This window comes from Perna viridis, chromosome 1 (assembly GCF_037379345.1).
Source record: "Perna viridis isolate PV_CMFRI_1.1 ecotype Kerala chromosome 1, ASM3737934v1, whole genome shotgun sequence".
Taxonomy (NCBI): Eukaryota; Metazoa; Mollusca; class Bivalvia; order Mytilida; family Mytilidae; genus Perna; species Perna viridis.
The window spans coordinates 4,763,750-5,052,107 of record NC_142445.1 but is presented as its reverse complement, the minus strand read 5'-3'; the positions used below and the strand labels follow the sequence as shown (position 1 = coordinate 5,052,107).

General features: G+C 33.4%; 18 protein-coding genes, 1 long non-coding RNA gene and 1 pseudogene across 33 annotated transcripts; 8 read left to right on the top strand and 12 right to left on the bottom strand.

The window, feature by feature from the left end:
* The first annotated feature begins 18,449 nt into the window (after positions 1-18,449).
* LOC148626962 (nicotinamide phosphoribosyltransferase-like) lies at positions 18,450-44,426 on the top strand. The gene is made up of 9 exons (XM_088564748.1): positions 18,450-18,583; positions 29,734-29,964; positions 30,955-31,083; positions 31,467-31,625; positions 33,956-34,086; positions 35,072-35,297; positions 36,426-36,686; positions 41,190-41,312; positions 41,647-44,426. The coding sequence occupies exons 1-9, from the start codon at positions 18,527-18,529 to the stop codon at positions 41,758-41,760; spliced, it is 1,431 nt and encodes a 476-aa protein (XP_088420874.1). The 5' UTR covers positions 18,450-18,526; the 3' UTR covers positions 41,761-44,426.
* A 280-nt stretch (positions 44,427-44,706) lies between these two features.
* LOC148626961 (uncharacterized) lies at positions 44,707-47,895 on the bottom strand. Of its 2 annotated transcripts, none has more exons than XM_088564770.1 (3): positions 47,331-47,895; positions 45,478-45,730; positions 44,707-45,323 (listed from the first exon to the last, which is right to left on the bottom strand). In XM_088564770.1, exons 2-3 carry the CDS (start codon positions 45,725-45,727, stop codon positions 45,139-45,141), a joined length of 435 nt encoding a protein of 144 aa, XP_088420896.1. In that variant the 5' UTR covers positions 45,728-45,730; positions 47,331-47,895; the 3' UTR covers positions 44,707-45,138. The 2 variants fall into 2 exon arrangements, with proteins under 2 accessions (XP_088420896.1, XP_088420892.1); XM_088564766.1 differs by having other exon boundaries at positions 47,210-47,367.
* A 4,540-nt stretch (positions 47,896-52,435) lies between these two features.
* On the top strand, positions 52,436-53,804 carry LOC148626960 (protein BTG1-like). Its single transcript, XM_088564755.1, has one exon. It carries the CDS (start codon positions 52,726-52,728, stop codon positions 53,212-53,214), a length of 489 nt encoding a protein of 162 aa, XP_088420881.1. The 5' UTR covers positions 52,436-52,725; the 3' UTR covers positions 53,215-53,804.
* A 7,163-nt stretch (positions 53,805-60,967) lies between these two features.
* On the top strand, positions 60,968-109,951 carry LOC148626959 (inositol-pentakisphosphate 2-kinase-like). The gene is made up of 14 exons (XM_088564619.1): positions 60,968-61,060; positions 65,639-65,713; positions 69,009-69,107; positions 69,673-69,739; positions 70,010-70,182; positions 70,922-71,017; positions 80,479-80,537; positions 93,113-93,185; positions 93,683-93,783; positions 94,651-95,051; positions 96,644-96,776; positions 100,450-100,555; positions 101,891-101,961; positions 104,537-109,951. Exons 1-14 carry the CDS (start codon positions 60,989-60,991, stop codon positions 104,721-104,723), a joined length of 1,713 nt encoding a protein of 570 aa, XP_088420745.1. The 5' UTR covers positions 60,968-60,988; the 3' UTR covers positions 104,724-109,951.
* Positions 108,713-138,736, top strand: LOC148626958 (splicing factor 45-like). Of its 7 annotated transcripts, none has more exons than XM_088564627.1 (15): positions 108,713-108,803; positions 117,046-117,134; positions 118,267-118,340; positions 118,601-118,696; positions 118,867-119,150; positions 119,363-119,500; positions 121,224-121,367; positions 122,867-123,024; positions 123,323-123,382; positions 124,056-124,104; positions 133,495-133,646; positions 133,877-133,944; positions 134,884-134,982; positions 135,224-135,296; positions 138,348-138,736. In XM_088564627.1, the coding sequence occupies exons 2-15, from the start codon at positions 117,077-117,079 to the stop codon at positions 138,452-138,454; spliced, it is 1,560 nt and encodes a 519-aa protein (XP_088420753.1). In that variant the 5' UTR covers positions 108,713-108,803; positions 117,046-117,076; the 3' UTR covers positions 138,455-138,736. The 7 variants fall into 7 exon arrangements, with proteins under 7 accessions (XP_088420753.1, XP_088420758.1, XP_088420747.1 ...); XM_088564632.1 differs by lacking the exon at positions 108,713-108,803 and adding an exon at positions 112,530-112,603 and having other exon boundaries at positions 122,870-123,024; XM_088564621.1 differs by lacking the exon at positions 108,713-108,803 and adding an exon at positions 112,530-112,603.
* Positions 138,737-141,310: 2,574 nt separating this feature from the next.
* LOC148626957 (selenoprotein K-like) lies at positions 141,311-147,128 on the bottom strand. Of its 2 annotated transcripts, none has more exons than XM_088564723.1 (6): positions 146,984-147,128; positions 145,122-145,209; positions 144,673-144,691; positions 144,250-144,308; positions 143,898-143,950; positions 141,311-142,670 (listed from the first exon to the last, which is right to left on the bottom strand). In XM_088564723.1, the coding sequence occupies exons 1-6, from the start codon at positions 147,000-147,002 to the stop codon at positions 142,636-142,638; spliced, it is 273 nt and encodes a 90-aa protein (XP_088420849.1). In that variant the 5' UTR covers positions 147,003-147,128; the 3' UTR covers positions 141,311-142,635. The 2 variants fall into 2 exon arrangements, with proteins under 2 accessions (XP_088420849.1, XP_088420856.1); XM_088564730.1 differs by having other exon boundaries at positions 146,895-146,991.
* Positions 147,129-147,151: 23 nt separating this feature from the next.
* On the top strand, positions 147,152-154,603 carry LOC148626956 (uncharacterized). Its single transcript, XM_088564671.1, has 2 exons — positions 147,152-147,357; positions 147,500-154,603. The coding sequence occupies exon 2, from the start codon at positions 149,503-149,505 to the stop codon at positions 150,715-150,717; it is 1,215 nt and encodes a 404-aa protein (XP_088420797.1). The 5' UTR covers positions 147,152-147,357; positions 147,500-149,502; the 3' UTR covers positions 150,718-154,603.
* A 126-nt stretch (positions 154,604-154,729) lies between these two features.
* Positions 154,730-169,152, bottom strand: LOC148626955 (uncharacterized). 3 transcript variants are annotated; one of them, XM_088564663.1, is made up of 10 exons: positions 169,134-169,152; positions 162,430-162,500; positions 161,261-161,671; positions 159,462-159,644; positions 158,837-159,041; positions 158,463-158,646; positions 157,351-157,535; positions 156,885-156,996; positions 155,286-155,352; positions 154,730-155,022 (listed from the first exon to the last, which is right to left on the bottom strand). In XM_088564663.1, the coding sequence occupies exons 2-10, from the start codon at positions 162,488-162,490 to the stop codon at positions 154,931-154,933; spliced, it is 1,500 nt and encodes a 499-aa protein (XP_088420789.1). In that variant the 5' UTR covers positions 162,491-162,500; positions 169,134-169,152; the 3' UTR covers positions 154,730-154,930. The 3 variants fall into 3 exon arrangements, with proteins under 3 accessions (XP_088420789.1, XP_088420782.1, XP_088420786.1); XM_088564656.1 differs by lacking the exon at positions 169,134-169,152 and adding an exon at positions 168,977-169,123; XM_088564660.1 differs by lacking the exon at positions 169,134-169,152 and adding an exon at positions 164,228-164,321.
* Position 169,153: 1 nt separating this feature from the next.
* Positions 169,154-174,887, top strand: LOC148626954 (small ribosomal subunit protein bS21m-like). The gene is made up of 2 exons (XM_088564732.1): positions 169,154-169,295; positions 174,537-174,887. The coding sequence occupies exons 1-2, from the start codon at positions 169,207-169,209 to the stop codon at positions 174,712-174,714; spliced, it is 267 nt and encodes an 88-aa protein (XP_088420858.1). The 5' UTR covers positions 169,154-169,206; the 3' UTR covers positions 174,715-174,887.
* A 1,491-nt stretch (positions 174,888-176,378) lies between these two features.
* Positions 176,379-194,738, bottom strand: LOC148626953 (ras-related protein Rap-1b-like). Of its 5 annotated transcripts, XM_088564695.1 has the most exons (10): positions 186,990-187,077; positions 184,682-184,760; positions 183,557-183,671; positions 181,565-181,634; positions 180,879-180,947; positions 180,432-180,488; positions 180,059-180,199; positions 179,354-179,497; positions 178,954-179,051; positions 176,379-178,002 (listed from the first exon to the last, which is right to left on the bottom strand). In XM_088564695.1, the coding sequence occupies exons 4-9, from the start codon at positions 181,619-181,621 to the stop codon at positions 178,956-178,958; spliced, it is 564 nt and encodes a 187-aa protein (XP_088420821.1). In that variant the 5' UTR covers positions 181,622-181,634; positions 183,557-183,671; positions 184,682-184,760; positions 186,990-187,077; the 3' UTR covers positions 176,379-178,002; positions 178,954-178,955. The 5 variants fall into 5 exon arrangements, with proteins under 5 accessions (XP_088420821.1, XP_088420816.1, XP_088420827.1 ...); XM_088564690.1 differs by lacking the exon at positions 183,557-183,671 and having other exon boundaries at positions 184,653-184,760; XM_088564701.1 differs by lacking the exon at positions 183,557-183,671.
* Positions 193,675-203,127, top strand: LOC148626952 (uncharacterized). The gene is made up of 3 exons (XR_015919348.1): positions 193,675-193,789; positions 194,729-194,902; positions 202,972-203,127. It is a non-coding gene; the product is annotated as an uncharacterized LOC148626952 (long non-coding RNA).
* A 306-nt stretch (positions 203,128-203,433) lies between these two features.
* Positions 203,434-208,734, bottom strand: LOC148626951 (uncharacterized). Its single transcript, XM_088564710.1, has 4 exons — positions 207,362-208,734; positions 205,569-205,687; positions 205,045-205,186; positions 203,434-203,650 (listed from the first exon to the last, which is right to left on the bottom strand). The coding sequence occupies exons 1-4, from the start codon at positions 207,495-207,497 to the stop codon at positions 203,547-203,549; spliced, it is 501 nt and encodes a 166-aa protein (XP_088420836.1). The 5' UTR covers positions 207,498-208,734; the 3' UTR covers positions 203,434-203,546.
* Positions 208,735-208,874: 140 nt separating this feature from the next.
* On the bottom strand, positions 208,875-212,564 carry LOC148626950 (uncharacterized). Its single transcript, XM_088564715.1, has 4 exons — positions 212,321-212,564; positions 211,423-211,515; positions 210,124-210,230; positions 208,875-209,193 (listed from the first exon to the last, which is right to left on the bottom strand). The coding sequence occupies exons 1-4, from the start codon at positions 212,394-212,396 to the stop codon at positions 208,999-209,001; spliced, it is 471 nt and encodes a 156-aa protein (XP_088420841.1). The 5' UTR covers positions 212,397-212,564; the 3' UTR covers positions 208,875-208,998.
* A 1,172-nt stretch (positions 212,565-213,736) lies between these two features.
* LOC148626949 (uncharacterized) lies at positions 213,737-216,975 on the bottom strand. Its single transcript, XM_088564640.1, has 4 exons — positions 216,673-216,975; positions 215,933-216,013; positions 215,496-215,602; positions 213,737-214,116 (listed from the first exon to the last, which is right to left on the bottom strand). The coding sequence occupies exons 1-4, from the start codon at positions 216,749-216,751 to the stop codon at positions 213,889-213,891; spliced, it is 495 nt and encodes a 164-aa protein (XP_088420766.1). The 5' UTR covers positions 216,752-216,975; the 3' UTR covers positions 213,737-213,888.
* A 597-nt stretch (positions 216,976-217,572) lies between these two features.
* On the top strand, positions 217,573-221,520 carry LOC148626948 (uncharacterized). Its single transcript, XM_088564639.1, has 2 exons — positions 217,573-218,453; positions 221,386-221,520. Exon 1 carries the CDS (start codon positions 217,599-217,601, stop codon positions 218,451-218,453), a length of 855 nt encoding a protein of 284 aa, XP_088420765.1. The 5' UTR covers positions 217,573-217,598; the 3' UTR covers positions 221,386-221,520.
* Positions 221,521-221,791: 271 nt separating this feature from the next.
* LOC148626947 (uncharacterized) lies at positions 221,792-230,969 on the bottom strand. The gene is made up of 6 exons (XM_088564786.1): positions 230,891-230,969; positions 229,778-229,895; positions 223,889-224,028; positions 223,336-223,525; positions 222,748-222,835; positions 221,792-222,151 (listed from the first exon to the last, which is right to left on the bottom strand). Exons 1-6 carry the CDS (start codon positions 230,967-230,969, stop codon positions 221,792-221,794), a joined length of 975 nt encoding a protein of 324 aa, XP_088420912.1.
* A 586-nt stretch (positions 230,970-231,555) lies between these two features.
* LOC148626946 (uncharacterized) lies at positions 231,556-236,034 on the bottom strand. The gene is made up of 6 exons (XM_088564331.1): positions 234,802-236,034; positions 234,501-234,642; positions 233,934-234,073; positions 233,422-233,608; positions 232,842-232,959; positions 231,556-231,988 (listed from the first exon to the last, which is right to left on the bottom strand). Exons 1-6 carry the CDS (start codon positions 235,772-235,774, stop codon positions 231,626-231,628), a joined length of 1,923 nt encoding a protein of 640 aa, XP_088420457.1. The 5' UTR covers positions 235,775-236,034; the 3' UTR covers positions 231,556-231,625.
* A 2,092-nt stretch (positions 236,035-238,126) lies between these two features.
* LOC148626945 (uncharacterized) lies at positions 238,127-246,378 on the bottom strand. The gene is made up of 7 exons (XM_088564784.1): positions 244,988-246,378; positions 243,408-244,172; positions 241,756-241,897; positions 240,284-240,423; positions 239,843-240,044; positions 239,206-239,326; positions 238,127-238,767 (listed from the first exon to the last, which is right to left on the bottom strand). Exons 1-7 carry the CDS (start codon positions 246,138-246,140, stop codon positions 238,369-238,371), a joined length of 2,922 nt encoding a protein of 973 aa, XP_088420910.1. The 5' UTR covers positions 246,141-246,378; the 3' UTR covers positions 238,127-238,368.
* A 149-nt stretch (positions 246,379-246,527) lies between these two features.
* LOC148626944 (uncharacterized) lies at positions 246,528-270,952 on the bottom strand. The gene is made up of 5 exons (XM_088564253.1): positions 270,808-270,952; positions 269,144-269,254; positions 260,033-260,183; positions 248,606-248,696; positions 246,528-248,165 (listed from the first exon to the last, which is right to left on the bottom strand). Exons 1-5 carry the CDS (start codon positions 270,809-270,811, stop codon positions 247,332-247,334), a joined length of 1,191 nt encoding a protein of 396 aa, XP_088420379.1. The 5' UTR covers positions 270,812-270,952; the 3' UTR covers positions 246,528-247,331.
* A 2,969-nt stretch (positions 270,953-273,921) lies between these two features.
* LOC148626943 (uncharacterized) lies at positions 273,922-275,085 on the bottom strand (annotated as a pseudogene).
* Between the last annotated feature and the right edge of the window lie 13,273 nt (positions 275,086-288,358).

Sequence of the window (288,358 nt, the reverse complement as noted above, 5' to 3'; positions counted from 1 at the left end):
TAGTTGACCAATCATCTGTGAGATGAAGTCATTAATTGCTAACACACAATTTCTCGATGAATTAAGTATCAGTCTTTATAAAAATCAGACAGGAGGTGATTCGTGCATGTCAAAACCCACCACATTTACTTTTATTTCCTATTTAGAATCAGATACAGACCATATAACCAATCTTAGCTTTTCATTTAAATGTTGTGCTTTTGAGATAAAATATATGTAGATTATACATGAAATTAGCACTTTGTTAAATTTATCGTTCTTGATTATGTTGGATTTGGTTGATTTTAGTGGGAGATAAAAGTACACGATTTTCTCAAAAGTACAGATTTGAATATGAAAAGTACAACTGTTAAATAAAAAAATGCATATGCAGATTGAAAAAGCATTGTTTGTTCTGTGGGGTTTTTTTTCACCATGAATCACTTTATTATGGACAGTGTCTGAATTTTATATGGACTTGTACTTAAACATAAACAAAAGTGAATCATTCAATTTTCCTCGTAGTTGTTCAGACCCCACGTACAATAGCGAGTATAATGCATTCCGATATGACATATGGTACCTGAAGTGTGTTGACACTCTAACCATGATACCTTTCTAAAAATGATGCGGGTTTAAAGTACTTTGGCTTGATTACAACCCTTCCCCCGCCAAAAAAAACCGCCACCGTGGAATAAAACACAACACAATTAAGCATACTTAAAAATTAGTTCAAAAAGGTCTGAGTCCCTTGTCACAACAGAAATAAAGAAACTGAATATAAAATGCACTAAATGTATAAACTATGGACTACTACTAGCAGTTAACTGACATGCCAGCTTAAGACCAGTTTAACCCTACAAAAAGTTATGTTCCTATCGTAGGTTGAGAACCACAGTACATCATAAGTCATACATTAAGGACACAATTATTTCTGTAATACGATCCCGAAGGAAGCGTTTTTGGTTGCATAATCAACTTGGTTCTGTATACTTACGGCAAGAAAAAGCATCAATATCCGGTTTGTACCTGCATTCTCAGGAGCTGAAAAACAGCATAATGGCAGCTTCAGATAAAAGAAAGAGTAATCAAGGGAACAAGGTTATAGCCGTAATCAAAAGAATGTAATCCAGGGACAAAAACCAGACATGGAAAACAGACATACACAACAAAGAAAATCGTACATACACAGTAACAAAGGCAAATGAGCGACTCGGACTCCACTAAAAACTGGGAGCATGGACCAGGTGTACCGGTAGGGTAAGCGTCCTCTGCCCCTCTAGAAACACAACTCATACGTTATGCCAGAGCTTGCCGAAACTACGCAGACTTTTTGTATCGCGCTAGAACTCTAACAAATAGGCTTCTGGAACAGGCTTATGTCGCTACAAGATTGAAGTCATCACTACAGAAGTTTTATGGTCATCATCATGAACTCGTGGATCGTTATGGTGTATCCATCAGCACCATGAAAACTGATTTATTCAACCGGTCATAGTTTTCCTTTCCTCGTTTGTCTACCCCGGACTTGACTTTTTATGAGCAACTCGGCTGGTGTTTCTAGAAAAGCAGAGGACGCTTACCCTACCGGTGCACCTGGTCCATGCTCCCAGTTTTTAGTGGAGTCCCAGCTGCTCATTTACTTTTGTTATTTTGTATGTATGATTTTAGTTACTTTATGTTCTTTGATGTGTATGTCTGTTTTCCATATCTGGTCTACCGTCGATTTTGACTGCAGTCAGTGACAACTGTACTCAGCTAAGAGAGACAACATAGAAACTTGTTTGTATCCCGGAATCGAAAAAAGCTTGTCCACTACATTGAGTGTATAAGATTGCACAATACAGATGAGATTCAGGTGCACTGTTTCGTACACAAAACTGACCCGGTCTAATTTTGTTAAATTTGAAAATAAAAGGTGAAACTTGGTGGAAATATTAATTGTTGGTAGTAACGGATTCGTACATGAATAGATGCAATACTTGTGAATGTTAACAGGTGTAAAATGCATGCTTTAAGCTATCCGGAAAGATTCAGGTACTCACCGGATTGGGTTCTCTTTCCTGCAAAATTGGCTGTTTCTCAAAAATTTTGCACAAACTTTATGAATTAAAATCATGAACAAATGAGCTGAAAAGGGTACACTTTTTATTTGTGTTTTTTTTTTTTTTGTTGTTTTTTTTTTAAATAATACCATACTAATATATTTTTATGGGAGTTTTTAAGTGCCTGATATTTTAGAAAACCTGTTTTTTTGACAAATAATTTTGGGAAGGCACCAAAATTTGTAATGAAAACTGGTGTGTATTTTTATTATGTTTCCACGGCTACAGATTTTCATAACAAAATACAAAATAATATCTATCTTTTTTTTCATGGATCCCCATATTGGAAGGTTTAAAAAAAACATGTAATTTATACATGAAAAAAAATGTTGGATTTGCTCGTTTAAGTGTCTCAATACAGCTTTATTTCAACAAAATGTCATAAAGTTATTTGCAGTAACATATCTTTATAGTGGAACCTTATGCGTATGAGTCAAGAAACGGCTTGCAAATTCTTTTCATGAACAACGATGATGTAGTTTTAATCATATATGGATTTAAAAAAAAACGCTAAAATGAAAATCTCATAGATAATCCTACATCTCGCTCCTATTATTTCTTTTATCGTTCTACATTATATACTACCTTACCCAATGATAATCGGAAACCCTGTATAAAAGAAATCATCAACAAAGCACTGAACTGAAAGAATGGTTATTCTTACAAATTCATTTTTAGGCTTCGATTCTACATATTTTACAACAACCGAACAAAAAGACAAATATTGCTACATCGAGCAACAGGTGATCAGTATACTAGAGTTTCTTCTTGATAACACAATCGTCATTTTTGGAGGAACATTTTTTTTCAACAAATTATCTGCATTTCAATGAGTGCTAACTGTGCGCCCTCCTTGCCGATTTGTTTCTTTCTTGATATGAATCAGATCTTCGAAATCTTGCTGAAGAAGCTAGATCCTTAAATACAAAATATACCAGTTTTATATATTGTAAATTTCGATATGCTGAACACGTGTTTCAATGAGTAACCTCACATCAGCAGCATTAAGAAACTAGATCCTTAAAATTATCGATATATTGACGATGATCTCTCCATTAATAATCCCAAGAGGAGCTTCCGTTCATTTATTTACCCGAACTATAAATTAAAGAGATGTTCAGATCTAACTGAGAAATATTCTATTTCTGACAGAGTTTATTGTTGATAGATTTTCAAAATGTCACCATGCTAATTTTAAGTAGTTTTTACTTGTAAATTTATTATTTCCATCTTTGACTTGACGCGTCTTGCCCACAAAGTTCAAGACTTATTTTCAAGCCATTTTTATCAGTTCGATAATTCCTTTAATTTCGCTTATTCACTGTTCATATTTTCTTATGTTTTGACTACTGGTTTTATCGATTTTGACCGATGGCAATTTTATTCTGCCTGTTTGTCTGTGTTGAAATAAACCAGAGGGGAGGTTTACCACGATATAAAACCTGGTTAAAACCCCCTTTCATTTTGAAATGTTTATTTCCAAGTCAGAACCATTGCGGTGATTACAATCTTTCCGATTTTTACCCTGGTATTACCATTTGTTATACGGACTTTTCTTTTTGCTATTCCTTTTGACTGTTTCCTTCATTTTTAGTTCGGTAACTTTATTATTACTCTTTATTAAAGAAAACCCAACAGCAGGATATTAGAGAAGAATCTCAGATGTCTTACTGCCTCATATTACATACATGAAAATTATTTATCATAACTTAGAAACGAGTCGTAATGTATATATTGCAATTTAAGATTGTAAGAAAGCGCTTAGTACAGTGTGGCGAACCGATTTGGTGAATGAATTGTTTAAATTTATACATGAAAGGTAAAATTTGGTAATTTATTACTGTGAACCGTGAAATTTTCGCAGCAGTTTTATTTTCGCTATTTTCGCGCCAAGATTCATAACGCGAGAACTAAACTGTCGGGAATATTTTCTTCGAAGAGCAAGCTTGATGAACGATCGCAAATTAAAAACTGCACGAAAGCAGATTTATAGCAGAAACCAAAAAAAGGACGGTGCAAAAATGTCCCGGCTTACAGTATTGATTTATATGTTGACACTGCCATAATTGTTAATCAGAGTGAATCTTCGTTTTTCAAAATAAGTGGTGTCCGACAGCACAGAGATATGTCTGGTCTGTCATAATAAGTGTTCATTTTAAAAATATAGAAACATGTAATAAAAATTCTGGTATATATTTTAATATAAACAGCTACCCCCAGCACTTGCTGACGACGTTTTGTGCATCAGTAACTCTCCCTGTGGACTTCAACGTATGTTAAATTTATTTTTCGATTATTCCAACAAATGGCGTTTCATTTTTAACCCACACAAACCTAGAGGTGATGTAATTTCCATATAAACCTCGCTTTGTTAGATAAGAATATAAATTAATCCTTTATGATATTGTCATTCCTGTAATGAGATTTACTTCATAGTGTCTTTTGTGTATTTATCTCAAGTTCTTTGGGGTAGATGAGATGTGTAAAACTCCCTAAGGTAAGACTACACTCGTACAAAAGGCGCAAACTGAGATCAAAGAACTGGTTAAACAATGTTCCTCCTTTTTGGATAAAATCAGCTATAACGTTAGCTTCATAAGAATTATGGCAGGGAGTAGCGGAACACAATTAGTTCCAATTCGCATATCGACCGTCTACTGAAAATAAGTCCACCAAACTGGACAAATATGTTGTCGATAACAAATTCTGGCATTTTGAAAAACCATATTGGTCTTAATGCTATTATATTCCGATAATAATCAAGCATAAATGGTTTCCAAAAGATCTTTTAATTTTTTTTTCAGGATCGACATTGAATTGATACCACAACGAGAATTACAATGCCGTGGCAAATTTGAAGATTTTCTTTGACAGCTGTAAACTTGTAAGGAAGATAATAATTTCGATAGAAGCTTGGTAGTACATTTTGAAGACCCAGCTATTTAGCACTGTTTGATTATTTCTTGTGGAGTTTTGGAATGCAGTGAATCGACAGAAGATCGAAAGCACCCACCCACAGAGGAATGGAAAGGTATGTGACAGTGAACAAATCAGTTCTAAAGGTGCACCATAACGACCCACGAGTTCATGATGAACATAAAACTTTTGTACTGATGAGTATAATCTTATAGCAAAATAACTCTGTTCCAAAAGCCTTAGAAGTCTAGACAGTACAAAAAGTCTGCGTAGTTCCGGTAAGCTATGACATAACGTATGATTTGTGGTATGAAAACTTCATACGCAGGTACTGAAGAAATGTTGCCACAGACGGAAGAAAGTTTAACGGTACGGGAATGTTAAGTCATCGCGTCTGTCGAATAATTTCGTCATGAATTTTCTATCGATCTCTTAGAGTATGGTCAAGATATGAATATACTTTTGACCTGGAAAGTTCATTTCGATGACGCATCAAATCCACGCCATTATCCAGGTTCGTTATGAAAAGTTTTTAACTTTACATAGTTATTTCAGTAATAGTTGCTTATAAAATTAGTTATTATTTATTGAATCAGTCCTGTAAGACTTGTCGGCCATTGTCATCAATAAAATATATACCACAGTCCATCCTTATCTTGAGTCAGTAATACGAGCTTTCTAAAAAAAAAGCTGGCTCACTGTTTAGTACGTATTTTGGTGTTTATTAAGTAGCTTTTATTAAAGAGTCTTGAAACATTTAATGTATGATTTATTGATATCAATGATTATCTACTTATATGATCCTTGTCGTTAATAATTCATGAAAAGATCAACTCGGAAATTATTTGATAGATTTCTTGAAAGGTTACATAACTACATAATGAGGAAATACATATTGGCCAATAACTCTCAAACACTTGGTCAATAATTCCAAACTTTGCAGAAATGATAAAAAGGAGAATTTCTACTCATTATCAATGATTGATGATAAGTAAGCTTCTGATTGGTCCATGTTGAAAGATCACCTCCTCTGAACCTACACGGATTGTATTTTGAAACATTTTGAAAAGTTTGTTTATCTGAAGACCTTCTACAAACGATCCACTTTGTGTTGCTCAGATGGCTACGCAATTTGCTAAATTTGGTCAAACACAATTTTCATGGCAAATGTATTAAGAAACATCTGTATTCAAATGTAAGTCAATAGTAACCAGTTCTAGCAAAAGGAAACAGATTGAACAAGATCGCTGCAACGTGCTGTGTACCGATTTACTACTTACACATCGACTGCATTTTAAATTCAGGTCCATATCTTTAGATTTATTATATAGTTGTTCGTCTGAATATCCTCTACCAACTATCTACTTTTTGTGTCGCTCATCTGGTTCAGCAAGGGGCTGTGGTCACTCAAAGATTCCATGGCAGCACAATGGGAAAACACCGTGTCCGGTGTCTTTGTTAATAGCATACCATTGGTAACTAAACTTGGCAGAATGATAAAAGGAACGGATTCTACAAATAATGAATGTAAGGTTCCGCTTGATTGAACAAGATGATATGGCTACAAAAGGCTGTGCAAGATTCTGGTTTGCCAATTTTCAACTTGAAGAAAGACTTGTTGACACTGAAGTGCTTCAATTTAGAATATCTTCTATAAACAATTTAGAATATCTTCTATAAACAATTTAGAATATCTTCTATAAACAATTTAGAATATCTTCTATAAACAATTTAGAATATCTTCTATAAACAATTTAGAATATCTTCTATAAACAATTTAGAATATCTTCTATAAACAATTTAGAATATCTTCTATAAACAATTTAGAATATCTTCTATAAACAATTTAGAATATCTTCTATAAACAATTTAGAATATCCTCTATAAACAATTTAGAATATCTTCTATAAACAATTTAGAATATCTTCTATAAACAATGTGTCGCTCATCGAACAGCTGTAGCAACTAAAAGATTCCATAGCAACACAATAGGGAAACATGTAAAGTAAAGTCAAGTAAATTTTATTTAAAGTCGGCATATATGTACAAATAATAAAATAACACGAGCACTGAAGTGCTTTTTAACCGACTACAAATAAATAAAAAATATGCATGCACCAACTAAAGGAGTGCAAACAAAAGTTTTCTAATCTTACAATGCCAGTGAGCAGGTGGCTATGCCTCGCTGATCAGTGATCACTGTAACACCAGAAAATAAAGCATAATATATAAGAAACAAAACATAATAAAACAAAGAGGACAACTAAAATATAAAATAAGCATGGGCAACTAAAACTGTGGAGTTTAAAATAAAGGGACAGACAGCAGAGCACAATGAAACAGGTTTAAGTTTCTCAGGCAGGAGGCAGATCACCATGAAACTTGCATCAACTACAAAAACATTTTTGACCACCGCACCAGCTATTAATATAGTTTTGGTCAAAAGATGTGGTCTCTCTGGCCGAATTTGGTAGTTCGTTCCATAATTTGGCTGCCTCGTACCTAAAGACTTTTTACCGTATGCTGTAGTTCTGGGCTGGGGTACCACTGCTTTTTTACATACCTGAAATTATAAGAATTATTTCTTATTTCGACTAAATCTTGTATAAAACAAGGGCTCATTTTATTAATTATTTTGAAGGTCTCCAAGGCAATTGTGCGCATCGTTTTTGTTTTCAGAGATGGTAATTTTGATTTGTCCAAAAGCGAATCATATGTACTGTCAAAGTCGTCATAAATAAAACGGAGAGCACGTTCTTGAATTTTCTCAATTTTTGCTGAATTTGTTTCGCTACAGAAGTGCCTGGTCGAATGGCAGTAGCTAAAATTTGACATAATGAAAGAATAATAAATGGTTAGTTTCCCAAGCCTAGTTTAATTTTTACCAATACGCTTGAGAACATTTAATTGCCTTGCAGCCTTCTTACATATACTTGAAATATGAGTATTAAAATTTAATTTAAAATCCGGAGTAACTCCCAGTAATTTAACTTCTTCTTCACATGAAATGGAAATACCGTTTACATTAAAAATAACTTTTTATCATGAGTTTTCTTCCCAAGAGATATGGCCTGAAATTTCTCTGGATTTGCCTGCATCTTGTTATAGGAAATCCAGTCAATTAACTGTTTGCTATCATCTTGTAGACATTTAATTACAACATCAATAGATTTATCCGATTTTGACAAAGTGTTCATCTGCATAGTTGTACAGAGAACAATGTTTAACAAAATAAAATATATCGTTGAAGAAAATATTGAACAAAATAGGTCCTAAAATAGAGCCTTGTGGTACCCCTTTGTAAATATTTTTCATTGAGCTGAGAGTTTGGTTAATTTTTACACATTGTGTTCTTTCAGATAAATAGCTGTTAAGTAAATTTAAAGCTTGTGTAGACAGGCCGTAAGTCTTTAACTTGAAAATTAGTAGATCATGAGGAAGGCAATCAAAAGCCTTAGACAGGTCCATCAGAATAGCAGCAAGATACTCATTTTTATCTAAAGCTTTTTTCCAGTCTTCAATCACACGTAATAAAGTTGACTGACATCCAAAACCTGACCAAATAAGGATTGAAGTTAGTGTCAAAATACTTGACAAGTAAGAAAATGGATGAAACGTGAAGACCTTGATTCGCTGAGAGGGCGAAACCTGTGAATCTTAAAACGCATGAGAGTTATAAGAAGGCCAATGAGTGTCAATCCTGAAGAAGCTTTCGAAGATTCCGATATAGACAAAATAAATGTCTTATATTCATGACTAGGATGTTGTACCAGCAGACAATTTCCATAACAACATTGGTTTGTCTGCAAGACGCATTAATCCAATGTTATTATTTGATGGTAGCTGCAGAAAAAAATAGCAATAATAAGACCTATCCTGCTACCACACTCTCCTAAGAACAGTTGAAAACCATCATATATATTATTATATCATATACATTATTAATTTGATCCTCTATCCCACATAATTACACCAAGATGAACTGTCCCGTACTACCATCAATCGTGTACTAAGTAGGAGCCTTAGATTAATTCTACGAGGAGGAATGACCCGGCCAGCGAAAGCTATATTTTTATATAGTCTCCTGGCTGAGTGATCTGGGGCGCTGGACTTTGTGTAGGCGGTGTTGCCATAGATATCACAGCGGTACGAGTTCGAGTCCCGCGGAGGGAACGACCAAACATTTGCATCGTAAATTCGACAGTTCTAACATCGTTGGGAATTTTTCAGACCCTTCTATAAGTTTACGTTATCTTCCCTGTATCAATTTACAGTGTAGCAAATAGTGTCGTCACATTCTGAGACGTATATATACATATATATATTTTCTACCCATTTTTGTCTTCCTACAAAAGATGATGATTCCGTTCTTCTGTCGATTCATTGAAAAACTGTCACGGGCGTCGCCCAGTCTAAAAAGGTCCGAACCTGACAACAGACCGGTCTTGTAAGACTATGATGTCCCCAAGTGAGAATCCTAGCACACTCACATTTGGAGTCCCGTGGAGGGAACGACCAAAAATTTGCATCGTAAATTCGACAGTTCTAACATCGTTGGGAATTTTTCAGACCCTTCTATAAGCTTACGTTATCTTCCCTGTATCAATTTGATCCGATGGAGCAGTGTAGCGAATAGTGTCGTCACATTCTGAGGCGTATATATACATATATATATTTTCTACCCATTTTTGTCTTCCTACAAAAGATGATGATTCCGTTCTTCTGTCGATTCATTGATTCAAAACTCCACAAGAGACCACGCAAACAGCGCTAAACTGCTGGATCTTCACTCCACTGGGTCGATACCTTTGCTGGGGGATTTTGCCCACGAGGGTATCATCAGCCCAGTAACATAATTTATTGTTTTAACAAGAGGAATGAATGAAAAACTGTCACGGGCGTCGCCCAGTCTAAAAAGGTTCGAACCTGACAACAGACCGGTCGGTGTAAGACTATGATGCCCCCAAGTTAGAATTCTAGCACACTCACATTTGGTATGCCCCACAATTCCAACAAAGTTTACTCAATCGCACTTTCAGTCTGTTGACCATCTGTTCTGGTACAAAAGTTCTGATTATTTCAAAATAATCAAACCATTTTCTATCACTCTAAATGACATATTTGACTGCAACGATGCCGAACCACATTGTTCTATATCAAAATATGGAATTAAAAATTGCAAAACATGCAACATTCTAATATCCGACTCTTTTTTCACTAGTACCCTTACGAACAAAACATTTCCCACAAGAACTCATGATGACTTAATCTACAAATAAACGAACTTAATCTACGGATTAGAATGCAAGAATAATCAAGGGAACCAAGGTTATAGCGGTAATCAAAAGAATGTAATCCAGGGACAAAGACCAGACAAGGAAAACAGACATACACAACAAAGAAAACATACAAAGTAACAAAAGCAAATGAGCAACTCGGACACCACTAAAAACTTGGAGCATGGACCAGGTGTTCCGGCAGGTTAAGCGTCCTCTGCTTTTCTAGAAATACCCGCATGTGGTCTAGTATATATGTTGGTGAAACACCAGAACGATTAAACAAACGAATGTGCGGTCATCATTCGAGAATTAAGTAGGGTTCTGCCTAAAAACCAGGCGGGGAATGATTTATCATATCTTAAAATAATCACTGAAACTGCATAAATACATTTGCTAGGTCTTAAAAACAACTCTCCATATGTTCGTGTCTCGGATCTTCTGCTTATCGTGATTTTTATACGCGGCGGGAAATTTTCCGTACTTTTTTTGTAGTAGAACATGACCAAATTTTAAGTGTGAATACCTCCAGTGGATTTCTTTTGTTCGAACTTACAGTTCTAAATATGGTTTCTCTGGGACCTACGGAAGGATTTGCAATAAAAATTAATTGGGATTAAAAATGCATGAATCATCCTTTATAAGCCTCTGTCTGTTTGTCTGTTTGTTTAGGCAGAGCAGTACTTAATAGCACCGAATTCCCAACATTTTATCAACATTTTAATCAAAATGATTATTCAATCCTCTCTATGAAAGTTCGTATTCTTGAAAAAAAATATACCCGTCAACAAACAGTCCTGTTCTAAGTAAAAGCTACTGTTGAGAAATAGAAGAATATTGGATACGCAGACTATGTACTGCAATACCTTACGGGTGCAATGACAGCATCAAAAGTATAGGAAACCTTTCAAGCCAATATAACAATAACATAAATATGATTATTTTATTTAACCAAATTCCACGACGGATTAGGAGTCATGGTCATCGCCACTATACATCATCTAAGATGCATGATGTCTCCATAGATGGTCTTTCATACAAAAACATCTTTTTTTTACTTCATCACATTCGTATTAAATTTATTCTATACCTCTCACTCTACTATACTCCCTTTACAACGCAAGTCTTGACACTCCTTTATCTGAACTTACTTCATCATTATACAGACGTGTAGCCATCGTTTTAAATATTGGTTTCCACATACTCTTTAAACCAGTTTGTGTTCAAGGTCAAGATAAAGAAAAACGATCATTTTTTCCACTACTGTCAACAAAGGTATAGATGTGATTAATTTGGCTAACATCCTCCTTCACAAAAACGTAACGAACAAAATTTCCCGGTATTTCAAAGACAATTCTTATATTTCACCTATTACATCCAAATTATAAAAGGCTATTGCAGGACCTCAAGATTGAGGACTTCAAGGGTGATTTTCATAATTTCTACAAAACTTATTACATGCAATGTTTAGTATCAGAGGTAGATGTAGAAAATAATACCAAAAACAAGACCTATACTGGTACCAAACACTCCAAATAAAAGATAATGGCAAACCATAAATCTGTGCTATCCTCTTTTGGTCTCTCCACCAAGGAAGATGAGGGTTATCTACCGTCTATGTAATGGACTCATAAACTTTACAAGGATCCATACAAACAACGCTACATAGCTGGGTCTGCAAAATGTATCACCAAACCTCTTTCAAAACTTTTAACATCTATACTCAGAGCTGTCAAAGAGAGTCTGCAGTCCTACCACGACACTTGTTACTCCCGTGGTGGTATTAATTCAATGTGGATCCTGAAAAAAATCGAAAAATCTTCTGGAAACCCTCAATTCAAGATTATTATCAAAATACAATAGCATTGAAACCTATGACTTTTTTCAACTCTTTCTACTGCTATTCCCCATACTCAGTTATATTCCCGACTCAAAAACATTATTCATCGTTATTACTCCAAAAAAAGACGGTACACCTAGATACAAATATGTGGTTCTTGGTAGAGATTACTCATACATTGTAAAAACACAATTCTAATTCATCTTTTCAACAAACGGTCGGCATTCCTATGGGAATGTGCTCCTCTGCTTACTGACTTATTCCTTCAGTCTCATGAAGCTGACTTCATAGCTGATCTCATCCAAAAGACAGAACATCGTTTATCTAGATCCTTTAATCTTAGTTTCCACTATATAGATGACGTATTATCTTTAAAACAACTCAAGTTTCAGGGATTGGATACATCGCATCTACCCAAAGAACTTGAGATAAAGGATACTACAGGTATTGTGAAGTTGACCAACATTTAGGGATCGATGGTAAAGGAAAACTATTGACCAAACTGTACAACAAAATTGACTTTTCATTCCGTATTGTCAACTTTCCCTTCATCTGTGGCAACATCCCTTCAGCACCTGCTTATGGAGTTTTCATATCACAACTCACACATTATGCCAGAGTTTGCCGTAACTATGCAGACTTTTTGTATCGCGCTAAACTTACAATTAGGATTCTGGAACAAGGTAATGTTGCTACCAGACTGAAGTCATCACTACAGTAACTTTATGGTCGTCATCATGAACTCGTGGATCGTTACGGTGTATCCGTCTGCACCATGAAAACTGATATGTATCATAGTTTTCCCTTCCACTTTCGTCTACCCTGGACTTGACTTTTTATGAGCTAGACGCCAACCCTACCGATTCACCTGGTCCATGCTCCCGTTTTCTTGTGGAGTCCGAATTTACTTTTGTTGCTGTGTATGTATTATTTTGGTTATTTAATGTTCTTTGTTATGTGCGTCTGTTTTCCATGTCTGGTCCTTGTCCCTGGATTACATCCTTTTGATTTTCGCTAGAATTCCCTTGATTTCTCCTTCAAAATGTACTACCAAGCCTCTTTCGTAATTATTATCTTCCATACAAGTTTACAACTGCCAAAGAGAATCTGCAGATTTGGCAGGGCACTGGTTACTATCTTAGTGGTATCAATTAGATGTAGATCATGAGAAAAATTCGAAAGATCATCTGGAAACCATTTATGCTTGATTATTATCGGAATATGATGGCATAAAGACAAATATGGTTTTTCAACTATTTCACACACTCATTTGCAAACCCGACTCAAAAACATTATACATCGTTGTTCTCTAAAAATATGAAACACCCGGATTCAAACATATAATACTTGGTAGAGATTATCCATGCTTTGTAAAAACAGATGTTGTCAAAATGCTGGAATTTTTTATCGACAACATATGTGTCCAGTGTGGTGGACGTGTTTTCAATAGACGGTCGACATCATGCGAATTGGAACAAATTGTGTTCCGCTACTCGCTGACCTATTACTACAGAAAAAGCTTGTTCTGCGTCTTTTTGGACTTACATCTCGAATTTGACAACAGTAGTCATCTCAGCACTAAGATATATGAGAAAAGAGATGACTTTCATTTTAGTATAATAAATTTAAATGCTATTTAATCACCAAAGGTATCTTCAAGCCGCAATGGAAGAGGGGATTTAGCGGGCGGTAAAACCTAGATTTAACCCACCATTTCCGTTTGAAATGCCTGTAGCAAGTCAGAACCATTGTGGTACCAGCTACTCCGGTGGTGTAATATCTATGTTGCCATATTTATTTTGGGCTTGACTTGATTATACCGGACTAGTGTTTTGTAATTTTGTTGTTACCTTTACTTATGGGCGGACTTTATATCTGATTTTTATCCAAAAGAAAGAATATTGTTAAAACAATTCCTTTGATCTCAGTTTGCGCTATGTATACGGCGTATTGTCTTTGAACAATATTAGTTTCGGGAGTTTAATACATCGCATCTACCCCAAAGAAATTGAGATTAATGACACAACAGACACTATAAAGTAAATCTTATATCTTGACCCATACTCTAAGAGATCGATTGGAAAAGAAAATTCAAACTTTCTTCCATCTGTGGAAACATTCCTTCAGTACCAGCGTATGGAGTTTTCATACCACAAATCACACATGTATATTATGCCATGGCTTATCGGAACTACGCAAACTTTTTGTACTGTCTAAACTTCTTAGGTTTTTGCTAGAAGGTTATAATCATCACTACAAAAGTTTTATGGTCGTCATCATGAACTCGCGGATCGTTATGGTGTACCCATCTCCACCTTAAGACCGATTTGTTCACCGTATCATACCTTTCCTTTCCTCTGTCGTCAACCCCGGACGTAACATTCTATGAACTACTCGGTGGGTGTTTCTAGAAAAAAAATGGGTGATTTTGTGTCATTCTTCACTTTAAGATCTGCCCTGACGCAGTTGTAAGGCCGAAAACTTAGACATAAATTTCTGTTTTAATGCATTTTATTTGTATTTTATTTGTATTTAGTTCCATTATACCTTTAATGAGGTTATTGGTCACTTATTTATTATCCCTGTTCCTAGGAACAGAGGACGTTTATCCTGCCAGTGCACCTGGTCCATGTTCCCAGTTTTTACTGGAATCCGGGTTGGTAATTTAGTATTAATTTCGCATACAAAAATAAAATAATTCATGTACAATGCAGTACCCAAATGAATGATTAACGGTTCTTGAAGCATTTTGTTGAAAGAAGAAGTAGCAAGGCCAAAGATGCAAACGAGGGGAAATCCTTGGAAAGACAACATCAATATCACACGAAGGACAAACCGTACAACACAAAAGAACTTTAAAAAGTACAATTAGGAAACGAACAGCACGATGGAAGTGAAACAAGGTGTTCTTGTAAGGGTTAGCAGTTCATGCGGTTCTAAATGTCGTTAAAGGTCATGTCCAGTGAAAGCGGGAACTGGGAAAAAATGAAGAGATTAATGATCCTACGTACAAACACACTATATTCAACAAAGATGGAATCCTAGCAAACCAGTTTTTCATATGTTGTCAGGCTCGAGTTAAAACAAAAGAGGGAAACAGGCATTGCGATCAAGTATGTTGTCATTGTTGATATGGCCACACAATGACGATCAGTGAGTTGTCTAGCATTATATCTGACGTGCCTCAGTTCCGTTTTTTAAACCTGTTAAATCTGGGCCTCTTCACGGTGAGAATCGGAAGTTTATCCATTTACCTTTTTCCAACAAAGGAATAGATACTGTAGCAGGACGGCCTACCTGCTTTGTAGTAGGTTGTGAGATTTAAATGGCCAGTTAATTGATTTGGCTAAAATATTAATTTTTTAGCCAAATCGGTTTGTCGGTGGGTTGTCACCGAGCGGTCTAGGGTTCAATCATCGGTGGTGGAGTATAATTTTGTGAGTCAAATCATGCTCTCCCGTTACAATACTATTAACATCAGCAATTTTCTTCATCATAAAGAGGCAGTTTAAAAAATTCAAAAATCAATATGTACCTATTGTCGGAACAGAATCTAATCATCGAGGAATACTTGAAGTCCCCTCTGACTTCTGTCTGTGCTTCTTCTCTTCTCTTTATATACAGTCCTTCTGGTCATGTCATCACTTGTGATTTGAATATCATTGAGAATGAACTCCTACGTAAGGAAGTTTATCATGGTCCAACATTCAGAGAACCACGGTGCCTCAATTGAAAACATGATCTCAAAACCATAATGGATGCTGTTGAACGTTAATTTATGCTAGATCATAGATAGAAAAAAGGGCCAAGAACAAGAAGTCGAATCCTTGTCAGAGTGGATACGTGCCATCCGATCGTTGGTACGGAATCGTATTCAACGACCGTGAGACAATTGAATACCTTTCCTCACTGAATGACAAATGTGTTATCGTCTATGCGGACAAATCTTCAAACAACACTGTATATGTTTGTAAAGCCCATTACCTCAATTGACTTATTAAGGAATTGGCCATTGATACTAACACCCCTGTAATGCAATCTAATTTAAATTTGACCTATCAATTGTTCAATTCAGTCACTGCATATGTACTACTTTTGACAAAGATGAAAATTTCTAAATAACCATAAGTTCTTCAAGTCTTCTCTCAACATCGAAACAAAATGCGAGGACTTGTCTTACTTGTAATGGGTTCTCAAACTTCATAAGAATCCATACAATGAAAGGTATATAGCAGGACCTTCATCTTGCTCCACGAAAGAGATGTCAATTCGCCTTACACAGATATTGTCCGCGGTGAAAGATAAACAGCAATCTAGTTGCAATATCACCTATTCTCGTGGTGGCATTAATCATATGTAGTATATACTTAAAAAGATAAACTCGGAAACCTTAAATCCCACAGTTTTTCGGAAATTAGTTCTCTTCAAACTTTTTACTTCTCAACTCTTTACACTAAGAACTGAAATCTCGTTTAAAAGGACTCATTCGTAAATATTTTGCTGATTCTAGAAATTACGTTGTTCTAAGTTACAAATCCACATATATTTCTAAAATATCTCAGACGGGTTAAGTGTGCATGCTACACATAAATATAAGGCGAATAGGTATGGTGCATGCTTGATTTCCTAATTGATAACATATTTGTAACATTTGGATGAGCTATATATTTTTCAGTATTAAGTTTGCCTTCCAATGGGCACTAATTGTGCTCCTCTCCTAGTCGACATGTATTTTTATTCATACATGACTGAATTTCTTCAGAATATCGTAAAGAATAAAAATATGTATATGCTAAATCCTTTAATCATTGATGAAAAATTGTCAATTTTAAAAAAGAAGTCATCGCTTTTTTTAATTATTATTTTTTTCAAATATTCACTATTAGTTGATTATAAGTCTTCTTTCTTAGTCGGTCCCAAAATAGAAAGTCAAGATACGAGGTAGACCACTCAGTTTCTATAGCGCTCTTTATTTCAAGTTACTTGTGATAGATGCGATATTCACCGAATCTAGGATTATATTCACTGATAGAACGTCGTCTATGCATGGTTACCTGAAATTAAAGGAACCGGTCATGTGTTCTTCTTTCTGTTTAACTAGGTCTGCATTCAAGTCTGTCTAATATAAAAGTGAGGGAATAAATAGGCGAGTAGAGGGGTACAATCGGTTCCCTTTGGTATACCAACTGCAAGTCTGTTGAAAAAATGTCCCCGCTGCACAAATATCATATGGTGAAATGACGTCGTCAATAGCACGTCTCATTTAAATTTACCTTAGTTTTTTTTATTTAGGGGAAGAATATTTTTAAAGTAAATACTGATAAATGTAAAAAAAAAAAAAAAAAGGATATGTTATTGGTACCATATTTATGTTAAAATTTTCTCCAAAATGGACCTTTTTGATGCTAAATATCTACTTTGGGTGGTCCATAAGCCTTATTGAAAAGTTGAGGATGGGCTAGTGATTTCCCTACCGGTGCACCTAATCCATGCTTCCTGTTTTACTTTAGTCCTGGTTGTTTATTTACTTCTGTTTCTTTGTACATGTTATTTTTGGTTATTACATGTTATTTCCGTGTGTGTCTGTCGATAGATATATATTTTTATTACATTTCGAATCTGGTTCCCTTATTTCCCTTGATAATACAATTTATGCAGTTGAGAAAAATGCACATGAATAACCTTATTTAAAAAGTAAGGCTAATAATTTACTAACGTCTCTCCTTAAGTATATGATCAAATTTCTTTTATTTGTTTGTATATCATTCCACACAGCAATGCAGGGACTTTATACATAATTTACATCTACTGTCATAGGTAGCATAAAGTCTCTGTACACAGTTAGATCTACACAGAAAAAATGCAATGTACGTTTACGTTCGGACGTTACATGTTTCTGATATGTTTTCCATATGTTTAGGACCACCATGCAAAACATCTGAAAAACATATGTTTAGGACTAACAAATTATTCATGAAAAAGGTATATAAAATCAAATGGTAATTATATGTCTTCAATAAGACTTCATGTGTGAAAAGGGTATGGTTTTCATATAATTCAGGAAACAATTTGTGTCCATGTGATTTCATAAGCACAAAAACATAAATTTCCATATTGGTCCTTTACAAATGATTCCATGTGTTTTAAAACTTATGAAAACATATGGTCGATTATTTTTTCCTTAGTATGATATTTATCATTGAAATTTTATTGTTTAGACTCATTTGAATATTTCGATTACTGGATACAAGTTCGATACTGCAATCTAGGTCTTAGCTATACCCTATTAGGAGTTTTCCGAATGAGAACATCTCGGAGGTTTAGTTTAAAAAGAAAGATAACTCTAGATAATGTAAGATTTATTTATAGGTTGCTAATGACGTCAGGAGAAATGCCAAAAAGCGTACAAAATGGCGTATCCAGCAGCAGGCACAGACAACATTTGCTTAATTACAGACTCTTATAAGGTAGTATAAAGCATAAAATGGTTTAGGTATGGTAACGCGATTGACTTTTGATATTTTTGTTTTAACCTCAAGTTTTGTCATAGTTAAAAAGACACAGTTCATAAGTATTTCCTTTCTAAAGCTAAACCGAAAATGAAAGTTGTACGGTCAGCAAATATTTCAATTTCTTTATTAGATATTAATAAAATTTCACCAGATGTACATGTTAGGAGTCAACAAATGTGCAGGGCCTAATTTATATATCTATGACAAAGAGAAGTTTTAGTAAATTATATAGGTTGTACTTGTACTTCTCCCTGTCAAAGTAAAAGACAAATGGGATCGAGTAGTGAGCACAAACAGTTTTGCTAATTTCTCCCTCTAGATTGGGCCCTGTAATGTGATTGAAAAACTTTAAAAGTTGTTCCCTATTTCTTTGAGAGTTTGTCTTCCTTCTCTTGTTCATAGTCAGACTGTGAGTGATCAAATTTAATGGGAAATACTTGCTATTAGAAATTACTTCCACTTGCTAAAATTTGCTAGTATAATTCAATAGTATATGTCATATAGGTAAAGAACCCCCCAAAAAAAACTTAATTAAGCGAGTGTAAATTTTCAGTACCTGATATATTTAGCTAGTGGAAAAAATTCTGAAAATTGATCCCAGAGTGTAGAGCTTTTTACCTTAATTTTAAACAAGATTTATCACCGATATTGTCATACAATGTATGAGTGTTTCATGGTTGCCAGGCATAATTGTGTCTTGATAGAGGGAAGGGCTCAATATTCCAGGCTGGAAAATCTGTGAACACATGAGCTTCAGTCAGTGACTGAAAATCTGGTTAATATATGAGATTATTCTCAAATTATTCAGGATTTTTTGTATATTAGCTACAAACATTTTGACCAATTAGCCAATTAGTCTCCACCTGCATTATTTAAGTCACTAAGTTTATCTCTTTTATAGTATATTAATTTCATTTCAATAGTTTTAATAAACATTCTACAAAAAAATTTTTTGTCTATTGTCTTTAAAATCTAACTATGAACATTAAAATACATGATGTTGAATTAACAATCCACATATTTTCAATGATTAAAAGTATATGACATGCCATTTCCCTTTAAACTTTAATTTGGTGCATCATTCTTCAAAATCTACCTTTTGTTTTCTCAAGGACAGAAATTAAAGTACCAGTAGTAGCCCCCTGGGCCCAACGTTTAAAAAATAGTAGCCTAGATCGAAAGTTTGGGGCTCAGGTCTCTTGTGTGAGGCCCACAATGCGGGCCAAGCCTCCTAGGGGTGTGTTGGGCGTTGCCTCTACCGTCAAGAAAATTTATAATTTTTGAAAGCTAATCCTGCATTCTGAGAGTACCCGGAGACCAATTCAGAAGCTAAAAATGCACTTTTTTTCACACTAACAGTAGTCCGGTAGTCCTGTGCCACCCTAATTTTGGAGAGGACTACCTGAAAAATTTTCTTGGTAGTCCTATTGGTAATCTAAATTTTTCCATCTGTGGTCTGCCTGTTTTACCTCTGAAGTAGTCCTGTTGACCACCAAACAAATGAAGTTAATGTCAAACCCTGACTCTTTGTCTTCAGTTGTTTTTTCTTTTTTTTCAGGGAGTTTCACCTCTTTCGTAAAATTTCACATTTCGTGGAAATTCAAATCGTTGAAAACTCAGATCAGATAACAGAAAAGATGCGATGAGTATCTGCATATGACATACATATATTTAAGTCTAAATAATTAGTCACGCCTTTAACATTTAATAGAAATGATTGAAAAACATTTTCAGACAAATTTTATTTGGCTTAAAAACTTTTACAACTTAGAAAGCTGTTTCTTAAATGAAATTATATGCACATAATTGAACACTTTACTGTTGCTCTTACTGGATACCAGACATTATAAAAGAAATTAAGGACCAATTTTAATATTATTTACATTTCAATTTTAAACTATTTCATGAAAGCTTGGGCTCCTTTACCAAACAAATGTAATCATTAGTTGATGTTTTAAGATTTTACATTAGCTGGGCTCCTATACAACTGCTTTTTAATCTTCCAGCTGGTGTATTAGTCGCTGTGGGCAAGTGGGGGACCGTTAATTTCCGTCCCTGGTTTTTACAAACACTCTTAGTAAAATTACATTACCATTTCCAATAGAAATTTGAGATAAAAAGCTAATAATTGGCACAGTTCTATGAACTGTATTTCAAGTGGCTTTTCTATCTAATGTAAACTCTCTGATTCAATAAAGCATGTACATAGTTGACTTATTCTGGGTACCTCAATATTCCTACAAATGTTTCTCTTACTTTCAAACCGGATATTCTGTCATACTGAATATTGGAAGAAATAAACTCAGCATTTTCTCTTAATTTTTTTACAGACTTTCATGTTGTGTGTGATAGAAAAAAAATAAACATAATTTGTTGAAATAGATACCTACTAACTACTACACAGTTTCTTCATCTTCATCTGTGAAATGGTGATTAAATGGAAAAAACTGTTTGATGATGTATATACATTTTGATAACTGCTCTGTCTGTTTAAAGGATACATAGTTTGGTCTCAGACATGTTATGTATTATCACCAAACATTTCATTTCTTGGTGTAGGGTTATGACCCCACCACACATTTAAGGTTGCCAAAATATTAAATTTGAGAAATTCCAGTGGTCCTGAAAATACTTTGCAAGGGCCAGAGGAATGAACTTGTTTCTTAGTTTTTAACATTTTGAATTTTCACTTCCTGGAATTTTATAACTCCTTTCAAGGTTTGACACAAACTTCATTTGTTTGGTGGTCAACAGAACTACCAAGTACTTCAGAGGTGAAACAGTTAGTCAGCTGACAGCAATGATGCTTCTTTTCTTAGATCTTATGAAAAATCAGGCAAAATTTGGATAGCCCATAGGTCTACCATGAACATTTTTCAAGTTGTCCTCTGCATAAGTAGGGTGGCACAGGACTACGAGACTACTGTTAGTGTCAATCCCTGCTTTTATTAAGTAGTTTCACCAAAGAATCATAGTTATCAAATTCAACTTTTTAACTGGCCGAAGGCAATATGAGCTATTACCATAACTTGGCATTTGTCGTCACTAACAATTTTTCAAAACACTTCTCCTCAGACTGTACTTGACCAATTAGACCCAAACTTGGTATGAATGTTCCTTAGGGTATTTTTGATTCGTCTGTAAACATGGCCACCATTACTTAAAATAGAGCATAGGGGTCAGACAGAAGTTTTTTGCATATATCTCAAAAATCGTTAGGATTGGCTAAATTGTGGGAGGGTAAAAGTGTTAAGTACGATCAGATCTATCTGTGGTCAAATTTTTGTGGTAATCTGTTAAGCCATGTTGGAGCTATTGCCATCACTTGGCATCCGTCATTGTCGTCAATAACTTTTTCAAAACTCTTCTTCTCTGACACCACTGGACCAATTGGAACCAAACTTGGTATGAATGTTCCTTGGGATATCATGCATAGAACTGTTGTGGGGATTTTTGATTCGTCGAAAAACATAGCAGCCCTTACTTAAAATGAGCATAAGGGTCAGACAGTAGATTTTTGCATATATATCCAAAACTGTTAGATTTAGCTAAATTCTTTTTATTGCTGAAATGATTATTTTTATAAGGCCTACAAAAGTCTCCAGGGATTAAAATTGTTCGATGACTCCTTGTAAGAGTTATTGCTCTTGAAAGGTGAAAAATGATGTTGTTTTTTTTTTTTACAGTTTTCAGCCAATATCTTGAAAACTATGATAGATAGAGTGAAATTTTCAGTTGCTGAAATGATCCTTATGATATGGGTCACTCTGAGCTATTAGTGAAATAAGATGAGACACCATCAAAATACTTAAAACTCAATATACAGCTTTGTTATATGGATAATACCAAAGATAAACATTTCTACTTTGCTCTGATTTATATGAAAAGATAGTTTGATGTGATTTTTGAGAGAAAAAAAACTGGAGGTACTGCAATGGTTGCGGACATCACCATGTCAAATTTGAAATGGATTGCATTCCTTGGATATTACTTTTCATTAACCTTTTACCTGTGTGTAGATTAAAGACAAGCAATCTGCTGTTTTCTTGTGAGGAACTGTAAATTCTTTTTCTGCAGTGACTTCAATCTCTTGATAACACACTGGTGACGGACGTGACCAAAAAAAAATGTTTTCTTTTTCTTTCTTCATTTTTTTATGATAATAAACAACCAGTTGTGAGGTAATAATTGGTGTTTTATTATGTCATTACCCCAAAAAGGATACTGAATTTAAAAAAAAGAAAAATATTGTTACTTTTTTCAGAATGTTTTGGTTTTGGATGTTAATTTGACATGTTGACATTTAGGAATTTAATAACGTCCAAAACTTGACCAAATTGAAAAAGCTGTGTGTTATATTTCAAAAATGAAGACATGAACAATATTTGTAACACACCATTCATTTTTTTCTCCTTTTTTTTGGCAGTTTAGCTTGTTTCAGTTCCAGCTTTACAATTGTTGTGTTCACAACCTTAGTGTTTGTGGCGTGATGATCAAAATCCAGTTACCTTTGGTTATTTTTTGTCTTTAAACATGTTAAATCATATTACAATGCACATAAAAATGAAATCAAAATGGTAAATACTTCTTTATTGATTCTATTAAGACAACAAATAGTATGAGTGCAACATTTATTAACTAGAGGCTCAAAGGAACCAATGTATCGATCAACTTGCTGGTACTGAAATTTGCCCTACAAATGCAATTATTTTGAACAAAAGTTATTTGTTTAAAAATGTTAATAAAATCTGCAATCAAGGAAAATATAGACATGTAATTAGAGCATTAAAATTATGATCTGACTGTAATATTTGTCAATAACCTTTTGCTTTTTTTATGCAATTTCATTTAAAATGATGTATTTGATACCAATAGTTAATTATGATTTCTATTACAATGATCGTAACCAAAGTTATAATTAACTTATATTTCATTTTGCAGTTTCTGAAATATTGTGGAAATTTAATTATAGATTTATTACCCTCTTAAAAAATGGTTAAGTTAGGTTACTTCAAAAGATTTGCGATGAATTCAAAGTTACGGCAATACCTCAGGTAAAAAAAACAGTTAGTATTTGTTGGAAAAGTAAAAGAAACAGTTCCCACAAGAGAGAACCATGTCTGGTGCTTGTAAATAGTCTTAAATGTCACATTTGGCAAAAGACTTTGATTATGATGTAATAAAAATTTAAATCTATTTCATTTTGCAGTAAGATTGATAGATTTATTTTTGTCGAACATATTTGTTTCATAGAAAAAAATTCAACAAATAATGTCTGCTACTTTTTTTTTCATCATTTGTAATGTCCGAACAACAAATGTATATCCCCCCTGGCTGAACATGCTGAAGTCTTCTTACAGTTGAATCTGTTTACTACAACAAGGATGATATTACAATGGCTAAGATGGGACACATTTTTCCTTGTAATTCTATCTTCTCATCAAACAATTAAGTTACAGACATTATTTTTTGCTTATTGACCGCAATGATATTCTTATACTGTTAAGAAATAATAGTTCTCATGTCCGTTATCAAAAATATTGGTTATCGGCTACAGTTTACCGTTAAGTATTTAGTATATGGGGACAAATGTATTGATAAACTATCTTGAAAATTATGTTTAACTAGCTCCGTCATATGTTCATGTTAATTAACTGCGTTCTAAAAAAGTATCAACCGTTATTTTCCATTTTGCTTGACCGACACACTCACCATTGACTTCTCTGCCATGTTTGTGTATGTACACAGTTACTAATGACGTTAACAACAAAAGGCGACATAAGGTGGTACAATACAGTTAGGTCATTTCTGAAAATTTGGTCTCATTTTGTTGAAATAAAGCTATTTTGAGGCAGTCAACACAAAAATTTCTAGTATTTTGTCATAAAAAAGTGCATTTTTTTTAAATCCTTGGTGTGTGGAGGTTCAAGTCATTTATAAGTAATGTAGTGATTATTCTTATAAAATCCAGTATCCATGGTAACATACTGAAAAAAAAAGTTTTAGTACAAATCAGGGGTGCCTTTCCAAAAGTAACAGCCAAATACTATGTTTTATAAAATATCAGGCACTTAGACACCACAGGATGAAAGCATGCATGGAGTAGGTGGAAAAATGGTAAAAGTAATAAGACCCTTTTCGATTCATTCTCTCACAATTTTAGTCCCAAAAGTTCGTGCAAAATAAGGTATTTTGAAAATCAGCCATCTGATGCTGAGGAGAGAACCTAATACGGCAGGGGACTGAAACATTCCGGATACCATTTTTCATTTAAATTACACCTGTTTACCATAACATATATTACATCTGTCTATGTATAAATGCTTATCTACATTTAAACAATCTATCCACCAAATTTCAACTTTTTATTTTAAGTTTTACAAAATTTGACCGGGGTAACTTGGTGTGCGAAACAGTGCGCCTTAATATAACTGTATAGTGCACCCTAATAACGCGAAAATGGAACGAAAGGTCAGTGTAGGAGAAAATCATTTCTGGGTTTTTCTAACAAGTTTCAGACATTATTAATTGACCAACAGAGATAGAAATGTTAACATCAGAGTGAAAAAAATGATTTGGTTGGGAATAAGTTAATAAAAAAGTCTGTAACTAATCATCAATAATAGTTCTATGATGAAACAGTTTGGATGCTTTCTTAATAGGGAATTTATGACAGCAATATGAAGGTTAAAGTAACAGATGTTTTGACAGACACAGTGATGTCCGTAACTGTCTTTTAAACCTGAAAATAAACTATGTTAGGAACAAAAAGTAGATTAGTTTTACCTTTCTGTTTATTATTTCACCCTTTTTGTGTGAAAATCTGCTTTCTATGTACTTTTTACTTACCATTTGGTAATACTCTAACTCCAAGTCTCAACATGGGGTTGATTTGTTCCAGATATGGCTACCATTATCAGTTGACAATCAACATTTAGTAAGAGATATTCTTGAAATTAGGAGCTTAACTCATATATATTTTTAGAGTCTATGTACATCGATCATAATCACTAGTCCAAGGGTATTTTGAAGGCACATCCTGATTTTACTGAGATGTTCCATAGCCTTGAAGTGACAGACATTATTATTTCCTAATAGCTCAGAATGACCCATATGACCTACGAAAGTTTGTTAGAATTATTGTCCTTGAAAGGCAAAAAATGTTTTTAGCAGTTTTTAACCAATATCTTGAAAACTAACAGATAGAATGATCTTTCAATTCATGAAATAATCCTTGTGATAAGTCCAACCTGAGTGTTCCACGAGTCAAAACTGTTGCACAGATCCTTGTTAGAGTTATTGCCTTTGAAAGACGAAAAAACCAGGTGAACGAATTCAGGCTCTTGGAAGGCTCTTGTTTGTCCACTTTGTAACTAGTGGTAATACATTTTAACAAAATTTTTGTATGTTCCCAACTAATTTGAGTTGAGGATCAATAAAAATAAATAAAGAAGATTGTGGAAGTGAAGAAATAATGATAAGTTGTATTGTGATATAAAGAAATCAAGATTCAAGCAGAAATCAGAAGAATATATTCCAAGGATAAAGACCAGACAGGGAAAACCAACACACAAAGACACATACATGTACAAAGAAACAAAAGTAAATGAGCAATCTAGACTCCAGTGAAATTTGGGAGCATGAAGCAGTTGCACTTTAGTATATAATTGAAAAAAAAATGAGAAGAAACATTCTTATATAGAACTCCCCATCATGATTAATTGGATTACTTTCCTATCCATAGCTACAACTCATAATGGTATTTTTATTTCAAATTTGACTGCTGAGAGAATTAAGTTGTTAAGGAAGTTAACAATAATTTTCAACTTTTTCTTAATTTGCATGATTCTTTAGTGAACAAGTACTTATTGATTTAAGCAGTGGTGGACACAAATTATAAAAAAATAGTGAAATATTCACTTCAACCCATTGTTCATTTACCTATCAACAATAGAGTTGTCAATTCACTTCCATTCTAGAAAGGTTATTATAAAGAGGTCAACTGGTGTAGAAAGGAAAAATTGAAATGGGAGCAAAGAGAACAAAACCTTGAATTGATTGTTTATTATAAAAAGTTATTGAGTGAGACTTCTTCCATGTTTGGATACTTATTTCAAATCTACATTGACTGGTAGCATAGTCCTGGTTTCCAAAATCCTTTATTATCTCACCTGGCCATAGGCCATGCGAGCTATTGCCATCACTTGGCGTCCGTCGTCATCTGTCATCGTTGTTAAAATTTTTCAAACATCTTCTCCTCTGAAACTATTGGATAGATTTGCATGAAACTTATGATGATTGTTTCTTAGAGTATCCTGCACAAAATGACCATTTGGATTTTTGATAGGTTAAAAAAACATGGCAGCCATTACCAAAAATAGAACATAGGGGTCAGACAGCAGATTTTTGCATATATCTCCAAAACAGTTAGGTTTAGCCAAATTCTGACGAAGGTAAAAGTATTCAGCATGGTGAGATCTCTCTGTGGTCAAATTTGGTGAAAATCTGTTGACCCATGTTGGAGTTATTGTCCTTTTTGGACATTTTTTGCTGTTTTTGATGTTATTACTTTCAAAAATCTTCTCCTCAGAAACTACTAATATACAGAATTCAATGAAAGTTGGTATTGTTGTTTTTTAGGGTATCCTTAAAAATGACTGATTAGATTTTTGATTGGTTAAAAAACATTGCCACCGTTACTAAAAATAGAACGTAGGAGTCGTACAGTAGTTTTTTGCATATATCTCCAAAACCGTTAGGATTGGCCAATATCTTTCAATTGCTGAAATATCCTTATTATAAGGCTTACAAAAGTCTCTAGGGATCAAAGTTGTCAGACAACTCCATATAAGTTATTGCCCTTGAAAGGCAAAGAAAAAACGTTTTTTGCCGTTTTCAGTCAATATCTTGAAAACTATAATAGATTGAATTAAATGCTGTCAACTGATTAAATGTATTCTCACTCTCAATGCTACCTCATTTTGTAAATACGTTTCTTTGATTGCAAAACACCAGTTACACCACATACAAAGTATCTTGGATCAAAAACCATTCCAGCTTCAAAAAATACTATGTTAAAATGTTAGGGCTGATTCAGGTAGTGTTGTCTTTAGTACCTAATATACAGTATATATACAATACCTTTAACATGTTGATGTAATGTTACTTGTCATCTAGAGATCTTCGCTGTAGAAAGTATGTACATGTGTTATGTCATCTAGTAATTTTAAACTTTCTGTACCAGAAAAATGCACCTGTGTATGGTCTAAATTTAATATTCAATATATTTCAGACCAATTATATTATGACTGGTTAACGGAAAGGGCTTTTACTAATTACAACTTACCAGAATATACAAGATATTGGTTTAGTGAATGGCTTTGCAGAAACTAAATAATGTAAAGTGCACTACATTAAAACTTTGAAAAATGTACAAATTTGTCAAAAAATATTTTAAAGAATGTAAACTGCTTATATTTGAAGATCTTGTGGTTCTTACCTATTGTTATTAATTTCTTTCTATATGATTACTTCAGTTGTAGTGAACTAATTGTCATGAATTTATAATATACTGTTACTTGCTGATAGAGGAAGCTTGCTATTTTAAATGGAATCACAGCCCTTACCATTCTTCAAAAAATAATGTACCATACCATTTTTTTTTAAGGACTGTTGATATACCCTCTGTTTGTAAAATTGCCGTGTGCTGCATCTTTTTGTCAACTGTACAAAGTTCTTCTTTGAAGCAAAACGGAAGTGCAGCAGTAGTCTAAAGGAATTTTTGACAAAGTAGATATTGCTATGTCTGATGATTTCACTACGGTGGCATTTAAAGCATTATTGGATTTCTGCAATTAATATTCTTGATGCTGTGATTTTCAGATTGGATAGTTTAATATCTTGCATGGATGCCTCAAGTCATTTCTCTTTCAGAAAGTGGTTCATAAAATCAATTCTCTCACTATGGGTTTTTCATGTGTACTAAATTTCCAAAAAATATTTAAAAAATATTTGTTACAGTAAAATACTGGGAAGAAAAGCTTGATTGGAATAATTGCACGGATGACCTTTAGATTTACTCCTTTAACTTTACATTTAGTGTAGTTTTTACTGGCATACACTGTAAAATGTCATTTATTTGATAGATCTATAATCAACTTCTATTAAGTCAGTGGGTTAAATGCATACTTCAACTGTTTGTGTTGATTAGGGCTTTTATCATGTTAATTGTTGACATGTTATAGTTTAAATTTTATTGTGAAGGTTCTAGTTGACATGAGACAATTTTCAAGTTAAATGGCAGAGCTGTAAACTTTCAAGATTTGTCATGCTATCATTTGCATAACAATTATATTGTACCTAGGTAGAAAGGGCAGGCTTCTTTGAAGAGTTCTTCCTGTGCAATTGGTTTAAATATTATGCATATTTATATTAATTTTCTAGAAAGGTTAGGCCTACATGTGTACATGTAAAAAATATTTTTGTTTGCAACTTTGCAGTTACACTACTTACTGGTAAAAAAAGGCCTATAATTTAAAAAAAATTGCTTTTCACAAGTAATTTTTCCTCTTGATTTAAATTTCTTGACATTTACTTAATTTCTTGAGTATAAATGTATAGATCTCTTTAAAATTGTTCCACAAGGTGCTATACCACAAAAGGAAGGCTGGGATTGATATTTGGGGGTTGTGACTTGTACCACAAAGGAATTAGGGGCAAAATATGATGATCAAGAAATTCCACTGTTGTCTTCCTTCAGCATAAGAAGCAATGGTCAGTATTGAATTATAAAACAGATAAGTGGCATTTCTTGACCTGGTCATTTTCCCACTAGGTTAGATTTGGTATAATTGACTAATAGGTTCCATTCAGATTACGTTTCAGATCATTTTTAAAGCTAACCACAAATAACACAGAAAAAGAAATCACATAACTGTCATGTCTGTATGTAAACCATAACAACTAACATACTATTATTAGGCTTATACCAGTAAGGTGAAATAAATACAAAAATTGCATACTCCTTAGATGTGGTATTATTTTTCTAGACTAATTGCTTCACATGTATATGACTCCATAAAGAACAATTTTAAATCTATGTATAGGTGACACACCATTACCAGTATCCACCCAACACAAGTACAGTATGTTCATACTTCGAAAGTCGTGGAGGCAAGTTCCCGACAACAGTATTTTTTGGACTTCAGTATATCCTTAAAAGGTTTTTATCTGGTCCTGTTGTGACTAAAGAAAAAATACAGGAAGCAAAGGAACTGTATAAAGTTCATTTTAATGCTGACTATTTTAATGAAGAAGGATGGACATACATTTTAGAGGTATTACTTTTATTGCAGTTCAATATGCATGTATGAAATTGATTATGATAGTTTCATTGTTGACAATGATTGAAATGTATATGACCTAGATCAATCTTTATCATATGTATACACTATATGTTTTGTGGCTAAGGTTCATGTAGATGCATTAGCTCAATATACAAGCTGCTACTGAGGGCAAAATTCGTTTAAATCAATCAATCAAATTCTACAAACAAAATTTACTCCATTTGCTTTGGAAAACTTCAAAAGCCTTATTTTATCCTCAATATATAAGATAATCCATCATGTCAGTGCTTCAAAATTTCAGAAATTTTCTGCTTTCCACAGAAAAGGTAATTTGGAAATTTTACTTTTCCACTATAAAATATTTACTTAATAAACTGACAAAACTTACAAACATATCTTTCTGTGCCTTAACTTTACTTGTCATGTTATAGTACAGAGAGAGAATGACTGAACGCCAAGATAGTTGTGTAACACTCTTATAGTGGTACCAAAAAACCATTTTTCAGTAGGAAATTTTTTGTTACTTTCTATTGTATTAAAGATTAGTGAGCCCTACCCCTAACTGAAAAGTTATGAAAATATCTTAAAAGACAAAAGATATTCACTGCCACTCTAAGAGTGGTACACCACTATGTTGGTGATCAGTCATGGTATTCTCTTTCTGTACTGTACTAAGGTATTGGGTACCATGATATGAACATATGATAACACAATCACTAACATTTTAGTTGTATAAAAGCTTGTATAGTCTTGGAAATGAAAGAAATGAGAACTCTAAGAACAAAAAAAAAACCCAAAATTTGAAGGTCCAGTTGTTTTACATGTTTTTTGGCAGAAGAAACTCATGAGGCTTGATAATAATGTGTAATACATAGTTTTCATAAGTAATGTTTTTTGTTCTTTACAGCTTCCTTGTTATATTGATTAAGTTGTACACAACAATAAATGAATTTAAGTATTGGTATATATATTCTTTTTTAGAAACATAATGGTCACATTCCACTAAGAATTAAAGCTGTGCCAGAAGGGACTGTTGTGCCATACAAAAATGTTCTGTTTACTGTTGAAAATACAGATCCTAAATGTTACTGGCTAACAAATTACTTTGAGGTTGGTAAAATTGGTGCTATTCTACAGTAAAGGAATTTAGATTGTTTTTTTCTTTTTTGCTGGGCAGATAAAAAAAGGATGCAAGTATTTTCCTCAGACCTTCCTGGCTTATTATTCCAGTAAGTCTTCATACATTTCTCCAAATTATAATATACATTTATATTTGAATTTCAACAAGATGTTACTGATTTTTAAAGGCATGTAGTGAATCTCTTTTGAAATATTTCAAGCCTTGTTCAGCTATAGACCCTTGACTTGTTGATATTTTACTTTAATTCTCTAAAGCTTTCTAAACCTAAACATTTGTTGTTCTACTTTCCCAGTCTGTGATACTGGGAAAAAATCCAGTGATGCATTTACTATGTTGTTTGCTTTTTTTTTAGACACTTCTAGTCCAAGTGTGGTATCCTATGACTGTAGCAACTAATTCCCGTTACCAGAAAGAAATTATTGCAGAATATTTAGATATGACTGCAGATAATCTTAATGGACTTCCTTTTAAACTACATGACTTTGGCTTCCGAGGTTCCACCTCAGTAGAGGTAATGAGACTTACAAAATGAATTTTTTTTTAATTTTCAAATATCTATAGTTGTAGTAAAACCTAACATGAGAATATTAGGCCACAGTTTTTTTAATTTGTTGGTTTACGGATTGGCCAACCCAATTTTTCCAGCCAGGAGAAAAAAAATAAAATTGGGATTTCAGTTTTCCAATTATTATTTTACTGCCACTAACTACAACAAGCATTCTGACAGTATTGCTAATGCAATACAGTGTCCCCTTTCGGCCTTTGAACTCATTGGCTTTATGAGATTTTTTTTATACATGTGAACTAATAGTAGATGGTGTTATTTTTTAACAATCAAGAGAAAATAACTCTTGAACAGCAAAAGCAAATTTCATCAAAATCAAACCTGAGCTTCATTTTACAGTAGATAATAACATTTTTGCATTACAGAAAGCTGCATAAAAACATTCTCTTTCAATCACCTGGAAAATTGAAAAAAAACTTCGTTATTATGAATTAAAGGGCAAATAACTCTAGAATGACAGCAGCAATTTGCATCAAAATGATGAAACATAAAATGTTATGTAATTTTCTATGTCAAAGGGCCATAAGTTCCATATAAACTATTTTGCCACAATAATATTTAAATTTAATTTGTAACTTGTCATGATAAGACTAGCTAACAAATATGAAATCAATTGGATGAGGCATTACAAAGAAAAGTCTGGAAAACATGAAATTTTATGAAATTTTCTATGTCCAAGAAATCATTCAACCGTAACATCATTCGAACTTAACTTGTATCTTGTCATGATAAGACTATATACCAAATATGAAATCAGTTAAATGAGGCATTACAAAGAAAAGTCCAAAAAACATAAAATTTCATGAAATTTTTTATGTCCAAGGGCCATAACTTCCATAAAAATCATTCAACCGTAAGGTCATTCAAATTTAACTTGAAACTTGTCATGATAAGACTATATCCCAAATATGAAATCAATTGGATGAAGCATTACAAAAAAAAGTCCGAAAAACATAGAATTTCATTAAATTTTCTATGTCCAAGGGCAATAAGTTCTGAAAAAATTGTTCAACCATAATGTCATTCAAACTTAACTTGTTACTTGTCATGATAAGACTATATACAAAATATGAAATAAATTGGATGAGGCATTACAAAAAAAAGTCTGGAAAACATAAAATTTCATAAAATTTTCTATGTCCAAGGGCCATGACTTCTGTAAAAATCGTTCAACAGTAACGTCATTGGAACTTAACTTGTAACTTGTCATGATAAGACTATATACCAAATATTAAATCAATTGGATGAGGCATTACAAAAAGTCCGGAAAACCAATGTGATTGACGGACAGACGGACGGAGTGCAAACCTAAGTCCCCTTAGGCATTTGCCGAAAGGGGACAAAAAAATTGGCAAGTGCAAAATTGTAGTATCATGTACTTTTTCAAGTAAGGATTTGGAAAATGCCTGCTTCTGGTTTTGTTCATTCAACAACTTGACAAAGCAAAGTCATTGAGAAGATCGAACGAAAATGGCTGCATAAATTTCACCACTTCAATAAAATCATTTTTGTGAGTTTTGGTAGTTTGGCAAACAAGTTAACACTGGCAAGAGATGATAAAATTGAAACACCTTTAATTGAAAAGAATGTAAACAGTTGCTATAAATGATTTAAGGGTTTAGAAACTTTGTTGATTTATTTCTAATCATTTTCCGACTGACTGACCTGATATCATCTAGTCAAAAATCTGTAAACCAACAAATTAAAAATATTGGCCTTAGCGTTTGAAACCTGAAATACCTACTATTGTTTGAAGTAAATCTGCAGGCTATAGTTGTTATTGAGGGATAATAGATTTACTGTTACCCAAATAAACTAGTGTTTTATTATACTGTATACTATAATGTATAATTTATAATCTTGTCTTTGAGAAAAGCCAATAGCACAGTCATGATTGTTGACTGTTCCCTGATTTTTAACTTACTCCAATAATTTATCCAGTCATTTGATTAGCCAGTGAGAACCAAAGAAGATAAAAAAACATGAATTTCATTTTGATGTTTCAAACATAATTACTGATGACCAATGGTGTATTCAACAGAATGTCTTATGAAAGTGAAATTGATATTTTAGTAGTAACATCACAATGCTATTTTTTTGTATGACGTCATAACTTATATCTGAGTTTACACTCATAACTATTCGTGAAATTGACCATGATTAAACAGAAATAATATGGCCTTGTGGAATAATTCATTAAAATGATAATCTTATATTTACTACAGAAAATAAATACTTAAGTTTAATAAACTATTCACATCCTGTTATGTTAACAGTCAGCAGGTATAGGAGGTTGTGCCCATCTTGTCAACTTCATGGGAACAGATACTATAGCAGCAATCACTACGGCCAGGAAGTTTTATGGATGTGATGTAGCAGGATTTTCTATTCCAGCTGCTGAACACAGGTTTGATTTTTGACATTTTCATGTTTTAAAACTTTCTCAAAGAGGTTGGATAGAGGAATATATTTATTTTAAACCTTATAGCTGTAATCTTAATTAAAATTTTGTGGATAGACTAGTGGATGTACTCATATTTGTGAATTTAAACCATTTTAGAAACTAGTAAGTTGAAATGAAGTCCTCACAAAAAGTGCTCACAAACACATATTAATAACATGTATATATAATAATGTTGAAAATGGAGATATTCATGAAGTAGGAAAATTATCGCTGAAAGGTTTCAAAGGGAGATGACCTGACTAATGAATTAAACAAATTTATTTCAAATTGGGTATCACTAAACAAGATCATTACCAGTTCAATTTCAGTTTGTAAATGTTATTGTGATTTTGAAAGATAGATAATAGTTTATGGGAAATGAAAAAGAGAAAATTCCTGATATGATACAAAAACAGTATAAAATCAGTATAGAAGGATAAAAAAAATAAGTAACTTCAAGCTTCCATTTCATTTAAGAAGTAAGCCTTGCAAAGTTCCATTAATATTCACTATGTAATTTTGAATACTGGTTAAACTTTAAACTGTTCTTTCATGACACTGAAGTAATTCAATGAGAAATATATTTTTGGAAGAAAGGTAAAAGGACTGGCTATTTGTGGGCATCATAATGTCCAGTGGTATGGATCATTTGTCAATATTCTAAAATAATGATTTATGTGTAAAATATTATCAACAGAAGTATAGCCTGGCTGGTAATTTTATGATTACTTGTACTTACCACAAGTACATACATAAAGTGAACCTACTGTTCAATTAATAGATTAAAAATGTTATGTATCTCTTGAAAAATGCTGTTCTTCAATGCATTTGTTGAGTAACTGTTCACTTGTACATGTACCAGTATTATCATACCATTTTAATTGCAAACATTTTTAAGTGATAAGTGTAATTGAAGAAATTTGGTACAAATTTTTGTGGTAAATTGCAGTACAATAACAACATGGGGAAGAGATGGTGAATATGAAGCATTTAAGAACATGCTGACCCAGTTCCCAACAGGGCTTGTTGCTTGTGTTAGTGATAGTTATGATATTTGGAAGGCATGTGAAAATGTTTGGGGAGAGCAACTCAAAGATTTGATTGTCAGTCGAGAGGGTAAAGGAGGATTAGTAGTCCGCCCTGACAGTGGTGATCCTCCAGAAATTGTTGTCAAGGTAACTTAAAGGGAAAGACCACCTTTACATTAAGTTGGGCTCTTATGATAATTCATACCCACATAAACAAAAATAAATGATCTTTAATGCGCTTTTATAAAATAGTCAAGGCTATGCAAAGTTCGAAATTCTTGAAATGGAAGGGGATAGCCATCTTGCAGAACTCTCCAATCTGAAGGAAGATCATAGCCAGATTTTATTGATTTTTACTGATAGCTTCCGATTGGCTCGTGACGTCACTAAGTCGGTTTGGTACTGATACAAGTACTGCAAATAATATGTAAACAAAGAATATTCCGTAAATATTTCTACGATCATGTTTATCTAATCACCAAAAACACGATGACTTGTCACGCTTACGATTGCACGAATGATAAAAGAGAGATGTTCTAAAAGTTTTTTTTACCAGCAACACGAACATTCTTCGGAAGTAGCCATATGAATTTCCTTACAAATACTACTCATCTGGCTGCAAATCATGTTGTTCATCGATGATGTCTGACGTTTGCTTATACATGTTGTGCTTTAATCTCTTCTTCTATTTATGTTGGGTTGAAATTATAGGGGAAAAGTCCCAAATTTGCGATTTCTTCGGACATTGTAATCAAGTACCTATTTACTTTCATTTTACAAACCGACTTCGTGACGTCACAGTTCAACCAGTCATGGTGACGCACATAGGCGCTGGAAATTCAAATTTCCTAATTATTAATCTTGATTTATTAATTAAGAAAAGGAAATGAATTTGTTTCAATTTAATTTTTATGAATTTTAAACAGATTACTTTTTATATTTGTGATGTTCACAACAACATGGTCTTCCCCTTTAAAATGAACTCATTTGATAAATAACCAAGAGTTCAGTTTTTAACAAAGATAAAACCATCTTTCAGGAAGAATATTTGAAGATATAATCTTTAGTGAATATGGCCTCACACATTAAGAAATGTAATGCAATAAGAAGTTTCTCTGGTAATTTCAGGTATATAACCAGCTGCCAGATTTTTACGTTGATAGGTCAAATTAGATGATCAGCATATTTTTTCCAAGTGAACTCATAGTTTTGTGTTGAAACAATTTTATTTTTCTCACATAATTTGATAATTTAAAAAAGTTGTTGTTGTTATAGGTTTTGAATATATTAGGTGAAAAATTTGGCACAACAATAAATACTAAAGGATTTAAAATGTTACCGTCCTACCTGAGAGTGATACAGGGTGATGGTATAAGCTACGAAACATTACGACAAATCTTAGAAAATATGAAAAAGCATAACTGGAGTGCTGAGAACCTTGCATTTGGTAGTGGTGGAGCCTTACTACAGAGGATGGATAGAGATACACAGAAATGTGCATTTAAGTGTAGTTATGCTGTCATTAATGGAAAGGAGGTAACTAAAATTTATTTGGTTGAATTTATTTTAATTTAAAATAATTTCAATTCATGTTATACATGTATAATTTGTTAAATATTTGTTTCCCCATCGTAAAGAGTTACTCTTCACTTTTATGTCTGTAATGGTATTATTATGACCCTCAGCAATCAAAGTTTGAGGGGTATATAAGGATCACCCTGTCTGTCTGTCAACATTTCTTGTTAGTGAAACTCTTCCTAAACTTCCAGGATTTTGATGTATTTATATGGGAAGGTTGGTAGGGGTGAATCGATACTCAGAGGTACATATATTTTTCCATTTTTGGTACTCAATGCAACTTGCTGCATTTCCAATTCGATACATGCTTGGGACCACAAGTCATTATTTTAGGTAGTTCCCCATGAGAAATCTTCCAGCACAGAGGTTAGAATTAAGTTCATTAACAAAATGCTGACCTCGTTTGGAAGGTCTTTATTTGAAATAAATAAATTTTCAAGTTTCTATATGTAGGTAGTCTTCTCCATAAAATCACAAAAAAAAACATGAAATAATGCAATGAAAATCAGTAAGTATAGTTTAAATCACAAAATGTAAAAAATTATTATATTGAAAGTACATGTAATAGTATTGTTTGGAAGTAAACAATATGTATCTTATCATGAGGTAACTGTATTGTTTCAGCCCTAAAGGTTAGATATAATATGTAGATGTGCATGAAGGAATATAATTACTATTGGACGGTTCCAAAGGGAGATAATGAAAGGTTTTACATTTTAAAACCTCGAAAGTACAACCCCTTCTATACCGTTCAAAGGATTTTGATGAAATTTTATTGGAAGGTTGGGCGTCATATGTTAAGGTGTATAAAGAAATATAATAACTCTTGCATGACTTCATAGGGAAAAAATCCAACAAGTGTTTTACAATTTAGTCCTTTTGAAGCAGGATGTATTATTTTATTTGTGCACTGGCTCGAAGTTTTCCTTCTTATGTGTAAATCACATAAAATACCTTCCATTTCAGTATGTTTGGCTACATCAAGTTAATATATTGATGCTCATCCACCAGCTTCTTGGGGTGTTTGTTAGAAATTTATTTTTTTTATTTTTCAGAAACTTTAAAATTGAATAAATTCATTGTTGAGTAAGGTAAAATATTCTGTAATACTGTAAAACATGCAAACTACAGTAAAACCTGTCTAAACAGAACCCTGAAAAATCCAAAAATCTTTCTAAACCAGACATTTTCAGGTCCTTTAATATCAGTTTAAACGTATTTTAAACTTAGGTAAACTGAACACCTGTCTGAAGTGAACAAATTCTTAAGTCCAAAATGGATTTGGTTTAGAATTTAAATTTCATATCAAATACACTATGCTTTGTCACCAATTTAAACATTTGTTATGACAGGCTATTGTCATTACATATAAGAAGTGACATGAAGGATACTGACATGAAACAAGAGGCTCCCGTGAGCCTGAATCGCTCACCTAGTTCAATTTTTGCCTTTCAAAGGCAATAATACTAACAAGAAGTTGTCCAACAATTTTGACTCCATGAAGACTTTGGTAGGACTTATCATGAAGATCATTTCATCAATCTGAAGTTTCATTCTATCTATTATAGTTTTCAAGATATTGACTGAAAACTGCAAAATGTATTTTTTGCCTTTCAAGGGCAATAACTTTTATACGGAGTCGTCTGCCAACTTTGATCTCTCAAGACTTTTGTAGGCCTAATAATAAGAATCATTTCAGCAATTGAAAGTTTCATTCTATCTATCATAGTTTTCAAGGTATAGGCTGAAAACTGTAAAAAAAAAAATGTCATTTTTCACCTCTCAAGGGCACTAACCCTTACATGGAGTCATCTGACAAATTTGATCCCTGAAGACTTTTGTAGGCCTTATAATAAGAATATTTCAGCAATTGAAAGATATTGGCCGAACCAAATGGTTTTGGAGATATATGCAAAAATCTGCTGTCTGACCCCTATGTTCTATTTATAGTAAAAGTGGCCATGTTTTTTAACCGATCAAAAATCCAATCAGTCATTTTTAAGGATACACTAAAAAAACAAAAATACCAACATTCATGTATTCTGTATAGTAGTTTTTGAGAAGATTTTGGAAAGTAATAACATCAAAAACAACAAAAAAAACGTCCAAAAAGGGCAATAACTCCAACATGGATCAACAGATTTCTACCAAAATTTGACCACAGATAGATCTCATCATGCTAAATACTTTTATCCCAAGTCAGAATTTGGCTAAACCTAACGGTTTTTGGAGATATTTGCTAAAATCTGCTGTCAGACCCCTATGTTTTATTTTTAGTTACGGCGGCCATGTTTTTTAATTGATCAAAAATCAAAACGGTCATTTTTTGCAGGATACTCAAGGAACAATCAGTGTAAGTTTCATGCAAATCTATTCAGTAGTTTCAGAGAAGAAGATGTTTGAAAAATTGATAACAACGACGACAAAGGACGCTAAGTGATGGCAATAACTCATTTGGCCTATGGCCAGGTGAGCTAAAAAATTCAGGATAAATGTTTGAAAAATTTAAATGAGGCAGGCATGGTGAGAATCTACAGATTAAATTGAAGTGGCCATATTTATTTCTTAATTTCATTATACCAGTATGAACATTTTATTTTAAGAATAAATACATTTCCATGGTTGATGGCCAATTTTATAATGTTAACAAATGATTAAATTCATTTAACAGTTTGCGAGATGAAAAAAAGTTTTGGTTAGTGTAGTATCTGTTTTAAGGCGAAGCAGCAGAATTTTAGCAGAAAATTTAGGTGAATCCAGTAAGAATATTCACTGATATCCTATTTACAGTTCATAAACTGATCTGTGTAAATATAATTGGAATCCATCATCAATCAGTTTCATCATACTGAAAATCAGTGATCACCTTCGTTTTAGTCCATGTTATACCAGATCTGTTCATATATTTTATGGAATGGTTTGTTTTGTTGTTTTTTTTTTATTTCACAACAATTTATTAAATTCTATAGATTTAGACTAATTTAATTACTTTTCTTACATATTTGTTAATTTAAAATGAAATAAATTATCAGACTTTTCAAAACTTGTTGACACATTATCAGACATTCAGACCAGCAGCTTGGAAGTTTATGTCAGACTGAAAACAAATCTGCCAATCAGATATGTTTGTATTTTCAACTTGGATTGCCCGCCATAACTTATTCACTAGTCTTAAGAAGGTCACACCTGTTTAAACTATTGAAGTTGATGATTGGTTAAAGAAAATATCTATGGCCAATCACAACTCTTGTTACATATAGTTATTGGGAAGAAGCAGAAGTTCCCTGAGCAGAGTTTCTTGTCACATCTGTTGTACTGAATACATAACTTTTTACTCAAATAAAATTTTTAAAAAACCTATAAAACCACAAAACTAAACTTATTGTTAAACATTTCATTAAAGCGGAATTAAACAGTATATTGTTGGACCTTACTGATAGATAATTAACTAAACATTTGATCCGACACAATCATGGAATTTTATCGGACCTTCCCGAATAGTGCAAGTCAGGACCGATAAACAAGCAGTTTTGCAAGATGTCTGAAATAATGTGAATTTGATATTTTGAATACAAAGTAAAAGTGCAATACTGTGAAAGTACTATTTTTCATGAGTAGACCAAACCACGAAATTCGGTTCCCAATGAAGAGGAAAATCCCATTGATGTGTATACTAAAAACCTCAAAACCACAAATGCAAGAATCCACAAACTTTTGTTTCTTCCCAAATCCACAAAAATGGGTACTGACGAATTAAAGTACTTTTACAGTAGTCCTTTTTCATATTTACGGAATGCAAGCCATTTTAGCAAGTTTTTCATAGGGATGTAACCCACCAACATAGGACAACCTGGTTGGTGGTCTCTTTGGGAAAGGAAGAATAGGAAACATTTTTCTTTGAAATTTAAACTAATTTATCATGGGTAAGTACCTAAATGGTATAAAATAAATTATTTTAAAGTATCCAAGTACTTACTACAGCACTAATAAATCAAATGTTTAAACTTGAATTCTACTGCTGTCCATTGCTCCAATTGGTCAGTAAACCAGTCTGTCGGATTGGAGAATTACCTCCCTATGCTTAAAGTTTTAAATAATGAAGTCAAAGTCGGCAATATGAAATTAGTCTATTGTATTTCTTATCAAAATTCTGAAGTTTAAATGAATTGATCATCCATTATTTTACATAACAATCAGTCATTAATTACCAATCAATCAGCAATCAATCAGCAATCAGTCATTAATTACCAATCAATCAGCAATCAGTCATTAATTACCAATCCTTCTGCAATCAATCAGCAATCAGTCATTAGTTACCAATCCTTCTGCAATCAATCAGCAATCAGTCATCCATCTGTTGATTAGTTGTGCTGATCAGTTCAGGGACTGTTTTCCTTTTCCAAAACATTAAGATGACGACAATTCTGAGCTTAGTTGTATAACAAATTATTTTCCTTACAGGTAAATGTTTTCAAACAACCTATCACTGATCTAGGTAAAAAAAGTAAAAAGGGACGTTTATCATTAGAGTGTGATAATGGAAAATACAGAACTATGGAAGAAGGCAAAGGAGACCCAAAAAAGGTAAAGTATATATACTTATGAATAAGGAGTACCCGTATCTGACAGTTTAAACTGGTTTTGGCTTAAAACCAGTTGTATTAATTCATGATCTTATCCATATCTATCAGCAGTTAATATTCATGAGTTTATTGCTGTGTCCTGCTTTTCTGTTCCTTTATAGGTCTACATCATACAATAACATGAAAATGCTTTGCAAATATTTGTTTAATTTTATGTATTTCCATTATCACTGTAACATTTTCTTTTCATGGAAGTGTTTTTGTCTTCAACTACATATTTCCAGTTGAACTTTAATATGACGAAGTCAGAATAAATTCCTTTTTTTTCTTTGTAGGATTTGTTAATCACAGTGTTTGAAAATGGTAAATTGTTGAAAGACTATACATTTGATGAAATAAGAGACAATGCTGAATTGCAGTTAGTCAAGGACAGAAAGAACTCCTCCTAGTTTATATTGGTTCCTAGTTGTATCAGAGACTGGTTCCTTTTAGTGTATGCAATCCCTCCATAGGACCACAGAGATTTCCATACTGCCTGATTATACATGTCATTTACATCATGGATTTTAATTTTTTTTTAATTTTTTGTTTTTTTTTTATTGTTATTTCAGTAGAAGTCCCTTTTATTACTTACCTCAATTCATTGAAACTATGTTATTTAGAGTGAATGATAAATCTGATTTTTTTTATTTCATAAAGTGCCAAAAAGTAATGATATTGGGCAAATAGCAAAATAAGAATAAAATCATTAGGGTCATTAAAACACTCTATTATAATACCCCGAGAACCAAGGTCAAGGATAAAGATAACTGTAATTTACAATGTAGACATGAAGTTGTAAGGAAAAGAATTTAAAGTTTGAATTTGTCAAAAGTTTTATTATATACTGTATTCATATTTTTTAAGGCCACAAAAATAATTTGTGTGCTCATATTATGGTATGCTGCTGACGATGTGGTCCATGTCGCTATCAGTAGACACTTAGTTATCCTTGGAAAACTTAAGTATTGGTTGATCTTTATGAAATTTTATAACAAGGTTCCTAACCACAAAAAGGTTTGTATTGATTTAGGGAGTTATGGCCCCAATCGTTTTAGATTTATGGGCCAAAAAAGGGGCGAAAACAAGCATTTCTATGAATTTAACTATATAACTTCAGTAAAAGAATGGGAGCATCTATAATATTGTTCACAATAATCTACATCACAATAGTTAGACTGGGATTGATTTTGGGAGTTAAGATTTGAACATTTCAGAAATTAGGGGTCAGAAACATGCATTTTTCTGATGTCCAGACAATAACTTAAGTTAAAGTGAATGGATCTAATATAAATTTTACTGCAAGGTGCCGTACCACAAAAGGAAGACTGGGGTAAGTATTTGGGGTTGTGATATGACCCAAGTTAGAATAAGTGACCAGAAACTCAAGGTGCAAAGGGTTTGACCGCTGTGGTGGTATCAAGCTGCCTAGGAAGTATTTTATTATATTTTTGTGAAATGAATGAATTAGCACTTTGAACCCCAACAATATTATAGTGAAATAAGTAGACATGATAATTTATACTCTATGCCTATCAATTCCAATACAAAACTTAAAGGCTTATTGGGCAGTGAGGATCCATGTAATGGGATGTGTCAAAACAATTCCATTAGAGTATGTTTAACAGTTCAGATATATATGTCAAGTTTTCAATTGTACTTTAAAAGTACTGATGTTTTACAGAAAGAAAGTTGTTATTCTCATTGCACAGTTTTTGTTTTTGTCACATATTTATTTTTATGCATATTTTGTGTATAGATTTTTTTCTATGAATTTATATTTATATATAAAGTTATTATAATATTTAAATTGCACAGTTTTGTACTACAGTACCACAGGCCTGTTAGTAAGGGGGACATTCCCTTATTGTAAAGGCTTTGTTTTGATGCTTTATACATCCCTTGTCATTGTAGTTTCTTTATTCCATTTTTTATTTAACCTGAATGTTATCATTCAAATTCAAATTGTCCCATTGTTGGTAGTAAAGTAAAATTAGCATGCTTTTTATATTGTTTAGTGCTAGAACTTATTTTATGAGGCAGCTGAATCCAAATTAATCTTTGTTAAGGGAATGTAGTTGATGAGTGGTTCAAGTCCAGCAAGTGACAAGGTTTCCTGAGACCAGCATTTTATCCATTATTTAATTGGAATTTCAAAATTTCACATAACTTGCCAGTGATGCGAGGTCTGAATTAGTACACCAAGTTTTAGATACATACCTTTACCATTACATATTTTTTTGTTGAATAAAGTGGTCTTGAGTTATGAGGAATTTTATTTTACATATTAAACAATACTTCATTTTTTTTTCAAGAGGTTATCAATATATTTTTTTTTTTTTATTTTCTCTTTTTTTTTTCTTTTCTTTTCTTTTTTTTGCTATTAGTAACTAGGATTAATTTCATATTTAAGTATTTTACCTCTCCCATTTTGATGACTTACTTGTCATAGCTTACCCAATACAAAGTGGTGTACTTTTAAAAATAATGAAACTCCTTGGATCTATTTAAAATTATAGAACTTAACAAAATTTCCATTTTCTATATAAATGGAATGCAATTAAATTGAGCATATATTTTGGTTGGAAGGATCAACATACTGATTTCCCATATGTCAAACCACATGGTTCTTGCCAAATTCACAAAGTCTCCCACATTTCATGTCATACTGGAACAAGAACTCACTCTCTTTGTGTCTTTTACAACCTAACAATACACGAAGATCTTACTTCTATTAATGATGATTTATCTATTTCATGACATTAGCTTTTATTATGGTTTTTTTCTTTATCAGTGTCCACACAAGTGCTAGTAACTAGAATTTAATAAATAACTTTTTTTGTTTCACTTCTAGTATAAAATACAGCTAGGTACTTAATTTTCATGGGTGAATTACTCTTAGGTAGAAAAACTACATTCTGAACGAGTTTAATGTTTAGAAGTACAGGTAATAGCAATAGTTAGCAATAATATCAAATGTTGTCAGGTAAAAAGTTTTTTTTATAAAGTGAAAACAATAGAAGCTCTAGGATACATTGTAGTGTCATTGAATTAGATTAAACATACATTAGCCTGTTGTAGACTATTTTCTCAGTTGCCCTCTGAATTGCCTCTCTTATTTCTGTTATGCTAGTCAAAGGTATGCAATTCAAATTTGGCTGATAAATACATGTATTTCTGTAGGAGTGGTTTGATTTGTAACTAAAGATATGCAATTCAGATTGAATTTTTAGGATGTGGTTGATTAATACATGTGTTCCCATAGAAGTGGTTAATCTTTTGGATTGTGACCAAAGTTTCTTTAAATATCACTCATTGTGACATGATAGGTATAGTTCAATTTCCAAATCAGAAAAAAGTATTAAAATATATTTATTTATAAAATACATGTATCAACAAAATTGGCATCCATCAACAAAAAATTGATTATGACCTATTAACAAGAAAGACTTCAAAATATAACAATATCACCTGAAAACATACCTTTGTTCTTCCATAACATGATAACAATACCTTTAAAAATCCTTCAATTTATAATATATACTTCAATAACCATTTAAATGTCACACCGATCCTCTGTGTTCCTTCATTAAAGAAAAATACTTGGGAATGAAAGGAGACACACCCCATCTTTATCAGCATTATCATTCTCTCAGTAATGACATTAGTAACTACTGTTTAAAGGAACAGCTTAGATCAAGATAACTCATGCATGTCCATACTAACACTGTATATGAGGTTCACACAAGGCAGTTATGTAGTGTTTCATGACATAAAATGTACGAGTGTCATCCTGTAAAACCTGAATTGTGCACTTTATGTGTTTCTGTTCCTATAGTGAAATATAAACTGAATGCTAAAGCATAAGTTGCAAGTCCTACTAGAATTCCTAAAATAACGAATATTTTGGCTTTTTTAGCATGATGTTTAGATGCTACTTCATCTCCTAGTTGCCATGCATCATTTGCTTTCACTGAAAAAGAAACAAGAACATTAGGTCAATTAGATTGCACCTATATACTTATGTACATTAAATATTTGTGTTGTCACTTTGTTGGTAATTCTTATTGTTAACCAAAACCACACTTTAAACAGAAAATTGAATTCCTATTGACTAATAAAATTACCTCCGAAATAATAGCCCAGTAATCCAAATATGCAATTACATAGTAGTGTTACAAAACAGGAAGTCACAACGAAATTTTTAGGCTTCTTCCTATCATCTGGCTGTGTGACTACAGGAGCTCCAGGTTGAGTAACAATGACATCAAATGATGATGCATTATATTGAGCAATTCCATTTGAGGATTTGTCAATGTTAACATGAACTTCTTCATGTGCTATTGTAGCAGGCGGTGGGTCTCCGGCTTTTGACATTATCTAGAAAGTAAAATACAGTTTTTACGTATTAAATGTAATTAGTGTTTTAGTAAGAATCAGGCAAAATTGGACTAATCAGAAACATGCATCTCAAAACCCTACCAATCTGACAATGACGTATCACCCAAGGATACTTTCTCTATTTGAAAATACCATTATTCAATCACTGCATCACTGGCTTTGCTCAGAATTTTTTTTCAATGGAATGTTAGAAAAATGAGGTTTTTGATAAAGTTATCTGCCTTTGAAATGTTCATTTTCAGTGCATTTCAATGAAATTGTAACTCAATTTGCCAAAACAATACGGAAAATATTGTCTTTTCCTTAATTCTGATGGTGCAAATTACACTATCAAAATAATCAGTTTTTTGTTTGTTTTTTTTTCATACCATGCTTCACCCACTACCTGATTCTTACAGGGATTGGCACTTAATCGTCACATCCCCTTCTGCAGTCAATTTTTTTGTTTTAATCAGTTAAGCCATGTAAGAGATATTGCCCTTTTTCGACATTTTTTTACTCCTTAATGTCTTCTGCCAACAGTCTTCTCCACTGACATTATTTGACTAATTGGAACCAAATTTGTATGAATATTCATTAGTGTATTGTGAATAGAACTGTTGTGGGTATATTTGATCCGTCGAGAAACATTGCAACAGTTACTAAAAATAGAACATAGAGGTCAGACATGGTTTTTTCGTATATATCTAAAACTGTTAGGTTTAGCCAAATTCCGACATAAGGTGGAACTGTCCCGCATAATGAGATTTATCTCTAACCAAATTTTACTTTTAATCTGTTAACCCATGTCGGGAGTTTTTGTCCAGTTTCTACGTTTCATCCCCATTTTATTGTTATTTATTTCAAAAATCTTCTCCTCTGAAACTACCAGACCAATTAGAACCAAACTGCATAGATCTGATGTGGGGATTTTTGATCCATCGAAAAACATGGCCACTGTTACTTAAAAAAGAACAAAGGAGTCAGAATTTTTTCTTACAAATGTCTACAAAGGTCTACAAAAGTCTACAAGGGATCAAAGTTGTCGAATGACTCATTATTAGAGTTATTGCCCTTGAAGAACAAAATGTTTTAACAGTTTTCAGCCAAACTCTTGAAAACTATAGTAGATAGAAAGAAACATTCAATAGATGAAATGATCTCTATAAATCATAACAAAGTCTTATTTGATTCAAAATTGCCAGACAACTCCTTGTTCGCGTTATTGCCCTTGAAAGGGGAAAAAATGTACAGGTGAGCAATGCAGGTTCCTGGAAGCCTCTTGTTTGAATTCCCGAACCGCGATGCCTGTTGTCGAAAGAAGATGAACATACATGATACAACGATAAATAAATTTACTGGAGACAAGGGGTAAGAATAGTGTCTACTTTCAATATATTACAAATGTACGATGCTCTATTCAGTAATTAGTATTTCGGTTTCTAGCTATATCATTTATCCTAATATATTTTTACTTACCAAATCAGTGATTGATTGCTATAATCAAAATACGTAGGTATATAACTGCGTATAAGAATATGACACATACAGATATACAATATTGTTATTTTCTTTCTTAAAACCTATTTTGAATCTTTACCTGTCATTTCACCTGTTGACGTCATGAAGGTGAATCAGCTACATAAAGGGGTATAATCAATGCACGGTCCATTTAAACTTCAATCTGTAAACAAGATTGGCTCATTACCTAATACCATAAAAATAAACCAAAATATGCATTAAAACAAATATGAGCTTAGCTGTGTGTACAGAACAGAAATCGTACATAATTTTTGAAATAGTAAATAAAAATAGTAATAACCAGACTGAATAAATTGGGCAAAGGAAACCCTGCTCCACTCTGAATTTCAGTTATGTTTCTTACCGGCTCCATGCACATTGACATATGATATCCAATCTTCCCTAAATGCATAATGAATATATCTACTGATTAGTCCGGACGAGATGTTATGACAAACGAACGACTGCAAAGACTGGGTGAAATTAGCAGATGGTCTGTTGTGCATACCACACACTAACACTTGGAGTTTCCTAGTGCTGTTCTGTAAGCAAAATGTTTTTATTCTGATCACCTCTTGATGTTCACGTAGCAACCATATATAACATTTGAAACAGTGAAATACAGAATTTCTGAAAAAAAATTCTCTATTGCGTTCCCTTATTTTTTTCCTTTTTCGAAACTCATAACCAACTTAAAGTTTTTGGATATGAAATTTATGAATACAAAATAAGGCATGATACTTGAGTAAACAATTATATAACTATTGGAGGGAAAAACACCTAGAGTAAAAACTAAACAAAAATAAGTGAATCTCTAAAACTAATAATTATTCCACCAGATCGTCTGTTATTGATTTCTTTTTTCAGTTTTTCATTTTAAACCTATATCATGGAAGTTCTATTGTATCTAAATTATCAGTTTTTATCTCAACAAAACGGAAAATATCATATTTAAATTAATGTGAAATTGGAAATATGTTTTATTTTACCAATCTTGATTTCAAATTTTACTCTAGAGGTAAATCTCCAGAAAGTAAACTTTGACTTGATTCAAAGGATTGTTTGACTGTGTAATTTTCAATAGTCTTTTTTTTTTTTTTTTTTTTTTTTTTTTTTTCAAGTGAATTTTGAATAGTTTCTAGTTTTTCAAGTGAATTTTCAAAAAGCTTTGAATTAAGATAAAATTTGTTGTAACGATCATTTTTTTCCCTTTTCGATCTGTCAGTGCGCCCTCCCGCTCTTCAATCCCTGTATCCGCCCATGATTCCATATAATACAGATCGTTATTGAACAATAAATCTCGTATTTCAGTGTTGATTTTGGTGAAAAACAAGAGCTGTATATGCATGTCTTGTCCATATATTTGTCAGCACACAAGTTATTTAAATATAAACATAGTCTGTTTTTAGTATGGGTTTCAAATCTTTACCAAAAGATAGCATATTCCGCTGGAAAACGTTTAAGTAGAATGTATAAAAAAAATACAATTACGGTACTTAGAAGAGGTACTATCGTTGAAAGCGAGGCATGAACTGCGTTTGTAACGAAGATGATTTAGAGTTATTCCCCGTTTAACACTGCGTAGATATTGGAGACAATATTTTAGATACATTTATTTTTCATCATATTGATTTGCAAGGAAGAAGATTAAGAGTTATCCCCCGTTTAATACTTAACACATTAGGGGACGATCATTTTATATGTATTTATTTTTTTTTTTGTCTTTGTGTAAATCTGACTTATAATCATACGCATATTCAAAGATATTTGAGGGTGATCATTTTTTGTACATACTTACAAATTATTGAATATATGTCGAATATGCTCTTATCAGTTGCTTTTCATTCACATTAATTTAAAGTATGCTTTTGTTAAATGAAAGCTTGTTTTTTTTTACGAGATGTTGGTGAAAAGTTCAATAATTTCCAATATGTATGGCTACGAAGATTGCTAACGATTGTTCATACTCTGGTGGGCAAGGAATAGCAGTTTCCAATTCGTTTCCCTTTCACTTCAACTTCCCACCCTACATCGGTAAAAACCTATTTTTCCAATTCCTGCACTTTTTCTCCCGATTCCCATACTCAATATCCCCGCTTCGCACCCTTACCACCGTTTTTTTTTCTTCACAAAATCAAAGAGTAATCAAGGGAACCAATGTTATAGCGGTAATCAAAAAAATGTAATTCAGGGACAAAGACCAGACATGGAAAACAGACATACACAACAAAGAAAATAAAGTAACAAAAGTCATGCAAACAAAGTAACAAAAGCAAATGAGCAACTCGGACTCCACTAAAAACTGGGAGCATGGACCAGGTGCACCGGTAGGGTAAGCGTCCTCTGCTTTTCTAGAAACACCAGCCGAGTTGCTCATAAAAAGTAAAGTCCGGGGTAGACGAAAGAGAAAAGGAAAACTATGACACGTTGAACAAATCAGTTTTCTTGGCGCAGTTGGATACACCGTAGCGATCCATTAGTTCATAGTGGCGACCATAAAACTTCTGTAGTGACGACTTCAATCTTGTAGCAACATAACCCTGTTCCAAAAGTCTGTTTGTTAGAATTCTAGCGCGATACAAGAAGTCTGCGTATAGTTTCGGCAAGCTCTGACATAACATTTGAGCTGTAATATGAACACTCCATACGCAGGTGCTGAGGAGATGTTGCCACAGATGGAAGAAAGTTGACAATTCTGAATGAAAAGTAATCACGTTTGTCGTAAAGTTTGGTGAATCGTTTTCCTTTACCATCGATTTCTAAGTGTAGGTCAAGATATGAGGCTGACCTCACAGTGTCTGTAGTATCCTTTATCTCAAGTTCTTTGTGGTAGATGCGATGTATTAAATCCCCGAAATTAGGATTGTTTAAAGATAATACGTCATCTTTATAGCAGAAACTGATATTAAAGGATCTAGCTAAATGATAGTCTTTCTTTCGGGTTAGATCAGCTATAAAGTCAGCCTCATAAGAGTGAAGGAATAGGTCAGCAAGTAGAGGAGCACAATTTGTTCCTATTGGAATTTCGACCGTTTGTTGAAAAATGCCTCCACCACACTGGACAAATACGTTGTCCAGTATTCTGTTAACATCTTCTGTATATTTGGAAGGTGATTTAGAATTTTTTTTTTTACAAAGTATGAGGAATCTCTACCAAGAACTATATATTTGTACCATCTTTTTAGGAAAAACAACGATGTATAATGTTTTTAAGTCGGGATTTTAACTGAGTATGGGAAATAGAAGTATACAGTGTTGAAAAATCATAGGTTTTAATGCTATTATATTCTGATAATATTCTGACTGTCTCCGAAAGATCTTTCGAATTTTTCAGGATCCACATTGAATTAATACCACTACGGGAGTAACAAGTGTTGTGATAGGATTGCAGACCCTCTTTGACAGTTGTGAGTATAGAAGTTAAAAGTTTAGAAAAAGGTTTGGTGGTACATTTTGCAGATCCAGCTATGTAACGTTGTTTGTATGGATTCTTGTGGAATCCAGTACATAGATGGTAAATCACAATCATCGTCCTTGGTAGAGAGACCAAAAGAGGATAGCACAGATTTATGGTTTTCCACAATCTCTTCTTTGGATAGTATTGTAGCCTTCTAGGTCTTATCACTGCTATTATTTTCTTCGTCTACCTCTGGTAATAAACATTGGATGTACAACCTTTTGCAGAAAAAAACAATGTTGTTTTGGGCTTTGTCTGCTGATACGACAACATATTTGTCATGTTTAGTAGACAATGTTTTTGCTACATCGGGGTCTTAGAAAACTGATGCAGCATTGGCACTTATTGATCAAAATGACATGTAGCACCAAATTTGTCTGTGTTTAATCACTTTTTCCATACCATTCTTCTCTTCGTGGAAAAATATATTTATTAATTTGTAAAGAAATAAAAAAATGAAAAAAAAAAAACACTTTTAAAATAAAATCGCATAATAGGATTATTGGCAACACATGAGCACATAATGAATTTCTACTGAAAATGATCATCATGGCAAGTAGGAAATACATTTTATTTTCAAGTCAAATTCTGACCTGGAAACATATTTAACTTTATTCATAATCCGGTCATAAGTTTTAATACCGTACTTTCAATATGGTTGATGACGGAACTCGTCTTAGTAATTATACGTCCAAATTGAAAGGGAAAAAAAATAACTAGATGGCATTCATTTCCCATCTTGAAAGAATTGAATTATTATCTACTATAAGTTTTATGATATAAATATGGTCTTGAAGGTTCCTCCATTGAATTCAGTGTGATTTTGTGACACAATTCAGTAAAATGCTGTATGAAATCCATATTTTATCAGTTATATCATTGACTCTCCTTCCCCAGTCAATGTATTCCTTTTTTGTTCTATTTGTTTGCGTACCCTCGCTTAAAGTGAGCTTCTTAAGAAGTAACATCAACGAGTTTAAATATACTTTTATTCTAAAATAGGTATAATCAAGGGAACCAAGATTCTAGCGGAAATAAAAAAAAAATGTTAGCTAGGGACAAAGACCAGACATGGAAAACCGAAACAAATAACAAAGAACATAGAATAACCAAAATAATACATACGAAATTACAAAAGAAAACGAGTAACTCGTGACTCCACTAAACATATGTAATGTATCATGCCCTCACGGACCCGTCATCATATGGACAATGGACAATTAAAGTTCTTCTCTCCCTCTTCTTCTTCTTTGATCTCAAAAACTAATTAACTATTAAAATCTATTCTTTAAACGGTTTTTGACATGTCAAATCATATACGTTACTGAATATAAAGCACAGAATCCAATTCACTTACACTAGGAATAGTGGAATGAGCAACGAAGGATTTATATATTTAACTCCTTGGAACAAGTCGTCAAGGCTTTTTTTACTATAATTACTATTATTAAAAACCATGTCCAATACCGTTTTTGGGCAGTTCATTTATATTGCATTATTGCATAATTGAACTATTAGTTAGCTGAACATGATAATTTCAACCCCTATTTCGCCCCAAAGTATAAAACCTGTTTATTTTTGTTTTGATACGGAAAATAGGTTACAAGAAGTTATGACGCATGTCACTTATTTTTAGATACACCGTATTAGGATTGTGATTATGACGTTCTGAGATTCTATTGGCTGTACGCCTGAATTAATTATCGACCGATTGTGACGTAAGAGGTTTTTAGTAAGAGTTCAGACAACAAGCGTAGCCATTACAGCTGACAACAAGCAGAAGGAAAGGTGGATAAAGTAAGAACGTAGTTCCTGAAAGTGGCTAAATCTCGAGAAGAAAAGTGGGGAACTTACCGTTAAATAGTACATACATTTCTCAAGAAGTTGTTGGGAAAGAAGTTTCGATTATTGGAAATATAAACCAGTCATTTTCGACAGCTGTTACGTGAAATCAAGTGACAAAGGAAAGTGGTAGGATATAACATTTTAATTTTGTTTGTGACTTTAAAATTTGAGAATGAAAATTGAACTTAGAAGTGCAGTTGATTTTCTGGCAAATTTTATCAGGGCTTCGAAGTATGTAACGGATGAACAACTTAACAACTTTAGAGCAACACTACTTAATTTGTTACAACAGAAATATGAGAACCACTGGTTTCCAGAAAAGCCCTGCAAAGGGAGTGGGTATAGGTGCCTTAGGTTGAACCATAATATGGACCCAACAATCAGGGATGCAGGTTTATCATGTGGACTTAATCAGAAAGCTCTAGAACAATTACTACCAAAGGAATTGACAATGTGGGTAGATCCTAAAGAAGTCTCGTATAGGTTGGGTGAAAATGGTAGCATAGGAGTAATTTTTGATGGAACCGTCCGAATCCAGTCTTTTTTCTCAGATTTTGCCAGTCCTGCCTCTAACAACAGATCAATGCAGCAATCTTGTAAAGGAAAAGTGTTCATCTCAAGAGACAATTTCCAGCAAATAGCAACATTGGTTCAGGGTTGATGGAATTTAATGACTTAAATTTCAAAGTGTTCAAATTTCAGTATTTCCGATCACGACCTCATTTATCTCTATGGACTGCGAAAATGGGAACAAAAACTAATGATTTGTGATGTTATTATGAATGGGACTAATTATTGTGAATGTGTACTTTCTGAATATTTTGAGAAAATGGTTGTTGAAATGGTAGTGCTAGGGAGTGTGATGTTTTTTTTTAGATCAAAATGTTTACCTCAAAACACAATTTTTATGATATGTCATTTAATGATATTGATATTTTGATCAATTGAAATGCCACAACCATTTAATGGGACTGAATGTGTACATTTTTCACAGTTACCATTTTAATTGTGCAAAGAAATGTCTTTCATTGAGTTGCATACATGTAATTTCATGTCCCTTTGATCTCGAAATCATTTTTCTTTGTTATTAATGTGTTATGTGTACAATGCGATGTTATGAAATGGCAAAGCATTTTGATACCTTGATTTAAGGTATTTATTTGTTTAAAAAATATTGTAAAAAAAACTTGAAAAAAAAATGAAAAAGAAGTGAATATTATATTAATTCAATATAAAATTTAGCAAATTTAACATGATTTCTTTTCTCTTAAGTAATTGAAAGCCTTGGTTCTCAAGCAAGAAAGGTTACTCATATAAGAGGGCTTGCTTTCACAAGTTAAATACATCAAATAACAAAGTTGATTTTCATAATATAAAGCAACAGATAGTTACATGTAAAAATAAAACAATTTTGATGATTTTATGTGTGTAACTTGTGAACTCCAGCCCCCTTCCTTGTATACATGTAGGAGAGTTTGTTTATCTAGTGTCATATTCACTGATTTGCACCTCATGAAGTGTCAAATTGCTTGGCAAATAAACAAAAAGTAAAACATTTAATAATTTTAGGACAACAATCCCAATTTTCAAAGCCATACAACTTAATAATTTCACATCCAGTTTTTGATTCTATAAAATGTTGGAGTTATTCAGATGAAAGAATATATATTTTGTCTGAAGCACTGTGAATTTATAATTAAGGAACATGAAAAACTCACCTAATTTTTTTGTCATTTAACGATTGATTCCTGATCAGCAAATGTTCTGGTACTAGGTTCAAAAGACTTGAAAAAATGATCAAATTTTAAAGGTTGGACAATCTTGTTTGCTTTTTACTTGGATCTCTGCTTGAGGAAGGTAAATACACAAATCACAATACATAGTCTTTCTCCATTATATAGGCTGCACTGTGTCTAAAGTATGTACAGTATGAAGTCTTTCTCTGAGAACAAGGATAACATTAGTTGATTGAAAAATGAATTGTGTAGGTTCATCCACAATGCAAAATGTATTTCTTTCTACATTTAGAAGATAAAAAAACTTAAATAATGAAAATTTTATTAAACTACAGGGAAATTTTAGCACACTTTAGGGCCCTCAAGGACTTCATATTCAAAATATAGGTGTATTTTAAAATACACACCTGAATTTTCATACATCAAATTTATAGTAAATGACAGCTCATACTTGCTGTTAATTAGTGTCATGCTAGAAACAGTAAATGAGAAATGAAACCATTACAGCTTAACATAGGTCAACCAGAAGTAAAAATAGCTGTAGTACCTGGGTATATGAATAAATGGGAACAAAGAAGTGAAATTTTGCAATGAAATAGTACATGTATCATACTATGTCAATGCAATCATTGATATAAAACAGTTGGGTTTAGTCACTTTAGTCCATGCTATTAAGTGGAGAAAAGATGACACCTTATATATTCTAGCCTTCAACAAAGATTGTTAACCCCAGCCCTCCTGAATGTCAACAGATTTGTAAATGAAAAAAAAAATCCAAAGATAATACATGAACTGAAATTCTTTGAGCAAATTTACAAGAACGTCCATTATGAGCAGTTACATGACATCGAAAAGGCATCATGCAATTCTTACCAGAAAAAGTTGCATCATGAAGAGCATCTTCCAAAATACTAGTACATTTTTTTCATTTTCCTCCTCCCTTAAATTAGGAATACCATTTCTTTTAAGTGTACTCAGTCAATTAAATTCGCTGTCCGTTGCTTAAGGGTATGTGTATCGTTAAATAGAACAGAAAATGATAAGCTCATTGTATATAGAATCGAAATGTGAAAATCCTTAATATGTCACCCGTGTGGCGAGGTCAGGTGGGTAGCACCGGTGATAGACCACTTTTATTTGCAAACGGTACAAAATATGGGGAAATGGGAGCGAATAATAGCATAGAACTCCTTAAATATATTTCTTATTGGAACCTCCTTTTAAAAACTAACGGATCCGCCCTTCCTAGAACCAATTGCCGTCTTGTTAAAGAAACGCCGTACCCGTTACAAGTCAAATTAGACTTGCTGTAGGCTTACTAAGATATTTTTATTGTATAAATCTCCAGTTCGCTACATATCCGTGTTAAGAAAATATGTTGTAGCAAGCCTTGGTAAACGTCATAAAAATTTAGTAACCTAGACCTAATTCAAGATTATTATCGGAATACAATGGCATTAAGACCTATGATTTTACCACTCTTTATACTTCTATTCCCCATATTCCGTAAAAACATGATCCCGACTCAAAAACAGACATCGTTATTATTCCAAAAAAGACGGTACACCTCGATACACATGTTGTTCTTGGTAGTGGTTCCTCATACTTTGTAAAAAAAAAAAAACAATTCCAAATTATCTTCCAAATATACCGAAAATGTTTTCCAAAAGACAACAAATTTGTCCATTGTGCTGGACGCGTTTTTCAACAAATGGTCGACATTCCAATGAGATGTCCAATTTTCCTCATGAACTCGTGGATCGCTACGGAGTATCCATCTGCACCATAAGAACTGATTTGTTCCACGTGTCATAGTTTTCCTTTCATTTTCGTCTACTCTGCAGTGAATTGATAGGGATTATAAGATTTGATAATGGGCAATTTTTAATTATCTTCAGAATTTCAATTGGCCATTCTTTAACATTCTTGGTAAAAGATTCTGATTTTAATAGGACAGTTTTAATAGGTGTACCTGGTCCATGCTCCCAGTTTTCAGTGGAGTCCGAGTTGCTTATTTACTTTTGTTGCTTTGTATGTATTATTTTGGTTATTTCATGTTCTTTGTTGTGTGTGTCTGTTTTCCATGTCTGGTCTTTGTCCCAGAATTAAATTATTTTGATTTCCGCAAGAATTTTGGTTCCCTTGATTATTCTTTCTATAGCATATGCCATGTAAACCAGACTTCTGACACACTGTTACAATATATATACTATATTAAGTTGATCTAATGTCAACAATTACATGAAATCTTCGAGGCGTGCTGATCCAGTAATTTTGAAACGGGCATGCATTTCATTCAGAAAAAGATGGAGATTTAAGAAATAAATCACGGAAACGCCATTTTATCATTGTTTTACCACGGACTGGCCATTTATGTCGCATTATTTTACTCCGAGCGTTAGCTAATGGCCAGCCCGTGGTTAGACAATGATAAAATGGAGTTCCGTGATTTATTTCGATTCTAATAGGACTAGTTCCTTCATACAGCCTATGTGTTGCACGAAATGTTGGTAATTTTTCACCATGGCTGTGGTCTAAATGTTAGAATATAGTGTTATTGGTTAAAAATGCACGAGATTAAAGTTTCTTTAATGGGAAGGGACTACCGACGGAACACCCCGGTTCCGCCAATGCATTGTACTGATGTACGAGGAAATCTTGCATGGGATTTACTTATTTTACACAATTTTGTGCACTGGCGGATCCAGGCCGGGCCCCCTAAGAAAATTGCAATTTTTAAAAATTGTTCAAGATATTCTCAGAATGCAGGATTTGAGGTTTAATATTTCAAAATTTCCTTGGGGGTTGAATTCGGAGCAAATTCAGATTACTTCGTGATCCTGGCCCCCCTCCCTCACCTAAAACTGGATCCGCCACTGACTTCTATTGGGACGATGGGGTGGCACCTGGATTTGCTACAAGTATATGTACAGGACACAGAAAATCTATGTAATTAACCTCTCTGATGACACCACTACTAGAACCACTCTCCTGTAATAATTAGTAGATTTGTTATCAGAGGGATACATGCAATCAATGAACTTTTTCATGTATTCTTTAATACAAAGAGAGGGACTTTAGCAAGTCTAGGTGCCACTGGTCTTTTCATATTTGCATATTCTGATATAGATCCGCTTATATACTTGGTCCCTAAAAAAATGGTATGGCGCTGTCGTCGTCTGTTTTGTCCGTGTCTATTATTTTCGTTTCGATACTTGATTAATAGTTGGTGAGTCTTGGTAAAGTTTTCATAAAAGTGTTATATAAAAATTTGTATTTAAAATTCAAGTGTTATTAACTATCATTTTTTATTTAACAAGTGGAAGGCATTGACTTTTATAGTTGTGGGCCAATAACCATGGAATAACGGTCCAAAAAGCATTTCTTTACTTTAACAACCCATACAAACTCAAGTGTTATACGTAGAATAGGTTAGTCTGGGATTATTATTTGTGTGTTTGTTATAAAGGGACCAATGCAAGGTATTCTTAGAACTGAACTATATATAAAATTATTTTGTATATCTTTACAATTGTACCACGTTGTTGATTTTGAAGGGAATAATTATAGGGGTCAAAAGGGAAATATTTAGGTTCCTTATACAAGTATACCATAGTGATAGGGGTGACTTCTGCTACAGAAAGGGGGGATCCATCTTTTATCGGTTACTCCTCCCACACCACGGAATGGATTTGAATGAAACTTCTACAGACTATAATCTTTATTACATGTTCCCATTGTGACCTCTATTTTAGATTTTTTGTGTATCACATAGCGAAACATGGTCTTTGTTATTTGAATATTTTGCAAAATTTGTGTGAATCATGGAAGCTAGAGGTCAACCAACAAAAATCTAAAATTATGATATTCAATTCAAATGGACAGACTCATCTTAATAGTTTTAAACTTAATGATAACGCTTTAGAAACTGTAATAACAAATTGCTATCTCGGTTTAACAATGAAATATACAGGCAATTTAACATCTCTTCTCAGATATTAATGGAGAAAGGTCGCAAGGCATGGTTAAAGATTAAAAACTATATAGGGTTGAACAATCCATGCTCTATGCCAGAAAAAAAAAACTATTGGATATGCGTATAAGCCCGATTATTCTACATGGCTGTGAAATTTGGGGAAACAATTGTAATTTCAAAAATAGTGAACCATTTGAATATCTCCACTTAAAATTTATAAAAGAAATCCTTGGTTTTCAGAGCAAGGCATCAAATTCTGCATGCTTAGCAGAACTAAAAAGACAACCTCTCAAAGTCAAAATTATGGTTCAAGTTATTAAATTCTGGGAACACATTATTAACTCCAATAACACCCTTGTAAATGAAATATATAAAAATATTCCACAAAATAATAAATGGTTAACAACAGCTCACAATTGGATAAAAGAACTTGGTTTTAATTACATTTAAACTGATACACATCTACTTGAACATAACATAAAACATATAAAGCAAAGAATCATTGATCTAAGTATTCAAAATCAACAAAATCTATAAGCCAGCACTCCACAGTTTAGTTTAGTTTCCCACTTTTGGCTAGGGATGAAAAATGACATAAATGGAAACCGGTGGTTGCTATAGTGATTAAAAATGAAGAATCTATTGTTGATCAAACATTTTCTGAAAAAAGGGGACTTTTGGAAGTATTTTGCAATGTTTTATATATTTTCAATGTTGAAGGGGCTTTTTTTCAATGACAATTTGACTTCATTGTGAAAGTGAAAGTAAGTCAATTTTTCACCATGCTAAATTTAATAAGTGGATTACAAGGTGAAATAGCTCAAAATCTAACCGGCGATGCCCATATGAGGAAGGGGTTTTCGAAGGAAAAAGTTTGAACAGTTTCAGGGGATGAAATAAAAATTGCAGATATTTTGCGGGAAATTTGATATTTTTAAACCTGATTTTATGAACTTTTTTGCAAATTTTCGCATATTTTTGCATGGTTTCTATGGTAACCCTATATGCTGTGGGTAATTTTTTTCCAGAACATTTTTACTGCATCCTGAAGGCCTTGGCTAGAGCTATTTCTAGATATATAGATTTACAGATGCTTGACATTTTTTTAAAGTGATAAATGTTACAAAGCATCAGATTACAAGACCAAAATTAGGCAGTTCTACAATACTGTGGAGTGCTGGCTAAGGTTAACAAAAACCATCTTATGTTGGTACATGTAAATACAAAATCAGACAGATATATAATTTGCAAATACCGAATTAGTACCCACTCTCTTTCAATAGAGAGAGGACGATACAATTAACATTCCAGCTAATGAACGCATTTGCAAATCATGTTAATTAAATCAAATTGAAGACGAAACCCATTTCTTCATACACTGTCCCGCCTACATTAACTATAGAAGTGATTTAATAACTAAAATTATATAAACCACTTCAACTCACTAACAGAAAACAATATAAGTTTGATTTTTAACTCTAACTCACTCCCAATACTCAAGGCAACAATTGATTATATCAACAACTGCCAAGCTTTCATTCAAAGTATAACGTTATAATTTTCTGGTTGGTCACCGTCGTCCACAACATTTTACATGTAAATAATAGCAATGTTTTGTTTATACAAATGTATGTGCATTATGTTATTATTGTGTCATGACTATTTAACGAAAATGTGTTTGAACAATGAATAATTTGAATTTGGGGATATGGGGGGATCTCTTATCCGTTACTCCGCCTATACCGCTGAATAGAATATTAATTGAATGAAACTTTCACAGAATCTTTATTACATGTTCCCATTGTGCACCTCCAATTTTAGATTTTTATCCAAATCAAAATGGAGGTTAAACGATGCATTCATGTTAGCAAATGCTTAATTGGGGGATCAAGTTAGTGAGCATTGCTCTCAGCCGTTTTTACAAGTTTATTTTGCGACTAGTGATGAAAACAGATAGTGATTAAAAAAACTAGTATTTCAAACTGTGGTTGCATATATACTTTGTTGAGGGTTGGGGATTCAAGTGGGCGTTAGTATAGACACTCTGATAATATTTTAGTTCACTTAGCATAGGACAATTTAAATTAGGGAGTACCCGGTCGGTCATTTGTGTAATTGACACAAGTGAATGATGCATATTTGTTTTTTTTACATTTTTTAAAGGAAACACTTACGGCGCCAGGTTATTACCCCCTTTTCTAAGCATTTGTTCCGAACGGGTACCCGGGCTTTTGAAAAAGAAGACTGTCATATGACACATATACATCCAACTGAAACTGGAGACCCCTTTTTTACTTCGTAACCATAATAAAGTGTCATTCTGTCTCACCTTTAGAAGGAGATGTGCAATTTTAAAGATTTGACTGATTTTTTTCAAAAGGCATCACATGTAAAAATGAACAACTGCCGACAGCCTGGATTGTTCATCTACTTTTGCTTCTGTGTGTGTGTGTGTGTGTGTGTGCACGCGTGCGTGTGTTATTTTGTTATTTCATGTGTCTGTTTTCCCTGTTTGGTCTTTAAGAAAAAAGGGGGTCCGCGGGTTATAAATGAGAATTTTAAAAGTACGCTTAAAATTAAACTTTTTACCAGCATGAAGCAAGTTTGTTAACGTATGCAAATAATATAAAGTAATTTTGAGGGCGTTAAAATATTCTTTTGTCGGATTCTAAGAGAAAGTTAAATTTGTCATTCCTAGAGCTCTTTTCTATGAAGGAAAGAAAATGGCGGTTAATGGTGGACATGTGCGACTTAGAGGTGAAGGGCTAAATAACCTTGTGTTGACTTGTTCAGAGGTATGTTTCGTTGTTTACTTGGAAGGAAACTTCTTTATAATACAATAAGACATTGATTGTAACATTTTTCTTTCATCTTTCGCCATTATGAAATATCTTGCACAACGATCAAATCATGGATGCCCCCCCCCCCCCCATACTGACCCTGATTTTGTGCCTACGCTAGGCACTTTGGCCATTTTTTGACAAGCACAATTAAAGGATGAATGTGTTTCCAAAACAAACCAATCAAAAAACTTAAAAATTTTAAAAGTTTGCCTACCTACATGTTCAAGGACATGACGTTAAAAGTTGCCCTAGTATTGTCCAGGACAAGTGAAAGTTCAATTATATTTGACCCGAGAAAAACCCATTTTACCTTTTTTTTTCAATGTTCATTTATTAAAGAACAACCTAGATTTCAATGGGGCAAGTAGAAGTTTCATCAATTTGTCTGACAAGGCTCATGAAATGTTAATGCCATACCCTACCCCCAAACCCTGATTTTAGAGCATGTAAGCTGAACCCACAGGTTTTTTTCTTTACATAATCATTGATTTTAGTATTTCAGACAGAAATATGTACATCAGTAGTCAAAATTGTAGTGCTGCAAAATTTAATACTACATTTATATGTACATGTATGTCACTATTAATAGACTCTCCTGGTTAGCGCTTGATAACAGTGGTCAAGAATAACTTTTTGAGGCTGGTAGCCTAGACTTTTTCAGATAAAATTTTGGTATGTAAAAATACTTGTTTGAGGGTATGAGCTATTTGTTCATTGTTGAAGACTCTCATCAAGATGCAGAACAGGAATACGAAATAGCGGATGTGGAAATTAACAAGCAATTCTAAATACATGTCAGGAACAGACATCTGTTACTGTGAAGGTACTTTAATTCGTGGGTACCAATTTTCGTGGATCATTGAAGAAACACAAGTTCGTGGATTTTTGAATTCATGGTTTTGAAGTTTTCAGTATACACAGTGATGGGAATCTACTATTCGTTGGGAATTAAATTTCGTGGTTTGACCTACCCATGAAAACCACAAAAATTGGTACCCCAGAAACAATAGTACTTTCACAATATGAATGATTTCCATACTATTAGAACTGGTTGCCAAAAAAATTTAACTTAGGACGCCACATTTTTGTCAAATGGTAACCAGTTAAAACTTGACCGCAACTTTTGTTTACAATGATTTTTTCTTTGCATTTCGACAGCTGGGCTACTAAAATAGAAAAAAAAGGTTTCCCAGGCACATTTCTGGTCGCCATTGACGAGTGGGCGACTTTAAATCTTTTCCCGTGGATAATACATTTATTTTTTTTTGTTTTGTTTAAATGACAACTTTATAGATCTTTTTGTCTTTCAAATGTAACTATGGGGTAGTCCTTGTGCTTGCCCAATATGCATTGTGTCTAGAACGAAAATTATTTTGTTCTTCCATTTGCCCTCCTTGCATTTGTACAGTCTTTGCAATTTATCACCAATCTGACAGCCATGCAGTCTTTGAAATTGGGACAAGCCAACCAACCAGTGCTTGTAAAAATATCAACATGCTTGCAGAAATTTTGCATTCAAGCCAATGTACATGTATGCTATATAAAATTCTTTTCAGATGAAGGGTAGGGCTTGTAATCTGAAAAGACGGCAAAGACTGGCCATGGCTGGTAAAAATGCTGGTGGGCTTGCAGAATTTGGCTTAAATGCCAATAATTACTTATATAAGTTCATTAAAATATTTGAGGTCGGACTGGTTTTCAGAAATTTATAAGGCAAGGAATGTTCGTATGTGGCACACAGTCATTGATAAACCTGCAGTAACAACAAAAGGGTGCATAGACTAATGATATTCAGTGGAGTCAGTTATTCAGAACCAATTCAATTGCAAATATCTTATATGTTTACACTTTTCAGCAAAAAAATCCCATTTGACAAAAACTTGTGCATTGAACAAAAAACCATGTTTAAGGTACAATATATGCAGGAAATATTTTAATTACCATTTATTTTCGTACTGTTCATTTTAGGTTTTATGAGTAGGGAATAGAAATGCCCATTTGTAGCTCTGACAGATGTTTTTCAGAACTTCTTCGATATTATTCATAATCTTTTGTCCATGAGTGGCAGAGTTAGAAATAGTAGCCTGCCCACCAGCCCTAGACTGGCTTTTTTTTGGCAGGGCTGGCTAATTTTAGCAAAAATCTATATAGCCATATAGTAAATGTATTGAAAAATTGTATTCAGGACTGGCTAGAATTTGAGTGAGTTACCTACCCTGTGAATGGGTGATCGTTTAGCATAGTTGCTTGTAAGCAGTCTAATAGAAAATACTAGATGATTTAAACTAAAAATACAAACCTATGATGGAATGGAATGCTTCTTTTTTGAAACTATGATGCAGTTGAAATTGATGAGTCTCCAAATAAATTGTAACTGACTCTTAGTTTTGTGACTGGTCAGTTGAGAGTGTGATGGTGGTACTAAACCCCTTTATCATTAGAGGATGCAGATACATGTATAGTTGATCCTATTGTTATTGTTAGTTTGTATTTTCAAACCAAAATATGTAGATCACTACAGGTATAATGTGTGTATAAAATTTACAAAGGCAAAATGATAAAAGCTAAACTGATGAAAATTTCACAAAGATATAACAGGAATGACAAGATACAAATGTAAATCCAGAGGATGTTTGGGAGTAAGTTAATCTTGGTTAATTGTTTCTTTCTATTGCTGGAGCAGTTAAGAATGAAATAAGTTTCACTACTCAAAAACATAAAATCAGAAGTTCATAAAACCTGTGTGAAGCTGTCACCGGCATATTTCTCAGATTGAGTGGCTAAATTGTATATTGATAGGCAAGAAATATACACATAAAATAGTATGAGACAGATGCAACTTGAAATGCTCTGGAATCCCTAATCTCAGGTTAGAATTTAGATAAAGGAACAACTTTTGACCCAACAGTTGCATGCTTGATTTGAGAGGTCCTTGGTCTGGTTTGTTAAGGATTCTATTATGCAATCATTTGAGAGCAGTGTCTTTATCTATACCCTGCCCCAAGAAGTGGCAAGGTATTACATGATGCCCTCCAAAAAAATGCATGTCTGTCTGTTTCAAATGTTTTCCATATGATAACCTGGGAACAGATTAGTTAATTTTATTGCAATTTTGCACAACTGTTAAGTACATGTACCATAGAAATCACCTGTTCAGTTCAGTTTTCAGCGAAATACCAAATGATGTTTTCGACTAAGGCCATTTTGAACATTTTTCCATCCCTCTTGTTATCATGGTGGGGTGTCACTAAAGTGTCAGTCCTTGTAAGAATGAGGCATTAGGTGAAACATTGTATAAAAAAAAATAACCATCATTTAGGTAGTGTAATTTGACTATTTGTGCCATCAGAATAAAGGAAAACAGAGATGATTTTCAATATCATGCTGGACCATTGAGTTACAATATCATTCAAATGCACTGAAAATGAACATTTCAAGGATAGATAACTCTTGTCAAAAATCTCATTTTTCTACGATTCTATTGAAAAAATTCTGAGCAAATCCAGTGATGCAGAGATCAAATAATGGTCTTTTCAAATTGAGAAAGTATCCTTGAGTGATATTAAATTGTCAAATTGGTGGATTTTTGACAGGCATGTTTCTGATTTTTCCCATTTTGCCTGATTCTCACAAATACTTGCACTTAATGTTCAATTAAGATGTGTTAAGCATTTTAGCTTGACCATTGAATTAAACTGAATAGTTACCATCACAATAACTGTTCCTGGTCTCATAGTTATGTTTCCCCAGAAGCATCTTAATTTTGGCAAAGAGAATGATCCCAGTGGGTATCCTAACACAACAAACTGGACAGACACAATGAATGCGGTGCTACAAGTATAGAGGTAATGTTTATCTGGACACAACGAACATGCTGCTGTCCATTGTGTCTAACATTTCCTCTATAGCCCAGCATTTATTGTGTCTTCCTAAACAGCTCAGCATTGTTTGTGTCTGTCTGCTTCATTGTATTGGGATTCCCAGCGAGAAAATAGGATAGAGTAATCTGGATAAGGATGAGTGATATTTGGGTCAGTTTGTAATATTTGTACAAAATATTTTCCATTTTCACTCCTTGTCTAATTGGTCCATGATCCCTCTTGTCACACATTCCTATATCAATTGTGCCAGGATTGTGAAGTCTTTTAACAAAAAAATGTTTTTCCAATGACATATTTCCAAATCATCTATATATCCTCATTTCTTTTATTTATTCAAAGTTTTCAAATGATCACATAAATTTTGTCATTAGGTATCCACTTTGTCATGGTCCATGTCCGTAGTCCCTTGGTTTCCATGGGATAATTCAATAAAAGTTGATAAATCAAAGTATATAAATAAAGCTTTATTACAAGATTCCATTCTTTTAGAATAAATCTTTTGCAAGCAAATACAGGTTTGATTATTGCAAATATGATTGCATTCACCATGTAATTAGGAGTAATAGCCCTTTTCTATTTGAAAATTTTGATTGTTAGGTATCTGTATTTGCCAATTTAACTTTTGAATTCTTCTATTTTTTATTTTTAGGCTAAGAAGGTCTACCGCTTAATGAAATATAACACTCTGGTAACACACCAACATGTGAACAGTGAAGCAGAGAAGGTGAGTTAGTACTTAGTGAAACTGTAAACCTTGTGAGATAGATGACAAAAGTTTAATTATACCCCATGCATCAAGTTTGCAAAGGGTATAATGTTTCTGACCCATCAGTCCGTCCGTCCATCAGTCCATTTTCAGTTTTCCTGACTCTTTTTTTCAAATGCTTGCAGATATTGACATGATTTTTGATATACAAGTTCACCATGATAAGTAACAGGTCAAGTTTAACTTTCATACCACTCCAATGATTTTTACTGAAATTACGGTTATATAACAAAGCAAAATTCACTGAAATAACAGTTTTCCTGACTTTTTTTCTGAACGCTTGCAGATGTTGACTTGTTTTTTTTTTTTGGTATATAAGTTCACCATGATAAGTTACAGGTCAAGTTTAGGCCACTATTTAAAGAATCTTTGTTTCCCTTTTGTCCGGGTCAAGATTTTGAGACAGACAAGGCAGGCAGGCATTTTTTTTTTAAATTTTTTTTTAAATTTTTTTTTTTTTGTGGTTTTGAGAATATATGTTCTGACAGTACAAATAGAGACATATCATAACTGGACACTGAAAGACATAACATTCTCAGAAATATCAATGCAGCTTTCTTTCTATTACTCCTATTTAGAAACTTTTAAATTTTTTTATAATAGAGTAAATAAATAAAAAACAGATACTTTTGAATTTGACTTTGTCTGAAGCGTTTTTCTGGATTGACCTTCTTCGGGTTCACCCGTGGCCGAAAATGTGGAAAGCCAAGATAAGGCAGTATTCTAGGATTTTTCAGAAATTGAGGTTTCCTTGGGAAAAATTCATATAAAATCAACTTTCCCACAGTCAATGACTGCTTTCCTAGCAAAACAAATCCTTACAGCATATGAAGTTTTCTAAGTAACTAAGTACCTAACTTTCCCTGACCCAAATTTCACTTGCCCTGGATAACAGGAAACAGGAATCCTAGAACACTATTAAGGTAAAAAAAAAAAAGAGACAAGTTCAAATCCACTGAAAAGTCTAGTCTATCAGAGTGACCTGACTTGGTATGTCTCTATCTACAAAATGGTAAAATTAAATGTAGAATGATCATCCTTGAAATTGTTTTGTTTGGGTGCTGTATAAATATAAGAAATATATCTGCCAGAGAAATATTTGAAGAAGTCTTAATATATGAAAATATTATCAACCTGATTACATTGAAGTCCACCATAAGTAACTAATCAATATATAATTTAAGGAAAAATAACTTTTAATAACAAACCACAAAACGCTGTGGAATATGACTAGAACTAAACAACAAACCACAAAACCCTGTGGTATATGACTAGCACTAAACAACAAACCACAATATCATGTGGATTATGGCAAGAACAATCAAAAGCTCCAGTTGCCATGCTTTGGCATTTAATCAACCTCCATATTTATCACTGGAACACAAGGAAAAAAATCACCTGAGATGAAGCGTTTTAGTGACTGCCGGAAGTGACTTCCAATTAATTCCTGTATCTGAACCGATGACGGACACATTTTCCGGAATTTACTAAAGCCAAAAAAAAGACGGATTTTCCTGAAAATAATATTTTGACCCTGCAGCTTTTTTCAGATCGGCAAATGAGAAACAAACTTAATTTTAATTTTGGCTTTATGTTTAGTTCTGCTGCGATGATTTTTATCGAAATTATAGGCCTTGATCTTAGCAAAATAAACAGAAATAACAGTTTTTCGGATTTTTTTCTAGACGCTTGCAGATTATGACATGATTTTTGGTATATAAGTTCACCATGATAAGTTACAGGTCAAGTGTACAGTTTGTTCGGCTATGATGATATTTGCTCTGGATTAACTAAACCTCAAAGAAATCATAGTCTGGAGTTTGAAACTACCATTCATATCAACTCAAGATTTGAGGGACTCCTTTTTGGCCTTGAAAGATATTTAGTAATAAATTTTCATTTAGGGAATTTATTTCTTGCAGTAATGTGTCTAGAAGCATAGAATGTGTTGAGCATGTTCATTTTAACACACTTATCAGTCGATTTCTCCATCCTATCATTAATATTTACCATTTATAAACAGGAAGTAAAGAGCAGCGATTTTAACCAAGTAAAATTGGTGGGAAAATTCAAATTGATAGAAGTGTCTTGTTTTTGAAAATTTTGTTTTAAGGAAATAGTTTTCTTAAGCTGAAATTATTTAAGTATTATTATAATGTAGGATGAATACTCTGTTAATGTAGTTTTTGAATGTAAATGCACATAAACTTTTGGATATGTTTACAATTGGGGAAAAATGTGAAATGGAACAAAAATTTGTAAATATGTATGAAGTTAGATCAGTAGTATGGATTGACTTTCAGTTAATACATATTAGAAAAAAGACAGTTCTTCTTAATATTATAATGCAAAATGTATTATCACAATTTTATATAACATCATGTAATCTTTGAAATTTCATTCATGCTACAATTTTCACAAGAAATCAAAACCTCCAGTGCTTCCAACACTTTGATTTCCTGATATCAGGACTAATAGTAAAATAGTTCTCTTGTACAAAAATTTCAAAACTCTTCTCCTCTAACACTACTTGACCAATTTGGAACCAAACTTGGTATGAATGTTCCTTGGAGTATCAACATAGGACTGATGAGGGGAAATTGATTTGTCAAGGAACATGGCAGCTGTTACTGAAAATTGAACATAGGGGTCAGACAGTAGTTGTTCGCATATATCTCCAAAACCATTAGGTTTAGCCGAATTCTTTCAATTGCTAAAATGATCCTTATTATAAGGCCTTCAAAAGTATTCAGGGATCAAATTTGTCAGGCAATTCCTGGTAAAAGTTATTGCCCTTGAAAGATAAAAAATGATTGCTGAAATGATCCTTATGATAAGTCCTACGGAAGTCTTCTTGAGTCAAAATTGTTGGACACCTGCTTGTTAAATTTATTGCCCTTGAATGACAAAGTTTAACCAGGTGAACAATTCAGGTTCCTGTGAGCCTCTTGTTTGTTTTAGATAATGTACAGGTTTGCTAGAAATCCTGTGGTATCATTCAGGGTAGAGTCTCCACTGTTCATTAATAGATATAAACAAAAACTTACATCTTGCAACAATTACTTTTATAATCTGAGTTACAAGTAGTCCAAAATTCACTTAGTTCTGACCTACAATTTTACATAAATTTGCCGCATAAGTTGTGAATAAAATCAGAAAAGTAAGCCAGACCTGCTGTAAATCAGCTAGTCTGGGTTAAGTCATCTGCCATTCTGGCTAGGATTAAAAGTTATAATTTTGCATATATTTTTAGGAAAGAACAGAAAAGATAAACCAGATTTTAGAAAACCAAGTGGCCTATGTGGAGAATGTCATAAGACCACAAATTCTTCCTCAGTTTATAGCATTACATGTAAGTACCAACTTCATTAAAGAGTATTGGTTTGCTCTCATTTAAAAACCTAAAAAGAAATGTTTTGAGCAGTAGATAGATCAAAGAAACAAAAGTTTGGAAAAGCTTGTTTCTATTAAACATACATATTTATTTAAAAGATGAAATATTTTAGTGCCAAGTAAGTTTTACTAGTAGTGAAAATATTCAAAAACATATTTGAATCTAGTTAAAGACAGTGTTCAAGCTAGCCTTGTTGACAAGTTCTATCTTCACTGAAATAATCAAGAAATACAATAAAATTATTACACCATAGATAGTGTGTCTCTTCCCTCTCAACTGGAACAAGGGTTTATACTGTAAACATATTAATTTTCACAGTTGCTAGTTTTTGCGGATTCTGTCAAGTGAACATATTTGCAGTTTCAAAAAATATTATTAGCATTGTATAATATAAAAAAATTAATTTCACAGGTATTAATTTTCATGGTTTTCTGGCCACTGTGAAAATTAATATGTTAACAGTAATTTATTCAATGTTGAAGAGTCCCTAATTCTCTATGTTTGTTTAACTGATTTGTTGTAGAAAATAGTGCCATTACCAGACAGATTTGCCGAGACTGTAGAATCTGACATAGCTGAGGGCAGACTTGGTACGTTTATCCCTTTATACAGTTGTAAAACATATGTTAACTATGATTTTAAGTGACAGTTAGCAAAAATTAATGTTAGTAACCGTGCTATATCACTGTCTTATGTCTAATTTATACCTTTGTAAAGATCTTATAAATATTAGGCCATTCATCTTGTAATTTAGGAAAAAAACTGAGAAAAGCTCATATTTCAAAGTTTCAATCAGATGCTGTTGAAAAAAAACTAAGGACACTTGCCTCATTAAAGAAAAAGTTCTCTTGATATTGTAGAAGTTAGGACAAAGAAAGGTGACTTCCTGAGTCCTGATTGTCGTACTACCATTGATCCTGCCACAAAGTCTGCCGTGATGCTGCCAGACCTTTGTTTTGTCACTGATGCTGACAGCAATGGGTGTTTGTCTGAAGATGCTCCAGACAGACCAACAATCAGCGTTGAAATTAAGGTAAAGTTGTGTTATCGTTGTAATAATTAGCAGTGAGGTGCTTATTTGAACAACATGACTTATTGGTCTATGATATATCATTTTATTCAGAAAATGTAATGATTAAATAAATTGCTTTCTGTTATTAACATTTGTCCTTTTGTTCATAAAGTTCTTATAAGATTTTTACTCAAGTCCCTATTGAGATTCTGGAATTTCTTCCTAGAGTTTGAGATATTTTGTCTCTTTCACAAAGGGATGGTAGCAGAGTGAAGGAAAAACCATTATCTCTTTCAAGTAGACGAGGTCCATGAGAGTTTATACTATAGGTACCTATTTCTTCTGAAAAAGTTTGCATCTGACAGACAATCTACCTAAAGACAATATTGCCATCTGTTGACAAAGCACAAGTCACCGGACATCATCAGTGATTTTGTTAATATCGTATATATGATTTTCCTTTTTGAGGATGATACAGACTTGTATCTGGTTGAAGTCACGTGTACATTGTAAGATCTGCCATTGGTATCTTCTACTAAAATTTGGCAATTCTAGAAGAAAACCCATGTACATCTATCTACCTTAATTTTATTAATGAAAAGGTAATAAAGAAATATTTTAAAGTTCAGTTTTGATGCGCTTAAGTTCTTGTGACCTCAATTAATGGCACAAGCATTATCACACACATGTGGTTTATACATGTACATGTGTAAACATTGAAAACTGAAAATATTTAAAGCATATCTTTCATTTATTTCAGCCCAAGAAAGGATTTATGCCAGAAGAAGGCACACTTCCAATGGAGAGTGCTATTAAATATAGTGTCTGTAAATTCTGTATTCACCAAAGACTCAAGGTAACCAATTTAAAACAAAAATGACTTTTAAAATTTTTTAGAAAGTTCCTGATAAACACTTAGGCAATTCAGAATTAGCCTTCAATTTCGAAAAGTTACAAAGAGATGACCTAATATATGAAACTCTACATTGAAAAAGAAGATATTGAGTTAAGGGTTAATGTAATATCATCACAATCTGAAAGTGAAGTAATTGAATATTTCTCATGGTTCATGTTGATGACCTAAGTAAGGTTAGCCTTCAACAGTGTTACAACTACTCTTTCCTGTAGTTTACTTGTATATCATGTCACTAACCCATGAAAGACATATTAAACCATTTATTTACAAGATACTAACCACAGAGATGGTAATTCTGTCCTATATCTGACTGTATTATAATGTCAATTAAACTTCTTTGCAATTGAACAATCATATAGAGTTTATCATATGATGAATGAGTTTTACAACTCAGTCACCAAAGAGGATTTTACCATTTCCTTTAAGGGATAGAGATGTCATTTGTAATGAATGAGTTATGGCAAATGTAAATAAATAGAAACCACACTAGACTTGGGAAGGATAAAAATAATTCTTGATTTTAGCTTTTGTTTGTAACTGATTATGTTTCTATGCCGTTTTAAAACTTTCTGAACAATTATTTCCAATTTTGTAATACAAGTTTGATTGCTAACTGGCAACTTTTTTTCATTTCACAAATATATACTCAATTGTCAATAAAACTACATTTTTGGTTGTATTCATTAGAACACATTTAGGGGATTCACATCAAAGTATAAAATTTAAAAAACATTATTTTTTTTACATCAAAGGTAACTTCAATGCAATTGAAGCAATTACTATAAACTTGTAATAAGGCATAATTTGTGGTGGATTTGAAATTCTGTTTATCTAGGACAATCAGCTAATTTCAATACATCAATCTGTCATTGATCACTCAAGCATGGTACCCTGGGGGTACTGTCAAATTAAATATAACAGTGACCCTAGGTTAGCTGAGGTCATCTTTGACCTGTCAGATATAATGACTTAACATTTGGTCAGTGTGGAAGATAATTAGGGCAGGTCAGCAATCTTTGATTACGTAATCAGATTAATCAGATGAATAAGATCAAAGAGAACCCCAATCATAGAAATCATGTTTTATCTGTATTGTTGACACCTTAGGATTTGTGTTTGATCTTCCACTTAGTTTACAATGAGGAAGTGTAACATACTCAGTAATTCTTTCTTTTTAAGGAATAGAATAAACACATTCCATATCTGAAATCATGATTATTATACTTAGTAATCAGACCAGTGAAGATAGTGAAACCAAGGCAGTTGTAAAGTTAAAACTAATTTTCATAATAAGTATACTCCCTGTGTTTTTGTGCTCATCAGAGAAAATTTCCCTGAATTTGCCTTTTAGTGTGTACTGTTGTAGTGGATTTTTGGCTTGAAAAATACCCCCTTAGTTACATTTAAGTCCATATTATGAAATACCTTTTTTCTCCCCCAAACTCTGCTGTGCAGATCCTCCATACAGAAGTGATAAATTATCATTTTAACCATCTTTAAACATTATTTCTTGTTTGCTTTTATACCATGATTCTGAGGCTACTTTTTCTTGGAATTTCTGTGAGGCTCAAGGACTTTCCATTGCACAGCAATCCAATAATTTACAGAAACTTGTCAACCAAGTGATTAGATAAAACAAGGATGGATGCATGGAATTTTCAAGTAAATCAATATCTGATGTAAAGTTATAACTCAATGTTACAATTCTAATCAAAACTTAGATTGATATTTTCAAAGAGGAATTATGTTATTTTGTACAAATTTTGTACAGATTATAGGATATATTAGATTGTGTATCTGACAAGTCATTTCTGTTGATTGGATGGTAATTGTCAGAATAGTTGACAGTTCACAACTGTATATTACAACATTTATGAGTTTACTGGAATAATTTTGACATTATAGTTGTAATTAACACATGTTGATGATTATGCCATGAATCTTAAATATTGTGTAACATTACATAGGCATCTAAAATCTCATGGGTTTTCTTTATTAGCATGGTGGAGAGTCGGTGCTCTAATATCCATCAGTCATATAGTGTTTAATCATCTGTCTCAAACATTTAAGGCTTATATTTTATCTGTTTCAAGCTTTGTGGTTGGTTGGTCCTCTTAGAGCAAACCAGGTTATTTTGTATATTTTTATACTGTTGGTATGAATGAACTGTTTTTTTTATATATATCATAGTGACTCGTAAGTCCATATAGGCTGGGTGTTGGTCTTTTATTTTATGTGATTATACATGACTGACTGTTCTGTAAGGTCAATGCATGACACTTTAATAAAATAATTTATTATTATTATTATAACCTTGTTTGGAACAGTGAGGTCATTAACATCCATTGGTCCCCACTTGGAATCAAATAATCCTATATTAAACAATGTTTTGAATAAGAATCCATCTTAAAATAATTTTTTACCAGTTTATACTCAATAACCAAGTATGGGCCAGTTTACAATCTTTCTAAACCACAAATGGTAGGTTGGTATTCATATTTATACCCCCACTTGAAAAGCAAGAGGTATATTAGTGAGCTTTGTGTAGGTACACACCCAATTCTAATCCACAACTCTTTGAAATCACCAAATTGATTTTAATGAAACTTTCACAGAATCTTTATTACATGATGCTATTGTGCACCACCTATTTTGTTTTTCCATTGGAATGACTTTTGGTGTTTCCTGATGCAAAAACATGGACTTCGTCATTTGTGGACCGTGAGGGAGGAAGCATCATCTAATCCACAACTCCTTTGTTCAGTATTGAGGGGTCAAAAAGTGGCCAGAAAGAAGCATATTCTGGTCTTCATGATGATTTGAGTAAAATGGAATGGATCTTTTTGAAATCGTACCACAAAATGCCATAGATTGTGAATGAAACTATCTAGGAGTTTGGCAGTCTTGGAAACTTACCACCAGCCCAACTGCCTTGGCTGGTGAAAATGCTTGTGGGCTTGCAGAATTTGACTTACATGCCAATGATTACTATATAAGTGCATTAAACAATTTTTGAACATGGGCTTGTAGTCAGAAATGTATATGGTTTGGGGCTGAATAGCAGCCACTTTGATTCAGTAAAATTCTTATCCTGTTTCAAATGTCTAATCAGAACCGAAATTCAAGGCTATCAACTTTTAGCTGTGTGTTCATACTTGCCCGAACAGGGGTTGACTTCTGTGGTCATATCAAGCAGCATCCTGTAAAGCATTGTATTTGATGAAGGATAAAGTAGTACAACATTTACCTTAAACTGTTTTTTATCATTTTTATGAAATATGTGTGTGACTTGCATGTCACATTTGAGTAGATTACTGGATGATTCTGACAGAAACTTTTAATTCCTATACCTTATCTGTCTTTTAAGACTCATATTACATGTATGTTGACATGTACAATGACTTTGCCCTTTAGATGAGACATACCAACACTTAGTAAAAGATAGAGGTTACTGTCCTAGTATGATTTTACAATTATCAATCTCCTTTATTCATAATTATCTTTATAGTGTTAATGCATTTTGACTCCCACAAATGAATTACATTTCGTACCTGATAATTCATGTTTGGTTAATTTACAGCAAACTAGACTAGGATAAAGCCCCACCTAGTAATTGATGATCATAAGATTCATTCAGGAATGAAATTCTCACATGTACCACGACGTGACAATGATCTTTTCCAAAGACTTGCTATACTCATTTTATACACTTATCACTGCTACATGTAGTTGACAAGGTATTTCCCAATTAACTATACTAACATAAATTCCATGTTAGTGCTGCCATTACCAGCTACATCTGATAATACATCTTTAACAAATTTTTTGTCTTATTTACACAATGTCTCAAATGAAGGTTAAAATAAACTACCGGGTGCATTACCGTACACCAGTGATTGACTCAACCCTTACTCTGTTGTGGAATGATGGTTAATTCATTAACTTAATGGTCTAGAATTACAAGTATTTTTTTTTTTTGTTTTGATTTTTGTTTATGTTTGTTAGTGTGTTTGTTTGTTTGTCTTTTAAAAAAAGGGGGGTGTCTTCACTTAAAAAAAGGGGGTGGGGTTCTTCACCACTATCATTATACATGTGACTTTATGCAGTTTGATTGGTCTGTGTTAAGATGATTTGAATTAGGTATGATTTGTAAATTGATTGCTTTGTTTCTGATCTACAGCATGGTATAAGTCTAAGTGTCCATTGTGATTACAGATAAGATTTTTAAAAAGGATGTGCTGGTAATATGTATAAGCCCAGAATATGATCAGGATTTAAAATGTTGTCAATGACATTACTTGGTTTTTCTTATCTTGATTATGTCAAAATGAAATTTGAATGACCAAATATTAATTAAAAAACATTAAAATAATTTTTTCTTGATGACTCCAGTAATATTTTAAGCTTTCAACACATGGTGAAATACCATCTAGAAACTACTAATCTCTTTATACTCTCTTTTTCTGATGACACTGCTGTAATATACATTGATTGAATTTGTATCAGAAGTTTCTATCGCTTCTATTTCAGCATTATGATATTGATTGTGAAATACAAGGGGAAGGTCTCAAGGTACATACATTCAATCACGTAGGTGTTGTGACAACATATAACATCTAATAGTTAACAACATACAAAGATCTTTTAATTTATCATAAAGCCTGTTTCGAATAAGACCATTTCAATAAATATGAATTATGACAAGAATGATATAATTAGTTATTTTGAGAAGGACCAGATTTAATATAAGACCTAGTTATGGAATGTGGATCAGTATTGCACAATGCCAAGATATGATATCTTGTTATTGCCAACATATTGGAAACCTATTTTAAATACGAGGTAGCTTAATCAATTTAACTTACTTAAAAGGTAATAGGTCTAAAATGTTAAACTATAGTCAGATCCAAAAGGATGGGGACCCCCTCCCCTTATGCTGGAAAAGTTTCGGTGATTTTATAGATTTTTTTGTGTTGAATTTCTAGGTCTCCCACTATAAACCAATATTTCAAACAGGGTCAAGTGCAATTTAAAAAAGAAAAAAATATGATATGATTTGTTTAAGTAGTCAATATAAGAATAAACAAATAATCTATAGAAACATTCCATGACATGTAATGTAGATTATGGTTTCATTAAAAACTAAAATGAACTCATTATATTTATTTACCATCTAAGTTTAGTATGGTATTATGCAAAACTAAAATTTCGTATTTAAGAACATTTCCTTATCGATATTGGCTGTTACAAAAAATTGTATGATATCTGTCAGTAAAATGCTTAAGTCAATTTGCACTTGAAGATATGTATTTCATTTCTAAGAAAAAAATGTCTTTGGGGTTAATATTTTGTTTTCAATTGTTTCAATGGTAAACAGGGGACGATTTATGCATATTTGTCTTCCTGAAATAACTTGTATTTTCATCAATTAGTTCACTTTTGAACAGACATTTAATATCAACACAGATAATATCAAAAACATTACATTTCAAGACCCAAGGTGCTAGGTGACAAATGTACACATTATTCAATGTACAGTGTGTGCCTTGTGGCATGGAAAATAAAGTATATTTATGTGAACTTCAGGTACACATTGGTAGAAATAGTACGAGTTAGTCACTGCTGTTAGCTTAAAGTGAAATTCATGAGCAAAATAAAAAAACTTCTTGATTAGAACTAGACTTTAAAGAATATTATGACCAACCTATTACTTATGATTATGTGTTGTATATCATCACAAGCAGGGTAAATAATGTTAGAGTTGTGAGTCATTATAACTCCTTAGATTTTAATAATCACAGTTTCAGTTCTGTAAATATGTGGCAAACATTGATATTTTTTCCCCAGTTTTTTGACACCAATGAAATATACTCAAGGATATACAAATACTGATGTGATATGCTACAAAACTGATTTGTCATGTAGATAGTAGAGGATTACAGATCAACCTAGAGATAAAACCATTGGAAACAAATTTTCTGTATACATATTAGGTACAAAATAGATGTCTATATTCATATTGGTTTAACAATAGTTATTGTATAGAATAATGTAGGTCTGTCTTGTCTACATTGCTTGAAGGTAAACACTCTATCTCTTATCTGCTTTTGTGTTTACATAATTTTTCACAACATTTGGTCCCATGAAAAGAAATCTAAATTACTCTATTGTGGTTCTCTCAAAGTGGTAATGGCTTTGTCCACAAAGCAATTTCATTTTAATGTAAACATAAGTGGACTTGTTTGGGCAGCAGAGTCTTTGTCAGGGTAGATAACCATCTGGTTGATTTATCATGAACTCTGGGCGGTCTTTTGTCCTCAGGTTTACAGTTATCCAAGATCACTCAGGTAGAAATTTAATAACAACCCCCTAGGTATGATTTACATGTCAGAGATCACATGACCATTGTCCTGTCACCTGCCGATCATATGTTAAATCTTGACAGGACCAAAACAGTTATTTTAATGTACCTTAATCTCTTTGTGTTTTAATTTGATTTCTGAAGATTACTCACAAAACATCAAAAGAATTGAATTTAGCATGTATATTATTGTGTCAGCTATGCTCCACCAAATCTGTTGTACTTTTATTTAGAGTGCCAGCACAAAATAGGATCTGTCCTGCAAATTTTAAGAGTAGATCTTGTAAACCATACTTCAGGTTGATCTTGTAAGCCATACATAAGGTTGATTTTGTAAACCATACTTCAGGTTGATCTTGTAAACCATACTTCAGGTTGATCTTGTAAACCATACTTCAGGTTGATTTTGTAAACCATACTTCAGGTTGATCTTGTAAACCATACATAAGGTTGATTTTGTAAACCATACTTCAGGTTGATCTTGTAAATCATACTTCAGGTTGATTATGTAAACCATACTTCAGGTTGATCTTGTAAACCATACTTCAGGTTGATCTTGATTTAAGAATTTTATGTGTATTTCTACAAAGAATTCTGTGTAATGTTCTTACTATATTGATTGTCTAATACATGTAAGTCCTGTTGTCAGTGCAAAATTAGTTGAAAGTAGTTGTCCATTTAAACTTTTCTTTGTTTAACCACAAAATTATATTGTGAGTTGAATAGTAGCTTTTATGATAAGGCAGTTGTTATATGGCTGGATTTATTATGTGAATGACTTCACAGCACATGTGTGGCTGGCTTAGTAATTTTTTTCTACAGCAAAATAATTGCAGTCCTATATTGGTATGGCATTGTTGTTGTCATTATCTGTAGACACTTGGTTTTCCTGCTTAACTTGAGTAATTGTTCATTGATCTTTATGAAATTTAATAATAAGGTTACAAACCACAAAAGGAAGGTGGGTATTGTTTTTGGGAGTGAAAGCCCTATCGATTTTAGAATTAGGGGCCAAAAAGGGACCAAAGCAAGCATTTCATAGAATTCAACTGTATGACTCCAGTAAAAGCTTAGGAATGTCTATGTTATTGTTCCACAACATTCTATACCACAATGATCAGATTACAAATGTTTTGGGTGGGTAATGACTTTAATTTCTGATTAGGGACTGAATGGGGGGGGCTTTTTTCGGATGTCCTGACGATAACTTGACTATTATTTATTTTTGGTGCGATTTCAAAAGCAAAAAAAAGTTATTGGATATCTTATGAAAATCCCTGTCTGTGTTGTTCAATCAGATTTCAGATATTTTTTCTTACTGTTTTCAAGTTATATAGTGTCAAATTGGGCCACACCCAAAAAAATTGGCTTGGCTTTTCAATTTTTGGTCTGATTTTGAAAATTTTTAATTGAATTTCAAGTTTTGTACTACATTGTGTTCAAACCTGTTGTCGTGTCAATAATGAATTGTAAGTCCCCATACATTAGTGTGTCAGAAAGTAATATTGTGTCCACACTTGCCCTAGATGTTCAGGGTTAAACTTCTATGGTTGTATCATGCTACACTCCATGAAGTTTTTAGTTCCTAAAAGAATACGTATCGTGAAGGCCTGCCCACTTGAATCTAATCTTTCTTTCTGCTTTGTCATCATAGTATTACATGCTGTTTTGTGGCAGACTCCCTGAAAAAAAAAAGAAAATTAGATGACTGCTTACCACAATATCTTTTGATATCAAAGAATGTGTTGTCATAGGATTTATGTGGTTTTGTCATGCAGCCATCAGGATAGATTTAAGTCTGATGGTTTTGCACTTTTTAACTTTTGGTTTTATTAACAATATGAAATATGTCAGTTATAGGTATTGGAAGCCAAATTATTTTAAGTTATTGTGGCCAATTGTTATGAATTAAGTCTATTGTTCTGTTGTTGCCATTATCATTGTTTTTGATATTTAAGCCTCACTTTGGTATTCTTTTTTCCTCATTTTTTGATGATCAATCTCTATTGTAACAATGTTTGTCAATATCCATCTCAAATATCCTGATTCAGGTCACTAATATGGAAATTTGAGATAGAATTGGTACTTGAGAAAATAGCTTGCCTTCATTTGGTGAAATAATTACTTTGAATTCTTTGTAGCATTAAATGTTTTGTCATTATAACGGAGAACTCTTGATATTGACACACGGTGTGGCAGATGTTTAAACCCAATCCCGCCAATAGTCATCTTAGTTATTAATTTTCCCACAATGGGCCATTGATCACATTAGCACAGGGCATCCATAGAACGACACACTTCTACATGAATTAGAAATTCTGTAAAGCTTTTGTTCATTCTTGTTCAAAGTCAGTCAAGCATTGTCGGAAAGAAAAATAAAAATAGATCAGGTGACAGGGGTGCCACATGTTGCCATCTTAACTGATGTGTTCCATGAAATATGAAAGATTCCTGTCAGATAAAAGTTCATCATGAAACATGAAGTTGACATTTAATATGCAAATATAGAAATCTCTGTTCATTAATTATGCTTTGTTATGGTAAAATTTTAATGGTCTTGGTGGTATTTTTTGCTCTTTTAAATATGTTATGTTATTGTGAAAATTGGTCATGCATAATAACATAGGTGTTTCAAAAATTCTTAAGCAGGATATCTCTCAAAATTTTCTCAAAGGGTGGGATTTGCTGAGTTTTTGTTTTCGTGACATGTTTTGAGAAGAATTTGATTAATTCATTGATTGTTTTAAGCTGAAAATATAATTAAGAAAGGAGAAATTTCTGTGAATGCTGCTAAATATCCTGTTTTGACACAAGCACATAAGTGGGAGATTGTTGATTTTTTTTTTTTATAAAATATCATCTTAATTATGTAAACTTCATCAAAATCAACCAACTGTGGTCTAGTTGACTTGGTTTCTCAAATCTTCACCTTTAAAACCACTAAGAACATTTATTTCAATTTTGACCAACATCACCTTTTACATGTGACTGCATAGACTTAACACCTGCCCTTATTCTCATCATAATTTTCTATTTACAGACCAAAGAAGGACGGTGGTCAAGAATGAGCCATTACTGTCCTATCGATCTGTTTTCTGGGTGAGTAGTTAACACATTTTGGATGGACAGCAGACTTAAGAGAGAGACACTATCATAATGTTCATAATCAATATTGACCTCAGGGTAACCATGGTAATCATGTCAAAATTCATTGTTATAAGGTGCCCTGTAGACCAGCCTGATTAGTATTATTTTTGGTGTCATCCTGGTTTGCATACATTTAATTACCATACTAATTAAATAGTTAAATAATCAAAAAAGACAATGGGATCATTCACCTTGAAGACCTATAGTTTGTTTAAAATATGTACAATGAATGCATAATATTTTTTTTTACCTGCAGAAAATATATGTTGGCATTCTGTTGAGTTTTGTTTTAGTATTGATTGCATGTTTTATTTAATGTGTACATTTGTCTTTCATTTCTAATAATCCTATAAAAAATAAGTAAAACATTATTTTTTAATAAATATTTTAATAACAAAATCAACAACACAAGATAAGGGACGAGACAATTCATTTTCAGATAGCTTGAATCACAACAAATAAAATAAATAATTTGCATATACTAAGAATACATATACAACATTTAAGACCCATTGTATCAGTTTCAGCATTAAAATAAATATAAAATCAGCTTAAATTATCAGAAATGACAAAGCATGAAATATATTACAATGTTTGTATCGTATAAAAGTTCACTAATTAAGATGCAGTAAGTGAGAAGCGGCATCTGCGTAGTCTGTCACAGTCATAATCCGCTGCTGATATCTGTCTTTGAGTTGCTGTAGTTGTGTGTTGATGCGTCGGTAAACTTGTCTTTTGGGTGGACGAGCTCCTCCTGCTGAGTACTGGATCACTGTAATTTCTGTCATGGCCTGGGTAGTCTGTAGATTGTTGGTAGTGGTGTGACCTTGGATTTAGATCGGTCTTTCATTGTCTGTATTACTCTCTTGACATCAGTTTTGGATTGGTTGCTTGGGTGGTTGTGTTGGTATCCACGTTTGACCAGATGCCCATCATGCATGTTGACTGTAGCAGGACATGTGTTTATGACACATCACCAATATATGCGTGTGTTGCGTTGACTTTTGATGCTGTAGCGATACCCATTTAAGACTAAGCTGTCTTTGGCAAACTTGTTTTTAACAAATTCAAGTGCTCGTAGTTGTGCAAATGCCATTTTTACTTTTGAATGATTGAAATTAAAACAACTTCAATATTTATAATGCTTGAAGCTTGTGAGTACATCTCATGGCTTAATGACAATCTAGCTTTTAATTGTTTAAAGGTTGTAATTAATTATAATTATGATTATAATTAGCTATGATGCTGAATTCTTGTTCAGCATGTTTAGTTTGCATATGGGAATACAGTTGGCTTGGAAGCTTAACATTAAGGAATGTAATAAATTTCAACAGACATTAATTAAGGATAAACTATAAAACTAACTTTACAGTTTTAATTTTTTTTTATTTCATTAAGTTCATAATTTATTATGTAAATAATTGTATTTTTGTACTTTAATCCCAATATTGACAACATGTACTAAAATAAAATATTAAATAATGAAATATTTCATTTAAAACATCATCAAGTTTATTTTGATATTCTCATAACAATATCTTAAGATTTTAAGTACAATTCTTCAGGTAAAATACAGGTGCAATTAAGGTGACCAATAAAGAACAGACTATAATGATTAAAACAACAATTTCATCTTTGTTTATTTAAACCTGTAATTAAATGTATGCAAACCAGGATTAAACCTTATTTTTGTCTTTGTCTAGGTGTAAATTTCATTTGAGAAGTACTTTCAAAGAGTACCAAATTGATCACCTACTCCATTGAAATGCAGTATTATTTTCTGGTTTCAGAGAAGATACCAAAATGTCTGTTCATTTTGTTTAGATTATTACTTTCTGTAGGTTTCTAGTAAACTGTTGTGAAAGCATGTTGATAACAATTAAGGATTCTCATTCTTTGCTTTACTATTGCTTATAGTAACTTCATCAAAAACTTGTTTTAATTCAATGAAGTGTTTTATAATAATGTACCAAGTTTTACTTGATAAGTTTAAATTTGTTTCCAAGGTACCATAAGATATGAAGTGACATGAAAGAGAATTAGAGATAATTGCAGAAACAGAAGGGGGTCCTGTTTCAAGTTATATTGCTTGTATTTTATCTGGTTAATTTAAACTTCATGCTCTTCTTTGTATACTTCATGTAAATCTGTTATCAAGATGTAGCAGTATTGAGCATTTAATTTGTTAAGGGTCAGAACATTTTATAAAAATAACAAGTATTTTTTTAGTTTTGGGTTTTGCATTGCAGGTGTTACAGAGCAAAATTTCATAACATTGAACTCTGATGAATCATTAAGTATGAAACAGATAGCTGTTTAATTTTTATAGGGCTGGTAGTCAGGTTGATAGATAAGCCACTTGCAATTATTTGGGATAATTTTCAGATGTTCAAGTAATGTTGAAATCAAATAGTTTTTAAAAGTGCCATTAGCAAGGGCAGACAGAATCAAGACTTTCCCCCACAAAAAGAAGAATGTACACATGGAATTTTTTAGATACTCCCAAGAATGCCCCAAGCCAAATGAAACTCTTGCTTACAGTGAGAAAATGTCGTCAATTGGGAGGGCACACATACAAATGCTTACTTTTATACAAAAGGTTTAAGTAAGGCAGAGTTTATGTATTATGAAAAGGTGACCATTTGGCATTTTGTTCTTTATGATAAACATATTTAAATCACCTGAAACTGGTCTAACTTGAACTTAGTTTAGATTTATTTCAATGACAGGCAAGTTCAAACTGTTTTAGATGCCAAGATTAAAACATTCACCAAATAAAAATTTCTCAGGCTTTTAGCCTCAGTTGGACTTGTGGTTTTGTTTTTGTGTCCCAATTTATTGTTGACATGTCAGTGATCAGGAATCCTGTTAGACCACTATAGACACTGTTATTATTACTGAACTACTGAGGCACAGGGAAGGATATATAAATATAGGTTGCTTGTAAAAACACATCATAACAATGCTGCTAAGCCTCAAATTTTCTGACAATCTCATAGCCAGAATAAAACTGCTTGAAAAACCTGTTTTTTTATAAACTTTGTACATTGTACAAACTTCTATATAGTTGTGCAATTATAATCTGTAAAGTCAGTGAAAACAACCTTTATTATGGGTAAAGTCCAGTGTAAACTATGATACACATTGAGATTTGAGTACAATATCCCCCATTTTATCATTTTACTGTTCTTGCATTTTATATTGATATAATAGATTAGTCCATCTACTTTCACTCAAACCATAGTTCATATAGAGATCACTGATAACAAAAGAAACAACTTTTTTGTAATTATACTCTTCCATATCTCAATGGAGTCATTACTTCATATGAGAGCTTGCTTAACAAAAATTGTGCATTTATATTGACTGTAATTTGTCTTATGTTATATTTAAAGTAAGCCTGAATTTGTTTTCTATTTATTAAAAAAAAGGGGTACTTTATATTGAATTTCCCTCATTGGTGCCTCTCTTTGTTCAATGTTGATATGAAATGACCTTGAACTTAAGTCAGCTGTTTGCAAAATCTTGGGAATATGAGTATCTATAAAAAGTAACACAACTAGGGAGTTGTTAGGGATTTCTTTGTTGCAATCAGACATCAAAATATCTATGCTTAAGTGCAAAATTTGTATGTGTTTTTAAGTGTCAAGAACACTACATTGTATTTAAAGATGAACAACTACAAATCTGGCCTTTTGAAGTTTCTACCATATTTAGTGATAGTAAAAAAAACAGACAGTAGTGAAAACTTGTTAGTTTTTTTTTGTGTGGATAAAATGATCCAAGATACACTGTAATATTTGTTAAGTCTTTTTTGTTTTTCATTTAAGTTACTACAGGTAATTAGTATATGTATTATTGCATTAAATCCATTGATTAAATCTAACACCTTTAAAGTCAGGATTATTTTCTGATGAATGTTGATATGTTAGGCAACTTATTTTCACCTATCAAATGTGTGAATAAACATGTTGATTTAGCTACTATTTGATGTCATTAGTTTAACAGCTAGTAATGTGTTAAACCTTATTTCAATACAGACTAAATTACCTGTATATGTACATGTTTAATTAATTAATGCTATTGAATGATAAGCATTTGTTTTATCAACCCTTTTGTGATACTTAAATTGTCAAGAAATGCTTCTGTAATTTTGTGCAGTTTGTATTAGTGCCCATTTTCACTTCTTTTTTTTTTTTTGGGGGGGGGGGGAGGGCATAATTAAATTAATGAAATATATGTTGTTTTTATCAGGTAAAAATTTTATGACTAATTATAATTTTATATAAGTATTTGCCTGTTGTCACTCAGATTTATACTTGTACATTGTACAACAGAGTCATTAGATTTCTGAAAGTTTTAGTTGAGCTTCAGAAACAAGATTTAAATTTCGATCTTCAGTTATAGACTGAAAAACTAATTAATCAGATTGGTGGTAAAAATTAATAGATCAGGATTTACATGGAAAATTTATCAACCCCAGTGGGCACGTTAAGGCAATGGGCTGAAACTTCTTAAGTCTCTCTTCTAACATTCAATAGGAATTTGACACTCTATACATCTGCTAACTTTGATTATTGACCATACAGTATGTTTGTACAATAATGAAACTGTCAGTATACATAAGTAATACATGTGTTACAGAACCGTAAAAACACTTTGTTTGGAATCATTAGACTGCTACAATCAACATGTATTGCACACACTTATAATTATGTCAAGAGTCTTTTGTTACAATACATGTCAATCTTTAACTAAGAGATCAAGTGTTTTGATTATTTGCCAAGTGTGTGGGCTAACTTCTAGTACATTTTTTTTTGTCATACATATGAACATTACACAATACTGATATAAAATCAAAAAACGGAAATAATCTGCTGTGGACTTATTTAGTGTCTCTTTCATAGCAACACTAGATGAAGAAACTTTAAGTGTTTACCATCTACATGTGTACAATGTAACCCAGAGATGGTTCAGTGTATTGTCCAGCAGTTCTACAAATTACACAGATTAATGATAAATAGAATAACAAAAATTGTTCCTTTTGTTCTGTTTTAATTATTTTTGCATTACTGCAACATTACAGTTTTACTGTTTATTGCTGATAAAAACTTAAAAGAGTCAATTAAAGTTCTAGCCGAACAGAGCATTGGCAGAGAAGTTTGAAGTACTCACCAAGTTGACCAATATTTTTCATCAGTATTATTCATAGAATAGCTTTTTAGCCTTGACTGACAAAAGTATGCTATTTTAGAATTACAGAATTTCCCTCAATTAAATCAGCCTGTTACATCAATGACCAATTTAAAAGTGTAATAAATTAGTTTGGTTTTATATTCTTCCTGACTATCTAAGTTGGTCATGGTCTTTGAATGTTTAAAAAATGGTATTTTATATTCAAGTATTTCATCATAGTTATTCATAGAAAAAGTTTTTTTACCTGCACTTAGATGATTGACTATTCTTTTGATACCTGCCACAAATAGTTGTTTGGTATATGTGATACCCTCCATTTTACTTGGACAGGTGTTGGCTGTCTGTCCATCTGTCCCATGGTGGTTTCCAGATAAGTCAAGTGACTAACCAAAGTTGATTTTTAGCTGATCTGATCCAAAAGAAGGAACATCTTTTAGCTAGATCCTTTAATCTTAGTTTTCACTATATAGATGACATATTATCATTAAACAGTCCTAGTTTCAGAAATATGTACATCGCATCTACCCCAAAGAATTTGAGATAAAGAATACTGCATTCACTGTAAAGTCAGCCTCATATCTTGACCTACACTTGGAGATCGATGGTAAAGGAAAACTATTGACCAAACTATACGACAAATGCAGTGACTTTTCGTTCCGTATGGTTAACTTCCCTTTCATCTATGGCAACATCCCTTTAGCACCTGCATATGGATTTTTCATATCATATCGTGCTAGACTTCTGCTGGAATAGGGTTGTGTTGATACAAGATTGAAGTTAACATTACAGAAGTTTTATGGTCGTCATGAACTCGTGGATTGTAACCGTGTATCCACCTGCATCATGAAAACTGATTAGTTCAAAGTGTCAAAGTTTTCCTTTCCTCTTTCGTCTACCCTGCACTTGACTTTTTATTAGCAGCTCGGCAGGTGTTTCTAGAAAAGCAGAGGACACTTACCCTACTGGTGTATCTGGTCCAGGCTCCCAGTTTCAGTGGAACATGAGTTGCTCATTTACTTTTGTCACTTTGTATGTATTATTTTGGTTATTATATGTTCTTTGTTGTGCGTGTCTGTTTTTTCCATGTCTGGTCTTTGAACCTGGATTACATTATTTTGATTTCTGCTAGAATCTTGGTTTCCTTGATTACTCTTTGCAGAACCAGATTTTGAAATGGTTACTTAATGATTTTCAAACTCCTACAAGAACATGAAAATGTAGTTCAATTTGGAACACAATGCTGTTCTGTTTTTAAGTGTTGCCCCTCCCCACAGTCTCTCAATACTTTTCCCTTGTGTGTAGTTAATTGCAACACAACATTGTGGGATATGGTTCCACAATACTTTGGTTCATGTCCTAGAGTTTTTTGTTACAGAGGTGCTTATACAAAATGTCTAGATTTTTCCTGGTAGGAAAACTGATCCAAAATGTACTATCAAAGTATGTCTGCATGAAGTATTAACTGGTAAAATGTGTCACTCGTGACTATCATGTACCTTTATCTGGTCCACTAACTCATGATTTATGTGTCAGAAATCTTCAAGTTCAAGTTTAGATGTTAAATGTGTATAAGACATTCCTTTATCTACAAAATGTGACTGAATAAGAACATGAAACAGAAAGGATGACATAATGCTTGTATAACGAAACATTGTGGTTTGTACTTGGTTTCACCTTTCTATTCAAGATGTTATTTGCATTTTATCCTGTTGACATTATTTTTAAGTACATGTATTGTAAACAATGTGGGATTATTGAGCTACTAGATTAATTGGTACTAAATATGTAATGTAATTTCATCTGGCATACTATTATGTTAAGTATTTTAAACTTCCATTACAGGAAAAGTTTGAATTCTTCAAGTGGATTTTGGAGACATAAGGCTTCTTTGTGATGATTAAAATAATAATTTGTTACAAATACAGTTTATCTCCATATTATCTTGTACCAGAAATATCTACTGTTTGTTAGTTAGATACAAGTCAACTATATGCAATGTTGAATGTCAGATATAAGAAAATCTTACAAATTTTAGTTGTAGTTTTTATGTTTTAGATGTTGACAAGATTTGCTATTGTGATTGATACAAAGTAACCACACTGTAATAGGACAAAGTTGTTATAGAATCTTCATCAGGACCTTAACATTTTGCTTTTGTTTTTATGTGACCTATTATCATGTACCAATACCAGTAATCTTGTCAATTTGTAGACTTAGAAATATTTTGTAGTATACAAGTAGGATGATTTTTTTTAGAAGTGGCCTTAATGATACCAGCCAAGAGGGAGGGGGACAGTTAAGTTTCACTTGCATTATAACTATGGTATTAGTAAGATCTTATATTGATATGCTGACATATATCCCGTCTCGTTGATACTGTTGGGAAAAGCAAGTGGAGACTAGCCCTTGTCATATTTCTACTTGATGATAGAGAATTCCCCTTCAGAGTAGTTTAATGTCTATAACTGCTGTCTAAGCTGCTTTAGTTGGCATACCATTTGAGATTTAATGACTGAAAAGTCTTCTTTCTACGAGGTACTGGTCCTTTGACAGTTAGGTTTTAGGATTATTATTGTTCATGACAACTTTGTCTGTGCTTTTGGATTGTTGGGGATGACGTGACAGTCATCTCAGAGCATTATATAACTAGATATGTTGAAAAGTGTGATGTATATTTGTAATACTCTTAACACCTCTTTGTTTACGAGTCAATAGTTTGACCTGCATGTTTGTAGGTTTATATTAAAAACATCCTGGAGATTATTGACAATCTCTTTATGTACACTTAACCTCCACTGAGAACGAAAAATTCATCTAATCAATCAAACTTTGGTCCATTATTGATAACATTAATGTTGGCTATTATTTATATTTCTACTAAGAATATTTGTTGACTTTGTAAAAGTGAACAACAGGTCAGCAAAATTATAATTGAGGGGTACAAGCCGTTGCCAGATTGCTGATGTATGTTTTCGTATGATATGAATAAGTGAATGACCATATTTTTCAGTACAATAACTTTGTTTGTGAGAGGTGAATATGGGTGTTTTTTCTCCATACTTGGGTTACCTGAGCAAGATATAGATGTAATATATATCAACTTGTAATAGATTCACGTTTTTCCATGAGGAAATTACCATCGTAGGTTTGATGTGGGTGATTTAAATAAAGTTTAATGTCTTCCTTTACAATGGATTGATGACTGAACCATACATAGAAGTGTTTATCTTGTGTTCGACAATGGTCTTTTCTGACACAAACACTTATAACTATTTACGTTAAAGCTGTTTTTTTTATATATATATACATTAGTATCATAAACAAAGTTGTAGTGTTAAATTCTCCCCCCCCCCACTTTTGCCCTTGGTGTCAAATTAGTAGTGGTCCCAGTTCTCCATGCCATTGATGTCAAATTATTTGTGGTCCCAGTTTCAGGACCATTTCACTGTCCTAGGATCTTTTCATTGACCTAGGTCCAGAACTTTCAACCATTTATTGGTATTTTATTGAGGAATTGGGTTTCCTTTGCCAGATTTTTCCTTTTAATCTTTGAAAAGTCTTGGACCTTCTACTCTTGAAAGTTAACTACACCATTACACACACACATGCACACTCAGAAGCTAAAATTAAAAGATTTTGAAGCACTGCTATTTACCTGCATAAAAAAAATTGAGTTACCAAGTACAAGAAAGAAGTGGTAGGTGTTTATGGAAAGAGAGTGTAAAAGTCATCTCCCTGATGGTCTATCTTAAAGGTGTGGAATCAATCCATTGGTACTTACCATTATATAGGTGAAAATATTTATTACTTGATACACAGGAGATGTATGTAACCTGAAAACAAAATTATAAGAATAAAGTCAATCCTCAATCCCCCCTAGTTTTATTGAACACTTTAATCAGTTCCTCAAATATGTCACATAACTTGCCATTAGTGTTTGTTTCAAAACCATGTGCCACACAATGGAATAGACAATTATCTCATCTGGTCAGATGAGTTACCCCTGTATATAGAACTATAATTATACTGCTTGAGGTTTTCTCCACTTGTCTAGACCATAAACCATAATTTACTGGTCAGGTTTTGTGAAATAGCCAGCTGATTGAGATAAGATTGTCAATATAAGTATTTCTCCAGTAGATGAATGACCCAATATTCCACCTACATAATTCAATAGTGATAGGCACAGAGTTCAAGGACTAATTGCACTATCATTGATGTTTGTTGTTTATGTGTTGATTTTATTGCTTACTGATGTCATTGATGTTACTGAGATCTAGGATTCTAATCCTAATGACCTATTGTGATGTCACAGATGTTACCACAATCCAGGTTTTCTAATCCTATTGGAATTGTTAGTCCTCTGAAACAAATCTCAACCATGAACTAAGAAGAACAAATTGATAGGAGGAATGTTAGTTGTTAACGAGCACCATGAAGCGGTGTGAGCTCTACGGTTAGTACGTGTACTTTCAAAAATTCCCCTAAAGTTCCCCAGTATATTAACGAAAAAGAAGTCATGTCCCAGAAGTAACAAAAAGTGACTGTCCTTACAGAGAAAATTCATCATTTCCTTCAATCAAACAGTTAAGATTACGTTTCAGTAAAAATAAAGTAATCTTTTCTGATAGTTTTCAAGTCTTTTTCTAGTTTGTTTTACTTATTTAAAGAAGTGAATACATGTACAATGTTTATAAAAACTTTGGCAAACGTGGATGTACATACGTGTATCTCCGCTGTTGCTGTTGTCAAGAAGCTAACTCGCCTCAGAAAAAAAATAGAACTCTGATTATATTATCAAAATCGCAGCATAGCTTTTCTAAGATAGGAAAGGCAATCATTTTCTTGTTTGGAATTGGCAGCTGTCGTCTGAATTTTGTCTATGTCACATGTAAAATATTCCCACCATCCGTGCAGAACTGTAATAGTTTCTGTATCTGCGCAGATTGAAACTGAAATGGATGTTGCTAGAGATGCCCTTAAGGGATAAAAAATGTGAAGTATTGGGAAGTACTGTAAAGTTATTGACCATTTTGAGAGCAAGTGGAAAGTGGGTATGGGGTTGAATGTTTTTTTTTGGAGGGGGGAGGAGGGAATGTTCAAGTTATCCATTTATTGAAAAAAAAAATTCCCCCATTAGTTAACAAGACGGATTTTCAAATAGAAATATTGATTTTGCTTGCTACTTAAATGTAAATAAAAATATAGCACTTGCAGAGCCAAAATTTTTATCTGGGTCAACCCCTCTCTTTGTAATGTCCTTTATTATTTGACGAGTCTCGCACAGATGGTACATGTATGGTAAAGCTCACGGTGCTCGCTGATTTAGGCAATGCCTACCCCATATTAGCTTTATAGGTATAACGAGTGGTCAGTGGTCCAACAAAACATTAGATTAGTAAAATAACAGTCTTTTCTCTAGATTAGAATTATATGGCTACTGTATCAACATAATTGTTATAACCAATATAATATCTTTTTTGCTGTAACACTATAGGTTAACTGTCAATCTTAAATCCTTTCCTTTTTTAAGAATTGGCAATAATAAAAAATTTGTATATTGAAAAAAACCCATAAATTTTCCATGTGCATATTGTTTATTGCGCGAAGTGCAATTAACAAAATATGCACATGGAAAATTTATGCTAATTTTCAATAGATAAAATTTTTATCATAGCCAATTCTTATAAATTAATTTTAAAACATATTTTTATCTTTAAACATGAGAAAAGTAGCTCTTAATTTAACTGAATAGGGGTGTGTCAATATTTTTTTTATCCATTGAGATATAACAAAATTATTTTAACCAATCAGAATACAGTATTTATCTCAAATTAATTTATAGAGATGTAGACCTATAACCAATAAAATATTCCCATAGTCTTTCTTGCTGTGACACTATAGGTTCACTATCAATCCTATCCTATAGAGATGTAGACCTATGTATAATGTACTAGATAAACCCTGTTATATTGCAGTTAGAGGTAATACTATCCGATCAATTATATGTAGTTCCCTATTTGTTGTACACTAGATGTCATAAGCCCTGAGTTACATTACATGTACATGTAGTTGTTTGCCTTATGTTATGATGACTGTCAAGTTTTATGTAGTATTTCTATTCATCAAATGTCCAGGGCATATACAGTCTACTAGTTCAGTGTAATGCTATCATTCATCAAAAGTACAGGACATGTATATCTAAATAGGTCATTGTCCCTAACAGTATATTTATCATTTACCCTCAGTGTACATATTTTGGTATCATTGACCTTCAGAGTAAATTTTATTGGTATCAGTGACCTTCAGAGTAAATGTTACTGGTATCAGTGATCTTCAGAGTAAATGTAATTGGTATCAGTTATCTTCAGAATACATTTGAAAAGATTTGTGTTCTGTTGGTTATACAGTATTTTGGTGTCTGTTGTTTAAATTTTTAAAATGTGCATAGACATTACTGGGTAATGTAAGGATCTTTGGCATATAAGTGTACAATCCTTCAGTGGTTTAAACATATGAAGGCATGGAGTATTATTAGAATCATAGACATTTGTAATCTAGTATTCCTTACCATACGTCAGTAAACTTATTGTTTATTAATTACAGTTTGACGACTTGAAGTGAAGTGTTGTATCCTACTATGATTGATAACAATCTGTATGGTAGTTTTAAATTATAAATGAGAAACCAACCAACAACAAGTGTTGCACGTTTCATGTTCTACATAGTAATAAGTTCCTTCTATGGTTACAGGTCTAACAATAGAACCTTTTATTATAAGAGACCCTGGGAATATATTTGGTATATTTGAGGACATAACAAAGGAAACTTTAGTGTTCATGCTATTACCTACATAAGAAACATAGAACTGTCCTATAGAATTTTTCTATGTTTAGTTTAGTTAAAAATAAATAAAAAGGATATTTGTAATTTATTTTCAAATAAACTGAACATTGGGCCTTGGGGTGATATAGGTCAAGGGTCGATACATCATGTAATACAGATTTTGACAGGTCATGTTCATTTTATCATATATTTCAACCATACCTCAAGTATGGTCTGTAAAGTGGTGTGATATAGGGTATGCGATATATGATACCATAGGTCTTGAGGTGTGATATAGGGTTTAAACAAACACTTATAATGCATATGAGTTTCTGAAGTGATCTTGTGGTTGTTTGATGTCTGATTTGTAATCTGTTAATTTTATTATCAGTGACTTGCTTTAAGTTCTGTTAATCAATTACAATTAAAGAAGAAATATTTTTAAACCATACATTTAAACCATTATTTTGAATATTATCAATTGTGTTCTTTTTTTTTTTTTTCAGGAATAGAGCTAGAATGAAACATGCCCTGTATGGTTTATGTGAAACACCACAACACAACTTGAAAATTTGCATGGTAAGGGGAGTAACTCTATTTGAAAATTTGTAACGCACACATAATTAACAGTACAAAAAATATATTCATATGTGACGTACTTATTTGTTTGTTTCATAGCCTTCAATTATTACTAATTTGTTCATTTCAAAGCATCCATGAAAATCTAGTCCCAGATATGTTCCCAAAAAACATCCTAGATTCTCATTCCCTCATGACCACCCCCCCCCCCCCAAAAAAAAAAAAAAAAAAGAAGAAGAAAAAATAAATCCATATTGAGGTCAATATCTTTCAAATTGACAGAATTTTTCAATTAAATTGATAAAAAATGAAATTTGCCCACCTGCCCCTAGTTAAGAAAGATGTTGGATGAGAATCTAGGAATTATTTTATGATGGCCTTAACAACTTTTTATGGCTTTAACAGAGATTTTACATTTCACATATTCTAAAAACACCAGTGTTTACTGAGATTATATGTTTAAGCTACATTTAATTTTTGACATCATATAATTGCAGAATGGTGATGAGATTTATGGTAAACATGTACAGGATGATCTGAGTGTCAAACTCAAACAATTTTTTGGTGACAATAGTGCTAATGGAATCAAAAGGCATTTGTAAGTCTGATATCATGTAACTAATCAGCATGGTCAATGATTGTATTCTCGGTCCCTCTGATATTTTGACAAATGTATGGATATTGGACTCGGAATATGACAAAGAATAACTCTTGTACTTTTCACAAATTGTTAATTCTATTAAAAAAAAATATTCATCATACTGTAAATTCTTTAAATATTGCAGTGATTTTATTGTTGCAAAAAAATATGACTGAATGAATTCACACAAATTTAATCATTTGTTATAGAATTTTGAACATGATTGCTGGGGATATATTGCAAAACCACCCAAAGAAATTTCACTTTTTATATAAAAATATATAATCTCAATAATGATTTTACTGTTTTTTTTGTTTTTTTTTTTAAAGCTAAGTGTGCATGTTTAAGGGAATATATGGAGAAAAAGTGATAACATGAGTTACTACTCTCCATCTTGAAATACAAAACATGTAATGACCACATATTTGATCTCATTGGAAACATTTGGTTCATGTATGGTCTAAGTCATTTTGATAAAGAATAAGGAAATAGCAACTTCCATTAGTTGCCCAGAACCACTGAATTGACAAATTATTGATTGTTCAGGTGACGATTATTTGAGTAACATTACTAGATGTTAATGGCCCTTATTTTTACTATATACAAACTGAAATGTGAATGCCACAGTTAAAACACTCCTTTAGTGAACTTGGCTGACACAGGTTTTAATATTTTTTTTTAACCTAAAGCTCATCTGATTTAACTTTAGTTGTGGAAGCTAGGAGTTACATATCAATGAAGGCTCTGAGTCATATAACTTGTGAATACTGGAATTTCTTCATTGATCACGGAGAACTTTTATTTTTTTTTTTTTATCTTTTTCAGAGTATTATCAGAATTCTTGGACCTGATAGTAGATGCCTTGCTCTATATACCTTCAGTATTAAATGGACATGATGCTTCTGAACCAGATACAGAGCATTTGTCTACATGTTGTTCAAACAGAACTAAACAAAGTTTGTCTAATACTCAATGTTGCTCTTCATCTATAAAGGAATCTGCAAGTTGTGCTCTACATGTCAACAACAATGATTCAAAGGGGGATAAATCATTACCTGAACAAAGTTCACAACTTTCTGCCCCCAAAGTATTCAAAACTAAGTACAATTCTAGTCATGAAACCTGTGATACAGAGAAACCTTATGCCAAGTTAGTGAATGGATGTAACTGCTATAAACCTTCCCAACATTGTCAGAAAAGTTCTTATCAAGAGAACAATTTACAAGGTAGGGTGATTGTGTACTAGATAAAGTTTATGAAGGTATTGTCATTTTGAGATTAGGTTCACTATGAAAATTAGATGGTGTATAATGACTGGATATAATTTTTAAAGTTTTTCATCTTTAATTGAAAACAGTAGCTTTTGGCAGTAAGTCGATGGAAAGGTCATGATCTTATATTGTTAAGTCTTCTGGAAATGGAAATGGCTTGAACCCTATTTCAATACATTGTGCAGGAACGTTTGAATAATGTATGGATTAAAATAACTCCTAAAATAAATCAATCTAATTAGGATTAGCTCTAGTAAATTGTCCACTACATTGAATGCAGGAACGTAGTGAACAAATTGCAAGAGATATTTTAATAAGATTGAGAATAAGTGTTCTCTATGATTTTTCATAAAAGAAAATTTTATATGTTTTTTGTACTGAAGCATCTAGGTCTCTTAAATAAAGTAATATTTTGTAAGAGGTGTTTCTTTGACTCAACATATTATACAGGGTTATAGAATGGGATTACCATATTGTCCTCAGAAAAAGTCCAGAGGTAGTCAAGGTCAAGGATAAATGTATAAAGGCAACTTGTGGACCAGTACAAAAAAAATAATTACATTTTATGATTTCTTTATGAACCTATTGTTTAAAAAAGTAAATGTAATCATTGTATATCACATATTAACTTTGATGTATGTCAAACTGTCAAAACATTTGACTTAGTTGAGGCTGGCTGAATAGGCCCTGTTTGTCCATATTTGTTTTGTTATTGATTTTTTAAAATGAATATTGAATACGCAATGGTGTAACTTGTTAATAATACAATTTTCATATGATCCATGCACTATGAGTATTATTATGGCAATGACCTAAGATCTTCATCATTATTTGTAGAAATTTTGTTTCCAAACAATATCAGTAGTGTCAACAAATGGATTCCTATGAAATTGTTAAACAGGGTTCAATGCCACAAAAGCAAGCTTAGGATGAATTAAAGATTGTGGCCCCAATAATTAAAAAAATTAATATTACAAAAGGCACAAAGAAAAAAACCCATATTTTTTGGTATCAAAACAATAATTTAAATAAGAGAGTATAAATCTCTGTCACGCATGAGCTTTTAAAATTGTGAGGGGTTGCTTCTCTGCCAGGCATGCAGTATTGAAGGGGAAAGATTGAAGACTGCTTGGCTTGGAGTCACAATAATGTGTCTGGATTGGGTGGCATACCATATTTCTGGTGTCCGCCTCTGTGAGCTAGCACAGTAAGGATCCAACTCAGAGTATCAGACTAGTACAAAGCAAGGTCTGCTCAATTCATGAATTCACACTTGTTATTTTGCTTCAAATGACCCTAGATTTGTCTCTGAATAACCATTTGATATCAATGAAACAATGTTATTTTAAGTTTTGATGTCATTGATCTTTCTGTTGAAGGAGAATTCAGTAAGAAAACAACAGGAAAGTAAATTATTTTTGTCAATGGCGTTCACAAGTGGAAATACATCTAATGGTCATTCTTTCTCATTCTGAAATGCATGGAATATGTGCCATAGGATATTAAACCTTATCAATCAATCTTAATCTCCACCTTTTTTTTTACAGAAGTCCATTTGCCCCATTATAGTGTATTAGGACAAGTTCTTGCTATACAGGCTTTAGACACAGTAGATATAGAAAATCTGTACCCATTATTTCTGAGAGTTAAAGAACATCTGAAGCAACAACCAAGTGATGAGTAAGAACTTAAATTATTGTACACTCTCTCAGAGGGACCCTATACAAATATATTGCTGTTACCTTGGCAGACATTCATTTGAATGAAAAACAATTTAATGTCATCTGCTCAGCTTCAGCTAGGTATAATGGTTTCTAGTACAAAGCTTTGACATGTTGAGATGTAAGTTTAACATCAACATAACAGTGTTCTAGGATTCCACTTTCCCATCACCTATGGCAACATAACAGTGTTCTAGGATTCCACTTTCCCATCACCCATGGCAACATAACAGTGTTCTAGGATTCCACTTTCCCATCACCTATGGCAACATAACAGTGTTCTAACTTCTAGGATTCCACTTCCCCATCACCTATGGCAACATAACAGCGTTCTAGCTTCTAGGATTCCACTTTACCATCACCTATGGCAACATAACAGTGTTATAGGATTCCACTTTCCCATCACCTATGGCAACATAACAGTGTTCTAGGATTCCACTTTCCCATCACCCATGGCAACATAACAGTGTTCTAGGATTCCACTTTCCCATCACCCATGGCAACATAACAGTGTTCTAGGATTCCACTTTCCCATCACCTATGGTAACATAACAGTGTTCTAACTTCTAGGATTCCACTTTCCCATCACCCATGGCAACATAACAGTGTTCTAACTTCTAGGATTCCACTTTCCCATCACCCATGGCAACATAACAGTGTTTTAACTTCTATGATTCCACTTTCCCATCACCCATGGCAACATAGCAGTGTTCTAAGTTATAGGATTCCACTTTCCCATCACCCATGGCAACATAACAGTGTTCTAAGTTATAGGATTCCACTTTCCCATCACCCATGGCAACATAGCAGTGTTCTAAGTTATAGGATTCGACTTTCCCATCACCCATGGCAACATAACAGTGTTCTAAGTTCTAGGATTCCACTTTCTCATCACCCATGGCAACATAGCAGTGTTCTAACTTATAGGATTCGACTTTCCCGTCACCCATGGCAACAAAACAGCGTTCTAGCTTCTAGGATTCCACTTTACCATCACCTATGGCAACATAACAGTGTTCTAGGATTCCACTTTCCCATCACCTATGGCAACATAACAGTGTTCTAGGATTCCACTTTCCCATCACCCATGGCAACATAACAGTGTTCTAGGATTCCACTTTCCCATCACCTATGGCAACATAACAGTGTTCTAACTTCTAGGATTCCACTTCCCCATCACCTATGGCAACATAACAGCGTTCTAGCTTCTAGGATTCCACTTTACCATCACCTATGGCAACATAACAGTGTTCTAGGATTCCACTTTCCCATCACCTATGACAACATAACAGTGTTCTAGGATTCCACTTTCCCATCACCCATGGCAACATAACAGTGTTCTAGGATTCCACTTTCCCATCACCCATGGCAACATAACAGTGTTCTAGGATTCCACTTTCCCATCACCTATGGTAACATAACAGTGTTCTAACTTCTAGGATTCCACTTTCCCATCACCCATGGCAACATAACAGTGTTCTAACTTCTATGATTCCACTTTCCCATCACCCATGGCAACATAGCAGTGTTCTAAGTTATAGGATTCCACTTTCCCATCACCCATGGCAACATAGCAGTGTTCTAAATTATAGGATTCGACTTTCCCATCACCCATGGCAACATAACAGTGTTCTAACTTCTAGGATTCCACTTTCTCATCACCCATGGCAACATAGTAGTGTTCTAACTTATAGGATTCCACTGTCCCGTCACCCATGGCAACAAAACAGCGTTCTAGCTTCTAGGATTCCACTTTACCATCACCTATGGCAACATAACAGTGTTCTAGGATTCCACTTTCCCATCACCTATGGCAACATAACAGTGTTCTAGGATTCCACTTTCCCATCACCCATGGCAACATAACAGTGTTCTAGGATTCCACTTTCCCATCACCTATGGTAACATAACAGTGTTCTAACTTCTAGGATTCCACTTTCCCATCACCCATGGCAACATAACAGTGTTCTAACTTCTATGATTCCACTTTCCCATCACCCATGGCAACATAGCAGTGTTCTAAGTTATAGGATTCCACTTTCCCATCACCCATGGCAACATAGCAGTGTTCTAAATTATAGGATTCGACTTTCCCATCACCCATGGCAACATAACAGTGTTCTAACTTCTAGGATTCCACTTTCTCATCACCCATGGCAACATAGCAGTGTTCTAACTTATAGGATTCCACTGTCCCGTCACCCATGGCAACAAAACAGCGTTCTAGCTTCTAGGATTCCACTTTACCATCACCTATGGCAACATAACAGTGTTCTAGGATTCCACTTTCCCATCACCTATGGCAACATAACAGTGTTCTAGGATTCCACTTTCCCATCACCCATGGCAACATAACAGTGTTCTAGGATTCCACTTTCCCATCACCTATGGTAACATAGCAGTGTACTAACTTATAGGATTCCACTGTCCCGTCACCCATGGCAACATAACAGTGTTCTAACTTCTATGATTCCACTTTCCCATCACCCATGGCAACATAGCAGTGTTCTAAGTTAAAGGATTCCACTTTCCCATCACCCATGGCAACATAGCAGTGTTCTAAGTTATAGGATTCCACTTTCCCATCACCCATGGCAACATAGCAGTGTTCTAAGTTCTAGGATTCCTATTTCCCGTCACCCGAGTCAAGTACAATGTTAGTGTGGTAAAGTTGTTTATTATGTTCCACTTTCCCTTTGCTGCTAGTAAAAAAACTTATATTACTGAAAGGATTTGATAAGTTTAGAAAGCATACTTTAAATGTGGGAAAATTTTAATTTTCATTTGGAGTTAACCTGTGGTAACCTAAATTTTCAAAAAATTCTATAACACTGTTTAGCATGCTGAACATACAAACATTTATCACATTTTAACAACAACTTCTACTGGGCAGAATAATTAGAGAATTGTAACAGACCTGTAAGTTTTATTAAAATGCTATTGACCTTTTTTTTTTTTTTTTTTATTAAGTAGCAGTCTTTATAAAAATCAGACATGATGTGATTCAAGCATGTCAAAACCCCACTGAATTCAGTTTTATTTCTTGTTTAGAAACATTCTCTGGTCACATGTCCAGGCTTAGTTTTTCCTTTGGTTGTTTTGCTTTTGACTTAAAAATTATATTGATTGTACATAAAATTGTCACTTTGCTAGAGTTATTGTTCTTGATTTTGTTTGATTTGGTTGATTTTAGTGAGAGATAAAGGTATGATTTTCTCAATAGTGCAGATCTGCATATAGAAAGGATTGTTGTTTTGTAAAGATAAAGCATATGTATTCCCAAAAATAATTGTTTGGTGGTTTTTCTAAACCATGAATCACTTTACCATTGGTGGTGCCTGAATTTTATATGGACTGGTACTTAAATACATGAAAATATGAAAATATATTAGTTGATGAAGTGGTTGAATTGATAGTACATTTTCTAAATCATTTGTTGAAAAGGATAAGGTTAAATTTGTCTTAACCACACTGATTAAACATTGACAAACTAAGTTACTAGAAATTGTTTAAGTTCCTTCATGTTTTAATGCATTTTTAATCTTTGTTTACTGAAAAATAAAGTGATAAAAACATGTTCATTTGGTGACTTTTATTATCAGTACATGTATATTGATTATTTTGTTCGGTAGACAGAAGTGGAACCTGTATGGTCCGTTTACAGCTGAGACATGGTTGCGACCCTGTAAAGATAGACTTGTGAGTGATAAGAACTCCCTGGAATATGCTGTTGATATGGTTTGTTTTCTCTTTATACTGTTTATACACACTCATTTAATAAACATATAATAGACTGTTTTTACATGACTTAGGTCTCACATAAGCTTCATGCAACAATGTCCAAAGCTGATTTTTTTAAAAGTTTTCCTATAATCTCTGCATCATGATTTGGTTTATACTTTATTTTTTAGTTATACTGATATTGTCCATCTCCTCAGAACCATCACAATCATTGTATGATTTATTTTAGTTTCACAGTCTTTTTATAAAGAGCTGAATTTAGCTATTGCAGTCATCCATTAACATACAGGATATTTTTAGGCTATAAGTGTTTTCTGTTTTACAGAGGGTGGGGACATAGAAATACAAGGTACCAAATGTCTGTCTGTCTATTGCATTAATGCCTTTTTTTTTTGAATTATCATAAATTTATACTAAGTATTGCTACCACCAATAGCTTGGACAAGATTGAAATAAGGGACAGTGGTTGGGATGGAAATTTTGTTAGAAGGGGTTATTTTCAGGATTTTTCAAAGATGTCTTAAGGGGCCATTTCCAGCCAGAAAGGGCAAATGGTCCCTTGCCTTCTCAACCCCTGAAAGAGTGTACTGATCGTACTTGCCCTTTGAACTTTGCACTAATTTCTATCTATATGACATCATAAGTGCTCTGATCCCTACTTTTCTTTCTGAATTTTTATTTTAAACAATTACCTACAGATATAACCACTGATAGCTCAAGGGCCTGACCCATCATTTTATCTCTTGTATTTTTATTTATATAATATTGTTTGCCCTTTCACTCCTAAATTTCTTTATGGATATTTATGAGATTTACTCAGAAATTCAACTTCACAAAGAACTTGGACAATAAGAACTTGAAAATCTTGCTTAATTATTTTCATCCATATGACTTTGTAAGCACTTTCATGCATTTATTTCTTTATAAATGTTCATAGAACACAACAGAGGACATTCGAACATAGATCTTTTATTCCTGAACATTTTCCCTATTATTTCAATTCTCTACAATGTACATATTCATTATATATTAATGTAAATTGATATTTAGATTTAAGTTTTGGGAATAAATCAGAAATTGTAAAGATTATCACAATATTTTTTCTGAAATCATACTTTTTAAAATATATATTTGTACCTGTGACCAGTATATTGCAAATAACCAAAACTGTGGAAAGACATTGTCTAACATGGTAGAATTTTGGTAACCTTTTCTTCATCCCATGGCAAAGGAATATTATCAGTTTTAACAATTTTCTAATATTTGAATGACTAAGCAAGAACAAGTAAGAAAAGTATAAGGTTTGCATTTTCATTTTAATATCTTCTACAGGTGAAAAGATTTAACGTATCAAAGACTTTACAGGACTGTTCTTTAATGGTTGCTTTCCAAAGACTAGACAGGTAAAAACCAGGAAGAATTTTATAAAACATTTAAGTTTCATTTTTTTTTATGACTGCAAAAATTTGCATAGGTGTAATAGTATTGAGCTTTCCTCCAGATCATCATCTGTGTCAATGTTCGTAGACGCTTGATTTTCGTTGGATAACTGAAGAATATTTGTTGGTTGTTCTTTATTAAATTTAACAAAAATGTTCCAAACCACTTAAGGAAGGTTGATATTGAATTTTGAAGTAGGGACAAAAAGGAGGCCAAATTAAGCATTTCATCAAATTAACTGTATAACTCCAGTAAAAGTATATGGATGTTAATGATATTGTTTCAAAATATTCTGTCCCACTGAGGTCATTCTAAGATCAATATTGGGAGTTACCTTTTGGTCAAATCCATATCTTGTGTCAAATGTCTGATTGCAATCAAACTTCAAAGCTGTATCAAGCTTAAATGGTGTGTTCATACTTGCCCCAATTGTTCAGATGACCAGTTTAAGATATTGAAGTGGCTTGACCACATGATGATGGCACATTCATTCTTGATTAAACCTGCTGTGTCAAATATTTAGTCACAATCCTAATTATACCCCACACAACAAAGTTGCGAAGGGTGTAATGTTTTTGACCCATCCATCAGTCCGTCCGTCCGTCAGTCCATCTTCAGTTTTCCAGACTTTTTTTAGCTCACCTGCCCAAAGGCCATGTGAGCTATTGCCATCACTTGGCATCCGTTGTAGTCATCGGTTGTCGTCGTCATTAACAATTATACAAAACTCTCCTCCTCTGAAACTACTTGACTGATTAGACCCAAACTTGGTATAAATGTTCCTTGGGATATCCTGCATAGAAGGTTATGGGGATTTTTGATTCGTCAAAAAACATGGCCGCCATTACTAAAAATAGAACATAGGGGTCAGACAGTAAATTTTTGAATATATCTCCAAAACCATTAGGTTTAGCTAAATTCTGACATGGATAAAAGTGTTCAGCATGATGAGATCTATCACTGGTCAAGTTTTGGTTTTATTCCATTAAGCCATATTGGAGTTATTGCCCTTTTTCAACGAATTTTTGCTATTTTTAATGTTATTTCTTTCAAAAATCTTCTTCTCTGACACTACTACTATGTTATTTCTTTCAAAAATCTTCTCTGACACTACTAAACCAATTGAAACCAAACTTAGTATGAATGTTTCTTGGGATATCCTGCATAGAACTGTTTTGGGGATTTTTGATTCGTCGAAAAACCAAAAAAAATAGATTGATTGATTGATTGATTGTTGGGGTTTAACGTCCGAGCAGCAATATTTCAGCTATATTCAGACGATGAACATGAAACGGATGATGAAATGAACATGAAATGACAATGAAACGAAAAACGGAATGGTACACAAGGACAGTAGGGTCGACAAACTCCGATTGCCACTAGAAAAAAGGAAGGATGGGTAAGGTCGGGCAATCTAGCCTCCTGTGGCGGAGCTCAAAGGTTCCCACTCCCATCGAATACCACAGCAGGGTTCTTTAACATGCGAGGAACATGGCATCTTTCCCAACACGGTGCACCACTATGGTTTGCTGTCAGGTTTTCCGTATTATAGCCTGACAACCCCAGCATGTAACATGCCAGGGATACCCCATTCCACCACCTGGGGCACATATCCCAGTTGCTCTGTGGGCAGAGCACCTAGCCCCCGGCTAGGTTTCTGAGCACTATTTAGTCGCCTTTTACGACAAGCTTAGCGATGCTGCAGGCCCATTCTTTTGACACCCGGACCTGCACGGGGCCAAAAAAAAAAAAAAATAGAACATAGGGGTCAGACAGTAGTTTTTCGCATATATCTCAAAACTGTTAGGTTTAGCCAGACTCTTTCAATTGCTGAAATGATCCTTATTACAAGGCCTTTAAAAGTCTTAAGGGATCAAAGTTGTCAGGCGACTCCTTGTAAGAGTTATTGCCCTTGAAAGATGAAATTTTTTTTTTTTTACAGTTTCAGCCAATATCTTGAAACCTATAATACTTGGAAGAAACTGCTAAAATGATCCTTATGATAAGTCGTACCGAAATCTTCTTGAGTCAAAATTGTTGGTTAAATTTATTACCCTTGAAAGATAAATTTAAACAGGTGAGCAATTCAGGCTCCTGGGAGCCTCTTGTTTTTAAACGTTTACAGATATTGACGTGATTTTTGGTATATAAATTCACCATGATAAGTTACAGGTCAAGTTTAACTTTTGTTCAGCTCTTGATGATTTTACCGAAATTATGGGCCTTGAATTTAGCAAAATTCACAGAAATAACAGTTTTCTTGACTTTTTTACTAAACGCTTTACAGAATGTGACATGATTTTTTTGTATATAAGTTCACCAGGATAAGTTACTGGTCAAGTGTACGTTTTAATCCTCTACTATGATATTTACTTTTAAAACTCAAAGAAATCACAGTCTGGAGTTTGAAACGACCATTCTGAGTAACAGAAGATAAAGATCTAAAGCCTAAAAAATACTCTTATTCCTTTTTTTTTTCACATCCTGTTGAAACATTAGTTTTTGTGACGACTTCATAATTAGATATGTTTTTTCCAGTTTATCCGAGTATAAAGGTCCTTATCTTACTGATGGACATGGAAGGAAGTTTAAGTTTTCTGTCAGTGTGATTGACCTGGATTATAAACCATTCAGTAAAGTACAGAAATGGTACGACCTTGAGAATGAGATGTTGAAAATCTACAATGAGATAGAGACTAAACAAAGCAAACGATCAGCTGTTTAATATTAGAGTAAACAAGGGATAACTTTCTTATTGATAATGAAAGAGATATACTATGGGGTTTATCTTTGCCAAATGATATTTGAAAGCAATGATTTCTTATGTAGGGTTTATCTTATTATTGCTTGTTGGCATACTTGAAATATTACTAAGATGTGCTATGCCATTAGTGGTGATAATTTTGATTGAATCTGCTGGTATATGCAAACAGTAGAAATTGTATATTGTAAGCATATCTGTCCTTTGTTACTCATTTATTTGAAGATGTGTTCATTTTAAAACCAGATCAAACATACAGAAGTAATTATTTGAGACTTTCAGAATATTAGATAATTCTGAATCTTAGAAAATCTCAGAATATTAAATAATTCTGTATCTGAGAAAACTTTCAGAATATTAAATATTTCTGTATCTTAGAAAACTCAGAATATTAAATAATTCTTTATCTTAGAAAACTTTCAGAATATTAAATAATTCTGTATCTTAGAAAACTTTCAGAATATTAAATATTTCTGTATCTGAGAAAACTTTCAGAATATTAAATATTTCTGTATCTGAGAAAACTCAGAATATTAAATAATTCTGTATCTTAGAAAACTTTCAGAATATTAAATATTTCTGTATCTAAGAAAATTTTCAGAATATTAAATATTTCTGTATCTGAGAAAACTTTCAGAATATTAAATAATTCTGTATCTTAGAAAACTTGTTTAAGAAACATGTGTTAAGTTTAGTAGGCTTTGTTTATAGATGAGATACTCAGTTAGTTTTTGTTAAGATATGAATTATGTTTACAGTAGGCTTTGCTTTTTGACAGGTTTTCTTATTTCTTTATAATGCATTTTATTTGATTAAAATGTATTTGAAATGTTAAGAGAGGGACAGTTTGTATTTCTCCTGTGACAATGTGTTAAAATTTGTCTCCTTTTATACCAGTGCAATTTTTTGAGTAGTGCTCATTGTTTGTTAGGGTAAAACCCAATATTAAGCAATATGTTATTGATTCTAGATATTAATGTTGTGTGTTTATGTGATAAACTCCAAATTTGGGACAAACAAATGACATTATATGGTGTTAGTTTGAGGTTGATCAAACATACATGGAGCAGTATTATCTGTCATCTTGCAAAATCATACAAACATATATATTTTCAATGAACTAATAGTGTTAAAAATGATATAAAAATAAAATGCTGAAATTATTATGAAAGAATTTTTTTTCCATAAATATTTGTATGGTAACATTACCGACATTAGTTATGTAGAAAATTAGCAATTTCTTTTTTGTCATCTTTATTTGCTCAGTTTTTTTAGTAACACAAGACCACTTATATCCAATTGTTATTTTGCTTATGCTGGTGCTATTTTAATTGTCACTTTCAATATTACTTTATATCAAAAATTTTCTTTTGAACTTTCAGCTTTTTTGTTCTATGTTTTTGTTTTTGTTTGGTTTGTTCCATTATTTGTTTGTATAATATCTACATATCTGTATGTATAGGATATATCTCTACAAAAGCTCTGCAGTAAAATACAATGCTGTTCTAGTTTTTTTGTGTCTATGACCTTTCAATACTTGTTTTACCTCATTAAGTTGTGATATTATGTCTTTGTGTTTTGTCCCATGTTTTGTTTTTTGTTCTATCAATCTCATCCATTTTATTATTTCATTCTGTATGTTATAATCCTTAATATTTAAAGAATATATCTAATTTTTGAACAGGGTTTATGAAATAACTTTGTTAGCAGTAGTTTAGACCAAAGAACTGTGAAATGTTTAATAAAATGTGTAAACTGGCGCAAACCAGGTAATTTCATAGAACATGTTCAAAAATTAGAAAAAAAATCCTTTTAATTTAATTTCAAATGGAATGCAGTCCAAATATTAATTATTGGTCCATAATCAAAATGTTATTTTGTTTGGGATTATTTTGGAGAGTTCAGACCAATCAACATCAGGACCAAAATATCCCTAGTTAGTCCAAAGAGAACCAAGCAATCAGAACCTTATTACAAATCAAATAAATTATTTATTTCAAAGATAAAAAGATTTTTATGATGCATAGCTATCTTTTATTTATTATAATACTAATGTCCATATTTTTAACTCCACAAGTTAATTTCTAAGACATTTAGCCTAGAAACAAATAACAGGCATTATTAAAGTTTCTAAATGTATTAAATAATAATCATTAGGCATTATCATCCTACAGGTATTTTGCAGCAGTTATTGTACTTCTTGATTATTTCTGACACTTCAAAATTAATTAGACATATGTGTAAAGTTTCCCCCTTTCGACGGAAGCCTCCCGATATTTCATAAAAAAATTCAGCAATTTCCTGCTTACCTTACCTATGTCAAAGCAGGAGATTTAGCTGCATTAGAAAATTTCACCTGTTTTATTTGAATTTTTAGCTTAAAATCATAATCAATTCTTGTCAAAGCAAACTGATCTCCAACCTGTAATAGACCATTACTTTCATTGTAATATACTTTGTGTGTTATCTTTAAGTGGAGGGGATGTTACAAGAAATTGTGGCAGTGAAATTGGATTTAAGTTCAAATAAGGTCTGTTGATAAACATAAACAGATCATGAAAACAAAATCTCAGCAAATCTCCTGCTTTGAGAAAATCTTTAGGGGGAGATATCCCCCCTTAAAAATTTTAGAAGCTTAATATTTATGATTAGACAGGTGATGTTTGATTCATTAATTAGTTATTCTTTGAAATAAAGTTAATTCTACACATAAACATTTGTATTCTGGTATAACTTATAGATCTTTTTCATCAACTTCTCATTCAGTATAACCAAAGTGGTACAATGAACCATTGAAAAGTTTGAATAATTGATTAATTTTAGGCCACTAGATTGAGTAATAAAACTGTTATAAAAAGTGGGTGTATTGAGTATTTATGTAATCAAATTAATGTTTAAGAATTCTTAAAATTGTGTAAAATTCCCATTATGAACATGTTGAAGATATGTGTTTCATTGTTGTTTTATGTGTGAAATTGTGTTTGGATTGTATGGAAATGTATACTATGGTGCTTTTACTAAATTTTTAATATATTTATGAACTGTTACTTGTTAGTATATTTTTTTTGTGTTTTCAATATCTGCTTAAGTTGAGCAAAGTGACCTCTACCACTCATATGAGCAATGGGTGTTGTTGTTTGTATTCCTCAAACTGTACATTCAGAAATTATTATATGTATTTGGGTAATTCGTTTTTTGTGATATCTAGGCTACTTCTGTCGCTATTGTGTAAAAAAATCCACAAGGAAATATTTTAACCTGGCGACATTTTTTGTAACAAAAAAATCCTGGGCCTAATTTCTGAGTTTACAGAACATCAGTAGATGTGTACAAGACTTTTTCAAAAAGTTTCTCAATGTCTCATAATTGTTTGAGTATTAATAATTTTCTCTACTTGCATTTTTATGTGATGATTCATTGACTTTCTTTTTGGAATAAAGGTTTCTTCACATTGTCATACCAGTAGCTCCATTTTAAATGGGTTGAATGGAACAAAAAAATACATTTTTTATTTTACTTTTAAAAATGTAACAGCTTTAAAACTTCTACATTCTTCTGGCGTCACATGTAACTATTATATGGAGTAAAATAAATTTGCACTATATGACTGTATAAAGAATGAGGGTATTTATGAAATAACCTTTTCCATGATACCTCATACAAAGAACAGACAACTCTGATAATGGAATGTTCCTGTTATCATTAAGTAAGGATTGTACATTGTTCTGAATTAATGGATATTTCTGTCAATGTAACCTGCTTTAATACATCTGAAATGTTGTTAATTCTCTTTGTTCAATTTTGTGTTTCTTAGAATTTTTAATCTGTAATTGTGTGAATTGTTTGGCAGTTTGTGAAGTTGTTTATTTGTTAGTTTCTAGTCAAGAATCTCCTAATCAATCCAAATCTCTGCTACAGATAGGGTTTTATCAATGTCAAGGTCATTAAAATAAGTTACTTGGTTCACCGACCAGTGTATGTTGATATAAATGGGAACTTTGTCTTATTTACTACTGGATTTCTCAACAACAAAAAATTGTTAAGGTCAATGAATATTATATTACCTACAGAGGTAATTTGTTTTTAAACCGACACCAATTATTATGGTTGTAATGCATTGGTTTCTGGATCTTGTATACACTTTAAATATGTGATATGGTTCTGATGAATTGAGTTTGGAGTATATATTGATCCTCATGTCAGTATGTCTGTCTTTTTTTTTTTTTTTTGATATTTAAAAGATAGTAAAAATATTTCAAGTCTTCTTGATTTTTTTCATATACCTAAATAGAAAAATTGCACTTTTTATAGAGGCATGGACCACAGAAATTGGGTTTCTTCACAATAACTTGAGTATAAGTGTATGTATCGCAGAAATTGTTCCCCAAGGTTTCATGCCCCAAAATTAATACTGTGATTGTTTTTTGGGGTTCATAGCTCATAGTCACAAACACGTTGGATTTGATATCAGATAATATAAAAAGTCTTTGATGACTAACATTCTGATTGGAGTCAGGGTTTTACCTCTTTGGTCTCATGAAGCTAATCCCTACAAAGCCTATTACATTACAATACTTTGGACCATAGATGGTGAATACTGCAATTACTGTTTAGAACTTATGATTTTTTTTTCACTTAGAAATTTGGAATAAAAGACTATCTTTTTCTTCGATCTTGTGAGAACCATGGAACCTATTTTTAAGACCTTTATTTCATAGAGGCAGAAACATGGTATACAATTGTTACATTTAATTATTTAATAATTAAGTTTTGTTTATTTTACATCGTAACAGTACACATTTTATGATTAACTTAAAAAATGTTGTGGTGTAAATGAGCACTTTATATACATATATGTGTATCATATGTTGTATGGTCTACAGTTCAAGCAAATGTTGTAGCAGTTCAACCTGTTTAAGTAACTACCTGTATTGAACAGGAACCTGTCATAATGGTGAAAAGATATCTGTGTCGTGCATTATGTAAAATTAACCACTATATTAAGATCACCTGTTTTATATGCTTTTTCTGTACATTATTAAAGGTACTACAGCTAACAGCATTTTATAAGTAATCATGAAATGTAGACTCCTTAATTTACATTGCATATCAATTATATTTTCCCACCAGTATTAACTATTTCTATAATTTTGGTGCGAATTTACCTTGTGCTAAATAAAACTTTTATTTGTCTTGTGTTTTATTATCATTTACATGCTGCTGACGATTTTTAATCACCTAATAAAAAAGTATTTAAAATGGAAATAACCTTTAAACCACACAAACAAAAAAATAGGAATTGATCATTTTCTTTGCCATGATTTAAGCATTTTATGAAGGTATAGTCAGTTAAATTTGTATCTGGTAATGTAAAGTCATGTTCAGATAGACTTAGACAGCTGTTTTAAAATTGTGTCAAGGCACTAAGAGAATAATCTAGTCAATCTGTTCTAAAGAACTCATAACACAATGGTCATGATACCATGGTTGGGGAGGAGAAAAACTTACCCATAACATACAGAAGAATTCTATCATATATAAATCATTAAACATGAAAAATATCTAAAACTTCATCAATGGCTTAAAAAAAATAACACTAGGTACAGCTAGGGTGATCACATTTAAAAAAAAAATTGTGAGTAGTGTTATAGTTCATATTTCTGGTTTAATATCAGTAGTATGGGGTATGTACTAAATTTAGTAAGAACTACTCGTGTACATCACAGGGGCTTGTTCCCACTATCAAATATGCAGTATGAATAGTAAATAATTTAGTTGGGCTGCATAGCAAGCCTATGTGTTAATTTTTAACCAAATTTTCCAAAGGAAAAAATCGGTTATACAACAGCCAGGTGGCTGTCAAACTGTCTGTTCAATAACTTAAAAAGCTTTCCAATTTTAATGTGATGTTTAGGACGACAAAATAAAGGTCAAGTTTAATTTTCACAAATATTGGTCTTATTATTTCCAAGTGGTGGCCATTTTTGGCAGGTATGGGGCATTTTAACCTTGTCTGTTCAATAACTTGAAAAGTATTTAGTCAATTGCTTCAGATTTTTGTATGATGTTTGGAATGACAAAATAATGGTCTGGAATTCCCCCCCCCCCAATTTTTTTTTATTGCTAACTCTTCCATTTTACAAGCAACTACTGAAGAATCTTAGACATTTTTTTCTGACATAAAGGAACCTTAGTGATTATGTCTACTGCGGTGGGGAAACATTGGTTCTGTCAATCACAAAGCAACTACTTTGAATCTACTGAACAGAATTTCATGAAACCTGGTATGCAACAAGATTCAAGACTCCACAAAAACATCATATGTAGTGCATGTTGACAAGAATCACCATATAGCGAGTAATTTTATGTGGATGCCAATTTTCACAATTTGCTCTATGAATAGGGGTCTTAAATTTCCGCTGTCCTTATTTTTAGCATATGCAGATGTAATGGAATGGATATAATATGTAGAATATCTGAACTTATATTTTTTGTAAATTTTAACTTAAATTTACTAAGGGGACATTTGTTACCATTTGATTCAGAAAGGGAGGGGGCTGGCAGATTTTGAAAATAAATAACCTGACTCTCATTATACTGGAAATAAAATAGGAGAGTTCTTTGTGATGTCATCACTTACCTGTGGTTTGGATTTGGTTGGCAAAGAATCCATTGAGTGGCATGGGGCATCAACTTTAAATCATAACTTTTTCATTTTTTTAAGATAATTGAAAAATTCTTTAGGTTCCCTACATTGCTAATAAAACTCTTTTAATCCATGGAATTTTAAAATAAATATTCAGTAAGACTATATGAGCATAAAAATTTAAAATTAATTTTTAATGAAAATAGAGGTTTACATGCAATTATCATTTCAGATTTATTTTTAAGTAAAAAAATAATGTGAATTTATAACTGTTTTACTTGAAAAAATAAATTTGTAGTGATATTTATATGTAAACCTCTATTTTTGTATAAAATTATAATTAAAATTGTATGTACATATGGTCTAATTACTGAATATTTACTTAAAAATTCCATGGATAAACATTTTATTTGCAATGTTGGGAACCAAAAGAATTCTTCAATTATCTTTAAAAATGAAAAAGTTATGATGATTTAAAGTTGATACCCTATGCCACTCAATGGATTTTTTGCCAACCAAAACCAAATCACAGGTAAGTGATGACATCACGATGAACTCTCCTATATCTGGCCTTATCACGCCAGAAAATAAATACTCTGGCAGTTGCTTGAAAATAAATATTCTGACCATGACTTCAATTATGATTTTTCCACTCAATTTGCTCACCATACTGGGAAAAGTATTCCGGTTATGTATATACCACAACCCTATGTAGTCTTTTAGCATGTCTAGTATTATTGTTCTATATTTGAATAATTTATAAAAAATGAATTTTTGGACTCTCATTCCATTATAGAAAATAAACAATCTGGCAAAGGTTATAGTGAAAATAAATAATCTGACTTGCATCAGGCTTTTTTTATCTGAAAAAATTGGTCAACCAATATACTTGTGCAAGAAAATCTAGTTTATTGTCTAAAAAAACATGTAAAATGAATCATCTTTATCTTTGAAAATTAAAAGTTAATAACACAAAAAGAGAAAAACTTTTAAAAAAAATATGCCTGCCAAAATTTACCACCAAGACCACAGGTCAAACCCCGAACGCAACCAATGTAAAAAAATAATTGTGTACATTCCGGAAGTATGTCGAATTTCTCCGATTTGGTTTCAAACTTTACAATCTCGTATTCTGTCTGTGTGTCAAGACAAACTTGTGTTCTGTGTTGTTTCATGGTTGATTTTTTGCATATACAGGGTAAAAATGTAACGAACATGCTACCTTTTGTTAAGTATCATCAAAACATACGCATTAGATTCTTTACTTGAAAAACGCTTTATCAAATTGTATGCTCAAGCATTTGTTTTCTATCTAATCTACCCATGGTGTGTTTTCTGGTCACAAGACACAAATGCCAGTGGTGGGAGAGTGTAGTCTGTAGAATTCCACTCTTTAATTCATTTGTAGTTCTTCACATTATACTGGGATACCCCCATTCCGTTGGTCAAAATAATATTCTTCCGATCGAGTATTCTTCCGATCGAGTTTCCGATTTGACCAGACGACGCAAATACTATTTACAAAAATAAAATTTGAACATTCTACTTTCCACTTCTGTAAATGATGTTATGTGCATGTCCACCATTATTGTTGTTGTACCCCAATTCTGTGCATTTCAGGTTCAGAGATTAAACAAGTATGGGAAGCCATGTGGGATACAATACATTTCCACTAAATAAATAGAAATATGCTAGTATTGGATTTATCGAAAAAATATAGTACTGGACAAAAATAATTGTATGGAATCTATTTTGTAGTCTGTTCAAGGGTGCACTATACAGTTAAATTAAGGTGCACTGTTTAAATGTAGTTAAGCATTTATACATAGACAGATGTAATAGATGTATATGTAATGGTCAACAGGTGTAATTTAAAGGAAGAATGGTTTCCAAAATACCTTATTTCGAACAAACTTTTGGAACTAAAATTGTGAGAGAATAAATCTTATTATTTTTGCCTTTTTTCAACCTACTCCATGCATGCTTTCATTCAGTGTTAGTGTCTAAGTGCCTGATATTTTATAAAACATAGTAATTGGCTGTTCGTTTTGGAAAGGCACCTCTGATTTGTACTAAAACTCAGTAATGTTTTTTTCAGTATGATGCCATGGCTACTGGATTTTATAACAATAATCGCTAAATTACTTATAAATGTCTTGAACCTCCACACACCAAGGATTTAAAAGATAAGCACTTTTTTATGACAAAACACTAGAAATTTCTGTGCGGATTGCCTCAAAACGGCTTTATCTCAACAAAATGAGACCAAATTTTCAGAAATGACCTAAATGTATTTTACTACCTAAGCCTAAGGAGAAATATTTATATGTGAGAATTTAAACACTTCATATTTTAAGGCAAATGATTTCAAAATGATGTTTATCTTAATTCAATTTCTATTTAAATAATCATTTGATTGAAATTGATTATGAATTGAAATCATTTAGAATATTTTAGATTACTTAAAATTGATATACTTGGTGATCTCAATCATTAGATTATTGAAACTTGCTAATTTTTAATTGATAAATATCTAAATATTCTTATATAAGTATTTCATATACCATTTTTGTGCAACTTATTTTTCATTTGAATTCTACCTTAGAAAATTAAATCATTTATACATTTGAACACTTCAATAAAATCAACAGCAGCAAAAAAAAACTAAAACAAAAAATATCCATTCTGTACTGCATTGAAGGCAGAAGCTTAGCATCAGGGTGATACTGTTTTTTCTTCATTTTTTATATATCTGTAAATCAAAAATATACCAAATTAGCTTAAATTTGTTCATTGTGAAAATTGTCTACTGTTAAATACTGCTTAACTATTAGTTTCCATTGAATTTTTCTAAGCAGAATGTTTTTTAAAATGAGGGAAAATATGTTTGAATTTGTCAAATCCTCAGAAAATGTTTATTTTTTGTTAATCTGGATTTCCATAGTTGATTCGTATGACACATGACGTATTTTGGTCACATGATTGTTGTTTGGGAAGCTTTGCAAATGGCAGACAACAAATCAATATCGATTGATTGGTTTCATGCATATTTTCTACATTTATAAAAGGGATTACATAATATGGCATACAGAGGTTTTGGAAAACTTGGAAATACTCTATGTTGAGCTTAAAACTTGAAAATTACCTGAAATACCGGCAATCTGATCTTTGTTGTTGTTTTCATGAAACAGGCCGGGTTCAGTGTCAGCAACCTCTGAACGCTGACCCAAGCACATGCAATCAGTTCTGTTAAGAAAGGGATATTAATAATACATCAGAACTAGGTATACATCGGAAAGAGGGTACAGCTGTATACTTTAGATTGCTTGAATAATTTGGTTTGCTAAGATGATAAATAACCTGAATGAATCTTCAATCTTTGTCGTTATTGATGGGATAACTCTCATGTACTTGAGTTCTCTAATGTTTATGATATTGTCTCCCTTGTAAATCCTCACTTGTATTTGAAATGAATGAATATATTTGATAGTACTGTGATTTTCCTACCTAAAGGGAAAGACCTCCTTTGCACTAAGTTAGACACTTATGAAAAAATCATACAGGTATATACAAAAATAAATAACCTTTAATGCAAAATGTGCTTTTGTAAAATGCCCAAGGCTAAGCAAAATTTGAAGTCTTTGAAATATATGGGGATAGCCATCATGCAGAACTCTACTATCTGAAGCTAGTGAAGGAAGATCATAAGCAGATTTTATTGATTTTTTTCTGATAGCTTCCTATTGGCTTCTGATGACATTAAGTGGATTTGGTACTGATACAGGTACTGCAAACAATATGTAAACAGAATATTCCATAAATATTTCTACGATCCTGTTTACTTAATTACCAAAACATGATGTCTTGTTAACCTTACGATTGCACAAATGATAAAAGAGAAATATTCTAAAAGTTTTTTGACTGGCAGCAGGAAATTCTTCAAAAGTAGCCATTAGATTTTCCAAAGACATATTAGTCTTCTGGCTGCAAATCCTGTTGTTCGTCAATATTGTGTAACATTTGTTTACATGTTGTGCCTCAATCTCTTCTGTTTATTTTGGGTTGATATTATAGGGGAAAAGTCCCAAGTTTGTGCTGTCTTTGGACATCGTAATCAATTACATATTTACTTTCAATTTACAAACTGATTTTCGTGATGTCACAGCTCAACCGATCATGGTGGCATGAGAAATTCAGATTCCCTAATTATAAATTGCTTATAAATTGCGATTAATTAGTTAAGAAAAGGAAATTATTTTGTTTCAATTTAATTTTCATGAACATTTAACAGATTAGTTTCACTATTTATGACTTGCACATAAACTTAATCTTCTCCTTAAAGAATTACAGCCGAAATTTAGGTGCTACTAAATAGAGTGCACTAGAGACAACTAAGGTAGCTCGAATAACTGATAACCTTGGTATTAATCCAAAACCAGATAGAAAATCCAAAAACCTCTAAAGAAAGTTTCCCACCTTGTCAAAAAAAATGTGCTCAAAATGTAATCCCACACAAGATTACCGGTAACTATTTCCCAATAATTAGTCGGAGGGTAAGATATGGTGTTTCTGATTAAATGTTTACCACTTGTATTTTGCTTACATTGTAACACCATCTATAAAATTATTTATCTTAACTACAAATTTTTTGTCTGGAACATTTATTCCAAATTTCCCAATTTAAGAAAAGACGTTTTTTCGCAACAAAAAAAAGATGAGGTAGTTTGTCATAGATGTGCAATCATGTTCAATTAAAATCTTTATTCAGAAACTTATTTACATGTATATCAAATTCAATTTACAATGTTTATTCCACCAGGAAGTGTCTAAAACACTTAGAAATGCTAGAGGTGATGAAGGAAAATGACCGACTTTTGTTTACACTTAATTGCCATGTGACTTTTTTGCCAGATAAATTGGTAAATAAATAGAAAGAAAAATAGGCATGACAGGGCAGAGAAAAATAATAATAATATGGAATAGACTCCCTTTTCACATGCTTTACTAATATCAAGTCCTTTTATGAAATATAAAAAAAAACTTAGAGAACAAAAAAGAGTCAAGTACTTAATAAAAGATGGTAGTTTGCTACAAATCCCTGGAATAAAGAGAATTCAGAGAATAAATATTTAGAATTAATATTGAAAATTTGTTTAAAATAATCAAATTTAATTAGACCACACAGGACAATAGTCAACAAAATAAGTCCTCTTTCTCATCTTGAGCAGTACTAAAATAGAGGTGTTATATCTTGGCAACAAGTTACTGATGGTTTTTGAATAGAAAGTGAATCTGACATATGTCATAAATAAAATTTATATAGAAAACTTTATTGAAATAGATCATCAATGGACTTCTTGTCATATTTTGATAAAAAGAATTAATTTTTATGGCACCTATGTTGGCTCCACTTTCTTTAAATTGACAAACAAAAGAAATGGCAGGTACTGATTTTTTTTCTGGCAACAGAACCTTTTCAAGTCAAAGCTTCCCTGGTAGCAAAACATATCATTATTTACTAAAGAATATTAAGATATTACAGTGTAAATCAACATGATAATGCTACATTGTTGTTACATATAATGAAATAACTGTGAAAGATGTTTTATAGTCATTATAAGATTACAATTTCATTTATAGAGTAGAAAACAAGGCATCTTTTATCACCAACATGTCCCTGTATGATGGTTTAGATGACAAAGATGAAGGGACATCCAAAACAGATGTTGGTAAGAAATTAAGTTAACAAGGAGAATGTTTGGTGCTGAAGAGCGACATGTTTGTATACCTAAAATCTACATGTAGTTTGACTTTGGACCCTGTTATCATGTTGGTCCACATCAGAGTCCAAAGGGTCATGAATTGAAATAGTGTACATTGTGGTTCAAACAATCTGAATTAAATAAATTTATATACACAAGTAGCAAAGAAACTGATCACATAAAAAGCAAAATATAGTCATTGTACCTAGATAAAACTGCAGCAAGAGTATAAGTTGATTAAAAATTTTGACTTGAAAAATTGAATTTTGAATTTTTTGTACTAAGTATATGTTTCACATTTTCTTAAATCATAGTTCATATCAACTGTATATCAAAAATGTAAATTAGGATGTTAATGAAAATGTGGGGAAGTCTTATTAACTTTACCAAGGTTAATTTGTCTTGAAGAATATTAATAGAACCTCTCCCTATCCCCCCAAAATACAAAACTTAATAAGAGGGTAGCATGTCCAGATTGGTAACATTTGTTCATACAAAGGTAATCCAACCTTGGATATTCAGTTGATGATATAGTTTTAGAGGGTAGCATGTCCAGATTGGTAACATTTGTTCAGACAAAGGTAATCCAACTTTGGATATTCAGTTGATGATATAGTTTTAGAATTATTTGAATTTAGCGACATCTTACAATAACAAAAAAAACATACATGTACTTGTACTTTTATCATCCAACTTGAATTTTAGTTTTTGTCACCATTTCCTTGCTAACTGCATAGAGATAACCCAGAGCCACATACCCATACTCAAATTCTTATTTAGTTTCTATGATTTCATAATTTGGGCAGGAAAAAATAGATGAAGCAAAACAGGCCTATTTATTTAGCAAACACAGGATGGAAAAGGGTTTTTATATTAAAAAAGATTGTATAAGCAAAAAAAAAAAAACAATATAAACTATATTTCATTATTTCCTCAGGGCAACTTTTATTACTTTAAAATTAAAAAAGGAGAAATATTACTTTTATTTTTTAAAAATGGGGAAATGTGTAGTTGGATGAACTCATTACACAGATTAGTTAAAAATATTGGATCTTACAATAATACAGATCTTCTAATATATTGTGTTGGTGTTTTTCAGCTGGATGGTCCTCTAGTCTGAAGATGATGCAGTCACAGTTACAGGCAAAGAAAGCTAATTTGATGCAAGCTAAGGTAACTCGCATAAAAACCCAGCTTTATTTATTTAGTACATTCATTTTGTCATGTTACTTCTCTGTTTTTCTATCTTCTATCATTTTGTCTGACAAATCAGTTTATATGTAATGATCTTGTTGACATATATCTTTCACACATGCCAAGATATTTGAAATTTCAATTTCTTTTTATTGAAAGATCAACATAGTTGAACAAGGTGAACAGATATGAATAACAACATTTATTATTTGATTAATTGATCAGTAATCTTGTTTTAGAAACAGAAAGCTGCTAGTAGTTCAGTGACACCTGTAATAGATCTGAAGAAAAATGATATTAATAGTGAATATCACTTCAACATGTTAACTGGCAGGGTGAGTATTCAGAATGATAAAAGTTCATTTTATAACTCAAAAAATGTTAAAAGGACAATTGATGACTTTCATATGTCATCACTAAATTTAATCAGTAAGTTCTGGAACAGTAGTTTAATTATTATTTTGCACAGCATTAATTTAAACTGCTTGTTTCATTTAATTAAAAGTTGGAGAGAATATCTGATGGTGCTCCAGCCAATTCCCCATTCATACCTGCAGATCCTGCCTCATCACTAACAGGTGTCATGGATGAGTATGATCCTTTACGGCCAAATGACTATGAGGACTTTGTCAAGAAAAGAAAAGATCAAAAGACGAAAGAGCGTGATGATGACAAAAGAAGAGATTTTGACGAAGATAGGAGGTATGGTGAATCGGACGACCTTGAACCTAGACGTAGGTCCGATGACAACTGGACTCGTAACCATAGAGACAGTCCAGAGTTTAGAAAGTAAATATGATAGTAGTTAAGATAAAAGTAAGGTAATTGACAGAAACAACAGATATAGCCAATTAAAAACACGACCTAACTATATTAGCAATGTGCAAAAGAAAATCTGTAAACAATGAATTCTTTTGCTAGATTACAATGAGAGGTCACTTGATAAACTGTGAAATAGGTGTGTGATTAGACATTGAATGATATGCTTTTTTAATCTAAAGGGGTTGGAGAAATGATGACGATGATAGAGGCAAATATAAAAGGAACTGGAATCATGGAGAAGACTCTCCAATCCCAGGCCCTAAACAACACAAGCTAGATAGAGGGGATTTATCCCCTGTATCTGATGGCAGACAAAAGTAAAATATTAGTATTAGTGTGACGAGTAAAGATTCCTCTAGAATTGATAAAAAAGAAAATAGCTCCATCAGACATGAAATATAAATATATTGCACCTGTTATTTAGGCATATCTCAATGTTTAAACAGGGGCAGCTTCTGTAATGATTTTTTAAAAAATTTCCTGTTAAAAAAAAATGTTCACTTTAATACATGTATGTACACTTGGTCAAACATGATATGACTTTTATGAAGTATTTTCAATTTGCACTAGTTCTCTTACCCACATACAATGGATTATCTAATAATGAAAATGTTTTGGATATAATTGTTTTCATGTTCAGTACAAATTATTTTGTATTCGACTCAACTACATGTAGCTAGATATACTTGTTTATGGACATACTACGATGTATGTAAAAATTTATGATACCTCTGCATTTTTATTCCTCTACTATTAGGTATTATGGCCATTAAATTTTATTGCTGTATATAAATACCTCTAGTGAATTCCAATCAGCCTTAACTTTAAAGATTTCGAAGGAATGATTAGAAATTTGGTATGCTGTTTCTCCTTGGTGGATTGTACTTATTGTAAGCTTTAGTGCTTACTTGCATTTCAACTTCCTGTTTGCTGGAACAGAATTGTTGCTTTTTTAGGGGTTTTGTGAATTTTCATTGCAGGAATCTTTTCATCCCTTCATGGGAATGATTTGAAATTTGGACTGCAGCTTCAACTTGATGTATTGTACTATTTGTAAGCTTTGTTTAGTTATGCTCTTATTTCTTGTTCCCATAACCATTTTTGTTGCCTTTTAAGGTTTCCATTAAATTTCAGCAACCCATCACAGTAATAGTTTGAAATTTGCTGTGAAAATCATTATGGACTTGAAGATTTGGTTTGAAGCTTCAGTATGTTTGATTCTGGTATATTTGAGACATTCTGCAAAGTGCTTCATTCCTTTCCTGTTTAATATTCCACTGACTTTTAGGGAGGATAGTGCATCCGTGTCCTATGGACACATTTATTCTAGTTATTAGTTAAATAAATATTTTGTTAGTATTGAGTGATCTCTTTTAAAGATGACAGACCATACAAGTGGTACCTTCAATCACCGTATCTTATGTAAACTACTTTAAGTTTGCCTGCTAGCACCCCCCTCCCCATATGCAATGGATGCTGAAAAATATAGATATGCCATTACAAAAGTACATGTGTACAATGGTTCATAAGTGTGTGTCTCTCTAACCTAGAATGCCCTTTTTTATACAAAAACATGTAGGTAGGGCACATCCAGCAAAAACACTCCAAAAAAACGGAGAAACTTTATAGACCTGTATTCTTAAGGGGCAAGGATAACTTCCTACAGACGAGAGCCATTGGGACATCACAAGAATTTGCCTGTATTTTGTATGTGCTGAACATTTTTTCAATGCAGAGAAAAAATAAGAGGACATCATGAACTTTAAGTTCTACGGACTGACAAGTGGCTAAAAAATAAGCCACCTGATGAACCAGCTACATATGTGTGGACTGCAAAAATAGAACATGATGTATTTATCAACACAGAGTATTTTCTAAAAATTACTATCAAAATGCAGGAAACTCCTTTAATACATTGTTTAAAAATAGCACAACTTGATTGACAGAGGATTTAAAAGGGTACACTGTATGGATTTAGTAATTTAACAACTGTGTAAATTGATGTTATAGAATGTTGATAAAATTATTTTTAATCTAAAGGGGTTGGAGAAATGATGACGATGATAGAGGCAAATATAAAAGGAACTGGAATCATGGAGAAGACTCTCCATTCCATGATTCAGGCCCTAAACAACACAAGCTAGATAGAGGGGATTTATCCCCTGCATATGATGGCAGACAAAAGTAAAATATTTTCTATTAGTGTGATAATGTTATTTAAAAAAGGCCTTTTCTTATAATTTTCTGGAACTAATCTTAAAAAAAAACATTATCATCTTTTAATTCATCACTGATCTGACCTTAGTAACTAATTCATGTTGTTTTTTGGATATAACCCCTTTTCTGTAAATATCAATTAAAACTGAAGATGATTATAATGACAATTCTTCTGTTAGTTCACCTGAATATAGCTGTAATATTACTGCTCAGGCTTTAAACCCCAACAATCAATCAATCAATCTTTTAGTGACTCATTGTTATTCTTTTGTCCATGGTTTTATTTAGAAGTGATTAAAAAAATTAAGTAAAAACTTTGGTATATTCTGGTTGCCAAATTTGAAAATGTTGCAGAAATAGAATATTTGTCACAACAAATTATGGTTGGCAGAGTTAAGGCCTTTGGACTAATTATTTTATTATTATACTGGATATTTGTTGGAAGTAGTTTAAAGAAACAAATTTGATATTTGGGTTTTAGTTCCATTTAGATAAGAGACTAATGTAGTGAATATTTTTGTTAGATAAGATAGACTTCCATAGAGTTAATCCTGGGAACAGTTTATCTATAGCATTACTATACATATTTTACTCAAAACCACACCAAACCACCAACTTTAGAATTCCTTCTCAGTATATATTTGAGATGGCTTGTTTATTTTTTGCAGACTTACATTTTTGTGGTGTCTTGGCATTTTTTACTTTGCAAAACTTTTAGATAAGTGAATTTATTTATTGGTGTCACTGTTAGATAAAAAAAATGTTCCATAACATCATTTTATTAATATAGGGTGTGTCGACAAACCACAAAAAACATTAAAATTTCATTCACACTATAACATATGATGGGCTTTGCAGTTTAACATTGGTTTTCTACCATGTTTCTAAACAAATCTCTTGATTTCACTTTATGCTTTAGCTGTCATTCCATAATTTTGTAATTCACATGTATACACAATTACTGTTTTTTTTTAACATATATATATATATATATTTATATTTATTGATTGAACATATTATGGTATACTGCTGCTTGTCTGTCAATGGTTCATTCTTCTGACTTAAATAATTCTGCAGTTTTCATGATGGACTGTGTGTATCCATTGACATGAGTTCAAGTTTTTGGAATATGAGATTTAACTATAATTCCCAGTATTTGCTTTACTCATAAAATGAGAGAATTTTCAGACAGTAATTCAAAAATGCTTTAATGGATTAAGAGGATATGATGTGCTTCAAGTCAGCAGTGTAATACTACATTAAGTAGAGTTGATAATAAATGGGTGAGAGATTTATTTCTGTCTCAAAAATCTAGGAGTACCAGTAAAAAAACAAACTTAGTCATGACAATATTGTCAGTATTTATTTGTTGCTGTTCCTCTCTTCAGTTTCTGAATGTGAAAAATGCAAAAATATACTTTCCTTTGTAATATTCCTAATGACTTACAACCTGTGTGATATTTTAGTAGGAGACGTAGAGATCGTGATAGGAATGACAGAAATGACAGAAATGATAGAAATCGTGACAGAATTGATGATAGAGGTGGCGGAGGAGAGATGGAGAGAGCTCGACGTCGACATGAGGAGGAAGAAGAGGATTATGATAAACCAAGACGACCTTCTGGTGAGTCTATGAACCTCAGATACTTCAGTACAAATTACTATTTGCATGATAATGTAAAGAATTTACATGTAAACTATGATATTTTCATTCTTTCAAACTTGGCCATTCAAAATAAAATAAACGTTCAGTTCTCAGTTATCTCATATTTGTTTTCATCTTATTAAAACAACAGATGACATCAATCCAGTGTTTTACTTCCTCTCTGTGATTAAAAAGTTCTTGTCAATATTTAATCAGTTGCTGAGAATCTGAAAAAAAAAGATGAAAGTCAGCATGACATTGTTGTTTTTATTTACAGGGGGTATGGGAGCAGCCATTGCTCCTCCACCATCTCTGATAGAAGAACCAGCTGTTGACTGTAAGTTTTATGTTTGAGGATAATATTTGTTATGCTTTTGCCACTTTGTGTTGATATCATGTACTTTTGTACTTTTATCCACATTTTAAATGTATGAAAAAATATTTTAACACACTTTCCACTCTAAAAAATCCAGGTTATCAATTGTTTATCATGTAGAATTCCTTACAGTGTAAACTTTTCTGTTCTAACATTACAATATATGAAGATAGGAGTTTTATTGTATTCTTGTTTTTGTCATTATTCAATGAAGATAATACAGAAAAATGAGTATCATAACCAAACAAGATGTGTGAAACATACTTAATACTTTAAAATAAGTGTTGCTGTATTCAAATTCAATTCAAGTTTGACCTATCAATTGTTCCATTCAGTCACTGCATGTCATATCTAGCAACAATCCATTCTACATTCTGATTAGATTTAAGAATCCTTGGGTTTTTCCCTTTTAGTAATACTTTCAAAATCATGAAAGATAAAATATGATTGGTTAATCAAAAAGGTCATCTGAACAGGAAGTAAAATGGAGTGTTGCTAGATCCTACATGCTGTGACTGAATGGAACAATTGACAGGTCTAATTTTAATTAGCTTGGCTCTATTCAAGAGACAGTTACAGTCAACAATGCTGATGCCTCATTATTATGCCAATGTATGTCTCATTACATTTTTAGCTCCTGGAAGGCCGTCCTCTCCACAATTAGCACATAGCATGGGTTTAGGGTAAGTCTTGCTATCATAATACAGTTATAGTTCTATTCTTAAATAAAACATCTACAGAATACTTCAATGTTTGTAAGTATTATGTGGTGTTGACAATGAAATTTAGATTCTCATCCATCCCAGTGTCACAATATTTTGAATTCACATTCTGGTGTCAAACTTATAGATATACAAGATTATTTATAGCAGTACTTTATGATTTTGAGTTTCAAATGACATTTACACCATTGTAGTTGCTCATGAAAAATGAGAAACTGGTTAAACAAAAATGAAATCATGAAAGTAGTTTGTGTTCCATTATAATAGGGGGAAAAGATGAGAACCTACATATTCTGTTTGTTTTCATGTTTTTTGTAAATAAATAATATCAGTTATCTTAGATTAGCAGAAATGTTGAAAATTGTTTTTTTTTTTAATTTTGTACAGTTATTAATAAAAGAATTATGAATAGAAATGTAATGCAGACTTAGCCTTAAATTTTCAAAGCAAGTTGTTAACACAAAGTACATCAGGTTAATTATAAAACACTGGTTCATTGATGTGTGTTATCATTTACATTATTGCATACTTAGTCTTTAAACACAATAAATTGTCATTATAACTTTTTATACATTACAAGAAGTTAATTAGAAACTGATTCATTGTCTTGTATCATCTTTCACCTTATTTTGTCACAACTATGGTTTGGATGATCAAGACTTATGTGTAAAATTATAAGTAATGTGCTGAGTACACAACCATTACAAGGATAGTATCAGATTTAAATTTGTTCACCAATAGCTCATGTTACCTGGTTGATTACATTCTCATTTTAAGTGTCAGTCCCTGTAAGAATCAGGTAATGTTTGAAACATGGTATGAACCTACCACTCTCATAGTGTTATTTGTCTACAGGTAGTGTTTGAAACATGAAAGAACCTACCACTCTGTTAGTGTTATTTGTCTACAGGTAGTGTTTGAAACATGAAAGAACCTACCACTCTGATAATGTGATTTGTCTACAGGTAGTGTTTGAAACATAGTATGAAAGAACCTACCACTCTGATAGTGTTATTGTCTACAGGTAATGTTTTAAACATGGTATGAAAGAACCTACCAATCCATTAGTGTTTTAAACATGGTATGAAAGAACCTACCAATCTGATAGTGTTTGAAACATTGTATGAAAGAACCTACCACTCTGATAGTGTTATTTGTCTGTAGGTAGTGTTTGAAACATGGTATGAAAGAACCTACCACTCTGATAGTGTTATTTGTCTACAGGTAGTGTTTTAAACATGGTATGAAAGAACCTACCACTCTGATAGTGTTATTTGTCTGCAGGTAGTGTTAGAAACATGAAAGAACCTACCACTCTGATAGTGTTATTTGTCTACAGGTAGTGTTAGAAACATGTTTGTTTGTTTGTTGGGGTTTAACGCCCGAGCAGCAATATTTCAGCTGTATTCAGACGATGAACATGAAATAGATGATAAAATGAACATGAAATGATGGTGAAATGAAAAAGGGATGGGACACAAGGACAATGGGGTCGACAAATTTTGATTGCCACTGGAAATAGGGAGAGGTGGGTAGGGTCGGGCAATTTAGCCTCCTGTGGCGGAGCTCTATGGTTCCTACTCCGGGAGAATACCACAGTAGGGTTCTTTAACGTGTGAGGAACGTGGCATCTTTCCCAACACGGTGCACCACTATGGTTTGCGGTCAGGTTTTCCGTATTATAGCCTCACAACCCCAGCATGTAACACGCCAGGGGTACCCCATTCCACCACCTGGGGCACACATCCCAGTTGCTCGGTGGGCAGAGCGCCCTAGCCCCCGGGTAGGGTTCTGAGCACTATTTAATCGCCTTTTACGACAATCTTAGCGCTGCTGCAGACCTAATCTTTAAACACCTGGACCTGCACATGGCGTTAGAAACATGAAAGAACCTATCACTCTGATAGTGTTATTTGTCTACAGGTAGTGTTTGAAACATGATATGAAAGAACCTACCACTCTGATAGTGTTATTTGTCTGTAGGTAGTGCTTGAAACATGGTATGAGTTTGTTGGGGTTTAACGTCCGAGCAGCAATATTTCAGCTATATTCAGACAATGAACATGAAATGATAAAAAAAAGGATGGGACACAAGGATAATAGGGTCGACAAATTTTGATTGCCACTAGAAAAAAGGGGGGATGGGTAAGGTCGGGCAATTTAGCCTCCTGTGGCGGAGCGCACAGGTTCCTATTTCTATCGAATACCACAGCAGGGTTCTTTAACGTGCGAGGAACGTGGCATCTTTCCCAACACGGTGCACCACTATGGTTTGCGGTCAGGTTTTCCGTATTATAGCCTGACAACCCCAGCATGTAACATGCCAGGGGTACCCCATTCCACCACCTGGGCACACATCCCAGTTGCTCGGTGGGCAGAGCGCATAACCCCCGGCTAGGTTTCTGAGCACTATTTAGTCGTCTTTTACGACAAGCTTAGCGCTGCTGCAGGCCTATTCTTTTGACACCCGGACCTGCACGGGGTTGAAACATGGTATGAAAGAACCTACCACTCTGATAGTATTATTTGTCTGTAGGTAGTGTTTGAAACACGGTATGAAAGAACCTACCACTCTGATAGTCTTATTTGTCTGTAGGTAGTGTTTGAAACATGAAAGAACCTACCACTCTAATAGTGTTATTTGTCTATTTCTATTATCAGAGTCAAGGAATAAAGATAAGATTTTCCCTATCATTTGGGTAAAATTAGTTATAATTTCATTAAATTACAGTGCAATTTCATTGGCAGATAACCTTAAAAAAAACCTCAATTTTCTAACATTCTAATGAATCATTTCCAAAAATATCTAGTGATGCAACTAATTTCTTATACAATGTAAAGCCTTTCTTGAGTTAAAGTATTTGTAAGCTTTGTGGGTTTGTTACATACAAGTTTCACATATTCTCATTATGCCAGATTCTTATGAAAACTAACAATTCACTGTGTTCAGACTGGTTAATCTGGAAGCCTCTTCACTTAAAAAAATTATGTATATGAAAATAAGAAAACTTATTCTTCAAAAAAAGCAAAACTGGTCAAATGGTGCAGACCATTGAGGAATTGAATTCAGTATCCTGGTAAGTTACTATTTTTTACAGTTTAGTTTGAATTTCATATCCGCTGTTTCCTTTCTTCATAAATGAGTTTCTTTATTTTATAGACTTTTTGTAAATATTCTTTATACATTTGAAACTCTGAATACAAATGTATTTGTTATAACTTGGTAAGTGAAGGTAGATATTATATCAATGTTAAGGCAGACCCATGTTTAATTTATTAACTCCTGAGTTGTGAATGTATGTTACAGGGTTCATTTAAGGAAAAAAAAAAGATGGAAAACTCACAAATTGATGCGAAGCCTCCAAAAGAGGAATTTATATCTATATAGTTTTCTACCTTTATAATTATGAGGTTTCTATTGCTATATATAATAAGTTAAATGGTTCCATGGAATTTATTTCTACAATTTTCTTTGATTTTTAGCATGTTATAACTGAGGATTTCTCTTTTTTTTTGTTGACAATAAAGCCTTTCTATTACATGCATCAGTATGATATAAATTTCTTTGTTACATTTTCAGAGCATCAGATTTAAAAGATGAGACAATGGGACCACAGACAGAACAAAGTCCATCAGAGATATTAGGTAGAAGTTCTGTTATTACTGAAGTTGTAGTGGATATCAAGCAGGGTGATGACAGTGATGATATTATCATAGTCTCCAGTACGTTTGATGGTGATTATAAGGAAGAAGAGGGACCCAGTGATTATATTATAATAGATGATGAAGAGACTGCAGATGGTGAATCTACTTCCATGAAGATCAATAATATCTTCTCTTCTGATAGGAAATATCATTTAATGGTTGATAAACTACCTATTGATAATCTAAAGGAGGTATCTGAATGTGGTGTAAATATCTCATCTGCAGATAGGACTGATACTTTAATGATGGATAAATTACCAGTTGATTATGTAAAGGAGGGATCTGAATGTGATGTCAAGAGGACCTAGAAATCCTAAAGAACTGCCTGTACTTGCTCAAAATGCTAAAAGTCTAATATCAATAGGAAAAAGGAAAATGTGTGCTGATTCTGATGATAAAAGTGTACCTAGTCTCCACAAAAAGCATGAAGGGCTTGGGAATTGTTACAAGGTCCTTTCTCTATCAGAAAGATGTACCGGAAAATCATTAAAATCATCCAGTCCTCCTTTTTTCCCAAAGGAGACATATAAAATTGTTCTTACAGAATGGCCTCGGCACTCGGGCTAGACTAGAAGATAAGCCATTATTATTGGATGTATCAGGTTTATTAGAGAACACTAAGCCACCATTAAAGGACAATGTTGATGGCAGAAAAGTAACAAATGAAGAGAGTCAGCAACCCAACCAAGTGCAATCAACCCATTTGAAACGTTTTAAACAAAAAATAGAAAATCTAAATTGTTTGAAAAAGGTGAAGACATGCAACAAAAATAGTATGGCAGTAAAGACAAGTACAGTTAGTGTTTCATTCAAAGATTCTCCTAGCCAGGATTCCTGTAATGTTGTAGAGCTGTTAGGAAAGAAATCTGATAAGTTACCCATTAATCCCTGTTGTCCTGTCTGTGGTTGTAACCATACAAGCCATCAAATTAAGCAGCATGTAATATCTCAGCATTTATCTCCCGTTTGACTTCAAACCAAATAATCCAAGTACAAACAGGTTCCACCTTAGCCAAATAGAGGTTATAAGACATTTGGCTGCCTGGATTATAGGAAAGAAAGCAAACGTTGGCAAGCTTTTCAACTTCGCTCATAACCATGTCAAACTTCCAAGTAAGTGTATTGTGTCTAAAGACCAAATACCAGGTCTTAAGCGATTGGCTATAGTTGCTGGATGGAGTTGTCCTCCAACATTATCACTTTATCCTATCAACTGTGTGGCCTTGTTTGTTTATTGGTGAGTAGCTGCTGCCCTGCTACAATACATGCTTGCTGAAAGGAGGCAGCAACTTACGACCCTGAGAATTACTTCCTCAATCTGTAGTTCATTGTGAACAGAGAGATTTGAGGCAGAAACTTTTACAGTGTAATAAAAGAAGAAAAGGTCAATTAGAAGAAATTGGAAAAGGTTTAAAGGAGATTTTCAAACATCTTAGAGATGACAATTCTGTTTCTCAAGTAAAAACAGATTGTAACACAAAGGAAAGCAAGTTCCTTTAACAATGGGTCATGTTATGAGAAAAGAACAACGCTCGTTGTATAGTAATGAAAAAGATTCTGATCAGAAGACCATTAAGAAGATTCAATCTAAGGAACCAGTAGAGTATTCCAAACAGCAGAAGAGTAAAACTAAGCAAATGGACAAGGCTTTAAAAACCCAGCCTACAGATGTGTCTGTTCAGTCAGATAACAAAAAGGCAGAAATCAAACCAGTCAATGCAGTGAAGAGGGAACTAAGAGATCCTAATAATAATGTAACCCCCATGTCATCTGGTACTTTGTTCATGAAGAGAGAACCATGCTCCAGTGTCTATAACAATGGAGTTGGAGCTCTGCCATCAGACAGATTCCCTTCTCAAGTTATGAGTAATGAGTGTTACCCTACATTAGATCTCCTTCCATATGTCATCAGAAATCCCTTAACTAACCAATGTATAGGAGTATCTGTGTGGACTGTTGAGGATGTAGAATTTCAAGCTATCCGACTCTTTCATGTTATTATTCCTGTGCATATCTATTGTGGTATGGTTAAAATAAACTCTACCGCATTCCTAAGAAGCCTGCCGAAATTCACAGAATTGCGAGTAGTTGACAGGAGTATAGGAATCTGAAAACTGGTCTTTTGTTTATGAATACTATTTCATGAACTCAGAACTTAGGATCTTATTTTGTTTTTACTCCAGTTGGACCTTCCATTGAAATAGGAAGTTTGTTGTTATTTCATGATACATTGTTTTTTGTTTAGTTTTGACAAAAAAAAATGAAATGTAAGACCACTCATTTTTGTAAATTATGCGTTTCCATGTTCCAGTTCAGTAATGAAATTCTGAGGAAAATTGTAAGATTAATGAAAATGATGGGTTACATAGAGCCAAAATTTTAGTTTAAATAAACTCTACAATATTTGTAGCATCAAGTATGGAAAACAGTTCTTTCTATTTTTCTTTTTTTATGAAAATAAAATTAACTTGTAGTAGGAAATATCAAGATTTAAGTATTAGATTGATAGAATTTCTTAAAGATAAGTTCAGTTAAAATTTTAAACTTAATGCATATCCAATGTTCTTTTGAAAGATCCTGTGAAGCTTTGCAAAGTAATTATATTGAATACTTTACTCCTCACAACAAAATGGTGGGTAGTATGTTTTGGACTCGTCTGTCTGTCATCACTATGTTGTTGCCTCATTACAGCTTTATTTTTTGTTATACCTCCTTCAAACTTTGACAAGCTGTAAAAGCTTGATAGGATTGATTTTCTGCAAAATATTTTGATATGGTGCACCTTTTTTGACAGGGGGACTCTTGATAAAAATCATTGAATTAGGTTTGTCACCTGGATACAGATTTGTTTTTTTTTGTTGGATATCCTTTTAGCTTCAAATCTGATCTACCTGGTCAAAATTTTAAACATCCAGGTTATGTTAATTATTTGGTGTATTATTGGAGGTACCAATTTACTTTTTTACTATTAATGTATTATTTATTATCAATCAGTTTCATTGAAAGAGGAAATAACTGCATTTCAGAATACATGAGTACAATTCATTTCACCTTATGAAGCAGCAAAATAAGTTCTTCCTGTCACCTCAGGGCTTTTTACCGATCTTAGAATTCTTGTTAAGTGTCATCTTGTCACTTATTCATAATGTTTCATACAAATATTTATGTACAAAATGAGTGCTTGTTTAATATTTGGAACAAAATCTTTTATAAAAAATTGTCAGCTTGTAGGTAAATCTTTTGCAGGTTCATTATTTTGTATTTTATTGTGTTAGAATAGCTAGCAAATATGTTATTTTTACTTGGAATTACAGCCAGGAGAGCTACACTTTTGTGTCTTTCAATAAAAGGAAGGGAGTGGCCCAAAAATATTTTAAAAGTTTTTGTCACTCAGTCAAATATCAACTGTTTCCTTTGGTAACTGTCCAAAAGTATGGTCTTTTTACTGATGTTTAGATGAGGAATTAAAAAATTCCTGCTTTTTTTTTCTTCAGGAAATGAAAAATCCTTTATTGAATGTTGATTTGGGCTTATCTTGTATTTGTTAAAGTATAAAGATACCCTTTTGATATAGGGATATCCTTGCTATTCTGTCAAACATTAACATGGTTGTTTACTTTGAGTACCCATTATTTAAATTATGTCTAAAGACCAAGAACCACAGAATGTGTTATGAGCCATACCCCTGTAATTTCTGGTGAACAGAAGATGTTAGGTGTCCCCTTTTCTTTTCTGATGGGCAAAATTTAACTAACAAGCCTTGGGCCTCATACTACTGCTTAATTGTGAAGATTACAAGATACTTCTTTAGTTGACGTTCATATAGATATGGCACCAGTTCCCATTTCTCTCTGTTGAAAAGACCGTCTTGAAAGCTCATTCACTGAATGAAGATAACTGCACCCCAGCTCAATAAGTCTGCTATGAACATAATTTATTGGGACCTCATTCTTTAGCAGACTTGTTGATGGAAGGTATTTGGTTCCTATTTCCCTTCTCCGTGTTGGAAGTTTGCATTGTTTGTCAAATGATGGAAAAAAAGGTTTAAGAAATTTCTATTCCTATGTCCAGTGATGGAAAGATGGTAACGGGTATTCATCATCCTATATTCAGTGATGGACTGGAGGTATTAGGAGATCCTCCTCTTTTGTTCAGTCCTGGGCAGAAGGTTTTGGGTTCAGTGATTGACAGGAGATATTAAGAGGTTGTCTTCCTTTATCTACTGATGGACAGATGTTTTATGAGCCCTACATCCTTTGTTAATGAATTGACAGTAGGAATTTAGCAAAAAATGAACAGAAGCCCTGCTTCTTTTGTCCATTGATGTTCAGAAGGTGTTTGAGGACTTTGTTAGTCCCCTACCAGCTTTAGCCTATTAGGGGACTTTATATTTGCACTCTGTCTGTCCCTCTGTCCATCCTATCTGTCAGTCTGGAATAAAATCGAAGTTTTTCACACTTTTTTTCCTGAACGCTTGCAGATATTGAAGTGCTTTTTTGGTATGTGAATCTACCTTGATGAGTTACAGGTCAAGTTTGCGTTTCATTCTGCTTCACATATATTTGTCCGAGTTATGGCCTTTGAACTTTGAAAAATTTACCGAAATTTAAGTTTTCCACATTTTTTTTCAAAATGCTTGCAGATATTGAGCCGATTTTTGGTATGTGATTTTTTGTATATACCTTGATGAGTTACAGAACAAGTTTACTGCTTTGCTTATTTTTTCCTAAGTTTCAAAATCAAGGTCATTTTTTTCAGTTTGTTATTTGTACTTGATGATCCAAGGTAGTATTTGGGTCAGTGATATAAACAGCCAGTAGGGAACTATGTATTGTTTTGCAAAACTTTCAGAATGCTTTTTTCTTTGGGAGCCATATACTTTGCCAGCTGATGTTTACCTGACATTTGGAGGCACACCTCTTGTTCACAAATAGACAAAAGGTATTAGTGGCCCAAACGTTTCACTGATTGGACTGAAACTAGATATGAGCCACCCCTGTCCACAGTTGGACAGAAAGAATTAGGTACTTCACCTTTTTCCATTGATGGGCAGAACTGTTGTAGTGTCTATCATTGGAAAAAATTACAGAAAAAATTGTCATACATGTACCTGTTATCTATTACTAGTAAATGGAAATCCATTTAGGAAAATTATTGTCACAAAAAATCACCACTTGGAATCTGGTGCAGAAACAGAATAGATTTACCGGTATGCAAAACCAGGTAATTCAAATTAAAGTGAATTAATGAAATAATTCATGTTACTTTTTGTGTATTTTGTCTATAATTTATTTTCTCTTTGCAGCCTTGCAGTTTTCTAGGTTTCCACCTTCCCATCTTCCAGGGCAAGTGCAATTTTGTGGTTGGAAAGTTATTTATTGTGTTCCACTTTCCCTTTGGCCAGAAGAAAGCATGAATATTTTATTAAATTTAATCCCTGGTAAAAACCTACATTTTGAAAAATGCTAGAACACTGCTATAGATTTCTAAGCACTATTTTATTTAATGTGTAAGTATTGAATTGTTTTATATTGATGCAGCTCAATGAATCAGTTCAGAACAAATTAGACACTTGACTGAGACTATTTTTTTTTTTACTTTCTATAATTGAATGTCATAAGATAAACTGTTACTATTTAATTTCAGTGGCTCCGTAGCATCCAAAATTATGGCTAAATATGGTTACCGTGAAGGTCAAGGTCTTGGAAAATCTGAGCAGGGAATGAGTACAGCATTGTTTGTGGAGAAAACTAGTAAACGTGGTGGCAAAATCATTCATGAAAAAGATATTCCAAAAGGTAGAATTATGGTCACATTAAACGAGTGAAAACTTAAGCTCACAATATAAGGAAATCCATTTACAATAATTAAACTGTTGAAGAGACAACATTTTTCAGTAGTAATGTTATAAGATGATTTCAATGTATGAGGTGTTCATACTTAGACTTTTCCTCCAGAGTTAATTATTTTTAAAGTAATTCTGAAAATGATAATTTAGCAAACACTGAAGTAAAGGTATTCATTGCAGAACCACCAAAGGAAGTTCAGCCAAACACAAACCTGTTGAAAAATCCATCAAAAGTCATTCTACTAAGAGTAAGTATTTTATAAAAGAAAGTTTAGATCTACATGAAGGTGGTACACATGTAGTAGTTATAATAGTAATGTGTATTTTATTATACACTGCATGTTCTGTTTGTAAGGTTTGTAATAATTTTACTAATTAAGAAAATGTTACCCATTGCATAAAAGAGTTCATGTAGTAAAATTGAAAAAAGCAAGAAATATGAAAAGTCCAAACCAAATTTCTGTCAACTGAAATATTTTATGCCCTCTTCATGTCATCATATTGTTGTATAAATGTATAACAAATAACACTGATCCAAGTCTATATTTTGAGAGAAAACCAGTTAATTTATTTAGGTATTCCCTTATTTTATGCAAATTATATACTATTACCTGTCTTTTATTTTTTATTTTTATTGCGCCTGTCCCAAGTCAGGAGTTTCTGGCTTCTGTAGGTCACCTTTTGTTTATTTTTATGTAATCGAGTATATATGATTGATTGATTGTTGGGGTTTAACACCCGAGCAGCAATATTTCAGCTATATTCAGGCGATTGAGTATATATGTGCAACTCTTTTGCTGTACCTGTATATAATGATATTTTGGGGCCAGCTGCAGTCTGCATTGTGGTGTGGGGGTTTCCTCATCGTTCATTGAAGACAAATGGGTGTCTTTGGGCTGACATTTTCATACCGGTTGGGTTGTTGTCTCTTTAACATATTCATTATACCTATTCTTTTTATATAACATAATATTAGGAAACATTTTGAGCATTCACATCATCCTTTTCTATTCAGAAATGGATGGTATGATCTTCATGTTAATCATATGGTTGCTCAGGAATTTTCTACTAATTGTTTAAAAGAAAAAAAAATCCTGTATACAGTAGCATCGAGTGACATGTAATCAACACTGATTATTTTATGTAAATGTTTATGTATTTCACTCAGGAATAATTTTGTCTTTTAGAACATGGTAGGACCTGGTGAAGTAGATGAAGACTTAGAACCAGAAACTGCTGAAGAATGTGCTAAATATGGCAAAGTTATCAAATGTGTTATCTTTGAGGTAGGCACTGTTTTTACTTTTTTTGGTTTTGTTTTTTTATGCTATGCTTGAATTTGGAATTTTTATTTCAAATCTTGGAACAATAAAACTACTGCTTATAATTCATTATAAAACTTTTAAAAATCCTTAGCTAGCAAATTTGATGAAATGTAATTCACAGATATTTTAGCAAATGTAACTGAAATATTTATATTAATGTTTTTGTTGTGAGAATAATATTATTGTAATATTTAAATTACAGATACCTGGTGTCATAGAGGAAGAAGCTGTTAGGATCTTTGTTGAATTTGAGAAGGTTGATGCTGCAATAAAAGGTATAATAATCTACATGAAGTATAAATCTGAAGATATTTGTTACAGCACCATTTTTGTTAAGGGGATATACTTTTTCAATTCAATATAGATATTACATACAAAGGTATTTAGGCAATAATTTCTGACTGTCATTTTTTTTATTTTCTGTAGACAGTAGTAAATTTTGTTTCTCTTAATTTTTAATTGATTTTCACACTCCTTGACTGCTGATTGGCTGAAATAGAAAGGGGCGATTAGTTGTGTGATCATATCGCATTGTCTTTAAAATCTTTAAAATTTTGATGTCTCTAATGTTGTTTTATTGTAACAATTGTTAACATCATAGACAGACAATAGCTAGAATTTCCATCATGACACAGATTCTGAATGATGTCTAAGTTTTAAAAAAATAGAAGAAACAGAATCTTCAACTTTGAAATTTCTCATATCGAGAGAATTAATTTTTTGTAGTTTTAATATTTCTGCAAGCCTTGATATTAAAACTATGAAAATTTATTTCTCTCGATGTGATAAATTTCCATTATCAGTTCAATATCATTTAAGATTCTCTATGTCCTGTTGTAGTTGTATGAGTTGGAATAATGTTTATTTCAAAGTTTGAGTAGAAATTTTTAAACATGTAGTTTTACATTTCATAATCATAGAAATAAATCAAAATTAGAAAATTTAAAAAGATCTAATTTATTAGCAATGCAATAAGACCATGATGAACTTTAAAGTATAAATATCTCAGTAGCATTGTACATAATATATCAACCATTGACAGGCCAACTGGCTATTTCCAATTCTGATTGAGGTTTCTTGTTTTATGCAAGTCAAATTTCTATTGGTTATGGAATCAATCAGATTTAAATTCTTGATTTGCACAGTCTGTCAAGCGACTTCTGACTTTCCTAGTTATTCCTGATTTTTTCCTGATTTTTTTAGAGAAAAAACTCATTTTGAACCCTTTGCACCACAAAAAGAAATGTTGAAATATTTATATATTTTATAGTGTTATTCAAGTGAAACTGACTGCATGTTGTGAAGAATGATATTGTGTATCATTGGGTTGCTGTTTTACATTCAAACTGTGACTTTTCCTCAATAAATGTCACATCATGTAGAAAGCTATAGTAGTGACTTTCCTTTGTATTTTTCTGTTTTATACATTGGCATTGATGTTGAAAACTGGAGAACATAAGGTCCAATTAATCTTTTTGAAACTTTTTACACTTATGACTGTATATTATATTGTTTAAACTTCTTTCATTTTAATATGTGGGTCTTAAGAAGTTTTCTTTATGACATTTGTAACTAAGAAGTTTTTTCCTAGAAGATACCATATTATCTATCAATCTTTGTACATGACAAACTTATAAGAGTTTTCTTTAATAATGTAGGCATAATTGTATTTTTTATGTTGTATGAAACTCTTTGTTTGTTATATAGAGCTTAAAAAAAGGAGGTGAGGAAAATGCCAAAGTAAGACTTCTAGTATCTTAGACAAACTTTGGCATTATATGACATATCCTTTACTAAGAATTTTAACTTTTGTTCTAACTTCTTTCTAAGTGTTAGTTCTCAAATAGCTACATTTCTAGAAAGCTTTTACATAGAGGAGTGGAAGGCGGCCATTTTTATGGAACTTTGTATTATTACATTTCTTTTTAGCTCACCTGGCCAATGGCCATGTGAGCTATTGCCATCACTTGGCATCCGTCGTCATCGTCGTTAACAATTATACAAAACTCTCCTCCTCTGAAACTACTGGACTAATTAGAACTAAACTTAGCATGAATGTTCCTTGGGGTATCCTGCATAGAACTGATGTGGGGATTTTGGATTCATCAAAAAACATGGCCACCATTACTAAAAATAGAACTTAGGGGTCAGACAGTAGTTTTTCACATATATCTCCTAAACCATTAGGTTTAGCTTAATTCTGACATAGGGTTAAAGTGTTTGGCATGATGAGGTCTTTCTCTGGTCAAATTTGGGTTTTAATCTATCCAGCCATGTTGGAGTTATTGCCCCTTTTCAATGATTTTTGCTATTTTTGATAATTTCTTTCAAAAATCTTCTCCTGACACTACTTGACCAATTTAAACCAAACTTGGTATTTAATGTTTCTTGGGGTATCCCCTCATAGAACTGATGTGGGGATTTTTGATTCATTGAAAAACTTGGCCGACATTACTAAAAATAGAACATAGGGGCACACAGATTTTTGCATATATCTCCAAAACTGGTAAGCTTAGCTGAATTCTGACATGTATTGATGTGTTCAGCATGATGAGATCTATTTCTAGTCAAATTTTGGTTTTAAATTTTTTGAGATATTGCCCTTTTTCAATGATTTTTGCTATTTTTAATGTTATTTCTTTCAAAATTCTTCTCCTCAGACATTGTTTGATCAATTGAAACCAAACTTGGTACAAATGTTACTTGGTGTATCCTGCATAGAACTGATGTGGGGATTTTGATCCATCAAAAAAGATGGCAGTCATTACTAAAAATAGAACATAGGTGTCAGACAGTAGTTTTTTTTGCATATACATTTTGTATCTTCAAAACAGTTAGGTTTAGCCAAATTCTTTCAATAGCTGAAATGATCCATATTATTAGGACTACAAAAGTCTTCAGGGATAAAAGTTGTCAGATGGCTCCATGTAAGAATTATTGCCCTTTAATGGGGAAAAATGACTCTTTTTTTTAACAGTTTTCAGTCAATATCTTGAAAACTATGATAGATTAAAAGAAACTTTCTGTTGTTGAAAAGATATTATGTTAAGTCCTACCAAATACTTCTTGAGTCAAAATTGTTGGAAAACTTCTTGTTAAATGTATTGTCTTTGAAAAGCAAAATTCAACCAGGTGAACAATTCAGGCTCATGGGAGCCTATTGTTATGTTAAAAAATTCCTGATAACCTCCTGATTTTTTAGAAAATTATTTCCTGATTTCCTAATTTTTTGGACTCAAAAAGTGCTTAACAGACTGCATGAATTTAAAAACACGTAATAATCTATCTGTGGAGAAGAGACTTAATGAAATTTTCCCTTTATACAGGTGTAATTGACTTGAATGGAAGATTTTTTGGTGGAAGAACTGTGAAAGCTTGTTTCTACAACTTAGATAAATTTAGACGATTAGACTTGGCAGATGAAATAGAGTGAAGACTTCTAAAATTACTGTGGATTACATTAATTGTGTTAAATGGCATTTATTGACATGGTTATTAACATGTCTTAAATATTGTCAGTCCCTTGATCATAGCTCCAAGAGATAAAGGGGCAGGTATTATTTTTTTTTCAAGACAACAAATCATGTGACAAAGAACAATCTTGAATTTCTAGACATCAAATCGAGTGATTTGTTTGAATATGTACTTTGTGTTTATTTGAATGACAATGTTATAGTATTTTTTTATTTTGTTGAAATAGTACATTTAAAATCAGTGTAAATATCTTTTTTTAAATCATGAATTATACTGCCTGTTCTCCTGTGGTACACCACATTGGTTTCACGTTCTAAGATGGTCTTTAAATACATTAACTCATTATTTGAGGATCAGATAGTTCATTAATACATATCTGTTACAATTGAAAATGGAAAGTACACAAAGTGATCTACAATAGAGGTTAATGACTTCAAAATTGTTACAGACTAGACTCCATTTACCTCGATGAAAGACTACTGGTATGTAGTATATGTAGTAATATTGAGCAAGGAGTCCTGCATATAGACCATAAAAACCACATAACAAAACATTATCAAGAGCTTACTGTCATGTATTCAGGTCTGGGGGATTATTCTATGTCCAGAGAACAGAATCCCAAGATTTTTGTCCTTTAGACACCTTATGAAACTTAACATTAGAAGACTAAGGTCATATTAAGTAAGCTAATCTGAATAAGAGAATAAAAAGCTTTGCCGGTCACGGCATGATACAACTGCAGTTAGTTGGACGCTGTTCACTTGGGGCAAGTGTGGAGACAATATTTGGGACTTACAGTTCATTTTTGACACAACAACTCATTTGGACACAATATTGCACAGTATTTTGGGATTCAATTTAAGTATAAAGGTCTGCTTTAGGGTGCACTTTGTATCTCATTATCTCAAAAACAGTAAATGATAGGGTTAATTTGATAAAGCATGCTTCGTAAAGCTCTTGTATTTATGCTGGGATTTTCATATGTTTTTTCATATGATTTTTATTTTCAAATCGCTCAAAAAAAAATATAAAAAAGTCCATTTTTTGGGGCATGGTCATCTTTGGCCCCTTATAACTCAAAAAAAAACCTAAGAGATATCTGAAATCTGAATGAAAATGCAGGCAGGGATTTTCATATGGAATCTAATAAAAAGGTATTCAAAATCACATCAAAAGTAAAAGAGATGATATTTTAGGGATGGCCCTTTATTACTCAAAAACTGTAAAAGATATCAGAAATCTGATTGAAAAACACAGGCTAAGATTTTCATGAGGAATCTAAAAAAATCAGAATTGGACCAGAAATAAACAAGCTGCTGTCAAAAATTCAGAAAAAAACACCTTTTTTGGCCCATTATACTTACTTTGCTCAAGTCACAATCCCAAAACCAATCCCAGTCTTCCTCTTGTGGTATGACACCTTGTAATGTAGTTCCAAAAAGATTTAATTACTTTAAGTCAAGTTGTCTGGACAACAGAAAAATGCATGTTTCTGCCCCCCCACCCCCCCTTTTCTTATTCCAAAAATCAATCCAAGTCTGACCATTGTGGAGCATTATCATGACATTACTATGCTTTAATTTGAGTTTTATAGTTAAATTTCATGAATTGCTGTTTTTGAATCCTAATTCTAATAAGGTGGGGGCAATAACTCCTAAAATCAATACCAAGTTTCCTTTTGTGGTTTGGAATCTTGTTATAAAATTTTTGAAAGATCTAGCAACTTGCACTCAAGCTATCATTCAAAAACCAAGCGTCTACAGACAAGGACAGGACCTTACCAATATACGAAAAATTGTGGACATATCAAAATGGAGGATAATATCAGCGTAAGAATATTCCTTTACATAGATATAAATATGTTTAGGCTGTAGTATGATGATACTTAGTGTGCTGGACTATAAATGTAGTATATTGGTTGTTTCATAATACAGTTGAAGGCAAGACTTCCACTGTGGGAAATTTCTCATCATTCATTAAAGGCCCATAGACTGCCTTTGACAGTTTTTTAACTGATTATAGGGTTATTTTGTTGGACACTCTCACTTTTTCAACTTTCCTCTTAAAACAACTATGATTCCTGTGCATTGCCTAATTGTTTAGTCCTTGTTGTTTATATACTCTGTGATTTACAAAGTTTTAACTACCAGTCCATATAAAATTCAGACAATGTTCATATCAAAGTGAATCATGGTTAAGAAAAACCAACCAAACAAATGGTGATTTTTCAATCTACATATGCTATATTTTTACAGTTGTCCTTTCAATATTCAGATCTGTACTTTTGAGAAAATCATACATTTATCTCCCACTAAATCAACTAAATCAAGAACTATAACTCTTGCAGTGTGCCAATTTCATGTACAATCTATATAATTTTTTTCTCAATAGTGCAACCAAATGAAAAACAAAGACTGGTTATGTGATCAGTAACTGTTTCTAAACAAGAAATAAAAATGAATTTGGTGGGTTTTGGACATGCATGAATCACCTCCTGTTGGATTTTTATAAAGACTGCTACTTAAAACTGATCAATGAGAATCATTTTTTTTTATCATTTTATGACGATTATTATGTATATTGTTTACAAAAAATACTGAAACAGGGTAAAAGTGCTACAACACAAAATTTCAAACCTTTAAATGCATTTTGTGTCAAATAATAGTTCAGGATATTAGAACATACATGAGTTATGTCAACATGAGATTAGATTAACAAGTTTTTCACCCATGTGATAGGTTGGCTTGATCATCCATGTGTTGTGTGTGTGTGTGTTAAGTTGAATGATTCAGGAGGAAGGCATTAATTAAGACAATTACCAGTAACATGTTTATTGAAAACAAATAATAGATATAAGACAAGTATATGAAATATTTACAAAATGAGATAAATGTATGATGATTTAAATACCAAGTATTTTTTGGCAATCAAGGCCACAGATTTTATATACACGATCCACAGATTTAAAAAAAAAAAAAACAATGAACATTTTTACTAAAATTTCAGCATTTAATACCCATTTCAAATATCAAATTTAGTCAAGAAGTTGAATCTTTTACAAACTCTTTTACCTCTGTATGACATTAGCAAATAAAGATTTGAAGTTCAGGTCAAAAATATAAATAACCGTTTATATTATTATATGTATTTATTCATCACATTGATAGAGTATTTCACAATTAGGAAATTCTCTGACTTTTCTGGACATAATAAAATAGAATAAAATAAAATTCCTTTAAAAAAAAACAATTCTGTTCTTTGTAATTTCATTTCAAAAGTAACACACTTTCTTAACATATAAAATATTTTGTCCATCATCTCATTGACAAATTTTGTAATGTTACCATAATATAACCCACTTTTCTTTACAATTACGGATGTAATCATTCACTTTTATCAAAATATAAATATATCAGTCATTCCTAAATTAAAAATACTTTTAATAAATAACCAAGGCGGCCATGCATTACATTATATTTCTGATGAAGTATGGCATATATATCAGAAATGTACTGTAAATTCAGAATCAAGGAAAACAGTAATGATACTGATTGATGACATAACAAATGGATTGATAAGGTAGCACTTATCATGGAATAACCTGAAATAGTATGGTTTCAATTTGGCAATGAGAGCAAATTATGCCACACTGAGGGAAGACCTTCTCAAAATTTTCCTACTTCAGCTGAAGTTTACAGAAAATTTATCATTCAACTTTTCATAAGTCAGTCATCACTTGGTGTGGTGGCCTCTGAAGCAGACAAAAGTCGTAGATTATTCACGTTTGCAAACGGTTAAGTCGGTGACATAAGACTTAAACATGATAGAAGTTATTCCAGATTAAATAAATCTCAATGAGCCTGAAGAACAATGTGACTTAAAATAATTTATATTACAAAATTGGATATTGTAATAAATGATTATCAGTAGCCAAAAACATTACACATGTGGTGCTAAATACAATGTATGCAATTCTACCTAACATCTACCTAAAACAAAAAAATGTAATATGATCCATGTTAATGCAGTATTTAGCAAAATGTCCAGCATCTTGTTGTGTCCTCCAGAGACCAACAATTAAGATGATGGTTCAGTGTACTAGGCAACAGAGACCTCCAATACCTGAACCATTTACCGACCTCATCCTCCTCCCATTGGTGGTGGACTAGGACCACCTGGAAATCAAAGAAAAATAAGTTGGCATAATGAAACAACAGGGCAATTCCAGGATTAAAAGCCACACTGATTTGATTGCAGAGTTTAGCAAGGTTAAAATATTTGGAAAACTGATTCTAAATTATTGCCATACTGAAAAGTTTGTGTTTTTAAACATATTCAGCTAACTAAATCTGCTACATGTACTTATAATGTGTTTACACATTGCATTTCCCATTTTTTATTGAATATAACCCATGATTCGGCAATTTTATGAAGGGAACAAAAGCTGCCTCAGTATGGCCCTGATTAGTAATATTTCAGTTCTTTAAACATGTTTCCTACTGGCTTACTCTTTCCATATTACATTTAAATAAATCTTTTTTTCTTCAAATAAATGAGTTGTAATGATGTGGTAATTCTTTGGTAACAATCCAGTTTTGTTTTAAAGTTTTTTTTGCTTATTATGTTTATGTGTGATAACAGTGAAAATATCATTGTTGACTTGGATCACTCTGTGCAGAGTGCAATATTTTTCATCAGAAGCTTTTGAACACAAATATCTAAGTAAAACAAAAGATACTGGACTTTTATACTTAAAAATATCCCCTTACTTTGTTCATCTATCAGTTAATTCATTTACCTTGTAAGTGCAATTTATAAACAGTTCTATTGATTTTGATGAATCTTTATATGAAGACTTGATATTATATGTAGATGTGCATGAAGGAGAATTATTATCGTCCAATGCTTAGAATTTCTGGTTTACATGTTTTTTTTGTTTTTTGTTTTTGTCTTACGAGTACAAGTGGAAGTCAAGGTATCATTTTCAGAGTTTCTAGTTTTTGTAAAATTCTGGTAACAATATTCGGTATTTTTCCATCTACAAGTATTTTACTGTCTTTCACTTATGTGACTGAAATACCATCATTAGCTTAATCCAAAGACACTTGGGGGATAGATGGTTCTTACCACTCCTCTTTTTTCCTCAAGAAAAATTATTTCTGTTTGGTTGTTGACTGTGAAGTACTATCTAATTCTATTTATTATCAGACAGAGTATATAACCTCAATCAATAGGCCTTGAAAGAGACAAAAATATGATTAGAGTATTGAATTATAAAGAAATATTGATTGTCAAGGCAAGAAGGAGGAGTTGTCATCAATGGTCTAAGTGGCATAAACCTGTCTATAACATGCAATAACAAACTTGAGGAGTACTTTCAATCATCACTACAGATGTTTTACCTTGTCCTCCTCGGAATCCACCCATTCTTCTCCTTGGTGCTGGTGGAGGACCTCTGAAAACAAAAACAATAGTTAACTGTTTATTATCTTGGTTATAAAATGATTATGTATGTTTTGTTGGGTGCTGTAAATAAATTTAATCATGTGTTATTTACTTATTGTGGTAATTTTGGCTAATTGTCTAGAAGACTACTGTTATAAAGTTGATGGATTGCCATGGATTATTTTTTTGCATGGAGTCAGGTCAATTCTTTCTTAATATTTGATCAACGCTCTTGAAAGTTTTACTTATCTTACTGTTACGATAGCCATCTCATATGAACTTGCTATTTAATTTCCATATTAAACTCACCCTCCTCCACCTGATCTGTAATCTCTGGAGTAAGAACTGCCCTCTTTGGATAGACTTGGCTGTAAAACAGGTCAACAGACAATGACTATCTTGCAATGGTGATCTTTATTTTAAACGTAAGTAGGCCAGAATCAGATAAACTTCGATTTTTTTTCAACTTTTATTGCAATGTCAAGTTTCACCCGGTAATATAAATTTCAGTGTATCAATTCCATGATTTACAGTCTCATATTTTTTACACCTGCACCAATGTTACCTTTGAAATTACATGTACCCCCAATTAACATGATTAAAGCCAGAGTTTTAACAACATTAGGCATATTGTATTAGTTCCTTGTACAATTTATTTCTACTTTCCTTAAATTGATTTATAGTTAAGTTTTCTTGTGGTCTCAATGACATCTATACAAAGAATGTACTTACATTTATTAAAGTTCTAAAGCTGCAACAAAAGACAAATTATTAAAGAATTTAGATATAGTATAAATCTATATAGAAAATCACTTCTCGTATTATTTTGTGGCATATCTGAACAATGGTATGGAAATTTCACATGAGAATTAACATTGTAAAATTAGTATGCTGAAAAATATGATATACATGTATGACTAAGGTGTGACAGGTATCAAATCTAAATTATACATGTATGTTATTGGTGGGGGTCAACACCATTTCTTAAGTAGAACTGATTTACAAATACATGTATTTGACTTATCTAAAATGTGTTTTCCACTTCAAAGTCTTCAAATTTAGGATTCTACTCCTATATTTTGTACATGTGTACTGAGTAAAAACATAAAATTATAGTAAATGGTATGGCAAGTAGTTTTTACTTAACTTGATGTAACATGTACATGTATTTAGAGACTTACAACAGAACAAAAAAGTTAATAATGGCCCAAAATGTTTCTGGAATGATTGACAATCGCCATGGAGACCTGGAATCCTGGACTTGACCACCTGCAATAAACAATGACAATTATACTAAGTCTATATGCCCTTGAAAACGGTTTAGTAAATTCTATAAACTAAAGAAATAAAAAAAACCTGAAGACTGTCAAAAGCTAGAGCAAGACTTGAACTCTGCTGGCAGTTAGAGCAGGATTGGCTTACACATTTTCACCCTCACAAATGTAATGTTCACAGTGTCACTCAAAAACAAAAATCCATATATAGCAAATACCTATAAACTCCACGGCCATTCTCTGGAAAAAGTTGACTCCACAAAATATTTAGGCGCAACTCTACAATCAAATTTGAAATGGGATAAGCATATGAACTACATGACTACAAAAACAAAGCAATCTTTAGGCTTCCTCAAAAGAAATCTCAAAATATCATCAGAAAAAGTAAATGCATTCAAAGCTCTAGCATGACCAAAATTAGAACATCGTTCAACCCCCATAAAAAAAACAGCAAATAACACAAATAGAAAAAGTCCAAAGACCAGCAGCCCGCTTAACCTGCAACCGTTATCACAACCCAAGTCACAGACATGCCTTCAAATTTAAATTTGGTATCCGTTACAAGTCAGACGTGTAAATTTACTCATTCAACCAGACAGCAGAACAAGACACTGCAACCCATACAACTTTAAGTACATTCAGACCTCAAAACACTGCTACAAATACTTGTTCTTTCCTAACACAATTACACAATAGAATAAACTACCAATGCAGTACACTCCAGCCAATAGGGTAAAGGGATTCAAGGCACTGATCACAGAACCAGCCTTTTCCCCCCACTTCTATTTACAACATACACCAAATAGTTATCAAATGTATGGCAAGCCAAAGTGGACAAAAATAAGTGTTTCCTAATATTAAAAAAAACGATTTTTTTTAATATTAAAAATTGAATTGACTTTCTAATCTTAAAAAAAGATTTTTTAATACTAGAAATTTGTTTTTTTAATATTAGAAAATGGATTTGTTGGATTCAATTACGATTTTTTAATATTAGAAATCATTTTGTAATAATAAAAAATGTGACTGATTTTGCAATATTGCAAAGTGATAATTTAATATTACAAATTAATTTTCTAACATTACAAACTCAAATTGTAATATTACTAAATGTGTGATATTTTGTAATATTACTAAATCAGGAACTTGTAATATTAGAAAATGAATTTTAAATATTACAAAATGAATTTCTAATATTACAAAATATTTTCTAATATTAAAAATATGATTTTGTAATATTAAAAATTAATTACTAATATTACAAAATATTGATTTTCGTCCATTTTGGCTTGCCATACAAATGTAAATAGTTATGAAATGTATACATGTTTGGTTTCCATCATCAACTTCTATAAATTAATCATCACCATCATTTTATAAATTCATATCAGACAATTAGCATACCATCTTCAACAGCATAGGAATGCTAAAAAACTGAAAGACGAACTACAATTTTCAATCAAAATGGAAGAAGAGATGTCATAGCAACTTAGGCTACTTACATCATCAAAAAGACATTATTTATTTTATCTAAGATAGGAGTAGATAAATCAAAGACTTGGTGATAGCAGAAGCAAAAAAAATCATTTGAATCCCTTTGAATTACTGAGTTAACTTCTCAAACGTGCTTACACTACTGAAATGTACTGGACACATACATGTATCAATTACTACACTAACCTTGTTCAACATACACCATAGTAGGTTTTATTTTCACTCAATCACTGTCACATAACAAAATAAACTAAGATTAACAGTTAACCACTCACCTTGTCCCACGTAGACCATGACTTTCTTTTTGTTTTGGTTAGTCAATGTCAGGTCTGATCATGATGCAGGTGCGCTCTTCTACCACCTTTTCCCATAATATCAAGCGCACAACTGATCTTGAATTGAATACACCTTACAGTTTTAGTTGTCTTTCTTAGACCGTGTATTTATTTATTTGCAGGCAACAAATTGGATTGCATCAGTAAAAGGGAATTTATCCTCCAGATTTCAAGTAAATCCGAAACCAACCAATAATAAAGGACACTACAGACACACTGATTGCCTGCCTGCCTGCCCTTTAATATCACAATTGGGAATAGGAATAAAATACTACCGATACAACTTTTCATAAAGAAGTAACCCAGTGCATGGAGTTAGTATCTTATAAACATTGATTAAAAATACTCTTGATTTTAGATAGGTCTCAATACAACTCATACATTAACAAGGATGTGTATTCCTCTAAAGGGTTATGTGACATTATTTAGTAATAGTATCTTTTGTTATCTTTTCAGATGACCGTGGTGTTTGATATATAGAAATCAGTAAACAACTAGACAGCGTTCTTATTTATGACCACGGTTTGATGCACAATAGACTTCACAATGCCAGCAGTAGGATGCCCAGTACGTGGATGTGATTACGTCACATAGTGCAACTCACGCTCGCGAAGTGACCACAACAGCAAAGGTGGAAAAGGTGAAACGTCCCACAATGTCAGGAGCTGGAACAAGTGAGGAATGGTCATACTTCATTTCACGATGGACAGACTATATCGATGCTACAAAAATTGACGTTCGTGATATAGTAATTCAACTTCTCGAATGTAGTGATGAGCCTCTACGAAAGGATTTGACACGAGACTTACCAATAATAATGTCGACGATGTCCTCCAAGCAATCAAAAAGCTTGCAGTCAGACAACAAAATACCATGGTATCTCGAGTAACACTGCACAACATGCGACAAGACCGTGACGAGCCCGTCAGAAGTTACTGTGCGCCTTTGAATGGACAAGCAGGCGTTTGCAAATTCATTATGAAATGCTCCAACTGCCAACAAGATGTAAATTACACTGATCCAGAGCTTGCCGAAACTACGCAGACTTTTTGTATCGCGCTAGAACTCTAACAAATAGGCTTCTGGAACAGGGTTATGTTGCTACAAGATTGAAGTCATCACTACAGAAGTTTTATGGTCATTATCATGAACTCGTGGATCGTTATGGTGTATCCATCAGCACCATGAAAACTGATTTATTCAACGGGTCATAGTTTTCTTTCCCTCGTTTGTCTACCCTGGACTTGACTTTTTATGAGCAACTCGGCGGGTGTTTCTAGAAAAGCAGAGGACGCTTACCCTACCGGTGCACCTGGTCCATGCTCCCAGTTTTTGGTGGAGTCCAAGTTGCTCATTTACTTTTGTTACTTTGTATGTATGATTTTAGTTACTTTATGTTCTTTGTTGTGTATGTCTGTTTTCCATGTTTGGTCTTTGTCCCTGGATTACATTCTTTTGATTACTGCTATAACCTTGGTTCCCTTGATTACTCTTTCAATCGTGCGAGATGTCTTAGCTCGCGGAATAGCAGATCCTGATATCCAACTCGATTTGTTAGGCGACACAAATCAGCACATGACTCCTGAAGAGGTAATTCAATTTGTAAAAGCGAAAGAATCCGGTAAACGTTCTGCTTCACGTTTGATTGATTCACAGTCCGTAGAAGCTGCTGGTAGTTCACACAAGAAAACGAAACAAGCAGTAGTGAAGTACAAGAATGAATCATGCTCATACTGCGGCAAAAAGGGACATGAAAAAAGTGCGCAAGCTCGAATTCGCAAGAAAGAATGCCTAGCATATGACAACAAATGTGGACATTGCAATCGTGACCACCAGTTTGAATCAGTATGCCGAAGCAAAGAAAAATTGAAATCAAAAGTGAATACGAAAGATTTTGAAAGTGCCGTATTCGATGCTCTCTGTGCAACCTCTGCTTCTAATGAATCACGGCGACAAAACAGGACACCAATCACCATGGATCATCATCTTTATGATCACTTATCTGATTCCTGGATTACAAAGTGCTCAAAGCCACAATCATATATCAGAGTGACAATTAGCATGGAAAATGAGGACTATAGTTCTCTTGGAATTGATCTATCAACATCAACCAAGTCTATTGTTGACCTTGCCATGGCAGACACAGGATGCCAAAGTTGCCTCGTCGGTATGAAAATCGTTCCTAAACTCGGACTGAAAGAGCCGGAGCTTATTTCAGTCACCCTCAAAATCCATGCAGCAAATGGAAATGGGATCAATATCCTTGGTGCGGCTATCTTACGAATCTCTGGGATAAACGACAAAGGAAAAAGAGCCGAAAATCGTCAAATGACATACACTACGGTTTGTTCCGACAAACTATTCCTTAGCAGAGAAGCCTGTATAGCTCTTGGCATCATACCCGACTATTGGAAACACATGGATCCGTAATCGCTGACACAATAAACGAGGATGTAAGCATGTATGAGACCACTAGCTGCACAGACGAAGCGACATTATGTGATTGTCCAAAACGTACACTCCCTCCAAAACCACCAAATCAACTCCCATACGAACCGACGGAGGAAAATAGGACGAAACTTCAGGAATTCCTGCTAAATCACTACAAGGCAAGCACATTCAACACTTGTGAGCATCAACATTTACCGTTAATGAAGGGCACACCTATGCGGTTAATGATCGACCAGAATGCGAAGCCAGTGGCCCACCACACTCCAGTACCCGTACCACTACATTGGCAGGCTGAGGTAAAAGCTGGACTCGATTGTGATGTTCGCTTGGGTGTAATTGAGCCTGTACCGGTTGGTGAACCTGTAACATGGTGCCATAGAATAGTCGTGTGTGCGGAGAAAAACGGTAAGCCACGCCGAACTGTAGATTGTCAGCCGTTAAACACATATGCATCGCGTGAAACACACCATACGCAATCGCCATTTCACCAAGCACGTAGTGTGCCACCGAACACAAAGAAAACTGTACTGGTTGCATGGAACGAATATCATAGTGTTCCGATTCACGAAAACGATAGACACTTTACTACGTTCATAATGCCCTGGGGTCGTTATCTCTACAAAACCGCCCGTCAGGGCTACATAGCATCCGGTGATGGATATACACGCCGTTATGATGAAATTGTTGCGGATATTAAAAAAAAAACAAAGTATATTGATGATGTCTTGCTTTGGTCAGATTCTTTGCAAGATAGTTTCTTTCAAACTGCTCAGTGGCTCTACACATGTGGAGAAAACGGCATTATACTAAACCCAGATAAATTCATCTTTTGGGAAGATGTTTTCGAATTTGCTGGATTTGAAATTACACATAGTAACGTCCGACCATCCAACACATACCTTCAAGCTATTAAACACTTCTCAACGCCTTCGAACGTTACTGACATTCGATCATGGTTCGGATTGGTTAATCAGGTGTCCTACGTTTTCAGCATGACAGAGAAAATGCTACCATTCCGTGAACTACTGAAACCTGGCGTGAAATTTAAATGGGACGAACACTTAGATAAACTCTTTAATGATTCTAAGTCTGTGATCATTAGCGAGATCGAGGAAGGCGTCAAAATATTCAGGCGCGTAGCTGCCGTTAGGCAAAAAAGCTTTTGCCTGCACTTAATTTTGCCAATTTTTTTTTTAGATAAAATTCATCCAGGAGAGGCATAAATGATGCTCTAAAACGCTATCTCCGCGGAGCTTCAGGGGGGGGGGGCTTTGCCCCCCAAGACCCCTGCCGTAATTTTGCCTACACTTCAATTTGGCCACAGCTATGCGCCTGATATTTGACCGCAATAAGGTGACATGCTTGGCGACAGACTGGTCAAAGGACGGAATAGGATTCTGGCTATTCCAGAAACATTGCGAGTGTCAAATACACAAACTATTTTGTTGCCCTGAAGGTTGGAAAATCGTCTGAGTAGGAAGTCGTTTCACACACTCAGCAGAAGCTAGATATGCACCTATAGAAGGAAAAGCTCTAGCTGTAGCAGATGCGCTCGATAAGGCACGATACTTTGTCCTAGAATGTGACAAGTTAATACTGGCCGTGGATCACAAGCCTCTTCTCAAAATTCTAGGAAATAGATCTCTCGAACATATCCCGAATTCTCGTCTGAGAAATGTGAAAGAGAAAACGTTGCGTTAACGATTTACAGTGGTTCACATACCAGGTGTCAAACACAAGGCTGCTGATTGTATATCCCGTCATCCAACAGGTCTGCCAGAAAAAAAAACTTATTCTTACGGATGATATAGCAACAATGAATGATGACACTATAGACAACTTTCTGACGGCAATACGTCTACCAAAACCAGTGTACTGTCACATCCTGCATCCATATCCACACTCGATACGTTTAAGTCAATTACATGGGAACGTGTTAAAATTGCCACCTCAAATGACGAAACCATGAACGAGCTTTTGAGTATGATCGAAAGTGGTCTTCCTGAGAATCGGAGAGAGTTTCCTCAGCCCCTTCAAGAGAACTTTCAATTTAGTCAGCACCTTAGTTCACTAGATGTGTCAAGATGGTGTCCTCTACAAGGATAGGATCGTAATTCCTCCGTCACTTAAGAATGAGGTTCTAGACTCCCTTCACACTGTTCATCAAGGTGTTACTGCTATGATAGCTAGAGTTGAATCCTGTTTTTTTTTTTTTTTTTTTTGGCCAGGGATAACACCAGCTATAAACGATCTCAGAAACAAATGTAACCACTGTAACAGAATAGCACCTTCCAACCCGAGCGCACCACCGACACCTTTGATTGATCCTGACTATCCATTTCAGTGTGTTTGCGCGGATTTCTTTCATTACAAAGGACTGAACTATCTAGTTAAAGTAGTTAGATATTCAAACTGGCCAATTGTTGAGAGATCTCAAAATGGTAGTAGTGGTCTGATCAATAGTCTACGTCGTACATTTGTAACATACGGCATACCCGAAGAAATGTCTTCTGATGGAGGCTCCGAGTTCACAGCATCTGATACACGCCAGTTTCTCAAGGATGAGGGTGTACACCATCGACTGTCGTCAGTAGCATTCCCAGATAGTAGCCTGTAGGGCTGAAATAGGTGTCAATCTATAAAACGACTACTTGCAGATAACACAGCATCCGATGGCAACCTTGAAACAAATGCATTCCAACGTGCAATACTCCAGTACAGAAATATATGAAAGAAAGTAAAATATAGTCTGAACACACTAAACGTCTGCCACCATTAATACCTGGAGATAAAAAATCAAATAGGACAACACCCATTGAAATGGGACAAAACAGGAACAATTATAGAAGTGCGTCAATTCAATCTATATGTCGTAAGGATGGATGGATCCTGCCGTGTTACCCTTCATAACAGAAAGTTCTTGCGGAAATACCTTCCAGTGAAAATAATTACAACCCGTGCAGGTCCGGGTGTCAAAAGAATAGGCCTGCAGCAGCGCTAAGCTTTTCGTAAAAGACGACTGAATAGTGCTCAGAACCCTAGCCAGGGCTAGGGCGCTCTGCCCACAGAGCAACTGAGTTGTGTGCCCCAGGTGGTGGAATGGGGTACCCCTGGCGTGTTACATTCTGGGGTTGTCAGGCTATAATACGGAAAACCTGACCGCAAACCATAGTGGTGCACTGTGTTAGGAAAGATGCCACGTTTCTCACACGTTAAAGAACCCTACTGTGGTATTCTCCCGGAGTAGGAACCATAGGGCTCCGCCAAAGGAGGCTAAATTGCCCGACCCTACCCACCTCTTCTTATTTCCAGTGGCAATCAAAATTTGTCGACCCCATTATCCTTATGTCCCGTCCCATTTTTCATTTCATCATCATTTCATGTTCATTTTATCATCCACTTCATTTTCATCGCCTGAATATAGCAGAAATATTGCTGCTTGGGCGTTAAACCCCAACAAACAAACAAAAACAATTACACCGACCAAAAACTATTGAGGATGACATCCTAGCTAAAAAGTCTTGGATCTCAATCCCATCAGTTCTACCAAAGGACAAAAGATTCGAAACTGACCCCGCTCAAACAAATACGGGTAAACGAACCGCATCAGACATTCCTATCATTCATGGAACTTCTACCGGAATAAGAAAATTAGAGACACCGATAGTATGTACCGAGTCTCGCACACCAGGTACGCCATATAGACACGTCATCCAAAAGATGAATGAAAAGGCACAAACTCTTACATCGAAACGATTATCATTCGGCATTGACACACCTAATTGTAACTCTCCGAAATCACCAGACACATCACGTTGCGCAAGTCCCTACTACTAGTGCCACACCAGCTCCGAGTGAACCACGCTGCTCGACACGTACAGCAAGACCACCAAAATGGCATATGACTACGAAACAAAATGACTCGATGTGAACAAAGAATTTTAATCATGTTAATCACCGTACATGACATACAGGAACGAGTTGTATGAACTCAAAAACTCAGTCTTTAATTATTCGAGGAACAATTTCTCAAAAACTTGGCGGAGTGGGGTGTGATAGAGGGTTATGTGACATTATTTAGTAATAGTATCTTTTGTTATCTTTTCACATGACCGTGGTCATTGTTTGATATAACAGAAATCAGTAAACACATAGACAGCATTCTTATTTACCCTCAGGATAAGCTCTTGGGTGGTCAACAATTCATTGGAAATGCTGTTTTTTTTTTTTTGTGGGGGGGGGGGAGTTCATATTTCTGGTGCTTTAGTTTTATGTGTGATGTGTTGTTTCCCATTCTTCAGTTTTTAATACATTGTGTGTGTAGATCGTCTGTTTCATGTGTTCATGTTTTGGCCATGTTTTAGCATTTTGACGTATTTGAATCATCCCACTGCTGACGCATTGGTAATTGTTTTTGCTGATATTTCATTCCAGTTCTATTGTTTTCTTTTATATTTGATTTTGTTACTTTTTAAAAGTAATTTATATTAAGGAATTTATCTATTCATGATTTTGATGAAAAAAATATGTATATGGGGTGTCACACTATGGCTGAAATTTCTATGGCAATAAAAAAAATATATAGAAATCATGAACATTTTATATAAATGACCCCAAACAGTTAAAGACCCACTGTAAATCACTTTACCACATGTATTTGTTGAAGACATCATATTATTTTTTAGACAAAATCAGTAGACTATAATTAAAGAAGGTAATTAGAAATATGTGATCCAATGCCCAATACTGATATCTCTGCACCCACACTTGAGTGTATGTTTAAAATGGAAACTCAGTCAACAAACAGGGCATTGTTTTCTGAGAAGTCCTAAATCAAATCCAATGATATGACACACATACTGGTATGTATAACTGTCAAAATATCAAATGATTGTGATTAGTGGTTGCTGACATAAATGTTACAAAAAAAAAGCATAATGGACAAACAGACAAAGGTAATACAGTATACCCTACTATGAATAAATGATACATTTTTTATATATTTTACTTTGAATGGACAAAGTGGTTAATACTGGTAGTTGTACAAATGTAAAATAATGTTACTCATGCCATTTTCCTTCTCTTTAATTTCATTATAAAGGAAACGCATCATGGAAATTTTCCAGAATTGTATTGTGCTATTGAAAATTGTCAAAAACTCTCAGTCTCCTTGATCTTTATTGAAGCAAAAATTACCACTACCAATTTAAGTTGGTGACCTGTTATAAAATAGAAGATGTAAGAATTTTTTATTATATTCAAAGACATTTATTGATTTTCTTGTGGTAATCTGAATTCATTTTAATTCAACATTGTCACAGTACACAACAAGGATGATGATGGTCTGTACATATGAATAAGTGAACAGATTGGTGCACAACACCAATCCAAAGTTCTTCCCACAGATAAAGTCTTCTGTGACTGCCATTCGCATCATTAATTGTAAACAAGTCTAAAGTTCCTTTCTTGTTCCTTTCTTTGAGTTTCCATCTGTTTAGAAATATCTTCTACATGTCTCTTGAGGAGTGCTATAAGAATAGACAGCATACAGTTTCAATTGTTAAATCAAATTCATCAGATATCAATAGTGACCAAAACATCCATTAGAGCTCTGTAGGGTAATTTACAACATCAAAATTGAAAGTTATATTTATTTTTACATAAAATATCATTGTTTTCTATTCACCATATAACAATATTGTCACATTGTCCCCCAATAAAAAAGCAACTTTTTTTAATCCAAAAAATTTTTGGTTTATAGTTGATTTTTCAGGGAAGTTATAAAATGTACCTGAATTTTGGTCAATCCACTGCAAGGAATCCATATGTGAGTTAAGTATCTGTGTGATTTGGAATATCTGTAAAAGATGAAAGAGTAATCAAGGGAACCAAGGTTATAGCGGTAATCAAAAGAATGTAATCCAGGGACAAAGACCAGACATGGAAAACACAACAAAGAACACAAAGTAACTAAAATCATACATACAAAGTAACAAAAGCAAATGAGCAACTTGGACTCCACTAAAAACTGGGAGCATGGACCAGGTGCACCGGTAGGGGTAGGGTAAGCATCCTCTGCTTTTCTAAAAACACCCGCTGAGTTGCTCATAAAAAGTCAAGTCCGGGGTAGACAACAAGGAAAGGAAAACTATGACCTGTTGAATAAATCACTTTTCATGGTGCAGATGAATACACCGTAACGATCCACGAAATTAACACAAAATACTTCTCATATCTTTTTACAGAATGCAAATGAATTGTTGAATCAGTTCAATAGTGTCATTTCCCTCCATTACCTCAAACCTCATCTGACATGCATTGTTATCACATGTAAAAATTGGAAAAAATACAGGAAAGTATGGGAATTACATGGGTAATATAACAATAAAAATTACAATGATTTACAAAAAAATACACAGTATGTTAGGAAAACTGGATAAGTCAATAACAATTTTTTAAGTTGAAAGTCAAGGAGCAAAGACCAAGCAATAAAAATGTTGAGAAGAACACTGAACATTACTCAGTTAACCAGGAACTAAAAGTATCTACTAATGCTGCTCTTTACTTTAAACTTGTGCAGGTGCACTGGCATGGTAAGCATACCCTAACCAGGTGTACAGACAGGGTAAGCACACTCTTGCTAGGTGCACTGACAGGGTAAGCATACTTTTACCAGATATACTGGCAGGGTATGCATACTTGGACAAAGTGAACTGGCGGGGTATGCATATTCTAACAAGATACAATGGCATGGTAAGCATTCTAACCAGGTGTACTGGCAGGGAAAGCACACTCTAACCAGGTAAGCATATTCTAACAAGATACCAAGCACACTCTAACCAGATTAGCATACTCTAACAAGATAACAAAGCACACTCTAACCAGGTAAGCATACTCTAACAAGATACAATGGCATGGTAAGCATTCTAACCAGGTGTACTGGCAGGGACACTCTAACCAGGTGTACTGGCTTGGTAAGCACACTCTCACCAGGTACACTGGCTGAGTAAGCATTTTCTAACCAGGTTAGCATACCCTAACAAGATAACAAAGCACACTCTAACCAGGTAAGCATACTCTAACAAGATACAATGGCATGGTAAGCATTCTAACCAGGTGTACTGGCAGGGAAAGCACACTCTAACCAGGTGTACTGGCTTGGTAAGCACACTCTCACCAGGTACACTGGCTGAGTAAGCATTTTCTAACCAGGTGTACTGGCAGGGAAAGCACACTCTAACCAGGTACGCTGGCTGAGTAAGCATTTTCTAACCAGGTGTACTGGCAGGATAATCATACTCTAACCAGGTGCACTTGCAAGTAAACATACTCTAACCAGGTACACAGGCAGGATAAACATACTATACTTTTGTGCTTTATCATAACTTACAGGATCTGTGTTATCTTGGTTGGCATTTGAGGTGTTAAGGTGTTCTATAATTTCCTTCAGATCTTGTAACATTCTCTTTAACTGGGCATCTATGTTCTCTGATAACTGGTATCTACATGTATAAGAATAAATCTATAGCAAACAAGTCAGTAATATTTATTATGCAAATGTTATAATTCAAGTTGTATTTTGAAATGAAATTGTGAGTAAAAAATGAAACAGCTACTTTAATAGAAAACCTCACATAGAATAATTGGTTATCTTTTACTTTTTCTCTTCTTTCATTTAGTTTAGTATTCATGACGTTCAGAATTAAAATTCATTTTATACAGGTGTTTGAAACGAAAATTCTAAAATTAAAGAAAATGAGAAAAGTGGCCTCATAAAAAGAAAAGTTAATACAAAGATTACTGGAACATAAAGTTAACTAATTAAGAGATTATTTAAGGTATCAGTATTAACTTACGTGTTTTCCCTTTCTAAATCAGCATGTTGTTGGAAGCTGATGTTTGGATGTTCCTCAACAGATTTCTCTAATGGCACTAACAGTTCCTCTAACTCACGTTGTTGTGATTTTATAAAATCTAACTCATGGTCTAATTTCTGTTGTTCTACTTTGACCCTTTCCATATCACTGTTAAGGGAGGTAATCTGTAACAAGGGAAAAATATTCAATTTCATAATACAGACTGAAATATATGATTAAATATACTAGTATAGAGATACTTATTGTACAGTATATAAATTTGTCTTTTTAACAGAATTGAAAATGCAGTATGCACTGATATCTTACTGTTTCTCACTCTTTTTTATATATTCTTAGAAAAAAATGGAGACGTTTTGAATGAAGATTCTCATATTCCACACTTGTCTGGTAAACAAAATAAAATGGAGGAACAGGACATCACATATCCTTTACACAGAGGAATATGGGTCAAAGCCATAGAAAAAGAACAAACCCAGGTTAATGAAATAGTTGACAAAAGCAAAGTGGAAGCTTTATTAATCAGCAAAAAAGTAAACAACTGTAAACTGAGGGACTTTAAACATGGTGGAAGTGGCTGGTATCAAACTTTGTCAAACCTGAACGACTTATTTGGATTGATTGACTACATTTAACTCAGAACTTCAATGCTCTATTAACCTTCCAGTTGTGTAGTGATTATAACTAGCTGAGAAAGTATAGGCAAATTTTGCGAATAGACTCATCTGATAGTTTACAGGACTGAGTGAAAATTAAAGTTTATTGGTTCTGTCAAGAAAATGATTAAAGATTAACAGTTCTAATACATATAATCACTTTTCCAGCCAACATTCACCAATATTCATGCAATAACCCTATAATAATACCATAAAAATATTTCTCCTTTACAGAAATTTGCCAATAATTAGCCAGATTTACTACTTTAAGTTGTTAAGCATTTATTCGGAAGTGAAATATTGATTTAATCACTATATTTTGTGAACAAAGACTGATAAATCTTTAATAAAAAATATCAACACTGCACACAGAATGTAAGACCTAGGTGTATGACCTCCAATAAAGGTTGAAGTTGTAACACTATTCTATATGCAAACCTTTTCACCATTTTCCACCAGTAAGCGGTCCCAAGCATTAACGTGTGTGGCTTGTTCTAAAAATTCTTTTTCCTGATTCTCCAGTTCCTGCATCCATTTGTTGATATTTTCCTCCAGTTGTTGGTAATTTATCTGCTTCTGGGCACCTGTTGGGGCACCAGCAGGGGCACCTGGTGCTGCTGAACTAAAAAAAAAAGTAATAAAAATGTTACATTTTCTTTCACGACTTGTTAAGGATAATGGTGTTCTCAAGTGCTCATTCCCATAACATTACAAAATGTAATTAAAAACATTTATCTGTAAAAATCATGAGTCTTTTATATCCCCTATAGTATATATAATGAGTTGTATATATTTCTATGTAGTAACCATACCTAGTAGCAGTAGTAGATGTGGGAAGTGAGAAGCCTACTACTGTTGTCTTTGGTTTCTCAAGCCCACCCAAGGTTGGCGCTACTGAAGCACTCCCTCCACCGAATGCAAATCCAGTAGCAACACCAAGGTTTGAGGATGGCTGTGTTGTTGCTGCAGTAGAGGCAGCTGCGGTTGTCCCTAACTTCAGACCTCCACCAAAAACACCTACAATAATTAACACTTGTTTATTTGGCAATAACCTGTCTTAAAGACTATTATCTAGATAACCTTGTGCAGTGTATCAGGATTCTATGTAAAATATAAAGGCCAGTATTCTTTATTGTTCTAAATTTTATTTATATTTTATTTCTATGTAATTCCTTTTCATGTAGATTGTTCACTTTTTCATTATTCCTATATAAAGGCAACCTGTCTTAAAATATATTAACATAATTATGCTCTTTTGAAAGGCCTCTTTATGACAGCTATGACTATGATTGAGAAAATTTGACCACCACCTCACAATATGAAAACCTGCAAACTTTTTGGCCAGGAAAAAAATGTGAAGACACAGGAAAAAAACTAGTAAATTGTAATATGAATACCAATATATAGAGAAAACTTAAGCTTCTGAGAGTTGAATACCTGTAGATGGTGTAGTTGTTGGCTGTGTGGCTGGTTGTGTTGTTTTTGTTGTCAAACTACCAAGGTTAAGAGTAGGTTGTGAAGATAAACTGAAACCAGCAGAAGCCGAAGGGGCAGGAGCTGCTTGAGGAGTCTGACCAGTCAAATTAAAACCTACTGTCTGGCCGGTACTGGCTGCTGTGGCTATAATGACAATGTCCATGAGTAACAGATTTTGCAAGATAAAATCTTACTATCTATAACAATGGTCTAATTATCCTATACAAAAACAATTTTCTCAAATAATCCTGGAAGTCTTAGTCCATTCAGCACAGAGTTTTACCTCTTACTTGTGTTAGCAAAGGATATCAAACAGAGCAAAAAAAGCCATAAACAATTCCTAGATTCTCATCCCTATCCAATCTGATTTTCCACACCTACCCAGATGTTTTTTTTATTTTTTTAAAAATATAATCCCTGACTCAAATTTCTGAAAATACTCCTTGTCTTGTCCCGACCTGATTTATAATAACTGTTATTTATTAATTTCCAGTTTCTAAATCATAGTTTTCCAAACTGATGAAAACTGGTACTGGTGTAGCAGTAGAGACACATATACTTTAATAGAGCTGTTTCAGTATGTCTGTGCTTGTAAAATCAATCACCAAGCACACATAGATGATGATAACAACACTAGTTTTTCAGCATGAGAGACACTTATTTTAGAAAAAATATAAAAAATAAAAAATATAATTCGACATCTTGCTCAATTTTGTCAGAAAAGTTGGATGAGAATCTAGAAACTTTTTATATTATGACCTAATTGAATAATAAGCAGCTTCAAAATCAGATTTTTAAATTGAACCAAGGAGGTAAAACTATACTTTTGTCACCTTCAAAACAACTTTCTTCTTTTGTTGTATAATGATACTCAAATTAACTAAACTGGATTAAACTGAGTTATATAAGTCTTGTTTATAATTTTTGGTTGTATTGGTTTAATAGCTTCAGTCATGTAAACAGTAAATAGTTGTTAATAGTGACTCCTGTTTAAATCATACATCAATTACCTTAAATAATCCTACAAAATACTACATGATAATCTTGATATCCCAAAGTTTTGGGGGAATGGGAATTCTTAGAAAGAGAAAATCTTAAAAACTTGTATCAAAATATCAAACCACAGGTTATTTAATATCCTACATTAATGCAGGACGTGTATATTGGAAACACACTTTGTATATAAAAAAAAAAGAATATTCATTATTTTTTTTTTTTTTGGTTCTAATTGAATTTTAGTCGTATTTCTACCAGATTTGACACAGTAATTTCCATCTTTAAAACACAATCCCGTGACAAACTTTTCATTACAAAGGCATTTATTTCTTGGACAATCCTTGTATAATTCCTGGCAAAAAAACATGTAAAATTCTACTGTTGTAATTAGCTGAACATCAGCTTCATTTTTCACTATACATTTACAAGGATTAGACTACAGGAGCCCTTTTAACAAAAAATCGTAAGAGTAATATTAGTCACAAGTTATGATGTCACAATACTTCGATCTATTATGATGTCCTAATTTCAGAGTAATTTTAGACTTCAGATCATTTGTGAAGAGGACTGCAGGACTTAATGTCATTTACATGTACTCTATGCACTTAATTTATATCAGTCAACCAAGCACTTGAATAAAATATCTTCATGCAAAGGTTTCTTTGTTCTTACATAAATTTTGAAGCAGTTTAAAGATAAAAAATATGACAAAAAAAATGTAATATTTAAACTAAAGTCACAGCGTTGTTATCAGTGCAATTTACCTGCTGGCTGTGTGGTTCCACCTAATGTGATCCCAGTCGGTGCCCCAGCTGTTGTCTGTGGAGTACCACCCAAAGAAAATCCTGAACTTTGTGTTGTTGAACCTCCAAGTGAAAACCCTGATGGTGTTGCTGTCTGTGTTACTCCTCCAAGTGAAAACCCAGATGTAGATGATGCCTGTGTCCCTCCAAGAGAGAAGCCTGATGGGGCAGCTGAAGCTTGTGTAGTTGAACCCTGTGTACTAGTACCAAAAGAGAAACCAGAAGTCCCTGATGCTGGAGGAGCAGTGCTACCACCAAAATTAAATCCTGCTGTCCCAGTTGATGCTGCTGGCTGTGGTGTACCACCTAAACTAAAACCTGCAGACGTCCCAGTACCAGTACTTGCTGTTGGGGTTCCAAATGAAAATCCACCTGTACATGACAATAAAATGAATGTAAATGATGACATATGAACTTCTGTAAACAATGAATTAAATTGTGTAATTATTTTTATCACATTACTATAAATTTTTACAACCAATATCCAAGTCAGAAAGAAGATTCAGGTATAGTGGATTCCTTTATTCATTTAGCCTATTTGTCAAAAAAGAACATGCAATTAACAGAAATTATCTATTCAAAAATATCTTATATTTTCAATGTCTAAGTGGTGATATATACTTTTCTCATGTCTCATTAGATTCCTGCCTTCAAATAATATCTAGTCAAAAGTAAGAGAAACGCTATTGTTAAAACAAATTTCTTTGGAAAACTGAGGTATTTAATATTTTGTTGTTTTACCCATTTAGATACATTTTTCAGTAAATTTGGAAAAATATTCATGTAATTAAGAGGAATTTTGTAATTTTTGGTCTAATGTTATGCAAATAAGAGGATTTTTTTTAAGTGGATAAGGTGGAAAATGTCTTTGTTCATCTAGTTTCTATGCAATTAACAGATTTGCAACCCACTGTACCAGTAAATACAATATTTTTTGCTTCTTTTACATATTTTTTTTGTGTCAAATACAATATTTTGGGAGTCTTTTACATCTTTCTTGTGTCAACATTTTGTGCTTCTTTTACATCTATCTGGCTAATTGTTGTAAATATCAATTTCTAAATACAAGTAGTGGTATAATTTAAAATCAACACACTATGCTTGACTTTTAGTTCTGATTATGATCTTACCAGGTTTAGTATTTGCTCCAAATCCAGTTGTCCCAGAAGGAGGGTTACTTCCCCCAAACATAATGTATCACCTTAATACAAAAAGAAAAAAGAAGTTATTTAATCAAGGTAAAGTAACAATAATGTGGCAACAGCTTAGCTGAGTGATTGATTAAAATCTGACAGGTCTGTAAAAGTCATTTATTTTTTATCAAAGATGGTAGCTAGAATTATTCATTCTTGCTCCCCTCTGTTCCACTTGTGTGAACACATTAAGCTGCCAACATGTAAGATATCCTGATTATACTCACAAGTATGTCATAATAACAATTTAATTTGATTTGTAATAAGTCTTCTGACTGGTTGCTTCTCTTTGGGCTACATAGATTTTGTATAAATTAACTAACTTGGTACTGTGATGTCAATAATATGGACTTGTCATGATTCAAATAATCTCATAATAAATCAAGTTCAAATTTAGGATCAATTTGGACTGTTATCAATTAGAAATTAAATTATATGGATTGTTTTTATACCAAATTATGCTTGCATAACTGACTTGGGATAATTTATGCTTGTTTGTAAACCACTTTACAACTCATGAAGTGTAAACTGCCCTTCAGTAGGTTTTCACTTGGTAAACAAGCAACGTGAAGCCGTATGTTCCCCGGCAGTGCAAAAAAGTTGAAGTGCAAAAGTCCAATAACTCCTGTAAAATTTGTTGAATCAATATTGCTGCAAAATATGATCAACTACAAATGGTGACTAACAATCCTACAAAATTTGAATAAAATCTGTCAAGCAGTTTCCAAGGAGTTGCATCCACATGTGTGACTGGATGGACTGACATCAGTAATTCTATGTCCCTTCCGCATAGAGGCAGGAGGCAAAAATAAAAATATAAAAATTCAAAACTGAAATTCAAAAGCTCAGTTTTGATTAACTTACCCAACCTGTAACTAAACAAACATTTGAATTTAGAAAAAAATTAGTCCTTCTTTCCATAGTTTAAGTTTGTCATAAAGGTGACACTTGACATAACTTGACAAGTTTTTACCACTTTCCAATAAAGTAGCAGTGGATGTTTCATTTGGAAGATTTATTACTGACAGGACTATTTCTTGTATAGGCAATTAAAATAAGTGTCTTAACCCTAACAGACACTAGAAACGCTGAAAAAACTGTCCTATTTTAAATGACCCACAAACCACAAACTGTAAGTTCTTGTACAGTTTGCATCTCTCTCAATGATTTTCCAATCATGAAAATTGATACCAATAAAAAGATTAACAACACACTCGTACTATTGAATAGATTAAGTGTAAATCTATCAGTTAAAATTATACATAAATGAAAACTGGAAATGAAATTCTACATGACTATCCTATTTTCAGTCTGTCTGCTTGCCGATTTATTCTCTACATATTCCAACCCTCAGTCAATCCCACCCACATAAAACAGTGAGGAATAAAAAAGATTGAAAATGCATCTTTTGTAATAACCTAATAGCTTCTTTTGATGCTCCTCATCTAAAAGTTGAAGGGGAGATGAATTGTTTTAATCTCCTCCTTCCACCCATCTGTCCTTAAGTTTTCACATAATAATTCGTTACGTTTTCATCAATAAAAATGAAACTTTGTTTTTCATTTTTTGAATTATTAAAATTTATTCATAAAATAGAATTTTTTTCAAGTTTTCACAAAATAACTCAAAAATGCTTGCACCAATTAAAATGAAACTATGGGAAAGTGTATATATCCATGGTAGGGAAGTTAAAATTTTGTTTTAGAGTTGAGAAATTTATTCCAAAAAGACCTACAAAGAAATATTCATCCAGTGACCCTAGCAAACAAATTATATCTGCTGGTCTAGCAGGAAACCTGATACCTCTGTCCACTGTAGAGAACCTGGAGTATAAAGCTTTTGTTGCGGTATCAAACCTGAAATGTCAAGTTCCTAGCAGGAAACATCAACAAAACATCTTAACAAAAAATAGACAGAAAATGCGTAAGTCAATATTGAAAGAAGAATTGCACTTAAAAAGTGTATGTCTGACCATTGATCTCTGGTCTAACAAGAAGACAAGTTTTTTTTTTAGGGACAACAGGGCATCATTTCATGGATTGGTGTATGAAGTCAGTTATCATTTCCTGTAAATATTTTAAGGGTTAACACTGGGCTGACAGGAGTAGAGGCTATAACTACCTTCAACATGGCCAACAAAATAAACCCTATTATAACAGATAATACATCAAACATGGTGAAAACATTTGATTTCTGTCTTCCTGATTACACAGTTGATACGTGTTGATGAGAGAAGATTAAATATTTTATCTGACAGTAAGGACAAGGGCATTTCAAGGACGATGCTTTGCACACATTTCTATAGTTAATGTAGGTGGGACAGTGTATGAAGAAATGAGTTTCATCTTCAATTTGATTTAATTTACATGATTTGTGGATCGTTATGGTGTAGCCATCTGCACCATGAAAACTGATTTATTCAACAGGTCACAGTTTTCCTTTCCTCGTTTGTCTACCCCGGACTTGACTTTTTATGAGCAACTCAGCGGGTGTTTCTAGAAAAGCAGAGGACCTTACCCTACCGGTGCACCAGGTCCATGCTCCCAGTTTTCAGTGGAGTCCAAGTTGCTCATTTACTTTTGTTAGTTTGTATGTATGATTTTAGTTACTTTATGTTCTTTGTTGTGTATGTCTGTTTTCCACGTCTGGTCTTTGTCCCTGGATTACATTCTTTTGATTACCGCTATAACCTTGGTTCCCTTGATTACTCTTTGAAGACTAGTTTGAGTACTAGATAATAATATAATGTCATCTGCGTATAATAGTGAGTTAATTGAGATATTTCCGATAATGACAGGATCAACTCGCTTTATCTAAGTTTTGAAATTAAATCATTTATATATAAATTAAAATGAATGGGTCTACGAACATCTCCTTGCTTGACTCCACACTTTGACACAAATTTCCTACTTAAACCTTGTTTGAAATTTAATCTACAAGGTTCTTGATACATTGAAATAATAATTTTAAGTATTTGAAAACAGGCCTTCTCTCCAAACTGTATCGAAGGCCTTTCTTAAGAAGCTGCATATACTTCTTCATTATTTGATTTTTCAACAATTGTTTTTAATGTAAAAAGATGATCCGTTGTTCTTGATTTTCTTTGAATCCAATTTGATTATTATGGATTAATTTGTTAGCATTAATAAATGTCATTATTCTGGCCAATAAAATTTTGTTAAAAAGTTTACCTAGATTGGCTGTAATTTGATGGATTGGATTTGTCCCCTTTCTTATGGACGAGTGAAATGTAGCTTTCATTCCATATTTTTGGAAACTCACCATTTTTAAAAATCGTGTTAAAAATTTTTTATACAGGCTCAATAAGATGATTTATTCCATATTTTATTATTTTGTTTGATATGAGATCACTAGCTATCGACTTTCCATTTTTAAGAGTTTTTACTGCTTTCCTTATTTCGTCTTTACTGAATGGGTCTTCATATAAATTTTCATTAAATGTTGTTTTTTTTTTTTGGATTATTTAAGGTTTGGATTATATATTAGTTAACATATTTGATATTGAAGCATGGAAGTTATTATTGGGAATATATTTACAGAGAAATCAATAAATTCTTCTTTATTATAAATATCGTCGCGTTCATTTTTTGCACGACAGTTTATTTTGTTTATCAATGACCAAAATGTTTTTGGATCATTATCCATGTTAGAGCATAAATCCTGGCAAATTTTTGTCTTGTATTTTTTCTCTTCACTTTTACATCTTCTCCTGTACTTAGAAAGATTAGAGTAATACTTTTGACGGTATGATCCATTATTTGGGAATTTATTAACCAGGGAAATATAGCTTTTTACTGTATTCCTTAAACCATGATTTGAGTCAGAAAATCATTCTTTTTGTTAGTTTTGTTTTTCTTGCTTTGAAGTTTTCCTTAAAAGAATTTAGCAGACATTGATACAGCATCATGAAAAAGTGTGTTTAAATTTTTTACTGATATACTGCAGTCTTCAGACTTGTCTGAGAGTAAAATTTGAATTTTATTTTTTACTTGGTCACTTTGAACATAGGTTTTGTACTTTTCAATTGCTTCATTGTCCCAGATATGCCTTCCTGGACAAGGATCCATTAAAATATTTCTATTTGTTTTGTTTTGAAAACAGGTAAGTAAGCTACAATTTATTAAGCAATGATCAGAAATAGTAGTTAAGTCTTTGACTTCAAATTTACAAACTTTTGAAAAAATATTTCTTGAAATAAGGGTGTAGTCTACTAAGCTACATCCATTGTATGTGTTACATGTATATTTTCCTAATGTGTCGCCAATTTTGCGACCATTTACTATCTTAAGGCGGGTTTCTCTACAGAGATTAATCAATAAATTACCACTCTTGTTTAATGGCTTAGTATCCATATTATTTCTAGGAGTTGGACAATCTAAAAAGTAGTTTTGATCTTCAGGGTTTGGATATTCAGTATCATCGTTAAAAACGAAGTTAGGTTTAGTATAAGTGTAGGCATTAAAATCGCCTTGAATAATTCTATCACCTTGTGAACTATATTTCACAAAATCATTGACAAGTTTGAAATATAATTTTTCCAAATCTTGGTTAGACCGAGATGAGTTTTCAGGTGAAAAATACATGACGCCTAAAATAGTATCTTTTTCTAATTAAAAGAATGATTTGTGAAGTTTAATCCAAACAATATTGCTATCAAGAGTGCAATTATGATATAACCTTATGTTCCACCAGAGTAACGCCTGGCTTTCTTGTGTTTTCTCCTGATTTTCTTAGAAACTAAATTATATCCAGAAATTTCAATATCAGGGTTGTCATTGCCGCCCCATGTTTCCACTAAACTTAAAATATGAACATTTGAAACTGCATTTGAAAAGTCTGCATTGACAGATTTATCATTAGTAAAACCATTGACATTCCACATGGCAACGTTCAGGTTTCCTGTGTTTTTACAAGACATATTCATATAATAACCAAAATAATACGTACGAAGCAACAAAAGTAAATGAGCAATTACAACGCCACTAAAACGTGTAACATATACACATTGGCATTGACTTCTCCAAAATGTCAGTTGCTAGATGTTATGATGGCACCAAGTCAGCAATAGCTTGGCAGATAATCTGTACCATAGTCTAAATTAAAGGGTCCGGAAATTTTAACAGCCCATGCGGGACCCTTTATCAAACTTCAGCAGACATTTGTGTCTGTCTTTTACATGCTCAGATCAAAAATAAACTTAAAAAACATTTTTATGTAGTTATTTATTGATAAATATTGGAATTTGTGTTATTTCATCACATACTCTGTCTTTTACAAAATATCAGAGCGAATGAACGAGTTTGGTTTCCACCGCACGTAGACGTTCCAACATGTAAACAGAACATCATATCTCTGGGACTTTTTCATCACATAGGCAAACAGCAGAAAATTTCTGAGTGATGAAAAAAATGTTGATTTTATATAAAAGAAAATCTCGAACACATTTTGTATACTGATTGAAATGGTCAGTTGACTTCTGTGTTAAAACGATTCAATCGATGAATTAATAATTATTAACTACAACTGATTCATAGTTTCAGTTCCATGTGCTTTCTTTACCTCTGATAGATCATCAGGAATAAGGTGGACTTGTCAATTTTTTTTCTTAATTAATCAGCTAATAAATGTATGAAAATTCTCTGAGTTACTTCAATTAATTCATACATGCAATGGGGCTGTACGTGTATCGTTAATTCAATTATGCAATCAACTAATCAGTTACAGGTAAATCACAGTCACAGGTGACTGCACATCAGCTAAACTTGACACACAACTGTCAATTAATTTCCAATAAACAACAGGAGACAGGCAGACAGGATGTTTTTACACTAAAAAAAACACACACACTGTAATTTATAAGGGTTGACAATTTTTTCATGTCCGATATTGGGAAATGGTCGTCAGTCATTTGCAAAATTTGTCGGTCAAGGACCGGCATTTTTGACTGTTTCCAGACCCTTAGTCTAAACAATATGCTGTCGTGGGAGGCTAATGTTTTTTTGCTTGGTCACCTCACTTAAACAAACTGAGGCTAAAAAAATGCCTCAGCTAATATCATAATTATTTTGACAACCTCTAGCTTTGTCCCTCATAGGCAATGCCTAAAATCATATTTTAAAAAACATTCCTCTGTAAAGGAAAGTTTTGAACCTGTTTTAAACATTTAAATTAGGGTTTCCCCAAACCAGCTGAAAACTGAAGACTCGCATTTCTAGTTATAAAACAATTCAATACAAATGTGGAAGCCGTTCTATGAATACTTGTTAATTTGCTATTTAAAAAAAACGTATCTCCTGTACTTGGCGATCAAATACTTGAAAATCAGTATTGTTAACAATACTGGAATTAAAATTTTGTTCCAGTATCGTTCCAATGGCAATGTTGTAATGTAGAATTCAATATTTAGTACTAGAGGTCTTAACATTTAGTCGCAAGATAAAGTGAATAAACTTCTGTTTTATACGTGTGATATCTGAAAATTGTTATGGATTGGTGACTTTTTCTGTTATTATCGTTGTATATATCACGCAGTTCCAACTTTCTTTTTGGCCAGTGGTATAGTAAAGATTTGGCTCAAAATAATCAACGTTAACAATCCGCTTACTTAATTTTAAACATACCATCGATTCAAACACTTCTGTGACAACGCAGGAAAGGGAGGCTACTTTCGTTTTCACCTTTGTGAGTAGGAAAATGTCAAAGCATAAGCATGCGATGTTTTTAGCAAAAACTGTTCTTGTTCGTAACAATGATGTAGACTCAGCATATAGAACTTTGAACAGGTAAACAGATAAATGTAGGAAACAGTTTTTGTTACTCAGACTTACTGCAATACCAAAATAAAGCATTTATATAGCTTGTGCCAGTTGTGGAGAGTATGCAGTATTAAAAATTAAGATAGAATTAGAAGGAATGAATTACATAATGACATTAAATTATGTGTATCATTTCTAAATTTTACTTCCATGTATTGTTTTGGTTTATAAGTTAATTGATATGAGGGAAGGTAAACTGTTGTCCATTAACAGAATAACTAAGCATACTAAGTTTATGAAATGAATATTTTTAAGGCTACTTTGACTTTGAATTCACTTCCCTGACCTATTTCTGCAAGCCTATTTGATATCATACCTTTTCAGGTTGGCTGAGTGTAAATCGTTAGCCTTGCATGCAGTACTTGGTATTGACTTCTTGTGGTCAGAGCCACAGAGGGCTCATTCAGTTTTTATTGGACAGCCATTTGGTTCAGAGTCCAATTTTAATGGGCTGTTTGCCAGCTAGTAATGTGTTTGCCCTTCTGGTCTGCCCTTATTTATAATTTAACAGGTTTTTGTTTTACTTTTATTTTGGTAAAATGGAAAAAAAATGAAGATAATATTGATATTTGAACTTGAGGGTTAACAGAGATGCATCGGATGCTGCATAGAGAATTATGGATGACAGCAGGGAGTTTTATCTCAAGTCCCTGGTTCAAGTGAATAGTAAATCATTCATATATATTATTTAATGATTTTTAGCTTAAGTAAAATAATTTTGTTTCAGTAAGTTAACCAAAAAATCTTAAAGTTATTTTTTACTAATTATTGTAACTTAATGTGAATTAACATACACAAAAGAACTGATATCTTAGAGATATTCATGTTTGGTTCATCAATTTAACTATATATATACTTTATTCTGCTAAACCTATGTAGAAACATTAGTATACAAAACACACATATTTTACAATATTAATGTACAGTTGTTGAGGAGAAAGATTGAAGTACAAATACTAAACAGACAAAATAGTAAGAAAGATAAATACAGTGAGGAACAAAGTTTGAAGTATAAATAACAAAGTAAGAGAAGTAGATACAAAGATAAGTAGCATATAAAAAGATGTGGGTTAAATGTGGGGGATAAAATCAAGGTAATAAGTAAGTGGCTAATAAGAGAATCCATTTTCTTACTGATAATTCTGATAAATTGACTCAATTTTCAGAGTTCAGACTTTTTTGTGGTGTGGCAGGACGGCCTACCTGCATTGTAGTAGGTAGTGAGATTTAAATATCCAGTTAATTGACTTGGCTAAAGGATTAATTCTTAAGCCGAATTGGTTTGTCGCTGGCTTGTCACCGAGCGGTCTAGGGTTCGATCCTCAGTGGCAGAGTATAATTTTGTGAGTCAAATCATGCTCTCCCATTACATTGGTATTCATTAGTTTATTAAACTCTAAATATTGCAATTCACTATAAACTTCTTATCTATATATATTTTTCTTTCCATCATGAAGGACCTACATTTTAGTATATATTGATATTTATCACCTTTATTGCCACCCCTGCAAAAAGGGCAGATTCTGTTATCTCTTGATATGTTTCTCCATCTTCCACTTTCAACAGGAAGTTTATGATTTATGAATCCAAATTTACAAAGTGTTGCAATATATATCAAAATATTTTTCAGTACCATGTTCTTTTTTGAATAGTCAGTTATTCATTGTTTTAGCACCATTTTCAATATTGGAATACCAACTTAGGATGAAGTGGTCATGAAGAGTTTTTTTCAACAGTGCTTTTTAGCCATTTACTATTACAGACAAATTTACAATCAGGCTACAATCATTCAAAATGTTTTCAATACTTTTAAACCAAGATGACAAAAAAGATGTCATGTTTGTTAGGTTTATTATCAGCTTATAAGTCATGGTACTTAATTTTTTCTCTGAACCGTTCAAGAGTTTCAAACAAAAATAAAGCATTCTTCAATATATCTAACTGAAGGACATCTTCCTAGTTCCCCATAAACCATGGACCTAGATGTTTTTTTGTTTTTTTTATTATTAAACTCAGTGTAGAAGTTTAAAAACTTTAATGGATTTTTTTTTATAATATCATTATTACTAAAGCCCTATGTTTCACAACCAGACTGTAGGGTTGGTGTGACAAGTTTATTAAACAGACCCAGCTAGCATTTAATTGAAAGATTATGGCACACCCTCAAATCAATACTGCTAAAGGGGTTTTTGATTTCTTTGGCTACTGTTCAAATCAAGTACTACTCGTGTATTTATATTAACAACCCATTAAACAATGAAATGAAGACAGTCATCTATTATAATTGGCAATTAACTTATACTTGAGGACAATTAGGTGATTGGTCTTCTTAGATTTTTTTTTTAGAAAACCAACTCATATTTTTAAGATAAAACCATTTCATCATAGTGTCATACAAATATGTATGAATGAAAGAATAAGTTATAATGTTTAATATACATGTAAAACTAATAAGTGCTTGCATACAGTATTCAGCTGATTTTTTTTTTATTTTTATATTTATGGTTATTGTAGTCCATAACTGCAATGCATTATGTGCTTTCAAATGCAACAACAAAAATAATAATGTACATGTATATCTCTTTCTTGCTGCCAGTTATAAGTGGATAAGATATTCTTACGTCTTAGTCTATGCCTCACTAACACCACAGAGAGGGGACAAGAAAAAATCAATAGTAGCCTCCCAAAATGAAAGAATCAATCATTTATTGTGAGTAAAAACTCTTAAGACTAGCTGCACACATTACAGTATCATATATTTTAGGATTCCAGTCATTTAGTGTAAAAAAGAATGAGTAAATGTATCATGATGTTTTGTCTGTTGGAATGTTAAAGCACATTGCATGGTTTTTGGTCTGTTTTTTTTCCACCAAATTTGTTGATTTGTAGTCTTCAAACCTTCATGCTGTGATTGTTCTTTTTTTTGCTTAGCTTGGTTTAGGCATTGGTCTAGTTCAATAGCAGGAACCAGCACATTAACTGTCCTGTATAATACAAAAATGTGCTCCTGGCTTACACATCTTGTAGTTCGAGTTTGGTTAGCACCCATTATCTTAAGTTTAGTTTCCCCAGTGAGGAAACTTATTAATGTTTGTTTACCTGAGGGGATCCCTCTGTACAGCTTACAACTGATGTGTTCATGTATGTTGTTTGTTTTTGCATTCCTGTGGACAGTATCTTTCTAGGTACTCCGACACGTGCAACATTTGAAACAGTTTTAAGATCTTTTTTATTTCATATTAGTTATTTAGACAATGGTGTCTTAAAGTAATAAAAGTAAGATAATACTCAGTGTCTGTTTTGTTTGTAATAAATGTACCAATATTTACACTGTTTTCAGCATTGCAGAAAATAAAGCATTTTTCTCATGTTTTTATACTGAAATTTCCTTCTGCAGAAAGATTATTGACAGTCACAACTTGATTTACAATATTTTCCCCTGCAGGAGCAGACATGGAAATGCCGGCATTCATCCGTCAGTCCACGTTTCTCCTACCAAATAAGTTTTTTTTTTGGTATGTTGCTTTATTATGAAGAGTTACAGATTAAGTTTGACTTTGGTTACGGTTAGATGATTTTTACAGAAGTTATGGCCCTTGGACTTAGAAAATTTCAGTGAATTTACAGTTTTCCACACTTTTTTTCGTAATGCTTTTACTAATTGAATTAATCTTTTGTATGTAGTCTTACTATGAGAAGTAACAGATTAAGTTCAATTATGGTTATGGTTGATTGATTTTTATGGAAGAGATAGCCCTTGGACTTAACAAAATTTCAATGAATTTACAGTTTCTGCACTTTTTGGTTATGTTTTCACCAATTGATTTTATCTTTTGTATGTAGTCTTACTATGAGAAGTTACAGATTAAGTTCTATTATTACTTACTTAGTCCTTGCTATGCCTATTGGCACATAGGGCATTGACAAGTTTCTTCCACTCTTCTCTTTCGTTTGCTTGTCTTTCAATAGTACCCCAGGTGAATCCTCTGTCTTTAATTTCATTTGTTCATAGCCATGTTGTTTTTCGTCTACCTCTCTTTATAAGTTCTACTATAATTATGGTTCAGTGATTGTTACAGTAGATACGGCCCTTGGACTTTGGAGGAAATTTCAGTGAATTTAAAGTTTTCCGCACTTTCTTTTGTAATGCGTTTACCAATTGATTTTATCTTTTGTATGTAGTCTTACTATGAGAAGTTACAAATTAAGTTTTACTACAGTTATGGTTCAATGATTTTTACAGAAGTTATGGCCCTTGTATTTCAGTGACTTGTATCAATTATGTATTCATTAATCGAAGTGCTGTTAGCACTTGAGGTTTTTGATCCTTGTTAAAATAGTAACATATACAGCAAATTTCAAGGTTTATATATATATTTATATAATGTGAAATAAAACTATTGAAAATTTGCATTTCCCTTATAATCTTAGATTTTTTTGTTCTCAAATGATTAGACAGACTGTTAGTCTTTAATACTGATTTCAGATATGATAGTTCAGCAGTATTCAATTTCATACACATTTGCAAGTTTATATTTATTTCACCTTTTTCACAACTTTTTAAAGCTACCCTAACATTAATTTGCAATTACATTCAGAAACTATTTAACAATATTTATTCACATAATGTAATACAAAATAGATTTCAGCTTAAGAAATTAATTTCCTAGATGCATGTAATTTCCAAAATAGACATTTTTTATCAATTTGAATTTTCCACTTATTTTACTTTGTTAAATTACTGCCCCTCACTTCCTATTTATTAAAATATTAATGAAATGAAGAATTCAATTGATGAGTGAGTTTTATGGAACATGGTTAAAACATTTAATGTGTCTTGACACATTCTGCAAAAGCTAACTTTGCTAAAAGAAAATTTATCACTTAACATCTTTTGAGGCAAAAAATGAAGTTCCTTAAATCTTCAATTTATTTAAAGACAGACTAGATCTTACTTTTATTTGCAGCAATGATAGAGTATTATTAACCTGAATAATTGCCTGAAACATTAACTGAATAAAAGGAATTACATATCAACTACATTTTGTGTATTGAACAGAAACAGTAGGGAAGTTTCTCTGATAAGGTATTTTGATCCTGAAAAGGGGCTGGCATTCTAGTTTCATTTTGGTTTAGTGTGATTGGTTTAACTATTACATGGTTTTGTTTTTCCTCTTTTAAATGTTGCACCTTTTATTTCTTTAATAGGATTTTAAGTAGGGAGAAAATTATAGAACAAGTGAGAAGGAGAAGGTACTTTGAGAAACCAACACAAGCAAGACAGAGACTGAGCTACGAAAGATCAAAAAGAATCTATAATGCTGATATGCAGAGAAAAGTGGAATTTGTTATGAAAGTTCACAGAGAGAGTCCATGGCTTGGATGAGATAACATTTAACATTTATCTTATATGTGCTGGATCTCCAGAAAAAACAAAATTATGGAGAGGGAAGAGTGTGGGCAGCTAGCCTAATTATTTGACATATGTACAAAATTGATTTCTAATGTGAACAACAATAAAATTTAACTTTTTTTAAAAAGTTTTTGTACAATCTAAAATTTTTGTGGTTGTTTAACATTATGGCACAAGCATCGTCATCTGTAGACACTACCTTACCATGCAATAACTTTTATTGTGGTTGACCAATTGTTATGAAATTTTTTATATGATTTTACAAACTACTGAAGAAAGGTGCCTATTTAAATTGGAGTTTGTGGTCCGTACAGTTTTAGAATGAGGGGCCAAAAAGGGTAAAAATAGGTGTTTTATCAAAACAGATGTAGAATGTTTTTTTTCTTCTGATTTTAATTATTCCTTTTTTACCGTGTTCCTTATTTAATTCTGATAAAAAAAAATGCATCAGCAGATTTGATGCATTTTGGGCTTTTTTTTTTCTAGTTATAAAGGGTCACACCCCCAAAAAAATTGTCTTTTTTATTTTTGGTGTTTTTTCGAAAATAATTTTTATTGTATATCTTATGAAAAAATAATACACCCAGAAATAATATCCTGCTGTCATCGCCTGTAGTATTTCATGTCTGGACATCAACTAAGTACAGGTATATAGATCTTTATGTAAATTTACCACAAAAGGAAGCCTGGTTTGGGGCTGTGAGTTAACCTGTTTAAGAATTAGGGGCCAGAAACAAGCATTTTTATTTTGTCTGTACCACAAAGCGCCATACCACAGAAGGAAGGTTGGGATTGATTTTGGTGGTTTTGACTTGAACAGTATCAGATATAGGTGCCAAAAGAGACCAAAAACAAGCAGTTTCCTTTTATTTCCACAATAACTTGTTAGTAAATTGATCTCTGTCATATTGTACATGAGTAATCAAGGTGTCATTCCTCCAATGGAATTGACTTGTGGGGTTGTGACATGAGGGGCAAGAAACAAGCATTAGCATGATGTCCACTGACCAGACAATGACTTGAGTACATATGAATTGATCTAATTGAAATTGCAGTTGAATCAAGCTACACCCTGCTAAACATTTTGTTGTCAATGCCAAGCTTTGAAGACAAGTGTTATATATATTTTTTTTTTCACAAATTTCAAATGATGGTGACATGGGAGGATTATGTGGGATACAATGCAGGGTTCTGTCCTCTTCATATTAATTTGAGTTTGTCTAATTCAAGCTAAAAAGGTAGTAACAACTTTTAACAAGTCCAAATCAATATGTAATTCATAAATTCAAGCATGAAACAGAATGGAAGTATTTTGTACACCATTAAGTGAGAATGTACAATAATTTTAGTTGTTTCCATTTATAGTCATAATACCTAAAATTCCTTGGATGAGTGAAAAAAAAAACACCTGATGGAAATGAAATGTCCAGAAACAATTCAATTTTTTCTATTATTTTCGTTTAAGTTGTTATTCCTTTTCTTATTTAGAAAACCACCATAAAACTGATACTAGTGAGGAACTTGCCAAACTTGAAAGAATAATATTTTGCTACGAGGTTTAAAGTGAGAGTAATAAAAGAAGTCAGAGATGAATGCAAGGCAACAATTTATATCAAAGTGAAGGGTCGATAAGACTGTTAACTTTAAAATGTTTTATTAAGATGAAAGTTATGTTCAGTACTCATGCATGTATATTTCAATCATAACAAAAATGGACTGCTGCAATGCATTACAATATTTTACAAAAGCAGCTAAGTTCAAAGGGTGAAAAAATATTTTGACAGAAATACACTTAAAATGCCAAGCCACTAAAAGTTTAGCCTTACTAGGGCTGCACAGCCACACAATATGAAAGCTTAAATTCTGGTTTTTTTCTGCTTATTGTTATTACATCTGTGGTCCCAAAAGGAAAATGTATACTGTATTATAATTTTTTAGGAAATAGTAAAATAATGATTAAATGTATACCATACATGTTGATCTTAAACATGTGAAAGGGTTAAAAAATTAAATTAATTCAAATTGACTTTAAATACTTAATTATATAACATATTTCTACTTAAAACCTACATTTATAATAATATACATAATGGCAACAAGGGAGATAATGATTCTATGGTATTTAAACTATAACCCAACTTAATATCACAATATACAATATACAAGCCATTCCCTGTATAAATAAGCCACTATCCAAAATTACAGAGTTTAACAAACTTTTTTAAAAAAATCATATAAAACATTTTGTACTGCAAGTATAATGAATTAAAGATAAATAGTGATAACTTAATGAAAATTGCACTAAGTTTCAAAGAATGAACTTTGGTGTAGAAAACTCACAAATTAAAAATGTCCTTTAAGAATCCTTTATAATTTGAAAAAAAAAGAACTACTTATCCTTTTTTAAAAAAAAAATTACATCATTGAATAAATGTCAGCCTGACATGATTATCACAGTTAATCAGATAAGTCCTACTATAATTAACATGATGATCCAATAAAGAGGTCAGGTGATGCAAACCTAAAACAAGAATCAATGATTAAACTGCAGCAAGTTATTATTAATGTCCACAAACTACTACAAATACAACTTAGGATAAAAGAGAAAAGATATTTACAAAAAAAAACGTAATACTGCACATTCTTCTCAAATGAACAATTAGGCAAAGGCAGTTTCTACATTAAAATATTTAAATAACTAGGCGTACACATAAGAGCTGGTCCGTTTAGACATTTGTCAAAGTCAGGGATGGCATTTAAGAAGAAATAAGCAATAATCATAAATGTTGCCTTCTTTAAGTAAAGTACTGGAAAGTTGTTCTTTAAAAGATTCAATGGACCAGCTCTAAGACACTTAAAAAGTTTGATTATTTTCTTAGCTACAACAATTGTGATCCTTAGTGTGAACAATACATTTATGATTAAAGCACTAAGTATTGCCTTTATTTGCAAGACATTGTATGCACCATCATTTATTAGTCACACAGAGCTTAGAAGCTATACAGTGAGAACTCATGTCAGCAATTGACATAGTGACATGAATTCTTCTGTATATTCTTGGTATAACTACAAACATGTCAAATAAGAAAAGTCTAAAATTCTGTAATAATGATCATGCCATTTTCAGATCTTCAGTGTACAATATAAGTCTATAATGACACACATGATCATACATTTAAATTATTTGCTGTTTCATCTACATGGACTAGTTCCTCCAATCCACAATATAAATAATTGTCTCTTCCTCTATTGGTCTTATAACTACAAAAGAAATAAACTTTGTTAAAGTTAATAGCAAATTTTAACAACTACAAAAAAATAAAAATTACATATACATGGATGAACTAGAATGCCGAACAAAACTCACTTAAGGATACCATCTACATCATATGGTCAAAACATATATGAAGTTGTAAAATGGGAAGTCCGATAATGTCCATCAAGTCTTAATTGATATCCAAAGATATTTGCATATAAAGCTTATGCCATAATATCAAGTGACAAGACAAAATAGACACCTTCTTCACGAAATGGAACTGCTTGACAGATTACAATTCCTGCTTCCTGTGAGAATCACTTGAGCTCTTTAATCCACATTATTTAAACTACTTTTTTCATATCAATTCAAACATTTCATTATTTAAAAAAACTGACATTGTTATTGAAGGCAAGTGATGAGCTTTCATCAATTTTTAGGCTTGTCTGCTTTCATTGTTTTAATATCTTCTATACATACATTAGAAGGTATGATATTCAATTGAAATTTGAAGGGAAATCAGTTCGTGCATCCTGCATCATACACAAGAAAGAAGGTAAAAAATTACATATTAGCCATCATTTTTGTACATTAAAATCACTCAGAATGCAGAATTTTACACCTAAATTTTCAAAATTTTCTTGGGGTTGGGACTAAATGTTCCTACCTGTGGTAAGAATTCACATACTAAGTATATTCATATACTGAAGCTACTAACTAAGTTTTCTTTTAAATTCTGACCAAAGCCTAATGACTCAAAGGATATTTTGTTTCCTTTCGTAAATAATATTTATGGTGGATGAACAATATTTACATTGATTTTTCTGCTAACAAAAAGGTAATAATTTCCTTGCCAGTAAAGAAATCTGAGAGAAACACAGAACATAATGTAAGAATAAGACAATTTTAACTTAGCAATACCATGCTCATCTATATAATAATACAATAGTACTCACCATTATAATAATGTACACTTAGATCCCTTCCCTTTGTTTCCACCAGGTCGTTTTTCTGGGTTCTTTCTATTGATTTGTCGCACAAGATTACAAAATATCTAAAAGAAAGCATTACTTTAAAAGTAACGGACTGGGATATTTACATTTTTTTAATTATCAAACTAAATTCTGTAAGGTTTCTTTTTTCAATTTAAGATGTTCAAACACATGTAGACATGTACTTAACAATCTAACTTAACCTTACAACACCAAAATTTCCTGTCCTGACCAGTAAAGAATAACACTGACTACAAATGAAGTATTTGGAGTTTGACATCACTGAAAAGAGTATCTCTCTTTCATACATGTATATACAAACTAATAAAGTTGGATATACCTGCCATATTACAGACCTACTTACTTCATTTACATTAATTTTAGCTTTTGCTGAAGTTTCTAAAAATTCACAATTATTAAAATGTCTAGCCAGATTCATTCCTTGATCTTTGCTGACAATTCTTTCATCTTCCAAATCACATTTGTTTCCCACTAAAATCATAGGCACCTGAAGAAAAAAATAATTTGGAATGGAACAAAATTGTTCAAAGATTTAACCATATCAATGTATGTATACATATTTAATATGTGAAAGAGATAAGGCTCTTCCATGTTCCTGTATTCTCATTCATCTAATGAACAGTAAGTTTTTTCTGTGTCAAGTTATTTATCAACATAAATGTATCTAGTAATTCAAAAGGTCAGCTTTTCTGTGTTATGGTAGTAATACAAGAGCATATCTAATATGTTAAGAGTTTTTTATTCTTCCATCAACAGAAACCAATTTTTGTTTTCAAAACTACTGATTAATATGATAACAAATTTTATTAATAGAAACACCAGTAACTGTGATGAAAATTTTGAGAATAGACCTTTGTTAAACAAGCTTTCTAAAACAAATTCTGATTTCAACATTCACTTCCAACTGGAATGTGATAAACAGATATTTGTCTCACTGAAACAGACAACTATCCATTCTTTCTTTACACACTAGAATTTCAATTATAATAATGCTATTGAACGTGAACTGATATATTGTCTTGTGTTGAAATAAATATTTTAAACCTACATCATCTGTGTCTTTGACGCGAAGAATTTGTTCCCTTAAGTCCTGTAGATCATTAAATGTTGACTGTGCTGTAATTGAGTATACTAATAAGAAACCTTGGCCATTTTTCATGTATAGATCTCGCATAGCTGTAAATTGTTCCTACAATATAAGAGATATTCTTAACTGTTAATTATATACCTTAATCTAAGGAAATAGATATATTAAATACAGATAAAACAACTGTCACTACTACATGCACATGTATATGTTGAATATATGCTTGTATTACAATAAATCAAATATACATGAAGCAAACTTTAATAATAAAAAAACATCTACTTTTTCAGAATTTAGTTCATTAAAAAAACTGAAATGCCAATTCTTAACTTACTGTTCCAGCTGTATCAAGAATTTCCAACATACATTGTTGTCCATCAACTTCTACTTGCTGTAAAACATGAAATTCATATTGTAGTCAATCATATGTATTCACAAATACATAAATCAAATTTAATATCTCAGTCAGAAAAAAATTCCAAAATGCTTTACATAAATTTTTAAATAATAGCTCACTTGATAGGTTGTTGTGATTTTGAGCTATAATTGGAATCATTATTATAATTGCAGCAAATTATCAGACCATCAAAATATTATCCATATCTATACTGTATATTTAAGTGCACTCATTTTCTTGTGCAACAACTAAGTATGTAAAAACATCATTTATAGTAACAACTTGTATCTACTTGACATTACTTGAAATTACCAATTATACAATCTGATAGATACATGTATATAACATTGACATCTCATATCAAATCCTAAATTTTAAAATTACCTTTCTATAACTGTCTTCTATTGTTGGATCATATTTTTCCACAAAAATATTCTGTACGAACTGCACTGTCTGTAAAGTTAATCATTTACATTTAAATAGCATTGCCTTTCAAAATATTTAATGTATACATGTATATGTGTCTATCTTTTTTTCACAAAAATTGCAAAATACAGTAATAAATTAAATCCTAAAGAATAACTTGAGTTTCTTACTGCTTCACATTTTCATTTCTATTGTTTTTTTTTATAAGAAATTCTCACACTTCGGTGTCAGTCTTTGTAAGAATCAGGCAGTGGGTAAAACATGGTATGTAAAAACCCATCATTTTGATAGTGTAATTTGACTATTTGCACAATCAGAATCTAGGAAAAAAAACCAAGATTTTCCATATCATGTTTCTGCATTGAGATATAACTTCACTGAAATTCACAGTAAATGAACATTTAAAGAGCAGATAACGCTTTCAAAAACCTCATTGTTTTAATATTCTATTGAAAAATGTACGAGCAAACCAATAATGCAGAAATCAAATAATGGTCTTATCAAACAGTGAAAGCATCCTTGAGTGAAATAATATTGTCAGATCAGTGAGGTTTTAAAACGCATGTTTTTTTATTTTTCCCATTTTGCCTGATTCTTACAAATACTTACACTTAAGTTTTCATTGATTTGAACAAAGCTCTTACCAGGGCACTCTTACCAACACCACCACTTCCAAGTACTACAAGCTTATATTCTCTCATTGTCTATCAAACTCTGCAATATAACATATGAGTGAAAATGGACATAACTGAATAACATTTACACAACTAATCAGCTTTATCTCCCATCATTTTGTCTGCTAAATGATTCTACTAAAAGATGATATGTACATACTTAACATGCCTGAACACATGTAAATGTACTGTATCTCAATGAGCAGTAGAAAATGAATGGAGCAAAGCATCTTGATACACATCAAGCAACAAACATGAACATCCTAAAAACCAGTTATGTGCAAAGTATTGTAAGTCAGGTTTACTACAAGTGAAATGTAGGTACATGTAGCCTCTCTAGCTAATATAAACATGTTATGCATTTTTTTAAAGAGCTGGTAGTTTTAAATTTTTAATGTTTCCCAAAGTCATTTGAAATGTCATGCATAAAAGAGAACGTATTATCTCTATAAAAATCCTTATCAACACTGTATTCTCTTATGTCAGATCATGTAGTGAGTCAACATACATGTATAGACAATTTTTTTCATGAAGCCAACACCTTTTGAAATGTGTGTACTGTAACATTGTCTTCTCTTTCTTGAAGGTAACTCTTACATATAATACATGAACTGTTTTTAGAACTCTAACAAATAGGCCTCTGGGACAGGGTTATGTTGCTACAAGATTCAAGTCATCACTACAGAAGTTTTATGGTCGTCATCATGAACTCATGGATTGTTATGGTGTATCCATCAGCACCATGAAAACTGATGTATTTAACAGGTCATAGTTTTCCTTTCCTCGTTTGTCTACCCTGGACTTGACTTTTTATGAGCAACTCGGCGGGTGTTTCTAGAAAAGCAGAGGATGCTTACCCTACCGGTGCACCTGGTCCATGCTCCCAGTTTTTAGTGGAGTCGGAGTTGCTCATATACTTTTGTTACTTTGTATGTATGATTTTAGTTACTTTATGTTCTGTTATGAATGTCTGTTTTCCATGTCTGGTCTTTGTCCCTGGATTACATTCTTTTGATTACCGCTACAACCTTGGTTCCCTTGATTACTCATTTAAAAAAAGTCTGGTACAAGTACATGTATCGTATCAGCAAAAGAATATAAGAGTTTTATTTTACCCCTACAGACTTCACTTCATTCAAAGCCAACTCTATTACCACCAAGCACTATTTTACCCCAAGGATCCAGTTCATGGTGTTCTCTTTAATTAAGGATAATTTCAAAATACATTGAAGAATTACATGTACATGTACTTGTAAATTATATCAAAAAAAAGTACATGTAACTTTCTTGCACAAGGAACTAGCAAGTCCAATACCTGTAATTTACTGACTTCCAATTAATACATGTACATTGGTATATGTCTAATACCAATCAGACCATCATTTCATAAAAAATCCCAAAAAGAGATTTTCCTCACATCTCAAATTTCAAATGCTTTGATTGGTTGAGATTTTAGTAGAGAAATGATTTGAGGAAAATCTTAGAGATTGGCTCTGGGCAAATAAAGAACAGATCAAAAGTGCACAATGCAATTGTTCAATGTTTTTTCCCCATTAACTTGAAATAGCACATGTCATGATTTCTGACTTATATGTAGCATTCCCAAAGCTAACAACAAACTGTCATAACAACAGGGATCACGCTACTAGGGAATTTTCAGCCATTGCCGTTGATAGGGACTGTATTCCGTCTTTTAGCGGCTCTTCCTATAACAATTAAAACAAAAATGGAGCCTGTTCAAGAAAATAAATTGTAAAAATTTCGAGACGACTTCGTACCCACAATATGTGTTTATAAAGTTTCAGTCTTGATTTGTCAGTTATAAATTTTCAACTTGATTCTTGAAACTCTTAATCAACTTATATCAAGAGACTGGATATTTTGAACAAAAAAATCATCATGGATTAAGTGGGACCATAGAAAAAAAAAAAGAACAAAACGAAAATTCCAATAATGTCATGCCTGAAATTTTCTATTCCAGCACTGCTCCACCATTAAGCAGTAGTCCCAGGTCCAAGGCTAATCAAAATTGAGTTAACAAAATCAACTACTTCAGGCCAACAGTCAATGAAAATTTCTGAAAAATGTACTTTGGGTCTGTGAACTGGAAAGTTAGTAGCGAAGACTTAAAAACGACAAAATCAATAGTACAATGCATTGCAAGAAGCTTTGCTTTACTCAATCATGTATTAATTTTGTTGTAATAAATTTGGTAAGGGGTAGAGGTATGGATTAGAAATTCAATTTCATGAATTTATATAGTGTCAATCATTCAGTCGGCAGGCTGACTTCATTCTGTCCAAAATATTTCGTTACTTTTATGTGTAGCTTGAAGAAAAAGTAATATTTATCTCAATAAAAAAAATAAACGTACGAAAATGTCTGTTTATATTGTGTGCATGCAGACCCATCGAAATTTGTTTAAGCAAATCTGACATTCGGGCAGACACAAGGTGATGACTTGTCTGACCGAACGACAATTTGTCTGACCGAAAAAACTCTGAACAATTTATCGGAAATCAGTCTTCCTGTCTAATTGAAATTCGACCCATAAATAAGTTCAACCCAACAAAATTTCAAATGAAAATTTGTTTTATCAGATGTTCAATTATTAATCTTTATCAATTTCGATGTAAAAGAAATATACTTTATTATTTTGACAATATAATGACCGCATGTTTCACATGTAAATGAGTAGCGAGACAACGGAAGGGACGATATATCAAAGGACGAAATGACGTGTAGCGAATGAACCAGAAGTTACATATTATTGTTTACAATCAAATTGATTGACTATCTCGCTAGACTGTAGACTAATTCACGTAATTATTAAAACGTTCTAGTTTTATTATTCACAAAAACCACTTCAGTTTTGAGAAAATCTTCTTTAACGTAAGAAAAAAACATCGGACACCCGGGCCGACAAGCAACGTGTATTTACCGGACCCGGGACAATTTTACCGGACAGGTCCGACGGTCCGGCAGGTTTCGATGGGTCTGTGCATGTAACATATAACACATATAATTTAATTAAAGCATTTGTAAATGATGCATGTACATGTTCACTTCTTTCTCATCACTCCTTACTTCTCCTTAGTGCCTCTCTGAAGGAGAAGTCACTTATCCCTGTTTTTCTCCAGTAGCTTGAGCCCTGTAGGGCATTCTACTAAAAGAAAAGAAACTCTTACTGACTAAAGAGTCTACATACATATAGCTCAACTGGAATAAATAGCTCCATAGTATGATATGACTAAAGTGCATTATCGCCGTGTGGACACTGTCACACAATATATTAGTTTTCAACACACTTAAGCATAAGGACAATTACAATTCATTATGGACACAATATAGCACAAAACTGAAATTCAATTAAAATTTTCAAAATCAGACCAAAAGATAAAAAGTTGACTTTTTGGGATGTAGCCCTTTTGACCCCTTATAACTCATAACCTTAAAAGATATCTGAAATTGGATTGAAAAATGCAGGCACAGATTTTTGTACAGTATCCAATAAACAAAATTTGAAATAGGACCAAAGATTAATAATACTAAATTTATTGTCTGGACATCAGGAAAATACATGTTTCTGCCCCCTTACCGGCCTCTAATTTCTTAAGGTCAAAGTTTTAACCCAAAAAAAACAATAGAAGTCTGACCATTGTGGTATAGAATATTGTAGAACAATATCATTGACATTATTAAGCTTTTACTGCAATAATTTTGTAGAATTCTATGAAATACTTGATTTATGCCAAAAAATCAATACTAACCTTCCTTTTGTGGTTTGTAACCTTGTTATAAAATTTCATAAAGATCAACGAATACTCAAGCTGTGAAAACCATGTGCCTATGTCTATGATGATGCTGACAACCACATAGAAGATGACGATGGCACATTACCAAAATACAACGGGAATTTTTTTGCGGGAGTATAAAAAAAATAGATAACTTATAACTATGTACAGTACAGCAGGAAATATTCGTGGAGTGCTAATTTTGGCAAACTTAAGCACTCATAACCTTGTTTCTAAAAAACAAAATGTGCATCAGTTTCTGACTAGCACCACACTTCAAGATTTATTGAAATGCTTCTTTAATCAAGAAAAGGTCAAATTCTAATATAATTTCACATGTGATAAATGTGCCCTTAGAATGGTATCTTCACAAGATGTACTTCACTCCTTGCTCCATCAGCTGTTGGTTTCTGATGATGGATTGTGGTAATGTGTCCTTATTTCTATATTTAACCATTGCACGGTTCTCCACGATTGAAAATTTAATCATAGAGGAAAATTTATGGCACGATCTTAGCTGACACAAATGCATTCAAGAATCAAGATATAACAATGACTAGGAAAAAAGTTAGGGAAGAACACACCAAAGGAAATGAATCAATTTCTTACAACACTCTTTTCTTTTAATATGATAATTATTTCATTGAGTTTATTCTTCCTTAACCTTTTTCTATCAAATGTAACCAATATCATAACATGTTGTACTTGTAATACTTTTCTATTTCCCAGCCAAACACATGTGTTCCTGACACTGGAGGAAGATCAAAAACAAAACAACAGCATGTCAGTGTAAACAAGTCAGCCATATTATTTTCAATTAAAAGTGATTTAGCAAATGTTAGATGGAATAACAATTTCTGTTTTTTTTTATATGTTTCTTAATGATAAATCAGTTTCTTTATGTTGAAAATGTTTTAATATTCAACCTTTAATCAATTTCACACATGAAAATAATCATGGCCGATTCTTTAATCAGCTCTTGGAGAACCCTGCACTGCCTAGTCTACAATTTTGAAAGATATGCATGTTTTATACATACAAGAACCAAATAAAGGCCAATTTACTCTGGTCTTATGTTTTTTTCAGCAAATCTGACTTCTCAATCAAACCTTGGATCGGCTAATTAATTAATTTCTTAATTTTGACTGAAAATCTCAATTAGCCACAGTGCAAAGATTTAATAGAAAACAAAATATTATCATTAAGTTCATGGAAGTAATCATCTATACTCTCTTTCAATGTTTATATCAAGGCCAATATGGGTGGCTGTTGAATTATTAGGGATGGGACTGACTCACCCTATTGTCATCTTAAGCTAAGACAGGTGTATTCCTGTTAGCTACATAATTATACAATTTTACCAATTCTAAAAGGTACATAATCGTGATCAATAGACAACAAAATCATTAGCATTTCGATCAAATATACGTGTAAATGTAAGAAGATCTCAGCATCTGTTTATTATCTTCATCTGGCATTTCCTGAACCAGAAGTTGCATTAAGAACGGTAAATTTTACGAATCTTGAGGCTAGTGTTTAATCTGTGTGTTATTGGTTTAAGTTTAACATAAAATTACTTTATAGGAAACGCTTTTTCTTACCAAAATGTAATATTTACACGATATTTTTTCGAAAAACAGTTTGTTATGACGTTTAGCCCCGCTGATGTCTGTAATGGCGGATAAACTTCCATATAAGGAAACAGTTTTTGCGCATGTCCAAGAGGAATTAACTCCTGGTTTTTAAAGTGCGGGAAAACAAGGCATCGAACGTGTTCATAAGTTTTAAACTTGTACATTGTAAATTATACAGATAATCATACTGATTATAACAAATACAAATACTTTATTGGCACAAACTCAATTACAGTGCATGGTTATGGCCTAATATGGGGTAGGTATTGCCTAAATCAGCGAGCACCGTTGGCTTTACTATACATGTACCGTCTGTGCGAGACTCGTAAATATAATAATGGACATTACGAAGAGGGGGGGGTCGACCCGGATGAAAATGTTTGCTTCGCAAGTACAATATTTTTATTTATATTTAACCAGCAAGCAAAATCAATATTTCTATTTGAAAATATGTCTTGTTAATTAATGGGGTGTTTTTTTTCAATAAATGAATAACTTGAACAATTTTTCCCCAAAATTCCAAACCCATACACCCTTTCCACTTGCTCTCAAAATGCTTTACATGTTTTATCCCTAAATGGCATTTCTAGCAACATCCATTTCAGTTCAATATACAGATATCGGAAATCTTACAATTACAAGAATCCATACATAGCTGGATCTGCAAAATGTACCACCAAACCTCTTCCAAAAATTTTAACTTCTATACTCACAACTGTCAAAGAGAGTCTGCAGTCCTACCACAACTCTTGTTACTCCCGTAGTAGTATTAATTCAATGTGGATCCTGAAGAATTCGGAAGATCTTTTGGAGACAATCAGTTCAAGACTATTATCTGAATATCTTAGCATTAAAACCTATGATTTTTCAACACTGTATACTTCTATTCCCCATACTCAGTTAAATCCGGACTTAAAAACATTATACATCGTTGTTTCCCCAAAAAAAGATGGTACACCTAGATACAAATATATAGTTCTTGGAAGAGATTCCTCATATTTTGTAAGAAATAATTCCAATTCATCTTCCAAATATACAGAGGAAGATGTTTACAAAATGCTGGAATTTTTAATCGACAACATAATTGTCCAGTGTGGTGGATGTGTTTTCAACATACGGTCGGCATTCCAATGGGAAAAATGTGCTCTTTTACTTGCTGACCTATTCCTTTACTCTTATGAGGCTGACTTTGTAGCTGATTTGATCCGTTTGATCGTTTGGCTGGATCCTTTAATCTCAGTTTCCGCTATATAGATGACGTATTATCTTAAAACAATCCTAATTTCAGGGATTTGATACATCGCATCTACCCCCAAAGAACTTGAGGTAAAGGATACTACAATCACTGTAAAGTCAGCTTCATATCTTGACCTACACTTAGAAATCGGTGGTAAAGGAAAACTATTGACCAAACTTTACGACAAACGTGATGACTTTTCATTCAGAATTGTCAACTTTCTTTCATCTGTGGCAACATCCCTTCAGCACCTGCGTATGGAGTGTTCATATCACAACCCATACGTTATGCCAGAGCTTGCCGAAACTACGCAGACTTTTTGTATCGTGCTAGAACTCTAACAAATAGGCTTCTGGAACAGGGTTATGCTGCTACAAGATTGAAGTCAGAACCACAAAAGTTTTATGGTCGTCATCATAAACTCGTGGATCGTTATGGTGTATCCATCTGCACCATGAAAACTGATTTATTAAACGGGTCATAGTTTTCCTTTCCTCGTTTGTCTACCCCGGACGACTTTTTATGAGCAACCTTACCGGTGCATCTGGTCCATGCTCCCAGTTTTTAGTGGAGTTCGAGTTGCTTATTTGCTTTTGTTACTTTGTATGTATGATTTTAGTTACTTTATGTTCTTTGTTGTGTATGTCTGTTTTCCATGTCTGGTCTTTGTTCTTGGATTGCATTCTTTTGATTACCGCTATAACCTTGGTTCCCTTGATTACTCTTATATACACATATCATGTGACGTAAACAAAATTCGGACTACGGCTGCAAATTCCAAACAAAAAAATGATTGCCTTTCCTATCTTAGAAAAGCTATTCTTCGATTTTGATAAAATAATCGGAGTTATATTTTTTTCCGATGCGGGTTAGGATCTTGACAACAGCAACAGTGGAACAGCGGAGATACACGTACATACATCCACGTTTTTCCCGAAGTTTTTATAAACTTAACATTCACTTCTTTAAATAAGTAAAACAAATTAGAAAAGACTTGAAAAATATCAGAAAAGATGAATCTATTTTTACTGAAACGTAATCTTAACCTATATTTTTATTTGTTTGATTGAAGGAAATGATGAATTTTCTCCGTAAGGACAGTCATTTTGTTACTTCAGGGACATGACTTTTTTTCGTTAGTATATTGGGGAACCTTAAGGGAAATTTAGAAAGTTCACGTAATAACGGTAGAGCTATTACAACAATAAAGTTACATTACATTGAGACATGATAAATTTAAGATATAACATTATAATCTCAAGGGCCTAGCGAGCATATATGTTACTAAAATACATTTCACCAACCCCCTGTGATTATAATTGGTTAATATTTCTATCATATTCAATATTATTGGAGACTTACATCTCTAATTTTAAAGCAATTCAGTATAAATGTGGAGAACATTCTCAAAATTGTGATTCACTATTTAAAAGAATACTGATTTTGGATCTAGTATTGTAATCTGTAAAGCCAGGAACCAAAGTATTTACTTTTTAAAAAATAATTTAGTTTACTAAGGTATGAACCTGTATAACGTACATTGTTTTAAAAGACTATTGTGTCACATCAAAAAAGAACTGGTGCCTAAAATCGCACAATATCAAAGCAGTATTGTACTTATAAAATTTTTTCAGTATCGAATGTGATTCTTCCATCCATCAATTGAGTTTTAAGGTGAATGTATTTCTTATATATATCGAACAATCTAAACAGAATTACAAATATAGACTTTGCAGATGAGTATCTTCCTCACACTCGTCTGACGTCTTGCCTATGGACTAAATTATACACAAAACATCTGAATAAAAATAAATTAAAAGCCTTTGCTTTATTCACACCATGTAAACTTATATTCGGACTCTATGCCGATCCTATTTCAATTCTTTTCAGTCTCTATACCAATCCTATATAAATTCATTTTCGGCCTCTATACCGATGGTGTCCTCCTCGAATGCCAACAATTTATATGTTACCTATTTCTGGAACGCCAACAAAAAGATTTCAATAGATGTTTATATAATAACAATGGGTGTTTTTTTATAACTATTCAAATGAATTTATAAATATTTAACAATCAAAAATAATAAGTCAACTTGATACAGCAACATTATTTGATTTTATATGAGATAAAGTAGTAGATTTGGGGTTAAAATCATTATGAAATTTAAATAAATAAAATTTTAAAAAATCTTATAAATTTTTAACAAAAATATTTTTTTGAATGGAAAGGTTAATTAGCAAATTATATGTTAGAAATATTAAAGTATAGTGAAATACTATTATAATTAATTTAAAACAAACGATATCATTATAAATATTTTTATTGAAATGAAATTTTACATGAAATTTACGATAGACCAATTCATTAAACTTAAAAGATAATAAGATATATTTAAGGAAATTTGATAATTTCCAATAAGCTGGAAACTGGGCGAGCATGACTATGAGCACAGTAAGAAAATACATTGTGTCTTCCACAACTCGACAAAGTTTCAAGAAAATCAGTGAAATAGGGTAACCAGAATCCCAATGAGTTGCGAACATAACAAACACACAAACAATATATCATATTATAAACCACTTACAATAATAAAGGATAAACAAGGGTATAATATTATGACCAGAAAAATATCTTGAATAAGTGAACGAAATAAAACATAGTTTTTTAATGCGAAATATGAGGTTTCAAGAAATTCCTACAAGTAATATGGGAGGATATTTAAGTCCGATTCTACTATTGTAGAATTTTTGCACACTGGAATTCCTGATGAATTACAAGTTAACGTAGAGATGCAATACTTTAAAAGGTTTCATTCTAAGAGAGCCCAATTGTTCAAGCAGAAGCAGTAAAATATAGTTTTCCACAAACTAGATTTAGCCACCTGTAATTTACCTATCTGTTTAATTAGTAACACTCTTTAGATATGCATGCACTTTTGTTGTGATAACTACTTGCCGCTTTTCCTCGAATGCCAACAAACTTTTACCTGTAAATTGTCAGTAGATCAAAAGTTCTTGGCATTCGAGTACTAAACCATACCGATCCTATAATACTTAACTTGCACCGATCCTATGTAAAGTTTTATAAAAGTAACTAACTGATTGACTAATTGATCTATGAAAACGGGACAAATCGAATTCTTATGGACCAGTATGTATATTCATTCTCGAGAGTCAATAAAATCACCATTAGAAGAGTATGCAATTACTTGTACAATCCAAACTGTATAGGTTAAAACTTTTACAAGTAAAATTACGTATACAATTTGAACGGAATAATAACATGTATACAACTTTTGGTGAATTTTAATTGAAGATAGAAAGTATTCACTGATAATTGACTGTGTATCATCGTAGTGCATTTATATTTTAGAAAACTGTATAAAAGCCACATGACGGGCGGCTCCATATATTGACAGGTAAATACAGTCGAAAAAAATAAAGAGAATAATAAAGAACATGTTGTTGGCCATCCTCCCAAGTCAGGGTTTTAAGTCCACCTTCGCTCCCTCAAACCCCTGACATCAGCGTAGGTGGACTCAAAACCCTGATTTGGGAGGATGGTTCTCGGCGGGTGGGTTTATTTTTTGTAGATACATTGGTCTGATCTATTACATAAACTTGGCACAAAAAGTTTCTAACAAGTACACCTCATTTGCTTTTCAACACACTTTCTTTAGAAACCTTCAGTGAAAACAAATATTAAAGAAAATAAAGGCCTATTTACACATCTTTAGTTTAGTAATTGAAACCAGTCATATTGACGGTAAAGAAATCAGGCACCTGCGATTTGTTTTTCATTTACATTGCGAAAACCCATTTTGATTGGTCCAAGTCCGTCAAAGTCAATGAAAAATTAGGATGAAGTTCTATTCCAGCAAAGTTAGTCAACGCCCACCAAAGGTTTTAATACAAGTTTACATGGTAAAAAAACTTTGAAAGTAAACTTTGATGGAAAATTATGAGCGGTTCAACGGGCCTTAAGAAAGGGACTTGTAGCTGGTATATCATTATAATTGGAAGTTGTTCGTGCCTCGGCTCACATACAACAGTCAAGGGTCCAGATGCATTTTTCCCCTTTTGTTGGAAAATTTTGTTTATTTTGTGCGTTATTAGGGAAAAAATCTAATAACTGAAATAAGTTTTCTGGATCCATATATAATGCACATTCAATGACCATGTGAATCGAATACAAATTCAAATGAATTTCAAATGAGTGCGAATTCAAAATACGTGTGAACGTTATCATCGCTTTCAATGTCCATTGACTCAAACCACAAAATAAAACTAGTATGGAGTCACTCCACCACCAGTTTCCATGATTTTGTTTTACCAAAAAAAGAATTAAAGAAAAACATCTCAAATCGTATATTTGGATTATTATTTTTGTTTAGATAGTAGGAACTTTGTATATGATATAACCAATGATTTTATAATGTCACAAGAGTCAGGGTTTAGATACTATGCGACTCAAATTGGTATCCTGGTCCCAATAAAAAAAAACAAAGGTGTAGGGAGAAGTATTACAATGAAGTATGGTTACATTAATAACACTGAATAACATGAAAATGTCTTAAGTCTTTTTGAGATACATCAAACAAATTCATACCGTCTTTCATAAATCTACTGGTCAATATCAAGAGGATTCATTTTTAGTTTACAACTCACACAGATTATATAGACATTGAACTTATATTTTAATTTGTCCTTTAAAATACGAAAGAAATCTGTCTTTGAAGCAACTATTAAAACGCGACCCAATACATTACGTTTTCAGCCTTGTGTGCGATCTTTTCCAGGGATGTTTTGCCACCTTCCAATTTTGATTGCAGGAGTGGATCTTGACACTTTGAAAAGAGGATGTTAGGACTTTTTTTTCTCCATTTTTTGCCAATATTACACATGAAAATAGCGAATTTTCCGATAAAAAGGGGGTGCCAACCCCCTGCAGCCCTCTGGATCTGCCACTTGATTGGAAGCTAGTGATTATTTAGTTCTGAATCGACATAATGTAAATTACTTTATTTTATCCCGATATTAAGAACAGTGGCGGATCCAGGGGGCCCCTTAGAAAATTGCAATTTTTAAAAATTGTTGAAAAATTGTTCAAGGTACCATCAGAATGCAGGATTTGAGGTTTAATATTTCTAAATTTTATGGGGGGGGCATGCCCCAAACCTTTAGTACATTCGGATCACTTCGTGATCCTCACCGGTGATCCTGTCTATATTTTTTTGCCCCCACTTACCTACAACTCTGGATCCGCCACTGTAAGAATACTTCATCTAAAATAATGTTCAAATACAAGTTTTTCCTTGTATATTGAATGGAATCTCTATAAGTGTACTTCCCCTAAATTTTTAGGGGAAGTACACTTACAGAGATTCCAACTTTGTTAAAATTGATCGATATAGATAAGTTTTGAACTCTTTCTACAGGGAGGAATTGTTTCCTGTCTTCCGACTATTACATCCTTGTTAGAGTATTGACTGAATAGTCTTATCAAATGAATCAATCTGTGATCCGACAGGTAAGTTGTGGGACCTGTTTTCCTTGAGTACATGATACACGGAAGTGATCTTTTTTTCCCTGTGTCCATGGTTTCACTTTGTCTTTGTAAAACTAGATTTCATACGCCTGTCCACAGTCAGGTGATGCTGGTCTCTTATTATACGTGTCCTTGTAGTATTATTATACGTTTAAGTTTGTTTTATATATATCAAAGAAGTGTCATCGTTCAGTCACTCGTTGGAAAACCTTTAGTGACCTCTGAAAACATTCATTATTTAGACATTTAGCAGGCGCGTAGCTGAGGCCAAATTGAAGTGTAGGCAAAATTGCGGCAGGGGGTCTGGGGGGCGGAGCCCCGGTAGGGGGGCCAGGGGTGCCAAACCCCCCTAAGCTCCGCGGAGATAGCGTTTTAGAGCATCATTTATGCCTCTCCTGGATGTATTTTATCTGAAAAGTTTGAAAAAAAAATTGGCAAAATTAAGTGCAGGCAAAAGCTTTTTTGCCTAACGGCAGCTACGCGCCTGTTTAGGTTATACGCTGGTGCATTTGTTGCGATTAACCACATATATATCCGTTCTTTTTTTACAGAATCAAAAAGGTTTAGGTATTTATTGAGTTCTACATGGAGTTGAAAGGCCAACAATACCATTTTAAGCCGTGACATAGGAAATAACAAAAGGAAAAAATTCTTATAACCTTGTCAAACTCCTATATTACATGAGAAAGTTTCCTTAAATCTAATAATTACTGTAAATGTTAACAAATATGCCATATGCATTTTTATTTCATTCACGAAATAATTTAGAATCTTGTGCAAGGTCCCGGGGCACTGTATCGAACGTGCAATTTTTTCCCTTTTTGTATATACGTAAACTATCTTGATAGTAGTTTCATACCTTATAGATAATACAGAATATCCTACATAATATCAACTGTTGTGTGGTTTTGTTATTTTCAGTAGATCAATTGTGACGAAATGACACTTGAAAAGGGTGTACCCATTTCAGTAACAGCTATCAACTACATAAATCCACTTCCGTATTGAAAAGTACGTTTTGGTGGAATGCGATCGAACAGGAAAGATTTGAGATGGCATGAGATTGAAATATAATTATCGTTATCCAAAACCTAGGTAAGGAAAACTGAAATTGAAACAAACAAACAAAAAAAATAGCAAATCAGTAGCTATAGTACATTTAAGTGTTGACTCACTAACTTCAATGTAATAATATAAAACAAAGCTCAATCATGCTTCTCCATTGGTATAAACTCTTTGAATACAGTGGTTAACGTAGATATTTTCAAACGAAGGTGAGGCTCGTATATTTATCTGGTTGGATTCTTGTTGACAATACCAGCATTTTTTTCACAAACGTCCATCTTTTCTTTGAGAACAGAAGCATGAATAAACTTACACTATTATGGGCTGACATCAACCTAGCAAAGGAAAACCTATGTAAAGTTAGCCATCGATACCAGCCCTTGCTCAAAGCCGCACGACATATTTACAGAAATAAATTTCCCTTGTTTCCAGTTTTCACATTCAGATTGTACTTTGATTGTTGTCCTGTTAATAGCGCTAAGGGTTTTTTTACCGACCATTTTATCAGCAAGTGAAGGGATCTTTTTGAGAAAAAAATAAACGTTCCAAATTCGGAGAAAAATATTTTTTTTTTATTGGGAAAAAAATAAGAATTATCAATTCTACATTTTCTTCATTACTTCACTACGAAAGTCCATTGAGCTCATTTTCGTAGAATAAAAAAGAAATTGTTTGTATATATAAACGAAGAAGAAAACGTATGATTTGTCCGCTTTTAATTTTACACTTGGTCTTTCATTTTTTTCCTTTTTTTCTAGAATTTTCAATTTTTCCTTTTTTGTATGTTGGAGGTCAAAATGGAGAGATTTAAAACTTTTTTTCTTAATATAAAGTAGTACAAGGACAAGCAAAGTAATTTATTAAACTATCAAACTGAAAATGGGACGAAGAAGAACCAAAAATATAAAACAAAAACAAAACAAAAAAAAAACAATATAGGAGCAACAATCATATTTAGCGTAGAAGTCATGACCCCTAAAATACTGAAAAGTAGTATTCGTTTTACCAATGTATCAATGAGAGTACAACACACTCACTTAAATCTTGAAGCCATCTATTTTTCTCCAAACATATTTAAAAAAATGCATCAACAACAAAAATAGCAAGAACATAAAGTATGTATCTGTTACGCATGTGCTAGCTACCAAATAAGTTTTTAAGGTAAATATCCAGTAAGTGAACGCCGCATAGCGATAACAATGTGTTGACAAGTATTCAAGGATTCTGTATAGGTTACATACCACCAATTCAACCAATGAGCATTTGGAACGTAGACAAAAATAGTCCTACGCAGAAATTACCCCTGTTCCTCATAGTGCTGTGAAAAAAGTTCTCATCTTATTTAAAAAATTTAAACAGTTTCTGAAAGGAAAAACATTTCTGTACATTTTGCTTCTTGTGATGTGAAGCCTAATCTCCATAATGATTTTTAAATATACCGCTATCTTGTGAAAACACTGGGATTTCCCATGCTATTTATAGACCCTTCACTTCCGGTGACCAGTACTGCACTGCAAGTCTGCTAACCCCACATGCCATTCTGAGGATTGTGAGCTGACATATGTAGAATCATGCTGATATATAGTCCTCTGCAGGTTAAAGTTAAGGTAAAGTCCAGAGAAGCCATTGAATATTGTGAAATTAGCATAGAAGCCTATGGGAAGTGGAATTAGTGGTTTTTAGCCTATATTCCGTCCCTAAAGCGGTCGTGAATTTTCAAGCTGATACTGTCATGGTTTTTACCCAATATTGTTCTAGTAGACAGGTATTTCATAGAACTTAATATTTTTGAAGTAATGTGATAATATCATGCTGAGTACTACTGAATAATATTGGGTGACCGGGTACTACTGAATAATATTGGGTGACCAGGTATTTACTTAAAGAGACCACAAAACATGGCAATTCAACCAAAACTTTACTGCACGTGCATTTAATGCATATACATTCGTATGACGATCTAACTTTAGATATTGAAATCATGACATGTTTCTACATTCCTCATCTATAATGAAACCTAAGTGAGCAGTTCAATTTCGCACTATTGCATATAATCGTTTCGAGACATGACCAGACATTGACAGATTGTTTAATGAATTGCGGTAATCTTTTCAATTATTGCATGACATGAAGAATACGATGTTGGGTCCTAGGGCGGATAAAAAATTGAAGCCCCAGACATGCATATTCTCCAAAAATAATGAGGAACTAAGTGTAAAAAAGATACCCTTCTTGGACTCAACCCCAACCTTTTGTTATGACCATATCCGCCCGACACCATCTCGTTTTCAGTGAATTCTTTGCTTAAAATAGATATTACTTATAACCATTTAAAAAGTGAGACGAGACGACCCTATGTCTGGCTTCCTTAAGTATCCGTTATGTTCATTTAATGAAATGCCATTAAACAGGGTCAGTTCAGCAAATTCATTGTATAGACCCTTTTGTGCTAACGTTGGGGTAGTCGATGAGCATGCGTAGAGCATGCTCAATATACTCTTCCGCGAGGAAAATTCTTTTGTTCTACCCAAGCTCTACCTCGTGGAAATGTATATTGAGCATGCTCACCAACTTACCACAAAAGGGTCTATTTTTTATAGACACTGCTTGTTTCATGATTTTATGGGATTGGGTTAAAAAAATAAAGAAATCCAATATATTAAATCAAATTGCTAATTAAAACAGACATCATGCACCGTGTAAATATAAACTTGTGTGTTTTAACATAACTACATATTTTTACTTGTTTCATGACTTACAGGTAACAAAGTGTAGACAACTAAGGTATCCGCTATTCGAATTATTATAATCTAGTATAATTTTTGATCCCATTGATTTCTTGAAAAAAACAACCAATTGAATAACTTATTCTCATATAGTCCATAATTTTTTTCAAGAAATTCTATCAACCAGATTTTGTGTTCTGTAGAATAACAACACATTATGTGGTATATAATTACTGATTTCTTTATGTTTTGATGTTGTTTATTCCTGGAAATAAAAACCTTATTTCTCCATTAAAACCCTGGTAACCTATGCTGAAAATTTAGAGTGTTGTGTGTAAAATTGCAAGCTCTAACTACAGACCATTTTTTAAATTTGTGGACAGACGCCTTACTGAATCTTGACAGAGCATATAAATTATCACTTCCGATGGTGATATATGCCATTTTATATACAAAATAAGAGAGGGTATTACAGTATATAAACTGTTAACTCGAATAATTCAAGCCCTTTCGGTCTCCGATTCTCTCCACCCAAAGGAGCATCGTAGATCGGCGAAATTACACGACTGATATAATTCGGGTTAGTAAACTGTCTGAGAGATCCAGCAGTGATTCTGCAAGAGAATTCCGAGTAAAGGTTCCGGTAAGTCATGTGTGATAAAACAGAAATAAGATAAATCAGAAACTCAAAACCTAAATATGTGATAAATCGTGTATATGAATTCTCGGTATATGCAGTACTAGAATGGGTTCTCTCCTTTGTTCTAAAAAAATGCACAATTGGTAATTGAAAGCCAATGTTTTGTTAAGTCGTCGGGTTTCACAAAATTCTAAAAAGTTAGAATACGGTACACACTTACATGGTGTCCTTACCTCGGTCCTTTCTCTCAAAGACCTCGCAAACGATATGGTGAAACCAAGGATTTTTATAGTATCTATCGGTTTGACCTTAACTGTTGCTAGTGTCCATGTCAATATATGAGGAAAACAACACTCGCAAATAGCAGCAAATATTGTAATTTGTTGGTTGTACAAAATGCGAAAGTCATCTCCATTCTTCATAGTTCAGAGCGTTGATAAAATCTGATATAATAACAAGTGTGGATACAGACTGGTATTGCCCGAAGAGCAAATTTGAAAATACATACATTTTGTCTTGAATATGTTTGCATTGGTGAGAAAACTCCTCTATTTATTAATATCAATTATTAAGTTATGCACATGTTGATTAATATCCATCAACATATGTTAATAAATATCTATTGATGTCAATAAATGGGAAATAAATTCCAGAAGACATGTCATATACATATTACAATACTTGTTTTTTGAAGGTGTACATGATTGTGTGGAACGTTTTGAAGTCATATTAAAGATTGACCATTTCACTTTATGCAGATTAGCTTGCTAAAATTTATTGACCTAATTCTGGACTCTCATTTTTTTAGATGACAGAAACCAACAGTGTGGCATCTGTCATTCACATGGAAAAATGATATTTCTGTACTGAAGGTTTTAAGTCCCATAACTCTGAAGGAAAGCTGTATATAGTTGTTGTAGATCACATGAAGTTGAACTTTGCATTTACACAGGATGAGAATTTCACTTGAATCAATGTGGCAATGTTTGGCCCTCATTCCATTCGAATCAATCTGAACTTTTCTTTGGAAAAAAGAATTTCATCAGAATCAAAGTGGCCCTTTTTTGGCCCGCATTTGTTTCAAATCAGTCTGAACTTTACTTTGGAGAAAACCCACATTGTGATACAATTTCAATTTCAATTACTTGAGTTCCATGTAATATAGTTCAATTATATGAAATGCTCTCTTTTGGCCTTAATTCCCTAATGGTTTAGGCCATATCTCCCAAAATCATTACCAAACGTCCTTTTGGATTTGAAAAATTGGCCAACCAACTAATACTCGTATAATAGTAATTATCACATGAAACTAAGTGTCTATGGACATCCATTGACAACAGGGACGACAGTGTCAAATCATTATATGACTTCTAATTGTTCTAAGTCCAATAAAAACACAATAAATAGAATTTTATTAAAATTGTTGGATAGTTCTTGGTAGAGGTTCCTCATACTTTGTAAGAAATAATTCCAAATCATCTTTCAAATATACAGAAGAAGGTGTTTACAAAATGCTGGTATTTAAAATCGACAACATATTTGTCCAGTGTGGTGGATGCGTTTTTCAACAAACGGTCGGCATTCCAATGGAAACAAATCGTGCTCCTCTACTTGTTGACCTTTTCCTTCACTCTTATGAGGCTGATCTGATCCGAAAGAAAGCATATCGTTTAGCTAGATCCTTTAATCTCAGTTTCCGCTATATAGATGACGCAATATCTTTAAACAATCCTAATTTTAGGGATTTGATACATCGTATCTACCCCAAAGAACTTGAGATAAAGGATACAACAGACACTGCGAAGTCAGCCTCATATTTTGACCTAAACGTAGAAATCGATGGTAAAGGAAAATTATTGACCAAACTTTACGACAAACGTGATGACTTTTCATACAGAATTATCAACTTTCCTTTCATCTGTGGCAACATCCCTTCAGCACCTGCGTATGGAGTGTTCATATCACAACTCATACGTTATACTAGAGCTTGCCGAAACTACGCAGACTTTTTGTATCACGATAGAATTCTAACAAATAGGCTTCTGGAACAGGGTTATGTTGCTACAAGATTGAAGTCATCACTACAGAAGTTTTATGGTCGTCATCATGAACTCGTGGGTCGTTACGGTGTATCCATCTGCGCTATGAAAACTGCTTTGTTCAACGTGTCATAGTTTTTCTTTCCTCTTTTGATTACCCCGGACTTTACTAATTTCGCGTGCCATATTATAGCACGAAAACGATAATTAAACCAAGTATTGGAACAATCAGCTGATGGACAGCGTCACTCATATCGTGAAATTGATTGGCTAACACTGTGTTACGAAAGACTTTTTAGGATTTTAGTTGTTTTACACAGTCAAATCATCTGCTAGAAACAAAGGTGTCCTAACTTTATAATGCACAAAATGAAGAATGTAACGGATATACGGAAAGTGCTGTCTTTTCAACTTTATCGTTATAATGTTATTTAATAAACAAGGCCTGTGAATCATTTGTTAATATACGGGTTACACTTAATCCACCCAACCAATGTCTTTTTTAATGTAAAATCAAAGCACCGAAGGTGCTGAAACTCGAAAGAAGCTTGGCGTGCAACCTGCAAGATTTTTATTTTTTAAGCAATGTGCTAGAGTGCCAGTCATGACATGGACCAAGGTTTAAGACTGTTTTTGTGTTGAACCTATGTTTCCCTTGCAACCTGCAGCAAAACAAAACAATGATGTACACACATATCGTGAAAATAAGATTATTGCATTTGTTTATGTTCTTGAGACCTTAAATTTTAAAAAAGGAAGCTAATGATGTTGAATTTGACGCTTCTTGATAAAATGATTTTTATTATAATACCATCCACAGGGCATAGTTAAAGGTCTCAGTATTGTATTAATTTTCCCATAGACTTCTATAGTGAAGTGCATATTTTTAGGATTTTAAAAAAAATATGTAAATTGATTCAATAAAACTTTCACTTATGTAACATTTCTAAGGACATGTGAAAAAATAATTTCCCGCAAAGAAAATAGGGTGAGTCCACGAAAATCGGACAGAAAAGTAGTCTCAAACTATAAATAGCCATTTTCCCTACTTTCACTTTCGTTTTGCACTCACCAAACCAACCTTTTCAGTGGAACATTATTATGATATTATGTTAGATTTTCTTTTAAAAAAGTTCTTCATCTTACAGTGTGATGTTTGCTCTATTTTAAAAGTCATTGTTCATATCTTTTGACAAAATAGTTTGTAGAGAGGCAAAAAGAAAATGCACTATATTTTTATAGCATCCATGTTTTGACGTACACCTGCTCAGGGATATACACCTGCTCAGGGATATACAATAGGATACTGGTACCTAAAATCCAACACCACCCTAAGAGAGATAACTCCAATTAAATTGTGTTGGCTTTTAACTAGACTGGTTCTAGACAATATTCAGTAGTCCCGGGAACCAGAATAGCTTTTAACTATCTTTGAAATTACTACTCGGCCAAGCGGCAAAAAATAGTTTGGCGTCTCGATTTACCAGTTCGACAATATTTAGCTGAAAATTAACACTTAAAAATGTTTGAAATATTATTAATTAGGGATATCGGTGAATTATTTAAAGTTTAAAAGAGAATCACGCATTAATTTGAAGACAGCATTTCCGTCCGTGAAGTTTTCTGCTGGAAGACCTTTTGTCATTCTTATACTTACAATACTCGAAGCCACTCACGTGACTTCCGAGTAAAAAGCTCGTGCGGTTATGCATATACCAATTGAAATTATTTTTTTTTTTACAATAATACCATGCCCGCTTACTTTTTCTAGCAATTTTATAGTGCCTGATATTTTAGAAAAACCTGTTTTACGAATATAGTTACTATTTTAGTAGGGTATTTTTTTTAATTATTTAGACAACCTTACCTTTAGAATTCATTGTTCTTTTTTGGTTCAATTGGAAGAAGAATAATGGAAATAATTTAATAGATGTCTTGAATTAAAAAAGATACATATAGGGTGTGATTTGGTGAGGTCAGAAAAGGTCAACTTTTTGGCTTTGAAAGCCATTTTGAGTCAAGTTTGAGGGGGTCTCTGTGTTGAGGTAGTTAAAATTGAAAAAAAAAAATGATGGTGAAAATTTCTATTTTTTATGGAAGTTTGAGGTAAGTGGTTTATTCAGCTCCCAAAATTTCATTTGATTTGAAGCGGTAGATTTTTTTTAAATTTTAAAAATTCTATAATAAATTCTGTGTGAAAATTAATTGTGTCCTCGTACCTGCAATGGCCTATCTATATAGTGGAACCTTAGACAACCTGCACGTAATTTTGGGAAGACACCCGGAAATTGTCACGAAAACTGATCAATTTTATTCATACTGCTACCATATTAACGAATTTTTATGACATTAAAGATTATCTATCAATTTTATGGATCTTCATAATGTAAGGATTTATAGAGAAAAAAAATTTGAATTTGCTTGTTTGAGTCTCTCAATATATATATTTATGTGCTTTACGCGTAGTAATTTTCAATTACATAGTTTAGATTGTCTATATAATTTGGGAAAGAACCGGTTTGTATTTCGCGGATAGTTTTTAAAAGAGATGATCACGTTTTTTCAGTTATCGAGTTTGGGCGGTGACCACATACATGCATATAGTGTAGACATATTTACATATTAATGAATTATGTAATAAAGAGGTCAATTTCATTTTTATTAATCATAATATTAAATTTTGTTTATTTTTAGATATTCTGTAATGCCAGTGTATTTATTGGGCAGGACTGTAACAATTTTTTCTTTATTGGACGTTTTGTGGATAGATTCCGATTGGTCAGTGATGTCTTTCTAGATTTCTATTTTGAATATGTTTTGTATATGTAATTAAAATATCAAATCGACATGGTGCCTTACAAAATCAGAAATGTTTTATTATTTTATTTCAAGTGATAGAGATGTAGCTTGGGTTTGGATAGTAAATTGCAGAAAATTAGCAGAGAATTTATGTAGGTTGAAGAAGTGAATTTAGAACATAAAGCTTATTTCCATAAATTGACATACAATTATCTACATTGCCTATCTACTGAATCACGGTACAAAAAAGTCCGCGTTGTTTCAACAAATTCTGACGTAATTTTCTTTTTCAGTAACTATTATAGTGATTGACACGTTTAAGTACAATACCGGAATGCATTAAAGACGGAACCAAAATCGAAATCAACAAAACTGTAATGACCATGACATTCTCTTGACATAAAAACAATAAAGCTTATTGGTGTCACATGAAGTTCCGCTCCATAGCTTTAAATGGGATAATATAGTAATTATGAGCATTTATTTGTTCCATTCAACCACTTCATGTCCTCTGGTGTTATTTGGTCAGCCAGTTTATACACATTACATCGCCCATACTCAAAGGCATTATTTGCTACAAAAGAAACACGGAAAATATAATTCGGGAGGAAAGGAAGTAACAACTAAGGATCGAGTACAGTCTATCTTGTATAAAGTTATTCACATGACTGATGCAGGTTATGCATAAAGGTTGCCGAAGTTGGTCAAATCATTATAAAAGTATTAAAAATTTTCAGCATGTAGTAACATTGCTATTCGATCAGACCTTTTCGCTAGAATAAATCTCCTTAGGAGGAGTTTCATTATCCTGAGAAGTAATTTTGACACGTCTCTTGAAAAACTATAAACTCACTTACAAAGAGTGATGAAGAAAGTGTTTACATTTCCTTCTGGGGCAAGATTTTTTTTATATTTAAAAACACGTATCCTTCAAAAGATGGGTAAAACCGCTTATACAGCTCTCATTATGTAAAATTTCGCGTTTTGAATTCTGATGAATTTCTTTTTCAATATTTTTCTATTCTTTATATTTCTATCATACTTCCGCAAACAAAAGGGTTTTTTACAAAGGGAGGTAAACGTAATGATAATACATGTCAGAAACTACTTTGAGAAAATAATCAACATCATCTAATATACGAATGAATAAAAAATCATCTCTAGGCTGATATTTTTGATTGATTGACTACGTATACATTTTGTTTGCTGAATGTTTCAGCATACTGTATAGTTATTCCGATGGTCATCAATTATATACCTTCACTTAATTTTTTTTTATACATTCCTGTGAGGAGCATTTCATCCAAACCTTTCTAAAAGAACGCATGACTATCCTTTCATTTCGGCTATCGCTAAATAGATATGACGTTTCATTACTTGATAATCCAATCTTTAATCTCCGTCTCATTTACCCAAAAGAGATTAAAATTATGGACATTACAGACACACTGATGTGGGTCTTCTATTTCATGACCTTCTTCTTGAAGTATAAGTTGCCCGTAGCTATGTCGTCATTCCATAAGTTTTACAGTTGTCCCCATGATTATGACCAGCATGTTCTCCGTCTTTCATAGATACTCTTTATTTTTCACCGGACTTGATATTTAACGAGCAGCATGACCGGTGTCTTACAAGGAGCAGGAACTGCTCACCTTTCAGAGACAAAGATTTCATCTGTTTTCATATAAAGAAATAGAATTAATCGTGTAGTCCGGGTTGCCCATTAACTTGTTTCTATGTGCGTTTGTTTTTGTTTTTGTTCGTTATTTCGAATTCTTTGTTATGTATGTGCGTATGTGTGTCAATTTTAACTGTCGTGTCGTTACCCTTGGATTGTGTACTTTTTTATTTGCATTCGAATCCTGATTTCCTTGTTTCCCGTTTAACACTTCTCATGTACAGAGTGGAGACCAGAATAAGAGTATCTCTGAGACTATAGTTGCATTGTTCGGTTTCATTCAATATTACCTGCTAGAAGATATGTTTGACCAAGTTCCAGCATAATACAAGATTGATCATTTCCAGTAGTACACATAGGTTTACACGATTTACTGACTTTCATTCTTCTTATTCGTGGTAATTTGATAAAAGTCAGGGAGTTCAATATGTCCTAAAATAGCAATACATGACGATATATATATTTAATCTTATTTCTAGACCTTTCGAAAATTTCACGAGATACATTTTAAATGATTGTATTAGCTACTTCAATCTTGATTTGTTTAAACCTTTAATATTAATCCATTTACAAGAAAGTGTCCTTTGGGCAAAAACAAGTTCGAATATCTAAATTTGTCACGAAGGAGCATGCATGCTTAATGTACATTTCCGCGAGAAAAATTCCTATTTCTAACCTAAGCCCTACCTTGCGAAAGTACATCTCACACATACTCATCGACTGTCCCGGGAGGTCAATATTATCAAAGAAAAAAATCACATTGATCTTCACTTGTGTGTTATGTAATGTAACAGATTTCACAATTATATAATACCTGATGTATTTTTGTGATTTCTACATCATAATTTGTTTGATCCGCATTATTGATATTTTCTTGTATCTCATTGCTATCTTTTATTATCTCCAGTGCATCTTTGATTACTCCTTCAAAAACTAAATAAAAAAATATAGGCATTTTCATTGAATTAGTATGAGTTATATTCACTTAAGTGTAAATTTTAGTTCAATTAAGAATCAGAATGTGTGCATTCCATGATATAAAATCGAAATATGATTGATGTATACATTTCTGGTGGTTATTTTTTTCTATTCAAATAAGTTTAATTATATACCTCCACTGCACGAGACAACAAAGGTCAGACTGTAAGTGAAACAAAAAAGGTAAAACTGTTAGTGAGACAACAAAGGTCAGACTGTTAGTGAGAAAACCAAGATCAGACTGTTAGTGAGACAACCAAGGTAAAACTGTTAGTCAGACAACAAAGTTCAGACTTTTAGTCAGATAACAAATGTCAGACTATTTGTGAGACAACAAAAGTAAGACTGTTAGTGAGACAACAAATGCCAGAATGCTAGTAAGACAACAAAGGTCAGACGGTTAGTAGGACAACAAAGGTCAGACTGTCAGTGAAACAACAAATATAAAACTGTTAGTGAGACAACAAAGGTCGGACTGGTAATGAAACAACAAAAGTAAGACTAAATGAGACAACGGAGGTCAAACTTCGTGAGACAACACAGGCAAAACTATTAGTGAGACAACAAAGGTCAGACTAGTAGTGAGACAACAAAGGTCGGATTGCTGTTGGAAAAACAAAGATGAAACTAAATGAGACAACAAAGTTCAGCCAAGTTATGAGACAAAACATGTCAGACTGTTAGTTGGACAACAAAGGACAGACTGTAAGTAAGACAACTAGGGTTTGACAAAAAACAAAATAATGATCAAACAGTAGTGAAAAATTGTAAAATATCTTTTTGTTAAGAATAAAAATAACATTAACAGTTATACAACAAAGACTGGGTCTATGACAATTTAACCGAAATTCTCAAATCAATGATTTTTTTTCTCAGTCATAATACCAAACGATCCTGTGTTGAGAAAGGATTCGTGAATAAGTTTCAATATATGAACTTAAAACCGGATTAGAAGTTTGACAACGGAATCAAGATAAGAAGCAAAACAAAATTATTGTAAGTAATAAGAAAACAACAAACGTCAGATGATAATGTGATAACAGGCGAGAAAACTGAGGTCTGAGGTTAATTTAAATTTGAAACAACTAAACTAAGATTGAAATTGAAACAACAGAAATAAGATTCATAGTGAAACAACGTAAGTCAGATTGATAGTAAAACAACAGAAGTAAGATTGATAGTGAAACAACAGAAGTAATATTTACAGTGAAACAACAGAAGTCAGATTGATAATGGAACAACGGAAGTAAGGTTGATAATGAAACAACAGAAGTAAGGTTGATAGTGAAACAACAGAAATAAGATTGATAGTAAAACAACAGAAGTAAGATTGATAGCGAAACAACAGAAGTCAGATTGACAGTGAAACCACTGAAGTCAGGTTGATAGTGAAACAACAGACATAAGATTCATAGTGTAACAACTGAAGTCAGATGGATCGTGAAACAACGGAACTAAGATTGATTGAACGGTATCAGTGATAAGTTAAGAGATGAGTCGGTAGAATAAAATAATTAAAAACATATGTTAGTACAAACCGAAAATTAAGTTTTTCCAGATGTATGTATGCATTAGTACTAAAAGCTCATGACAATTAACCATGTGATATTTGTAGAAAACAGAACTGACCGTATGTATTGACGTGTTTATTTGCGTCCCTCCTACATATATCATCCTTCGGAGAATTGTTCTGGGACGATGGACAAGGACTGCAGGTCAGTGTGTTCTCCACGATCATTAATAGAAGAAGCAACCTTACCACCATAGCTCAGTTCGGTTTGGTAGACACTGAATGGCAGTGATGGCCCGATATGACCATTTATACGTTAGAATATGGACAGTTAACCATGACAATAGATCGCACTCAGATGTTCATGTTTACTAACTACTTATAAACTGCATAATGGATTTCAATCAAACCTTCTTCTGCTTCGTTAGTAAACCATATGATATACTGAACGGCACGAATTGCGGCGTAGTCTGTAATCTTTCTTGTGATATATACACAGATAGCTCGGTATAGAAACATTACAAACATCTTAAGCTGGTCATCTAAAAAGTGTATATCCATTTTCTATGTATTATGCACATACTACTAATTACATTTTATGCATTGTTATCACAGAAGTCCGACATTTTACTAACAAAAATTTATTTGGAACTTAAAATCGCCTAATACCGCGCTTATGGCATTTAAAATGAAGGGACGTTGCAAGTGTTTACGGTGCAGAAACATGTTTTATTTGCGGTTTTACACCGTTACCAAAGTCACAAATTATAGCAATACCATATATTGTGTTGCCACATGTGTGCCATAGAGTGTAGGTACTTAGACCGATCACACCCATAAAACTATAAAAAAACGCATCATTTGTTGACAAGTTCAGTAACATATGGTGTCTGATTTGTCATTTCGGTCAATATGATCATACAAACTGATAAATGATGTACAATACAATAAGATACAGTACTTCAAAAGACGCTATTGTTGTGTTAGCAGTATGTATTCGCCGCTTTACTGGAACTTTAAGACTATTGAGCTTTATTACGTATCTTATAAACATAATAACGTACAAGGTACAATGTTTTACACGATACATAACCTGGATTTATAATATTTTTATGCATCATGCTAATGTCGTGTTTTTTGAATCTCCTAATTTTTTTTCGTTTCTCACCGAAGTAAAGTGCGTCTGGTCGATATTTCATATTTATTTTATGGCATTATAAGGTAGTGATTTTCACATTTGCTTACTTATAAATATCCGAGGCTGGTCATCAACTAGCTTGAGGCAACGCCGAGGACATATATCGATTAATAATACCATATTAAATTAGGCCTGCTGATTTACAAAAGACAATTCTGCGTTGAAGCCTTGTGTTTTCTGTCGCATTAATTTGCGATTATATGATATAACGCTTCGTTTGAATTACCAGATATCCTGACGCAAATGTGGATGCTACTAAAACAAATGCAATATTTTCAGTACCCTTTCGTAAATCGGTGATTAGACCGATTTACGGCTGTAACGCGCAGGCGCCCCCAACATACCGATCAGATCATGTGAAGGCACAAGCCCAATCTTGAACACTGACATAGTGGTTGCATTAGAGTGGCGCCGAGAACACAATGACAAGTAAATAAGTGATAATAATTAATATATAATAACGATATTCTGTTGTAGCAAAGACTAGCTACTGCAATGTGTGTGCTTCTGGATTCGGTTATATTAACGGATATTGTAGTATTTGTTTATCTAGCAGTACTACTTCCGGCATATCACGACTGGGACGTTTGCATGATGTAAAATGTAGTCACTAGTACTGCCAATTAGAGTCCGTCTTATCGTCCCTAAACCACGACTTCCGGTCACAATCAGATCAGCGTTGATTTCTTCAGCTACTTGCACAATTCCTTCTCCGGGGGTGGGTGTGTGGACACTTTTAATTGTTCCTTTGACCTACATTAACATTGCATACATTATTTCTTGAAAAATGAAAAACATGAATTAGGTAGTTTCAGGTTTAATGAATTTGTAAAATTCATCACATCATCTATCTGCTACATTATTGACATTATTCAAAAACTGTCGGGGATTTGTCAGTACACTACCCTATACACACTAAAATCCCAACGATGTTAGAAATGTCAAATATGAAAAATTATCAGTAGTTAAGCAGCACTCCAGCTAAGAATCGTGCAAAATGTGATTCATGGGTGAAAAGCCTGCATATTTCTATTTTTGATATTTTGTTTGAATTGCCAAAGTAAATATGAATTAACATTCGGTTTTTCATATAACCCGTGTTCTTAGGAGATAGAAATTATATAGAATACAACGTAGAATTAAAAATTAAGGGGGATAACTCTGTAATTGACACTCAAATACAATAGAATCTATTGGATTTTCAACGTTGCACATCCTTAAGAGCAGGCAGATGAGAAGGAATAATTACACAATTCGTAATATAGACCCATTAAACAACTTTTAAAATCACAAAAATCAAAATATGTAGCCTTTCTTGGGGTGTATCACATTTTTCAGATTTTGCATGATTCTTACAAAGACAGCTACTTAATGTCTTATTGTGTGTTAAGTTTGCACCAGAAGAAAGGTTTTTAAGGCTTACTTTGTTGTAAATGTATCATGTTGATATATGTTTGCGGAACAAGAGCATGACCGTCGGTAATCTTGTTGTGTTTGATTTTTCAGTTTTTATTAATTGATTTGTCTTCTCGATTCTTTCCAAACATCTCTAGATCTGTTTTACTTTATCCTCAGTTTTTCATGACGATAAAGTAAAACAATAATGTATGTTATTTGTTAGCCTGGTGCAATATTTATCGTCATATTTTAATTTTAGAGCTTGCTCTTTTCAATATGCATTACCCCGGCATCCGTCAACAGGACAGTAAACTTTTGTAGCTCGGCGGTAACTTTTTCCTTCTCTTTTCTCAATAAAGAAGCCATGACTTCAGGATCAAACGAGTATGGTGCTGCAAAAAAAAAAGTCGAGTGAAAAATTATTTAACAATTATATACTACAACTGAAATAAAAATGTTAATCGTATACATTAAGTATCTGGCGTGTTCAAAGAATGGTTTTAAAAAGTACTAAATACAGTAAAAAGCTAAATATCAAAGTGTCATATACATATATATCTTAACAAGCAGAGTCGTGCATGTAACAGACATTCAATATGCAACTCGACCACCGAACTCGTCCCCCTTTTTAAGGGTGAGGTCAACTGGTTTCGATGGAGTTTGGTTTATACGCTAGTCGGGCTGCAAATATACATTGTTACAAATTCGAGCAAGGCTTGTCGCACCGGGTTCGCGCCCTCCAATTAATTCTTCAATTCCTGATTGATTGATTGATTGATTGATTGTTGGGGTTTAACGTCCGAGCAGCATGTAACACGCCAGGGGTAGCTCGTTCCACCACCTGGGGCATACAACCCAGTTGCTCTGTGGACAGAGCGCCTAGCCCCCGGCTAGGTTTCTGAGCACTAATTAGTCGCCTTTTATGACAAGCTTAGCGTTGCTGCAGGCCTATTCTTTTGACACCTGGACCTGCACGGGGCCTTCAATTCCTGTATCCACCCATCGTTGTGGGTTAATTGATTCATTCATTTATCCATATTAGAGCTTTGATCAGTTAAAGTTAGGTCATTTCTCCTACAGTATCTTAACTATACATATTTGTGTCACCTTCATATAAAAAATGCAACAACAAAAATCTACGATAATCTCTTGGAGGGCTAATCAGCTAGGACATAATATTAACTCGGTAACATGTTAATCTATGTCATCTCGAGTGGGACCAGGTCACAACATTTCTAAATAAGGTCACATCACATTAAATAAATGACTGTGTGTTTAAAATACTATCAATATTTAATGTTGCCGAGTTTTATCAAATGTAGCAGCGCAATTTAACAGAATGGGGTGGGGGCTTGAATAAAAATATTCCTCTTAATCTGTAATGCCTCACGTCGAACCGTTTGTAATATAACATAGAAATATCAGACGGTCTTCTCGTGCCATTGGAGGTGTAGAGCATGCTTGAACTTTAAAGGTAGTTGTTTGATGGCAGTTTATATTTTTCAGGGATGGTTCCATTTTGAAATGATCGGACAACAATCGTTTCGAAATAAGGTTTTCTTTTAGAACTAAAATATATCTTACATGAGAAATGTTGCGCTGCTATAACTTCGCTCATTTGCACAGCATGCACCATGGTGACGTTATCATCTTCTTGTCTTATATTATCGACATAAACTAAAAATATAGAAAGCCTATCGTGAGCGTACAACCCTCTAATTACCTATAGATCAAAGGCAGTCTTTTACTTATTTTATGATCCTAAATATCATATGAGGTATTCTATCTGGCGTACTGAAGCACCCGTCCTCATTTTATTGATTGTCTGACATTACAAACACGGAAACAGTGAATGATTTTAGTTCAGAGACTACTCTATCTGATCAATATATCCAAATCTATGATTCTTTGTAAAATAAAGACGATGATATTAAAGCACATGCATGTGTATCAAATAATCCTGGAGTCAAGTTCATCTAACGCATACAGTGTGACGAGAAAATGTTTTTTACGGCGTAATACACTTGCGACCTTCAACTCGTTTAACTAACTATATTTAAACAATTTTACACCAAACATAACTTTCAGCTGTCGTGGAAAATCAACCATGAAAACAATGGCGATTTCCAAGGTTAAGTTCGCTTCCAAATTCGCTCATAATATCTACAAATCTAAAAGGCGCGTAAAAGCGAAAAACAGGACAAACAAAATTTAGCCTAAAGTTTGTAAATCCTCGAACATCACATCTTTTATGGTTAGTTGTGTGGGTGCTGCCATTGCAGCTTTTTATACCCCAAGTACAGTTTTGAAGTTGTTGCTATTTGCAACATTGATCAACTACCAATGTGTGTCTATGTGTGTGTGTTCGTTTTAATGGTTTTTTTTTCACCGGAAGGATGCACGTATATTTGTATACTCGGTAACAATTTTGTGTCGTTTATATGTTTATGGAAGAACAATTTTCATCAATTATTACACTTACATTGAAAAGCGAATTTCGACTGATCACTTCCATCAATAGCTATTAAAATGTTCCTCGATTGCTTATTCTCCGCCATGACGGATATATACCTCCGTATACACTGATAACAGACAGACACAATATCACTTGATATCAACGCCGTCGTATTTGTATGCAGTTGGATTCAATGTCATTTCATATCCTAGTTACAAACTTTAAATGACAAATAAAATATGAAACCCACAAATAATTTGTCTTATTTATAGGACATGCACTCCACGTTTTATATTTAGTGTGATTTGATTTTCTTGTATGTATATAATTGGAATTCGATAACAATTTACATACAAAGGCAATAAACAATGTGTGTTATCTGTATCTATCCTAAGTTGCAAATGGTAAACTGCATTATCAGATGTACGAGAAGATCACAGATTAATAAATAATTGTGTAATTATATTATATTACTTGGCAGTTAACACTCGCTTTAATATGGTTCTACGAGTGTTACAAATTCAGCATTTACAATCATAATATAAGAGAAATTACCATGGGAGACGGGTTGATGTTTTGACAGAACAAAACTGGGCTGTATAATTATTTATTTCCGTGCCCCGTGCAGGTCCGGGTGTCAAAAGAATGGGCCTGCAGCAGCGCTAAGCTTGTCGTAAAAGGCGACTAAATAGTGCTCTGAACCCTAGCCAGGTGATAGGGCGCTCCGCCACAGAGCAACTGGGTTGTGTGCCCCAGGTGATGGAATGGGGTATCACTGGCGTGTTACATGCTGGGGTTGTCAGGATATAATACGGAAAACCTGACCGTAAACCATAGTGGTGCGCCGTGTTGGGAATGATGTCACGTTCCTCGCACGTTAAAGAACCCTGCTGTGGTATTCGATAGGAGTATGAACCTTTGCGCTCCGCTACAAGAGGCTAAATTGCCCGACCCTACCCATCCCTCCCTTTTATCTTGTGGCAATCAAAATTTGTCGACCCTATTATCTTTTTGTGTCCATTAATGACGCTGAAATGTCAAGCGAACATTACCACATAATCCGCTTATAGATTCATCCGTTTAAGGGGATAATTTCAGCTATTCCACAGAGTTGTTTAAGTGTAACAGGAAAATGGAAAAATCAGAAACATGGATGTCAAAATACGACCGATCTGACAATATAATTTCACTCAAAGATGATTTCTCTTTTGGAAAAGACCACTATCTGTTCTTAAAAAGTTCATTTTCAGGGCATTTCTATGAAATCATAGCCCAATTTACCAAAATGATATGGAAAACCTTATCTTTATTCCTTGGTACTGAAATTGCAAATATAGTCAAATTTAACTTTCAAAATGGCGGTTTCTTTTATACCATGTTTCACCTGCTGGCTTTTGTTTACATAGACTTGTGCTCACTTTTCAGATTGATAAAAAAGTCAAATTAACTGTAATCTTTATTAAAAAAACATTTTGTCCTTTTTATGACAAATCCCATGAGAAAGAATTGGATTTAGATGGAGCTTCATAAAACAAAGCCATTCCACTTGATAGCCACACATCCGGTTCCTGGATTTCCGAAACTACACATTTAAATCAAGCACTCATGTTCTGGTCAGTTGTTACAGTTTTTTTGCGTTTAACAAGCACCACCGGAACTTTTGCATGATGTACAAGATACGAACTAACACTTCCGAGTCTATCCAAGAAGTTCCGGTTCTGTCCGTGACCTCCGGTAATTATACAATCTACATCTTCATCTTTGGATACTTTCAGAAGTGTGTCTTTCGGGTCCCCGTCTTTACAAACTACTTTTCCTTCCATCTGAAATAAATGTGTGTAGTACAATATATACAGTCATCAACATTTTGAAGGATTCTGTAAGTTATATGAATGAGAGGCCATTTCCGTGCAATTAAAATAAAGACATCTAGAGGTCCCAACACGTTTTTCTGTACCTGTCTGTTGGGTACGACATGGGCTAACCCCAACAAGCTATTGCGGCTGTGTTGAAAAAAAAACCACCTATCTAAACTTAATGACTTGAAAACAATCAAAACTGTGATTATGTGATAGCTGTATACTGTTGAAATCATGCCAAACTATAATTTCTGGATATTTGTCGCACATGGTACTTCTAATTTTTTATAATCAATTAAACTTTCCAAAAAAACCCATAAAAACGTCAAAATTCCGTATGTCAGCTGTAGGTCCAAAAAATCTAAAATAGTGATTTGCAGAGGGTACGAAATTTGTCAAATTTTGCATGGAACAATAATTTCATATGTTCTTTCTGAGATAATTATCGAGGCTGCGTTAATTTTAGGCAAACAAATATTCAATGCAAAAATGAAAATGTTGGTAAATGTTCAGTAATCAAATTTTGTGGAACTTTCACTTCTTGAACGTTTGGAACGTTTCTCGTCGACCGGGAAATGCGGAAATAAAACGGAAATAATTTCTGCTTCAGATAACAAGACCCAGATACTTATACTCGTCTCAAAAGAATAGAATGAATTCTTATAGTATAGTAATTCGATCGGAGTTGACAGAACTTTAAAAGGTATAGAAAAGCAGAAAGCAGAATGCTAATAGATAAAATGAATGTAGAAAAGGGAGTCATAAACATTTTTTATTTCGGAATACGCAAATGAGCGAATGAAATGAAAATCCTCATCAATGAGCGGCTATCTAATGGATGTTGATGAAAGCCCGATTTTCTGAAGAATAGAAAGCTCTTTCAATCGAAATACTACGTTGTGATAGGTCCAAATTCTGCTGTTGGTACATGTAACATCAGATCATACATGTATATCAAAATGCACATTTTAATTTATCGCAGGAGAAAGTTGCAATGTTCCCTCTCTAGACAGACAGTGTGCATATATGTTGCGGTTGCATTCCACGCTGCGGTGTGCAAATTTAATTTACCGGTAGTACTGATAATCAAATTAATTAATCTGTTCGTTTTTTCTAAGAAATGTTCAAGATGTTTTTATTGCTACCAATAAGAAATTGTATATTTTGCTTTACTGTACCCGTGGTTCAATAAGCTAGCAAGAAACGAAAAGTGTCGACAAACGTCGGATTCTGACGTTACCAAATATGCCGCAATAGCGTGCGTAACGTTTACGCATGAGACCAATAGTAGTCTACGAGGTCTATCCGTAATATATATAAAATATCTTGACATTAATACATACTTGTTCCCGTTTCAAATGTTCTTTTAGTCTTGCCAAAAGTAGTTTTGTTGTTTTCGCCTGTTCCACTAACATTCCTTGAATATCATCTGAGCTCATGGTAAAGAAGCCTACAAGGCAAGAAAAGACGCGTATAAAACGAAACGCTTTCTCCAGCTGATACTGTTGTTTTTTAATTTCAATTTCAATATTTTTGCGATCCTTTCAGGGTTTTCCAGTATTTATTGGGAACTACACTGTATGTATTTAAAATCATTTGCGAATCAAAAGATTTTCATTTTTCTGTTTTCTCTAGAAGATATCGGTGCATACTTGATGATAATAACGGATGATTTATGTTTTCTGGATTAATCATGAAATAGCTACAAATATAAATTTTTATTACATTTGATGAATGATGTAGCGTAACAATTGTGTTATGAAATACAATGCATACTTACTAGACACTTGAGAGTGTGGCATTTCTGGGCAGTGCACAAATATGACATAGTCATTCGGTTCTCTGAAGTGCCTCAAGTACCCTGTTAGTGAAAATAGTGTGTTAAAAACTTAAAAGAAAGGCAAATAGAATTTATATCAGATAAAAAAACAGACAAACAAATATTCATACATTGACATGCATGGTCCGAAACAGAAAAACAGATATACATACATTGATATGCATGGTCAGAAACAGACAGATATACATTCATTCATATGTACGGTCCTAAACCAACAGACAAATATACATACATTGATATGCACGGTCGGAAACAGACAGACAGATATACATACATTGATATACATGGTCCGAAACAGACATACATACATTGATATGCACGGTCCGAAACAGACAGATATACATACATTGATATACATGGTCCGAAACAGACATACATACATTGATATGCACGGTCCGAAACAGACAGATATACATACATTGATATACATGGTCCGAAACAGATATACATACATTGATATGCACGGTAGGAAACAGACAGATATACATACATTGATATGCATGGTCCGAAACAAACAGACAGATATACATACATTGATATGCACGGTCCGAAACAGACAGATATACATACACTGATATACATGGTCCGAAACAGATATACATACATTGATATGCACGGTCGGAAACAGACAGAAATACATACATTGATATGCACGGTCGGAAACAGACAGAAATACATACATTGATATGCATGGTCTGAACATTGGCTACCATCCATCGCTACCATAACCTTCTTCTTTGCCGCTTGATTCTCAGCCATAATAATCTGGGTGTTTACATACAAATCACATTTCTGTGTGTATTGATACTAATTATAATTAACATCCATTAATTATTATCACATAAACCTTCAATACACAAAATAGATCGTACTAATTAATGGCATTGTGAATGTCAAACTGTACAACGAAACAGAGTGTTTGCTGCAGAAAAACATTGCTGTTAGATACCTGCAGAATGAGAATCCGACCTGAACTACATCACACGGACCTTGTAGATTTATAGTTCCCTCTTAGGAAAATCATACACTATCTAGTAAAGCTTAATTCATGATGATTAAGCCGTGATATTTGGCAATAATCAAACATCCTAAACTTCTTTTTTTATTATATTATTTTACTGCAAAATTTATGTTCGTTTCCTGAAATGTGTAAGTGGTCTAAGCGTTTTAGGATATTGTAACGTAAAACTTTGTTTCTTACTTGGTTGATACTGAGTTTTGTTGAAAGGGGAAAACAAATGTAGCGTTGTTGTTAATAAAAATACCAACGAAATTAAAGAAACCTGATTTCTTTAAATCTTTTTAATATTTTCTTTTGATGTCCTTTAGTCTCGAGAAATGGCGTATAAAACAATAGAGCGATTGCACAGAAATAAAGTAATTTATCTATTATCCCATTCATTAAACAATTAGAAACTAATTCATTTGATAACATCCGTGTAAAGTGACCACTGGTTCCTGCACAGCGGGGGACGGGACAACGCGTTTGAAAATTTATGGCCTCTGAAACAATAGGGGTTTGTTTCACTTTCTGTAATGTGGAATCAGTTCACACTATCGGTGGCAAGGAGTCTGACCAAGATCTTATTCAGTGTAGGGTGATAAGATGAGTTATGAAGGGAAATCAAACCAAGACCCGATAGATTTAACGAGATATTCACCCGAAAATACTACCAAGGAATGCAGCAGAATTATTCGACGGAGAAAACCTAAAAAGTTTCGAAATCTCTCTGAAGTAGACATTGAAGAGAGAAGACATACTGCAAACATTCAAGAACGAACACGTATGAAGAAGTTGTCAAAAGCTTTAGATGAACTAAGGAGATGCATTCCCACTGAATACCACTTGTCAAACAGAAAAATGTCTAAAATCCGAACCCTCAGACTAGCCACCAACTACATCGCTTCGTTAAGTGAAATTATCAATAGAGACAATTTTGTTAAACAACAAGCTTTTCAGTTCGAGACACAAATGATGCAATCAACCTATTCATATTTGGCACCAAGATCAAGAAACGTGACACATAGCTTCACGTCGTATGAGAGCAGCATGTCTTCGTGTCCAACGCCTGTGTCGCCATACCACACTCCGTTCTGTGCTTCCTCTGAACAAAGGCTACCAAGAAGACATTTGAACTTTTCACCATTCGAAACACCATCACGAAAATTCCAAGGAAAGGAAGAATACCAAACTTCAGTGAAGTCAGGAATGACTCCATTTCGCTTTCCTATCTTTAGGAATAGGACAAGCACAAACGCAGTGTTTAGTGATTTCCGGAATTTAAATGAACTGAATGCCAGTTTTACAAGTCCAGAAATTGATGTCGGAAGGCAGACCAAAGAACCAAAACTACCGTATACATATATACTTGAGGGCGTTTGTCCTATGACAGATGATGAACAGATTTATAGCGGATCTGATTGTATATACGACCCAAAAAGACCTGAAGCGAAGAAATAGGTAAGGATTATGTTCGTTCAGTAAATATACACTTAGTTGCATGCCTACCAGTTTTATGTTTTAAATGTATTTGATTATTAAAGTGTCAAAAGGTTTGATTTTTTTATATGATACATCTTGAAATTCTTTCAGAACATTGACTTTAATCTGATAACGTTTGAACATGTAATTAATGAAACATTCGTTTGTTGCTATCAGACTTTCATTTATTACAGGAAGATTTAATGTTAATAGGGAATTTGAAAATTTTGTTAATGTCAATGGACAAAACGCACAGAATGGAATATTAAAGAATTCACATCCACGACTTGCTTCTTCTATGTTGATCTATTCACCGACTCATACGCTTAAGTGCGTATTTAGTATACTCTTTTGCCAGCACTTTCGGTAGTCGCAGCAGTTTTTCTATGGTTGCAGTCAACCAGTCGCTGCGGGAGAATCAAATACTAAAAAGTACAGTCCAATTGTTATAATATTGAAAGATCACTCGTGTATTACTTGGTTATGTTTTGTTTAAATTTTCATATTCAGTTTCAAAGACAATTTATTACTTTTGACCTTCAGCGTACTTCAGATGTCGAAAACTTTTGTTTCTGAAAAGAGTTGAGTTGCTGTAGTAGTTTGTTTTTTTAAGGCAAAACTTAGATATTAAAAAAAACATTAGCAACTTCCTATCTTCCCTATCTTCAAATAGTCGCATAAGTTAGTTTTGATTAATTGAATTATTAAATTGATTTGTATTTGAATTTGAAATGGGAAATATAAATGTACAGATTCATTCTTAATTCCTCCCTCTTTGATTTTTTTGTATATTCATGAACGTTAAGACGTTTGATTTAATAATCTAACATCTGCTAATTGATGGATTTCAACAGGGAAATCATTCCGTGTTTATCGCTTTACAACTACCTATTATTCGGATATTAATCTGTTGTTACTTAACACCTCTATGTGAATGGTCGGAACTTGTAATCCATCTCTTGGTATCAAAGAGACAACAGACACTTCAGCAAGGTGGTGCTAATGACCGATATGCCAAAAGATAGGAAGATGGACGATTACATCCTAAACTAATTAAACATGACGCGGTTTGATTTGGACAATAAAATAATTAACACAACAGGGACAGCCACAGAGTTCCGTTAAAATGTGAATGGAAGACTAAGTTAATTTTGTTCAGATCTGGGAAGTGGATAAAATACAGAATTGTCATTCTGTATATCAAGATCACTGAAACTTTTTTCAATTAAAAAGGGGAAATGAATAGAGTGTGGATATAGATTTTTTTCTGACAGTTTGCATTTCATGACACTGGCATTTTTTTAGGGACCGGCCAATATTTATTCGGGACTTGGGAATGGTGCATTTTAAATTCTCATTAAAAAAAAAAAAACATTTGCTCTATCTTCTAAAATTAAAAAAAAACTCGGGGCTTTGCTAGAAAATCGAAATTCTGTAATTTCAAAGAAAGACAGCTATTTATTGTTGCATGTACATCAGACAACACTATTAACATAATTTTTTAACTCTTCATGAAATTTACACACTGGTAAGTTTCACAAACCGACCGCGTGATTTTAAAGAAATAAATTTCTGCAGAGAAGCATGTACATTAAGTTGTTAATAAGAAAGTATAACATTCTTTTCGGTACCACTTTTAATTTTATTTTTCAAGAAAATTAAGTAATAACTTTATTCTTGAACCGCGCATCAAAATTGATGCGCATATTCCCCTGTTTTGATATAGGACGAGCTCTGACGTCCCACGGTCCCAGCTTGTCTGGTAAATCAGCAAACTCCAGAGCATTGGTCTCTTCCATGCCGGCACTACTTTTGTCATTCCAGAATACTGGAGGAACGTCAACGGTACGGAACTGGAGCTGCTTTGGAGTTTGGTAAATCATCCGTTTGACGTCAGAACAATCTCGGACCACGGATAGAATTGTCAATGCCAATATAGCGAGATAAAAAAAATCCATGACCACGAACTATCGTGCATGCATGGCCACAAATTAGTGTATTGTAGAATCATTAAAACTATCTTGAGGTACAATGTGTCTGATGATTGTGAGTTTGTTTTCTCAATCTTGATTCCCTTGATTACTCTCTCAATAGATAAATGTATTAAAATTTATGAAAGTACCAGTTAATATAATTATGTAAAATTTGTTGATAAAAAAGTATATATTAGGACACCGCCAATTATCAACTTTTCCGTCCACCCATCTGTCCGTTCGTCCGTCCGTCAAAAACTGGTGTCCGCTCTATAACTTTAATAGTTTTTGAAGTTCATCAATGAAGCTGGGCATGATTATTTGCTTTTATTTGAAAGTGTGTAGGAGGATCATTGTGGTTTTCGTTACTTCATATGAAATCGTGGTTATATAGTACTCAAATGTGGCCATGATCTACTAATTCGTGGCTACCATTTATTAATAATTTGCTAATTTGTGGTCACGACTACTATTTTTTCTCTTGTCTTATCATCCTCCCGAGTCAGAGTTTGAGTTCACCTTCGCTTCCTCAAACCCCTGACATCACTCATTCATATTTAGCGGGTATCGTCCAGCACGATCTAGTGAATGACCTAAATTTAACCCGGATCCAACATCCAATCAAATCACTCGTAATAGAAACTCTTCGATATAACTTACAAAATGGCTATACATGAACGTTTTTTTTCGGTAAAGACTTTAAGAGGTAACCAATCGCAATTGGCTGGACGATACCCGCTAAATATGAATGAGTGGTGTCAGAATTTGAGGAAACGAAGGTGGACTCAAAACCCAGACTTGGGAGGACGTTGTCCTATACAAGCTTTCATAATTTTCAGCTAAGACGACGTGATGACTACAATTTGTGTTTTTTATTGTTTTACCGAATGTATATGGTTAATTTTAGCAACAGCAAGCATTTCTTTTCTTTTTTTCAGACTTTAAATGTGAAGGAATAGTGCTACTTCAGTTTAAAAAACAGCTTTAGTGCTCTGCATTCTGATCGACGATATATTTGGCAATAAGACACCAGCCTCAACGACGACTTGACTCTAAAAAGTCTGTGCTTGGACAAGATGAGTCAAGATAAAGCTTGTGTAACTATATAAAAATTAAATAAAAATTAAAACTATAGCCAGAATCAAGTGGACTCTTTTGTAACAATATGAAAATGAAAGAACATTAGTCATAATACTACAGCGAAAAACACCTGTTAGCACATTTTTTAATATCCTTCAGTTAAAAAACTGGGTATTCTACAATTTTCTATTGCATCTATCGTTCCTCCAAATACACATGGCAATATCATGACACACAAACTGTTTGGCGAACTAGTATAGTAAATTAATTGCTCTTATTCCGCATTTCTCTTTCTGGAAGTGGTGGAGACACAGACAGATCAGGCTGTGGAACAAAATAATCGTGGCCCGTGTCATATTCACTTTCCTGACTAGTCCCTACGGTTTGGTTTGGTATTTCTTTATTAGAGCTTAAACGAGATATCCGAACTTTGTGCATCGAGTCAGTGGTCGAAATGTAAGGGTTGTCTGTTTCACCTTTTACTTTGGATAATGATGTGTATGTTTCTTCCTTTTGTCGTTGGACATTGGACAAACCATCATACCCACGAAAACTCGACTGGGAACTCACTTCTGCGTCATCTAACTTTCCTTCCCGGCCTAAATTCATTCTAACATATCGAATCTATAAGGCAAGAAACTGTGATCAATTGTGTTACTATTACATTACTCACAGGTCTTGTCATGACCTTTAAAATACTTATATTAAGAATATCTCATATTTTCAAAGTAATTTTATGGTAATGAGAAAATGTGTCTCTATAAAACCAATGGGAATCCCTTAGAAAGTTGTCATTCTAATACCATCGAAAGCATTTGGTTTGTTAGAACAGTCGTTGAAGACTTGTACTGCGATAAAGTTCACACTTAATTACTTAGTTCATACGCAGTTCAGCTATGATACAAATCGTTCGGGTCTTAGCACGAAGAACACTTTTATTTAAAAAAAAACTATCGTATGATGTTTTTTTTTTTTGGTACCAGGAATATCTACCCAAATATTTACAAGAATACAAAAAAAGCATTTGGATATGCGCAAGAAAAAGGAAGTCACACGCGTTTACTCATACTTGAAACTTGATCACAGTTTATTCGCATATTTAACGTTCAACCATCTCAATTTAAAACGATTTTGATGTGAAGTATCCGTCTTAAATGCTTATTGAAAAAAAGTGTATCGTTTTTTCTTTATGGGTGTTACAAGCAAACATAATTTGTTACCTCCTTGTCTTCAATAAAATCGTAATCGGCAGAAGGTCTGTGTTCCATGTGATAGGCGGGATTGTCCTCTTCTTTTGATTCGGGGGGTCTAAAAACATATGTCTTTGTAATATCTATAAATCATTTACTGTAATATGCAAAATTAATTTTCTCAATTTAACAAAGTACATGTTAGTTTCAGCAAAGTGTCACTATCGTATGCATATTGTCCGGAGGCATACTGTAAATGTATATTTTAATTGTGATGTATATGAATGTTAAACTACAGACACTTCGAACATGGATGGTTCCGACCATTTTTTCTTTTTCCCTCGACAACCAAATCTGATTTAAAAATCTCCCTTTAGACAGCTACTACGGTGTGACGTATTATTGCAACTCCCGATTTTTGAAATCAAGAAATATGTGCCAAAATCAGGTGTTGCATTACCCGTCGCTCAAAGACACCAACATACATACATGTATCCGCAACCTCTTGGCCTACAACACGTACAAAAAAAATCCTTCCAAACATCATTAATTTGAAACATAAAGTTCAACGACAAGATATTTTTATAAATTCTTTATTTTCTCTAAATAACAAAATACCTGTTATTTCTGCTACATTTATGACGACGGACAAAGTAAGCAAGCAAGAGGGATGCTATAATTGTAACAATTACTGCGCCCAACACCCCTCCGACAATAACCGCTTCGTTACTTCCGGTGTCGATTTCTCGTGAAAAGTCAGTATAATCATTCCACGTGGTCCATTGTGACCAGTCATAGTCCCCAGAATCTGCAATGATTCAACGTCCATTCCGTCACCAAGTCACGGCTAAGGCTTCTGCATCAGGCTTACGTACATTCCGTCACCAAATCACAGCTAAGGCTTCTGCATCAGGCTTATATTGTTTATGTAGTTCATGTTATTTAGCGTATTAAAGATTTGTTTTGACGTTAGAGAAAAATGTCACGAACTAAAAAAGATCCGTTCTCATGACCAAATTTGTAATTTCATAATGTAATGCCAGGAAGTCAGTTCTTATGAATATGTTCATGATTGATGGTTTTCAGCGTGAACTAAGGTCAGCATTTGTTATCAATTTGAATTTTGAACGATTACAATTTTCTAGGCAAAAGTCTATTCTAATGTACCTACCCTCAGAGCATGACTCATCATAAACATATTTGTCCATAACCATTTGAACAGAATGATTGAAATTTGAAAACAAATCGCCTTCGTACTTCGTGCAAATTGGTCTAAGGCTTTCGAAACAGTTTGGAAAATGCGCCACATACCTGAAATATGCATTACAGGAATCTGTAGAAACAATTATTGTAATAATTCTTTTTCGTTGACATGAATTTCATATCATCTGCAATAGTACTTATCTACTTTCTCATATTAAAAGTATTCCAGTAAAAGTAAAATCTACTAATAGTTATGTTTTTTTTTTTGTCAAGGAAGTCTATTTATACACTGAACTTGACTTAGAGATCGTCCGCAACCAAATTACGTACCAGGTAGACATTTCAACATATGACTACCAAAATAACACTCCGCGGGTTATTCTTTCAAAGTTTGCATTAAGATATCGCTCCGCCGCCGATCTTACGCCACCTCAAATATGTGATGTTTACTTTACACACGACATGGGCGTGTAACGATATTAAGGACATTTAATATGTGTAGAACTGCAAGATTTCAATGATTATATAATATTAACTATTCAAATTTTGACGCAAGGAGCTGGACTATTTTGTCAAATTGACCCGAACATTCGCAGGAAGGAAGGCTCAATTGAGAATTGCTAATCTATTTCTCTCGATCTGACCCTTTTAATGAAGATGTCGGGAGCTTCTAATGACGGATTTTCGGAGCTGCAATGTACACTTTTTGTGTGGTAAGTATAGATTACAGGGGAGGGTCATGGGGTCGGCACCCCTCCTTTTTATTGGAAAATTTCATGTGTGATTAACTTGATCCCAGGAATTTAATTTCTGTACATAAAATGCAAGCATTGTGTACATATATGTTAATTACCACATGTACATGTACATGAAAAATATAAAATGGTAAACACACATGTACATGTATATACATGTAGCAAACAAAGAAGTATCTAAAATAGAAAATAGACAGAATTGTTTAATTATTATGATTTCAAAGCAGAGACATAAACAATGTCTCTGTTTCAATGGTTAGGATGAAAGAAGGTGATGTGGCATATTCATCACATTCAGTAGGTAATCTTGAACTATCAAAAAGGAGGGGTATCCAGTGAAATAAAGTAAGCCATGACATTACACATACTCTTGCACATGTACATGTTCCTAAAATCCAACCTTCCACACCGACCATAGACCTTTATCGCATACCCTATATCACGCCCACAGCCATATATCGCATACCCTATATCACAACCCTAGACCTACATCACATACTGTATATCACACTCCTAGACATATCTCATACTGTACATCACACCCCTAGACCTATATTGCATACCGTATATCACACCCCTAGACCTATATTGCATTCTATATCACACCCATAGACCTTTATTGCCTTCTGTATATCACACCCCTTGACTTATATCGCACACCCCATGACCTATATCGCATACTGTATATCACACCCCTAAACCCATTTCAAGTACCCTATATATCACACCTACAGACGTATATTTGCTTACTTTATATCACACGCCTAGACCTATATCACATACAATATACATGTATCACACCCATGGACCTATATCGCATTCTCTTAATCATACCCACAGACCTATATGGGATACCCTATATCACACCGCTACACATATTGCATATCATATATCACACCTATATGCACAGAACACAATAACACAATTGAAGTACATTTTGTATAGATAAAATATAAGAAAGAATGAATAGTAATAAAATATACATGTGAATTATATCCATGTAAGTCATGACTGATTATTTTAGTTCTTTTTTAGTACATTGTCAAGATATACCAGGTATCTTTATTTAGAATGCAGATCATAAAGTAAGAAATAAGATTTCCATGACACAAGAAAGACACAGTTATGTTAGAAATTCTGTGGCCATGAAAGTGCATTGAAAATTTGTTGGATATCAAGGCTACCAAAATTACACCTTTTTAAGAGATTTTCATGGACATTCTTACATGTACAATGTACTAGTTAAGTGTTGAAGGTATACATTATTTATTCATGCACTTTGTATGTACACAGTTATTTAAAATTTTCAAAACTGGTGATAGGTATACTGTTTTTATTGCTAATGTAGAACAGTATAGTCATATTTCTCAGCAAAATTTGCAGTTTACATTTGTATGTCTGAGAACAAGAAATTTACACTGAAAACTACAAAAATACATGTGCATGTACTCTAACTATGGTTACTGGCATATGTAGCACAGTATCAATTAAAGATTTCATACATGAAATTCTGATGTTTGTAATACAGTAATACATGTAATTCATCACTTCAAACCACTTTTTATGATTTATCTGGTTATGAGGGGAAGTTGTTTTAACAATGATGGTGAAAAGTAATCTGTTCTACTCTTACTTACATGTCTGTTACCTGTTATTAATAGTTATTGAAACAAAGATGTGCTCATGAAATACACTGTACATTTTTATAAAGTTTTTTTTTTATGTTATTTCAGATAAATTTGAATTATTTTAGAGAAAGAAATGTTTATTTTTTCTTAATTATTACAGCTGATAGAGATATTTAACGAATAAAATCTAAAAACACTGAAATATACCGGTAGTAGATATATACTATATTAACATTTTTTAATGTAGGTCAAAAACTATGAATAATGTCAGAAATATTGTTAGCAAATTTTCAATCGACCAGTATTGATCACTGTGGTAATATTGACCAGGTGGTTTAAAAACCAGTAAAAATCTGGTACTGTTATAACCACCCAACCTTTGTTTTTGCTTGATTTGCACGAAATTATATGTACATGTAACAATATTTCCTAACAATAGGAGGTTTCTCCATATCATATGGTTAAAATACATGTATATTTTCATGAATTTACATTGTAACATTTTACATATATCAGACACTGTTATGATTTTTTTCCTTGATTTCTTTTCAGTGGTTATCACTTAGAAGTTTCACTAGATGAAGTGAGAAGAAAGCAAAAATAAAATAGACCATTTCTGTGCTGGGACACTATTTAAGCATGAAACAAAGTTCATGATTCTCAAGTGCTGGTACATGTATGTGTAGCATGAAGCAGCTGTATATGTCAACATCTCTTAATAAAAATACTATAAAAACATGAAGCCTGATTTCTTAGCACCTATGTATTTGCAAAGCATAAGAGTTACTTGAATTGTAATCTTATACATATTTGTTGAACAATCATGCAGAAAAAAGTGAAAGAAATGCACATACATTATTGAAGGCTGACAGGTATAAAACACTCAGCAAAGAGTGATTCATCATCAAAAAGTGGTACTCATGGGGTATGGATTCACTGGTTACTTTTTTGTTTTGGAGTGAAAAAAAAAGATGAATTTATACTCAAAGTGCATGTGTGATTGATACATCATATTCTCTGTATTCATCACATCTCTATACCATTGACTTTCCAATTTAATTGGAATCTTAAATAGCTCAAATCTATGCGCTACAAAGTTGTTTTTAGTTTAATGATCTTTAAACTGCATAGTAATCTTTACAACAAGAGTTTTTATCCTTGTTTGAACTGAAAAATTCCTAGAGAAAGGTAATCATTTATTATACATACCATAGCCTAATCTAGACAACAATGACAAGGACAAATTTTAGTTTTAATTTATTTAAAAAATACTACATCATAAGCAAAGAAAAGTTTTTTGCTCATTTCTCCCTTGAGATTAGGCCTTTGTTCAACCTCCTCCAGTCTGCAGGATTCATTTCTATTTTATGCATCTCCAAACCGAAATTTCAAGGTGTAGGTCCATTCTTACTTTGAAAATTCATCGAATATTGATAGTCTGTGATTCTCAGTGGAATTCATATTTTGTAAGAAATGCTGATTTAAGTATTAGGAAATTTGAGGACATCAACGTATGTGTACAGCCGGGAATACCAAAAGCAATAATACAAAAGAAGATCCAAAAATATATATTAATAAACGGACTATATAAATATACACTGCGTTAAAACAAACGATAATTCATTAAAATTACTAAGTTTTGATTGGTTTATTTAGCTTACAATTTGGTTACACGAATATTTTTGATTACTTTAAGGTCTTCCTTTACTCAGTGCCTCAGCGCTTTGATCTTTTCATTCTCAATAAAATTACACATTTTTTTTAGCAAAGCAAGACATTTATGTTAAAAACTAAATTTACATACAACTTTTTGGTGACTGTGATGTATTGAATATACCACCAAACAAAACTAACATTATCTTCACATCATAAGCCAATGTATCAGGTTGTCTAGACTTGTTACAAGTCCGTCTCTTTAAGTTTTAGAATAAATGAAAAACAAAATGTTGATTGCATGCAGCCCTTTATTAGTAAATATACTAATTGTTGCTGGAGAGTTAATGGTGGTTTTATGAGAGAGGTGTGTAACACAAATTTTCTGTGTCACATATAAAAAAGAGCGACTTGTAGAAAGTCTATGGATTGCCTCCTAATCCATATTTATGTACATTAATAAGCTCTTCTTAGATCCAATATTTCTATATACATGAACATTGATGACTTTTATGTAAAAAGGATAAAGAAACCAAGTTTGATACGGATTTAAGTTTATTTGGGCCACTGTTTGTATTTTTAATATTCAAATTGTCGACTTTAATTGAAAGTTCGAATCATATCGACTTTAATTGAAAGTTGGAATCACATCGACTTTGATTGGTTCTAAGAAAGTGTATTTATAATATATTTTCCAGAGTTTCATTTTTTTCCCAATCCCATGCACGGTGAGTTCCGTTTCTTTCACTATAAAGTCTATTCTCCTAGATGAAAGCTAGTGAAATTAGTTATCAAGACAGTACAGAAGATATATTTGTTCACTTCTTCTTTCCTTACTACTTAATAAGTCGTTAATCAGTGGGTATCACGCTGTCGTTTAAAATCTTAGTATATATACTGAAATAAAACTTTGCCCTCAGAGGCAGTGTGAGAAAAAGATGTGTGCTCTTAACAGAAAATAGTCAAAATTGAAGTCAGTTTATTGAATGACAGAAGCTCTAGATTACATTTACTGAAAAAAAAAAAATGTCATTTGAATTGTTTTTAATTCAATTTTATCACATTTTACAATTTTAGGACGACTTGATGATTTGTGGCAATTTTTTTCATTCACAAATTACCAAACTATGTCTAAAAAATTAGATTTTCGAGTCTTCCTAATAAATAGAGAAGTAATCAGATATATTGCAAGTAGTAAAAGCGCTAAATGTCAGTATCGCTTGATAAATAAATTCATTGACATTGAACTCAATAATTCAATAGTCAATAATTCCAACATTAAAATCGACAATTCCTACATTTAAGTAGGAATTTGGAACTTTCAAATTGATAATTCCGATTTTGAAGTCGACAATTCCAACTTTAAAGTAGAAAATTCACACTTTAAAGTAAAAATTTCTACGTCAAAGTCGATAGTTTCAACCTTTAAAAGTCGATTACTCATACTTAGAAAAAATAAAAATACAAATAGTGCCCCTAATACGATCCCGTAGTTTGGTGATTAATCGGGAAAATTGCTCCTTCACTGATTAGTGGTTTGAATCATTTCTACACTTGAGATGATAAAATTTTCTACATGCCAGATTCAGGGAGCATGTTAAATTTATAATTTAACCGTAGAGAGTGGAGCAATATTCATATTTTAAATCAGGAATAAGAAGAATAAGACTTGGTTTCTCCCATCAGTTTGTAGAAAATTCAAAATGTGAAAGGGCACAGAATGCTCGATGCTTCAAAATTCATCTGCGTTCTTAATCACAGGGTTATAATTGGTGAAAAATGAATATTATTTTAAAGGAAGAAATATATGACTATACTTACGCACATAAACTTGCATCTTCCTGATAGTAATCAACATCATTTAACAGCTCTGGGAAATGCGACAAATCTAAACATTCATAAACGTCTAAACAACAAATAGACGACGTCGTCGAACCATCTGTAGGATGAAATGTACAGTTCCAGTGAGTCTGAGAGTCTAAACTGACCACCACCATATAAAGGTTTAACATTTTAATTACAAATATTATAACACTATGCAAGTCGCAATGTTACTTATATGGTCTGTTCAGGGAAAGCAAATTAGACAACATAGTCATCAAGTATGGTGGACGTATTTTCTAACGGACGGTCGGCATTGTTATGGGAATAAATTATGCTCCGCTACTCGCTGACTTATTCTTTCACTCTTATGAAGCTGACTTCATAACTGGTCTTACCCAAGAAGAAGGAACATCGTTTTGCCAAATCATTTGATCCCAGTTTCCGAAATATTAATAAATATAGTTATGTCATTAAATGAATCAAAATTCGGGGTTTCTATACAACACATCGACTCCCAAGGGATCTGAGATAAAGGATATTACAGACAGTAAGAAGTCAGCCTCATATCTTGGCATACGCTTCGAGATAGATGGAAAAGGAAATCTTGTGACTAAACTATATGACAAACGCGGCGACTTCTCGTTTCGCATCACAAACTCTCCTTTCATTTGTGGCAACATTCCTTCAGCACCTGCATATGGAGTTATCATAACACAGCTCATACCTTATGTCAGAGCTTGCCAACACTACGCACACGCTAGACTTCTTACAATTAATCTCTTGAAAAAAGAGGAAAACTCTTTTTTGCAGTTCATAACTTCCATTTAAAAAAATCAAAATTACAATCGGAGCATATACATTACCGTAAGTAGAAAATAAATTTTAGTGTGCGTTTCAAGTTTTAGTTCATTATACTTTTTTCCAAATGCTGTTTTCAACCACAGTAATTACATTCGTATCCACTATTAAAACTTCTAAGTTCCTCCCATGAACACTTATAACGCAGAAAAATGAAAACTGCCAAGACTACGTGTATGAAAACGAAACAGTGGTATTCCCCGATGATTTTTTTCTATCAAAATTCATTAAGACTGTATTGTTTTATCTTACCATTAAAAAAGAACGCACATCCGATATCAGAATCCGATAACGATTCAAGAGCTTCAATCAATGTCTGGTTCTCAGTCATATTAAGGAACCTGAAATGTAATAGCGGCAGTCAACATATACTAATAAGTATTCCGATAGTTAGATGAAGGAATCCAAGTACCTAGAGATAATCTTGTTATCCGAGAAACTAACCAAGAAACAGGTACTCCGAGAAACTAGCCAAGAAGCATGTACTCCGAGAAACTAGCCAAGAATCTGGTATTAAAAGCATCTAAACAAAAACACGTATTTCAAATATCTAGACAGTAAATATGTACTCGTCTGAACTGTCATTAAACGATACCCTTAAAAGCTTTATGTATAATGACCGTCCAATGAGGACTTATTTCACCAAACCGTATAAACCCGACCAATAATGTACTCGCTAATTATATAAAAACACTTAACATCCCCAAGCTATTTGTTCTTCAATATTGAAAATTGTCAACCAAATATTATTTGTTTTTGAGATTTCATCAGGTGTCTTTTTCAGTTAGCTGAAGATAATTTTATTGAGATATAATGGACGAGAAACACGTTTTCGTTGACCCATGACCAGATTTATGTCTAACAAACACAGCGACACACTGTGGAAAAGGACGTAAGAACAACTCTTTAAAGTTAAACTAGTTTATAACATAATGTTAGAAGATATTTTATACAAAGTGATAAATAAAATACATTCATGTATGAAAGTTAAGGTAAACAGTCTAAACTCTCATCAACACCATGGTCCTCGTCTTTCTCCAATACAAAGTAGGTATGATACTCTTCTTTCGACGGTTTATCTTTCTGCTGGACGGTAGCGATCTCATCAATTGATAAGTATTCTCCATCTGTCTTCAATTTGGCGTAGGATTGTCCGTTTTCGTCCGTTTGTAATTCCAGATAACCAAAATTTGTCAGTCCTAATTCAGTCGGTTTCTTATCACTTCCGCCAGGTAGACTTGAAGTGGGCGATAGATAATAGTGGTTTTCAGATCTTGGTTTCGGAGCACTAGGAACTTCAGGAGGTGAGCTGGACTTCGAATATTTCAATGGCGCTGGTGAACCAACCATCTATGAAAGAGACAAAAAGAAAATTGTGAAATGAAGACAAAAATAATGTTGCTAAAACATTCAAAATAATTTTGCATGCACTAGTTTTAGACTATAATGAGTAATATAATACAGCCATATGTACTATGGAAATTTCACACTTCTGAGACGCTCGACTGACTTAAGGTTACATTGTAGCAGTTCAATAATCATTTTTCAGACTTCTTTCTGCAAACCACATATATTTTTGTAAATGAAGTTTACTTCGCTGGACGAGTTTCCCTCTATTGCATGTATGCATGATAAAGAGTAAAAAATAAGATTTGTGCTTTTTAAAAATGCCCAATTTGACATTTACCCTTTTTTTTCTTTAAGTATAGATGTAAAGTAAAACTTATTATTCTATCATTATACATTACATTTCAATATTCATTTACAACCTTGTTATTCGGTGAATAGAACTGTAACAACTTTAGAATAATGGTACATGTATATATGATCTGAATTTAGAATAAATGCATCCTTTGTTATGAATCAAGTTTTGGCGATGAATTATTTTAATTTAACCCAGTCCCAAGTATAATGTCGCTTTCATAAATCCACGAAATTTGTTCACAATTGGTACGCACTTTTAGTTTTCGATATATTTTTTCGAACGCAAATAAGTTATCGGTATTTGGCCAATCGGGAAACAGAATTGCGATCAGGTGACTTGCATTTCCATTAAAGAGCGTTTATAAGATCGAAAGGTAAAAAGCGAAACTATACCAACTGCGTCGGAAAAATTGGGAGCACAGTACACTATTATACAGTTAACGAATGATATCTTAACTATGAATATTCATTTGACATTTCCCCAGATAAATAAACGCACCTGGTTTTCATCGATTTCTTCATACACACTGGACTTGCGTCTCAAGTGTTTGACTGATTTATATCTAGGGGACTGATTGGGACCATCATTTGTTTCCTGGTTGTCTATTCTTCTCTTCCTAGAATCATGAACACCAAAAAGGATTGAATTTACATATGTAGTACTATTCAAATTTTTCGAACTTTTCGAAATGGAATGACTATTTACCTATTTTTTCATACTTTTGAGAAAACGTGATGTGTATGTAACAATTAATGAGTTTTGATAAAATTCTAAGAACATAAATTACACGCAGACATTATATTTATGAAAAAATTAAGTGTCACAAATTTCAAAATACTTAAAACACTGAGACATAATTCCCTGTATTACACATGGTAGAACCTTGGCTTCCCATTTCAATGGCTCTGGCATACAATTAATGCTTAGATTCAGATCTTCCTATATATTTGAATCTAATGGCACTAATTTAAGGTTACACTTTGAAACACGTGTACGGCATATCGACATACATAATTATATAATTAAAATGCAGCAATCACACGATTTTTTGGACTATAAGACTTGGAAACCAACAAACCTCTTTCCGCACTTTCTCCTGCAGAATATTATGACGAGCATTAGTATCACTATAAGAAATAATCCAGCGAATGCACCACCTATAAAGGGAAGTAAAGAACTTGGGATGGGACCCCATCCAGTGGTTCCTAGACTGGAGGTAGAATTTGTGGTTTTTCTGACTGATGGCGTGGTAAAAATTCCAGGATCTATCAAGGAAAAACTATCGTTTTTAATAGTAATTAACGATCTATCTGTCATTCAATCTATATACATGTATAGGGTAATAATATCATACTGTTGCTTTTTTCTGGTTTAGGTAAAATTTGTATGGTCAATCTATATACATGTATAGGGTAATAATATCATACTGTTGCTTTTTGCTGGTTTAGGTAAAATTTGTATTTTGGATCTCATTTCTTTGACTTGTTTCATCATGTTTATCGTCAGGTTTTATTTACCATGAACTACGAAAGCACCTGTATTTAAAATTTTCACTGATGTATGACATTAAATCTGTGTAGGTGTACATACCAGGCGGACAAATGCTTCGGTAAAACTGTCTGGCTTTGGTCATTTGGGGTTTTACTCTTCTATCAAGGAGGTTAGCAACTACTTGACAATTTTGTCGTGCTAGTATCCTTCTTGTACAAGTAAACGCATCATTCAAGTCGCTGTAATAACAGTTCATAATGTTTAAACAAAAATATTGCATTACTGTATTGAAAAAATATCATGTTATATAGAGCTTGGTATATGTACATACATTGGATGTCTAGATTCCTTTAAAAAAACTTGATTTGATATTTATGCATAGATTTTTTTCTGGAACTCCTTGGTTATTTTTTTCTAAATATGTATTGTCTGTGACATCAGCAATATATATACCAGGCACTTTCAACATCATCCTTCACCAGATCTATAAAAATAACGCATCTCCGACTATCTATAATTCTAGACAAGGATGGCGACTTAAATCAGGTATGATAATCATCGTATTTTGTAATGACTGCTATTTTAGGTCAATACATAGTGTAATGATTTTCTTGACTATGTATCCTCACACAGTAGTTTCTATTTATTAATTTAGTATTTACTCACTAGCAAAGGTGTGTTCTTTCATTTTGACTGTACTGGTGCCGTCCTCTATGAAATATAGATTCATCTACATGGATGGGTAGGCCGTCGAAACAGTCAAGTGTTCTCATGCAACAGTTTAAACCTATTCTTCTGTTGCCAAAATCTAAAATAAAGTTCACATATCAATCTTCTGAGTGTCAAAGTGGACTGAACAGTTTTTAGATATTCTGCAGTATTGGTCAAAATAGACAGAATAAAATGAAAGAAAATGATTTTTTTTGTGATAGAAAATGTCATTCTTTTTATCGAATAAAATACTTACTGAGGCTAAAAGTCCCACAGAAATTAATACGATCTCTTCGTCTTTTCGTGGCACTTGCCCTTTGTGAAGGGAACATGATGGTATCTATATTTAGACCAGATCCCGGTGTCATCCCGACTTTAAAATCTACATTTTCGTCCTGTGATGTCAGAACTTCAAGTTCATCTTGTGTTAAAATAATGTCTTCCTCTCCATTCCTATCATTGCCTACTTCGGCATTGTTGTTGGTAAATGACGGATCTGTATTTTCTATTGTCACAGTAACCGTTTCTTCTGAACTGAATAGACCAGTTGTTGTTACAGCTGTTGGTTTGGTATTTGTAAATTCTGTATCCTTTGTTGAAATACTGGTTCTGACGTGTTTAGTGGAACTAGCTGTTTTGGTAGTTTCCGGTTCAAAACTTTTAGCGTTGCTAGTCGTTGGTGTAGGAATCGTTGGAGTAACCCATGTCGAGTTGATATTGCTTTCAATTTCACTGACAGTAGTTCTAGCTATATCATCGTTACCATTTTTGTTCTTAATTTTCCTCGCTTTATCACTGTTTCGTGCCATGATTAACGCTAGTTGTCTTCTCTTGACTTCTGGTATATTCACGAGAGAACCCAAACCAAAATGTGAGTTTTCAATTTCCGAAAAAGGCACGAAAGAATTAAAGACCGGTGAACTATTAAAACTAAAATCCCTCCTGGAAGCTGTCAATCTTTCCAGAAAAGTCTTCCTGAAATTGTTCCCGCCATTCTGTTTCTTACTGTACTGTTTACGATTATTTCTCAAATTTAGGACATTAGAAATAGTTTCGGCGTGAATATCTGTGTAACTTGCACCCGTGTGATCATTAACTGAGGTATTACGAATGGTTGTCAATCGTGATTGATCCGACATGTTTTTCCAACTTCCGCACAGGTCGTCGAAGTTCTTACTACCTTGTTTTTGTAAGTATACGCAAGATGACAAAAATCTGTCTGGGTTCATTAGTTATCCACGAACTTTCATTATCCATGTTTCGTCCACAACAAGAAATACAAAAAATTATATTGAAAAAAGGTTCAATAACGAAAAAGTCCAATGTGTATTGTCAGATATGTCGAATACCTTGTCAATAATCCATCATGACGACTCGCCTCATTGATTTTGTTATTTATATATACAGAACTATACTAGAAACAGCAAGTATCAGACACTCATAATGTTCTTAAATATGACGGTTTCTAGATAAAGTTTGTTTTCTCAGAATATTGTGAAACGAGATGATTAGAAAAACATACTCTGTAAAAAAAACAAGAGAATTTTGTGACCTAGTTTCTCGTAAAAAATCATGACGGATATGACGTATTGAATTATGCATTATAGAATGGCAATAAAAATGTACATAAGTAATTGAATGGATACGACTAGTGATCATGACATCACTAACAATGGGAAACCAATTCACTTATATTATATTTTAAGTTTCGAAAACTGTATGGGTGTTTGCTGGTTGTTTCCCCTACTCAGTCGCCATAGAATACAAAACAGATGTCGCCCCGTTGCTCTAATCGACGTTGTATGTGCACTAACTAAAATGACTACAATACTAGTAATTTAGTAGTAAGTACTTTGATATGAAAATTATAAACAATATCCTGTCACACTAACGAGTTTTGTTGGAATAAAAACCATAATTAAGACTATTCATTAGCAATTATTAGATTGAAGTTTTGTCCTGACTAATGTATTAAAAAAGTGACGGATTTTTAGAACGGGTGCACATTAAGTTTTAATGAAGCCATCGGGATGATCTAAAAATCATCGCCCTAGAACGAGAAAAGTATCGACAGACAGGAGAGTGCTCATGGGTATAAATATGTCTTTTTTCCGTTGCTGCTGTTAAGTTGCGTGCCGGACCTTAAAGCTCCGTTCAGCCACGATGGATATAGATAAAGGCAATTTCTGATTTTGTTGCCAGAAATCCAAGATAATTTTTTTTAATTTGGATTTATCATTGTATTTTCTTATTTGCATGGGATTTCTATTTTTATTTCTGCATGTTTTCGCCCTGTTTTTTTTTTTTGGAACTTGTCATTACCTTTGTAACCCGTTGTTACCCAGTACGTAGTTTAATCAGTAGGTTTGCTCTGATAGAATGTATTTAGTTTGTTTTTGTTTCCTCCTTACATTATTTATTACACCTTTATCATTTCTTTTTATCATTATTTTTTAATGATGATTTTTACTATTTTTAACATTTGGAAATTCTACTGAAATGTCTTACGATCATTGGAGTATGACAGCAGATGGTGTTAAATAAATGTTTGCTAGAGGTGTCCATGCATTTGTCCTTCCGTTTGAAAACGAAATAAAGAAATAGATAGTCGGTTGGATAAGATAGTTCCACGGCATTACATGTATCATTTAGTATTTCGAACGATTATTTACTAAAAGATATAAAGTTTGTGTATCCAGCTCATTTTAAAAATCAGAGTTATCAAGACTTGATACGTTAGACAATCTACATATGTAATTGAAATCACCTGACGCTATATCTGTTAGTAACTCGAATGTCCTTTATATTTAGAAACTAGGTTGACTCTCTTTGCAAATCTGATTGATGAAGAAAAATATTCAGAAATCTTACTATTTGGATAACAATGATAGAACTAAAAATATTTGAAAATGCGCGACTGTTTATCAAACATTCAAAAGCATCTTAGTCAGCGTCTGTAGTCTTCCCTTTTCATTTTCAACCACAAATTTCTGTTATATGTTGCATACTGATACAACCCGACCTATTTTATCTTATTTGTGTAAATAGAAAGATGCAGCATGTATAATTTTATGTGTATGCTTTTTTTCTGTTATCCATATATGTATATTTTCAAGGAAAGATCTGGTGATAAAGTTGAAAAAACTCTTATCAATGTTATTTCAACCAAACAAATTGAAGTCTCATTTTTGTCTGTGTGATTCGTTTTCTTAAAAGTTTCTATGTCTTTTCATTGAATATGTTCCCAACAGATTTCATTTTGTCACTGTCTGATAGAGTATATGTACTACATGCACAACACAGGGAAGCTGGTCGGACCATCCATGCCCAAGTGCTTGTTGTTTATCATCAAGACAAGAATAACACAGTTTGTCCAATATTAGTATAGTGGACTAGAGTCACGTCCGATTAAATTTACTAATTTATGTGTGTTTCGTGTGTGTGTGTTTTATATATTATCATCATATTTTCTTTTTGTATCTTACAATCCATTTGCATTTATTTTCGAAAACGCTGAGCATTGAATCGTGTTATTAGATGTAAAAATTATTTCATTGCAATAAGACATTGAATAGATAAAGCACTTCGGAAATATTTATTAAAAAAAACCAAGCGATTCGATAAAAGTATTAAGCCGTAATAATATTTGAAAACAAAAGAATATTTTATAAATTATATAAACCGTGTAAAAAAGTGTGAATGTTGTGATATAGGAAGTTTCTCCACATCTTAAATAGTCCCTGTAGCACATGCTTTTATCACAGAGTCTTTCTTACTTATCACAGGAGAACATTGTTATGTTTTAACTACATAACAACAAGGTTTATTCATTTTCTTTCTCTAGAACGAAATACGTGTGTCGTTGATCAGGTTTCTTATCTTTGCTCGGGGAACTCTGAATCTGGTCTGGGCTTACATATTCGTCTTCCGGTTCCGGTTCAAGTTTAGCGTATGATTGCGCACTGTCCCCAGACTCCGATTTAAGTTCAATATATCCATGTGTAAACAAATTATTCTCATTTGGGATAACGTCTGGTTTTAGACAATCCTCTTGGATAATGGATTGTGGCGAAAGATACCCATGATTGTCCAACTCAACCTGTCGGATGGTTGGCGCACTCGGATATTTTCTGGAGCCTTTGCAATCACTTGTTTGTGATAGATTAACTATATCAGTGGAGCATGAATGTCCATCCAATGCATAACTAACGGAGGATATCATCTGAAAAAATCAACAAAGAATAAAAACCAAATGAAATTTTATTTTGACAATGCAATAAAAGAAAATACTTCTAGAGGCCAAAACAAATGAAGGTATTAAAAGTTTCCAGCTCACTTCTGTTTTATAACATTTTAACTTCGTTATTTAGATTTTTTTAAACAATAAGTGTTGACAAGCCAATATCAAAGGAGATTTTGAATTTATAAAGCAGGACCACCCGAACTTTGGCGCTGTATATCCTAAAAAAATTAGCTCAAGCCACCTGATTTGTATGTCCTAATATATTTGTTATACAATAAACGTAGCTGTAGGGTAATGTGGAAGTAATTTTCCCCCCAAAAAATCATACAGAAAGTGTGATCAACCTAAAATTTATGTGGTAAACTAATCTATCGTACAGGGAAATCATGTTCATTCTTTATGAGATCGGGTACTTACACTTTTTTCGTCTATTTCCGCATAAACCTCTGATTTTCTCCTTTCATATGTAACAGTTTTATACCGTGAAGACTGAGTGGATTCTCTACCAGGGTCATTTCTTTGCTCCTTATTTCTTTTCCTAAAAATCAAAATTTGTAGAATACAAAAAAGGATCGTTTCATTAATCATGAATGTACGATATACATAGAGTGGGTTTTGATTGGTATTGTAATTGAAGTTGTTTCCGGATGTTTGATATTGATTTAGAATTTGTTTCCAGGGTATATCCTTTGAATAATATTTACGTTTGAATCCCCCACGAAACAAAAGCCGACAATACCAATCGCTGGCAACATACACTTCTACAACTCGTAGAGGAGCTATTTACATAAAAAAAAACATCGTTTGAAAAGAAATCAAACATTTTTTTTCAAAAATGTTTGCAATTTATCAAAAGTGTATGTCATATAAAGTAAAAGTAATGGAATATTTCAGCCAATTTCATTGCTAAATTAAGCCTCGATAAAAATTTGATATCAAGCAATTCTATAACATATATATAAACGGTTTCTGTTTTACCTTATCAACCCAAACAATAATATATCTTCTATTACACTCCACCTTGATGCAGTCCGATCAGTTTCCTATTTCTTACCTTTTCTTCGTGCTCTTTCTACAGTAGAGAGCTATCAAAACAATCACAATCAGACCGAAAACTCCCATCACTGCCCCTCCGATAAACGGAGCAAAGTTACTGGAATTACTATGATAATGCTCAGATCCATTTCCTTGGCCTGTAGGTGGCGATGGTGCAAGTGTTGGTGACTTAGGACCTAGAGTTGGTGATATTGGTGAACCTATAACAAGACAAAATATTTATTTTTGAAAGAAGTGCTTTTAAAATGGATTTTTCAATCATTTAAATTACCCTTCATATAGTTTTCTTTAAAATTCATTAGATTTCTCATGGAAACACTATTTTTTTTACTAAACTTCCTTCCAATAAGAGATATTAGCATAACCATTATAGCAATATCTTTGAGAATGATAGTTCTCGCCCTATGGTAAAATAACTAAACCTTGTCTATGTTTTTACCTCTGTTGCAATGGTTATAGTAAAACAATTTAACTTTGTCCATCTGAGGTTTGATTTTCTCATCCAGTATATCCGCTGCTTCTTTACAATGAGGTTTGATCTCAACTGTCTGCTTACATTTAATTGATTCATCAATATGGCTGAAATATGTAAAGAGGTCAAGTAAAAATGTTCTCAGAAACGATCAACTCGGCAAAAAAACTTATATATTCAAAATGTAAATGTCGATATGGGTTCCCGCAAAATAATTCCGACATCAGATCTATATAGACAGAACATTTATTTGGTAAAAACTTTCGAAGCCTGCAATCTAAATCTTCTGGTAAAGCCATTATTATCAATTTAGATCGAAGATCAGTATTGATATAGCAGTCACCAGAGCCTTTAGATTTGTAAAGCGTGTTAGTATCGGCAATTATCTTAAACTACCACAGGAAGATAGTTCCTTTGACATACTCCTTTAAAGTTCAAATGCAGATAGTAAAGTCCACTTTAAACGTTACACCAATAAACAAACCAAATAAACAATGTTTACTTTGAACTAAATATGCTGATTAATTTGATTGACCCAATTAAAAAAAAGTTTATCTCACTGTCGATATATTCAAGTTGCCCACAAATGCTTTGTTCTTAGACGTATAATAAACTATTTGGTGTTAAATGAAAATTTCACAAGGTTATAAATAGTCACCAATCATAGAAATAGACCTTTTTGTGCTAACGGTGTGGTAGTCGATGAACATGCGTAAAGCATGCTCAATATACACTTCCGCGAGGAAAATTCATTTGTTCTACCCAAGCCCTATCTCGCGGAAGTGTATATTGAGCATGCTCACCAACTTACCACAAAAGGGTCTATTGAAATATAAAGATGAATGATGAGTACCGGGACTGAGTACCAATCAGAAGAACTGTCTGCAGGCATGAGCAGATCCAATTTATTTACAAGGAGCAGTGGTTCAGATCAAGAAAATGATATAAAGAAAGGGCTCCAAGCTATTAAATGCCGCTCATTTTTTGTCATTTTAAAAACAGTAGTATAATCCCCGAAACTATCCTATTGTATCACCCACTGTATCGTGTATTTTGTTTTATGGTTAATTTACCCCTTCGTGGCATCGGAAGCCCTGAGGTGACAAATAGAAATAAAAACTTAGACGATGGCATAGGAATTTCGAAAATGCATTTCTCAGGAATAGTGTCAGTCTGTGATTTGGTAGTATTGCTTTTTTGTAATAATCATCATTATCTTTGTCCATTTCGTCATGTGTTATGAAAATAGAGCTGTAGGTATTCCAGAGCATTGTCTCACAAGGCACTCGTGAGACTTACGTACACTTGAATCGTTCACAATCTAATGGAACTTATATGCACTTAAGTCTTACGTAAGCTTGTGCATTGGTGTTCAGGGCCTTTAAAGTGCATGGCTAGTGTTTCCTGTACCAGACATAATTATTGGAATTTTAACTTACCTACAAACATGGCGCCTTTCTGGTTCATTGTATTCGTGTGTACCATGGTGGAAGACAGTTTCATCCAGGTTTTCAGGCAGATCATCGAAACAGTTCAGTGTCTTCTTACAACACTGAAAACTTTTCTTTATTTTACCGAAATCTAGAAAAAAAATAATATATTTATCAAAACCAATATATAAACAACATAAAAATTCCGACCAGTGAAAGAGAATTACAATGGCAAAAAAATCAACTCTCCTCATTTAATTTCTTGTAATATTTTAAGAGCTCCTACAATGGATACAACATACAGGCGACGCTAATGAGTACATCGTTTCTAACAGTTAAGCAGACAGAAAAAAATATCTATTAGCGAAACATACATATTACAGAAACACAGCAAGAATGATGAAAAAAGGCGCATTTTCACTTAAAACATCGTTACTTTTTATTAGTTTTTGAAACTCTGTACGATTGTAATAACGATAAGAACTGCTCTCTCTAAGATGGACTCGAGATTAATACCGGTTTTATAGTGAAGGTAGAAGACAGAAACAACAGTGAGGACAGCAGTAATTAATATAATTATGTATGCCAATTATATTCAAATAAAGAAAAGATCAAGGCGTGAAAAAATCTACTTTTATATAGTGATTAATCAAAATGTTTACACACAGTCATCACCTGTGTATAAAAAAAAGCCTCATAAAGTACACAAAATATATGTCTTGTCCAACAACCACCTCAAGGCACACGTAAACCTGTCAATATCACTGAATTTATTCTCAAATCATGATCACTAATTCCTTAATTGTAAACATGATGAATAATATATAATTAATTCATATTTTAAACTTAAGTCTTTGTCAGAGTCAGGCAAAATACATAAAATAAAAAAAAACAGAAACATACATGTCAAAACCCCACCAAACTTACAATACAATTCACTCAAGGAATTGGAATTTTCAATAGAATTTTAGAGTAATGAGGTTTTTGACAGAGTTATCTGCGATTGAAATGTCCATTTTCTATGCATTTCAATGAAATTAAATTTAAATTTACCAAAATGGTATGGAAAATATTTTCTTCTTTCCTCTATTCTGATGGTACAAATAGTCAAATGGTGTTTTTTTATTTTTTTCATACCAAGTTCCAACCACTTCCTCATTCTTTCAGAGACTAACACTTAGTTGTCTGAGAAACAATCAAACGTAAATAATCAAAAACTTAAATCTCATAAAGATATCGCACATATAGTGCTTCTTAGTTCAAAAACCTGAAGTAACTGCATGGGTTCAAAGACAAAAAACTGTTAGAGAATATAAAACAAAACTAAACTACCGGATTGACATTCTCCCACAAAATAAATTGTAATGTAGCTGAGACTGGAAGCAAGTCAGACCTAAGCCAGCAGGTACAATAACATCACGATGATGTTACAAAATAAAACAATTATCATTAGTCAACTAGTGTTTGATGATGCCGTATACATTACAGTGCGTTAAAGCTAAATGAACACTTGTAACATGACAATACAATAATTTGTAATTAAGGTTAGTGCATGAGCTTGAAGGAAAATCAATATTGCAGTCTAGTACCGGAAAGATAAGAAAATATGTAAAAAAAACACATCTATACTTAATAAATATTAACTTGATGAAGAAACTCACCGACGGAATTGCAAAACTTCCGTATATCCTTTTTTCTTAATTTATTATCAACACGATGGGATGGAAATATAAGTTTATCAAGGTCTAAAGAAGTAGGACCACTATCCCTGATTGAATCTGTTTCAACGGTTGGCGTCAACTCACTAGTGACTGTCTCAGTCTGGTTGTTGTTTGGAACTGGGTCAGGTGACACAGTGGTGGCAGAAACAGTTTGGCTTTTTGTATTCTGGTCAGGTGATATATTTGTTGGACTGTCGATTGTATGTTTTGTTGAAGTTTTTTGTTTCTCTGTTGATAATTTTGATGTAGGAACTGTTGCAATATCTGTTGTTTGTTTGGTTGGCACTGTTCGGATTCCTGCACCTTTTGTTACTGATCGATCTGTTTTGACATCTGTTGTCATTTGTGTGGTCATGCCTGTGGTTCTTTTTGTAAATGAATTCTGTGTTGATTGTTCTGTGTGTATTTCAATCTCCATGGTAACTGCTTTTTCTGTAGATACACTTGGCGTTGTATTTCCATTCGAACCTACGCCATTTTCAGAAGTTGTAACTTTTCCTTGGTCTACTGCCTCAGAAATAATTGCACTTTTCTGTGTAGTTGGTAACTTCTCCCCAATATGCTTTATTTTATCAATTTCATTCTTCATTGCATCTATGAATTTTCGGATTGCATCCGGTGAAACAACGGGGGGCTTCATGTTCGTTTTCTCAATACCTGGTTTACTGGAATAACTCATTCCATTCAAGTGTGGGAAATATGATATACACACAATTTACACTGTCTACAAAGTCAACTGAATTATCGTCTTAATAGAACAAACATTTCAACCGAAGTAACTATAACAAGAAAACAATAGGAAGACGTAATCCATTATTTATGAAACAGATCTGTAAGTATTTTGTGGTTATTTCGCCAAGTACCGAGTTAGCCAATCATTTTGACGAACATATTCATAGCACGATTTGATATCACATAAATGTTGTTCCTATTGTAAGAAGTCAGATCACATAACTCGAAGTCTGAATTGGCAGAAATTATCGAAAATGCAATGGACTTGTAAGATCACATGCACATTTTAAAATTAAGAAAACCAATAGTGTATTGAAAAGACAGTCCCAGAAATGCGGAAAGTATTCCCAGGACACGTAATGTTCACAGCTATGAAGCTATGACGTGTGTAATCCGGGGAAATTGTTGTGTGACAGATTTCATGTAAAGACATCAATCATAGGATGGATGGGCCAGCAAGTGACGTACTTCTCCGAAAATAGTCAACCCAAAGACACGAGACTCAACAGATGACGACGAAAAGAGAAGTTAAATTGAATAAATATGAAGTAAATACCACAAGAAAGTAATTAATATACTGGCTCCTAAAATAGACTTAAATCATTTATAACCCAGTACCCTTTTTTCATGAATAAATACTAGTAACATCTGTTGGACCACATTCTATGTAACATTTCAGGTGATGCCTACCTCTAAAACAAGCGTATAGTAAGCAGAATAAAAAAAACACAAATATTTAAAAGAATGTTATTTAAAACAGGATGAACAGTAATGTGATTTAATCTTACCTATTCTATAACAAAATTTCTTCCTCTCTCTTCGTCTTTGTCGTATGTCAGCTCTAAATGATGGGAAAATAATAGTATCAACATCTTTTATTTTTGTATTATTTACATTATTCGGCATAACATCCGATCCTGAGCTATGTAAACCTAATTCATCTTCGTCGTCATTAGGAACAATTGTTGTAGAGGTTGTCGGATATACTACGGGATTATTAAGCACAGGTGATGTTCGTTCAACTTTATTAATTAATGTAACATTTTCTGTTGTTTTTGTTACATCATTTGTTTTGAATTCTGTTGTGGTTTTTGAAATATTCTCAGGATTTTGGACAGTTGTTATTGGTGTTTTGTTATTGACATCATTTGCTCTACTGAAAGGGGCAGTGGTAGATTCCCTTTCTTTTTTTGTAATGTTTGCTCCAGTAGAATTGTCTGACGGCTCCAAATTTGTTGGTTTACGGCTTGTAAAGTTGATTATTGTAGAGGATGTGATAGGTTTTGAAGATGTCACTGTGTTTTCTGGAGATGTCTGATGCATTTTTGTGGTTACATTCTGAGTAACCGTAATATTCAATTTGGTCTCTGTCTCTGGGGATGTTTGAGAAAGGTCTGTTGTAATTTTCGTCACTGTTTCACCAGTTTTACCATTTGTTTGTGCATTTAATAGAGTAGTGGCCGGTGTATTCCATGTAGAACTTTCCTGATATTCACTTGAATTTGGGATTGACGGTGGTGCAACTGTAGTTCCATTTTCTCTTGATTTCATATTTTCTATGAAATTTTTTACAAAATGATGAGGCACAATTTTAACACCATCTGTTAGAAACATGTTGTTATTGTGAATGCCTATAAATCGGTTTTCTTTTTTGTGATGGATAACATTGGTATCAGAAAATGTTATATTTCCGAAATTAAAACTTGACTGAATTTCAGATTTCACTTCTATTCCTGGAACTTTTGTCACAACTTCGTTGTCTCTTTTCTCACTCAATTGTATCGTATTTGGTTTTATGTAAGATTCAGTACTGATGGTTTTCCACACTTTTCTGTCACTACTTAGTTGCTTTTTTGTATTATCAGATTCCAACTGATTGCTAATCATTCCATTATGAATTTTTGATATCGCTGGATGATGAAATTCAATCGATAAGTCCATAATTCATTCTTGATCAAATCCACACTTTTTAAAATATGCAAATATCATGCTCCTGTAACCGTATCTAGTCCTTCTGGTCAATATGTTTTGTTGAAAAATCGCACTAATCATTGAGTGTAAGACATATCTTGTGCAATGATATCATTAGATGTCATTTTGATGTTCAACCATCTATCAAGAGTTACGCTTGACTAGATTTAATCTTAGATCGCTATACATTACAATTTAACTTGTAACCTAGTACATACACCTACACGTATACATGTAATTAATCACTTGGCGTGGTTAACTTTTTAATTATTTCTACAAAAAATAACAACAAACAAAGGCATATTCAAGAATGAAATTGTTTAACTACAACGTTTAGAACGAGAAATAAGACAAGGATGTCCATTATCATTTAATATTTATAAACAACGGTTCTGTGAAACGTACACACAAACCCTATATTAAATTTGGCATGAGGGATTGAAAATTACAGCGAATGTTTCATTTTCTACTAAACAAGCTGCATGTTTGTATTTAAGCAAAGCACTAACATCATTGGTATCCACACTAATTGGAAAATTAAGTTGTGTATGAAAAGTATATATCAAACTACATTCCAGGAAATACATGTATTCTTATTCGGTCGAATCGACTTTAAATTTTATTTACAATAAGTGAATAAACTAACATAAACAGACACAAATTTAGAAATAATAGATTTATTTTGGATTACTCTTACTTGCTTTTTGATTTTCATCGTTAGTTAAAACTGTCCGACTACTTTAAAACAATTGCCAACAGTAATTGTCGTAAGAATTTTCTTTCTACAAAACAATACAAAGTTACTATTCTCGGCGGACTATCATGAATCACACTTTACATTTAAAACGCAGTTTCGAATTTTTATTATTTTGTATGTACTGCTTTTTTACAAGACATGTACAGTGTAGGGCGATTAGACAGAAAATGTATCCTGATGCAAATAAGTCTGTGTTTTTTTTCGGGGAAATTAAAAAAAAAACGCGCCTTATTTTCCTTTGATACTCAATTTAAAACTCAGAAAAATAAATTCCAAATATAATTTACCTTTAGTTTAAAAAAGAATAACAGTAGCCATTGTCTCTGCATGATTTATACAATTTATAGCTGTCTTATTCACAATCAATACTTGCACATTGGTTAACAAACTAAATATGAAAGTTTTTACATTCTAGTCAGTTTTCTATTTGATCGAGGTTTTTCTTTTGTAGTATCAGGTAGGACCTGCATATAAGAATGTCTGTCACCTTCAACAGGCTCTATGTAATCGGAATTTTCTGGACTTTTATTGCAATTGTTAGCTTTGTCGAGTACAAAATAATCTTGCTTCATTCCTGCTACTTCACCTATGCCACTGTCCACCTCTTCCTCAATTACACACCGATCTGACTCAGCGTATGGTGCTAGTTCCGAAGTGGATGATTTTAAATCTGATCCTGGAAGCAAGGTAGTGTTTTTGGTAATCAAACAAGTTTCGTCTTCCTCTTTAGCGAGTGTCATATATTCGCCTCCCGTCGGACTGTGAACCTGTTCGGTTTCCTCCTCTTCTTTTCCTAACGTGAAATATTCTCCATCTGGTAAGCCTGCTAGAGGAGAATGTATACCACTTTCCCTAGCCTGACAATCTTTAAGGGATTCATATGTTCCATGGCTGTCCCTCGTGTGACCGAACCTATTCATGTCTAAGGGGTTATATACATTACTCCTTCGCTTAACGTCTGCTCCAATTTCTGTGTATTCATCAATAGATTCCGAAAGTTTATGACTAGCGACCTGTTTGCTTAATCCAGGCAGTGTTTTACTTATTGGATCGGGTACCGGAGGTAGTGGTTTGTTCGATACCTGGTTTCTTGAGGTACCAGGAGACGGCTGGGTACCGTCAACACTGACCAATCGTTTGAAAGTATCAGTAACTACATTCGATACTCCCGGTAAACGTTTTTTCTCCCTTTTACAGGGTAACTGCACGTCATGCTGTCTATTGTAATGTGGGTTCTCCTAAAATTCACATATATAGAACATTATAAAGAGAACTTACAAAGAGCAGTAACTTATTTTTTTAACATACCTTTCACCACTTTCAACTAACTTTAACGTATACATTCAGTTAGTTTGTTATTGTTTGATATTAATCAGTTCAAGGTTGCTATGACGTATGCATTCATTACTGGTTATGAAGAATATGTCATATGATTAATTAAAAGCCTCTGATTATCGGATTATAAAAAAAATATTAAAACCGAATTCAGACGAAATAATTTCAGAAGTGATGATTAAAATGGGCATTTGTTTATAAATATGTTATTGCCGTCTATATTGCCCATCAAGTGACTGAATTTGGCCTGTTGCATAAGTAAAAGACTAATAAAAAATGAAGTCGGTAAAATACTGGCGTGTTCTTACAGGGTCTAGATTATCATTTTTCTATTCGAACTTACTATACACAATTCTTCGTAAGTTGTACCATCTGAATCATTGACATTTGTCAGGGTCGTTGCTACTATACGGTAATCAGCCTCTATTATTCTCCTAAAAGTGAATATAGACACTAATCACGTGATTACTCTCTGACATTACAGCAATTTTGTTTTGCAACCATAATATGGCAACAAAATAAAAAACAGTGATCTAAATAGTTTAATGATCGGTTCCAGTCAAATTGTAGAGCGAAAATAGGAAACATATACGATCTACAATGTACATAATAGAATACTATTACATATACAAAACTGAAGAGAACAAAACAACACATACACATAAACGAAAACACTTGTTATATGAACTCCCACAAAAAATCGGGTACACGTGCTCTGGAAAGGTAATCATGAACTGCTCCACAAGTGGTCAAAACCTGGCAAGCGTAAAGTTTAAAAAGTTGTCAATCCAATAAGACATGAAAATTAACTGAATATATCGTGTTTCATCTGTGGTATGGAAACTTTATATCTATACTGTGGTGTTGATATCAACAAAGGCTGAATATACATTGTAACCCTATCGTGGAAGCTGAATATAACCCTATCGTGGAAGCTGAATAAAACCCTATTGTGGACGCTTAACATAACCCTACCATGGAAATTGAATATAACCCAATCGTGGACGCTGAATATAACCATACCGAGGAAGCTGAATAAAACCCTATCGTGGAAGCTGAATATAACCCTACAGAGGAAGCTGAATAAAACCCTATCGTGGAAGCTGAATATAACCCTATCGTGGAAGAATATAACCCTACCGTGGAAGCTGAATACAACCCTATTGTGGAAGCTGAAGATAACCTTACCGTGGAACTGAAGATAACCCTACCATGGAAGCTGATGATAACCATATTGTGGAAGCTGAATATGACCATATTGTGGAAGCTGATTATAACTATACCGTGGAAGCTGAATATAACCCTCTTGTGGAAGCTAAAATAACCCTGAAGCTGAATATAACCCTACCGTGGAAGCTAAACATAACCCTATCGTGTAAGCCTAACAGTCAGTACTATCTTCGTTCTACCATGTTCAAATACATGCACTCAGTAAGGATCAACAGAGAAACCCTATCGTGGAAGCTGAATATAACTCCATTGTGGAAGCTGAATAATACCCTATTGTGGAAGCTGAATATAACCCTATTGTGGAAGCTAAAATAACCTGAAGCTGAACATAACCCTACCGTGGAAGCTGAATATAACCCTATCGTGAACAGCCAGTACTATCCTCGCTCTACCATGTTCAAATACATGCACTCGGTAAGGATCAACAGAGAAACCCTATCGTGGAAGCTGAATATAACTCCATTGTGGAAGCTGAATAATACCCTATTGTGGAAGCTGAATATAACCCTATTGTGGAAGCTAAAATAACCTGAAGCTGAACATAACCCTACCGTGGAAGCTGAATATAACCCTATCGTGAAAGTCTAACAGCCAGTACTATCCTCGCTCCACCATGTTCAAATAAGATGCACTCGGTAAGGATCAACAGAGAAATGTACACTTCATAGAATATATTGAGTAGTGTATTGAAAAGTCAAAAATAGCACGGTTGTCTTTTAAAAACCTGTATCATCTAAATTAGGGTTAAAGTCTATGTATGAAGCAGGTGGCCAAAATTGTCGGCCTTATGGCTTTGTCTGATTAGAAGAAATCGAAAATTATGAGAGCATGGGTAGTATCTTTAAGTAGTATCCTTTTTTATTCATTTCTTTTTTTCTATTGATGTATGTTCGTTAGAATGTTGTTAGGAATAAAAACGTGCAGAAAACTAAAAATGTGTTCAGAAAGACAACTACATTCTGAGACAATCAGCCTCCCATAATTCAAAATTTTACGTATTTTGAGAAGCATATAAAAGCATGGTGTTCTAGGTTCAGACTCAACCAAATTGTGGGCCTCTTTGGAGAGATTCCTCTCATCTATCTATGTTGCAATGACTTCATGGACTTTTTTCGTGGTTATGTTTAGTATCATCGGATCAGAGTTTTTCTTGTAAAATTAAAATCCAAAAGTTCTTACACATCTATTTGTATTATAGCGATTCATATGGCAACAGAACTACTTTCGCTATAGATTTAGTCGAGTCGCAGGTTCTGATGTTTTACAAAGTATCCTTTTGGGTGTAGTGATGTTCTGGTATTTTGTATGATATGTGTATATTTAATATTTACTCTGTGCGGGTATCACTGTCTGAATTATAGTTCAGTTATATCCCGAGTTACCAGTATTCATAACAAGTTGAACTTCGAGTGTTCGAGTTATTCAAGTCATACAGAGTTATTTTTATTTTAAATCTGAGATACCCTTGAAATCCGATTTATTTTTCTAGTCATATTTCTTGATGTACATGGAATCATACCGGTTCGTTTTCAGAGGAGCGGCTATTGGATGCAGTCATGGGTTCCGATCTAAGCAGAATGCACTAGACTTATATTGTTTAATTTATTGTATTTTATTGTGTTTGTTTTATTTAAGAACTCATTTTATTCAGAATATATATTCTGCTTAAAGGAATCTGATTTGATAAAGTATGTTCATAGTGTTTGCTGTTTCATAAGAATTGTTATAAGTTCTCTTTAAAACAAATTTGGAAGACTTTCTTGTTGAAAAAAGGGACATGTCTAACAGTGCCATCAGTACTTGATTAATCTGAAAAAAATTCTAAATTCAATAGATTCATTTTACAGATATGTGATAATTAAATGTAACTTCTGGGTGTGAAGTATAACAAAAAAGCAATAAACGTAAAATTGTTAATCTGTAAGTCAGAATCAAAATGCCAAAAAGGAGATATAATACTAAAAACAACAACAACAAAAAAAACAGCATAAAAAACCCCGAAGATGTTTATGTTATGCGTAAATCAAACCAAAATTCTTTATACAAATTAATACATTCAGATATAAATTACAGTTCTCGAAATTTAATATTTTGGCAAAAACTATCATGGTAAATTCATATTAATTTATTCCTATACTCACACCTTTACCAGATAGGATTATTTCATTGACAAAAAAATATTCCGGTTAAAAGGGGCGTGGTTTAAAGTTCATGACCGTGTGCATTTATCAGGTAATAGGAAAATTTTGCATTAAAAACGACGGCATCTTTTTAACAGTAAAAATTACGGAAGCGTATTAGGGCCATCTTTTTTTCCAATCGTCGACTTTAATCGTGGAAGTATTAAATTAAATTTTGGAAATTCCAACTTTAATATGGGAATTTCCAACTTTGATCTTGGAATTATCAATTTTAATCTTGGAATTATCAACTTTAATTTTGGAATTATCAACATTAATCATGGAATTATCAACATTAATCTTGGAATTTACAATGTGCGTCGGACCAATGAGTGTCGGACTATCGGTGTTTTCCATATCATCATCAAACCGGAACAAAATTCAAACTTGTCCTGATAAAACTATTTTATATCCCATCAATATCATCAAGACGACTTTTTTAAAGATAAAGGACAACCCCCTTTCCGGTCAATTGTACCTCTCCTTACAATCATGGTTCCGCCCCTGAATACAAATGAATGTTTGAATCGTCATAATATTCACTTTTCCAGTGACGGAAACCTTTGTATAATATAAAGTATTGGAAACCGAGACAACGTCGTAAGTCCGACACTCATTCGTCCGACGCTCATGGGAAATTCCAAGATAAAAGTTGATAATTCCAAGATTAACGATGATAATTCCAAGATTGAAGTTGGAATTTCCATGTTTAATGTTGATTATTCTATAACCCTTTAAATTGGCGGGTTACACAGTCTTTGCGCATTGGTCTATAATTGACGGTTTACGGCATGAGATGCAATAATAAGTCCCAGTACACTATATAAAACTTTATTTACATCTGGTGAAAATACATGTGTACAGTTCGGAAGTCAGGGACAGACTCCTCGATTCAACTAGACAAAAACCTATTCTATAATTTTACAGAGGATCATAAAACACTTACAACATTCCGATTTTTTTATGTTTTACATCATTTAGCGATAATTGCTATATTGACAAATTTGCTTGGGCGTTTTGACAATGACAAACATAAAGATTAAACAGGGGATTAAAGAACAATTGGGCGACGAAAGTCAATTACAAATAAATAAATGTCAATCAATAAATATAGATACTATAGATAGGAGAAAACCTTAAAACGATAAAATAAATAATGTCCAGCACTTAAAGTTCAATTAAGTTGTTTCCACATCGGGTCCGGCTGTCCGTTTTTTCTCGGTTATATTCTCCCCTGCTTGAACAAAGTGAGCGACCTCGCTCACATACATATCTATCTAAATTTTAAATTATTTGATTTAGACACACATTGAATTAAATTGTTAATATTGTTACTCTGGAATCGGTGTTACGCAGATATGGTATCATTACTAACGATAAGTTTAATGATCAAGCACGGAACATTACTATTAAGCGGAATACAACTGTGTTGTCGTCTTATTCACATGGATGAGTGTATCTTCAGTGGTACAAACTGAACATTATAGATGGGTCGTGTCGGCTGAATTTCAATGGGACAAACATATCGTAACGTCTGCATGGTGAGGGTTTTCTCGTCGTGATCCTCCAGTCCTCGGCTGCTGAAGTGTGATAATTACTTGTACAACACTGAACACATGACAATGCACAATTTATTGAATTAAAGGACCAAAATGAGCTATTTAAATAATATAAACATGATGCGTATTGTCACCGTTTTACCACTGCAGTTTAAGGAACAATGCTATGTCCCGGCAGGATACTATTTTTAGGTGACCTACAATACACACTGGTTCCAATTGAACTGACTATATTGACTGAGTAATACGAGCGATCTTTACATGGATATTAAAGGGATGGATTATCTTTTCTAGGGAACTGGAATTTGTAAATGTTTTATGCTTAGAACTGTCAATGGTTATATATGCGCGGCACTGAAAATGGTGCACTACAAAATATTACTGACTGTAGTACAGGGTCGTCACGCCTATGTATACAGAAGAACTAGAATACAAGATAGGTGACGAGTCTATCTTATACTCTTTGTTCACAAAAATGCGATGATGTTTTTGGACATAATAAAACCATTGATAATTCCGTGGTGTGCAAAAAAAAATGACACCTCATAAATATTAGCTTACTAGTAAATGAAAATGGTTCTATTAATTAAGTAAAATGATATCAACAACAAAAAAAATGTGTGGTTCTGGTTCAAATTTACGACCTGACAACTTGTGTCTGAGACACTAGGTCCGACGTTACAACCGAATACAAAAATGAATACAAAAATAACCTAGCTCACATTCTGAAATTATGCAAAATATTCTCTTTGTGTGCCATGAGTTATAACTGTAAAAAAAAATGTGTGAAACCACGTGTAAAACTATTGAATAAAATGGTGTGTAAGATGCCTCACAAGGGTGATCAGTCCTTGTGAAACGATCTTTTATAACAAATACTAGTGTCGCTTGCGTTGCCTGCGTTTTTGTGCATGAAACAGTTGTCTGATGTGGATTGGAATATTTCGAGTAGGCTCACATGAGTTTTCATCCTCACTATAGCCTTTCCACTTAATGAAATATTCCAGTGTACTGCCCCTTTTCCTACTCTTGAGAATTTTTTTTCTACTACAAATGTTTCATTGTTTTTATTGGAAGTATTATTTGTTTGGGTGTGCATTACGATTAATGTGCGTATTCGTAACATTCCTGTTTGTTTTGGTTTTATGCCCCCCTTGAGTATCGCGCTTTTTGTTATGTTGCTCGATTGCGTCGTTGACTCTGTCAAGAATTTCAGGCATTTCGCCTGGTACTTGGTTAGGGTCGAGATCTTCATCTTCATTTACATCATCTGGCGAGTTGGTCGGTCTGTCCTTCGGACCATGATACTTTTTCAAACGATTTGCATGAACTGGTGCTCTTAGAAGTTTATAGTCAGTACATCGCCGTAGTCGGTAGGTATACTCCCCAATTAGTTCGACAATGTAGTATGGACCTATCCATTTTCTTTGAAGTTTTGGTGAAAGGCCGGTTGGAGTTCTGGTATAATACAGCCAAACTTGGTCGTTGAGACGAAATGACGGTTCACCGACGTTCTTGTCATGTTGCTGTTTATATTTTTCCTGAGATTCTTCTATGTTTTTCTTTGCGACTTCTCTGACTGACTTCACATTGTCAACGATTGCCTTAAAGGTTGCTTCTGCATTTCCACTCAAACCTGCTTCTGATTCTGGAATTAATGTAAGGTCAAGTGGGATTCTAGGTTCCCAACCGAAACAGAGATAATACGGGCTGTAGCTCGTTGACTCGGTTGCTACCGTGTTTCTGTAAGCCATCATTACGCTTTGGAGGTATTCTGGCCACTTTCATTGGTTTTGTCGCAGTACATTCGCAGAGAGGTTGTGATTGTGCGGTTTTGTCTTTCCGTAGCTGCATTGCATTCTGGATGGTACGACGAGGTACTCAACTTGGTTATTTGGAAAATTGAGCTCACTTCTTTCAATAAAATTGACATGAAATTCTGTCCTCTATCTGTTAGGATTTCTCGACATGGACCAAACCTGCAGATAATCTCATTGAAGAAGATGCGGGCCGTTTCGGCTGCTGAACCGCTTCTCATGAGAAAAGTTTCTGGCCATTTTGTGAATGCGCAAACTACGACTAAAATCTGATTGTAGCCTTCTGCTGACTTTCGTAGGTTGCAAAGTATATCCATTTGAACCCGTTCAAATAATTCTGTAGCTGACAGTGGCTGTAACGACGCCTTTTTCATGTGTGGACTGGTTTTGCATTGCTGACATTCTAAGCATGTTCAGCAGTAATCCTCAATGTCAGAGTACATGCGTTTCCAGAAGTACTTCAGCGTAATACTGTAGTATGCCCTGTCGAATCTTGGGTGTGTGGCTATAATTGCATCGTGATACGACAGCAGGATGTCGTTTGTAAGAGCTTTTGGGATTACAAGTTACTTAACGACTCTGTCTGACATGTGGCTTTTCCCTTTCGGATAATAGTGATGAAACAAGATACCGTCGGAAATAACATAGTGGTTAGATTCCAGTATAATCAAATCGGCCAACTTTGTGTCCTCTGGCAGGGTATCCTGTTCAATGTAGTCATACATTTGTCTCAGTTCGAAATCTTCAAGTTGTGCCCTTTTAACTTTGTCTCTTGTGACAGCTGTTGTCTCAAATATGTGAGCTACTGGGTCGAGGTCACGATACCTCACTTCTGCTTCGGTTATGACTTGTAGTGCCGAAACTTGAGTATTGAACGATAATTGTTCATCGTTGACGGTCCCTGTATGACTATTACTTTTGGTACCAGATCTTTTGTAAATATTGAAGGGCTATGTGGTCAGTGTATACTTAGAATTTGCGGTTGGCTAGGTAAACATGGAAATGTTTGATTGCAGTTACTAGCGCCAGGCATTCACGATCTTTGACATCCCATAATTGTTCTGCTTTTCTTAGCATTCTTCCGCCATACGATATGACTTTGAGTTTCTTAGTCTCTGCACAGTATTGTTGTAGAACAAAGCCTATAGATGTGGCGCTTGCGTCAGTGTGGAGTACAATCTCCCTGCCAAAGTCTGGCAGTACTAGTATTGGTGGCAACATTAGCCTATCTTTCAAGGTAACCACTGCATGTTGACAAACATCTGTCCATTCGATTTTTGGTTTTTCTGAAGCAATTTGTTTAGCGGCGTGGCTATCTTCGCGAAATTTGGTATAAATCGTCTGAAGTAATTTACACAGCCTAGAAACATTCTCAGTTCTTTAAGGGTCTTAGGTCGGTTAAATGACCGGATCGAGGATGTTTTCTCGGGGTCAACTGTAACAGCGTCTTTTGATGTAATGTGTCCCAGATACCTAACTTCGTGACATGCGAACTGACATTTGGTTGGTTTCAACTTTATGTTGGCGTCTATTAGTTTGTCAAACAGGGCTGCCAAGTGTTGCACATGTTCATCAAAGTTCTTGCTGTATATCAGTATGTCGTCTACGTAGCATAGTACGCTTCGCCAGTTCAGGTCTCGAATGACTTCGTTCATGTTAAAAGTTGCTGGTGAGTTGGCTAAACCGTATGGTAATCGGTTGAACTCATACTGGCCTCTGTGTGTGATGAACGCTGTCTTCTCTTTACTTGCCTCGTCAATTTCGATTTGCCAGAAACTTTCTTTGATGTCACAAACAGACAGGACTTGGGCTTTTGACGAGCCTAAGGTGTCAAGGACGTCTGACAGATGCGGTTAGGGGGGGGGGTAAATATGTTTGTCACAGCACCGAGCTTTCTGTAATCGACGACGAATCTTTTCTGTCCATTTGACTTAGTAAGAAGCAAAACAGGACTACTCCAAGGTGACATACTGTTTCGAATTATTCCACCCTCTTCCATACTGTCTAATATTTTATCCATTTCCCCTTTTGTCTTAGGCGCTGAGCGGTATGTGTATTGACGGATTGGTCTGGCGTCACCGGTATCGATTACGTGTCTGCCTACCTTGGCACATCCGATCTCTGACAGATCTTTGGCGAAAGCTTGCCTATATTGCCCTAACAGAGTCAACAACTAATCTTTTTGATTTTCCGATAGATCCGATTTTGAAAGATCTATCCCCATGTCTTTAGCCAAAGATATGGGTATTTGTGGTTTGGTGATTTAAGGTGTTCACGTAATCTGTTTTATCTTTTAACCCTCCAAAAATGTTTTTTTTTCTTGCCTGTGCGAAAAATATCCTATAACCATGTTTCGTTTTAATGTGATTTGAGAATTTGTTGGGTTTAGTAGTTCAATAACTGATTTTTCTTTCACTGTACTAACGAAACAACGTGCACCTATCATATTTTGTTTCTCAATTAACGAAAAGCTTGGTTCTATTACACCCATGGTGTTTTCAGATAAGCTGTCTATTTTTATTGGTAAAATTATTCTATGCCTCGGTGAAAATGTAATTTCGGAAATAATACAGACGAAATTGTCAGTATTATTCCGATTGTTCCCTTTGACACAAAGAAACATCTGTAATACCATTTTGCAACAACAAAATTTGGTTTGGAAAACTTATTTCCGCCTTCTGGTCGTGCATAAAATCCCTACCTGAAATAACGGGCATGTTTAAATCTTGCAAAATATAAAAATCTTGATACAGTGTTAGTTTGCCTATTTCAATTGGTAATATGACTTTACCTAAAACCCTAATGAAATTGTTGTTGACACCGCGTACACCTATAAGGTCGGATTTTTCTACGGGATATTGAACTGCTAACCTCAATTTTTTAATTCACTTTCTCTCAGAACTGACACGGACGGTACAGTGTCAATAAGCGAAGGAAGAACCGAAGATCCTATCCTAATATTAATTTTACAATCTGCACTAGAACTGCTGGAAGTAGCAAGTAAGTTTACAATATTTTTAGAATTGAGCACTTGTGCTTTAGAATAGGTGGGCTTATTTGCACTAACTTGATTGCGGGAATATGCATTTTCCCGTGAATTACTTTACCTATTACTTGTGACCTTATTAAAAACATAGATGAGAGGAGGGTTATGGGCGTGTGCATTCTCAATGTGTTCACTGTTCCGCAAGAAAGAACCACACTTACCATTAGGCTGGACGTGGATCGGTATTGGTTGGATTGCAGACACTTCATGGCTCTCAACTGGGTTCGTCAACTTGATGGTGGACTCTGCTAATTTAGCTGCTTGGACGGCCTCTTGTACGAAATATGACGGTTTGCATTTAGTAGCCGAAACAAACGGAATCTTATATTCGGGTCGGATTCCCCTAAATATAAATTGTTCTAAAATATGCGTCGTTCCTGAAAGAAAACACTGTTTCTCCAAACGCGAAATAAACTCAGAGTTTCATTTGATTGTTGAGTGGCTTTAGCAGCATCTTGCCAAAGTTCGGCTTTTTCTATCCTGTTGTACAGAATCGTTCCCGAAACTTTTGAAATACTTAAGTTTCCTATCTTCATCGTCTAATAGCATATACCATGCTAACACATCATTGTCTATGAAGGAAACAAAACCTCTGGTTGCTTGGATTTCGTCCCACTTTGCAAAATCGCACATGTGTTCATATCTTGTAATCCAAGTTTCAGCTTTCGACGTATCACACGCTCTAAAAATTTCCAATCTAGGTAACTCCATATTTGAATGTAAATAGGGAACTAGTTGCATGTAGCAGTACTCGCTCGGCATCAGTTGGTAGCCGGGAGTCGGCGGATCTCCCCAATTATAACCCTTTAAATTGGCGGGTTACACAGTCTTTATGCATTGGTCTATAATTTACGGTTTACGGCATGAGATGCAATAATAAGTCCCAGTACACTATATACGACTTGATTTACATCTGGTGAAAATACATGTGTACAGTTCGGAAGTCAAGGACAGACCCCTCGATTCAACTAGACAAAAACCTATGCTATATTTTTACAGAGGCCTATAAAACACTTACAACATTCCGATTTTTTTACGTATTACATCATTTAGCGATAATTGCTATATTGACAAATTTGCTTGGGCGTTTTGACAATGACAAACATAAAGATTAAACAGGGGATTAAAGAACAATTGGGCGACGAAAGTCAATTACAAATAAATAAATGTCAATCAATAAATATAGATACTATAGATACGGAGAAAACCTTAAAACGATAAAATAAACAATGTCCAGCATTTAAAGTTCAATTAAGTTCTGTTTCCACTTAAAACGTCCATTCGGGTTCGGCTGTCCGTTTTCTCTTGGTTATAATTCCAAGATTAAAGTCGACAATTTGAAAAAAAAAAAAGAAAGTATTGCCCCAATACGCTTCCGTAAAAAATAGTCATATTAAATTAATAAATATAAAACTAAACCAATATTTTCTTACGAATTACGGAAGGACTGCGAGTAATTTTTTTCGATCAGGACAAATGGGCAACATGCATCAACAAACTAAATATTTCATCAAAGGTTGCCTGTAATGATTGGACTATTTTAGAGTTGTTGTGGCATGTGGCAAATATTCCTGTTGATCATTTTGGCAATATTTTGGCTGTATTTTGTACTAAGTTTTTCGTTTTATACGTGGATGAACTACAGAACAGGTTTTGTTGGCAAAGTAAGTGTACATTTAAGAACGAAATACACTAGAAATCATTGGTCAACACAACGCCGAGAACACCAAACAGTGTCGAATAAAATGTAGTATAACTAAAAAATATAAGTTAAATACACAGACGAATTGCACGAACCCCATTTAGACAAAGGTGCTCAGGGAGGATAAACATTTCCGCTTCCTGTGAAAGAGAAAGAAATTAATCTATGACAATTGTAGGAAGTCGGTCGTATTGGAAACAAAATCATATTTTTTCTACCATAATAATTGATATTACCTTTTCTTCTTCTCTGTGTTTCTACATCGACAAACACATAAAATAACAAAGATAAAAAACACGACAACACCACCACAGCTAGCACCAATGTATGCAGCAAGGTTACCACCTAATATACCCAGTGGATCTTTTACAGGTGGACTAGTCAGTTCTGCAGAGAAAAAAATAATTGTACATAGAAAATGCATTTTGTAATATCCATTGGCGTCTTTTTCCCTTTTTACAGATAATGTTTATTGTATTGATAACTTAACCACTATATATACAATAGACTTGGAATTGTAATGATCCAAGGAGAATACAGGCACTTGGGGGCACGGATGGTTTCGACCATCCCCTTTTTTCTCGAGAACCTTCCGATTCGTTAATTTGATTAAATTTCTTATTCGTGGTCAATTTCTGGACCAATTAATGGTAAATATAAGGAAATGCCTAATACCACCATTTTATTAATCAAAATACTCGTGTACTGAATCTATTTATATCGATCGTTTAGACTTTTACGTCTCAAATAATCGTCAAATTGCAAAAATCGGGGATGAAATGAAAGGACGGGGATCGAATACATACGCTTCAAACACAAGCTTATTGTTGAAAATGGTTGACATTGATCTCTTTGATTTATTACTACGATCTACTAGTTGGCCTTTCCCAGTTTCTAAATTGTCAAGTACAATTCAATTCATCGACTGTTTTTTTTTTTCAAATCATTCAAACTGTAGCCATTCTAATTGTAATAAATCATGTCCTCAGGCACATGTTCCCCATAAATTTCCAAATATATAAGCTATATAGCTCAAGTGCTACGAGTTATCGATAGACAAATAAGTGTCATGTAAAACCTTAATTTCAGAGACATGTACGTTGACATAAATGACAAAGTTCTTGAATATAAATTTAACAATTATGTCCGGTGAAGGGAAACACTAGCCATGCACATTTAAGGCCCGTGAGCACCTACAGCTCTATTGTAATAACACTCGGACAAATAGCCAAATATAATGATTATTGCAGTAAAATGATACACAGGGCACAACTGCGGAGATCGAATGCTGAATACTTGTGGCAAGGGTGGGTGCACCATTCAAACTACACACAACTTTGAATTTTGATTACGATTAGATATATAACACAGCTAAAACCTGCAAAACCAACCCCAAACTTCCTTAGGGATATGGCACCTTGTACAATTTCAGAGCGATCCATTCCATTTTATGTAAGTTATAGTCCAGAAATCATTAAAGAACCTCGTTTTTAGCCCCTTTATGACTTCTTATATTTACTTGGCGCAAGTTACAACAAAAATCAATCCCAGTCTTTCTTTTCTGTTATGGCATCTTGTATTTAAAATCATTTGAGATTCATTCACTTACATTCAAGTTATTATACAGACCTAAGGAAATACTTGCTTCAGGCCCCTCTTTTGGCCCTTAATTTCTGAAAATTTCAAGTCTGACCATTGTGGTATAAAATATTGTTGAAAAATATCATTGACATTTCTATGCTTTCACTGGAGTTATATAGCTTAATTCTATGAAATGCTTATTTCAAACAGCTTTTTGGCCCCTAATCCTAAAAAGGTTAGGCTATACCCAAAGTTTGGAACCTTGTTATAGTATTTTGTAAAGATCAACCAACTAAAGTTATCGCACGAAAACTAAGTGTGTACGGACGACGACGACAGCGCAATACCAGTATATACTACTGCAATTGTTTTTGTCATTTCTGGCTTAATATCAAATGGTTTATGTGCGTTTTTCAATGAGGCATTTGTAGGCAAACTGAATATATCGAAAGTGAATGACTGGTTTATTCGAGTAAATGCATGGAAATGAACAGGTTCTGAGAGGAAGTTAGAGGTAGTAGTTTTTAAATTGGATCATTGTTGATACAAACCAAATTAATCCGACCGACCCGATTAATCTAGTTTGCAGTAAAAATTGTTATGTTTCTCGATATATTAGAAATACCTATAAATTGGACCTTACTGTCATTATATGAACCTTAAAGGGGTATGTCATTGGGACTACGTTCTTGCGATAGAGTAAGATAATGGCAGATGTTATCAGGTTTTACAAATATAAATGCTCTGGTGACTGCTAAATCTTCAGATCTTCGATCTTGATTGATAAAAATCGACACGGGTAGTAGTAAAGGCTTCCTTTTACTACTACTCGAATAGTAGTAAAGGGATGATATTTTTGGTAGAGGATTCCAAAATCAACTTCCCAATATACAGAAGAAGATGTTTTCATAATGCTGGAATTTTTTTATCGACAACATATTTTTCCAGTGTGGTGGACGCGTTTTTCTTCAAACGTCGGCATTCCAATGGGAACAAATTGTGCTCCTCTACTTGCTGACCAATTCCTTCACTTTAATGAGGCTGACTTTATAGCTGATCTGATCCGAAAGAAAAACCATCGTTTAGCTAGATCCTTTAATCTCAGTTTCCGCTATATAGATGACGTGTTATCGTTAAACAATCTTAATTTCAGGGATTCGATACATCGCATCTACTCCCCCAAAAAAACTTGAGATAAAGGATACTACAGACACTGCAAAGTCAGCCTCATATCTTGGCCTTCACTTAGAGATAGATGGTAAAGGAAAACTATGGACCAAACTTTACGACAAACGTAATGACTTTTCCTTCAGAATTGTCAACTTTCCATTCTTCTGTGACAACATCTCTTCAGCACTTGCGTATAAAATTTTCATATCACAATTTATACTTTATGCCAGAGCTTGCCGTAAATACACATATTATTTGCATCGCGCTAGAATTCTTACAATTAGGCTTCTGGAACAGGTTTATGTTGCTACAAGATTGAAGTCAACACTACAGAAGTTTTATGGTCATCATCATGAACTCGTTAATCGTTACGGTGTATCCATCTGCACCATGAAAACTGATTTGTTCAACGTGTCATAGTTTTCCTTTCCTCCCTCTTTCATTTTACACGGACTTTACCTATTTTGAGCAACTCGTTGGGTGTTTCTAGAAAAGCAGAGGATGCTTACCCTACCGGCGCACCTAGTCCATGCTCCTCATTTACTTTTGTTTCTTTGAATGTATTATTTTAGTTATTTTATGTTCTTTGTTGTGTTTGTCTGTTTTCCATGTCTGGTCTTTTTCCCTAGATTACATTCTTTTGATTTCCGCTAGAATCTTGGTTCCCTTGATTACTCTTTACTACTAACCGAGTCGATTTCTTTCCCTGTTAATATTACTACTCGAGTCGATTTTTTATAAGATGGTGGTATTAGGCAATTCTTTGTTATATTTTCAATCGAAGGGCACAGAAAGTGACAAAATATACTAATTCGAATCAGATTAAGTAATCTGAGGGGATTATTGGTTGTCTAGAAACCATTCGTGCCCCTAATGCCTGTGAATCCTGTTTATTATATAGATTCTCGCCATTCTTCTTTAATCACGTATCAAGTTGTGCCACGAATGGTGACCGATTTCTGTTATATTTGCAGGGCTAGCCTGTTACCACCATAAAACGACAAACATCCCATAGTTACACGTATCGTTTTGACATTCGGTTGCCACGGTAAAAAGAGGCTTAATTTATCCGCAAAAATTAGGATTTTTTGGCTTGCTTATATTTTATTCGACCATAAATGCTGCAAAATATGAACTAATCAGTAACAAATACAACTAATATTCTATCAATTCCTAAACTATTTTATTTTTGAAGTCTTTCAGTGAAAAACGATCTATGGGGTTATGATATTTTTTTCTTTTGCATTACATCGCATAAAAGCCGTTATATTGTCTTAGAACAGTAGAATATTCATAAAAAGTTCGGCATTGTAGATATTGAGATTTTTCCCGCAAAATAAAAAAATGGAAGTGCAGTGCCCTACTAGTAGTAAGTCTGTTCATGTTTGATATTGTTACCGAAAGAAATTTGGTCTTTCAAGGGCAATGACTCCTATGAGGAGTCGTCATTCAGCTGCGACGGAGAATTTTGTAGTTCCTTTCAAGCTGAAAAGGGAATTTCAATTAATTTTAAAGTACAATGTACCTCATAAGTGTTTTAGATATGTTCAGAAATAAGTGAGTTGGCTCCTGTTGCCCTAAATATTGCAACAGATAAAACAATTGCCAATGATTTACGCTTGATCTGCATAATCAACTTTGATACGACATTTAAAACATTTTTCGGTCGTATAATAGTATCATCCTGCCGTCATTTGCGTCCATTTACTATCGTTTAACGTAATCAAAACTTATGTTTTTTTTTTTTTATAGATTTTACCACATTGTTCCTAGGGACATGACAAAGGGTCCTATTGGTTTTATATGTTTTGCTCCACCACTTCTGAAAATAAGCGGCTAAAAGGCAAATGTGGTGTTATCATCAGAATGTATGAAAATTTATTTTTGATCCGATTTTTATGATTCATATGTCAATGTTCTGTTGTAAAATATTTTACAGGGTAGAATTATCTTTACAGTTAACGTGGTGACAACACAAAAAATTATTGTTATTATTTGTGGTCTGATGTTCTTACATTGGTTGCGTTTTTTTAATCAGATTTCAGATATCTCTTACAGTTTTCGAGTTATAAGGGGCCAAAAGGGGTCACTCCCACAAGAAAATTATCGTTTTATTTTTTGTCCATTGTGGACAATTTTTATTGGATTCCTTATACAATCCATGCCTGCGTTTTCAAAAGGTTTGTAAGTTTCGTTCTAGTTTAAGTTTTCCTTCCGGAATTTTAGATGTAGAACGTATTGGATTCCGAAGGCCGGTCTGCATTTTATTGTTCACTTCCGGAAAATGAAAACGTTGTATCATTATGCAAAATCTTCTATTTCTATGCTTTTCTTAACATTTTTATTCAGTAGAACTATATATTTGTCATCTGTTATCAGTATTTTTTCACAAAAATATATTTTGCTTTTAACATTGAACTCAATGCTATGTTAATGACGAATCTCTATGCATTTGAATGGGAGATGAGGACCCATTCTCATGAAATCATTTAGTCACATGGCGAGACTTATATACCCTATTTGATTTTAGATTTCTCTTCCGGTTTTTCAAGTTATAAGGTGGCACAGGTGCCACTCCAAAAAGCTTCATCTTTTTTAATTTTTGGTCCGATTTCGATTTTTTTTTTGATTCCTTATAAAAAATTTCTACCTGCATTATTCGACCAAATTAAAGATATAAGTCTAACGAATTTTGAGTTATAACAGGCCAAATTGGCAACACCTATAACAATCGCCATTTTCACACGTCCGTCTAAGACGGGGCGTATAATGATATACCGTTGCCCGTCGGTCCGTCCGTCGTTCACACTTCGGACAATAACTAAAAAACACTTTCACTAACTTTTATGAAATTTAGTTGAATTATTTATGTCTATTGACCTAGGCTCTCTTTCGAATTTTATTAATTTCAGATGTTTCGTTTCCGTGTTTTTTTTTTATTTTAAAAAAAGGGGGATTTCCATGTTTTCGGAAAATAACTCAAAAATACTTTCATCAACTTTTATCAAACTTTTGTGAATTGTTCATATCTATTGACGTAAACTCCCTTCCGATTTGTATAAATGTCATCAAATTTTACGTTTTCGTGTTATGAAATTTTACTCTTTAAAAAAGCGGAAACGGCCAAGGAATATTTATTCGTTGAAAAACCGTTTAAAACAGGCCATTTGTTATGATGATTGACTAATAAATATAAAAGGCACCTGGCAATCTTGTCAGAAAAGTGTGTTTTGAACAATATAGGAATCTATGGACAAGAAACTTAGTTAAACTTGAGGTAGCTTTGATAGTGCCAAATGTTTTGTTCATTTTTTATATACTTTTTTTTTTTGGGGGGGGGGGGTATTTGACAGGGCTCACAGTATTTTTAGTTAATCCTATCAATTCATTAAAAGCATAAGGACAAGTTAAAAGGGCAATGGGCGTATCATGCGCTTAAAGCGCAGCTCTTTATTATCTTTGTTGGATTTCAAAATTTTTGTTCATTGGATTCCTTATGATTTCTATCAGATTAACAGAATTGTTAGTTACATTACTCTTAGTCAAAGGTCTTTGATAAGCACCCGTGTAGAACTTATTTTTTACCTTTCTTGAATTTCAAATTTTGTGCATTATTGTATCCGAACGATTTGTTGTGCCCCTATTGAACTGTAAGTCCCATTTCTTAGGATGCACTACACAGTTACATTAAGGCACACTGTTTCGTGCACCAAGTTGACCCCATCTAATTTTGTAAAACTTAAAGTAAAAGTTAAAATTTGGTGAAAATATTGTTTAAATGTAGTTGGGCATTAAGACATAGACAGATGTAATACATATAACAGTAATCAAGTGTAATTTAAATGAAGAAAGATATCCCGAACGTTTCAGTCCCCTGCCAAATTTGTTCAACTGGCAGATTTTCAAAATATGATAGAAACTTAAATTGCGTGAAATGAATTGAAAAGGGTGTAATGATCCTTGCTTTCATCGTACTAGTGCATGGTTTTTATGATAACAATCACTAATTTACTTATAAGTTACACCAAGGATTAGAATAATGAGTACTATATATACGTATCAGAATGATATATATATATATATAAGGGTCAGAAAATTCCCAACGATGTTAGAACTGTCAAATTTGCAGTGCAAATTTTTGGTCGATCCCTCCGCGGGATTCGAGCTCGTACCGCTGTGATATCTAGGGCAACACCGCCTGCACAAAGCCCAGCGCCCTTGACCATCGGAAATTTAAACTTAAAATCAAAGACTGAAGTCTTCAAAGTCGCTAATCGCGTGAATTATATAGCCATTACCAGATTAAACAACTGGCAAAGGCTATATATAGATATCAATGCCCTGATAATGTATTTGGCCTATATAGTTAATTGTAGCAAGACCCTGTATCTGAAGCGGATACTGGGTAATGTTCAATGCTAACCGATCATTTCATCTTTTAACTTTCCGTTCTCATACAAGCAAAAAAAAAAACACACACACACACACACATAAAACACATGTGTATGATATTTAAGAGGTACATTTTGATTTCGTATGAAACTAGAACTACGAAGGTATGACGGTAAACACGGCACCGAACAGCAGCTTAATGTGGAGTAGTAATATATAATTATGCACATCATATGCGAATGTAAAGTACTGAAATCACGTGTGCAATAAGTCGCTAACAATATTACTGACTTAAAAAATACATAAAGAGCAAAGTTTCAAATCAACTGATGGCAGCAATATTTAGTTACTTAGCTAAATGTGAACCCCGGATGGATGGACGAACATCGATATACCATAACTCGTCCTGTCAAGAAAAGGTACAAAGAAACTTGTTTCTCTATTTATATAACAAACTATCTACTGTTAGACTCCTGTGTGATGAATATTCCATGGAATGCCAACAAAATGGTTAACATCGTCATACAATTGCTTTTTGTCATTCCGTCTATTCTTCTTCATTTCTCATTCGTATGGGAACTCAAACACTTGGAAAGGGTTAAATATCCTTTGTGCGATGCAAACCTCAACAGGACGGATCTCACTTTAAAATAATTTTCCAATTACTGTCGCGGACTTAAAAAAAACAGATAAAAGCGACAGTATCATAGGTTTAAGTGCAACTTTTTAGTAGTGAAGGTAAAAATTAAAAATAAACAAGCATATGGTAGTGCTCTGCATGGTACGAATTTCCTCTGACCCTGCAGCCCTCCTCTTTTTTATTTGGATACCAGCAGCGCAAACAATAAAATAATTGTTACATAAAAAAGTAAAACTAAACACAAACTTATGCTACATTGTAAAAAGAAATCACTTATCCTAGCAACTGCTTCTCTTCTTGAGACTGTAGACCTACACTCAAAATTTGTTACATGTACATAAAAACAGGCAAAACAGAAACATTTTATCACAAGGTCAGGCTTAAGATTGAAATCGCCAACCTTTGGAACTGACACGTAAAGAACAGACATGATTTGTTACATTTACTTCATGGAAGCAAAATATACCCATTTAGACCTCAAGGTCAAAGTTCAAGGGCAAAGGTCACCAACCCTTGTATCCATTATTCTTATACCCACATGCCAAATATTAAATATGTTTTATTAATTAGGTATATGCTCATTCGACAAAAGACACCGCTTTTAAAGTTCGGTAGAAATGCAGATTATACAGCAATTTAGGTTTTGAGGTAAAAGGTTATACTATAACGTAATTTAGATTATCGTTGCACTTGGCGACAGATCCCAATCCTATTGTTAACGCATGATTATTACATCACGTGTGATTAAACCAAAACATATTTAAAACATATCTTTTCATTTGATATAGTTGAAAAATTAAAAAGCTGAAAGTAAAAAATATGACAATTTCAGTTCCTTAGCAGCGTCCCTGCCAACCACTTTCCCAAACATGTTTTTTTTTACTTTTAAAGGAAGAATAGATATCATATCACACTACTTTAATGATACTTAGATGCTAAACCACTGCATAAGTGTATAAGAGTCTAACAAAAATGCATTAGTTATTTGACACACGGCTGAAACCCCATTTTTATACCTCAAGCTGCACCTATAAACTGTAATTTGTTGAAATATATATACCTGTTCGTAATTCATGTTTGAAACGTTATAGTTCAGCTATTATGAAAATATTGTGACATATCATTCAGTTTGGACAATTTCAGGTTTATAAAAACTAAAATACAGTAATTTTCAGATTTTTTTGGCGGGAAAACGGGTGTGCGTTACTATGGCAACTAACGGTTTAAAACACGTAAAGACAATACATTGCTTTTGTACTTATAGGTCTATATTTCCGCAATTTTGAAGAAATGCGAGACCATGCGTGTTACATCCCCTATGCTCACAGAGAATGGCTGTTTACAAATTTTGTGATCGGCTGATCGATATGTTGGCGGGAAAAATTCCGGGGGTGAAATTTCTTTAATTATTTCACATGTTAATTAGCGAAATTTATTAAACATGTAACATTCGATAAATCATTTCTATTAATTATATAACAGAAATAATTACATATATGAAAAAGAGAGCAATTTCATACTTTTGAAACGGAAAAAGCATGCAACTACATTCTACAATACACACCAGTTGTCACAGGAACTGAGGTCGTCTGTATTGATGTCGGATTTCCATTTTCGTCCCGAAACTTTGCCAGACATTGACTGTAGGCAATACAATCAGACTTACTGTTACAAACTACAACGAGGAACAAACTAAGGTTGTATTTTAAAGATAATTAATTTATTAGCAGTTATAACATGTATCTTCCGAAGCATTTCACCACATGCAAGCGAACAATACAAATTGTGTATTTATAAAGGAAATCCTTCGACTTAAAAAAAGTTGATATCCGAGATATCATCTGCTGGAATGTTAATGATGTCATGTTAATTACAGGTTATTTATAAATGACATTTCTGTTGAAATTTCTATGGTATCATTTTAATGACTGTTTTTTTTTTAAATCCGAGATCTCAGTAGGAATTTCTATGATATCATTTTTACTGCTACACAGCTACTTGAGTTTATAGTCGATTTCACAATGATTATTTTGCTATTCAAATACTTCAATGAATAACGTGGTTTTTAAAAGGGAGTGCATGGGACGGAATGAATAAATCCACTTAATTTTAACATTCCTGCCTACTAGATTAACATAGTTTAGTACATTAAGTGTCCAGCTTCCGACCAGTTTCCCTTTCATAGATGTGAGTAAAGTACCGTTACATGACTTAAGACCCACATTTCAAAGATTAGTCACTTTATATTGCTCTGTATAACAACAATGATGACAGTCAGTGTTTTTATGATTAACCCACATCTCAAGTCTAGTCACATTATTTTCTAGGCCAGTGTAAGTGGCTGTCGTAATTATTACTATTGTGTACGATTTTTTGTAGAACAGGATGAATCAGATCTTTTAAGTAGATTAAATTCATCATACTTCTGCAATAGAAATGTGTCCAATGTACAATCTATGTCAAAATGTACATTCTATTACTATTTGAATGTGTCCAAATGTACTATCTACTTCTATCGAAGTGTCTCCAAATATACAATCTTTTTCCAGAAGGTTTATTTAGTTTGACACTTTTTAAAACAGTTACCACACATTACAAACAAACTAAAAAGAAACACATCAGAGAAACAAAACAACTATGCCAAAAAAAAAGAAAAACATAAAAGCATAACAAAGCAAAAAAAAAAACCACTAAAACGTTAGACTAATTGAAGGTCCTGTAATCAATAAGACAGCACCATTGTTAACAATGTTCACTCCAAATCTTACTAAGGCGAAATGTGAATATTTTATATACTTGATAGCTAGAGCGAAATGAGAAGAACAAGGAAGGAATAATACAATCATCAATTAATAGATCTGTGTAATTTGTACACAAATATAAGGGCATATGGAAGATCGAGGGTGAATTCTTCTGACGGGGAACTTAAACGCTGTCCGTTACGGAAGTATCAATATAGAGAAAAACTGACGCTGTTAAAATCTTTTTTTCCTAAGTCGACACAAAATATCTTATGAATGACATTACACTTTGTTGTATCAAATGGAAACCTTACTCAATGACTGAATACTTGTTTCCATAAAAAAAACTCACTTCAAACGTGACAATAAATTTACATAATATATATATATTTTGATATACTTCCGACGTTTTTTTTATAAATATACGCTATTATATTAAAATCAATTGAAACACTTTACGAACTTTACAAATCAATACAAAACATACCCATTTAGACCGATAATATTCCAGCACAAACATTGAATCATAACATAAGCTTTTATCTGCATGTGAAAAGAGCCTCGTTGTCATTGAACAGGTTTCCGCCGGATATGAGTACTTTACTTGTTACTCGTATTTTTGCTAAAGGATAACTTGATTTAAGTTGTTTAGTTCCAGTGTCGTAAAGTTTTACATGATATTGGATAAGTTTTACTCAAAATGATATTAACCAAATGAATCATAGGAGAAATCAATCATCGTAACATTTGATTTATTAGCTTAAATTTAGATGCCAAATATATACTTCCGCGAAATTCTCTTGTTCTTCCCAAACCCCTACCTCGCGGAAGAATATGTCACACATGTTTATCGACTTACAATCATTTAAAACAAAAGGGTGTATAAGAAGTAGGTTTTGGGACAACACTCACTGGTTCTTCTTCAAGAGAAGGACTGTTACTGATGTCGATATAATTAATAGCATGTCATCTTATCAGTTTTCGTCTGAATTTGCATTTCATATTGGTTTTGGTTTGCAAATCATTTTAGATTTTTATCAAACTCATACGCTCCCGAAGGTAGCGTTTATGGTTATATTATCAACTTGGTTCTGTATACTTATGGCAAGAAAAAACATCAATATCCGGTCTGTACCTTCATTTTCAGGAGCTGAAAAACAGCTTGATGGCAGCGTCATTTGCTTATACTTATATATATATTTCGATAATTAAATACAAATCGAATCTTGGCTTTCCCAAGATAGGGTTGGTCATAATAGTCCGCAGTATGGTGCTCAGATGTCAATCGCCGAAACAGTGGTCCTCGTATCTCCTACTTCAAACAAACATGGACATTCTGGCAAATAGACATATCGGACCATGACATTTAGTATTGTAAACCACCCGCTGGTATCCTGTCCGTTATACCTGCCGGTGGTCTACCGTAATGTACATGTAGAACAGGTAGCGCCATATCCATAAAATTGTTCGATTTAAATAGTTGTATTTGTAGTTTCTACTTTTATGGGTTTATTTTTTTATAGGTTTTACTTCTGCAATAGGGTTTCCTGGTATTATTCTTTGTCCCGTGAAATGTTGTTGTACGTTCCTTTGATTCCCGATGATTTCTGATAATCCAGATACTGCTCCTAAAATGGGGCCTCTGTTGTTAACTTCAAAACGCTTTTTTTACAATAATAATAATGTGTATGTATAACAACTATAGGTTACAGACCACCAATTCAACCAATGAGCATTTGGAACGTAGGCAAAAATAGTCCTACGCAGAAATTACCCCTGTTCCTCATAGTGCTGTGAAAAAAGTTCTCATCTCATTTAAAAAATTTAAACAGTTTCTGAAAGGAAAAACATTTCTGTACATTTTATAGGTGCATTTTGCTTCTTGTGATGTGAAGCCTAATCTCCATAATGATTTCTAAATATACCCCTATCTTAAGAAAACACTGGGATTTCCCATGCTATTTATAGACACTTCACTTCCAGTGACCAGTACTGCACTGCAAGTCTGCTAACCCCACATGCCATTCTGAGGATTGTGAGCTGACATATGTAGAATCATGCTGATATATAGTCATCTGCAGGTTAAAGTTAAGGTAAAGTCCAGAGAAGCCATTGAATATTGTGAAATTAGCATAGAAGCCTATGGGAAGTGGAATTAGTGGTTTCTAGCCTATATCAACTGTACGAGTGGTGTCCGACGTGGTGGGATATACCTTTCATGAAGCGGTTTTATTATTCCGTTAGACTTCTCGCATTAACAGAGAATGATATTAGCGGCGGACTTAAATTACGAAATTATAATCTTCCTTAAGTTCGGTAAAATCCATATTTGGTATTATTTCCACACCTCAAGTCTGGAAAGATTTCTGGCAAAATTCTGGAGTTGTAAATTGCCGCCGAAGATACTTTCAGCAATCTACCATGTTATGATGATTGGGGGTTGTTTTTAACGACCTTGAATACCAATACAGGCCTCTCACGGTCGATGTTAGTGGGTTAGTAGAACTAACTGATATTGGTGGCGGAGCCCAGCCTTCGGGATACCTGACCGAAGAACTCGGTCAGAGTATGTCATACTAGCGGCTGGGCTGCTCTGTTGACGCTCTGGCCTACTCCAAGACCCTACGTGGGTCCGAGAGCGTTTTCCCACTTTAACTGTTTGGGAATACGTCAACGTGTAGAGTGTCTACCATGTTAAAATACTTTCGCGTTTATATATGTTGGGAGTTTGTACCAGGTGACCTAAAGCAACCAATGGCAGATTGTCCTTTTAAATAAGTTATGTCAAATTGTCCGCTAACTGTCCTTACTAATATATTACTTCAACAATTCGAGTGAAAGTCAAAAATAGTTGTCATAAGATAAACGATCCGACACCACTATCATAAATACGCATAAATACCAAAGCGGAAGTTTCCTTAGACAAAAAATAGCCCCCTCTACTATTCTTAATAACAAAAAACAAAAAACAAACAAAAAAACAAAAGAAAAAAACAAAAAGAAAAAAAAAAGAAAAAAAAAAGAAAAAAAAAGAAAAACACCTTAAATAGTAATGAAAACTGGGACCTTTACGATGAACCTAATATGATAAATGATGAAATAATAGAGATTCTTTGACGTTTTTCTCCTAACTCCAAGAAATGGCGACTGGTTGAAGCTGAACAAATACAAAGTACAGAGTGTTGAATAATAACCGTGCATGAATCTTAACAGAAGTTATATAGCATGAATAAGAAGTGATATAAACATGAATGAATACAACAAAAATCTTGTGCAGCTACTAGTTATTCTTTATAAGTAATTGCACAAGCTTAATGACAAAATCAATGGAAGTGGGTAAGTGTAACCTTGCCATAGTGAACACTGGTTCTAATGACAAAATCCATGGCAAGTGTATTGACATATCAGATACTGCTTGCCTTGTGCCACAAGCATATCAAATATAGTAAAATTCTACCCCTATCCATCCCTTGAATAACTATCCTAAAAAGATCAATTTCCCCAAGAACAAAAAAAAAGTTTTTTTGCCATTTCTTACACTTCCCCCAACTTAAAGAATTTGAATTCTCCTGAATTTACCCAAAAAGTTTATATAAATTGTCTATTTTAGTTCTTCTCCAAGTCTTAGCTGGAGTTCAGCTTCATCAAGCTTGATCAGAAGGTGATCTAAATTCTGGTCTCTTTCTTTAATTGCAGCTTCTAGCGTAGACAGAAATTGAATGGTTGACTTGTCCTCTTTGTTATATTTTATGATTTCCACTAAGACCTGGTAGTTATGAAATCTTGCTTTTATGGTCATAGTATGTTCCTTTTCTCCTATGATTTTTTTTGTTACTGATAAGGCCAGGAAGTTGTTTTCAAGTAAGAGTTCTTCTTTTGTCACTTTTGCAGTTGCCTCCCTGATTGTATTTCAAAGGTAATGTTGGCAAATTCACAATGAAATTATTTCTGTTCTGATGCCATGGCCTGCCACTGCTTTGGTGGCCATTTTATAGTTGTAGGAGTGGTGATTAAGGTGATTATCTCATCTTCCTTCCATCTCCTTCGCCCGGCAGGAAACAGTGGCATGCCTCCAATATTCAGTAGTTCAATGGCCCTCTGTTTGCTGGTGGGTGTCAAGTTGATTTTTCCTTCCTGAAGTTTCCTGATCCTTTCCTCGTGGTCTTGTTCATTTCTTCTTTCCTTCTCAGTCTCTTCCGGTTCTTTACCTTGTTTTATTTACCATTCTTACCTCTCAACCTCCTTCTTTTATTCCTTTTCCTCCCGCTCATCTTCCTCCAGTTCCTTTTTTCTCTGTTCCTTTTCCTTCCTCTCAATGTATGATTTTAGTTACTTTATGTTCTTTGTTGTGTATATCTGTTTTCCATGTCTGGTCTTTGTCCCTGGATTACATTCTTTTGCTTACCGCTATAACCTTGGTTCCCTTGATTACTCTCTCAGTTTCCTCTTGTTCCTTCTACCTTTGTTCCCTTTCCTTCCTCTCAGTTTCCTCCAGTTTCTTACACCTTAGTTCTTTCTCTTTCATCTTAGCCTCCCCCAGGTCTTTCCTTCTTTGTTTTTTCGTCTTCTCCTGTTGAACCTCTTGTTCCTTTTTCCTTCTCTTAGCCTCCTCTTGTTCTTTTCGTACTATGTTCTCCTTCTCTTTCCTCCCAGTCTTCTTTCTCTCGGCTTTTCCTTTCTCTTGTTTCTGAACTTCTTGTCCCTTTCTTTTTTCTTCCACTTTGTCCTTCTTTCCGATGTTCTTTGCCGTAGACACATTTTGCATTTCAAAAAGTGGTGTTTTAACCCAACTTTTTTTTCTATTTTATCTTCCCTGGGAAGTTCATCTTCTCCTTTCAATACTATATCGGATGTCGATGGAATCTAGAGGGGAGAGATAAGAACGGGTACCATTATTGGCTTTTTCGTTCTTATTTCCTTGACACCACTTTGACAATTGTCTCTAGCTGTTGATTTTCATTAATTATTGGGATAGTGCTTGGTAAGGATGGATGTCTTTCTCCTTACCAAGTTATCTAAGGCTCTTGCATCCTGAACTGCTTCATCTTTTATTACTACTTTGTAGTCCCTGGCTGTGAGGTCAAGATCTAATCTGAAAATGACTGATGTATTGCCAACACCTACTATCAGCTGCATTAGCTCCATATCTTCGAATGTGGTTGGTCTTGAAGGTGAGTATGTTCTTTTGATGGCAACATTTTTTCTTCTTCAACTTCGTGGATGTCATTTCTTTTGCACTTCCAACCTTCAATCCATTGTTCCCTATTTCTTGTTGTTATGCTGACCCTTGCAAAAAATGCCAGTACTTTAATTCTGGCTTTCATTGCTTCTATTGAATTTTCATCTGATGGTGTTACGACCTTGGCATACAAATCTGGTAAATAATGTGACATTCAAATGCCGTCTTTGATCTCTCAAAAAGGCAAGTACTATCATTTATTTTCCTTGTTATAAAAAAAGGTCCCTTTTGAGGTCAGTTTGTGACAAACTCCAACTTCCTTGCTGGCATCAAAAACCCATACTGCTTGCCTTACTTTGAATTGACGTTTAGTTGCCTTCAGGTCGTAATGCCTTTTCTGATAATCTGAATTTCTTTTAAGATTCTCCCTAGCAATTTTGTGAGCATTTTGTATTTTCTCTTGTAAGTCATAAATGTATTTGTCTTTTTTCAGGAATGCTTTTGTCTTCCAATTCTGATCGAGGTGGTCGGGGAATGACAGCCTCTATTGGGAGTGTGATGTTTCTTCCAAGCATGCTTGGAGTTTGGCCAGTAGATGAGTGGATTGAAGAGCGATTTGCCACGAGGAGTTGGGGCAAGAACTAATCCCAATGCTTCTGGTTGTTTTCACAGTAGAATGTTAACATGTATGTTAATTCCCTATTGAACCTTTCCACATTTCCATTGGCTTGTGGTTCTAGTCTTGTATATGTGTAAGAGGTCACAGAGATCATGAAACAACTGCGATTTAAATATCCGTCTGATTGTAACTGTAGTGGTGTTCTGAACTGGGATATAAATTCATTCACTATAACTCTAGAGGCCAGTAAAAAAGTTCTTTGTATCCTTTCCAACACGTTGTCTGCTTTCAACTGTCCTCCTGATGGTATATCGTGATAGTGTTTAAAGACTGTGTCTCTGTATTGTTGTGGTACATCAAGTTGGTAAACAGACTTCTCATTATCTCCAGCGAAATATATCCTGTGCAGCTTCCAAATATTAGTTTCAGCGTATCCCATTGTCTCCATAGAGTTTTCAATGATGAAGTGCCACTAGACACCTTATCCCAGTTAGGCTTTTCATATCCTTCCTCTTCCTGTAATTTAATTATGACGTAAGCAAATCCCTGTCCTCAAGTTGTTGTTGCTTTATTTGGTCAGGTTCCTATCCAATCATAGTGTGTAAATTGCTTTCCTCCGTTTCCCTTTGTTTGCAGTTTGGTTCCTTTGTGTATACTTTTACTTTCTCTTTCTGCTCTGAATTTTCTCCTCCGTCCTGATCATCGGTTTCTTCTCGAACTTCTTCGTCACTTATGTGATTGCCACATTTCTGACTGATGCAAGACTTACATGGTCTCTGTGAGAGAGCGTCGGCAATGGAATGGCCTCTCCTGGCTATTTGGGTGACCTTAAGGTTTAACGTTCCCACTCCTGTAGCCATCTTGTGTCTGCCCAGTAGGCTTCTTTGAGTTCTTCATCCAAGATACAGGAGCATTGTCAGTTCTGAGTATTAGCTCTTGTCCATATGAATTTGCATGGAATGTTCTTAAAGCTGTTACGATTGCCAAAAGTTCTTTCGTTATTATACAATATACCTGATCATGTACATTCATTGCCTTGCTCATATAAGCAATTATCCGCTCTTTGTCCTCCTGTCTCTGTGATAAAAAAACAGCTCCAATTGCTTGATCACTAGCGTCTGTATCCAAAATAAAAGCAGTTCCAGGTTCCGGATATGATAATACTGATGGTGTAGTAAGAGCTTCCTTTAAGTGCAAAAAGGCTTGATTGCTTTCCTCATTTTCACTTTGATCTTTTCTCACAAAATTTGTGAAGGGTCCTGGTGATGTCCGCAAATCCCTTTACAAATTTCTGGTAATATGAACATAGTCCAAAGAAACTTCTCACTTGTTTTGCTGACTTTGGTACTCGCCATTCCTTTACTGCATTTATTTTTTTACCTGTAGATATTCCGCTCTCTGAAACCATGTGTCCCAAAAATCCAACCTCCTTTTGGGAGAAGATACGCTTGGTCGGTTTTAACTTCAGCTGAAAGATCCTTTCGATGCGGTTGATTCCTTCATCAAATGTATTGCTTAGGAATATGATGTCATCAATATACATTTGTATATAACAGAAGTTCTTTCCACTGCGGTCCTCTGAGTACATTTTCCATTAGCCTTTCAAATATTGAGGGAGAATCAACCAGTCCAAAAGGCATGACTGAATTGGTATAGGCCCAAGCTTTTTAAAAACTGGTTTTATGTTTGTCGTCTGGATTCATACTGATTAGTCTAAATCCTGAGTTTAAATCCATAGAAGATAACCATTTTGAGCCAGCCAGTGAATAATGCCTGGTATAGGTAATAACTGTCCGAGTGTCCCTGTACCAAGCCTACTTCTGTGAGATGACTAGATCCTGGTATTTGTACAGGTACGACAGCGCTTGTCATAGAAGTAAGTGTAATTGTCTCCTTTACTTCCACCCTACAAACAGCTTAGGCTCCTATCCAGCATTGTATATCCTGACAACTCTTGGTATGTAGTACTATACTTTTATAATTTATTTTGTTGACTTTGGTATTTGTGTGCAGAACGATTGATCCAACTGAGTGAATTTTATTCCTGTTAATGCCATTTATTTCTGCCTCATTAAGGCCTATCGAGTCAGCATTGTCCCATTTCCCTGGTTGTTGTGTTTCTTGAAATTCCATGTTCTCTGTTACATCCTTGGTTCCGTCTATTTCTTGGGCAATTCTTTATAAAGTGGTCAGGAGCGTTACAGGCGTAACATCTCTGTGTGCTGTCTCTACCCATGTTATCAGCTGTCTTTTTCTGCTTTTCTAGTTTCTCCATTCTTTCTATCAAATCTTGTAACTGTTCTTTTTCTTTTGTTTTTCCTGACACAACGGCTCTTACTGTGCTCTTTTTATCGTCTCCTGTTCTTGATTCATATCTTTCAATTACGTCAACTGCCTCGGAAACTGTTTGGCACCCCTTCCTTGTTAATACATCGGCATTTCATTTCTACCAAAATTATCTTGAAAAGTTGATTCATTTCTGGTGATTCTTGAACGACCATGCCCATATTACAGTACGCCTTCTGTGCTAACTGTCTCATATCATCACCCAGCTCAGTAATACTTTCCCCTGGTATGCGCTTACGCATTTCTAGTTTTGATAGCCACCTGTTCTTATTCTTTGAAGTTCCAAACCTCTGGTCTGGCTTTGTTCGGTTTTCCCATTGTCCTAATTCCACACACTCTTCAAAGTCGAGTGATATTCTTCCCAATGATTTAGGACAATTACAAAATTTACTATATTTGAAGGTTATAATTATAATATATCAAATCAGAGCTGACACAAATTATCAAAGTTGTGTTTAATGTTTCTTCTGGAGCGTTAAAAGGTTTCACCTTCATCATATTATAACTAAATTGACAACCCTCTCAGGAAAATGATGGATTAATAGCCAACATTTAATTCAGTAGCACCCATCATTGTAAAATCAATCATGATTCTGTTACCCAGACTGTTTTTACTTGTTGATGAGTTGAATAAAAACCTGCTTTACCATCAAACTACGTATCTACAATCCTTTTGCGGGTTATTTATTTCAATATCGTATATTTAAAAGTTCATGTTATTACACATATTTACCAGGTGTTTCCCAATGAACCAAATATATCATCGATTTGTGATGTATTTAAGGAGGTAGACGTAAGGTAAGGGAGATTACTCTTGATTCAGTGATATATTTGTATCATATTCAATTTCTCCAATGCCTATATATCAAGCTTTCGTTTGAAACAATGAAATCAGTCCAAGTTAATTAGATGTTTACATAAGATTGATGTTAAATGCTAAATATAAACGTTCCAATGATTTGTACAGCTGCGTTTCTTACCCGAGGACTACCTCCTTAAATACCCAGTTAAATCATTTATTTGTTTGTACGTTTAAATGAACAAAATAGGGAGAAAGTTGGCCAAAGACCTTTGAAAAAGCCAATTATTATTTTTGTCGACAATTGGCGCTTTGAAATAAAAAATGCAAGCCCAGCGGAAAGCTCTACAGCAACATGCACGTGCAAATTAGCGGGGTGCAGAATGATGAGATCAAAAATTTATCGTCCGGAAAAATCAATCCGTGTTCTTGATTTATCTGGTTATCTTGTCAATCTCATAAGCGACCTAAATAGAGACTTAGGTCACCAGCTTGTTTGAGCAAATTGCTGCTTATGAAATGAAATACAATTATCTATAGTTAGTCTATAGGAGCAACCAATGGGGGTAAGATCAACCATTCTATCCTGACTTTTTATTTTCAGAAAAAGCAGATCATGTTTTTTCTTTCAATAAAAACAAAAAAAATATTAGGAAAAGAACATATCCTGCCTTTTTATTTTTAATGGGCTGCCGTGGTTTTTTTATTCATGAAAACTTCAATCCTGTCTTTTTATTTTTAATGGCCTGCCGTGGCTTTTTATTTCATGAAAACTTCAATCCTGCCTTTTTATTTTTAATGGAAATCAAACGGTAGTTATCCAAATTAAATACATTCTTGTACATTTCCTTCGCAAGAAAGGTAAAGCGATTTGAAAGAAATACTTAAACATATGTCGTATAGAGCTTTCAAGTCTCGTCATGGGTACCCTTTTGCTTTCTCCTGGGTTTGTACTCGAGGAGATTATTTCGGTTGATATTGTTAGCACGTTTAAATCCTCGTTCTACTGCTGTTGGTTTTTAGCCACGCGATAACTAACACGTAGTTCATCTAGACGTTCGTTTGTGGTATTGTCAGATGAGCAAATGCGCCGAATTCGGAGTGTCTGGCTGTATGTTTTAGTACAATGTTTTGGGGACAGCTATTGGGAGACAGGTTTTGGTGACTATCAATTGGTTTGCTGCGAAGGTCCGATGACATTTCACGTACGTCATCTTTTACAGACGTAGAAGTATCAAAAATTGTAATTTTAGTGTCCGAAATTTCATGAGGTAATTAGATTGATGGGTGAGCATCGTTTGCATGTGTGATAGTATTTTCTAAATTTTGTTGAGGCTCATTCGATAAATAAACCAAGAAAGCGGTTCCGATGAAGATGTTGACATTATTTGTTTTCCCCACGAAGATGTTAGCATATGAAAGAGACATTTTCGCTTCGTTCCCATAGCTGTACCATTATTTGGAGTGTGTCGTTGCACTATACAGTTACATTAAGGCGCACTGTTTCGCACACCAAATTACCCCCGTCAAATTTTGTAAAACTTAAAATTAAAAGTTGAAATTTGGTGGATATATTGATTAAATGTAGATAATCATTTATACATAGACAGATGTAATATATGTTATGGTAAACAGGTGTAATTTAAATGAAAAACGGTATTCGGAACGTTTCAGTTCCCTGCCGTATTAGGTTCTCTTCTCAGCATCAGATGGCTGATTTTCAAAATACCTTATTTCGCTTAATTGTGAGAGAATGAATCGAAAAGGGTCTTATTATTTATACCTTTTTTCCACCTACTCCATGCATGCTTTCATCCTGTGGTAGTGTCTAAGTGCCTGATATTTTATAAAACATAGTATTTGGCTGTTAGTTTTGAAAGGCACCCCTGAGTTGTACTAAAAGTCAGTAATATTTTTTACAGTATGTTACCATGGCTACTGGATTTTATAAGAATAATCACTAAATTATTTATAAATGACTTGAACCTCCACACACCAATATGCACTTTTTTTTATGACAAAACGCTAGAAATATCTGTGCGGACTGCCTCAAAACAGCTTTATTTCAACAAAATGAGACCAAATTATCAGAAATGACTTAACTGAATTGTACTACTTCAAAATTAAAACAAGTAGATTAACTAGGCACTCAGTGGGGTAGGGACGTCCAAAATATCGTGTGGGTCCTAAGCTTCTCTACCAGCTTCTATACCGTCATCGTGGGAGGATATTAGTATAGAGTGAAGTGACATCAAGGGAGACCAGAAGTGTTTCAGGAATAGATGATTCATAGATTCCATTTTTCTCAAATAATCCATGGTATCTTGTAAATATAACAGGAGCTTTTGAACAAGGGGTATGGGATGGTAATCAACAAATTCAGACATTTTTGCGGGATATCTTTTTTTTTTGGGGGGGGGAATTTTAGGTAGAAGTTACAAACGTCCAGTTTTTTTTACCCTCTGGTTATAGGTATTATGCTTCCATCCTTGCACATTTTGTTCATTTCTGAAGTAATTTTATTACTAAAAGATTTAGTTCGGTCGTCAGGTAGTTTTTTTTTTTTATAATCTTTCATCCGAAAGTTGACGCACTGCATCTTAGATGAAATGTACTTAGCTGTATCCAAGACAACTATGGCACTGCCCTTGTCTGCTAGTTTGATAATGATATCGTCGTGGTTTTTCAACGATTTTACGGCTTTTTTTCTCATCGGGCGAGATGTTGAAAAACAGATGGTATATAGTTGTTGAATAAGTGCTTGACATCAGATTTTATTTTGTCAATAACATTTTCCAGCGTGGCACATTTATTCGGTTAAGGAGCTCATGTATTTTTTGTTTTGAATTTTCGAGTGTATTGATCACTTTATTTCGGATCGATGTCAGAACTATCAGGGTCATCATCCTGATCTTCCTGTTATCATCAAATGCGTGTTCTCTAATTACATCAATATTAAAGTCACCGGTAGGAAATATTGACCGATTACAAGCCAATGCCATTGTCAGAGAATCATAAAATAGTCCCATAGTTTCACTCTTGAGTTAGGGGATCTATAGAAACACCAAATATAAAGTGGGAGCTTTAGGATACAATTGTAACCAATGATATTTCGATGTTTTCATTGCCAGTATTAGGAAGTGGCTCATAATTTTGACAAAAATAGCAACTAAACCTCTTGCTCTATTCCTGTCAACACGAATATGTTTCTGAAAGTTAGGTATCGTTATATTTTCATCTAATATGATATCATCTAAACGAGACGAGTTTCCGAAATAGCTATGATGTTGTGAGAGCTAAGCTCCCATTCAATCAGGTCAATTCTGGGAGATAAGCTACATACATTATTGTGAACAATCGATATATTATGGAAGTCAGTGGACCAGGATTGGTTTCTTTGCAAGTAGAAGTCTAGTAACAACTAAGGAAACGTGTTCTCAGAAGTACAGCGTAACAAAATATTCACAATGAGTCGTCTAAGGCGTGTAATGAATGGTATCAACAGACGCTTAAATAAGTGTTTAGTTACAAGTATCAAAAATAAGGAATGACATAAATAAGAGTTGATATATTGCAAGTAAGTGTCTGTAAAATACCAAATATAATATCATGTACAATTAGCTTTTTAACTCTCACATTCCAGTCAGTAAAACTGATATTTGTACTGTACCGGATTTTCTTGCACACGCGCCACACTGCAAACAGCTATTGCCTATATTGTAGTACCTGAAAATTTATGAAATGTTTTCCATGATGTGAATTATTTAGTACTGAAGATATGGAATTAGCATCTACCCATTTACTGTAAATTAGAAGTACAAGTCGAACGACACAGTAATGTCCAGCGACCAACGCTATTCGCCTGGCATAAAGCAACTGCAGAGCACCTTCTTTAATGAAAAAGCTTGGTAATTCTATTTAGAGATTGCTGAAGGAAGACCACGTGAAACACATTTTGAAAACTATAGTAATTACATACCAGGTAAACATATATTTCGAAATACCCAAAAGGAAGCATACCAATAGTATCAAAATGACGAAGCTACAGAATGCGATAATCGTTTCTCCTGTACTTTGTGGAATGGATATAAAAAAGAGAAGAAAACAGGGTGTAAGGCAATACGAACTGACACTCAAGCGTTCAGAAACCCAACAGACATTGCAGATAGGCAGGCAAAGTTCTATGGTGTAGTGTTTCATTCCGATGAGGGCCGTTTCTGTGGATCTTTCGGCAAGGTAACTGATGATATCCTGAACAGTGAGTTAACATTTGAAAAATTGACTCCGCAATAAAATTCCACAAATTACATAAATCACCCGTGTTGATAGAATCTAAAATTAACACCTTAGATACGTAGAAGACTTAACTCATATATTTAGCGGTATACGATCCGTCAGGCATATTCTACCAGTGTGTGGAAGAAAGGACTAGTAGTACTCGTATGTAAAAGAGGATCGAAGCCGAGTTATAAATGTGACACATACAGACTGATAACTCTCTTGTGTTCATTGTGTAAACTTTTCGAAAATGTTATTTCCTGTAGAATCAAGACATGGATTAATACATGATCAGTCAAGTTTCCGAATGATCAACAAAAAGGGTTCACAAAATCAATAAACTGTTTAGCTACATAAACCTATTGGCTAGGAGTGCCATTAAACTCAACAGTACGGTAATTTGTGCATTTCTTGACATTACGCGTACGTTTGACACTGTATGGCACGAAGGACTGATAAAGAAAGTTATATCTCTTAGTATCAAAAGACCACTTTTACGGATAACCAATCTATGTTATACTGATATGCAGTGCCGTTTTACTGAATGGAATCGCATCACCGTGCATGGTTTCCAGTTCATCAAGGTGTATGACAAGGTGGTGTGTTATGTACGATTTATATAAACTATATATTGACGAACTATTGAATCGGCTCGAAGCGTCTAGCCACGACCTATAGATCAAACACATTAATTGTAATGCGGTGTTTGCAGATGACTTTGCATTATTGGCTCTTAGTCCTATGGCTTTACAGAATCTGATTGGCATTTGCTGTAACTATTCTAACGAATGGCTATTTCAATTCAGCAGTGCTAAAACTGACATTCTAATACTACGACGTGAACCTACGATCAGCGATTATCCTTTTGTGTGGATAAGAGCCAATCAAAATTACAAACTTAAAAACTTACCTTGGAATAGATATAACACCGAACTTGCTCTGGTGCAGTAGAAAAGGCTTGCGATAAAGGCAGAAAGACAGTCCATGGACTTTTTTGGTATTAGTAACTTAAAACACGACATTAATCCATTGACGTAACAGAAGGTTGGGCTCTTAAAGTTACCTAGCCACAAAAGCATTTCACCGTCAAGGTGAAGGAATATTTACGAAGTTTGTATTTCCAGTATAACCAAAATGGCAAAGATAAAATTTTAATGCTATAGCTACTGATTTGCATATGCTTAGGAATGAAGAAGGTCAAAATCTTTAAAAAGTCAAAATCGTTGGCATCATCTCAGATAAGCGGCCTGTTCGCAACTTTCCTTAAATCTGGTTCATGTCAGGGTTCTCTACTAACACTAATTAAAATGAAAAAATCTGGCAACTGCAAATGATGAGGAACATAAAAATATGCTCGAAGAAATGAATAGTACAGAATTTTTTGAGCTGGCTAGAAATAATAGAGCTTAAGCTGTACACGCAAAAAATATATACATTGAAATGACGAGCCTTGCTCGACGTTTTTTATATAAGGATGCGAGCATATCAGCAGAATTAAAACGTTATACAAAATTTACACAACAAGATTGTTTCAATAAATTTGCGCCATCTACATCATGGAGTGAAAACGTAAACAAAAGTGTTCCGGTAAAAATTACGAAAAGCTGAAGATTGTTTTATGTAGTATACATCAATTACACATAATTAACGTTATTTGTGAGTAGGGAGACAAAAGTAGAAGAAGTATGGGTATCGACGTTTGCCAGTGGAGGGCTAGAATCGGTCTTTTCACCCACCCGATGAGTAAAGTCAAATGTCCCGCCATTTTGTAAGTACGCACGAACAATTTACATTTGACCATGAGACTTACTTTACTATTTAGTGTGGTATTATTACTTTGTGGGGACATCGAAGCAAACCCGGGTCCACGTACACAAGACTCCGAAAAGTCAGATCGTCCTGGAACACGCTCATTCTCTCAATCGACTTTGCACCAAAACTGGGAAAAGGGGAACAACTCCAGTGATATTGGACAAACATTACTTGAAATAAAAACACAGATGATGTCGATTTCACAGGGGTTAAATGACGTTAAAACTGAAATGTCCATTGTTAAAAACAGTGTTGAACAGCTAAATCAAAAGCTTGGTAATAACATTGAGAAACTAGAACATGAAAACAAATCGCTTAAGTTACGGGTTTCAAACTTAGAAAGTCAAGTTGAGAAGTTTGAAGTAATTCACCGTAAAAACAATTTGATTTTTATCGGTATAGACGACAATATTACAAATGACAACAATGAACCAGGTTCGACCGTAAATACACAAAACTCTGATGGAACCAAAGAATCGTGGTCTGATTGTGAACGTAAAATTCGAAAATTTATATGTACTGTATTAAATATGGGCACAGATTTTGCTGATGGAGTGAAAATTGAAAATGTGTATCGTATCCAAGGTTCAGGAAAAAACCGGCCTATGATTGTGAAATTTTTGTCCAACTACGACCGTAATATTATTTTGAAGCAAGCAAAGAAGTGTCTCCGTATCGGTGATAAATTCCGTGTTAATGAAGATTTCTCTCCAAAAGTTAAAACTGCTAGAAAAAATCTTAGTCCGTTTCTATTAGAAGCAAGAGAAAGAGGATGCAAAGTTTCCATGCGATATGATAAGCTTATGATAGACAGCAAGCTGTACACTTATGATGACGAATCTAATGGACTGAAGGAGCTTCCAAAAAGATAGGAAACAGGTCAAGGCCCACGGTTGTGTACATATGTTCATGATTCTAGTTTTTTTGTTACTGAACCCTGTATAAATGTTATTAATATTGCTTCATGGAATATTGAGAGTTTAAAGACAAAGCTTTATAGAGATCGTAACTCAATTGACCAAATACTTGTGTCACATGATATTATTTGCTTTATAGAAACATTCCAAAAGTTTGAAGGTGAATTTATAACTGTTTTTCCTGAACTTGAATGTTTCGAAAATTTTCGCAATGTAGATAATCAGACTTATGGTAAAGCTTCAGGTGGTTTACTTGTGCTGGTAAAGAAGTCACTTTTAAAATATGTAAAAATCAAACAAATACTTAAAAAATATTCAGACATGATTATTTTACATTGTCAAATGGGAAAAAATGATGTTATTTTTCTATTTTTGTACATCCCACCTGAAAACTCAATTTTTTATAATTACCAAAATACAGATAATGGTATAACTATTATTGAAGATGTATTATTTGAAATTCATACTATGTATGGTGATATAGAAATTGTTTTAGCTGGTGACTTTAACGCTCGGCTCGAACAGCAGAAATATTTGAATTTGCATCTGAAGACAATGACAATTATAATCCTGGTCTTCAATATATTTTTGGCAATGGCATAAACGAAGAATCAAACATGCCCAAACGTAAAAACAAAGACAAAATTGTGAACACTTTTGGTAAATCTTTAATTGATTTATGTAGTATGTATGATTTGTGTATTATAAATGGTCGAAATAATGGTGATATAGATGGCAATTATACTTATGTTTATTCAAATGGAGCTAGTACAATAGACTATATTATAACTAGCAATAGTTTGTTCAAAAGAGTCACAAATATGTCAGTTTTAAATTGTGATTTATCTAAGCATTTTCCTATATCTTGTGCTTTAAAACTTTTTTGTAATGAAAGCATGAAAACATGCACAGAGAACACAGATGAGTTGATAAGATTCAGATGGAATGTAAATAAAAGCCAATTTTGTAAGGAGCTTTATGATGATACTGAATCTGTAGAAGCAGTTTCAAATCTATTAGATTTACTTGATGTAGATGTAAATGAGAGTGTCAATTGTTTAACAAGTCTTTTGCAAAACATTTGTAAAAAAGCTGGTTTGTTATGTATTAACAAAGGTGGTAAAAAGATGTGTAATCAGCCTGATTGGTTTGATAAAGAATGTCAAGACTTAAAGATTAGAAAATGTGAACTTCTAAATGATTTTAGGGCTACTTCTGATAAAAAGATATTATCTGAGTACCTGGTATCTGGTGATGATGGTATACCTGGCGAATTGTACAAGTGTTTGTCTACTAGAATGTTACCTGTACTTTTAAAATTGTTTAATAAAATTTTACAAACTGGTGACTTCCCAGAAAGCTGGGTCACTGCTATTATAATTCCTTTATATAAAAAGGGTGATAAAAATGATTGTGGAAATTACAGAGGTATTTCTTTACTATGTGTCTTAAGTAAAATATTTATGGGTGTAATAACCAAACGTCTTACATTATGGTCAGAATTAAATGAAAATATTGTTGAAGAACAAGCAGGTTTTCGAAGTGGCTATTCCACTATTGATAATATATTTATTCTTATCATGAAATATTTATCAAAAAAGAGAGGTGTATTGTACTGTGCTTTTATAGACTTTTCCAAAGCGTTCGATTGTATTAATAGATCAAAACTGTTTTATTTATTGATAAATAAGAATTTACATGGAAATATGATAAGACTTTTACAAAATATATATAGAACTGTTAAAGCAAGGGTTAAAAGTACAAATGGTTTAAGCAATAGTTTCAGTTGTAATACTGGTGTGAGGCAAGGTTGTGTTTTGAGCTCTTGGCTGTTTGCGATGTACATTAACGAACTCGCTAGTGAGATGGAGTCAAATGGTGGTAATGGAATATTTATTCATAAAGACTTTCATGATTTAATGTTGTTACTCTTTGCAGACGACCTTGTGCTTATAGCCGATACGTGTATTGATCTCCAGAGACGTTTGAACTGTCTAGCATCATATTGTGATAAATGGAATATGACTATAAACATGGACAAGTCTAATATAGTTGTATTTAAAAATGGAGGTGTTCTGTCGAAAAATG

Excerpts from the sequence above, each read along its gene's own strand:
- LOC148626956 (XM_088564671.1), top strand. The coding sequence starts at position 149,503 with ATGTATGAGACCACTAGCTGCACAGACGAAGCGACATTATGTGATTGT.
- LOC148626959 (XM_088564619.1), top strand. The coding sequence starts at position 60,989 with ATGGCGGTTAATGGTGGACATGTGCGACTTAGAGGTGAAGGGCTAAAT. Across the intron at positions 70,183-70,921 it reads CAATCAGCGTTGAAATTAAG|CCCAAGAAAGGATTTATGCC; the intron begins GTAAAGTTGTGT and ends CATTTATTTCAG. Across the intron at positions 80,538-93,112 it reads CCTATCGATCTGTTTTCTGG|GAATAGAGCTAGAATGAAAC; the intron begins GTGAGTAGTTAA and ends TTTTTTTTTCAG.
- LOC148626960 (XM_088564755.1), top strand. The coding sequence starts at position 52,726 with ATGAAAATTGAACTTAGAAGTGCAGTTGATTTTCTGGCAAATTTTATC.
- LOC148626957 (XM_088564723.1), bottom strand. Across the intron at positions 143,951-144,249 it reads TACAGATCAGGTGGAGGAGG|AGGTCCTCCACCAGCACCAA; the intron begins GTGAGTTTAATA and ends TTTTGTTTTCAG. Across the intron at positions 142,671-143,897 it reads TGGATTCCGAGGAGGACAAG|GTGGTCCTAGTCCACCACCA; the intron begins GTAAAACATCTG and ends TTTGATTTCCAG.
- LOC148626944 (XM_088564253.1), bottom strand. Across the intron at positions 260,184-269,143 it reads CTCAGTTCCTGTGACAACTG|AACTGACTAGTCCACCTGTA; the intron begins GTGTGTATTGTA and ends TTTTCTCTGCAG. Across the intron at positions 248,166-248,605 it reads CTTACGAAGAATTGTGTATA|GAGAACCCACATTACAATAG; the intron begins GTAAGTTCGAAT and ends TGTGAATTTTAG.
- LOC148626948 (XM_088564639.1), top strand. The coding sequence starts at position 217,599 with ATGAGTTATGAAGGGAAATCAAACCAAGACCCGATAGATTTAACGAGA.
- LOC148626954 (XM_088564732.1), top strand. The coding sequence starts at position 169,207 with ATGTCAAAGCATAAGCATGCGATGTTTTTAGCAAAAACTGTTCTTGTT. Across the intron at positions 169,296-174,536 it reads GCATATAGAACTTTGAACAG|GATTTTAAGTAGGGAGAAAA; the intron begins GTAAACAGATAA and ends TTTCTTTAATAG.
- LOC148626958 (XM_088564627.1), top strand. The coding sequence starts at position 117,077 with ATGTCCCTGTATGATGGTTTAGATGACAAAGATGAAGGGACATCCAAA. Across the intron at positions 121,368-122,866 it reads GCATATGATGGCAGACAAAA|TAGGAGACGTAGAGATCGTG; the intron begins GTAAAATATTTT and ends GTGATATTTTAG. Across the intron at positions 123,025-123,322 it reads TAAACCAAGACGACCTTCTG|GGGGTATGGGAGCAGCCATT; the intron begins GTGAGTCTATGA and ends TTTTATTTACAG.
- LOC148626962 (XM_088564748.1), top strand. The coding sequence starts at position 18,527 with ATGGCGTATCCAGCAGCAGGCACAGACAACATTTGCTTAATTACAGAC. Across the intron at positions 36,687-41,189 it reads CTGTCATTAATGGAAAGGAG|GTAAATGTTTTCAAACAACC; the intron begins GTAACTAAAATT and ends TTTTCCTTACAG. Across the intron at positions 41,313-41,646 it reads GCAAAGGAGACCCAAAAAAG|GATTTGTTAATCACAGTGTT; the intron begins GTAAAGTATATA and ends TTTTCTTTGTAG.
- LOC148626950 (XM_088564715.1), bottom strand. The coding sequence starts at position 212,396 with ATGGCGGAGAATAAGCAATCGAGGAACATTTTAATAGCTATTGATGGA. Across the intron at positions 211,516-212,320 it reads GTCGAAATTCGCTTTTCAAT|TTTATGTCGATAATATAAGA; the intron begins GTAAGTGTAATA and ends CTATATTTTTAG. Across the intron at positions 209,194-210,123 it reads TCCTGTTGACGGATGCCGGG|GTCAAAGGAACAATTAAAAG; the intron begins GTAATGCATATT and ends ATGTTAATGTAG.
- LOC148626955 (XM_088564663.1), bottom strand. The coding sequence starts at position 162,490 with ATGTTTGGGGGAAGTAACCCTCCTTCTGGGACAACTGGATTTGGAGCA. Across the intron at positions 159,645-161,260 it reads TGGAACCACACAGCCAGCAG|CCACAGCAGCCAGTACCGGC; the intron begins GTAAATTGCACT and ends TTGTCATTATAG. Across the intron at positions 155,023-155,285 it reads GTGGATTGACCAAAATTCAG|CACTCCTCAAGAGACATGTA; the intron begins GTACATTTTATA and ends CTATTCTTATAG.
- LOC148626945 (XM_088564784.1), bottom strand. The coding sequence starts at position 246,140 with ATGGACTTATCGATTGAATTTCATCATCCAGCGATATCAAAAATTCAT. Across the intron at positions 240,424-241,755 it reads GAAAGGCGCCATGTTTGTAG|CCATATTGATGAATCAATTA; the intron begins GTAAGTTAAAAT and ends TACATATTTCAG. Across the intron at positions 239,327-239,842 it reads AGAAAGAGCACGAAGAAAAG|GAAAAGAAATAAGGAGCAAA; the intron begins GTAAGAAATAGG and ends TTTGATTTTTAG.
- LOC148626953 (XM_088564682.1), bottom strand. The coding sequence starts at position 181,621 with ATGAGAGAATATAAGCTTGTAGTACTTGGAAGTGGTGGTGTTGGTAAG. Across the intron at positions 179,498-180,058 it reads GCGTCAAAGACACAGATGAT|GTGCCTATGATTTTAGTGGG; the intron begins GTAGGTTTAAAA and ends TTTTTTCTTCAG. Across the intron at positions 179,052-179,353 it reads CTAAAATTAATGTAAATGAA|ATATTTTGTAATCTTGTGCG; the intron begins GTAAGTAGGTCT and ends GCTTTCTTTTAG.
- LOC148626946 (XM_088564331.1), bottom strand. The coding sequence starts at position 235,774 with ATGAACCCAGACAGATTTTTGTCATCTTGCGTATACTTACAAAAACAA. Across the intron at positions 234,074-234,500 it reads GAAAGAACACACCTTTGCTA|CGACTTGAATGATGCGTTTA; the intron begins GTGAGTAAATAC and ends CTGTTATTACAG. Across the intron at positions 231,989-232,841 it reads AAGAAATCGATGAAAACCAG|ATGGTTGGTTCACCAGCGCC; the intron begins GTGCGTTTATTT and ends TCTCTTTCATAG.
- LOC148626947 (XM_088564786.1), bottom strand. The coding sequence starts at position 230,969 with ATGACTGAGAACCAGACATTGATTGAAGCTCTTGAATCGTTATCGGAT. Across the intron at positions 222,836-223,335 it reads AAATGTAGCAGAAATAACAG|ACCCCCCGAATCAAAAGAAG; the intron begins GTATTTTGTTAT and ends ATATGTTTTTAG. Across the intron at positions 222,152-222,747 it reads ATTTTATTGAAGACAAGGAG|ATTCGATATGTTAGAATGAA; the intron begins GTAACAAATTAT and ends CTTGCCTTATAG.
- LOC148626949 (XM_088564640.1), bottom strand. The coding sequence starts at position 216,751 with ATGGCTGAGAATCAAGCGGCAAAGAAGAAGGTTATGGTAGCGATGGAT. Across the intron at positions 215,603-215,932 it reads GCCACACTCTCAAGTGTCTA|GCTTCTTTACCATGAGCTCA; the intron begins GTAAGTATGCAT and ends CTTGCCTTGTAG. Across the intron at positions 214,117-215,495 it reads AACATTTGAAACGGGAACAA|ATGGAAGGAAAAGTAGTTTG; the intron begins GTATGTATTAAT and ends CATTTATTTCAG.
- LOC148626961 (XM_088564770.1), bottom strand. The coding sequence starts at position 45,727 with ATGTCAAAAGCCGGAGACCCACCGCCTGCTACAATAGCACATGAAGAA. Across the intron at positions 45,324-45,477 it reads ACTGGGCTATTATTTCGGAG|TGAAAGCAAATGATGCATGG; the intron begins GTAATTTTATTA and ends TTTCTTTTTCAG.
- LOC148626951 (XM_088564710.1), bottom strand. The coding sequence starts at position 207,497 with ATGGTGGTAAGGTTGCTTCTTCTATTAATGATCGTGGAGAACACACTG. Across the intron at positions 205,187-205,568 it reads AAATCACAAAAATACATCAG|GACATATTGAACTCCCTGAC; the intron begins GTATTATATAAT and ends TTGCTATTTTAG. Across the intron at positions 203,651-205,044 it reads TCAAACATATCTTCTAGCAG|CAAATAATGCCTTTGAGTAT; the intron begins GTAATATTGAAT and ends TTTCTTTTGTAG.